Source organism: Pempheris klunzingeri, chromosome 8 (assembly GCF_042242105.1).
Source record: "Pempheris klunzingeri isolate RE-2024b chromosome 8, fPemKlu1.hap1, whole genome shotgun sequence".
Taxonomy (NCBI): Eukaryota; Metazoa; Chordata; class Actinopteri; order Acropomatiformes; family Pempheridae; genus Pempheris; species Pempheris klunzingeri.
In genome coordinates, this window is record NC_092019.1 from 19,859,484 (window position 1) to 20,147,841 (window position 288,358).

The following is a 288,358-nucleotide window of genomic DNA, read 5'->3' on the forward strand; positions in this document are numbered from 1 at the left end:
AATGTGAGAAAAATTCAAGCCATGTGAAGAGATGCAATGACCTCTTTGTGGTGCAGTTTACGAAGCCTTATCTAAATTGTGCATTATTTCACAATTTGTCTTAGTTACTGGAGAAAATTATACTAAATAGTAATGTAATATGTTTATGATGTACCATGGTATTGATCGCAACGGTTCAAATTTAGGTTCTTCAAAGAAATGTTTCTATCTGTCCATGAGGCCAGTTTTTAACATGCTGTCTCACTTTTGTGCCGGTCTCTGTGCACTAGTCCCACAGCTTTTTACTCTGCTTTCAGCAGAAAACTCTCAGAGGCCTTTCTGACAACCTCTTCTAACACAACCCTTGTTCCTCGCCTCAGCCCCAAGGAGGTTGTTCACCATTTTAACACCTCTTCTTTGACTATATTCTTGATGCCTCTGAGAGCAAAAAACAGAGGAACTACTATTGTTGTACAATAAAATATAATTGACCACTTTCTTTCAAAATAGGAAGAATCTGCCTCTTTGCCAAAATCTCTACGTACATTATAATTTATAGACTATAATCTCTGATATGTTGTTTTTGGGTGTTTGCTCAAAATACCTATGCTGCTGCTTTTTTTGAGAGAGGAGGCTGGTTTTTAAATTCTAATTAAACCTTCAATGGAGCAACAAGTAACTACAAAACAAGTCTCAAACCCTTCATCCTGTGAATTGTGTCTCCTTAGTGCTTTTAAACTACTTTCTTTTTACAGGTTCAAGCCAAGTCATGTCTACGAAATAAAAAAGCACAAAGACTGCGCTTGGCCTTAGTTTAACAACAGATACAAGCGAAGCGCTCTATTCTATTAAATCTCTGTGGCCTTGATCGCCCTCGTTCTTCTCTTCAGCCTGGAGCAGAGCATGATGCTGCTATAAGTTGTTGGCTTTGGTTTGGAAAATACACCATGTAACCCACGAATTCAACAACTCAGCCAGCAGAAATTCTTTCCTGGTGGTCTGAGCTTTTCTCTGAGCTCTTTTCCCATATGGAGTCAATTTGGAGCACAATCTTTAGGATGATTTGGCATCCCCAGGACAACACCAAAACATGTTAGAGTAAAAGAAATGTGAGACCTGACTTTCTTCCACTAAGATATGTTTCCTCAATTAAACGTTTTTTAATCCTCCACTGATCAGTGAAAAGTCATCCAAGTATTAATCCCCTCCTGTTTAAATTACCCAAAACTTCTTCATCAACCTAAAACACCAACAGTTGTGCCTTTAGACCGGCCACTTCTTAGCTTCAGACTGGATTTTAAGACTTTATTCATCTATTTTAAGGACAAGCCACACAGATCACAGTTTATTTATGTGTCTGTGGAGCTTAGTTACATTTTAGAAGCAATACCTGGTGATATACAAAGATTAGAAAGACATTGTTTGCCCATTTTTTAAATTTGTAGATTATTGTTGTCTTGTTTTTATTAATGTTATGGTGATTATTACATTTATTTTTTTCCAGTGAATACAGTAGCGGTGAAAAAGTCTGAACACTCATTCTGGAGGCATTAAATCAAACGCCACCGTTCCATATTGGTGAATTAATCATTTCTATGAACAATTGAATTTTGGAGATATAGCAGTTTTTCCACTTTGCAGTCTGGCTGGAAAGTGAGAACTGCTGAATCCTCATAAGCACTCAAGGACATCAGTACCCTGGAGCCTTGCCTGGGTGTGTCTGTCTGTTAGCAGTTAGCAGTGTCCCCAGCCAGCCTTTAGCTCCAAGGGCGGTCTCTACAGCGATATCTCTGGGCCAAGTAAGCAAGGACCTGCTCCCAGATGCTTGAGTGGATGAATAATGACACTGTAACAGAGCATCTCTCTCTCTCTCTCTCTGATAATGAGGAACAGAGGAGCAGACCCTCCCCGAGGCACAGCACCTGGACTGGACTGCTTTCCTGTCTACCTCAACCTCTGTCTCTCTCAGGAGACAGTCAGGGAAGAGTGAGGCTCTGGCCATGCGCCAGGCTCTCAGTCTCAGTTACACTCAATCACACTCAGTTTGGTCTAATTGTGAAATTATGAAACATCTTATCAAGTCACTGGACCGTGCTCAGACCCCTAAAAATATCTGTAAAAAGAAAAACACTTTTTAATGGTGTGTTTTTCTGTCAGGCATCTTTAGCTTTAAATATGTGCAGCCTTGGCTCCCCCCTCTGCACACCTATACATTTCCCTCTTCCTCTTCTTCTCACTTCTTTCCCTGCAGAGAGGTTTTGCCAAGTGGAGTCAATTAAAACTGTACATCTAAGTGAGAAATGTCTGTTTGAGCGCGCGTGTTGGTGCGTATGGTTTCATGGCTGTGCTGTGTGCCTCTTTGTGTAAATGTGTGACTTTGTGGTATTTTCAAATATATGTGTGTGAATGTGCATGTAGTGTGTGTGTGTGTGTGTGTGTGTGTGTGCAAATGTCTGAGAGTGTAGAGGCGGGGGCTCCCCTGGGGCCTGGCAGTATGGCGCTGTAGCACTGCACACTCCTCTTGTGAAAACGCCTCCAATGGGACTGGGACAGCTGTGACCAACCTATACCGCTTCATGGGCCATAACAAGCCTGATGATGTACACACACACACACACACAGACACACACATATACACATACACACCTATTACTCCAATCCTACCAACTCTGTCTGGCTGTCTATCCTTGTTTTGTCTGTCTGTCAAGAACTATCCCTCTATCTCTCTCTCTCTCTCTCACACACACACACACACACACACACACAGAGAAAAATGTCTATTTCTCTCTTTCTTTCTTTCTCATACAGTCTCGAGCACAAGTGATGCCTCCTGACATATGTGAAGGTATTTTTTTTTTCCCATTTTCATTCATGCAGCCCACTCTTTCTGCCTCCCACGCAGCGACTTTGTGTCCCGGTCAAACAAGACTGCCAAGAGGGGTTGTCTGCATGTGTGAAAGGAGTTACATTTTAATTGTAAGGAAAAGGTCACTTTCATGAAAAAAAACAAATCTATCTTCAGGGTCGTATTCACACAAATGCGACAACAAAGACAGACTTTTTTTTTTTAATTTCATTTATTTAACAGTCACCAGATGATGAGATACATTCTCTTAAAAAAGAAATAGACAACAAAACTGTTATTATTTTGAGATTTTAAAAACTATTATACAATATTCTTAATATATAGATTTTGTACAAAATAAAAGTCAGTAAAAGGGTCAAAGGGAGAGTGACATCTTAAAAAACAGAGAAAAAAAGAGGAAGGGGATAGGAGTTGACTCAAACAACTACCACACTGAGGAGTGACAAAGACCAATCTCTTTCATAAATAAATATAGGAAAATTAGACATCATATATAGCTCTCTTTCCAATAGCAGGGCATTGCTAAATGCCTGTAGCATATAACATAACTGCTTTGTGAGGCCCATTTGCTTAGAAAATTCCACGCATTTTCCACATGGAGATTAACTGGAACCAGCGGGGCTAAAAGCCCTGAAATAAAGTTATTTACCTCAATAATGGGTCTGATAGTCTGTGCCGTGCTTGACCTTTGGCTGTAATAATAACCCCCACCCCACCCTTACCCCCACTCTTTTCCTTTGTGTGCCGCACTTGGCACAGACCAAGCACAGAGAGTCTCCTTGAGGGAACTAAAGAACAGGGGTGTCCTCTTTTTTTCTCTCCCAAGGCCAGTGAGAAACAAGCTTCAGACTCCCCCACTCACAAACACAGAGACAATTGAGCAAAACACATGTGGGAGGGGTGCAAGGTATTGGAGCATAGGAAGGTCATACTGCACTACCAACATCATTTCACCAATTCCATCCTTACATTATGGGTATTTCAGCACTGTCCTTGTTGGTCCTTAGAATTTCAACAATACAACAACTACTACAAGACAACAGAATAAACACACAAAAAGTGGATGTGGATGGGTGTGGGGCATTACAACCCTGTTTGACATAGACTCATGCCAATCATTTTGGCTGATTGTTTTCTCCTAAATCTCTCCCTTTGCGCTTAGTTGAGTACTTGAAGCTCAGGGTTTAAGTACTGAAAACATGGGAACAGGGGAACACAAAATACAAATAATGGAGATGATTTACATTACAGATACACTACCTGTTTTCAGACACACACACCCAAAGAGCATGGAAACTGAGGCTGATGATTGATCCCACTGCAACAACAGACTTTTGTTCTATCCGTGTCTCCATCTTTTCCTTTTGTACCCTCTGTGAGCAGGCAAGCGGACAGTGACATTGGCCCTTCTCAGAGCAGGACAGCAGGCAGAGTGACTTGGCGTTAATCACAGTTTTGTCTTGCTTTCTTGGCACATTAAGTTGGAGAAGCAAGCGGCGGCCCGGGCGGCCAGGGTGAGAGATGGGAGGACAACGCGTTAGATTCTCAATAATGACGCATTGCTGCCGCATCACTTTGGAGATTAAAAGCAAGATGCTGAATTTCAATCAAGCCGCATTAATGGCTCAGTGTGAGGAATGGTCACTTTGTCTCCACTGGCAGGCAGAGAGAGGGAGAGAGAGCGAGAGAGAGAGAGAGAGAGAGAGAAACTGGCATGAGAAGCCCAGGTGAGACAAGGTGATATGACATTTTAATTCACCAAATTGCATGCTAGCCAGTAATGATAGAATCCATTTAACGATGTAAGGACAATATTCTCAAACCAATGGCAAAAGGGCAATAACAAAATGTTACATCCAAGAGAAAAGTCAAAGCACCAAGGACTAAATGCATGAGGCTGTAAATAGCAGGACGGCTGATGTAGGATAACTCATTGGATCTGACGAGCACGTGAATGTCCATATCATTGAAATGGTACACTGGTTTCAGATCAGAGTTCTTTTTAAATATATGGTATAAATACATTCAAACCAGTGTTAAATTTGCGTTAGATTTAATAGCTTAACAAAGATGAGTGATGAGGACCAGGCAATGTCTACAGTATTGAGCTACCACGGAATTTGAAAACCCAAGGATCACGCAGCAACTATGGATTTTTTTTGAAAAAAACCACCATGGAAAATGACAGCATAAGAGAAAAGGAGTCCAATTTTAATTCAATTACACTTTATCTACGGAGCTTGTGATTTCCTCATTTGTTGCTGTCAAATACTGCAGCCACCTTACAAAACATGTCAAGCTCTGCCTGAGCTGCTCTGTGAATACACTGCACTGCGAGATGTGACCCACTTGCAATAAAGTGCATTGAAAGTTCAGTTCTCATGTTAGATGAGAAGCGATGTTGGGCAAGCACAGCTGAGAGATTGTCATCACAGTATAGCTGATATGACGAAAAACCTAATGTGACATGAACTAGATCTGTTGGGGGGAAGGGAAATCAAAAGAGGATAGGGTGACAGAAGAATTGTCAAGACAACAAAGGGAGACGGGAGTGTTGGTCCTATAGTCTCTGTGTCAAGTCAGGAATGTCACAGTTGAGCACAGTGCTTCAAGGGTAGGGTAGTTCTTTCAGAGGGTAGGATGTTTTGTCCTCGACTTCAGCCAGGCACCCAGCTCTGGTTGCTATGGGCTTGCTGTGGACCAGCCAGACCACCCATCCCCATCCCCATGCCCATGGTCACACCCATGCCCATACCCATGCCGATGCCTACCCCCTGGGCTAGGGAGCAGTCAAAGTTAAAGTCCATCTCCTCCCCAGAGTCCATAATGTCATGGAGGAGGATGGACTCCACGTCGCAGTCCAAGCTACCGTGGAACATATCAATGTCCAGGTCAGCTGGTAGTCTCTCATGGGGGTGGGGTTGGTGATAACCATGGTAGTTGTTACCAGCATTACCATTCCCCATCCCCTGGCCATGGTGGTATGGTCCATTAGTCATGCCTTGGTGCTGTGGGTCAGGGTAATGGTTGTGACGGGGGTGTGGGGCAGTGGCCACATGGCAGGAGTCCTGGGGCATACCAAGCATGCCTGCTGGGTTTGGAGGGAGGGTAGTGGAGGCAGGAAGGTGGGCATGTGATGGGGGGCTGTACAGGTAGGGAGTTTTGTGGTTGTAGGTCTGCAGCTGATTGTTGTTACCACGTGGGGTCAGGGACGCGGCCCGGGGCGATGTGTGGTTATGGCTCTGGCTGAGGTTGTGACCGTTGTGAGTGAGACTGTGAGGTGGGTTGTGGTTGTGGTTGGTTACATTGTTGTGACTACGAGTATGGCTGTGAGTTCTGTTATGGCTATGAGCTGAGCTGTGACTATGAGGTCCATTGTGGCTGTGGCCATTGTGGTGGCCAGGGTGGTGGCTGTGATGGTTGGAGCCGACTCCATTACTAGCTTGAGCCATCATTGGATGACTTTCCCTCTCCTGTCCCAGCATCATGTCCTTGGAACAATATTGCTGCCTTGGTGGACCCCCTGTAAGCAGACTCTGCAGGGCATTGGTGCTGGAGTATGCCCGCATGGTTCCAGAGAAACTGGCTGGCTTGTTCTCCTGAATGGTCTGCATGGGTGAGTGGTGGCACAGCATACCCATGCCTGTTGCACCATAGACACTTGTACCATAGGGACTCTGCCCCTTCACTCCAGAGTTGTAGTGGTAGACAGGGGTTTGGTGCTTATGCCTGCCAACAGCTGGATGCTGCTGGTGTTGCTGCTGCGGTTGGTGAAGTTGATGATAACTATCCTCCATCAGCTGCTCATCCAGACTGATGGCACCTGTCAGGTTTGCCAGCTGAGGCAGCTGCTCCAGGGGAGGACAGCGATTCCCTGTCCCCATGGATGGAGAGCGGGCACTGGTTGGTGAGGGGTAGAGGTGAGGGGAGGTGGAACAGGACAGGCCACCCTCCTCTGGTTCCTCTGGCTCGCCCTCTGCGAGGATGGGTGACAGACGCCCACTCAGGGTGGAAGCTGATGAGCTAGCCCTGGAATGGAGATCTGTCCAAGCGTCAAACTCTCCATCCGTCCCAGATGCACCTCCAGATCCTGTGACTCCTTTCTGTGGTGGGCTGTCATGGTTGGGGGAGCCCTGGAGTCCCACCACAGATGATCCTGCTCCTATCCCAGGACGACCAACCCTTTTGCCTCTGATGCGACCTTTGCTTTTTAGGTATTTGGTGCTGTTGTCCATGGAAACTGCTCGCCGGCGAGGGGCCTTGCCCATCTTCCCTCCATCTGGGTTCAGCATCCACCAAGAACTCTTCCCCGTTCCCTCATTCTGCACCCTTATAAAACGTGTGTGAAGGGATAGGTTGTGTCGAATGGAGTTCTGCAGAGAGATGAAAGAGACAAGCATTAGAGAGTTATCAAATTAAATTGTTATATAGATAACATACTCATAATTTGTACACAAAATGTTTTTCTAATATTTGAAAATTAGTGAAATCTGTACAGGATTCAAATAAAGTGTTCCAGAGGAAAATAAGAATTTACAAAAAAATACAAAAATCAAAAAATAGAGACAAACCTTATCACAACCACAGCTGTCACAATTGCTTATAACTCATTCAGTCTATAGATGCTGAGACACTGGAAAATAATTTGCCAAATTATCAGGTCAGGTCCATGTCTATTATTGGATATACAGAACACATCAAAGTAGATACTCAACCCTCTATGCAATCAGTGTCAACCAAGTCATAAAACTGAGAAAAATATGGACAGCCACGAAGGACAGCTACAGCTAGCAAGGAGCAAGACCCTGTCAGCCTCAACCAACCTGAAACAACTTGAAATTCAGTCTTGAGACACTCTCCTTATGTATGTCAATCCTCCCACTTTCATTTCCATCAATCCATCTGTCCTCCTCTACCTCTTCTTTCAGCCGGGCTGATGTAAGCTGCTGTGGTTGGGCGTACTGTATGTTTGAAGTTGGTGCCAGTCTGGCTTAGTGCCAGCCCTGTCTCTTTCACTCTCATAGCTTGAATGGGGGGATGTATCGCAAGACTGAGCCGGGAGCAAGGAAGGCTAATGGATGCATCCCACCCTCCGACATCTACCTTCACTGCCTATCTCCCTTTCCCTCCCTTGTTCTGTCTTCATCACGATACCTCTTTCTCTTTTGTTACTGAGTAATACATATTTTGTGACTTGTCTTGAGCACAGCAGTCATTTTCCATTTCTGCTTTCAAACTATATGCCTTCAATTATATAGTATGTCACCAATTACTTTGCCATTATCCTCTACACCGGCACTGACTCAATAATTCATAGGATATAGTTTTTATAGAGTTTATTATCATTTACATCTCAAGGGTTGCTAAGTGTAGAAGGAGTCTGTTGTTGCTATTCTGCTCTTTGTTGTGTGTGAGGCATTTTGACGTTCAAGCAGGAAAATATCAAATCAAAAGTACATCCTGTGGTTTAGGAATATAATGGTACAATAGATTGTTTCAGATTGAGGGGTACTCATACTTCCACCATCTCCATTATGTTGCAGATTATTTGTATTCACACTGAATTGCACGGCAGGGAAACAAATAAATCAAATTGCGGCAGAGAACACATAAATGGGAGGCAAACTGAATTCAGGTGATCTGTGAATGCCTCCTTGGGTTATCTTGCTGTGACACCTCCGGCATTGGGTAGCCATAGCAACCGGGTAAACGTGCAGCGGCGGAACTATATCATATTGTGGTGAGAGTCAAGAGAGTGAGAAAGAGAGATGGAGGGAGTGTGGGGGATGGGGGAAAGGATGCAAGAGGAGGCGGTTGTTTGATGCTGCTGCTCCAACACTAAACAGCCTTTCATCTCGGCAGTGCAGGTCCGCAGGGGATGCCCGCTCCCTGCTTCTGACGGCTTCTCTACGTGCTGCGCCAACTCCCTGTCTCACCCTGGCTGGATCATCCACCTAACATACCACTCCAAATCATCCCCACCAAGTCCTGTGCATGCCTGAATTAAAACATATGTAAGCTTTCATGCCATTCCACCACAGCCGGTTGAAAATGGGGCATCTTTCAGAGAGCTGAACCACTTCATGCTGCAACTCTGTGTGACCTGTCAGATTCAAATCACGATTTATCCCCGTATGAGGGAAGAGCAGCCCCATTGAACTTGGAGGGATTTGTCATCATCCCAAACCCTCTTTATCTGATGAATCCACCTGCTAGAGAGATTTGAGAGATTTCGGACAGTGGCCAGCCATGGCATCATCATCATCATCATCATCACTTGCTGCTGGCTTCCTGTCGTGTGGTTTTCCACCACATGTTTTTCTCTGTCATCCTGTTTGTGTGTGTGTTTTAGAATCTAAGAATAGCTCAGGTTGCAGGTGGTTCCACCGTGGGTGTGGTTGTGTATGCCTCCTGTTCCCTGAGTCTGAGTCAGGGGCAATTTGGCCAGCCTATGGCCCTCACGCCCCCGAAACAAGCAGTCACTGTTAATCCCCCTCCATCCCCGAGTAATCCCAGACAATCCTGGGCTAATCCCAAGTTGATTCAGGGGCACTCCCAGCTGGGTGTCTCACACAGAGCCATGCCAGGTCACCATGGACACAGCGGGCAGCTGAGATATGCTATGATCCAATAGTAATACAGCATGGGAAAGTGGGAAATAGGGACTACTGTATATGAAGCCCTTATAGCATGTAGTGTTAAACTATTCCTAATGTTTGTGTGGGCATTTTAGTGGATGATTTCTGAGGCACTAAGCTGATGCCTGCATCGAATCAACTACCTTTACTCTGTGTCCTGTCCTTGAGGGTTGGCTTCGCCACATTTTTACCCCCACGGGTTGAATAGAATAAAATTGAAAACTTTATTATGTATTAAATATTCATAAAATGGAAATTCTCTTTCAGCCCCCTGGCTTGCTGAGGCAGACGGATGAAGCCCACAGAAACATACAATGACAGAGAGGAACACACACATCACACGTCTGGGTCCAGGAAGCTGCTTCCTATTCAAATCATACCCCTTTAATACAATGGGCCTAGTGGAGGAGGCTCTAAATAATAAATGAACCAGTGGCTGGGCTTATGCAGAAAGATGCACTGCCTGGTCCCATATTACTGAAACGAACAGACAGGGTCATAAGTAGTAGTGTGACTTCTTTGTTTTGTTATCGTGGGACATCCACCCTCATCCTCAGCCAACAAACACAAGTAAATCAGACCAAAAGGTGTAAATTAGGCCACAGTGGATACGAGAGGATAAGTGTAATAGTTTTTGGACCAATCAAAGCCAATTAATGTGAACACTCAGCTTGAGTTCAACTCTCATTAAGGCCTAAAAATTCTGATTGGTGATTCAAATATTAAGACCATGATGCCAAGCTGCAGCATAGCCATCTTTTTCCTCAGATTAAAAACTTAGGCTATTTTTTGATCAGATCTGACAAGTTGACTCTTTTTTCCACAACACACTGGTAGAGCAAGTAGTAAGTGAGGTTTTCATTGGACGAAAGAAGGAACTGAGGTGTTCAAACCAAAGAGAACCCTTCATTTGGCTCTTGGAAATCTTCAATACCGGTCAATTGCTCTACTCTTCCCCCTCCCTTCATCAAAGTAAACTCAGTTTGATTCAGGGACTGAAGAGGCCTATTTAGTGCTGTGATTCAATGAAGTTTAATGGCTATCAGTGCTGAGGCTTAGCACACATCAAGGCCTACACAATCCACCTGCATTATGAGTCCAACATGGGCGCTCAATATACCATATCCCCAATGTTTACACAACGATGCCTAACCATCACAGGCGTGAGTTAAGTAACTATGCCCACTAGCCCAACTTGGCTTGCTGCTCAGTGTGTCCCAGTGTTGCCACTCCCAAGATGGACGGCATTATCACTGGGAATAGATATAGTATTGCAATAGGGGTTGTTGTGTTGGGCTGAAGGGTTCATCTTGGGTAACCTGATTGACTGGCATGGGGGCAGCTGTGCTGGGGGTTAGAGCAGGAGGTGGAGGGGCCTGCGCGTAAGGGCTGGGAATATGGAGCTACCGCAAGGGGCCCCTCCAAGTCACACAAAGGGGTGCCCTCAAAATGCCGCCCCACTCACCCCATCCCCCTCTATTACTCCCCCATCAGAACCCACTCAGGTTTTTTTCCGCTCACACACCCACACACAGAGGGGCAAGGAAACAGGTCAAACGGTTTAAAGGACCCATCTTGTGGCAAATGTGCACTCATTCAAACAGAACTGAGTGAGGAACTAAGGACTGTGAGTGGGGTCTGGGAACCAGCAAAAAGAAACCACTCACCCGATTCAAACAACCTCAAGGGTGAAGCAGCGTGGTGCGCTTGCCCAGCTAAGAACACAGCAGCTGTTCTTGTAGTGGCACCGGGTAAAGCCGTTTGCCACACTCGACTGGTATTACCAAACCATTTCATGCAGAATGGAGCCATTATGTATTGTCAAAGGGTATCCCTCTATGGTGCACATTCATTTGATAAGCCTAAATCAAGGGGGAGTAACAGAAGCACTAACTGTGTTTATTGTGATGCTGTTTTTGCCTGTGCAGAAGGCAGGAGGGATCAGGGGGAGGGGAGGTTTCAACACAAGCAGTTTTGTTCAGCACAGGAATGAGTTTTGTCAGCTAAGCCTGTCTCCAGGCTATTGGTGGAAATTAGCGCCGGCTAAATATTCGCTTTCCATGATTGATGTCACGGCTCGCGTTGTCCCTTTGAAGGGAAATAAAGAATTTAGAGCCTTGTGGATTAATAGGGACAGGGTAGGGGGAATTTTATGTGTCTGAGGGGGACTTGAAGAGGGACTGAAGGGCCTAATGGCTGCCCTGATATGGCACAATGGAGCTGAGACGATATGGTGTATCAGAGAGTGAGAGAAGACAAGTGAGACTATGACAGTGAGTACAAGAAAGAAAATTGGAAATTGTTTGTGTGTGTATGTGTGTAAGAGAGAGAAAGGGAGGGAGAGAGAGAACGAGAGAGATGTAGCTATTTGCCTGAGAAGCCCAGAGTCAGATGATTAAAATCCCTTTAGGTGGCTTCTTTAAGAGAGACAGATGGGCAGACAGGCCTGTTTTTGGAATGCAATCAAATTGAAAAGATTAAAAAGGAGTCTCTTTTATTAGGAGGTGAGAAACAGTTACTTCTCTGCCACATGCCATCATCGCCTCCACAGCAGTGGTCACGACTGCATTGGCATGCAAGGCACATTACAGCCCTTGTTGGTGAAGAAATAAACCTGGGATTAGGAGTTACATCTATCTCGGTGTATCACTGTGGGGTCTCTGAGCATTGGCAGCATTTGTAATTTCTTGTTGAATAAACACGCTTCACAGGAAAAAAACTTGAGGCTTTCATTTCTTATAAGAATCATTCCAGCAAAGGCCAACTTGAGCCTGAGTAACTCAAGTACTTTTCACCAATAACTGTCCTATTACAAACAGAACTTTCACCTAATCTGAACACCAGATTTGAACAGGTGCAATTCAAATGTGCATTCCCTTGGCTGCCATTGTACTTGAATAGACTGAGTTTGCACAGTAGAGTGATTCAAGCACTGTGAAAAGTGCTCTGTATCCGACCCTATTATTCCACAACACTGCAGGAGAGCCATTTATAAAAGGGCTTAAAATGGAAAGCAAGTGTGTGGTGTAGCCTCAGATCAGGAAGTGGCAGGCGGAGAGGGGTGTAATGGAGTTGGTAGGGGATTCCTGCCTGACTGTGCACTAATTGCATCCAATGGCTGGCGAGTCATCAGCCGTGCCCACCCTGGCGCCAAGGAAAGGGTTGGCATCGGGGTGGCAGGGTGTGGGATAGAGAGGGCTGCCGCAGCTTTGGTGGGTAAAAATAGATGTTAACAGATTAGTAGAGCATCTGAGACCCGTATAGGGGATCGGAAAATCCGCTCGCCTGATGCCAGGGACAGCTGAGTGTTTCCGGTGGGCACAAAGGGGAAACAATCTGGGCATCACGTCTGACGCCCACGCACAAAATGGGGGAGCCTCAGAGTGTGTGTGGGCACATGAATAAGCACGTGCCACAGTATTGCATGGGTGTGGTTTTTCCACTGGGACCTGCAAGGTAGGCAGAGCTCACGCCCTCCCACTGAGAATTCACACAACAGGTGTTTGGGCTGGGCCACCTGTGGGGCAGGCCGCCTGCTCGCACTTCACACCTCGTCTAGGGAACAAACTAACATTTTCCACTGGGCTTGCCATGCTTTTGTTAAAGACCAACACGTTTTTGGAGAGACTTTTACAGCTCTTTTTACAAGATCTGCAAGATATGCATGTGTGCGCAAGCGTGCACAAGTCAATCTGCATTTATGCGAGTGCCTGTGTGTCTATATTTGTGTATCAGTCCATTTAATAGCCAACAGGCACAGTGTGGATTTGATTATATTGAAACCTCCCTCTGTTATATACAAAGAAACTGTCGGCCAACAATGGAATCAATGCAGGCCCGGGCTTTTTTCACACTCTGCCTCCACATAATCTCATTCATAACAATGAGAATCTCATTTCCCACATTCTAAAGGTCAGTGCACACCTCTGATCACACTTTAATAAACATCATTCTCAGCATTTAATTTAATTTCAGCAGAGCAGGAAACTCATAGGCAGCCATGCACATGGCATGCAAAATTCATCGGATCGTCCCTTTAATTGCTTCAATTTTACAGTACAGAGAAGAATGACCGTAATCACAGCGAAGAAAGAAATGATGCACAAATGCACAGACACACATGCACATATAAGCAGAACACACAAGCACACACACCCAGACAGAGAAAAGATAACTGGAGTCAGTCAAGTGCCAGTTTTGTGTATATTTTAATAGAATAAGCTTCACATTTTTTGGACCAGCACCAAATAGTGGCTCCGCATCTCTTTGTCATCACACATTTTTAACTCTCACTCCTAAATTGACTATAACAAACACGCATACATGCTCAAACACACACACACACACACACACCTATGCACACAGTCCCTCTCTCACACACGTACTCGACACACACATGCCAACATGACACAAAGCCTGGCACACCGGGCACACTCATTACTGCAATGCCAAGCTACCAGTTGCTAAGGAGACCTGTGGGAGAGGGAGGGTTCCTTGTTGTTGCCATAGCAGCCGGCTCGCTCCCTGCCAACTCTCTCCCTCGGGGAGAAACAAGGCAAGGGGTGGGGGGTGAAGTGGGTAGAGGTAGGGGGCAGCGGTTTAATAAGACTATGAGGTGCAGAGGAACTTCATTAGCCATCAGCGTGCGCCACACCAGCCACTGCTCCCCATGAATGCCTACCCACATGCAGCACTTCAGCCTGCAGATTTCCACTTACTCACGCACAGCCCATAGACTCCCACTTATTTGTACACCTATATGGAGAGAAAGATGAAGAATGGCATGCCTAGAATGAAAAGCAGGGAGTCGGAGGGGAGGGCTTGAGAGGGCAGAGGTTGGTGAAGAAGAGAAGGAGGATACGAGAACAAAGGAGAGTTAGAGAGGGTCTTGAATGTGGAGGCCCGCTTGGAAGAGTGGTGGGGATGAGAATCACAGAGGCTTACTGCAGGTATTTAACTGCTATATGGAGACACTCTGTGTAACTGTGCTTCCTCCTAACCAACCTTGACCTTCAGCAACAGCCTCTATCCTTCAAACGTTTTTTATGTACACAATGCAACTGTGCACATGACTGCAGCCATTCGTCTGTATACACTGTAAGGTCAGTTTAAGAAGATACTGCGAGTTGGTTTCCACATTTGTGGAGTGTGCTTACATGTTAAGTGTTTTCCTCTCAATTCATCATTTCAGATTGCTGTCTTAAAGTTTGCGGGGCACACTGAAACGCCAATACATCAGTTGACAGTTTAAAATAAATCTAGTCAGGATTCTCTATTTAATATCAGTGGTAACGCTCTGCTCTGCCACCTCTGATGAACCTCTGTGAACCCTTACTTTGTGTTATCATTTAATGATCCTGTTGATAACATTATTGTTATCATTGACAAGATTCATCCCCTAGTGTAGAAAATTAAACATCAATAGAGAACATTGATTTGGATGGAAGGATGACACATGGGTTATTAAATCTATCCATACGTGGCCTCAGACATGAAATCAAGGAGAGGAGTGGTTTCATTGACCACATCATTCAAAACTGTCCTCACAAACTTTGATGCATTTCAAGAATCTGAAAAGTTTCACTCCACAGTGGCATTTGGAGATCATTTTGAACACGCCTGCAGTCCTGATTGAAGTGCGACAAATCGCAGAATGCTCGAACATCTTTTATTGGGTATGCTCAAGCCACTCGAGCCACTTCCCAATTCTAAAGTCTTATGTGCCGTTTACAGAGCCAGTGTGAAGAATAGGGCGGCATCAGGATTCACAAAAACAAATGACATGACGGTAAACATGTGTGAGAGTAACTCACAAACTGCTCTTGAACAAAGAGTTCTGTCCACGTGACAGCATTTTCAAATCTTTGCTCTTTCCAGAAAAGATCATCAGTGTTGGTTCTTCTCTCCACATGGAGAGAAAAAGAAGTGTTTCACAATTAGTGTGGACGTGGCCTCCGAGGCAGGATGCTTGTGAAATCAAGGAGAAGAGATCTCAACTATGGGGTCAAAGTGATTTCTGTATTCAGGAGCAGTGCAGAGCAAATATTGACTGCCTGATAACCCATGATGCTCTTGGCTGCCTGAAATTCCAAGTGCAAGTGTACAATATGAACGAGGGAGGGTATTGATTTGGTCTGAATGAACTCGATGTGGTTATAAACAGTTAAGAATACCACCCACCACCCATCTCAACCTCTCTTACCCCGACCCAAGCTTGACCAATTCAGTGCCAGCTCGTGAGGAGAGAAGGTGAGAGATAGTGAGAGGAAGACACTCCTGACCAACTGAGAGGAATGAGGAGATGGGGGGGGGGGGGACAGGAAAAGACAGGATTTACTCCTCCTCCCTCTTCACTCCCCCCTCCTCTCTCCGTTTTTCTGAAACAAAAAGAGCCCAATTAAGTCAGTTTGAGTTAGGGTCTTGTGTGTGTAGCTGTGTGTGTGTGTGTGTGTGTGTGTGTGTGTGTGGGTGTGTACCAAAATTATGAGTGTGTATACAATAAATGGAAATAGGGGGGCAATGTACTGTAAGTTGTAAAGACTGTCTGAGATGGGCAGAGGGGGAGGATGGTTTGTTGGGGTTGGGGTTTTAAGGGGGTGGGAGTGAAGCGCTCTCTCTCTCTCTCTCTCTCTCTCTCTCTCTCTCTCTCTCCCTCTCTCTCATCTAGGAGAGCCAAACTTGCTCTCAGCTCCTCGACGGGAGACGCTGAAATATTAATCGCCACGCTCCAGCCGCAGACTAGTGAACACAATCGCTTCAAACTCCCACCCTAATGAGTGTGTTCATGAATGGCTAATGTGCACAGATGGGGGCTGATGACTGGATAGATCGCAATGGGGAGGTGAGGGAGGGAGAGGAGGGAGGGAGGGAGGGAAGGGGGGAAAGTGAAATTTCGGCGGGGCGTGGTGATGGTGGTGGTGAGGGGGTGCACAGGCGTGCCATGACCTTTTAAGAGCCTCCTGAAAACTTAATTAAGACTAGCCCTGCGCTACTCTGTCTTTCTTTTACTCCCTCTTCCACACACACACTTTGGCTCATGCTTGCATGCCTGCACACACACACACACACACAAATTCTCTCCGATTCCTCATTCTCATCCTCTCTCCTCCCAGTGTATGCCAATTGTTTACCCCTTTGCCCTTTGATCACACCCCGCTAAGCTGATGCCCAATAGATTTCTGAGAATAAAACTCCAAAATGACTCACGCAGGCTTTTTATGAACACATCACTTTCTTGGTCATGTTAACACACCCATCCTGAAATAATAATAAAAAAAAAAAACACATGAGTAGGCATTAAAACTGCAAAGGTAGATATGTCTTTCCTCGCCCCCTACATGGATACATCTCATAAAGAGGATGCAACAAATCCACAGGGCTCTGACAAGCAAGGCAAAGAGCTCTTTCACCTTAAACGCCACCGACTTCAACAGAGAAGTTGGAGTTACATCTCGCTGTTGGGTCCAATCCTCAGTGAATCCTAACCTGTTTGCAACACAGGGCGCGTAGGCCCTCGCAAAGCAGAGCACGTTCTTTGGGAATGTTAATGCTTCACATGCATCTTTTACGACTGAATCTGACCTGTTCTTTCACTCCTGGGATCCATTTTTTCACCAAGAATCCTCATCACTGACTATTCTGCTCATCACCATTTCGAGCCCTGATGTCAGAAAAAATCCGAAAACATGTGGAGAGTAACAGAAATGCAGGTTAAAGCGTCTTCCCAAGACTCTCCATTACCATAGAGGCCACCCACGGATTAAGAGCACCCAGCATGCAGACGCATATACAGACACACACACACACACACACACATGCACCGCCATGCATACACTTACAGCATCTAATTAGAGGAGTGAGATGCTGTGACCTAATTCCTAACCTCTCCTCGGCAGTCAGGATCGGGGCCTCTGCTTGGATCGGTTGGATTAAGGCGGGAAAATAGAAGGTCCCTCACAGTGAGTATGGGAATGGAAAGATATTGGATAGAGGGGCAGTGATGGGAAGGGTTTTTAAGCATGAAAAATCATTAACCTATATATGGGGGGCCCAGCAAAACCTCATTTAGAAAAAAAATTCTACTTACATTACATGTAACTAGGAAGCTTATGATATAAAGCTTGGCTGTTGGTAGCAAACATTTTCTTCCAGGTTGAGTAAAGTTATTTTATATCAACATGTCAGACACAAAACTTTTTTTTTATTGAGCATATCTGAAAAATTTTAATATTGAGCGTACATTGCTGTTGCATGTTAGTTGTGTAGGAGCGTTAAGGTAGCAGAGTGTAGGACATTAAAGGCAAAATCAAGTGACAGCAGTTGAAGATTTAATGTCTGAATGTGCATCATGTAAAAAGCTGTTAAACAGCTAGGTTGTGCCAGTGACACTATATCTGACACCCACAACTGCCCTCAAAATAGAAGATACCATAGTAACAATTTTCTATACAATGAACTGAACATGTGTTACATCAAGAGATATTTTATACTTCATCTTCTCAGTTTCATGTTGCATGGGGTCAGAACCAGGAGGTTTACCACATTATCTGAAAAATAGAGAGTCCTCCTACTAAAGACTTCAGTTTCTAACCTACAAATACTACCTCATACTCCAATGCATTTGAGCAACAGACTGTAACGTAAAAACTAGCAGCACCACAAGCTACTTCTCCCGAGCAGTCCTGCCGTGACTGCCAACACACTCCTGGCATGATAGAGGGAAACCAGCGGAAGTATTCTCGAGAGGGGAACTGTAGTGGCATTGCTGACTGTACTTAAAGCAATTGAGTTCAAGAGAGATCCACAGTTTAACTTTGCTGGCAACATAATACCTCAATGCACTTATCACCAATTGTGCCATAATGCCATTTAAATTGCAAAATAAAGTGGATTGCATATGCAATATGTCAAATATTAATTTCCAAATTTGATGTCCTACCTGCAGAAACAAAATTGTATTTCTATGCACCATTTTGTATCCACTTTAATTCTTTACAAAAACACACAATAGATTTAGAAGTTATCAGTTTCAGCACGTCTGCTTTTATAAACTCATTTCTCATCAAGCTCACAGACTAAATGACAGACTGGTAGCATCATTATCGAGCTAGCTGTACACTGTGATTACCTTGATGGACCACATCTATCCATCACATAAAAAATTCCTAAAGACAGATGCAGCTGGATGAAGGCATATTTACACTAAGTGCGTGCCTGTGAGTGCCACTGACACACACACACACACACACACACACACACACACACAAACATACATCTGTCAGCAGCTTTGCATGAGCTGATACATGTATGTGAGAAAGTGCTACACCTCTGTATGTTATGTGTGTGTGTCACAGCACTCCTGGAAGGGGGCTGCAGCGTTTCCGCTTGAGTGCGGCTGTCAGTGGGCATCACTCAGCCTGGCAGTGTGGCAGGACGCGGGGATCATTAGTGGACACAGAGGGAGCGAGAGAGGGAGCAGAGTGGAGGGGAGTAAGGGAGAAAAGGGGAGAGAGGGGCAGTGACTGTGTGAGTCGCGCAGTGCGTCTTAATATCCGTCTTGAGAGCATTACACACACAGCAGTGCACTTTCCTCTCAGTCACGCAATCACCCCACCGCGAAGACCCCATCGTGGCCTCCTCCCCTGTCATTTTCTCCCCTCTGTCACTCTCCCTCCATCCATCTTACCCCCTTTCACCCTACATCTTTGATTGACCCTCTCTTTCCCTCCCCGTATCGCTCGAGCCGTGCCCTCACTTAAGCACGGTGCGTTGCAGCTTTTCATTTCCCCAGTTCCAGATTTATCCATCCTACTTCACTTCCTCGCTTACATCTTTCCATTTCAGCCCATTGCTCCCATTTTCACTCATTCTGCTTCGCACAGCCGTTCTTCTCCTTGCACTAAACATCATTGCTAGTTGACCTACTCTTAACCGCAGCAAGGTGAAACAACTGTTCTACACATGTGAGACATAAGCTCTTTTCACGTCTTTTTCCTTCCTTCCTCATTCCGTGCCAGCGCTTCATCCATTGCAGTTGTTCGTGCCAGCCCTTTACTCCTCATTTATCTGTTCATTTACCCATCAATCTATCCATTCATCTGACACGTTGTGTCAATATGCTTCAACGGCGAGTGGTGTGCCACTCCACCATCATTCCATTCACGAACACGCTGTTTTCAGTCAGAGCGATCCTCCCTCTGATCTCACTCCATCCCTCCAGGTCTGTGACCTGTGTTTGGATGCCCTATGCTGAATATCACAATCACCATGTCTGACATTTAACAAACAGAACAGCTTCCTCAAAGCTAGCTGCATTAGCACAAGTGCTAATTCACCCGTAGTTTGCTTACTCGGTGGGTTTCCAGGTTTGGGGGTCCATCTGTTTGTTGTACTGTCATAGCATTTATCACAAACAAATTAGGCCTATTCTGTAATACATTTGTCCCAGTGAAACATTTGTGAGCTTGGCTTTGGCACCTGCTGTGAGTATAGTTTGGCATTATAGTCCTGCTGATGACAACAATGCTGTCTGGCCAGATGCCAGCTCTGCTGAGAGATTGAAGGCTGTTGGATGGCACGGGGTTAGAAATGAAACTGGCATGTGAGCATCTGCACAAGGAACATGTGACACGACCAATCAGGTGCAGCATAGGGCAGTGTGACAGCTATAAGGCAGAGAAGGCCACTGAAGCCTTTGTCTTGAAAAGTGGCGCAGCAGAAGACGCAAACACTAGACCTTAAAATCTGGCACTGAACCAATTATAAACAACGATTTGTCAATGATTCACCGCAGAAAAATATCTGTAGAGTCCTAATACTCCAATGTGAAGACTTGCAGCTATTGTTTGTCTAATGACTTTGGATGTTTGCACTGGGCTTTTGTGCCTATGCTGTCTTCGTTTCATACACTAAACTGAAAATTATCTATAGACTAAGCAATAATGAAAATAATCGATAGTCGCAGCCCTATTAAAATCTTATCTTCATGGTCAAACAGGCATTAAAGCTCCCAACCACTTGAATCCCTATCTATGCTACTGTTTCCACTTTCTCATCATAGCCAGGTAACATCACAACTTTTACCTCACGTCCTCTGCCACTAACCTAATGCTCACAAATACATACACACACTTTTCTCAAGAGGAACATCAATGTTTGGCCCTGTATCCCTTTCTCTCTCTCGCACACACACACACAAAATCCCTTGCATGAATTACAACGTTATCCTAATCACCAAGCACCGCGTTGGAAATGTACAAAGACAACTGCACAAACACACACATTCGCAGACACAGCCCTGACCCCGGCAGTATCCCCTCAGCTGCCCCTCTTGGACCTCCTTGGCACTCATCTTGATCTCTCCCCGGCTGGTCTTTGGGCATGGATCACTTGTAAGGATTTGAGAAAAGACTTTGCTAAGCTGATTGCTAAAGGGGAGGGGGCAAATTACCGTTGCACAACTGAGTAAAAACCTTCTTGGGTCATGACTTGCTTTATGTAATAGATTGTGTATATATGTGTGTGTCTGTGTATGTGTGTGTGTGTGTTCCCGAAATACCACTCACCCCCCACCCCTGCAGCCCCCACCCCACGCCATTTACCCATTTTGCACTAATTGAGGGATCTTTTTTCGGAAGCTGTTATTGCACACATTTAATTATTTATTTTGACGGGAAGCAATCTGGTGGCTAGCGAAAAGATCCTGAATGTGTGTGTGAGAGAGAGAGAGAGAGAGAGAGAGGAAGATTAGGTCAGCGTAGCTTTTTCAGCAAATGTGTGTGAGGGCAGAGCTACTGTACGCTAGCTGTACTGTATGTCTGTGGGGCTTTGCATGTATGAAGAGCACATAAGAAATTTACTGTGTGCGTGTTTGTGTGTATGTGTGCATGTATGTGCGTGTGTGTTGCATCTCGGAGTGCAAGGCTTTCTGAGTGCAATGGGAGTGTACTAATGGGCGCACACTTGAGCTGAAGTGTGCAGAGTGTAGCTGAAGTGCAGCCAAGTCTGGCTTCCAGTCCTGCTTGGAAGCCCTATAATCTACTCTCCACTATTCTAGCTCTATTTTCTCTCCCTCTCCATTTTCCTCACCTCTCTATCCTTGTCTTTCTATCTCTGTCTCTCTATCAATTTAATATGTTCATCCCCTCTTCATTGACTGAGCCAGCCGCCCCCGTCTCCCCACTGTCTCCCTATTAAATCTCTTTATCCTAGTTCGGAGAATGAAGACACAGATCAGCATTGTCGCCGGCTGGCCGTGGACTTTCCTTTCGACTTGGTTCCCCCTTCCCTGCTGCGCAGTGAAGAGAATGAAATGAGGGAAGATGACATGTAACCACCAGTAGTCTTGACCTTTATCAAGCTCCAGCGCCTAAGGCAGGGTGAATGAGACATTAAGAAAATGACTGAGCATTATTAACCCCTACTTACTTACACACCCACACACACACAGACACACACACACACATATGGCATATTGCCTGTTCTGAATAATGGCTCTAATGCGTATTTCCTTGCCCGGCACTTTTCTGACAGTTAAGGATAAGCTAAAGCCAAATGATCAAACTGGGAATAGCAGTTGTGCATTCTGCGTCACGTCACTTTAGAAAGAAAAGAATGGCAAGACTGGCCCGGCCTGCCAGCTCAGATTGTTTAACTGTGATTGATCCCTTGTTGAGCTCCAGCTTCCCAGCACTCCTGTGAATGCCAAGTCCTGTTGAGAATTGATGCTTCATTATAAACGAACCACACAAGTTCTTCAAATGATGCATCAGCCTCTGAGAGAAAGCTGGACCTGAGAGGGCCAGATGTTAACCCTGACGGGTGCAGTCTCTGCCAAGCTGTACTTCTAATGATAGATCATTTCCCTGTCTGTCTCTTCTTCCTCTGTCTGTCTCTTTTTAGCCCGTGTGCACGTGTGCGCGACTGGCGCATGTGCATGTGTGGCCATCCTTCTACTCCAGTCAATCAATGAGCAGAGACAATTCCCCGAGTGACATTTACGGAGAAGAAAGAGAGCCATTTATCACTTTAGTTTTGGGATAATAAAAGAATGACTGAATGAGCCTGTGTGTGTGTGTGTGTGTGTGTATGTGTGAGGGAGAGAGCAGGCGAGAGAGAGAGAGCTAAAGATGAAAAGGGGATTTCAAAAGCACATGAAAGGAGCAGGAGAAATGAGCGAGGGAAGAGGGAAATGAGTGATAAAAAGGCTACTTTGTGGGGAGGACTGAGAGTGTGAAATAGAACAAGTGAGGAGAGAAGAGAAGGCCGTGAGTGACTGACAGTGAAAAAGAGAGCATGAGAAAGAAGGGTATGAAAAAAAGCCTGGGGTATGGAAAGAAAAAAGGCAGAGAGACAGAGGAGGGGATAGAAAAAGGCCCTCGGTGCAGAGAGAAAACTAAGGAGAAAGAGGGGGAAGAGACTGGGATAAAAAAAAAAAAAGGGGGTCCAACAGAAAGAGGGAAAAGGGGGAGAGGAGACAGTGAGGCAGACGTGCTGGGTTCATTCAGGGCTATGAGTTCAGACCTCACACGGTCAGCATACTAAACACCGGACCCAGTGTCCTGACCCAGATTCATGCCACTGACATACAAATCCAAATGGGGAGGGAAGAATTTCACCCCCACCGCCGGACCATACCTCCCTTCAAACACACAAAAACACGCACACACCCCTTCCCCCTCAATCCCAGCTGGTCTCACAGTCACCTCATAACCCAACAACCTCGCCCCAATCCTGTAACCTCCCCACACATATGCTGGCTCCCACACAGATTTGCTCACACATGGTTTGTTTTACACATAGAAACGTACATGCCCACGCAGAACCACACATGTAAAATAATTTCTCTCCAAGGTCAGTTTCCTCTTTTCAGCTCAGGTGAACAGACATTTCAGCTCAGCGGGGCGCTGCGCCGGTTCCTGACCAGCCTCTACCCGAGATGACCTCTGCAGCTTCATCCATCAGCCGCGGGCACATGGCTCAGCCGCAGCATATCCACCAGCCATTAGCATATCAAGCATCTTTCTTGAACATAACTCTTGCTACTCCTCCTCTCCGCTGCCCTCCTTTTTTTTTCTATCCACCTGCTCCAATCAGTCAACGTTAACTACATTTCCCTTTGTGAGACGGCTCCCTCCATCACTTGCCAGGACCGCCGAGCTCAGGTAAACTGATCGACGGCTCTTATACGCTCTCCTTTTCCCTTCCCAAAATCCTTTGGCTCATGACAATGGCTTGATGGACAGGCAGAGAGGAGCGAGAGACCCCGGCACGTGGCTGCCGGGAAGGGTCCAGAGATGGAGCGTTGTGAAATACACCGTTTAGCTCGGTATACATCATCTCTTTCTCAGGGACAGACATGGCAATATGCGTGCACGGTAACACACACATTTACACGCATGCACATGCGCAGGGCCATCAATCCCGTGCATACAGGAAGAGATATCCGACGAAGAGAAAAATTGAATTAGGAAATATGGGCACCATGATTTGTGGGAAGCGAGTTTTGTGGCCGGGAGAGAAATATAGCTTGGAGCGCACTTCATCTTCTAGCGAGACCAAAGAGGAAGAAGCATCTGTATTGTTTATCTAAAGCCCCCATCTAGTTACAATGACTTGATTTGAAATATTCATATACATGTATGACAAGATCAGGCCCATTATGTTGCTCTCTCGGTGGGGCTTCACTGAATGGGCTGAATGGAAACCCATCAGTCAGTGTAAATTATGAAGACAAGATGCATTACATAAGCCTATAGATGGGTAGTATTATTGTAGCCTGATATCACTCATGGTAACACACGTTCTACAGTGTCATCAGTATGATAATATGCTATGGGCTATTTCAAGGATAAACCCGCCATTATAATATTTCACAAAGCATATGACCAAAGCAAAACACATTAGGCTTTGTGTAGTGTCCATCACCATAAGGCATTATGTTGCTTATGTTTTAGATGGATCTCTAAGCATACAAATAATACTTCGATAATAATAATAAAACTATAAATCATATAACCTACAAAAGCAGCAACTAATGAGCATTGTTACTATTAATTTATATTAATGTTCAGTCTACAAAACATGTCAGAAAAGTGTGACGGAGCTCAAGTTTTTGTTTAGTTTTTTTCTGACCAGTAGTCCAAAGTGCAAAAATAAATAATTTAGAATGACACCAAACCAATTAAAGCAAGCAATGCAAAGATTTGGCATTATATTATTTGGCATTGATAAATAGCTAAACTGATAAAAAAAAATTCTGCAGCTCAACTACTACGATTAATCGACTTATTGTTTCAGCTCTACAACCTGCCACATCATCCTGCGGTTTCCATCTCTGTTGGCCAACATAACAAAACATTCCAAAGCAATGCCCGAACAGTGCATGCTCTGTACCTAATCAGAAATATATGAGGCAGATCTTTGAATACAAATAAATAGCATACAGTTCATAGTACGTTACAGCTATTAAGGTGTACGCTAATATGGAGCAGGCTAGCCTGGGGCCATCTTGCTGTGATAGGGTGAGTACTGGAGACGGAGCAGAACAGAGTGGAGCAGAGCAGGCCCTGTAGTGGTGGAGAAAAAGACAGAGAGAGTCGACCCAGCGTGACTACCGCCTGCCTGAGTGGAGCAGCCTGCCTGCAATTAAGGTGGAATCAGGGAGAAATCTGCGCTGCCTTGATAATGAGCCTCGTCTGAATTATTAACGAGAGCTGTTCCCCCGGGACCCGGGCTCCCACTGAGCCCATCAACCCCCCCCAACACACCCACATGCACACACAGACACACATACACTGATGCAGGGGAAAAAGGGAGAGAAGTACACTCATAAACATCCATAGACACACACGACGACAATCACACATTATGCACATTGACACAGATGAGCAACAAGCACGCTGCTGCACACGGAGACTTAAATCTCTCGCACCACGAGGGCTAACACATTTTATTCACACGCCAAAGTGAATATCCAAAGCCGTTTACAGCATTCGTAAGACAAACAACATTTCTCTGGGACAAGATACCTCATCCGCTGCCATCACATTGAAACTAGTCTGAAACTGAACAAGCTATCTATCATCAACACTTCAAAAATATCTCACACATTAGAAGAACCCTTTTGATGTGTGAATCCTGTCCACTGATCAAGCCTGTGTAATAACAATGGACGTTTTCTTAACCGCATTCCATTGGGAAAAAAAGCATGCTGAGAGGTATTTCATTTCTGAGATCTAAGCCAGTTATTAGATGATGAGTCATTTATTGCCTATTAGTCATTTTGCAAAGTATTTACAATCATGAATGAAAAACTGCTTTATTCTAATAAGTGTATTCTGAGAGTAGCATCACTCCCTCGATTCAAACCCTCGTTTTTTATTTGTCTACAAGTCACAGGAATAATGATGTCAATAGAATGTGGCTGAAGGGTAACTGAGCAGGAGCACAGTGACTTTTACTCCAATTTTATGGAAATGTGGGTGTTGTAAATGTATGCCTAGAGCGTGATGTGTCCAGCAGCACTGGCATGACATATAGAGCGCTGAACAGAAGAAGACCTCTGTCTGCTCCCTCCCTTCCACCCCGATTTCATAACCCGTTCCCTAGGACTAAAAAGAGAAGTGTTTTAATCACCAAGCACTGGTGTAACACTCAAGGCTGCCCCCCCCCATCAAATCTCCATGACATCAAACTCACACAGGCTAAGAGAGGAGCACACACCACATTCTGTCCCTGCAGCTGTGAACGGTTTTGCCAAAAAATCCCCAGGCGCTTACCAAACAGAGCCACACCTTCCAGTCAGACAGGTTTCAAAACAAATCAGACAGCAAAAACAGCACCACAGAAAGTCGCTTCCGCTCTCGGTCAGCCCCCTCCTCTCCCAAAAAATGGTTCACCCCACCCAAGAACAGAGTGTTCCTCCATGGGTGGTTTGAGGAGGCACAAGTGTGTTGTGTGTTTCGTGCAAATGCGTGTCTGCATGAGCCAGAGGGAATAGTGGAAACCATCACCCTAAATAGTGCAATGGGAAAAGAATGACAATTCCTCTATGCTTCGCTATGCTTCTTCAGTTTACGGAGTAAAAGGAGTATTTAATATTCAGAGACATGTCACCAAACGGCTGTGTATAAAAAAAAAAATTTTGCAGAGCTATGGGTAATAGGCTTGGTAAGAAATGCTTCAACAGCTGAAGTTCGGTTCAGCTGAGAAGAACATCCAAATTAGTTCAACCCCGCCGAAATGGGAACTTGACGGCCTCATCCCCTTGTATTCTGCTCCAAAAGACCCGGTAGCTGAGAGGAGTCGAGCTGGGGAAAATCCAGCATTGTTATCCTATTATCTCAGAGATAATGTGAGATATGAGATTTCTCTTAGATAAGAGGAGGCACGCTGCTTAAGGCAGTCTAGATCACTGGCAGGAGACTGCTAAAGCTCAAAATCCTGACGCCATAGCTCCCTTGAGAAAGACTCCTCACCTCAATTGGCCCTTGTCTCAAAAACCACTAAGACAGAAAAAATGTATAGAATGTCTGATAGATGGATGGAGCGAAAGAGAAAGGCAGGAGAGATTAAAGAGGAGATAACATGAGTGTCTGCTAGATGGAGTGATAAAAGAGAGCGAAGTAATATCAAAGGCAAAATTATATTGTTTTTCATATTACTGTCTCCTGATTGCTGTCTCCCATATTTGAGTGTGTGCCCATGCTTTGGTAATTTGCATGTGCATTAATCATTTGCAGCGAGAAATGAACTGCCACGGCTGCCTGAAGGCTGCAGGGAGGGAGAGGCAGTGAGAACGGGCTTCTTGGCATCAGATACCCGACTCAACCTGAATATACTGCCTGAACCCAACCTGGCTGCGGCTGCAGGAGCCAAAGGGAGATGTAAGGTGCTCATAATCCTACACCATAAATCTGTCCAGCATGCATCATATGCTCTCATTTTCTGAGTGTGTAAGTGCGCGCGCGTGTGTGTGTGTGTGTGTGTGTGTGTGTGTGTGCGTGTGCGCGTGTGTCTGTCGCACTCTCAAATTACTCTGCTCCCCTGAGCCAAGACGGAGGATAAAATATGAATCAGCTGAAGTCTAGGATAGTTTCCAGTCTCTCTAGACTCCTCAACCATCATCAAGCGACACAAGCATGCATTCCTACACACACACGCACCAGACATGCACAAGCAACTCTACGCACTCAGAAAGTTTCAAGTCTCTCCACTTCATGCTAAGCTTCTGTCAAACACACTCTCTGCTGCACATTTGACATCCATATCCCTCATATTTGACAAGTGTCTCTCTACTGCATCTGCTGGAGCCTGTGCATAGTGGCGGGATTACGAGAGTCTGTCTGTCTCTTTACCTCTAAATCAATTAGATAAAGCGATATGATCCAGCACTGTTTTAAATACCACTGCCTGTGGAGACAGGGGTTATGTGCATTTACAGAAGATAAGACTATGAGAGACACCTTTCTTTCTTTACTTTTCTTTTTTTTTTTCACATGCACTCTGTCTCTCCTTTTCACTGCTCTACAGTTGCTGTCACATTTCTCTCTGATTATTATTATTTTCATCTTTCTGGCTGGCTGATTTCTGTCAATAAAGGAAGGCCCACGACCTTTTGCCCTGCTGGCCATGCACAGACCGCTACCTAGAGACACTTTATAAATATGAGTCTAGTCGCTTTGGATTAAAGCGTCTGAGTGACTGCCTGGCACCCTTGTCGACCTGCTGCGCAATCCCCTGGCATCTGACTGCCCCAAGCACCAGAAAAAGCCCAGCACTGTAAACACGTACTGGGAAAACTACGTGTTGTGTACCAAAGCAGGTAGAGGCTCACATTTTCCACATAGATGCACTGTAGTTGCAATTGTGTACAACCTATAATGTGACGGTATCTTAGAGGCATTCATCACACGTTTGCATTTAAATATACTAAATACACCAAAGCAGTGGTGTATTATGGATTTTCGCACCCCATGACTCCCCATGCTGGCATATACAATAAAGCAAATGCCGCCAGGATAACAATGACATTATCTAACCCCCTTGAAGTTAATGAACTTGTAGGCGCCTACAGGGCAATCCCCACACCAAGTTCCCTTTAAACCCCACCATTAGAGGCATTATGAAGTCAAGAGCGAGACTATGCGCCATTCTCTGCAGTGACATGCTGTCAGACCAATCAGCGGGCCCAAACACACGCGCCTATAGAAGTAGACAGCCCCTCCCCCCTGCACTAGCCCCCACAAAGACACACACAAACCTACCAACCCTGACGCTTTGTTGCAATTGACATGTGCTTCTCCCACGCACAAATGCAGTGTGCATCCACATGCACCCATGGATGTCTACACTCAGATATAATTAGCCATGAAGACATGAAACACAGTCATGCATACAGGGCTTCACGATCAATCGCTAACCTTAGTTTAGCCTCCTGCGAATTTCTATATCGGATTGGCTCGGTACACCGGAAAATAAAGGCCAGTGAAGTTTCCGCTTAATCCGCGCTGCAGTTGTGACTAGCACCCCCGGTGGAAAGTGTAATCAGGTTCACAAGTACACAATTCTACGTAACATCCCTTCAGTAAGGAGGTGATTAGGAAGTCATGACCTCAGAATACTGCAGCCTTCCAAGAAGTCAGAAGCCATTAGGTATTTATAGGAGCTTAATGATACTGTCTCAGTATACTGGCTGTCTAGTACCCATCATCAAGCCAGCAACACATCCCCTTCAATACCATTCGTGGCATTGTAATTTATAACACATAATCTGCTTTTGAAAATTGTGTTCCCAGTACCGCTCCAGGTTCGATGAACTGTCTCGAGAGGTTCCTTTGCTTTCAGTTGGTTACCCCCCCACCACCACCACCCACCATCACCACCGCCGCCACCCCCAACCACCCGCCTGCACACCATATGTAATCTGCCAAGCTATACCACTTAATTTCATTTTATTTCATCAGCAGCCTACCAAAGCAATTCTTTTATCTTTTTCCCCATTCCCTGTCACAACAGAAAAAAAAGGAAGACTGTTTAGCATCAAATGTTTTGCTCGTGCGTGATATTGTAGTTTGAGATGAAAATGTAGTGGATGATACAAGGAGTGTTTTCCAACTTGCAAATGCTGCTGTCAAATATAATTGGCTGATATGATTGTAAAATTACATGTGTGAGAGTGCACCTGTTTGAGTGAAGGGGGAGGTGGCGTGGTTGTGGGTCCTGGGTTCATGGAGTGTATCTGAACATGTGACTTCATATTAACCATGCGAAACTTAGTTTTACAAGCTGACTTCACATGAAATGTTACCGTTAATCTCTAAAAAAACAGATAGCGGTGAGCTGCTCGCATCGTTTTTATATGATCTGTACCTTTGATTAAATAATTTACATGTACGATTTTTGTTATGCAGCGCAAAATTGGCTTACCACAGTATAAGAAAATTAAGATTTATGGACCTTCTGTTCCCATCCCAAGAAAAACATTTTAAAAACAACTTATTATGTATTCAAAAACCTGAAAATTTAAATTCTCATTTGACAAGCCAGGCTCATTTACCGCCAGAGGTAAATATGATAGGCAGTCGCATTAGAAATGACTGTGCATACATGTATGCTGCAGGGTGACAAAAGTTTAATCTGCTGTTTGTTTGGTTCCTGTAAGTAGGCTACACATGTGACTCCTAAGTGTATGTTTACATTACCCTTCCGTCTCTGACCAAAACCAGGTCAACCCTGTTACTGATATTATGGCCGCCTGCTTTAAATGACTTACCTAATGCCCCGTCATTACCTGGAATGGGCCCCGTGTCTCGCCTGTGGCCTGAAATATCCCAGGACCTCAGACTGCCATTGTTAACCCCCCCCTAATTTGCAGTTTCGTAAATTGCAGACTAGGACTTTGGCGCTAAAGATAAAAACGCCCTGTGGCTGAAGGCTCTTGGTGCAAGTGCAGGGCTAATGGAAAGACGTCTACCTGCGGACACACTTCAGCAGGGTTCAGTTTAATGGGACAGGCTTAAGGTGTCAGTCAGGCGCTTGTGATTAAGGCTGAGGAGACTCAACTCTGAGAGGTGACAGAGTTTATATTATGCAACACAACATGTTTTGACAACAGACTGATTCCTCTGAGAGACAAAAATGTGAATACATGTCATTGGACACGTGCCATTATTTTGCTCTTTGATTGTATTTGATGATATGAACTGACAGGTTCAATAAAGCACAAGCAGCCAACATAACCATGGAGTTAATGAACTTTGGGGCGCAATCCCCTCACCACATATCGTGTAGAACGTGCCGTTAGCTACAGCATGAGTCAACACTACAAATCTTTTCATTTGAAAAGCATCACATGGCCATGTGTGACGACTGCATGTCTAAAAGCCTGACTACCACTGTGTCAAGCATAGTCAGACTGGCCACTGGGAGCACTAGGAGTTTTCCCAGAGGGCCACTTGACAATTGGAGCCAGTGCAAGGCAAAATATACTCTGGAGTCCAAAAGTCTGAGACCACACTGAAAATCTCTGGCATTTTCCCATAATCTGAGTTTGAGGAAGTTTGATGATTCGGAAACATCTTAAAGCACAAGGCATTAGGACGTGTGAAATGAAGCAAATTTATGGCATTTGCCGACGTAAGGTGGCAAATGCAGATGCCACATTGCCACAAATTTGCTTACATTTGATTGGTAGAAACGGCGCAGAAGCTTACATATTTCTTCTTCATTTGCATGTCATAATGTCTTGTTTGTTAAATGTTTGGACCCAATATGAATGGCATGTCTTGATAGTTTTGGTGTTCAATGGGATACATTTATCAAAATGCACTGATGGTCTATTCAATAGTGGTATTGTGCTGAAAAAGAAGAAGGTCTGGCCAATGTGAAGTCATCTCTTAATCCTGTTTAGTGGTCTTGCTTTAGTAAAAAAAAAACCAAAAATATATATATATATTCTATCCTATATTCAATACGACATGATGCACGGTCTAGAGCGGGATTCTGATGACTGACAATGCATCCACAAAGAGATATCCCTCCACAGAGACTCTAACTTGTCACACAGTGCCGTGGAAATGATAGACTTTTCAGATGACAGCTTAGCATACATGGTCTGACGATATCAGTTCAGCAAAGGTGCACCATCAGGCCAAGCACTGCTGCCCTGCTAATCTCCCTGCCCCTTCTCCCTGTCCTCAGATGCCCATAATGAATAGAAACAAGATGAGGCTGGGCGCAGAGGCTGATAACATGGGCAGATGTCCAGGAGGTTACTCTGGGCTCTCAGCCAGACAGGCAGCGGTGGTGGACTGTGGTCAGTTGTGAATATCTACATTGTGGACAGCTGACCTGTGGTCTCCTACAAGTGTCCCTCTGTTGATTCTTAGGTGGGTTGTTAAACTAATAAGCAGAGCTGCCCGTGTGCTGCTTATTTGCATGACAATGCACCGAATACTTTCTTATTATTGAACTGCCACCTTTATTCTCAGCAGGTAGGCAAATGAACCACTGACCACTGTGGTCCTGCTCCCGGTGAGAGGACTCCATGCACTCTTATGGACGCTGTTGCCCAACGTGAGCTGCTCTCTGCAGCTGGGATGAGCACAGCCTCGTTATACACACAGCAAGTGGCTCCCCTCCACTCTATTAAATTCTGCCATCAATGATGTATTAGAATGACTGACGGCAGTAATGAACTAAGACAAGATAACGCATGGCACCATTCATGCGTAACCGACACGGAGTCCCAGGGTGACGTGTGTATGGCACGAGGGGTGAAAAAAAAAACATAATGGCTTAGTGACTACGAATAATACTCAGTGTTATCACTTGACACTGTGTGATTAACACGTCAACCCCGCCATCATGCTGGCCCGTGTGTTTTAATTCTTACCTTCCAGCCAGCTGAGCTGTTACTGTCGCCCTTATCCTTGAAATAGGGCACATAACGGACCATCCAGTCGTATATCTGTGACAGCGTGAGTCTCTTTTCTGGGGTGCTCTCAATGGCGCGGGTAATGAGATCCGCGTAGGACTGGTTCCCCCACGCGTTCCGACGCGAGGATTTGGCTTTGCGCAGCGGTCCGGTCACATCGAGCGCCGCGCCAGCCAGGCATGGGTGCGTCGCGCCTGTGGGTGCCGGGGCGCCGGCTGGATGCTTCAGCTCTCCCGGCGTTCCGCCCACGAGCCCCGCTCTGCAAGCGGGCACGTCCTCTGGTTCCACCTTGATGTTGGCCAGTGGGAGACCCCCACTGACCTCGTGTCCACCGGGGAAATCCTCCGGGCAAGGCAGCGGCCAGGTGCACGAGCGAGGCCGGCTTTGCGGCTCGAAATCCGAATCAACCTGATGAGCGTCTAGTTCGTCGTCCTCCATCATCAACATTTACCCTTCGGCTGAAAATGGAATAAATCAAATGAAGAGCAAGGGAGGGAGATACCTCCACGACCCCCGTATCCCTCTGTCCTCAGTGAAAATCACGTTGAAATTCGCCTTGTAGGTATATTAATCTTACAGTCTGAATCAATGCAATTCAATGGAGTAGAAGGATCATGGTGAATACAAGCAGAATCACAGCCTCGCGTGTAGGGACAAGAGAAGTAACAAAAGTAATAATAATTTTTCGTCCATTTTACCCGGAGTAAAATATCAAATGCTGGTTAAAATGCTTCCAGTTCAACAGTCCACATCAGCCCGAGACAGTCAATCTGAAACGCGTGTCAGAGCCAGTCATCGGGGTTTTGCAATCCAGTTGCAGCAACAGATGATATTTCAGATAAGGAGCATTTTTGCGAAGCTGTCGTCGATAAAACCTCCAGAAGACAACGGGAAGAATGGAGAAAGAGGGGGAAACATCACCGGGGCTGTGTGGAGAGCATCCACTGAGGCGATAATGCGTGATTACCGTGAATTATTAAATCTTCCAGTCTGCACGGATTAAGCTGGCAGCGCCACATTCAAGTCCATTCAGCCTGAACAGCACCCAACTGTCTGCAATTATAATGAAGAGGCGTGCGCATGTGACGAATCGATAAATTCCCAGTCTGAAAAATACAAGGCAAAAAAAATAAAAAAAATAGTCCAGCAAATGAAATCTCGTATCCACTTGTCAGGTTGATAAAACTGGCTTTTATCACTCCTCCTCTGGCTCCCCTCTATCCCCCCCTTGCCTTTTCTCACTCTCTCAGATCCCACACATGTTCTCATTTGCTTACAACTCGTTCTGTCGATGTGAACCGAGGATGACGCGCCGGCGCTGTAGTGGAGATGCTGCCAATTGGAGTGCGCTCACGAAATCAATACTCTCCGAACATGATTACAGCGAAATCCCGAACTCTCTCTCTCTCTCTCTCTCTCTCTCTCTGTCTCTGTCTCTGTCCCCACTCTCTCTCTCTCTCTCTCTCTCTCTCTCTCTCTCCACCATCTCTGATATGAAGGGAGGGAGCCAAACCAAAATTCTTAATCAAAACTCTGCATAATGATCTCTCTGGCGGAGCGTCACAAGGCGCTTTGTGTGCCAGCCTCCACGTCCAGCCCTGATAAAACAACACAACGTGAGAGCTACACAAGGGGAAATTCCTGCGCAATCTCGACAAGGGTTTTTGTCTTTTCAGAATACAGTGTCTGATCCGTCTTTGTGCGTAACAAATTGTCCCGTGCGGCGTGTGCTGCGTCCAAATTCCCTCCAGGGAGAACTCTGGGTGCGCAGGAGGTTTCACCTCTGCTGATTATTTGCAGGCTATACCTCAGTGAGTGTAATTTTCTATGACGATTAGACAGATTTAGTTCAGATTAAGAGAGATTAGGTAACCCTAGATTTTAATCCGAGAGGAGTGAGGTGAAATGGAGCTTTTCAGAGGCCAGAGTGAAAAAAAACAACAAAAAAAACAGGATCACCTCTGCTCCACACTCCAAAGTGAGGAGACATGGAGCACTTGCATATTTTCATTTCAGCTCGCATTTGCCAAGCTTCGGCGCCACAGCCACAGACAGCTCTGGCAGACACAGCCCCGGTCAGACCCGTGTGAGTAATGCCACTCCACTGACCGAGAGGGGATTCCGCCCTCCGCCCCACCACTTCCCCCCCAAAACCTGACAGCAGGGCGGGCGCACAGTCACAGGTGCTCGAATCCCATTGGCTGGTCATCTCTCACACTCACAAACGCGACTGATTTTCGTTCTTTTTTTTAAAATCAGCAACAGTCTGCTTCGCGTTTTTACGCACATTCACACCTGTTATGTTGACAGTTGCTGTGGGGACAGTGTTATTTATTCATGGACTTGTACAGGCAGCCTCACTTCTTCATACTCACACACAGCTTCTGATCATCTTTGGCAGAAGTAAGGCAGCCGTTCAATGCAAGCATTTTAACCGCCTGTGGGTAATTGGTTTGACCTATGAGGACATGCTGGTATGAATCCACTGCCCTCAAAATATTCAGCAGCTGATTAATAAATTGCCCCTCAACACAGGCCCACATTCTCTGCAGAGTCAGAGACCCTGCATTTTAGAGACGTACTGACAGGATTCTACTCAACATATTTCACTTTTAGTTGAAACAAGAAACGTCCTCATACCTTGAAGTGACACATGCACACTTCATGAGCACCATCAAAACAAGCACTTGTGATGCAAGGTGGCTGAAATAATGTGGAGGACCCCGCCCATCTGCATGCAAAGTGTGCAGGGAAGGAAGCTGTACTTAAAAGTTGCACAACATGGCCACATCGAGTGCACTCAGACATGACTAACGTTGAGAAATTTGTGTCAAAAATAGCATGCTTTTAAATGCGGGAGGATGTGTCATGGTGTGTCATGAAATGACTTGAAGGATGGTTAAAATGCCATGTTGCTAAAAGTTTGCGCAAAAAGCTCAAAATCCCTATTCTAGGGTGATTAATAGGAAATGATTCGTTGTATTTTCATGATCATTTGGCCACTTAAATATGTGCCCAGACTAAAAATAAACCCAATGCTTCATGTCCTTTAGTCTGCAGCACAAGGTGCTTCACGAGGTGAGTAATACTCCAGAGTGCCGGGATATTCGTGACATGAGATTACACAGTGTGTCTTGATTTAACATAAAGTGAAAGAAAAGTAATCGTGAGCATGAAGAGGACAGATGACCAGATCCGGAGGCTCACAGCAGGACCGAACCTCCACAGAAACAATACCCAGAGGAAGGGGGAAGATGACTGAGGCAGACAGAGAGGTGGGGAGGCCCAGGCAGCAGGAGTTTAAAAACTACGTATGTGTTCGGCCCCTTCCAGGCTGACTGCTACGCTGTCCCCATACCAGACATTCCAGAGGCAGCGTGGCTGGCTTCAGGCTCTGAGTGGCTGATCCTGGAACAGCATGTTCTGCACAGCAGTAATCACCTCAGCCAGCCACAAGCAAGGCAGAGCACCACATCAACAACAAGGCAGAGCTTTGTGCTTGTCAATTTGCACTCTGAAAAAGTGCTCCGGAATTTCATTCACATAAGGAAAGGGACACATTTTTTCCACCCACTTCTGCGAAGCCCATCCTCATTTCCTCGGCCCTGCCACTCTAGGCATCCCTCGCAGCCTTATGATGTTGAGCAATTTATCCCTGCGCCCCATTCTGCCCACTGGGATTAGTTCGAGAGGAAGCCAGAGAAGCCACAAGAACACCCTTGGGAGATCGATGCCTGTCTGGGAAAACACCTCCCCTGGTTTTCCCTCCCCTCTCCACAAACAACCCACACTCTCTAACAAGCATATGGGCTCCCAATGACACATGAAGGAGAGGGCTCAAGTCCAAGTATTCGGAACGTTCCTCAGTAGGCGAAGCTGGATTTCACCCCTTCGTGGCAATCGGCCCAAAGTAGGCTGACTTGAAGACTTCCTGCCCCGAGCAAGAGCCAGCTTTCTGTGGCATCTTGGCATCTTGGCATCTGCACTGCGAGCTATGAACATTATGTTCAGAGGCAGCAAAGACAATTGGTGCCGAGAGTTTTAATTAAGACTGTGTTGCGGAATGGAAAAAGTAAAGGCATGTACAGGTAATGGCTTCCATCCCCATTCCAGAGGTCTAACAAAATATGATTAACAGACGCTATCTGCCATAGCCAATTAAATATATGTAACATTTAAAGACCCGGAACGACCAAATGGTCCAAAGAGGAGAGTCGGTGTGTGTGTGTGTGTGTGTGTGTGTGTGTGTGTGTGCTGCGCTCCTAGCCAAAAGTGCAGCAAGCAGAACTTGCATATAATCAAATTGTGATGTTATAGGTGCTTAAAGAGAGTAGGGACGACTGGACAGTGTAGCTATGTTGTCAAATCAAGGTCTGCCGATGAAACATAGAACAAACCAGTACAATAAGATACAGTACAAATGTGTTACAGTTTTCTCCTGGTGCCAAACACTTGCTATTTAATTTGAACACCTTTAGATTTTGGTCTGTTGGTTAGAAACAACAAGCAGCTTGATGACATTTGACATGGTGTTTTGAGCTCTGGGAACTTGTGGGGGGCATTTTTGGTACATTTAATAGACTAAAGGATCAATCAAGTAAAAGGTAGATGAATAGACTGTTGTAAGTTTATTTCTGAAATGAAAAATCATATGATGCTCTAGCAGTTAATCAAAAAAAAAAAAAAGGCTCTGAATGCTATGAAGTTGAAGGCTAGACTCACTGAAATGTTTAAAAAGTTTCTAATGAATTAAAAAATAATACAAATCTGACAGATTGACCACAAAGACCAAAAAATGAAAATATTTTCAGCTCTGCTACAGTAGTTAAAGATTTATGAAAAGAGCAGCGCCAAGATGACCCCACTCTCAACAAATTTCACATACTGTAACCCTAACCCCTGATGAAACCACACTTAGACTTATCAGAATTTTTCCATGTTTGTGTTGGAAGCTGGTGTCACTCTACTCTCAATTTCTTGAAATAAACCATGCGGAATATCATACCGCCTCCGGTAACGAGTTAAATCCCTCACTTGTGCAAGTCAGTGGTTGGCTACATCCACAATAGCTGAGCAGGCCTGATGCCAAGACACTGATTAGCCAAGCTATGCTTCTGTTCTCCAGGCAATGCGGAGTGGAGGTGCAGTGGGAGTCCAGCTCATCACCAAAGAGCACTGTGCTAAACACAAGTTTAAGTGGAAGAAAGCCAGCATACTGTAGTGCATCCTTGCCGGACATATAAAGCCTTGGGCAAGGAGGCATCTGCCTCTTTAATACATAATTCACTCAGAGCTGAAACATCATGCTTCAGTCCTTAGGGCCAGTAGTCTGCTTCTGGTTGTTAGAACATAAAACTGTCTATCAGACAGTCCGGTCTCACTGACGGGCAACTTTGTGTCCAAAGTAGCGAAGTGAAATACTAACAAACTAGTGAGGAAAGTCCCAGATCAATATGACGTATAGTAGATGCAAATGTTTAAAGGTTGGTTTTCAGGGTGCGCCAAATGTATGTGGAGGGAATGTTGTCTCGTCTTTCCACCTCAGCGAGCTTGTCCTCCTCACCCTTGATATGCAGGTAGGTCAACATGCAGAGACAGCCATCTGCCCTCGAGCTCTCCCTTCAGGCATGCACGAGGTCACTTTACATCTCAACCCCTGCAAATGCATCTTCCTGCAAGGGTATTATTAGAAGCACTCTTGTCTTATTGCTCACATTATTATCATAACTGACAGGATGTGCATTAGTTACTTCGGTCTCCGCTGCAGATTGGCCATAATGTTGACACACTGGTATACGGGCCATTTTGGAATTCAGCACGAAGAGTGAGGAACCTGAAGCAGCTGTAGTGCTTTCATGTGTAATAGTCCCAGCTCAAGTTCCCATGAAAGAGGCACTAATGGGTTAACAGTAGAAATGAGAGGGGAAGAGAGGGAAAATCAATGCTTTTGTTGAGGGGAAGAAAGAAAGGCTTTCACAGGTCTATGTATCATTAAGCAATTGAGAAAGCTAATTAGAGTGGGGGGAAAAGATGTGCAGATCTCACAGCTAATTATTTCCATGGCAACCACAGCTCCAGTAGAGGATCTGAGGTAGCGTTCGGCTGGCAGGCAGCCAGTTACAGGAAGAGCAAGAGAGACCCCCAGTGGCATAAAATGACCATGTTTGTGAGAAACTATAGAATTAACACTTAAGAAAAACTGATAGTTTTAAACATCAACAGAAACCACATTCAATTTTAAAACGTTACTTAAATGGAAATTAAAAAGGTCTTCGCGCCACACACATCATGCTCTCAGTTAACTGATATTAAAGATCTAATGTGCGTTCCATGTTGTAAGAATCTATTATGATGACAAATATCGCTTGACTGGTACGTGTTTTTTTAGCAACACTTATTATATAAGCAAGGCATTCTTTTGCTGCACCACAACACTCAGTGCAGGCACTGACTTCTTACATTTCCTCTATTTATTACCAAAAACACCTCTAGCGTTTCTACGGTGAACACAGCCGTCTGCAGGAGCACCCTTATGGATATTCTACAAATGTTAGCACTTAAATGAACTAGCAATGACTTTGACCAAAACGGCAGTATTAATTGGTGAAAGAGTGATAAGATAAATATGTCAGAACTTGGAAAGAAGACAGAAGAAAACTGGAAAGCAGTAATATTCTTTTTCCACTTCACATAACAAACTGACCACAGCATTAAGTGTTGAGTCGCAGTAGCACTGTATTTAATTGAAGGCAAAATGTAAACTTGTATTTTAAAAAAAGAAGCTCTGATTTGGTCTTGGGAGTCTCTGATGAATTGACCCTCTAAATCATGTCATTCAGTGTCTCTGTTTGCTGGGGTCAATCTTCTCCAGGTGAACCAGGGGTTTGAGTTGTTCAGCAAAGCTGCGCATGTCCTCTGACACAGTGTCCTGACCGGCGGCAGCCAACACACTCAGCTCCACCAGGTATGAAAGCGACAGACGCTCTGTGTTCTCTGTGTTCCCCGGTACCAGGATACGAGACAGCTTGCTTACCACAATTTTCATGGCACCTTTGCGGAATATGTGCCCATTGGCCACGAACTCATGGTCCATGCGGAAGCCCATCTCATTGAGGAACTCCGGCAGGCTGTGAGACGCAGCCACATCAACACAGTTACGCACCAGGGCATGGCGGCTCTTGTCTCCCACCTCAGGTTGGCCTAGGTAGCGCAAGTGCCATGGAGATGTGGGGTGGGAGAGGGAGCGCCGGGCACGCAGAATGAAAGGATTTCCCTGTTGACCTTTCAGAAGATAAACCAGTTCATGATCTATGAAGGTCTCTGGTTCCATGTTGTCACACAGACCTCGAAGGCGATGCATGAGGCTTTCCAGGGCCTGGTCCAACACACTGCCTGAATGGATAACGGATAGACATGCATACTAGTGATGTGTAAGGGTGGGGTGATCTTGACTGCATTTTGCATTTATAACTATACTTGCAGAGAGCTTAATCCCATTGTTTTAAGTGTCTAATACTTTGTCCATGCTGTTTATGTCAATTAGGGCAGACTATTTGGAAGATTTGGAATAACATGTTAGAGCTCTCCATCTTCATCAAAACACTAAATGAGTAAATCACTTAGGAACAATAGTGTTTCCCTGTCAAACATACTTATAGTTACACATGCTGAAGTTGTTGACATCACATCTCATAACACCACAGTGGTCCTGTTAACCTTGCTACTAGCTAAGCTCACCTTGCAGCAGGTATTCCATCATATTGATTGTGCCCCCGGTGACAGGCATCACTGTAACTGGTGGAGCCTCCATCTCTTCTCAGGCACGACGTTGTTTCTGAATCTTAAGGAGGACAAAGTATTATTGGCTGCATCGTTATCTTTTAGGTATCGTCTTCATTTGACCGAGTTGTCAACTTTTTATCTGTGGTAAATAACAACCAGTGTTAGCCAACTATTAGCCAGCTAGCTTAAGCATGTACTTCACAGCTAACGCCAACACTCTCGCAGAAGTAGTTGTAGTTTGCTTTATTACCTGAAAACCTCCGAACAACAAAACGCAGCTGTTCTCTTTCTGCGGCAGGTGTCCTCGTCTCCGGTAGAGCCTCCACAGAAAAGACCGAGGATCCGGTAGGCCTCACCGGTTTGTTCAGTCTGCACACGGCTAGCTGCTACCCTAGCTAGCTAAACTAGCTAAGCTAGCTAAGCTAGATACTTCCAGTTAGCCATAATGCCATAAGTAAACTGTGTTAACTTCACACAAGTTACCGTCCTCAGCGTTTCTACGTGAAGTTATTTGTGAAAACGAGTAGATTAAAACAAGAACAGCCACACCGCTGGGTTAACTATCAGAGAAACAATGAGTGGGAAAGCATCTTTCTATTCTTCCTCCGGTTCTTTTTCCGCCACGGTTAACATCCAACTTTGAGGCGCATTACAGCCACCTACTGGTGCACATGACATTAACGTGACAGGCATTTTCCAGCAAGAGATGGAAGAAGTGAAGTAACACTAGTTTAAAACGGCCATTCAAAGCGAAAGTCCTGTACACGACATTTTAGCTCAAAGTAGCTAGCTGTCAGTAAAATGTAGGTGCGAGCCAACTGCGTGTACAATCTACCTCAATGCATGTGTTCCGATCGGGGAGCAATTTTGCATTAGCCCACTGGTAATAATGTGTAAATGGTGGGGAAACTACTCAGATCATTATTATTGAAAAAAAAAGTATCAGTACCACGCTGTAAAAGTACTTCAAATCAAGTCTTACTTCAAAATCTTTGCTAAAAGTGCAGCAGTTGCTCTTATCAGCAAATTGTGCCCTTAGTATGAAAAGTATGCTGTTAAACTATTATTTATATAGTTGTTATTATTACTGATGATGGTTAATGATTAACATATCAGCAGTAATTGCTGGAGATAATTTCCACTGGGCGACTTTACTTGGGTAGTTAATTCATAACAACAATGGTATTTTACAGGCTGATTTTATTTCAAATCTGAATCTGTGAAGTAACTATTGCTGTTGAATGAATGTAATGGAGTAAAAAGTACAGCATATCTTCATAAAAAGCAGTGAAGTAGTTATTATAATTAAAAATTATCATAAAATGGAAATTCCCAAGTACGGAAAATATTTACTCAAGTAAATTTAGCAAATGCATGTTGTTGTAGCTGTTTTAGGTGTTTTAGGTGTAGCTAGTTCTTACCTCTATATATATAGTAGTCCAGTCCATTTTTAGTCTATGTGAATAAAAGAAATGTAGTGGTACAATGTTTTTGTCTGGCTAGGAATGTAAACACTGAAGTAAAGTACAATCCCCCCAAAAAATACATTACATGCAGTGCTTTTTTAATAGTACTTTAATCTCTGTATATACTGTAGACAAAAGTAAAATCATTTTTACATGAAGCATAGTATCAAACTCAAATTTGTCATTAACTCTTTCATGCATAGAGGTCACTACAGTGTACAGCTATTCAAAAGCTTCTTGTATTATGCATGAGTTTTGATGGCATAGTTGCACATCAGCGACTACAGTAGATGCCATTGCGTCATCTCATACACTGCTACCCAGTGCCAAGCCATTGCAAGTGAAAAAAAGAGTGAAACCAAGATGGTCGACAGACAGCCAGAAACACCAAGTTGCTCATTTTTTTCTGTTCAAACCTTCTATAAAAAGAGACGCTTGCAGGTACGAAAAATATGAGGACATCAAATAACATCTAAGGAGTCATGCAATTGCTAAATTTTCCAAGTATTGATTTTCTATTGGGTGAAATTATGATTAATTCAGTCCATTGAATTGTACATCATGCATCACTAGCTATATTTTAACTACTGGACATGTAAAAATATCTTTATAAAAAAGAAAAGATGAATAAAAACACTTAGTAAAAAAATCCTGACTGAGGTTATCATAATTCATGCATGAAAGGCTTAAGATACTATAGACCAGTATCAATATTTTGACTTGAAACACATGGAGCAAGTGATTATGGATGTACCTGTACATGTACTTATTGTTTTAGTTCCCTTCACGTTTTCAGATTAAACATGAGCCATTTTTTTGTGGAATGGATCACTGAATCATATGTCAGTGAGAGTGGGAGCTATCATTATAATAGTGGCAAGAATGGATCGTGTTAGTGTGGGACCTTTTCTCTATACTTTTATTTGACTATAAACGCATTCAGTGTCAGTCACTGTCATTGTGTTTGTTGTCCTTGCAGGTCTCCTGATGACAACTGATGAATAAAGCACGGAAGTGTCCTCTTCCGCCTACAGTAAGAAGTAAGACATTTCATTACCTGAACAAAACAGCACACATGCTAGTTCATTGTAGATATTATTATGTTGTGCTGTCATCATCATCATCATCATCATCATTTGACCCTTACCCTGCAATTCAAGCCACGGCAACAAAGGTGAACAGGAAATGCTTAAAGAGATAGTAAGAGAAACAGGATCATGAGGGGCACGTATGTTTGTCCACACCAACGTCAAACATCTATTTCTGTTTCAATTCTCCGAACAAGCAATGAACAGGAAGTTCAATAAGACAGAGAGATGCATTTCTTACCTGCCCGCAATCTTGAGCTGAGGCTGTAAATTAAAAGTGCCGTCAAAATGAGACACGCAAGGGCTGCCAGTGTTCCATAAGCAACAGGAATCAGATATTCAGGCTCTGTAGGTATACCTGTACAATCAAAAACATAAGGATTAATATTACTTTGATTCAGCTCATGAGCTCCTTAAATAAAGTTAGCGACGGAACGCTCACCTGTTGTTTTGTTTAAAGGATCTGATGGTCTGCGAGTGCTGTTAACTGCACTGTATCCATCAAACGCCCGCTTTGCACTGCAAGACCCATATGCATCTACAAGCACTGATATATTCCTCGTGCCCGTCTGCACCTGTAAAGTGCTGTTTGGTTTGACGTTACTGGCATCCATGTGACATGTCACAGCACAAGAAACGGATGAATCCTCATGGTGGTGTACTGTTATACGGCAAAAAGGGATTCCAAGTTAAACCACTTAATTTGGACACAAGACTTTGTTTGTGTGTGTTATTTTCTCACCTGTAATTACACACAAGTTGATAGAAAGTAGCTTCCTCCTATGGCCATCACATCCACTCGTCCAGCAAGTATATTTCCCACCATCTGCTCTTTTGACATTTTCAATGTGTATTGATTTGTGGGAAGTCTCAAAGACCGATTCTGTTTCTTGCACTGAATTCCTGTGTGTAGTCATATTACTTGCTTCAAAAGTCCACTTTGAGCTAGTCAGTTCGCCTGGACATGCGTGAGTGAAACTGCTGCCAGCAGTAATGTAGAACGTCTTATGGTTTTCTTTCAGAATCTCTGAAAAGAAAAGGTATTATTTGTTTGAATAGAGGAAGGGCTTTGGCAAAGGTGTGAAACTGAATACACAAAGCAGTTGGGTATTTAAATACTCGGTTTTAAGAGAACAAAGAGTGACGATCACAAAAGTTCTGACCTTTCTTCACACTGACGAATGTCAGCGGTTCATTCCAACAATTGCCTTGAAAACATTGTTCACACCAGTAAAGCCCTTGATTGCCGTCTGTTAGGTCACTAATCACCAAGGAACAATTTTGCAGAACCCTTATTCTGGGACGAAAGTACTGATGTTGGAATGGTAGTCCTCCGTCACGTTGATGAAATAGCCGGATTTTGTCACTACGTTCATCTGTCTGGTAAAACCATGTCAAAGAGCTTGAGTCTCTTGTGCAGCGTTGACAAGGTATCACAGCTTCACATCCCAGTGAGAATTGTAGGAGACTTGCGGCTGTTGAAATGTAAGGTTTCTGTTATACCTTAGCTTGAAAAAATGTAAAAAATGAATAATGTATTGCCAAACAACAGTTACTTCCTAAAAATGTATTTTAAATCCAGTGCAATATTAGTGATTAAGTCAGTTACTTACTGTTTCCTGAAGCAAAATGGGATGAGATTAAAATAATCAGTAGAAAAATTAAGCCTTTTTGCATCATGCTTGAGGCGCTTATGTCTCTGAAGGACAAAAGCAATACTGAACAAATAGAACCCCACCACCCCCCCACCCCAAAAAAACAAATACAGATCAGACACATCGCATGAGATGAGAAGAGACAACCACTGAATTCAAGTTATCACATCGGAAGTGGTCCAACAGCCAATGCAGAGGAAATTTACTGTAGCTCTCACCCACGCTGTTTTTCTGATGCTGTGGCGCTTATTCCACTTTTTGCATTAGCATAGGTATTGTGATACAGTTCGCACATCAGTGGCAAGTGCAATTTCTCATATAAAAGTGTCAAACAGTTCGTAGTAATTGTGCGAGAGGTTTATCTGAGCACTCTGAAAGTTCAAAGATTATTTAGATCAACAGAGCAGACAAAATGTCAGGTCTGAAAGGTATGGAAAGTGCACCAATGGAAAAGTTTACATGGCGGGTACAATATGAATCAGAAGTGAGTGGAATCAGCACAACAAGCTAGCCAATGCTTAGGTCTTAGTGATTCTAATATTGTTCTGTCATACATTCATCAGCTCTCTAAAGTTTTGATGTTTGCATTTTAACCTTTTGCACTTTCTTGAATCTGGGCAAGTCTTTACATGAGGATTGATGTGGGCTGAGCTCTGATCAGCACATAGAGTCGGATGTGTCTGTGTGTGTTTCTGATACAAAGATGTCAAACAGTCAAACCTTCATGTGTGTGTCTAGCCTATAGGTGTGTGTGTGTTTGCATGTGCAAGTAATGTGTAAAGTGTTACTTCCTATAAGGTGTCAGACAGTTTGCACTCACTAATTTTTATGCATTCAAATTTATGATCTACATCATTGAGATTATCTATTTAAAAAAGAAGGGTGTAATTGTGATGTTGTACAATTTACTCACCTGTTGAGCTAAACTAACACACACACACACACACACAGTATATGTCAATTCACATTCAGCACATAAAATGTAGGTTTTACAACATATATATATTTCATTTATATATTATATATTTGTATTAAATAATTCATATTTATTTACTGTTGCTTATTTTATTTCTTTTCTCTCTATTACTGCTTATTGCTGCTGTAATATGTAAATTTCCCCCTATGGGGGATCGATAAAGTCTATCTTATCTTATCTTATTTTATCTTATTTCAAATCAGTAAGACAAAAACAGGTTCATTACATAGATTCCAACAGATCATTATATTATAATTAAACATTTCCTTATAATCTGTTGTCAGCAGGGATTTCATACTATACATTTCACACCTTGGCAACTTGGCCATCATTGAAAACAATGACTTAATCCAATTCACTGTGTTGATGTTGTTCACATGTTGTTGGTCGTGGTAATCAATTGATATCCGTTTTTGTGAAGAGCATCTGATGGTGCTGATGGTGCTGATAACTGCACTGTCTCCAGCAAACCTCTGCTCTGCACTGATGTGCTCATGGCTGGGGGAAGGCGCACTACTCTACATGTGCATATGCTGCGTCTGTGTTTGGTTAACTGTATTTGTTCTTAAGCGTTTGTTTGCTTTTTACGTAAATCAGCAGGTGTCTGTATGTATTTGATTTATTAAATAGCTGACACACACGGTCCGCCTCTCCTCTCCACATCCACGGCACAGCCCGAGCTCTGCGGCTCCGCTGACTGACTCTGCGCTCTCCAAGTACGGTCACACCCGTCCCTTCACCCGGCCTCTGGATGCTGAGTGACAACGGGGCCTCGTGTGGACACAGAGCAAAACTCAGCATCAGGTTTTACGGTGAATCTGAAGCCGCTTTGACGAGAAGATGAATAAAAATACATGTAAGCTCTCCTCTCCTCGTCCGGCATCAGGCTAATCGATGAGGTTCGTGCACACGTGGTATCCAATCACAAGATGCCTGGACGGAAGCGAGCGCGAGCCAATCAGAGGCCGAGTAGGGCGGGTCGACGTGGAAAGCGTTGAGAGGGGAGTTCTTTAACATTTGGAGCAACAGCTGCCTGCAGAGCGCTGCCCTGGTCCAAGGTCAGCTAAGGTAGCAATGGAGCTCACTGAGGCTTTCGTGAACTTCCAGCTGGGCAGACCTCACATGCATCACTTGTTCGCTCTGCTTTGTCTCGTTGCCATCGTCTATAAAGTGACCAGCCTGCTCGTCCAAAGAAGGAATGTGTTTCGAAACATTGAAACTTTTCCAGGACCACCGGGACACTGGCTGTTTGGACATGTCACCGAGGTACATATGTAGAATCATGATAATGCATATGTCTGTGTGTCACTGCTCCATAGACCTGTTAACAAACTGGGATCCACACGGTGGCTCTGTGATTGTGTTCACAAGTTGAGGACACGGGACAGGCACCTGAAGCCATGCGAGGCCTGCTTTGGAAAGGGACGAGATGGGGGAGAGGACGATGAGGCAGAAAGAGAAAGATAAGGTGATGGAGGTGAGGGAGGAAGAGCAGCCATTGCCCCCTGTGCCCAGGATAGGATCAGCATCCCTGTGCTGCTCAGCTCAGTTCAAAACTAATGCAGCTCAAACTAATTATCACAGAGACAACGTTTGTTTTTTAATAGTTACAAATGAACCTACAGGATCAGTTCAACAGCACAAACACCCACCATCATTATAGTGTAATACTGTTATTGTTTAAATATATAACACATTTTGCTTATGCCTAAGTTTTATACACATTGAATAAGTCATATACAAATTAATGCAAACTCAAAAATGAAATAAAGAACTTCATTATTTTTAACCCACTGTGGCAGGAAAGACAAGTGAAGAGTCGCAGAGAAGGAGGCAGGCAGTGGATCCAGAGGGAGAGATTAACTGAGAGAACGTAATGTCAAAGGCATGAGAGAGAGGGAGCAGGCCAGCACTGTGGATCACTCATCGCTGCTTGATAGATCATTTACTCTGCTGCTGACTGACGTGTGTTTTTAACATGTTATTATCCACATTTTGCTCTTTAAACATGTGGAAATGCACCTATTTAGATCATGGAAATCAAAGTGCCCCTGAAAGTCCGTATTAATTTTGGAACCGCTCTGTTTCTAAAGCCCTGCATATGGCCATGGACCTGCACAATGTACATTACTAGTCGTTATGAAATGAATGGGCACAACAGCACAGGTATCTAATCTGGTATCAAATCTGAAATGCCTTTAAGTACTATTTTAAGGTATCACGGAGGTATCAAGTTTTTACTATTTTAAAGATTCTAAAAATTGTATTTGGTATATTCTCCTTTTTAAAGAGCCTTTCTGTATGATGAGTCATTTTACTTGTAGTTACCTTTTAATTGCTACTTTTACTTAAGTAGTGGATCTAAATACTTACAGATACAGTTGGCAAACATCTCAGTTCAGGTAAGCACAACATCCTCCCCAAGGCAATTTACAAAGCCTGCAGGCTTGTGTGTCTTCATTTTTTTTTTTTTTTTACAGTTTAAACAAGATGGGATGGACTTGGACAAGATGGTGAAATGGGGACAGCAGTACCCTTATGCTTTCCCGCTGTGGTTCGGTCCCTTTGTTTGCTTTCTCAACATTCACCATCCAGATTATGTGAAAACCATTCTGGCATCAACAGGTTTGTGAGCCATTACTTGACTGAACTGGCACTCTGTTATGTCAGTGGATGCAATTCAGCGCTTGACATAATCTCTCACGGGATCATTGGTTACATTTTGACAGCCTAAGGTCAATGTGTTTGTTGTTGCTTGTTTCCTAACAGAGCCAAAAGATGATGTGGCATACAGGTTTATTGAGCCATGGATCGGTAAGACTGCTTTGCCTTCCTCCTGCAGCATACTTTGGTTTATTACAGCATTTAGCTGCTTTACTGATTCGCCTGTTTCCGTCCTCAGGGGATGGCTTATTGGTGTCAAAAGGGATGAAGTGGTTTCGGCACAGAAGGCTCTTAACCCCAGGTTTCCACTATGATGTTTTGAAACCGTATGTAAAACTGATGTCGGACTCTGCAAAAACTATGTTGGTATGACAGTTTAGTTGTATAAATCGCAGTTCATAATAAAAAAGACCATAATGGCAAAGTTATGTTGGTTAAGTTGGTCGAGCTACTGTCGCATCTGTCCTCTCACTGTTGCCAGGACAAATGGGAAAGTTACGCAAAGACCAACAAGCCGTTGGAATTGTTCGAACACGTGAGCCTCATGACCCTGGACAGCATCTTGAAGTGTGCCTTCAGCTACGACAGCAACTGTCAGATAGAGGGGTAAGTCCACACGATGCTTTTTCTGCCCTTAGTAATTTCAGTGCTGTGTTGTCAGATGTTTGTCGCTCCAGCTGTCTGAATCACGGAATCAGGTCTACGTTCTCATTTCAGTGGTACAAATGCGTACATCAAAGCAGTGTATGAACTCAGTGATCTGATTAACCTGCGGTTCAGGACGTTTCCATACCACAACGACCTCATTTTCTACCTCAGCCCACATGGCTTCAGATTCAGAAAAGCATGCAGTGTGACTCACAGTCACACAGGTAAGATCTTATCACATGAATAGATTAATAATGATCTGAAACAGCTGCCAAATACAAATGATGCTGGATCTGATCAATTTGCAATATAGTTACACCCATACACTTTTGGTGTGTCAGAATCAGATTCCGCTTTTATTGGCAAAGTATGTGAACACATACAAGGAATTAGTTTTTCCACTGCTCTTGTGTACTTAGACACGAACAGACAAAAAGACTGCATTTGAGAGCGTTCTTTACTTTAAAGCATTTCTTCACACCTGCCTAAAACTTTTGCACAGTACTGTATGTAAGTATAGATGTAAAAAACTCACAAAGAGTGTGAAGAAAACAGCAGTGCAATGCTGCAGAGTGCAAAGATGCACTACATGCATGATTTAGGTGGTTTGGGGTGTGTGCAGTAAGTTCGAGCAGAGGATTTCTCGGATGATGATGTTGATGTGTATTTTAAGAGTTAGTGTGCAAATACTCATCCATTATCATTTCATTTGCAGAGGAAGTCATTAGAAAGAGAAAGGAAGCACTAAAGAAAGAAAAGGAGCTGGATCGCATACAGGCCAAGAGAAACTTGGACTTTCTAGACATCCTTCTCCTCGCAAGAGTACGTTGTGATGCGATATCAGCTGCAATCTGCTGAATTCAGAAAATCAGACATTCTTACTTTTGCTCGGTGTAATGAAATTGGTAACACATCACAAACATTTAAGTGAGTAAACTGTCCTTCTATGCCGACTGTCAAAACAAAGTTCTCGAAAGAGAAAATAAGTTGGGATTCTGCATAAGGTAAAAGAGGCAAAATCCCCAGTGCAAAACAAAACACAGAAGGCTGCATAAGGCATCTCATGTTCAGCATATCAATGGCCACTGACACAAAGCCTTCTTGTCCTCATATGAGCTACTCTTGAGCAGCGGCCTGGAGACAAAAACTTAAAGTCTTTGTGGTTTTCTACTTGTGGAGTGCCCTATTTCCAGTTTTTATCTGTTTCCTCTGTGTGTGAAAAGCCCAATTCCCCCGTTCACTTTTGACCTGGTTAAGGAGTGAACAGACGTGTGCTATCGCTGTCATTTCCAATACTTGGCACAAACCTGACTGCTGTTACCTCTATTGTACATTATATACTCTTTTATTATGGTTTCATTGTTCATTGTTGTTTTCCATTGTATAAGTTGCATAGTAGTAGTACTAGTAGTGACACTTTTAACAAATAGTACGTTTATCTTTTGTTTGAGTTTTTACATATATTTTGCTATTTTGTCGTCACTCTCAGGATGAGAAGCAGCAGGGTCTGTCAGATGAAGACATACGAGCAGAGGTGGACACCTTCATGTTCGAGGGCCACGACACCACAGCCAGTGGCGTCTCTTTTATCCTCTACTGTCTTGCCTGCCACCCCGAGCACCAGAAGATGTGCAGGGATGAGGTCATCCAAGCCTTGGATGGCAAGGACTCCGTGGAGTGGTAGGCTTACTTGTTGTAAACACTGCCATATGCAAGTTAAGTCAGCTTTTGCGTAACAACAGCTGATTTAATTGAGCTTCAGGCCGTGACTTTATTGATTAGAACATTGACTAACTAACACTGCACATCTGTCTTATTTTAAGGGAGGATCTCAGTCAAATTCCTTACACTACAATGTGCATTAAAGAGTGCCTCCGTCTTTACCCTCCCGTGCCAGGAATGTCCAGAAAAATTACCAAACCCATGACTTTTATTGACGGAAGGACTTTGCCTGGAGGTTAGTCGTGAATGTTTTTTGAAAATTCATTTACAGCAGTCAACGTACTGATCCAAACAAAGTAACGTTTACCCCACAGGGTAAAAGGTAAAATATTAACTTGTATTGGATAAGGGTTCTCTGTGCATCTTCCAGCAAAAAATGTAGCTGAATCAGGAGCTTCTTAGCATGAAGAGAGTACAAAAGGGATTGGAGCACACTGATGAATTCACAGCCTTTTTTTGTGCAAACATAAATATATATATATATATATATGTAATATAAATATACATATGACCTTAATTTTTGTTTTCCAAAGCCTTGCACAGCATACAGCACATATTTACCCTTTAAACTACATTTTTCCCCATTTGTTTCTCCGTAAGTGGCTTCAGTGTTGTTAAAATCATTATATTCCACAATGTCTGATAGTATCTTATATTGTTTATTCTGTATCAGCTAGTTTAAACTCTTTAGTTATTTTTCCACCGAGTGAAATATTCTCACCAGAGACTCCATATGTTTTTCTGGTAACCTATCAAATGGAAATATTTCAGATTCCTTTATCAATTCATACACATTTTCCCAGATCCCAGAAACACTGGTCAATAGTCAACGACTGACCCACAAACAGGCTTATACTCGTTCAGATGTTAAATGTGTGTAGGTGCAAAGTCAATGACCGACTTCCTGACAGGCTGCGGCCCGTTCACGTGTTATTTGTGTACAGTCCTGCACAACCCTAGACTAAATAACACCTTTTGTTTCTTATCTGTAGGATCTCATGTTGGAACAAGTGTGTATGCTGTCCACAGGAATGCGGCTGTCTGGGAAAATCCTGATGCAAGTCAAAATGACTTTGATGACATCTGAGCAAATCTTTGTGTAGTGTACATTATTAGATGAATCAGTGATCAAAAACAGTTTTTAAAAAGTAAAACCGTGATCCCTGGTCCAGACCAGTCATGATCTAGTGATGTGATATAGTCTTCAAACTGGTGAATAATTAATACAAAGCCTAGAACTCCCTGATTTGTTTTTCCGCCTTGTGTCAACACAGGTCTTTGACCCACTGCGTTTCCTACCAGAGAATGCTTCCAAGAGGTCGCCTCATGCATTTGTGCCCTTCTCTGCTGGGCCAAGGTTTGTCCACACCTGATACGGTGTGATCAGGTCACTGTTCAGTACCGAGGTTCTGGTTTACAGTTCTAGTCAATATTTTATAGTTAATAGGAATATAGTTCATAGCTACTCACTTTTTATTTTATGTTATTGCCTATATTTATCTGACAGTACATGTCTCCTCCAGTTTAGAGTGTCATTCATGTTCCACTGCCAAAACAAAAAGATTGAGATAGACACATCTAATAGCAGTTCATTCACCCTACTGATTTAGATCAGTAGGAAAGAGAACAAAGGAAAAGAAAAAGGCACCAGTTGAATGTACTGGGATTTATAGACAACATAAAAGATACACTTTACGATTCAATGGCCCCACAGTAAAAACCAGGCTTACATCTAGTTCATCATGTGCTTCATCGACATTTACTGCAGGAGCTATCGCCATATCTTTGGCTCCTCTCTATTCTAATATTATGTTAGCCCCGTGTTTTCTCCTGAGAAAGGATGAAATTCACGACTCATGATATGTTACCGCCCTCGTACTTTGTTTGCTTGAAAGCATTTAATTTATCGTCGTATCTCCTCACAATGATGCTGGTTTTTTCATGTTTTCGTCCCTCAGAAACTGCATCGGTCAGAACTTTGCCATGAATGAGATGAAAGTGGTGATAGCCCTGACACTGAAGAGGTACGAGCTGATTGAGGACCCCACTCGGAAACCCAAGATAATTCCTAGATTGGTGCTTCGCTCACTCAATGGCATCCACATCAAGATCAAACCCATAGACCCACAAGTGTAAAAGGAAGCAGCTCCAGGAAGTGCTATAAACTTGCAAAAAGGGAAGATCTTGAGGAGTAGAGGTATTTTAAAGGCTCTCTATACAAGATGTCTTTTAGTTTATATTTATTCTTCAGTTCCTTACTTTAAAGCACTTAGTTATGGTTTATAGTATCCAGTAATTTCTGAATTACGCAATTTATCCACAGCTCCAAACGTAAGAAACACTACATCAGCTCTGAAGTGGAGGTGTTGTATTTAGTGGCGCCAATAGTGGATATAAAATAATTAAAAATCCAGAATGATAATCCTGAGCTGATCATATTAGTATGTTCGACTAATAGCCACAGTCCACATGGAAGCGTATCGTTCCTGATGCTGTGTGATGACCATGGGCATTAGATAATTACTATAAATAAAGGGACCCAGCATCCTAATCCCTGAATCCAGGCCTGGCTGTGCTCTCCTTCACTTGGTTGCCGGGGTGCGTCCGCAGCGCACCGAGGTAGAAAAATCCTATTACTCAGTGATCGCTGTATCCAGAAAAAGGTCCCACGACTGATGAAGTAAAACACTGGTTCGATCACACATCCGAGGCCAGAAAAATATTGTGTGCTCGCCCAGAGTTATCAGAGCTGCATGAGCATGATCGGGGCCATGATTGGAGAGACCGCACTCTTGTTGGCATAACTGATGTGAACTGAAGCGTAAGTGTAGACTTTGTAATCATAACAAAACATAATCAATTAACCATAAAATAACACAATAACTATTGAGATTATTACGAATGATAACAAAAAAACATAATTGTAAGTTAAATACTACAATATTATACAACTGTAAAACTGAAGAAAACACAATAATCTGTTATTTTGTCAGCATTCAAATCTAAGTGAGTGTGCATAGATTCTGTTTTTACCGAAGATAAGGGTGGGTTTGTTTTTCTTCTTTGATTGTAAGGATGGAAATTGGAAGGCCATTTCTGGAGCCTTTTTTTAAAGGAAAATTGTGAATAGCAGACTGATTTTCTGTACCTGTTAAGTTACTCTTAAGATCTTATTTTTGCTCTACTGATGAGCATTTCATATTAAGTGATTTAAAAAAGGGGAGAGTGGTCCTCTTTTAGTTCGATGTACTTAGGTTCTCATGAAATGATTTAAATGTATTATCTAACTTTTTAGGCTAAAGCAAATGTTTTATTTTTAGAGTTTTTTTTACTAATGAGGTTAAATGTTTGCTCCATTTATTAGCCACTTAAGTTTGTTAGAGTCACGTCCAAAGGAATTAGCTTTCTTCATAAATAAGCTGTCAAGTGTTAATTTCAATTCCTGTAATGTTTTCTTATGTGTTATCACTTTATTTATTTCATTATCCAAGTCTGCTTTCCTTCTTGCTGTGAATCCTATCATTACTCCTCTCATGTATGTATGTGTGCCTTAAATGCATCCCAAATTCTACCTATATCTGGCCTGAGGGTCCATCCCGTCGGCATTGGTTTGGATAAATAATCCAAAACCATTCAACCTACAGTAATTTATGAAAACACAAAGAATGTTTTCCCTTTAATTTATTCTCCCTAACAGGCAACCTCTGAGGGAGGAAACATTTTGGGGGGTAGAAATGAGATGAAAGGAAAAGAAAAAAGGGATATTTTTTAAATATTTTAAATTGATAAAATGATAAAACGAGACAGTGAGAAAAGAGAGAGAGAAGATCACACAGATCTTCAGGTCCCTCCGTCCACACGCGTTGGCGGACGTCTTCTACAGGTCTTTCTTTTCTAACTTTTTACAAAGCTTTCACACTCACATAGAATTACAATCAGATGTCGAAATTAACTGTGTAGAATCGGATTGTCTGAATATGTGCATTACTTGCTGAAAAAAAAGCTTTTGTATTTTCTAATAGTTTTCTCAGCCGTTTTGATGAATGAGTAATTTTTCCCTCTACACATGTATATGTGATAAAGGAATAGGACCAATGTTGTCGTAGGACATTTGCACCAGATCAGGTTGTAATACACACAAAATTATGTTTTCCCTTCTTCATGTGTAAATGCATTATCCAATATGATACATTCAACCACTACACCACTACCGTGTCAGTAGTGGTTGATGTCAGCACCAGGTTAATCAAATAAAACACTTTCACTCAACTTTTTAGAGCCCTTTGGCATTTTGTCGGCCTTTGTCCAAGTTCGTAAAATTGGGATATAAAGCGCTTAAACATTAACTAAGTTTACAACCATGCTCAAGATGCACAACTTTTTGTGAAAGGGCTTAGCCTGTGCCATATGAGCTTGTTTTAACCAGGTATAAGTGCATCTGGTTAATGTTTGCCTAAAGAATAGTTCTGGGAGGGAGCAGTCTCTGATGCACTCAAACTACAGTAGATTACCTTTGTTCTTGGTCTCTGCCGTTTGCTTTAAGTCATCAAACGACTCGCCTTCAGAGGACCTATTAAGAGATGTATATTTGGAGTACAGGCAGGTAACCATTTTATCACAGCTGAAAACACTGTAGAGTCAAAAGTAATTCATTTTTTATTTACAGTCTTATGATTACAAAATCCACAAGGACAAAAAGTCACCAGCACAGTTTGTAAAAGTGAAACAACTCATCTCTCTTAGATCCCGGATCTCCAAGCTTTCACTTATTTTAAGATCCCATGAAATGGGCACTTGAACTTCCTAGAAAACATTAAACAGCTCCTTCCTGGGAAGGCGTGCATCTTCAGTGGTGACCTCACGCTGCACCGAACGATGCAACTTTAAGATCCAACCATTATTGTCATCCAATCTGTCTGCATGTACTTTTAACTCAGCCTACCATTCTTACAGGACTACTAGCCCCTTGGTTTGCAGTAAGATTGTTTGAAGTAAAGAAAAACAAAGTGGCGTCCTGGTGGTCTTGTGGTTTAGATGCATACAGGTTGAAGACTTTGGTTGCGGGTTATACCCGTCCCCAATTCTCGCTTAATTTCCTGTGTGCTGCTGTAGTAACACCCTCTCATGGGACCCTTACACCGGTGTGTCACGTTCCAATAGTTTATTAAATGTTTGACATGGCTAACTATGTGTTTCTGCTACAGTGCAAAGACACACTTCCTATGTCTCAAGCCAATTCTGGGCAAACTAAACACTGGACTATGCTGCACCACCATTCAAACATACTAAATCCAAACCCGTCTGTTCTTACTAACTGTAAATTTTACAGAAAAGTTTCTATTTGTTACTGTGCTGCTAATCTCTATAAACAGATCAACAGTTGTCAGACGATAGCCAGTAGGTTTCCGAGATTACTGTGCTGCCTTTGCAGTTCTGCTATATTGTGTTACTATTAGCCCGGTTAATTGCAAACATATAAACTGTAAAATTCTTGTATTTACAGTATACTGGTGCTGATTGAAATTGACCAACAAACCTTCTCAAACTCAATATACTGGAAATAAGATCGACGTACTGTTTGGACAAGGAAAATGGCTTTTATCTGCAGAGGAATCCAAATGAATGACTCGAAGCTTGCAGCACCACTTTCATAGGATGCCACAAATAGATTTTGGACAATGTGAAAGTTAACGGGTGCAGCAGGCCATGAACGATGGCACCTGCAAGTCTAAAGCCGTAATGAAAACTCTGACCTTTGTGCGCAAGTCACCATCTAGTGGCCTGTCGGACAACTACAAGACGCTTCAGTTGATGTCACATTGGTCTAACACACCTAATGGAAATGTTTCAGATTACACTTGATCACATTATTAATACAGCCCTGTGTTTTGATAGAAACTGACTTCACGCCTGGATTCTCTGACTTTCCTGACTTCTCACAGTAAAATATCTCGTATAAAAGTACTTTTTTTGCCATTTGTTTAACAGCATTATCAAAAAGGAGTGAAAAAAACACGTTTAGTAGAAAACAAAACCCAACTTTACATCAAACACCTCAAAAGCATAACTCAATGGCCCATCATACCCATGTAGCCTGTCACTCAAAGACAAACATGTCTAACTGCCACTACGAGGATCTGATGCTCACTGTAAAGTCTTGAAAATCTGTGTTAACTTTGTTTGCAAGACTCTGCCTTGTTCTGGCTCCGATGTATCAACTGCTGACTTGGTAATGTAGATGGTATCTTGTGACAGACTACAGGGAAACTCTGAGGTGCCTTTTTGTGATGATGATGAGTAACACGACAAATAAAAAAGAAAGCTGAGAAGCGAACGACTCCACTTCTGCCAGGTCACAGTCCCTGATGTATCTGCTGGTAACCTGAGAGTCAGCAGCCTTAAGAAACTGGTTAGATGAGTAGTGACGGGGTGGGTTTCTTGCCCGGCCAAGCTTCTTTGGCATATTTCTTTTTGCGTGGCTCGTTGTGGGTCTCTGGTAGGTAAGGGGCTGTGACGGGCGTGGGGTTAAGGGTGACAGGGGGCTGGGGAGCCTCCGGGGCCAGGTCCACCTCTGGTGCTGGATTGGGGAAGGGTAGAGGAAGCCCTCCCTGCATAGCTGCACCTCCTGGAGCTCCCGTTGGCTGGTTCTCATGGCTAGTGGGGGGCAAGTCCCCATAGAGACCACCGCCCATGCTGTAACCGTGGATACGTTTTGAAGTCAGGTCATCGAGACCCAGAGTGTTTTGGCCCTCTGATCTGCGTTTCTGTAGCAGGGATGACAGAGTATTAACTTCTTAAGTCATACATTTAGCTCCAACGGTTACACCTTCAGGTAATACACCTAGCCCGTTGCCAATTAAATTATCATAAGTGTTATACAACATAAATGAGGACACTAGTTATTTTTGATTGAAACAGATGAGAAGCATTTGTTCTGAGAATAGTGGATCAATTCTCACTCAGTGAGCTACACAGGACCAGCTATCATTTTGGCTGCTCAACACAAAGAACTGCTTAGTAGCCTGCCAGCTTTAATGTATCAACAGAATCAGACATTTTTAAATGACAAAACCAAAGCTTACCTTGATGGGGATGACAGCAGTCTGCACCATATTTCTAAAGCGTCCCACCGAGGGGTCTATATCCTCTGGAGGATTGAAAACAATGTGTTACAATACATTGGTGAGTGCATTTGATATCTTGAAAGGTAGAAGTGCACATATACAATCAGATACAGTGATATAGCTCTGTTATATATTTACAGCGTGGCTGGAGTCCCCTCACTGTAAAACTGCAAGAGTATTGTGTGAGTAAATTTTCTAAAAGTAGCTGAAGTCAAAACTAAATTCATTCACAGTAACGTGCTGTAGAACAATCTTAAAATCATTTACAACATATTAACTATTTGAAAACAAACTCACAAACTGTGGTTTGGTCCTGCTGATGAGAACAACGTAGAGTCGTTTACAAAAAGAGTCGATTGTGGTATGTTTCATTGTGTTTTCTTCTATACCACCCTCACTGTGATTTGTACCTGGGTTAATGATGGAGTCTTCCTCGTTGAAGGTAACCCTGGAGTTCCTCCGTTTCCTCTTAGGCCTCTGGATTTCCAGGTTGCCCTCCTCAATGGTCAGTAGGGAGATGCGTTTATTGTGGGCTGTGTTGAATTCTGTCAAGTTCTGGTCGGATGCAGACAGCAAAAGAAAAATGTGTTGTCACTCACTGATGTCAAGTAGTACACCAACGGCATAAACATGACTGAACGAGTTAAGAACAAGTAGCATCATGAAACTAGAAAAGTAAACATAACTACTTGTTTATTAATATACATAACAGGTCGTATAATCAGATCTTATGTTCATTTTATATGTTATGTTATATGTATATGTTTCTCAAATACACTCACATACACTATGACCTGTGAAGATTTAAACAAAATGCAAAATATTACATTTCATGAACATATCTATAAAAATATCTAAAAAGGACTGAGACATAATAGAAACATTGTTCTGCATCCTTTAGCAGTCTAAAACAGCAATTTGTGGCAAGAAAAAAGGTGAAACAACAACAAAACAACAAAAGGTGACACAAGATGTTGTGATTTTCTTTTTCCTTCATGAAGTTCATGTCTGAGAGCATGAGAAATGAAAACTAAATGTACCTCCAGCTCTGTCTCTTCCTCTGGAAGCCCAAGCAGTCCTTTCAGCTCCTCATCCTCTCCCGTCTTACTGTCTCCTGTGCCAGCGGTGCCTTGGGTTTGGGGTTTCTCTCTGATGGTGTAGGTCCGTGTTGAAGCCCCAAAAGATATTGTAGAGTCTATGGGAACCTGCTGAGGCTTGTGGGCCTCCAGGCGGATGTGTCCGAGGAAAGTACCGTGTGCTAAAACAGAATCAAACACCGAGGATTGCATATTTTAGGCCAGATTATAGTTTTTAGATGTTACATTATGATGGAAGTAAATCTAAATGGAGTTGCAGGGCTGCAACAAACATGTTTTTATGATTTATCCACAAATTATTTTCTCAATACATTGATCAATCTGTGTTGGAAAGTAGCTTTAAACTCCAAAAGTGAAATATCAAAATAGCTGTTTGACCAAAAAGTCCAAAACTCAAAGATATTACATTTACATGGATATAAGACAGCAAAGCTGGAAAACCTCACAGTTACAAAGCTGGAACCAGACAATGTTTAGCATTATTGCTTGAAAAGTGACCAAAAGGACGAATCATCAAAATAGTATTCCTGTTTATAAACTAACCAATTAATCAACTAATCTTTTCAGCTCCACTGTGGCCAGAAAAACAAGTCTTTGTAGATTGCAGTCTATTTATTAGCCCTTAGCATTTCCAGACAGTGATTCTAAATATAAAATGTATGTAAAATGCAAGTGTGATTGTGATCGATGCCTTACTGCTGTTTAGGTCTATGAGAAAGACCCTTTTCAGGTGTTTGTGATAGACCAGGGCAGCATGGACACGTGAGCATGACTGATGGTCGATGGTGAAGTCACACCAGTCAGGGTTCCTCCCAAACAGGTAGTACTTCTTTTCATCTATGATCAATTTCTACAGGGAGAGACGGTTTCAGTGAGTCGTGGCCATCAAAACAACAGGGGAAAATGTCTGTAAACAGTCTGTAATGGCTCTGTGCTCCTGAGCCATAACTCTACAGCGACGCTCCCCACTGAAGAGCTTAAATCTCAGGGCTGATGCTGCTCTCGCACCGTTTGAAGCCATACAGCCATAGAAAAATCCCAGAGTGCAACACAACTGGGAAAAGGTGGACTGCCAGGCTCGTATCTGGTGCTTTCAAAAATCACACATCCTCCCACAACACTACACATCGCATTCTTAAATAGACTGTATAATAGTCTGATCTATAATAATGTCCTAAAGTGCCATTTCCATTTACCTCCATCAGTTTGTCTCCCTTCATCACGTCCAGATGAAGACCCGGGGGCGGCTTGCCTGCCCTGCAGCAAAATATTTAAACAGTACACATTTTAAGTTGACCATTACATCCCATAAATGAATATCAACGCGTTGTTTCTCTCCTCGTGCTTAAAAAGTCTCTTATCTACAGTCAGCTAATGCAAATGTTGGTCGTCATCCTTTCCATGAGCAATGCTATCTCACACATCAAGACAAAGGCTAGAAAGGTTATCACGTCCCATTTAAATGAATGACCGCCTTGTGCTCATAACTTACACTCTTGAAATTAAACACACGCAGCATCCTCTTTCGGAAAAGGCAAAGAAAACCCACCCAACGCCATTAGTGAATCAGCGGCAGCACAAGCGGGTTAGCATGCCAGCTAGCTTGGCTGCTAACGTTAGCTACACTATCTGCAAGCTAATCTCGGACCAAAGCTGAGTTATTCAAACGGGTGGTTTGCGTTGTTTTGCTCGTTTGCATCTGATATCGCATTCCAGCTAAACAGATATCATTTTAACACGTGCATTTGCTCACCATGTTGGACAGTCGAAAGGAGGGGGACCCTCTTTGCTTGTTTTAGTCGCCATCTTGCCTCATCTTCTCGGTGCCGCGGTGCATGTTGGGTAAACGTCACCTCGGGCTGTTTCGGGTGCTGAGTAGTGGTCCTACAATCCTGACATGTTACATCCACATTAGACCATCAAGTCAATTCAAGAACATCCACTGTGTCCCTCACTTGAACTGGTACGAGGCAAGTTGACCATGCTCACTGCACCAGTGATGGGGGAAGTATTCAGATCCTTTACTTTTGGTACTTTCACTGCAATTATGAATACTGGGCCAGTTTAACTTTAGTAACTATTTGTCAGATGATCAGAAGCAGTTTTTAATAGATGAATCAGTTTAGAGGCGTGAGGATATTCACAAACCATAAAAAAACACTCCTAGACTTCCGGAGCAGATACATGGAGGTACAGCTCGTGGTTTTCACTGGAGAGGAAGGGAATGAAAATTTTTTAATGTGATGAATAACTGAAGTTGTCAGACAGTAGAGATGAGATTTATGACTCTTTGAAGGGAGCCGGATCTTGAGGAGCCGTTCCTTTCAAAGAGCCGTTCAAAAGAGCCGTTCAAACGACTGACTCGTTGTTATATTTACTTATTTATTTATTAGAAGTCAACCATGGGTAACTTGTTTTCATCAAGGAAACAATCACTGGTAGCAGTTGTAAAATAAGATTTGATTCAGAATAATTCAAACTTATACATATCTATTCTGAAATATTGATTATAATTTCATTTGGCTTGTGTTTTCAGTGTAATCATTCCATAAGATGGTGCCATACCAACATTTGACAGTGAGATCACTATTTTGAATTTTCCCCTCAACTAAAAAACTTTGTGGCACAATAAAAGCTATGCAGGCTGCAGATAACTTCCATGCAAAATAATTTTAGTGTGAAATTTTCCACACATGAACATTTTAACAATACAGAAAAAATATGAAAATAATAAATAAGTATATATATAAATGATATAAATAAAACTAGAATAGAAATTAGGACATGATACAAATGTGAATGCATAATTGTACTAAACTACCTGGTGTGTGTTCACCTGAACTACTTTACAAACAGGAACTCAGCTCCTTGACTCAAATCCACATCAGAACAATGGAAACAATAACAAATAACTTTTCTTCAGTCGTTAATATCTCCTGCTCCCTGAATGTAAATCTCTTCAGTCCAGTCGGGCGGCGCTCACTAATATCTCCTCCCCTATGCTGCGCATCTGTTTAGTCGTTCAGGTGAAGGCAGCGTGGACAACTCAGACTCGTGGGGCACACAGGTGACACATGAAGGCAGCGCAGACAATTTGCATATAAGAACGGCTCGCAAACGAACGGCTCGCAACTGCGAATCGGTTCTCATCGTTCACTTAAAAGAGCCGTTCAAAAGACTCGACTCGTTCGCGAACGTCACATCTCTATCAGACAGATGTAGTGCAGCAAGTAGAATATTTGCCTCTGAGATGTTGTGGATTGTGTGGTTGAAGTAGGCCTATAAAGCTGCAAAAAAAAGAAAAAAAAGGAAATACTTGTAAAGTACTAGTAGCTCGAATTTGTACTTAAGTACAGCACTTGAGAAGATGTGCTTCTTTACACTCCATCACTGCATTGCACTGACATCATAAGTGAAGAACTGTAAGAGGGGAACTTTGCACTCCCTCAAGAGCCACTGGGGGTCGTCAGATCCCATGGCCTTACTCTGAACAGCTGTGTGCTGCAGTGGTAGGTGATTCGTGCAGTGGATGCTGCTGCTGGTTTGAGAAGCTGAACCACATGGGTTTCTCAAGCGTTTATATGTGTCACAAGGGCATTGTACCTTAGGTGGTGTTTACTTTGGTAGCTGAGGAGAGCAGGGTTCTTGTTGTTTTTTGTCAAGGTAGCATCTGGTAAGAGGTGGCATTACCAAGTTGGATCATGGAAAAGTGGGGGAAACCCCGCAGTAGGTGCGACCAAGGTTGATCCTCAAGACTGTTGTGTGGTTCATTTGGAGAGTGTTGTGGGTTTTGTCAGACGCCGTGAGGGGCTGCCTCTTCGTGTCGCGGAGGTGGAAGGATGCATAGTTCTTTCTGCAGTGCACATAAGGGCAGCATAAGGAAGTGAGCGTACAGTCCTTTTTTAGTTTGTGTCAGAGTCAGGCTGAGAGAACAGAAAGTTACCTGTATGGAGGATGTGTGGACCAGGATGTATCTGACAGGAGGGCTGGCACAGTGAATAAAATGAAATTTCCTAAGACTTATGGGAACTGGCTCGGCTGACTGAAACATTTCTGTTTCACCTTCCTGCCACGTTTTAGCCATTACTGTTGTGTTCTGGCATCAGCACTGTGTAACAGACTGGGGGAGATTTTTTATTTTTTTTCATTCGGTTCTGTCCGAATATAAACACAGCTGTTACGCGATACAAAGAATTTCGTGTTCAGCCAGGCCACCAAGTTGTCCATCTGCTTTCTGCATGTCAAGGAGAACATGTGAGGAGTTTGGGATATTTTAGACCTTGTAACAATTTTGAAAGAGAATTTATTTTGTCCATTTGAGACTGGAGTATGTTGGAAATGTGCTCACATTGCCACATTTGCAGTTCCCACACACACACATATGGAAATTATGACACATTTCCTTATAAAGGCCCACATCTTACTGTGTTGGCCTGTTTCTTTGGAGGGGGTAGCAACTCAAGGCTGTGATGCCTGTGCTATAATCAATTGAATAACTGAATAATAAAAAGTCACACATCTCCCATCACAACGATACAGCATAGCAAGGCTCAAGTCATACCACTTGGCCTTCTTCTGAGAATGCATTGTGCAAACAGCTCCTGTGACTTCCTCATTCGCTCTTGTGGTTTTTTGAGTGAAAAAGCATCCCCCTTTTTATACTGCTCTCGTCATTTGCCGTCTGCCTTCATTTTTGATCGCAGCACTCTGAGGCAGCAGTGATGGCAGGCACGATTGCTTTGCCACTTCAACAGTTTATAGCATCACTGGACGGTTCTTGTCTGCCAAAAATTTTACAGGTTTGCTCTGGAGTGTATTTCCAAGGTAGGCCTGTTATTGTTTTTCACTCTCAGTCACCTGAAGATGAGCGTGTACATAGAACAAAGAAGAGATTACTTGAGAACATCTGTTTAGACAAATTGGAACGTGTGTGTATTTCTGTATTGTGGCTGTTTGTATCTATTACATACAGGTCAGAAAAATATGAAAAAGTGTTATTTAGGCTTGATACACTGCTGAATTATATTCTTTTTTTTTTTACTTTTTCTTTGCTCTGTTTCTCACTTTCTGTTTTAGGGTCCATATATGAAATTTCTGGAAGTGAAGTGTGCTTTTCTACCGGGGATCTAATAAAGGTCATCGGCATTGAGCTTCTGTCAGTTTGCTGCGAAGACATTGGCAACAATGAGAAGTTTGAGCTGCCTATCAACCACACAGGTTGGTTCAAAGGTTTAGGCGAGAATTTGTTTTGTAGCTGATTACTGACACTCTGTCACTGCTGTTTCTCAGGACTGTTCAAGGTTGTTCCGGAGGAGATGCCATACACTACCATCGAGGAGATGGTGAGCCTGAGGCCTGTGGGCCTGGAATCCTGCCTGCCCTTCACGTTCACCAGCCGCTCAAAGATGACCTTTGACGATGTCATGCTGGGGGCCGGGACAGCTCTGACGGTGCTCTCCATCGAGCGGCGTGAGGGCGAGGAGGCCAAGGTGCGCTGCCATGTTAAAGGACAACAGGAAGCCTCTGCTGAAGTGTGCATCCCGCTTTCTTCCCAAGGGGAGTTTATCGAGCGTGAGAACGAGGAGCGCTTCACTCTGCAGGAGATTATGTCCTCGCCCTGCCTGCGTAGTCGAAGGTTTCGCTTCATCAACACCACCAAGTGTGAACGGCCCCTCATCCTCAGTCCAATATACCAGGTCCACGCCATCATGAGCTGTGAGAATAACCTACTTTTACATTTTCACATACTTACAAATATTATGGTTATTATTTTTATACATTTCCAACACGTTCATCTGTTGATCTGAAGGTCTCACATTAACGTTTTTGTGCATTAATTATCCTATAATGTGTGTGAATGTAACTTTTTTTCATTTTACTTAAGTAAATGTGATTTTGAAGGACTTGTACTCAACCTCAGCATCTCCATTTTATATGTATATGTAGATTTGAGAGCCAGATATTGTATTTTTGTCACTTTCCAGTTTAGAGCAAGTATTTATGTAGAGATTAAGATTTTACACACAAAAAAGATCATTAAATACGCTGCCATGTCATGCATTAAATAACCCAATAGTCAATAAAATAGTTCGAATTGGCACCACATTGACCAACATTAATGCATCAGTAAACCATATTCAGTGATATGATATACTGCATTAAAATATATTTATATTACATTTATGTCTAATGAGTACTTTTACTTCAAGTACACTTTGCTGATGATGATATTGTTCTATTGTTATATTGCTACTTTTACTAGTAGTGCTTTTGCTTCTAGTAAAGGTTCTAAATGCCCTCTGGTTTTAGTTAGTATAATGTCATCAAGTGCCTTTTTTCCATTTTCTAACATTATTTCTCCCTTTTTTTTTTTTGCACAGTGAGGAAGAATGTGTTGAAGTTTCCGTCCAGCTTAGAGGTGGACGTGATCGATGTCACCGAGCTGAGTAAGGATGTGAATTTTGTGACGCCGCTCAGTCTGTCTGAGGTCATTTCCCAGCCAGGTGAATCCTTCCCTGCGGTGGTAGAGATACTGGAACGCCCAGAGACCCGCTCCTTGTTCAAGTGCAGCTGGATACCAGGGCTCAGCCTGAGCAGCCACCTGATCTTCCACAAGACAGGAAACTCCACCATGATTTTATTGTCCAGCCTGAAGAGCCGAAAGGCGGCTCAGTACTTCCTGGTATCTCAGCAGTACGGTGGACGGTTTCGGAGGCGGCCGCGGGAGTTTAATTCAGTGTACGAGCTGTATGTTGCTTCAACTCAGGTGCCAGGTCTGAAGGTCAGCGTCACACGGAACTGTGAGGAAGCTGAGGAGGAGGGCCTGCCCGCCCTGAGTGTGGGGGAGCAGCTGGAGGTTGTTCGCTGTGAAAGGATGGAGTTGCCTTGTGAGAGCAGCAAGGGCCAGAAGCAGTCCGTGGATGCTCTTTTGTGTCAGCGTCTCCCAGAGCCTGATGATGGGGATGATGACGACGATGATGGTGACGGGGAGGTCAGGCAGGGGGATGAGAGAGAGGAGATTCTTCTGCCTCTGTACATGCAGGGTCACTTTGTGGAGGTCCTGACTGATAACAAGAAGTACAGACTCAGGGACTTGGGTAAAGAGTTTAATTTGCCGCTGGATGTTAAAGTGGTGAGCCGTGATACTGAAGTGGAGACAGATCCACTAGTTGGGATTGCCTGTCTCAGAATAGAGGGGACTATGTCAGAGCCCACCATCCAGGCAAGCTTTCCACACAGGCCAGAACACTGCTTCGAGATCCCGACCCAGTGGCTTTCTATGTCCGTCTGTTTTACCAAGGACCCCCTGCCGTGGCCCAGCGGCCAACCACCCAAGTGCCAGGTGGACAGGGTCACTGAGGTGACTGACCACTTCTTTTATGAATTTCGCAAACAGGGGAACTCAGACGAAGCTCCTCCACCTCGGCCCCCAAAGCCAAATCTGTCGTTGTCAAAGTCGTGCAAAAAATCATCATCGAAAGCTGCAAAGAAATCAGTCAAGTCCAAACATCGACCAGACAAAAAAGCCCCAACCAAAGAGTTAGCCGATTTGACTTTAAATGGCAAAAGAAGGCCCCCAGCCCCCCCACCTCCCGTGAGTATTACATTTCCCACAGCTTTTCAGAATCTATGCTGGTTCACTTGTAACTTCTTGTTTACTTCTTGTCATGCGTATCATGTTTCTATCTAAAACACATCACAGTGCCACTGCTGCTGTAAATTCTCCCACAATGTGACTTTCAGGAAATCTCAAATTACTCAGAAACATCAAGTCTCAGCAAGATGCAAACACAAGATGTTCCCCTTTTTGTCGCTCTGTGAAATAAAACTGTTTCTGTTTTTTTGTCTCTTCCCCTTATTGTGCAGGCCATCTTTGATGATCAGCCTCCGCCAGTCGCACCCCGAAAGCACTCAGGGGACAAAGAGAAAATAGGCAAGGCTCTGCCAAACACTTATGTGGAGCGGGAGGAGTCGCAGAGGAAAGGTGAAGCTCTTTTCCGCAGACTTTCTGCAGGTTTATGCCGCACTGGCAACACTTAAGGGATAATTCCAAAGTTATTCTATGATTTTATCATTGTAAACAAATCCCATGAAAAGACCAAAACCAACAATACTTTTCAGACTTCTCCTCGCTGTCTGCGGCACTCTGAGCCCTGAGCCCATTTGCTCCAACTGTGCAATTGTTTGGGACTATATTAAGTAATGAAGAAGAAGTCATCCAGTGAACCATTGTGGCTCAGTGAATATTTATGGATAATAACGGAGCTCTAAGAACTAAGTATAACAGGTTTTGTCCGCACAGACAAAACTCGTCAGTAGGATCGATCCATTTTTGTTTATTGTCTTTTTATTGGATTTGTTGGCAGAGAGTTATTAAACAGAATATCACTAATTGATAATGGTGCCTCCCCCCCCCCAGTCTCGCTGCATGACGTCACAGCAGACGTGGACAGCGACCACGACTACGAGACTGTGGATGAGACTTTGGTGGAAATGATGAAGACAGCACGAGAGAACATCATGTTCTACTAAAAACTGTGTTCTCCGGCAACAGCAAAGCTGCACCTGTGGATGACTGGGAACTGAATTTCAGAGTGACAACAGAGAATGTTATATTATCCTGAATAATGTTATACCAATGTAGCTTGGCAAGTCTTTTACTGTGAGACCCACAACCTGTCTGCAAAATCCTAAATATTGTCTTCAAACTCCTCATGTGATTTAATACCACGCTGAAGAGAATAAGATTTACTTAAGGCTCAATATGTCAGTCAGAGTTAATATGAAATTATCCAGCTGTACATTTCTGACAGTAAACTGGGCCTATGGGATGATTCGCAGGATTTGAAGCGGCCCATGAAGCTTTTGGAGACTGGTTACATAAGAGCAACCAGCCAACATGTGCGTCAAGTGCACGTTTGGCAATAACACAGGGGTGACATCACTCGGTTATGTAGACAGTTTAGTAGCAGAAATGTTTGGCCACAGTAATATATGTCATCGTAACAGCTTCCTGCCCTGTATCACAATTCTAAAACACCCGTGCCTCTCATGTGGTGAGCGAAACTCCTCGGCCATTCATTTGTTCGATCAGCCCGCTCATCCTCTTCAAGGCTGTGGGCTGCTGTGACTGTGCCATGTACAGAACATCAAACTAAGACTACCCTTCTAGTATGTGTTGAAATGATATTGTACCTTTTTGCCACCTTTTGTTCAAACTCGTCAGCAAATAGTTGATCTAACTATACGGTAGTTTAGGAGGTTACAGCTTGTAGGTTTGTATAGAATACAAGAGTTATATTGTGCAATATTACGTATAATGTTTATAGTCCATCCTGGAGCAAAAGAAGAGCAACGCTCTGCAGTCGCACACAGTCTTAATATGACACCACAAACAGCCTTGAAAATGACCAGAGTTGCATGACTTCCCTGTTGTCTCAAAGAAATGCACTCTTAAGCTTCAGGGAGGCGGTGATGGGTTACATGCGATTGGAAATGTCAAACTTCTTCTTTAATCAGAAAGGGCTGACAGCAGTCATCGCTGGGAGGCAACAGTCTCGACCACAGCGACCACAAAAAGGTGGTCAGCCAGTCTGTCACACAGTCAAGGGCTAATGCTGGCACAAGCGGAAGCCACCAAACTAATTAGAGTTTGCTTACTTTTCACTTATATATGCTTGACTGGCTTTTTAAACAACGCAGAAGTTCATTTTGTGCATCGCGTCCATTTCTTTTAAAGTTGAAGCCATTTCACGTAGAGACACACTGTGGGTTCATTTGTCTGAAGACATCTGTTGTCATTCAGCTTCAGAATCCACTCAGACCTATTTGGCTCATTCATATTCAGTTAAAACCTTTTTTTCCCCCCCGTGTGATCCAGAGGAACTTTGTAGACAGGTGCGTCAGCCGACACGTCTGCATTAATCGTAGTTGTCAGTTTGTAATGTCACAGCTATAAATACACATGTAAATGATGTATTTCTGTATTTAAATCTTAATCAATCTGCACAAACTGCTTGTTCATTAGGGGATTGTGTCTGAATAGAAGATTTTATTTTGATAGAAAAACAGGATTTTAAACATGTATGTGTAAAATAATGGGCAGTTGCACCAAGTGTATTTTCTATACATTTTTTATTTTATTAAACAGCAAAAATAAATTGAGTGCTTATGTTCCATGTCTTTAAAATTAGAAAAATGTGGAGGGAGGGGAGGGTGGGGGGTGGTAGTATTAACCACCAACAACAGCTTCCTGAACAGCAACACCTCTGGGATTTGCAGAATAGCAGAAGCAACCTCAGGAATACAGGATGTGTAAACCACACGAGTCACCAAACCTAAACCGTGCGTTCTTCATCTAACAGAGAGAGAGGTGCACCGGGGCTTCACTCAGCTCATGGGGGTTGTGAGTAACTGATAGCTTTGAGTTAGAAAACCTGTAGTGGTGATTCTTATCAGGTTAAATTCAAATAAGTGGTGCTGAGGAGGTGATGGGGTCTAATCATCGTTGTCTGTTGATTTGTAGTGGTCTTCGTCGATGGTGGAAAAGATGTGACCTTCGTTGCTTAGGAATTCCACTGCTTGCCTGTCAGAACACAAAGAGAAATACGAAGAGTATTTTTTAAGCACTTTTCTTTAAACATAAATTTCAGCACAATTTGATGCGTGCTACGGAGGGATCTCATAATGGCCGGTATAAACCGAAGGAATTATCACACCAAAGCAAAACCAGGTTTGCGTCACTGTACAACATATGGGCACCTGGCAAACATGGAGAAATAAGAACCTGTTGTTGGAGGGGAGCCGTCACAACACAGGTGATTTCATGTGACTCAAGAGATGAAACAATTACAGGTCAGAAAAAAACACAACGTTTTCTGTTTCTTGAAAGGGATGACAGTTAAGGCAAGTTTAAGGAAGAAATCAAAATTTTGACTGCTGGCCTTTAACGAGTGGCTCTCACTCTGGTCTTTCAAAACCAGCTCGCCTTTAGGCTTTAGTAGAGGGGAGAATCCTGGAAAGTGTTTGTAAGGCAGCATCCCTTCCACATAAGAGTATCTTTAAAAGATGAAACCAGTCCGGTAGCACGGGAGCACACTCTTACGACATTTGTGCTCAGGCCAGCTTATGTGAACAGACATAATCAAGACAATGTACATTTTGTCATTCTAGCGTGTGTTATCCTCTGGGGATTTAAAGGGGAACGTCTCTTACTTGATGATGGACAGACTTATGCCACCCAGTCTCAGCTTTAAGTCCTGAATGCTGATGCCCTGCGGTTCTGGGCAGCTTCTTATCAAACTCAGCACCTTGTGGGATGAACAATGATGCATTAAAACAAAACGCAAGGGAAAAAAAAACAAAAAAAAAAAAACAGAAGCAACCTTCAACTACCACTTCTGAGCTATTCTCACGCAGCTCACAGTTCTAAATAGGAAGGACAGGAAGTATCCGACACTGTGGTGCGACTTGTTTCATCTGTGCATGTGAGAAAATAATGCCTTTGACTTGACAAATTAGTGACGGTTTCCACATTCAGTCAGTGTTCTTGTTCACATTCATTAGTATTTAGCAAACAGCTTGCTTTGATCATGTCTGCAGTATATTACTGTTCACTGCTCAGTCTTAAAAGTTCAGATATCAAAATATTCTTTTTTGCGTTTGCTGAAAAGTTTTAAGATATATATATATATATATATATATATATATATACACATACACACACACACACACACACACAATTATATATATATATATATATATAAAATTGACTGCTAAAGCCCACATGGGTTAGGGGTTGAGGTTAACCAAGCCGTATTGTATTCCAAAATTCTGATACTAATATATGTTTTAGGCTCACCTGATTCTGGTTTGCGCTCAACCCATTGTTAAGCATTTCGTTGGCACCTGCATAGCTCCCTCCCACGTCCGGCCGGGACGTGGGTGTGGCGTTGCTGCTCATTCCTCCTCCTCCGCCACCCGACTGAAAGAGAAACAAAGCTAAGTGGTGTTGATAGGCTTCCTTGCAACAGCAGTTATAGTGTAGTAAGTGATGGTGATGTAGAATAGTTGTGTAACATAACTAAGAAAGTCTGTGCTTTCTAAATAAACACTGATGCGTCAGCTTATTGGTTTCTTCAAAGTGACGGCATGTTTCATATTTGACTGATTTTTTTCAATAACTTAAGCAAGGCATTCTTTTACGTAGGTAGTATAACAGCTGATGGCTAACCTAGATTTCAACAATAAGGGTAATCATGCTTCACATTTCTCACCGTGCTCTGAGGTTTGCCGAGAGCCATGTGCGCTTGGACAACCTCCAGCATGTGTGAGGTGATTTCGTTCATGTCCTCCAGGGGCCTTACGCTGAATGCCACGACAGATCTGTGGTTCTGAGACAGGAAGACGAAGGCAAGTCAGATTTCACAGAGAAACTAAAGGGAGTGAAAAACGCTGTGACACCTCTCTACACACCGTTCTCTTGGCAAACTACACTGCATGCATTTAAAAAAAAAAAAAAAAAAAAAAAGACCACAAGAACCACGTTGGTCAATACAAGGCACATCAAGAGTACAACCGCTTAGGGATCATAAAGTTCCTGCTTTTTTCTGGGTACTGTGGAGAGAAATTAAGAAAAGTAAACTCACCTGAAAGGAGCGCAGATTGCCAGAGACTTTGACGTAGGTGCCTGGAGGCAGGACAGTGCTGTCCATACCAGGGTCCTGTACGAACCAGAACAACAGTGTTGCTATAGGGCTTGTTTAGCAAACTAAGACACGTTACAGCTTCTGAGCGAAGAATAATAAAAGATTCAGATTTTTTCCCCAACAGAGATATCCATGCTTGTGGCAAAAAGTGCAGGATCATGTGACTTCATGCATGTTTTTGCGCATCATATCTTTAGTAACTGTGATCTCGTGCCTGTGAACCAAAACTCCTTCAGGCTAATAATAGGTTTGAAGTTGAGAAGTGAAATTCATTGCTGACTAGAAGTGACAGTCAGTAATGACTATTCTAGTAACAGCGAGAGGATCTAACATCCAAAAATACTCCGACTTTTAAATGTTTGAATGGCCTCGACTGAACAGGGACCGCCAACAATGTGGCCTTCTCAGTAGTGGTTCTAATTTATTGTACGTTTATATTTTTACAGACAAATGGTTCGTGCACCTCTCATAAGTGACTGTGTTTAATACACCAGCAGAATATCTAGCACGCTCACTGACCTCTGTGTCTACCCACTGCTTCACGTCCATGGGAGCACCTGTCATGTCGTCGACCTTATACTGGATGTTGGTCATGGATTTGTCTGTGCTCCTGATGACACCCACAATGGTAACCTGTGACACCGAACATGAACAGTGAAATCAGGAAAGTTAAATGGTTATGTTCCTATTATGTGTAACATCTTTTGAGTTGGTTGATCAAAGTAGGATGTGTTTTTTTGGGGGCAATCTTCCCCATTTTTTCACAGTACCTAAGGGTGAATTGTTCCTATGCTCACCGTTAACTCCCACTGTCTTTACAGCCGCAATATCATTCTGCATTTGTGTCGACAAAGGTGCCTTACAGATCAAGTTTAAATTCAGTGCTGAAACCAGTTGATTAACTGACGTCTAAACTGACAACTAAGGATGCTATGAACAATTATTTTCATTACTGACTAATCTGCCGACAATTGATCTTTTTTTCTACAAGAAATGTCTAAAAACAGGAAAAAAAAAGAACCACTGTATTTTCACAGACCAAGATTATATATTTATATTGCTTGTTTTATCCAACCAACAGTCCAAACCTGTAAATTCTGTAATTGTGTATATGCTTCAACTTTTGTATTGTACTCTGGCAAAATAATTTCCTTCAGGATCAATAAAGTTGATCTTATCTTAAAATATGTAGTTGAAGATCATAGGACAAAAAAAAAACCCATCACTTGTTAGAAACTAGACCTCACAGACGTTTGACCTTTTAGCTTGAGAAATGAATGAGAGGATGAATCTAGTATCAAAATAGTTGCCAGTTGTTTTTCAGGTTGAACAAAATGGGCAATTTACAAAGACATGAGCCAGGCCTGAGGGAAACTGTGGCACGCATCTTTCACAATACCATATAATTGTTTTCATTTTCTTACCTGGGCAACTTCCACATCTCCTACTCTGAAGGCCTCATCTGACTGGGAAGCAGACATCAGCTGAGACACTGTGCAGGGGATGATCTGTGTGGCACGGGTCCTCTGCAAAACACACACACACACACACACACACATTAACTGATTGCTGTGCCTCACCATCCAACTGCGAGTGTTTCCATCAGTACACAGCAATATCTACACACATGCCTAGATGGGATGTGGACATATACAGTAATGTATTTGATTGAGATCAATTATGTTAAAAACCGTTAGTATACTGCAATAAATACGATTTAGTGTAAACTTGAGGGTGTTGTTTTGATCACTGTTCAGCACAACTTTAATATTCCCAGTGGGTTGTTAATAAGTTGTAGTGTGGACTGCAGGAGTACAAACCCCTTTCTTCTCTCCTCCCTGGGATAAGCCAGGTGATGCGAAGCCTCCAGGAGACTGAGTGTACCCTCCGACGCTGCTGGACTCACTGTATCCTCCTGAAAAAGCACAAAGGCGGTGACAGCTGAGATGAGGACACGTTTATTCCCCACGCTTCTCAATTAAAAACACTACTTTTCGCCCAATGACATCAAAGTCAAAGACACAACAACAAAGAGGCAAGTTGAGTCGAGCTAAGATTAGCCGCAGCTACACTGCGTCAACAAGCCGAGCGGACCACTTTATGAACACAACAGCGTGGGAATCAAACTCACCCTGATTCCACATGCTGGCACCTTGTGGTTAAGAGGATAGAATCAAATGTGAAACGTTACTGTGGGTGCAGAAGATGGACAACAGCCTCACAAAGGTTAGCTGTATTGGCTTCCTGCTTGTGTTGTCCCGCGCGCCAAACTCAATGTACCGAGCATGCGCGCAGCAGAAGTCCCGCGAAACACTATCGTGACGCTGCTGTTATAGTTGCCCCGAGTAACGCTTGTCAGACAGTCACTCCTCTATTTATGCGTACAAATACCGTCTTTGTCACTGAGACAAGCGAGTCTAACTCAAAACGATGGCCCTAGAGAAGACAACTGCATGTGGTTGATATAGGTCGTTGGTATCCTAAGTAGCTTTGAGAAGGGAGTGCCTGACAGACAAAGTTCGGGGCAGAAATACAAACCATTATTCAAGTCTTGGATGCCTTCAGATCCAGTAGGAAATTGTGCGTACTCACAATCTACTGCATTGTAGCTTCGGTGAAAACTGTTGTGTGAACCTCGTGTGCACTATTCTTCCAAAGTTTCACACACTAAGTGCTATACATTTCTCAGTTAGCAAACGTAAAGCGTATTAAGAAAAAACAACAATTTTGGATATCTAAATTGTTGTTAATTTACCTAACATCTACTATTTAAACCTTTCTGCTTGATCAACTCCTTATTGTCGAATATGAGCTGTAAGGAGCGTTATTAGCTCCCTGTAACAATTTCAAAAATATCAGTTCACTTCAGGTAGTTGTCCATAAAGTACAATTACCGCATACCACATACCACGTAAATGACTGCACAGAGAAGTACGAGCATCACCCGAAGGCAGCATAAGCACCTGTTCTGCCTGTTTAAACTCAAAGAAACATCACGTTTGCAAAGCAACAAAAAAGGAGACATTAAACTGCGATTAAAGAAAAGAAAGTACATGCACCCATTTGTGCTGTGAGCCCATAAAGGTCTATTGTTTATTAATTATTAACACGCCGCAGAGGTCAACTGTAAAAGATGCCTGCTGATTTTATCTTTAGTCTACATAAAAATAGCTCGTATGAACTGATTGGGCACTCAAGTGTATTTGATTCCTATTATGGCACTCAGAAATCTGTAGCCCATATATACATGCTCTCTAGTCATTACACCCTGTCAAGATCTGAGTTAAAACTTAAAATTATAGTTATAGTTTACAGTATTGTTTTGCTTCACGGTTTACATTAAAGTAGTTGCGTTCAGGGCCTGCAATCAGAAATCTATTGACAAAGTGGTCAATTCTGGTTTGATCTGAGCAAAAGGGAACATGTGGAGCAGATCGTCAAACGTGTGGAGCAGATCATCAAAGACACGTTAGGAGTAGCAGTATCTGATCTTGCTTGCTCTTTAAGACTCGGGCCTACCTCTGCGACCTGGACTTGACTTTTGTCGGATGTTCGTTTTCATCACAGATGTCAACATGTCCACAGTAACGCTGCTCCTGCTCCTCTCCTGTCTGCTTTTCAAACAGCTCCTTGCGCTGACAGGTAAGTGACCAAAAGACCAAACGGGCAATACAACATTGAGATATTTTTCTTGGAGAAAGCAAAGATCCTCTCACGGTGTAAAGACCGCTTCGTGAGCGTAATTACGCGTGGTTTTCATCCAGGAACCTTTTGGCACATCACGGATCACCACTGGGACCACAAATACAGACTGAACGACAATCCCGAGCTTGTGTGCGCGTCCAGCGGCGGACGACCTGCAACCAACGCTGGCATATTTGGAGACTACGCTTGTGACGCGCCGTGGCACCTTATTAACTCCTCTGTGTATGCCATGAAGGATATCCTACCAGACCCGGACTTCATCGTGTGGACAGGGTGACTGCTTTAGGCGGACTGTAACAGTTTTGCTTTTTGTTTTTTTTATTAATGAAATCAAGTCCATCTCTCAAGAGACCAATGTTTGTCCTGTCTGGAGGTCTTGTCTTGGTGAATGAATATTGCCATGGAGCTACTTTGTAAATCAAATTCCTGCTTTGGTGTACCCTTACTAACTGTGAGGCCCAAAAATAAATCAAACCCTTCCCCACTCACTACATCTGTTGTTTTGCTTCTCAGAGATGACACACCGCATGTACCCAATGAGGATCTGGGAGAGGAAGCAGTGGTCCAGATTATCGCCAACCTAACCCACCTCATTAATCAGGTGTTTCCAAGTGAGTGTGAGGTCAAGAGACAACATTTGTATTGCGGGGAGGCAGCAAAACACTGGGGTTCAGCATTTACTGTAGTGCTGTGGTATGGAATAATTCATTTTAATGATGAAAGCTTTACATTTCTGCCTTCCTTAGACACTAAAGTGTACTCGGCCCTGGGCAACCATGACTACCACCCCAAGAGCCAGCTTCCCGCAGCCCCAAACAACATGTATGACAGAATAGCAGAAATGTGGCAGGACTGGTTGGATCCAGAGTCCAGAGGAACATTTAAAAAAGGTGGATAGAGCCTCCTGTGATACTTTGAGATTTCCTCACAGATTGTGCATGAAACACCAACTCTGCACTTAAAAGCACGGCCGACTGTGTCATGCATATTCTGCAATATGTTTTCTTTACGTAGGTGGCTATTACACGGAAAAGCTGCTGAATCGGACAGGTTTCAGGATGCTCGTCCTCAACACTAATCTCTACTATGACCACAACAAGCTGACCCAGGACATGGACGACCCAGCAGGCCAGTTCAGCTGGGCGGACCGCGTTCTTACCGAGGCCGCCAAGAACAACGAAAAGGTGAAGCATCTTGTCTATCCGTGCCTTGTTCCAGGGGTGAAATTGAATTTGATAGGGAGCTTCACAGGCCTGCATTACCCTCTATCCTGCCTCCATTTAATTTGCTGTCATTTTGAATAACCACTTAGAGGGCGATAAAACGTTTGGTGCACAATGAATACCTCATTCCTCTTTTGAATGCTGGGGGGTAAACAGGAAGAACACTTTCAGTATTTCTTCTTCATTCAATCAGATGCTCCCTAAATCTGAGCCCTGGCGGGGAGATCCAGCCCAATTTAACTCGTGCCTTGCAAACTTGTTTACTGACACTACATTGACTTTCTCTATCAGGTGTACATCATCGGCCACGTTCCCCCGGGTCATTTTGAGAAAAAGAGAAGTAAGCCGTGGTTCACTGCTAAATTCAACAAGCGGTACTTGGATTTAATTCAGAGGCACCATGCAGTCGTACTTGGACAGTTCTTTGGCCATCACCACACTGACAGCTTCCGGATGTTCTACGGCTCGGACGGTAAGGTCAGACTGGTGCAGCACTACTGATGCTACTCTGTTTGGTGTTTATTTTTACCATTTAATTTCTTGGTTGTGACTCATGTTCAGTGTAAAGATGCTACTTATTACCTTTGACACATAATACTGTGGTAATCAGAGGTGCTGGCCCCTTCTGTTTCTACAGGCTCTCCTATCGGTACCGTGTTCCTCAGCCCAGGCGTCACGCCGTGGAGAACGACACTTCCTGGGGTGGTGGATGGGGCCAACAACCCTGGGATTCGTATCTTTGAATATGACACCGAAACACTTCTTGTCAAAGTAAGTCAAGGCCAGTCTGTAGCATTTCTATTCAGATTTGTTTAGGAGCCGTTCTGTACCTCTTTGTAAAAAGCCTCTTTGTATTTGAAAAGGATGTGCAGCCTCCACTAAACACTTCTATTCTTCTGGTTTCTGTCTCTCAAACTACACAGGATGTGGTGACCTATTATCTCAATCTGACTCGTGCTAATGCAGCCCGAGGACGCTGGGAGAAGGAGTACCGTCTCACAGAGAGCTTCAGGCTGCCAGACGCATCCCCAACCTCCATGCATCAGGCTCTGGAGCTCATTGCTAATGACCGCTGCTACCTACAGAAGTACTACGAGTTCAACTCGGTCAGCTATGACCTGACGGAGTGTAACAGCGACTGCCGTGTCGACCACGTGTGTGCAGCCAGGGAGGTAGACTTTGACAGCTATCAACGCTGTCTTAAAGATGGGGCAGCCGGCACTAATGCTGGTTTGCTGTTGGTCCTCTCCGCGGCCGTAAGTCTGATGTTGGCCAATAGGTTCTGATCATCTGCATCACAGATGATGTTTAAAATAAATTACTGAAGCTTCAGGGACTCATTGGATTGACAAAACTGAAATTCACGATTCAATTTACATTTGTACATAGAAGTTAAATGTTTACATTGGATTTGTTCAGCTTGTGTTCCCTGTTTTCCGAACACTGTGGTCACTGCATTTGCTTTAAATTACAATATTTAACAGTCGTAATTTAAGTAAATCATGCACTAGATGTCCTTAAGCAGGGAGAGAGCAACCTTTGGCTTCAGCAATCTTGAGTGCGGCCTCTTTGCCTTGGTTTATTGGCACTGGTTCAATATTGAGTTTCCAGTAACTGGAGTACTTTGTGGTACAAATGCACACACCATTCAACTGTGATGTTCTGGATCAAACCCACACTTTTGCCAAAATGTTTCTTTCCCATCCAACTCTACTATTTCTTTTTAATAAAAATGCCAGAAGCAGTTCTTTATTGGCTGAATGTTATTTTAAGATTAGAACCAATAAATAACAGTATTATCATCAAGTCTACTGTTGATTAATGGCAAATGCATCTACTCAGGCTGCTAAACATATCAGATAAAGCTGCATTATATTGACTCTATGATAGTTTCACACCACTCAATTCAAAACGTGATTGAACAACATGACAGGTAGTGGACTTTGAGCTGGCTGTGAAGACGCCGTCATTCACCATGCAAGGTTTGTACTGCTTTTTAAGAGTGAAATCTTGAATCCTCTATCATCACATCTAAAGTGTTTCTATACATGCAGATGCAAAAAAATGCATTTCTTTATACGCTGAGCGATTAATGTATAGTGTCACTTTATTCATTTTACCAGTTGTTTGATTGTATGTTTTGCTCCGCTTCAGTTCATACACTTTGGTCACGACGATGTGGTGCTGATGTGATGGTGCTTAGCTGCTCACATGATCAGGACCTGTTTAGTTGAAGTGAAAGGCTGCATGGCCGCGTCCAGAGCTCTGCTGCAGTCTTGGAGGCCCACCTCGGTGCAGGCGGGGGCCGTCAGCTTTCCCTGCTGGATGAGGTGGCACAGCTCATCCAGCATGGCTCTAAATGCCCCTCCATCTAAGGACAAAGCATAATTTCTAATTAAATAAATTCTTTTGAAGACTTACTTTGGTATCTTGATGTGTGAAAGAGGAAACTCCATGCCAACTCACCATTTAAGGCATCTCTCTTCCACCGTGTGACCCAAAATCCCCGCACCTTCACATCCTTGAAAATAAGAGCACTCTGGAGAGAACAAGCTTGTTAAGTGTACTGAGAAAAAAAAAGCCTCTTTGTTAAATCTGGGTTGCCGTAGGAGGATTCATCTCACCACAGGGACAGTAACTGGCTGTTTGGCCATCCCGCCATACGTCACCATAGATCCTCCAAACCTGCAATATGTGGGAGTTATGGCATCATGTGGTCAGATTTTCTCTTCACTGTCAGATATTAGATCATGTCAGCATAGATGATTCAGCATCCTCACTGTAGATGACGCAGCAGTTCTGTTGCGCTTTTGCCTCCGACTCCATTCAGAGCCAGTTTAGGCTTTGGACAGGTCTTTTTAAAAGAAAAAAATGAAATTAATTATAGTACTGACTTTATTCACCAGTGGCCAAGGACATGATCATGTCTTTTAACTAGTCCTCAGACCCACAGACCTTGAACAGCTCCTTAGTCTCCGGCCGCCTCAGTGCCTCTTCCTTGATCACGTGAGTTGCTCCGATGGCCTTCAGCCTGTCACTGAGCTGTGTGAACTCTGGCCTTTGAAAAGGAAGACACAATATAGAAGTTCATTACAGTCATAAAGTCTAACACACACAGAAAGACACTTGAACAAAAGACTTCACTATCTCACAGTCAGCTGATAACAATGAGTGTCAGTTATTTACCTACAATGTTTTAAAAAAAGTCATGCCTTTAAACTAATCTGAGTTCACCTGTCTCTGATGACATTGATAGTATTTATTCCCCTTGCAGCAGCAATCTGTATTACGGCCTGTCCAACTCCACTGTTGGCTGCGTTCTGGATCACAGAGTCACCTGCAAGGACAGCAGAGAAACTGTCACACACTGGAAAATACTACTGCAGAGCGTGTCATGTCTTCAGAGAAAACTGTGTAATGTTTTTAAATGTTATCATTATTTTGGTGAAGGAGGGTGCGGGATTCCTTCAAATGTAAGTTCAGGCCGCAAATACCGGCCGATAAGCCTGACCAACGCAGTGGTTTTAAAATCACTGACAGACTTTTTCTGTAAATCACCAGCGCTTTAAGTGGTCTTTCTAGTCTTTTAAAATATGTTACATTTTTACTGAGATGTTCTGCAACCAGGGGACTGATGGTTTCGTCACTCTGGTTGCTAAAAAACTATTTAACCAAATAGTAAGATAAGGGGAATCCTTCGGCGTCTACCTCCGCATGTGTAATCCAGGGGTTTGGAGTTCTATGACAGAAAAATAATGTTAAGAGCATGTGTGTGGAAAAGATACCTGGCCTGAGCTCTTCAAAGTCAGAGAGCATCCTGAAGGCAGTGCAGGGGTTCACCCCCAGCGTGGCCGCAGACAACAAGGGAATGTTGTTCGGTAGCGAGATGACGTCGTCTTCAGCTAGCACTGCCTCCGTCCTCCACATCCCTGCTCACACAAAAGGCACAAAACTCTCGCGGTTGGAGACATAACTGAGAGCCTGTGGGCTAGCTCATGAAATTCAAGCTGTAATGTACCTAGACCAGCATCTTTAGGGATGACCCAGTCTCCTGCTTTGAGAGACTTCACTTGGCTGCCCACCTCTACGACCTGGGCCACTCCCTCGTTGCCCCCAACGGCTGGGAGGTCAGGCAGGATAGCATAGGTACCTGAAAAAACACCGTCAGATAAACAACTGATCTTCACACCATGCAAAAATAAATACCGCGTTACTTTTGTTTTTGCTGTCGTAAAGCTGTTTTCAATGCAATCTCTTGTATGGCTGCTCCTGCCCTGTGTGGAGGTAACCAACGAGCCGAATACCTTGAATCATGTTGATGTCAGATGGGTTGATTGGAGCTGCCAGCATTTTAACCAGGACATTCTTTGCACCTATGGGAGGAAGATCTATATCCTCCAGCCTGGCAAAAAATAAATAAATAATAGGTAAATAAAAACTAACTGCTGTTTAATGTCGCTGACGATTGATTACAGCAGGGTTTTAGTCAGTTGAACAAAACAAGCAATTGAACGTTGCATCTTGTGAGAATTTTTAATGTAGATTTTCCAGACCATGTCTCAACTGCTGCGTGGGAGACAATCCCTGGTGGTCCCGTAGAAAAGCTTAGGGAAATACTGCTTTAAAACACTTCTGAAGAAGCACAAATGCCATCTTTGTGTCTTGGGAGTGTGGACCGGGCTCTTCGCCCTCCGTCCTCAGGGGGGCAGCAGTGAGCGCACTACAGCGTGGCGCACCGAAACACAGCGAGGAAGACGCCGCACTGGAAAACAGACTCAGATATGCAACACAAAGGTGAGATTTATGCTTTAACAGAAGTGTTTTCAAACTGTGTTTTTCAGAGAGACGTCACGAGTGAGGACTCGCGGGTCGGTTTGGCAAATATGCGTCTAGTTTTCCGCTCTGCTTGAAGTTATAGAGCAGCTTTACTATGAGAGAGTCGGGCCTTGGAGGAGCTAGACGCATACTCACTACTGCATGTGTGTGTGGTGTCAGGGATGAATCACCCTTGTGTTTAATGACAAGCGCCCTTACTTAACGACTTGAGACGGGTCCCCGTGTTTTCTGTACAGAAGAGCCTTGCATGTTGGCGCTGCGAGTCCTGCTGAGTGGCTGAAGAGAGAAACGCTGGCTCTGCCGCCGAGCTTTGACATCTTTAAAAGAGCTGCGACGAAGCCTCCTCTGCTGGCCGTCTGTCTTCTTAAGCAGACTGTGTGGAAAGGCGACCACATGGTGACACAGAAGCACACTTTAAAATATCCAAAGAGCACCGCACAACTCAGTGGTTTATGTCAGGAGTGTGAGTTTAGCTAGCGGTCCTCTCAGTGTGCCGCCATATTGGATGTTACCCATAAGGTTGTGTCATTGAAAACAGAGAGCAGCGCCCCTGGTGGACAGCGGAGGTACAGCGCCCTGGGTGTCAGGAGGTGAGCGGGCAGAGAAAATAAATGAGGAACTGATGTTTTTCTTTGGTTTATCGCTTCATGTAAAGCGGTACAGTGAGAAGTAAATTTTTAGTCATATCTTTCTCACAGCCTGGGTATTTCTTTTTCAGATCATACCCAACATAAAAAGACATTTCTCAGAATCATTCCTACATTTGCATGTCTGGTACATTTGATATCTTGACTTGGCTGAAAAAGCTGCATAATCTTTACATTGTAAAATAATGTTCGGCGTATTTTATTTGATTAAGGACTTTATACACTATTGCACTATATGCACTTCTCCACACTGTATAACTGTTGTTTTGCATTAGTTAACACATATTTAGTGCTTTAGTTCTCATTCATTTTGGTTTCAGTTAGTTTCCAGAGTTGGTGTGCTCAGTGTAGGTGAGTTTTAGTTCAGTTTTTATTAGTTTCAGAATTAGTCTTACTCATTTCTTTTAATTGTGTGTGTGTGTGTGTGTGTGTGTGTGTGAGAATTGGTATTACAATACAAACATGTAGACATCATCCCAGACTCAATAAACATCTGCACTAATTCCTCCTCGTGTTGGTTGAGTTGACAAATTTGACCAAATTGACAAAGACTAAAATTGTCAAGTTTGTATTTAAATGTAGTTAACTAAAATGATTTTTCACATCGACTTATACGTTTAGTTTTCCATAACATTAATAACCATGGTATTCATTGCTGTTAAATAAAACATGGCAGATTTACTGAAGCAAGACCTTTAGTCGTAGATGTTGGTTGTGTACGACCTCTGTTGTAAGAGCAGGAGAGCAAAACAGACACATGAATATTGAGATATTTACTAGGAAATTGAGCAGATCTTTACATATAGAAACAGAATCACAATAATACTTTGAAAAGCCTACATGCTGCTCATCACTGACAAACTAGCCATTAAACCAAAATAAGATGGATCAAGATAGTTGTAGCTTTATGGCAGTAAACATTGATACATTCATCAGTAATAAATGCACATTTTTTTGGAAGCAGCTCTAGCCATTCATCTGATAAGATACAGCACAAATCAAACGGCTGATGGTCACAAACAAGATGTACCATGAAAAGCAAACACAAAGCAAACTGTGGACCAGAATGCTTGATGCGCTTCAAATGTTACCCTGAGCACGTCTTGCAGGTCCTTGGATTTTAAAGGTATATCTAACCCATCTAACACCCGACAATCATATCACAATAACACACCACTGAGGGGTCACTTTGTTGCAATCAGAATGTCTTTCATGGACATTTCACAGTTTCCAAATGATACTTTGAAAACATCACTACAGCAGAATATTGCAGACATCACAATATTAAAGTCTTGTCATTCAACCTTTATCTGAAAAGTGGATGTCGTGATCCAACTAAGAGTTTGACAGTTGAGTTGGTCAGTGGAAAGTTAACCATAGAGATTGAAAAAAAAAAAGGACATCATTTGTGTTTCCATTTGTGTTCCTTTTTAAAATGAAGACAACGTTTTCAAGTTAGAGGAGACACTGACTCTGCAATCCAAAGTGGTATTTTCAACTTAAAAAAAAACACAGAAAAATAACCATTACATGTCCTGAGTCAAATGATCAAAGCTGTGTTTTCTTCTGCAACCATTAAATGTGGAAAAAAAATATATATATACACACCACCTACCAGCAGCGTATGAAGCAATATTTGAGTGTTAAGTCATTCATGACACATTCTTTTTTGTCATAAGCATTGATAGTCTGAAACACCAAGCATCGGCCATGTGTTGAGATGAGACAACCCCGGATCATACACTACTAGCCCCAATCCCTTTAACAATATTCTACTACATCCCCATCTACAACGATTAAAGAGGAAAAAAATACAATTATAGTGGAACATTTTCTTCATATCGTATATCATGGCAAGTTATGTCAAAGAGGAGAAAATATAAAGATCATCACCACGCTGGGTGCACGGAAAGAGTCAACAAGCTTGTGAATCTCAATCTTAACTGTTTCACATCATTTGTAATCTTTGCCTTTTTTTTTGGCCACAATCTTTTTTTTTTTGTGGGTATTTTCCTTGAAAGTAAAAAGAGAAACTTCTGCACCAAGACATTCCCAAACCCATTTTACTTTGGCTTGCCTGTCCTATGCTTCACACCGTGCGGGTGAGCATTGTTCCCTGCTTTGTCTCGAATAAACACTCCTCGACTTCTTCCAATCAATCTGAAGCATTCCCTGAGTTTTCAGATTGCCAATTTCCTGAGATGAGTCTAAGAGGAGTGGAGTTTTTTTTTTTTTCCCCCAATCAGCGACTGACTGTGTGTGGTATGAAAATAAAAATAAAAATGATAGCAAAGATAGAACACATATTCAAAAGAGATTAAACTGAATATAAAATGAATTAATGCATCTTACACATGATTAGTGCAGAGTAACATTGCATTGGTTTTGGCATAGATAGGACTAACAATGGGACTCTCTTCTGAAAGGCTCATTGTCCAAAAAAAGGTTAAAAAAAAATATACAAGGCCAAGAAAATAAAACAAACACACACCTTACGTCAGTCCTCATAATACTATGTCCTCATGCAGTATGTACTGCATACTGTTATTCTTGTGTTGCAATATATTACTGTTCAACTGTATTCATACCGCATTGAATTATTGTTAAGGACAATGACAATGATTTATCAAGCACATATGTACAAAGTAATATAAGTACCTTGATGATAAAAGTGTGTTACCCAAATATATTCTCAAGTCATATGGAGCTTTGAATGACATTTGGCAGTTTTTTGAGGTCTACTAGAACATTCATTGCTGAGAGGCTTCAACAGGAGCAGAAGGAGAAGCGGCAGCACTCTTGGATGAAAATAAATTAGTATGATTTTTTTTTTTTAAAAAAGGCTTTAGAATAATTTTTCATATATATTAATTGGGTGTAAAAGTCTCGTCAGCTTCTCCTGTAAAACGGGAGTAAAATGCTGATTAGCTAGCTAGTTCTACATGCTCCTCTGTGCAGGCTTGGTGCTCCTGAACTATTACCCTACTAAAGGGCAATAGGGAGGTAATGTCTTAAATAACTACCTAGAAATGGATCACACTGGATATAAACAAAAACACCAGCCTTCCCACTGGCAACATCGTGGCTGATTCTGCCTCGTTTAATTCAAGTATCAAGAGGAGAGCCAGCTGGACCCCTCAGTAACTCAGTCCAGGTCAAGTATCTTATTAGAAGTGATGATGTACATGTATTGGGTTTAGTATCACACTGGTTGGAATTCTATCAAATCCAAGTTGAGGTAATTATAAAGCAGCAGTATTTCACACAGCACCCAATAAAATGAGAATGTACTGTAGATAGAGAGCTGACTGCTGCCAACTCCCATCAGGGTTTAAGGGTAATCTGACCAGGCTGAAAAGCAGCGTTTTGCTGCCCTCTCTGGTTGAGACTACTACTGTATCCAGTCTGACAATCTGGCTTTCCCCAAATAGTTGTGACATTGTGTTTTTCGGCATGCAGGGCAGCTGTGATGTAGCATGAAGCTATAGTACCACGCTGCATCATACACCCAAGTAGATCAGACCACATCTGACCAAGTCCAGGTCAGGTGTGATGTAGGGTGTGATCAGAGGCTCAAAAGATTTGAACCCCTGACCACAACCTGGTTCAATGGCAATGCTGTGTGAATACTGTAGTGCAAAAAGGATTTGATTTAATCCCAGTTCAAATCTCAATCTCCAAATCTCCTGTATTTTGAGAATATTTGGTTTACCATCAGCGGTTAGAATGACCAAACATGCACCAATGAGGTAGACCGTGCACCTGTAGACACCCAGCAAAATGCTGGATGAAATAACAAAATGACAAAAAAATAACTCTGACCAAAAGCTGGAAACCACTTTAGGTCTGACATTCATTTGGCCCCAGGATTACTGGATGGTCAACTGCAATATTGGCAGATGCCAACACATTGCCTATAGCTATACCCTAAAACCCGACCCATGTGTTTCCACGAACCCTCCCGATCCCCATGCGATATGCAAACGAACATTCATTACAGAGGTACTAACTGTCACGTCTCTGCCTGTCGGATAGTGAGGTATAACAGTCAGGAATGAGACTAAATGGTAAGGCAGCAAAAGTGTAGCTCTATACTTAAGTATTACTCGAAAACAGAAGAGGTATAATGCCCACTGGAGAGGCACAGTATCACATAAAAGGAAACAGATTCTACAAAAAAACTCATCAAGATAATCGGTTATATGGCATTGCTCACAACAATCTCAAACCCCTCAAAGAACAGCAGTGATTCAAATATTTAGGAAGCGTCCTGAGTGCAATAATACAGCAGTATTCCTGAGTGTTACACCAAATGACAAACAAAAAAAAAAAAAAAAAAACTGCAACATTCTTCACAAGCATTTTTTTTAACCTGAGGTAGTTCCAAAAGCAGCTTCAACAGGTGGAAGTGGATCGTGTGTCCCATCTCACCATCAAAGCAGTTTGATTGGCCTCTGTACTTCCCTGCATCAGTGTTGCCCGATTTCTCGTCTAATCAGAGGTCTCGGGAGGCAGCGCTGAGTGGCCGTGCTCCTCCTCGTCTCCTTTCAAGGGGGACGGTTTTCCCTGAGAACCCGGTGAGGACTGTTGTGCTTTGATTGGGCAGTTGGCAACCATGTGGTCGATGCTCTGGCAGAAATGGCACTTCTTGGGCTGGGGTGGTAACTTGCACTCTTTGGCGTGGTGGTCCAGGCCTCCACAGTTGTAGCACCTATGAGAGCAGAGAACCAGATGTAATGTGTGCTTAAACCTGCAATATCTCTAGCTTTAAGTTGCACCTGTTTGCCACTAGATGGCAACGGTTCACCTGCAAAGACTTGCATTTGGCCGTAAATCTTACAAGGGCATTCCGGGTCACAACGTCAGAGAAGCACACCAGGTTGGAAAACCACAGAAAATGTCACAAGGATTGGAATTTACAAATAAATTGTAGGAAATTTTATTATCAATCTTTGGGCAGGCTGGGGTTTATGTAAAGTTTAACTATTCAATTGGACTACAGATGGCAAGAATTAAGTGGCAGGATCCGTATTTTACCATGGATGTGCTACGGTTACCATGGCTCATTATCTCAAGGCGTAATGAACAGCTTGTCCTATTTGTCAGTGTGTCACTGCCAAAAGTTTCCCGTTGGACTCTATTGTATCAAAGCAAGACACCTGTTTCATCGGCATTGAACTTAAGAAATGAATACGATGACGGGTCAGCGGGAGCCATCAGGGGTGCCATCAGCCACCCCTGTTTGAACACAATCTATAGAATAGCCACGCGTGCAGGCGCAAAAGACAGATGGGTGGTGGGCGTGGGGCGGTCAGCCTGTGCCATTGCGGACCCCCTGCCACCATTGTAGCAGCAGATGAGGTTCGGACAGGGCGGTTGCCGAAGGGTCAGTGTGGCTTTGAAGAGGTGGCTGTTGGGGTGGTGTCAAGGTCTATACCGTTGCATCACAGAAGCTCCCTACATCAGCATCCATCAGGAGGCAAGTGGAGGGAAGGGGAAGTGGTCCCTTTGTCTAAAAAAGCTGCAGTAATGACCTCTGAACCCTGCCCCCACCCTCCCCTCAGTTCTCTAACCCCCCTATTCCAGCCCAGCCCCCATCCCTTTTGCATTTACTCATACAATGTTGCCATGACAACAGCGACCTTTCACCCCCTTGCTCGGGCTCTTACATCTGTTATCAATTAAATGGACAGGAGCTTTTTCCCCACCCTTCGTCATATGTACACACTCACAAAGGTGGTCTATAAAACGTGGGCTGAAAAACAGCTGCTGACTTTGGTGGCAAAACACGAACTCTGAACTAAGACTGGAATGAAACTATGCCCTACTTACTTCTGTCCATATGAAATCTAGCTGTTGATTATAAATACGATCAATCAATCGTACATGAGCCAAAGGAACATCATCCAGTGTTGCATAATGAAATACGCTAGAGGGGAATGATATCTTATCAATGGATCAGTGTGGTCTAGGGAGAGTTATTGAACCACAGCATGCCTCCCAGGACTCTTTGAGGCGGTAATGATCTCTGCTCTCACACCGACTACTCTCTGGCTCTAATCACAACTGACAGGAGGGGGAAGTTGATACACCTCTAACCCCTTGCTATTCAAAGAATTACCCCAAAATCAAGGCCCCCTTGGCTCATTTTTCTTCTACTTTTCAGGTATATCGTTGCATGAAACCCTTGAATCCTCAAGAAAAAAAGTTTCAAAAATATTAGCTGTATTTACAGACTGATCATTCAAGTTTTTGGCTTTTTAATTTTTTTTTACAGGACCTGAACTCATAAAAGTAGCTCTTATTTTTGTAAGATCACGTAAAATTGCTTTAGTGCGAATGTAGAATGACATGTTTATGGTTACTCCTATAACATATAGTTGGCTACATTTCTAACAATATTAAGTAAAATCCAACAATCTCCAGATCTGTAATAAGTTATTCAAAATGTGGTTTCTTTTAGTTCTAAGTTTCGTTGTGGAGTTACATATTACATTGATAGAAGAGGTTTAGGAAGATAGAGAGAGTCAGTGGGTGTGAATTCACTTGGGGCCTGCAGATTTAAACAGTTATTGATCCAGGTCATACGTCAAGCCTGCTGGTGTGACCCTTGCTGAGGCTCGGGTGGGGGTTGGGGTTGAGGAAAAGGGAAATGTGGACAAACTAAAAGGCTATTGTATATCTGATCTGAACTGGACACAACAGTGACTGTTTGTGGACTACTGAGAAATAAAGCTATGGGTCCCTGATGTAAAGGTGCAAAATCTGTCGCTGCCCAATGAAAACCACAAATCTATACATCTGGTGATTGATTTTAAATTTCGTTTGTGTTTCTTTACTTATTTAGAAATTATCATACCTCCTAAACTAAATAAACCATTTGAAAACCCATTTGACCTGCTTAGGCTGAAAAACACCTGTTTATTTATTTATGAAAAGTTGATGTTTCAGACATCTGTGATTAAGTGGCACTGTTAGCATTAATGAATGGCAGCCTTGGAGCCGTTTGATTTGTCCTCCTGCTTGATTTTTGTAAAATGCTACAATTTACTTGGCTTTATATTTCAGAATACCCTCTCCACAAGGTACAAAAGTTTAAATGGTCTTTCCTGTTCTTTCACAGTTCATCCTTGCTCACCTATCTCCCTTTGAACGCCGCTTCTGGACCTTCTTGCCTTTGGGTCTCCTTTCACTGCCCACACAGTGGATGCCACCTGGTCCGGTAACTCGCTGCGACTCCAGGCCCTTCGATGACTTCTTGAAGGTAAACTCGACCGCCTCGCCTTCCTTAAGGCTGCGGAAGCCTTCCATGTGCAACTTGCTCTGAAAGGTGACACAGGGAAAGGATTCAGCATTGAAATCATTGTTTGGGAAACTCCAGTGTTATGAGTTTGTAACTGGTACAACAGAAATCAAACCACAAAGGGCTGATGGGATATATATTTTGTATATAGTGATAATTAGAGTTTTCAAAACCTAGCATTTTACATAGCCAGTGACCAAATCACCTCTACACTGAGCCTATGGATGTGTTGACCTTTGAGGACAGCCCCCACCCATTCCTCAGCGTGTGAGAACATCAGAGCCCAATAGCACTTATCAGGTATGTGGTATTTTAAGGTGATCATTATGTCTCACCTGATAAACAAACAAGCACTACAAAGCTAGCTGTTCCCACTCTGGCGCTCAGTTTGTACACACACTGCCTTGCACAAAAGGCACCGATGTCTTAATGCTGCTTTGTCTTTTGCCGTGTTTGAGTGGTAAATCTGATGAGGATAACCTTCAACCCATCCCCCCTCCAGAGGAACAGCATTCCACACTGCTGCCCCCACCCCATCCCTCTTCCCACCCACATCACAAAGCTCCACTAACACACTGACCACCACCACCACTAACCCTAAACTGCAGGATGCAGGGGTTAGTACTACAGCTGGGGGTGGGGTGAGAAGGCAGCATGGCTTCTCTGGGAGATTGGGGGTCAGGGGGACATTCCTTGGATAGTTGTTTGGCAGAAAGACATGGAAGATAAAAGCTGAGGGGAAGCACAAATGATTGATATCTCCCTTTGATATCAGTGCTTGACATCTTTTTTGAGATAGAAATATGATTATTTTATCTTGAAGCGTGTTTGATGAACAGCAACATTGGAGAGGTGTTTTTTTATTAAACTAATCGATGGTGCAACAATGGAACTGGATGTTTAAATATGCTGAGAGTGAACACTAATTTAGCCCTCTGCTAGCTGAAACTAAGTTCACCTGAAGTGACCTTTTAAGGGAGATTCTTCTTCTTGACACCAGTGTCTCGCCTGAAACATTTCCGATTCCAGAGGAAAAAAAAGAGAAGATGAAGGAAGGGAAGGTGTGGTGCGGTTTTGAAGATAAAACCCTGAGATTGGCTAACACAACATGGGAAACCCCTGTCTAAAATTCCCTTGCTGGGACTGTGAGATTAACTTGTCACAAGCTACAGCAGATTGAAGACATAAAGAGCAAGATAAATGATGTAGCTGGTTTGTTTTGATAAACATTAATCCTGTTTTCTTTCTTTCACTTTTGAGTAAAGTCACATCCAGCTATCAATTATGAGCAGCAGTCTGCTGTCTGCATTTGACAAAACCACCAGGAACCACTGTGATCTTCCCAAAGCAGGTTTATTATATGAAAAGCCTAGGGTCCGCTTTAAACCAAATCCAACCGGAGAATCATTTAAAAGATAAAAGTAGTTAATCCCATAGATGCAGTTTCATCTTAATCAACCAGTAAGGACACTTCAGTCCTCAATATTGAGGTCAGAATCGTTACAAACACAGCCGATTGTTCTACTGAGCTGCACACGAACAACACCTTCTGCCATGTAAAACAAAACAAAACAAAAACAAAAAGGACCATCTTTAATGGCTTTAATCCTGCAACCTCCACTCAAAGCTGAGCATCTGCTCCAAAGTCCTGAGCAGCGAGGAAACACGACTGGTGAGCCATGACATTTGAGTGGCAACATGGACGTCCATAGAGCCCTGGTGACCGTTAACCCACTTCCTCTCCCATGTGTGACCTTCCCCACCCCCATAAAGGACCCTCAGCAGCCACATGTCCACATCAGGTTATCCACACGCACACACACTCAATGTAATGTCCTCCAAAGTGATAGAAACACAACTGCATAGAGTAGTGGACTCCATAAATACTAGCCTAATCCTAACCTGAAAATCAAGCCTTCAACATAAAATTTAATGATTTACAGTATGAAGACCTGGTTCCCAGAAGAAAGGCAAGTCCTCACAATGTCACTGTGTAAACACACTTATGTTCCCACAACATGAGTAACATGTGGCGCACACACACATTCACGCGCGTACGGATCAAGGTGGGGCCTTCAACTTCAAGGACATGAGGCGTTATTACTGGGGTCGACTGTAAACTCTATCTAGAATGTGTCTAGAAGCCAAGTGAGGCAGAGAAAGACATCAGAGCAGCAAAGGACAATGGCAGGGCCGCTGCTGAGACAAAGAGGGGCTCGGTCACGGCAGAGGGGTGCTCCATTCGGATGCATGGCTCTATTGTCCACCTACACAAAGGCCAGAGGACCCTAGGAGTTAATTTTCCTTGACACGCGGCCACTAATTTTAGGGCTGAGGCCATCTACGTTGCCATAACCCCAATACATCCATCATTGACACGCGTGTGTCTACTTTTTATAGTGACAGAGAGGGAAGTCAGTCATTGGTTAAGCACTTCCTGTGAATTTGAGCATGGTGAGAGGTAATTGCTAAAGTAAAACAGTGAGCATTACAACTTTTGTCTCTCCGTTCTGAAGAAGTTTTAAAGACATAGAGACTCAAGTTTTTGGATGCTGAGCTGATTTCCCCCCCCCCCATGATGCGCATAATAGAAGTTGGCATTGTACCTCGAGTAAAAGCACCAATTCTACTCCATATTCGTTTTAAGTCACTGTAACCACTGCAGCACCAAACTGCACGCTTCTGTCGCCAGTTGAACTCAGGCCTTGATTTGCAATGTGATTAGTCAGGTGCCAACTTCCTGTGTTTAGTCAAACAATATTTCAGTTACAACAGCTGCATTGAACAACATCGTCTCTCTAAATGCATCATCATATGCAGAGCGTAAACAACTGAAAAACAGAAACGAGTAAGAACTGCCCGAATCTAAAAACGGGCTTCAACCAAGTGTGGAGCATGCGAGGTCATGAGAATAAAACGTGAATGATAGACTGACTTGAATTGGATGCGTTTATACCAAAAGGATTGTACTCTTTAGACAAAAGTCTCCACAGCATGAGGCCTTGGAGAGTGGTGTGAAGAAGGAAATTAACCTAACCTAAACCCAGAGAGCATCTTCTTTTTAAAACGAGTGTAACGCAGTGCCACACACACACACACACACACACACACACACACACACACACACACACACACACAGGGTGAGCAGACAGCAAAGAGCCTTTAATCACTTTATGACAGGAACCTTGAGGTGAATGAGCAGCTAGTGGGGGACTCCTCTCATTCACATGCTAAGCCTTTATCTTATCAGACAGCAATGGAGGCGCTCACTCACACGAGAAGTGGGAGGGAAATGCACCCCCGCCTCTCCGCCTCCCACCCTACCAGTTGTGTATGAAAAGGTGAATGGAGGTTTTGGTTAAACCTAGATGAACTCAGATTTTTTTCAGTCCGAGAAAGAAGAGGTGAAGAACAAAAGATGTGTTTGACAAGAAGCACTTGAGATCAGAAACTGAACTGAAACTACACCTACTACATTTATCCCAGAAGAAGGATGAAACCTCTCAGAAAGAAAAAAAATATATATATGCAAACTGTCACAACAGAGAGGGGGGGGGGTCATGACTATTGCCTGAAATGAGTGTGTGTTAAAAGCATATTGTAACCCCAAAAACAAGTGATCAATACAAGGAGTTCAAATGCGTTGCCTTCGCGCTTAGGTCGACCTAGAATCACAAACCATTTGAATTATTAAGAAAAAAAACAATACAAATGTCAATGCATGGCATCCACTTAAAATCTATCAAAAAAAAAACTAAAACATTGACTCTTCAAATAACTTCAGATGAGGATCAATTACATTTCCCCTCCTCAAATGACCACTTTCCATGCAGCTCACACAGCACTCACAGTGATCTATATTCATCTTAAAAGCATTGATGTCAACCTAATAAAGCCTGTTGGCTCTGGACATACTTTTTTTTTTTTTTAATTATCCTTATTTTAATTTTCTCTATCACACTATTTCAGTGCCCCTCTAAACGCCACGAGGAGAGAGCCTCTGCTCTCCTGTGGCTGCAACACGTGTTCCCCTGAGGGAGAAACACCCACCACACTGCAAATAAAAAACACCCAACTAATCCTCTGAAACACACCGCTGATAACCTGAAGAAAATACAAAACTTCTCATCAAACATGCTAAAAGACCTGGCAGTGCACTTTATATGTTTTTTTTTTTTTTTTTTAAGTAATTTTCTGCGCGCATTTGTCCTCAGGTCACTGCTGAGGATACTGATATGGTTGGAGAAATAATAATCAAGCTGAATTGGAAACAGGCGGGATGTTCTCGCTCCTGCTGGTAAGAAATTTCACTTGATTTAGGAGAAGCTGATTTTCGGACCTTGAGACAATGTTGGTGCTTCCTCAGTTTTTAAGATGCACAGATCATTCGCGTCTAGAAGTCGCATCAATGGCGGTTTTTTTTTAGTTGAGTCGATGGTTTCGGTTTCAGCCCCTTGGCGCAGATATTCATTCCTACCTGATGGACAAACACATCAACCGGTTCGTCCAGTGGCACTCCCTCTCGGTTGGTCATGGACAGGAACCCGAAGCCCATGCGGACGTTGAACCATTTACACACACCGAGCCCGTGGAAAGACTGCGAGTCTTCCTCAGTGCTCGGCCCTTCATCCTCCTCGGTCTTACACACTCCTGCAATGAAAAGAGATCATAACTACATGCAACAAAAAAAAATTAAAAATCCAGTTTGCTGCTGCAAATGCGAAGACGTTCAGGACGCACACGTTGTATCCAAAAGCGCAAACGGATAAAAGGTTTAAAACCCGAAAAAAACTTTTCTTCTCTTTCTCTCGCGTTGCTGCATCACAGGTCAATAAATGAATCAATGGAACAACCACAGCAGAAAGAAACTCAGCCTGTGTTTTGTCTCAATCTCGGGGAGGAAAAAAATAGCATTTTTTTTAAAAAAGCAAATGATGCCACGAGTTGATGCAAAATGAGTGATCTTGCAGGTTGCATGATGTCAGAATTTCTAAAGAGCGTTTAATGCTTTTATAGACACGGTTTGCGCATCACGTCTGCGAACAATGCCTTAAAATGTTCCACTACAATCAGATAGACAGACCACCAGCAGACAACTTAATCAACCCATTTAAAAAAAAAAAAAAAAAAGCAAAGCAGCTTATTGTGTTACTCAACCTGGGAATTCCTGGTTAGAAACGGAGCCCATGTCTTCAGTTCTGCCTTGAGTCAAAATTAGCACCCAAGCTACAGTATCCTTTCTTGTGTTTTTTAAGCCCTCAAACTGGGTAATCCGCACAGATTGCCACTTTCATGCAAAATGCAGTGAAACGCAGGAACTGCGCAGCGAGAGGGAAAGCGCGAGAGGGAGGTAAACAAAAGGGGGCTGGCAACCTATTCCCCCTAAACAATGAGGGGTGGAGGGGTGGGGGTCACCGGGCAGCAGCATTTTTTGCTGAAGAACACCCCCCCACACACACACACACGCATACACACACCACCACCACCCCCTCAAAAAAGAAAAAAAAAACTCTCAAAAACAATGCAAGGACAGCCAGCCCCTTGAGGAACCACTTCAGCCATCCGCAGCGATGACTCCCCAAAAAAAGCTCCCAACATACCTTCTGCCATGTTTTGAGTGTCCACCGCTGCCTAGTCCCTCTCCTGCAGTGGTCAGTACAAATGACCATTTCTCATCCAACACCAAACAAAACCCCCCACACTCTCGGTCATGTCCACGTGATTCACAATTACAGTCCCCAAAGGATAGATTGCATGTTGTGTGACTGAAGGGCCCCAAAATGTGGGAAGCACCCATCAGTCCTGACGCAAAAGATAAAACACAAAAAACAATAATCACATTATTCTCATATGTTCATCCATGTATGGTGCTCACAGTCAGTTCTGTTACCTACAATGGATTTACCCTTGTAGCACTAAAATGTCCAGTTGTGAGGTGTTTTATTTGCAGGATTGGTCATATTGATCTATAAACCCCTTCTGAGATGACCGCTGCCTGAGAGGTTTGAGTTAATTATGACTGAAATGAGCAGAATTAAATAACATGTTGTCACAAATGTTATCTGGATGCGTGCGTGTGTGGGTGACAATAGGAAGACAGTAAACCCGGTGGAGCCTGAAGCACCGGTTTTTCTAACATCCAGCATTTCATTTTTGGTTTAATTGATGCGTTTCTGTTCATTTTCATTTTTGCATGACAAATACTAAGATTGACTTTATAGCACTGCGGAGCGTCTCACACTCAGATTGTGTTTCACGGCGTAAGTGTTCGCTGCTTAGCTGCTGTCCTAACACGCCAAAGAAAGGATTGTGATGGTAATCCAGATGAAACACGGAGGGGGGAAGTGTTTTCCTCCCATGCAGCACAGGAGGAACAGCTCAACTGAGTCCAGCCACCGAGGTGGAGGGTTTACACATGCAGGAAAACGAAAGTGGACCAGAACTAAAATAAATAAATTGAAAAAAAAAAAAAAGAATATTAAAAAACAGGCCACCATACAATGCATGGTATCATGAAAACAAGCCACGCTGATCAAACGAATTATTGGATCAATAGTGATTGATCACATCACGTTTAGATGTTGACTCGTGTCCTTGTGGAGTGATGGATGAGTCAAAGAAAAAAAAAAAACAGGCCCAAAACGAAATAACGAGAAGAAAACTAAATGACTCAAAACGAAATCATAATTTAAAAATAATGTAGCATAAATAATATACAATATAATATACAACCAATTCACTCTCAACATCAAATTAAAGAGCAGCAAAAAAGCTAGAATAAGATATAAATAGGTAAGATAAAGAAAAGTATTAGAAAAGAAATCATTTAGCCTGTCAACAAACACCAGGAGGACAATAATTTAACTGTTCAATATTCCTATATCTGAATGAATACTTTAGTGTATAATTTTTCTAAAATGAGTCACAGTTATCTGTGCGGATGAAACACGAACATCGCCTTAACTATTGTGTTGAAGTTTGATGTGTTGATGAATGGAGGAACAGCTTCCACTCATGTTTCAGAGGAGACCTGTCGACTTCATCACAACGACCACAACGACCCCTTGTGGAGCCGCAAAACACGCGTGTTTAAGGCCCTAAATATTCTACAGCTGATCACATCAAGCACCAGAAGACATTTACAAGTAATAGCAGCACAAAGCAGAGAGAGTTTTGCCCCTCACTGATGCCTTAAAACGAAAAAAAGAGAATAAAATACTTCTTCTTGTCTCTAGAGGAATTAATGTATAATGTAAAACAGCACCTAAAACCTTTAGGTTTATGGGGAGAAGACGGCAGGATAAAACGAGGGGGAATTTAATAGGATGTTTTACTGTAAAGCCGAATCCACCCAGAACACATCAGATTTTATTTGATGCAACCAGGTATCGATTAGTTCGTCATTTCCCCTGTGATGTTTACCCATCATGATTTAGTGATTTTTGTTTAATGAGTCTTTTATGAGATAGCTGTTGTTGTTGTTGTTTTTTTGTGGTAGTCTATTTTTTTAAATCTGGAAAATAATGAAAATGTACCTCTGTATGCATGTTTTACTACTCCCTGACATTTTAACGTGATTTAGGATGAGACATCCCGGAATGGAACATTATTTAAAGAAATAAATCTGGCTCAAGAAAGAAATTGCTTGAATCGCTTACATATTTAACCCTTTAATGCCTGAGCCGTGAAATTATTGCCAGAAAATTCGCATTTTTTGGCACTTGAGTGTTTATTGAACTTTCTGACAAATTACTAAAAAAAAAAAAAGGTTTAATTTGTATCATTGTGGCTACATCCGGCATTTTTGCGCAATTTATTGCTCACAGTTTGTTTATCTTAAACAAAAATACAAAACACACAAAAACACATCACACTGATGAAATAGAGGTGTGTGTATCAAATATGATGCACTTGGCGTTAAAGGGTTAATATTTACTGTTACAGCAGGAGATAGACTACAATGTAAGCAGCTTTAAACGCCGCACCACGTCTGCTTTAAACCGGCAACATGTTTTATTGGCCTTCAGGAGTTTTTCAGACTCTCCTCTCTCTCTCTCTCTCTCTTTAATATCATAGCCTCAGAAGTTCAAACTATAAAAGCCAAACCTTCACACCAGCTTATAACTGGGTGATGTGGTCACCAGCACCTTGGACAGCAATATGCTCGACAATAGGTGGGTGAAGTTTGTTATTTTAAACTAAACCTCAAATGACTTAAAAGCCTTGTTGCGTGAGGATTTCTATAAATATACCAGCTTATGTTGCGACAAGCTGCTTTGCAGACAAAGGAAACAGTCTAATGAAGTGACAAGGGCTCGGGTCAGTTCCAGTGGAGAGGTCAATGGCTCCTAAGTGCTGCCTCACATCATGTTGGCCTCAAGCCAAGGATCTCACTGCTGGACCCAAGCCAAGCTGCTACCAGCTAATGGACTACAAACATGGCTGTCCCTTGTTCTCTTGGTCTTTTGCCTTTCCGCTAATAACAACAGTAATAATGTTAAATCTTGCCTCACTTGTTCACCAACTTCTCCGCTCTCTGTACCTGTTAACCTGCACATTACAACCTGTAGACGTCGAGGGCGCCAGTTTCCGACGGGACGAGAAGGCAGCACGATGAAGCGCCCTTGTTTTCTATAAAACAGCCGCTAGATGTCAGGATAACTCTGAAGTCAGACACTGGAGTTTGGGCTTTAAAAAGCGGTGTTATGATTGATGTTGGTCTCCTGCTAAGAGATCACACATCTGACATAACGACAAGACAAACTCGATCTTTGCTGCTGCAGACATGCACACACGTATGGTTTCATTTGTTCCCCTTACAAGTTGGGCTAAACTTCTTAGTGCGCAAGCCTCCGCAGCCGTGCGCAAAGGAGCCAAACAGATACCAGACGAGTCCCGCCTCTTTGATGTCCACAACGGACTGCGCTGGAGGAGAAACCGACCAATCACGGAGGCCGGGAAACCCCTCCTGACACCGTCCCCGGAGAGCATCACTCTGCGTCTGGACGCCGATCATCTGTCCGCTGTCAGGTGGAGGGGATCGGCTGCTGGGCGGGACGCGGCGGCCAGCCGGAGGAGGAACGCAGCTCAGGGAGAGACAGTTTGGAGATGAGATGAGTGAGACCTCCTCGATCGGCCCACATACAGCATTAAAGCCCTCCAGGAGCTGAAGGGAGGACCCGTCAATCGGCTCGGTTGCTCCCATAGCGCACGGAGCAAGAAAAGTGAGTTTCCGTCGCCTCACCGGCTGCAACACGAAGCTCAGCAGGGTGCAAAAAACAGAAATATGAGGCTGCAGAAGAAAGTTACAAACCTCATCGCCAACTGCGTCGGATAGTCTGCTGGTGGTTTGCAACCATGTAGCCACTTGTAGGTCTGAGCAGGATATGCTATTTATTTGCAGATGCCATGCAGACACTTTGAAGAGAAGCTCGTGGGTTGTGAGGTGAACTCTCGGTGCGGGGGGAGCAGAGGCAGGACACAGAGAGGTGTTATTTGCGTTCCTGGTCGCGTCCGCGCCGTTTGCAGCTCGTGCCGCTCCAGCCAAACATGGCAAGGCTCCGGAGGAAAGCGTGCATAGCTCTGTTTCTCTTCACGCTCTTCGTCTTTGGGACCATGATGGGACTGAGGACCCTGAAGCCCAGTGACGGCTTCTCGGATCTGGCTCCGGGGTTGGAGCTCCTGCCGATGATAGGAGGGAAGGTGGACCGGCGCTCCGTGTCCCGCGAAGCCACCGCGTCCCCGGGTCAGGCGCGCCCGGCCGGCAGCAACACCAAAGCAGTTATGTCCAACTCCGGCCCAGAGGGGACCATATTTTACGATGTTCATATTTTTTACTACACCTGGTACGGAAACCCACACATGGACGGCAAATACATTCACTGGGACCACATCCTGGTTCCGCACTGGGACCCCAAAATCGCATCCAGCTACCCGAGAGGGAGACACATGCCGCCCGAGGACATCGGCTCCAGTTTCTACCCTGAACTCAACCCGTACAGCTCCAGGGATCCGGACGTGTTGGAGTCCCACATGGAGCAGATCGGAGCGTCTGCGGCAGGTATAGTTCAGAGACGCAACGGGCATCCTGACTTTCTTGGAGAGAGAGTAAAAAACATGCTGAGTGTTGTTTTTTTGTGCTGAGCAGCTGCTCAGAAAGCTGCCCTCTCTAAGCGCAAAGTTGCCTCCTTTTCGCTCGAGGGGCAGAAAACATTTTCAGCACCACACATCCGCCGGACAGCTCCCTACCCGCTCAGCTCAACCCTCAAATGTTTGCTGCAGCTCGCAGGGAGACACATCAAGGCTTTAAAAAGCTCCCGTCATTAAGAGATCAACTCTGCATTATAAATAGCCTACCCTCCTGACAATTTCAACATCTATTCAGGAGATCTTCACGTGTGGTTCAGTTTTAGAGTGTGTCTGTCCCCAACAGAGACACACACCCTCATGACGGGGCAATGTGTTTGAAATAAATATCAGGATATTGATGAGAATGTATTTTAGAATATGGTTATGACAAAAATTACAGTAAAAATACAACAGACAAATTAATTTGTATGCTTTTCGTTCGTTTTGTAAAAAGCTTCAATAGCCAGTTTTCTGTGTTTGGGTAAAACAGTAACACAATATGGTCACATCATATTTAAGATACATTTCCCTTTGGAGTCAGTAAAGGCTAATATTTTATGTAACTTTATGTAATCAGGTCTTTTCATGAGAGACCACCTCAACACAAAAACATTTAGTCAGACAATCACACGACCAGCATTCAAGATACAACACATCCAAAGCCAAATGGCCAACAATCAAGTGACAAATCGATTTAATGAAAACAATAAGAAGAGTCATAGCACATATCTGACAATAGAGCTTGAAAATCTTCAAGGGGAATGAAATAAATTAAATTTAGATTTAAAATCTGAGGTTAAGTTGGATTTTGTACCGTAGTTACAAGATTTAAGTAAAAGAAGAGACGGACATTGGTAGATTATCACCCAGCTCTGATGCCCCTTATGTCTATTCTGACAACTGACATCTCATGAAATCTTAATCAGCGTGTCTTTTGCAATAGTCTTTTCAAAAACTTGCAATGGCTCCCTAAAAGAGAGCCGGGTCCCGCAGCCTGGTGTCGGGTGGCAGCCCGCTGTGTCCAGCCGTCAGCAGCCAACACATGATAGCCCCGGATGCTTCTGTTGTGTGGCTCAGTAAGTTATTGTACACCATCCGGAGTGATGACCAGACCGTCCGCCCCTCTGAAACCTCACCTCCTTGACAGATGGACCATGGGAGTGCCGCTTCACAATTCTTAGTTAAAACAATCAATTTAATTGGACACCACAGCCAGCCAAACCCTAAATAGTTCCATTTGGCTTGATGACTGATTCCCCACCACTTCACTGAGGCCCATAAATAAAATGAATAGCTGCGGCCATATTCTTAATACACGCAGACATTGTTGGGTATTGTAATCTAATAGTCCCCACAGCTCCACAGCAAGCGGACACGAATTTAATGAATTAGCTCTGAGTGCATATCCCATGTGCCAGATCCTCTCTGGTGCCAGGCCCCGCTGTGGCTGATATGAAGCTATTTCTCAGCGAGCATCAGAGCCAGAGGAAACATTTTTCTGCTGAAATTTATGATCTGTCACACACTCGAGCTGCACAGAGAGATTGGCACTAAAACAAGACATAATAAATAGTCCAAAGACGGCAGATGTATATTCATCAATCAGGTGCAGGTTATGAATAATGGGCAGGTGGGCATTCAGACACAAACCATCAACTCTCCTCCATAGAGCCACGGATCGATTACTGAGCAGGTCTAGCGGGCAAAGACCCAGGAGCCCAAGGGGTTATGGGGCCACAGGACCAGTGCCACTATTTGAAGTGAATGTCTACATTTCTTGTGGAAAGGTAAAAAAAAAAACATTCACAATGAGATGCAAAAAGGCCACAAAGAGTTGTGTTTTGCTCTTTGTGATGTCTTCCTCCTTTTTCCTATTTAGGAGGGGGAGGGGTGGGGGTGCTTTTACATATCTGTGCCCAAGTACCCATTGCCACCATCGGGCTGAGCCCTGTAAAATACGTGCAGTAATTACCCTAATGGATTACCAGGGCAGAAATTTTACAGCGTGTTCAATAAAAGTGCAACTGACTGTGTTCGTTCGATGGTCTCAAATGAGTCTGTAAAACTGTATGAAGGGCTGCATGAAAACCTCACCGAAGATTAATGACAGCAAAAGTTTTTCAGCACCCTTTTCTCCCCACAGGATTGTCAGCATTTCTTACTCTCAGCATGAAATCCATACATCATTTAAACAATGTGTAAGATAGCGTTTTTGCGCGTTCATAAGCATTTTGAACATAAGTTATCATCAATAGATGCTCTCTGAGGTATTAGCCAGTGTCTTTGGTCCAGGAAGGATGGCCCAACTCATGAGTTTTTGTGTATCTCCAGGGGTTCTGGTCCTGTCCTGGTATCCTCCTGGCCTGGCTGACGACAACGGGGAACCCGCTGAGGATTTAGTACCAGCTGTACTGGATGCTGCATATAGACACAACCTCAAGGTAAAAGGCATCAGCACATTCTGAGTGTGTGTGTGTGTGTGTGTGTCTGTAGGTTTGTGAGTGTGAGACCTAAAGCAAAGTGGGGAATGAGTCCATGGCTCAAAAAAGAGCAATGAATCAAATCCATTCGGAGGTGAGATATTCAGCTCAATTTTTACGGCACACTGTTTGTTCAATTTTAAGCCTGTTAATGGAAGACTAATGAGCAATAACACAGCAATAATGCTGATATGGACCCTGGCCAAGATGGCAACAGATGAAACAATACAAAATCAGACCAATAAAACAATAACCAAAACACATATTAATGCTATAATATGACTAAAAGTAGGCTAGGAACAGGCGCAATCAAGAGAGGAAATTACATAAAGTTTGCAGCCATCTTGAATTCTGTGAGAGACATCAGATTCATCAACTTAATTCCCTTATGCAGACTGTTCCATGTGGCTGGAGCAGAAAACCAAGGCTTTCCTTGCCACCTCTGTCTGTACGCTAGAGACGAACAGCAGATGCCCTGCGATCGAGATAGTGATTGCAAGATGTGAAATAAATTTGCGGAGACATAAATGTAATTTGCTCAGAATGGCTTTTTAAATGAAAATATAAGAGGGACACGCATATCAACATGGACGGAGACGACCAGCCAACTCTGGAATACAAAGCACAGTGATGTGTGAGTGGTTTTTATTCTCTCTCTCTTTAATGTCATTGTGCTACTGTCCAACAGTCCAATAAGCCAAGACACTTTGCTGATGCATTAATAATATACAACAAATCACCATAATCAAGAACTTGCAAAAAGGTGGCATCGACCAGCCTTCTTCCAAAGACAAACAGGACCCGTATCTAACATAAAAACTTCAGTCTCAGTTCCTTCACAAGGTTTTCAATACATTGCTTAAGAGAAGAACATCCATCAAGCGAAATACTCATGTATTTGTATCAGGTAACATGTTTTACAATCTCCACAATGTCTGTAGGCTTTCTCCTAACTTTAGAAAACAACATCAACCTAGTTTAATTCGTACTATTTTCAGCTCAGTGAGCTAAGACTACAAAATGTATGAAGTGTATCTACAGTAGGAGAGAAAATCCACAGCTACAAAACACCTTATCATCTGTGTATTCGCTTCATGCACGCAAACACCTAAGTTATTTATGTAAAGAGAGAATAAAAGTAGGCCAATTACAGAACCTTGAGGCACTCCATTAAGTACAGTAAGCCAGCCTGAACTGCACCCACTGACTTTCACACAATATGAACTAAATGAAACTACAAAAAAAAAACTACAAATGACACAGACAGTGTGCTGTATATAGTACAGTGTAGTATCAGTGTAGGCTAATTGCGTAAAACCAATAGCTATAGTTTTCGCTCTGAATGGCTGCCAGAATATGAATGAGGCTTAGGTTCAGTGTGAAAATAGAGATTGTCTGCCATCATTCCATCATTTTACTCAGAGCACTGTGGCACAGGAGGAGCTAGAGAAAGATTATTAATGAGTCACAGAGGTGAACAGAAAGTTTAACACTGCTCAGGATAGTGGTCTTAAAGCAGCCATTGTGCTGTGGTGTGTTATACACAGAAGCTGCCGTTTCTTTCTGTCACAGGAGAGTAAGACTGAGAGCTTTTGAACTTGTTCTGCTGCCTCCTATAAAGCTGTCCATGTTACTCAGGGATTTGACTCCGGATGTTTGCAGCTGCAGCGACATCTCCAGCATTAGAGCAAAAAACAGGTCAAAGAGCCGCTGGATCAGTTGCTCGGGAGCACATCAGCAGGATGGAGAAGTAGGGGGAGTAGGGAAAGAGGGAGGGCAGTGAAACCACATGACCAATTGCCAATTAGGTTGGAAAATGGCATGTTGTAGGAAACAACTATTCATGTTGGTCTCTTTGCCTCCTGCCACAGGGAACGCTAGCTTGTAATATGATGCAATTCATGTCAGACACTCTCCACATAGAGAGAGAGAGAAGGCGAAGAAAGGAAGTGGGAGGCAGAGAGAGAGAAATACAGGATTATGACACTATCTTTGATGGCACAGCTGTCAGCTTTTGATTTATGCAAATATCCAACGATCAGAGTTTGAAGTGCTTTTGTTGGACTTTCCCTTATAATTTCTGATAAATGAGCACAGAAAAGGGATACATCATGCTTTCGTGTGTTGATGTGCATGCTAAAAGCTGATCAGACATCAAAGTGAGCCTTTTTACTGAATGAATTTGAAATTACATATCAGAGAGACAGGCTCGTAAGAGTTTTCCTATGTCAAAGGAGGTGCCATTAATAATGCACCAGCAGTATATGCACAACACTGTGCATGCTTAAGTGAAGTAAATCAGCTAACTGACATGTGAGCGGGCCGGGAACCAGATAAAAGCATCAGCATTACTGTAAGGTTTTGTTTGAGCTCCTATGATTTTAAGATCTGAAACGGCCGGTCAGTCATTAGTCAGTCAAACTTGTAGGGGGAAAAACACCACTGTTCTTCCTGGATGACTGAAGTCAGCAAGTTGTCTTTTCATAAATTTATAGGTATGTTGATATTTGAATGTATAGCACCAAAAATAACCAGTCACCAACGTATAAGGAAACAAGTTGTATGTACGACTTGCTGATGTTATCACTGAGGTTAATGACAGAGGAAAGTAGTTGGAAGGATCATTATTGCAGCACAATTCATTATCATGCTAGTGTTTTGTGGCCTGATGTGAAGCTAAAATAATTTATTCTCTGCCAGCAATGTGACACATACTGGCTTTGTCTTCCATATAAACAACTCTGATGAGAGTCATTGGGTTTGTCGGGCCAGTCTGTCAGATTTGATATCACGTTTGTTTATCTAGGCTCGAGGCAAAGAAATAATGTATCTGTGCGAGGGCCAGAAAAGAACGCCTGGATTAGACATGCAACGCTGGGCTGATTAGGTTTTACACATTATGCTGTCAGGAGAGAAGCTAATAGATTGAATTTAATGCTGTGCTTTATTGTGATCAGTGACCCAGCAAGTATGACATTTTCATAAAAAGCATAGAGGAGACGTGTGGAAAAGCAGACCATGACATGCTTTATATAAATCAACTGAACATCTCAGTATTTCAGTGAAACAAGAAGGAAGTGCTTATCTTTGTGTCTTATGAAAGCACTTTGAAGATCACAGAGACCAGAGCAGAGACAGCCTCAGAATAAAATTATTCAGTGTACAGCATGTTGAGAGCAGCATCCTCTTCCAGTTCTCCTTGTTTCTGACGAACTCCTCCCACTCCCTCTACACAGAAGGACATTTATCTTTGGAGTGCTTCTTCTTGCATAATTCCAGCAAAATGCTGACAAGGTAAAGAACTTTGGCTCTCACCATTTGGAACTCTACTGCAAATTTTATAAAGCAACAACCTTAAAAAAAATGATTTGCTCTTCCCCTCTGAAGGGCGGGCTAAAAGGATCGAGGCAAGCCCAAGGAGGACAGATGGTCCCACAGGAGCCGTGGCAACAGCCAAAAATGTATCAGATCAGGATTCAGGAAACACATAATCTGCAGTCTGCTTTTAGTAGCAAAGTGGCTGCCATCCAATCTGAGAAATACTTGTTACAATACATAAGCAGTTTTGTTTTGAAACATCAAACCCTTGGAGAGTGTGTATGATTACGTTAAAAAAAATCCTTATATTACTGAAAAAGATTACCAAAATATACAGAGATAAGACTCTGAATCAGAAATCTTCTTCTTGGCTGCTAAACAACTCAAACATTCTTGCTGTGAAAAAGGGACAGGACACCTGTCCATGTGCACTTTGTTTTCCATTTGATATTTCTGCCCTTCCTTGTCCTGTGCTGTCTTCCTAACTGAGGATGAGGATTTCACTGAGCTTCCTAACTAACTTGATGAGGCAGTGTAAGACAGCATGCGAACAAGTCTTTACAGTGCTTTTATGTAGTTCAGTGGTCCATGAATGTGGCGTTAACCTTTCCAAGATTCATGGACGGATTAACCTATTAAGGGGCCCTGGGCCAAAATTTTCTGTTGGGCCACTATTGACCCCAAAACATACTGCAATTGTGTATTGTCTGACAGCAGAGGGTTTTGCCATTTCGTCTTTAAAAATTACTGATTACTTTTTCTGATTAATGTTCTGTGGATCGGCTAATTGATTATTTGCCTAATCATTGCAGTTCTAGTCTAAGCTGATTTAATTCCGTGAAATGTAAGTTAGAGCATCTTTGTCTTCAGTAAAGCTTCAGTATGTCTGAGTGATACAGAATATGTGATCTATCAAATTTGATTGGATTGAACAGAAATGGTTGTGGCTAATGGAGTTGTAGAGGACTGCTGCCCTCCACCAACATCTCCTTTTGTCTGTGTTCTTATCAGGAGGATGGATGAAAATTATATAAAGTAGAGCATAATCACAACATAATGATGTTTTTGCCATCTTAGCTTTTCAACAGGAAAGGAAAAGGGAATGATTTTGCTCTAAAAAATGTATATTCTAAAATTGCTTTAGGATATTTTTTTGGCACATAAAAAGATATAACAGAGGGAGACACAAGTAGAACTTGGAAAATATATTTAACTTGGGTGTCGTTTGGAAATACAGCTTTGCCAAGTTTGGGGAAGTTCCATGCACCCATAGTCATATATGGGGCTGTATGTTCACAAGTAAAAATGTAGATGAATGGAAAAGGGAGCAAAGTCACCTCAACAAAAACAAATCCAACCGCCATTATGCTTGCAATCCCACAGCACACGGCTAAAAACACACTGACCCTTCTGTGGGTAATGTTGCACAAGACGGCAGTGTACTTTTTATTATATAAGTTGACTGGTATTTCAGCAGCAGCCACCCACACACAGCTCGTGTATCCTGTTTTTTGTATTGGCAGTTAGAGAACAGATCACATGGAGCCTCCACAGCAGTGCTACGGCTCAACCTCAGCTTGGAGAAGAGCTGAAATAGTCCTTCTGCCCAGGGGAGGGTGAGGGCGGATTGATGGGGACAGGGTTGGGGGTGGGGTGGGGTGGGTTTAAAGCTGGGTGCAGGAGGGAGGGAGCAGAGGGGAAATGTGCATCATGGGTCCCATGACTCAGTTTGCCTCTCTGAACAATCTGCACCCTGCGGGGCTGCAAAAAGTTCTATCCAGTATCTAGGCCATGTAGCTGCATGTACACAAGGGAATAAGGCCCATGGGTGCCCTATGATGGCATCAGCTACACTCTCTTGTTTCCAGATGCCCGAGTAGCTACATTCAATCTTTTGTGACCCTCCATTACTGCGTGTGTCCATTGGCTTTGACCACAGAATGAAAGTGAAACTCCTGCATAAAGGAACGTGTTAAGCTTTGTCGAAATTGATCTGATTGTTATAATACCCCTCATACCCCTACCTTAGAGCTTTCTGCATGATGTGACACTAAATTCCACTCTGCTCAGCGTAAATCATGTTGGGGTTGTCTCAGGCTCATGCCATCAATGTTTACGAGGCATTAAAATGCTTCGACTGTGTCTCATTTACTGCTAAATTGCCACAGAGTAATGGGCCAGTGTCTCTGGAAAATGAGCTGAGTTTTCTAGTGGCCTGCAATCTGCTGCAGTGAACAGGAGACCATAACACCTTTTTTTTTCCCTTCTGTAGATGATAATTGGCTTCATGTCCTCTAATATTTCAGAATAGTTTCATATTTGATCTCATTTTATTGGGCTGTTATTCTACAAGAAGTGCAGAGAGTTATGGTTATATAAAAGCTGATTTCAGGCTATGAGTTACTCAGACAGCCAATAACTTTCATACTTAGTCTTTCTTCAAATGGATGTTTTGCCAGCAAAGTGCATCTTACGCTATCAAAATGTATGTTTTGTTGCACATAAAAGTACTTAGCATCTCCATTAGTAGCTCAAGTGGTTCTGTTTTTCATGCCTCAAGCTGACAGTTCATCTATAGACATTTGCGGTTTAAAACAATTTGCTGGGCTTTAGCCTATTCCAAACATCACTTTAATCCATTAGTACACTTACGGTCAATGTCAAACTGACACATTCAGTGCTGCCAACACTCCTCTTCCCAGTCTAGTGTGCACCTTGTGCTTGCAGTGCTGCTACAATAAACATTTTGACTGACACCCTTACAAAATGCATCTAACAGAGACTAAACGTGGTTAACAAGAATGGAAAGTGTGGTAATTGGGAAGTTCTTATCAGTGAACGTGATATATGCTCTTTAATCCTTCAAACCGAACTGTCAGCGATACTGCTTTTCAGTCCTGCTAACGTTGTGGCTGCAGGGATGGAAATGTCAGCCTCTCTGTAGACCACCCTGGTCCAGACATAAACATCTCAACATCTATCAGATGGATTGCCATGATATTTTGCACAGACATTCATACCACCCCCGGAATGAATCCTAATGACTTTGGTGATCTCTTGGCATTCAATTTGGGCACCACCCGCAGGCATTTGTGGCTTTATGTGAAATATCTTTGCAGCTATGAAATGGATTACCATGAAATTTACACACATTAATGTGCCCCTTATTTGTAACAACTCTGGTGATCACATTCCCTCTAGCGTCACCGTTCGGTCAAAATTATTACTTTAGTTTATGATTAGATACCTGCAAAACCAATGACATTCCCATTAGTGTCAGCTGCTCTTTGTTAACTAGCTAAATGTTAGCATGTTAACACGCTAACCTATGGTTCACTATGGTGAAAATGATATATTAAACATTAAACAGCAAGTGAGCATGTCATTGCGAGCATGTTAGTATTCTGATGCTAGCATTTAGTTCAAAGCAATAGCCTCACATTAGCCCTCTGGCATGACTGTAGACTTGTTCAAGTGACATACTGGGCTAAATGCAGACTTTCACTAGGTTTTTAATCAGGGACAAGACATGAAAAATACAACATAGGCTGTGTCAGCCTTGTGTAACTCTCTCAATGACATCTACAGCCATTTAGTTGGTGTTGGCCTCCAACATCTTTAAAAAGCCCTTTTCCTTCGCATTGTTCCCCTTGGGTGTCCACTGCTCGAGAGGAAAAGTGTTTCACTTTGATCATACATTATTCAAAGTCGCTGAATTCTCTGGTTGTGTCTTAAAATATTCAACTTAAGCACTTTTTATGTACATGTCACTTCAGGTCCAATGTTCCTCTGCTGCTTTTGTTCATCAATTGCAAACACTCATTTCTAACTGAGCCATTAACTGTGTGCTGCAAAAGTCTCCAGCGGGGCAGCACCACTCCTACAGTGTGATGCTATTTGTCATGAAAATGAAAGAATTCAAACATGGTTCTTTACACACACATCCCGTACGAACGGATGTGCTTAAATGGCTAACTGTGGTGCAGACTGTAAACAGTAGTACCATAACATGGTACTAGGGTAGAGAAACCAGACGCCTGATGTCATGCTATGCTTCAGGGCCACAAAAGGTCAAAATGGTGCATGACTAACTTGTTTTGCAAATTATGAAAAACATTTTTTGAGGAGGAGGTATCTGCAGTCCCATCAGCTGTAACAACCTTTGAAGATGATATAATGTGGGTCCTACTGAGCTGTTTTCTTCTTTGAAATCTCAAACTTTAATTAGAAACCACAGGATCATATTGTCGCACTTACTGTCGGGCCTCCGTAAGGTCATCTGTAAATGCTGAGTGTGCTATCTTTTTTTTAATTGCAGTAAAATATTGAATGGAAACCAACAAGGCATGTGTCTTTCTGCATGTTTTCCTAGGTTGCATTTCACATCCAGCCATACAGAGGACGAAATGACCAGAGTGTGCATGACAACATCAAGTATATCATTGACAGGTAGGCACTTGTCTGGTTGCTCCTCTTCGTCACTGACTCAACTTCAACAGAGAACCATTAAGATTTCATGCACAGTTGAAAGAGCAGCGGTTACCAAAGTGATGTACTTTTAGAACGCATTTCTGATTATATAAGGCCAGTTTGATGACTTATGAATGAGTTTTTGAGTTTTTTAAGAATTGAGGTTGCTCCGAAAAGAAGCACCTTTCAAGTACATACGAACTGAAAACGAATTTGAAGAAGAAATATCAGGCAAATCTTCACATTTCCCCTCGATTTGTGATTTTGATTGGACAGCCATGTTTGGCGAACCTGCCTTTAGGTCCGCAGCAAGATAACCCATCACCTGCTGCTCAGGTTGTCATTAAATGAAGAGTCCGTTACCCTCATACCCTTTATCTACCAAAACAATCAGGTCATGATTTTCCCTTGATCAACATGACTATTCATGATAAGGTATCCTGAAAGGTATTGGCTTGGTTTCCATTACGTTTGCTGTGGACATTCATGCTACCCAGAGGATATATGTTAATATTTTGGTGACCCGATAAACCGTCTTTAACCACTTAACACATAGTTTCCCCTGTTGTTTAAATCTGCAACAGTTTGCCACTTAGGGGCAGTGGGAACAAGGCATTTTAAGTTGATATAGTGAACTTCTAAGCCAACAGTGGCTTATTTACACATCCAGCAGTTAAGGAGCAAATGTATTAGTCATTTGGAGTCACGTATCTGGGCACCCACTGAATCTAAGTAAAATATGCACTCTACTTTTAGCTCTGATTTTGGTCTCCACCATCTCCTGAGGGAAATATCCAGATCTTTAGCTGCTAGATGCTCCACTATGTTAAGCAGCAAGTCTCTAACTGTGTCTATCTGCCGCTTGGTGCTGAGCAGGTAGTGGACAGTGAGTTTGTAAAGCTTTTTCATCAAAAACAGAACCGCAGTGAGGTTAGTTTTAAGTGGGATAATTGACATTCACCCTGGACCCAGTGGCATCCTTTTACTGAGTTTCACCCCAGTTAGCTCACTTCCCAGCCTTAACTGCTGGCGGCTGGTTTAGTTACTGTAAATTACTGTTTAATAGACAGAAAAACAATTGCATTTCAATGCCTTCATGCTGACTGGACAATATTAGTAAAAAATCTGATTAAAAAATTATACTAAATTGATTTCATGTAACACACCTATTTTGATTATTTATTTATTTCACATAAATATTTTGATTAAAAATAATAACCGTTTTGAATAGCTTTCATGTGACTCCAAGTGCTTATTGTATTTTATATAAATTGTTCCAACAGCGCTAAAATCCAAGAGGATGTGTCCTATGTGGCCTGTGTAGTAATACTTTTCATTTCAACTAAATAAACTGCACACTAGCCAAAGGAGATAAGCCTTTTATATTTTTAACATGACTTTTCTTCAGGGCCAACTTGAAACACGAGAAATACGATAATGCAACAGTTTAACAAACCGTTTTTAAGTGATTTTAATGACCTCATGGTCTTTACCAACAGATTCTGGAGAAAGCTTTCATGCTTAGCCTCAACACTCAAAATCATCAGTTTTTGCGCATTCCTATAAAGCCTCTTGACTTTAATCAATTAATCATGAATCAACTGTTTCAGCACCAATTTACAGTGTTATCATTTCACCGTATTATTGTCTTTGAAGGTATGGTGATCATGGAGCCTTCTACAAGTTTACCTCCAGCACAGGGAAGAGTCTTCCTCTGTTTTACATCTACGACTCCTACCTAACTCCACCGGAGTCCTGGTCTGAATTTCTGACCCCCACAGGGTCCCATAGTGTGCGTGGCTCAGCCTATGACTCCATGTTCATTGCCCTCATCGTGGAGGAGCGCCACAAGCACGACATCCTCGCAGGCGGCTTCGACGGCATGTACACTTATTTCGCCTCCAACGGTTTCTCCTTCGGCTCCTCTCACCAAAACTGGAAGGCCATCAAAGCTTTTTGTGACGGCAACAATCTCCTCTTCATCCCCAGCGTTGGACCCGGGTACATCGACACCAGCATCCGGCCATGGAACAACCACAACATGCGGAACAGGGTGAACGGCCGTTACTATGAGACCGCCCTGCAGGCGGCGCTCAACGTGAGGCCAGAGGTCGTCACCATCACATCTTTTAATGAGTGGCACGAGGGGACGCAGATAGAGAGGGCGGTGCCCAAAAAGACTGTGACCCGTGTGTACTTGGACTATCAGCCACATGGACCCGATCACTACCTGGAGTTGACCCGGCGCTGGGCGGAGCAGTTCAACAAGGAGAAGGAGCAGTGGCTCATGTGAGCTTTCATCAAACTGACTCGAAACAGCATGCTCTACAGGAAGTGTGTGTTCACATGCAGGAGAGAGAGAGGACACTGTGTCCTGTGGTGAAGTGACCGTCTTGGTTGGCATTAAAGGGTTATTATTAAAGGGGGATTTTGATCCTTTCTTCCATCGACAGCCCCGACTCCTAAACTGCTCTATGATCTCCATTCACTTAATGCAACTTAATGAACAATTGTCTCACACACGCTCGCCGTCTAACAAACTCCTGCCTGACATTTTCATAAAAACTGTGTGTCACCAGGTAAGGGCCTCATTTCTCTGCAGTTAGATAATAGATAGATGGCAACAGTGAGACACTTTTATGGTTTTGCTTTCATCCACAAAAGGTCACAAAAAGACACTAATGCAGATCCTCCCTTTATCCTGATTCAGAGTGTGTTTAGACGGTGATGACATGGTGTTTTAAAAGCAGTAAAAAGGTGTTAAGACACGCAACTGAAGGGAGATTTTATTGCAGCTGTCGTGCAAAAATTCTTTTTTTATTCTGTATCTTCATCATGACGTCTTTCTGGCAAACAGTTGGTTGAGAGGACTGATACCACTCTCATATTTGACTGTTAAATGTGAAGCTACGGCCAGCAGTCAGTTAGCTTAGCTTAGCTTAGCATAGCTTAGCATAGCATGACAAGACTGGAGATGAGTTCTAAAGGTTTATTCCGCCCAAATATTCTACTGCATTTCTAGGACCTTAGATTTCTGTGACACTGGTTGGACAACCAAGGACCTTATTTCTGGGACCCATGGACAAGATGGACGACAATCAGAGTGTGAGTACTGAATGTGAAAAACTTTTTGTTTGCTTAATGTTCAACTAATCTGGTGTCTTAAATTGGACACCAAAGTCAGCATTAGCTAGCCAAAGTGTGTGTAGCTAACTATGATAGGGTTGAAGGCATTACAAGCTTAATTTAGAACACACTGTTTACTTGTTTAATGAAATCTAAGTGAGGTTAGCATAAAGGGTTGTTCTGGGAAATTAGTTCCTTTCAATCATGTCCATCTCCAACCTATTGAGTCTAATTAATTTAATTGCTGAGTTAGATATTACCCACACACTAGGTTATTTCCTACTTCTATATTTATTTTAATACATTACTATTATTTATTATTGTAAAGGTATTTTCCGTGATAAATCGTTGTTGTGTCATTTATTATAGTTTCTCATAATCATTTAATGACATTCTTTTAAAAAATCGTCAAAACAAGGTAGCATTACCCTTTTAGGTTATTTTTATAGAAAATAAGAAAACCTGCCAAACACTGTAGAACAGTTTTCTATAGAGCTGGATCTGCCTGTCACCACACACCGGTTAAGAGCGCGTTTGAAATACATATTTAAAAATCTCAACAATAGAAACATGCTCTATTCAAATCTGTAATCTCTTAGCTCTCAGTAGCTTTTTCTCTCTTAGTCATTTTTCAGTTGTCAACGCAGAAAAAAGCAGAAGTTACAACATGTCTTCTTTGGAATGTAGCCAACAGAATATTTCTGATTAAAATCAAAGCTGTGGTGGAAATTACTCTTTAATTCTTCATCTTTCTACGTGTGTGGTCATTTTGTCTGTTTCTCTATCCTATGATGTGCTGCTTGTATTTGAAACTGACCAGGCTCACTGATTATGTTGTCAGGACAGTAAATGAGTCAATTTCAGGATTTACAGTTAAACTGCTTGAATTGATTTTCACATTTGCCTCAATGACACGATAACTTTCTCATTGTTCCTCATTTGAAAAGTAAAGATTGAACCAATGCCGCTAATGTGCACCATCACTGACACTATGAGGATTAATTATCTGAATTATGGAGCTGATTCATCATCTGAGGACAAAATTAAGGAGGAATATTGTTCAAACTAAAAAGTTACTGTTACTCATTTTACTTTGCATTTTAGTAACTCTTCTAGTTACCTAACTAAAAAGTTAAGACAAACTTTAAAATGAATAGTCGGAGGTTTATAAGGAGAATGTTAAAATAAAAGCCTCAAACAATGGGATTCTACTGTATGTGACAGATGAGTCTACTCCTCTCTAGTAAAGTCACATGTGCTTGGTATACAGATTAGACAATATGGTGGATGTAACAATGTCAGTAAAAACTCCTCATGAAGCAGTCGAGAGCATCTGCATCAGCACAAAGGGCCGGGGCTGGTTTTGTGTTTCATTATTGAACCTACTGGTGTTAACAACCAATGTTTAGTCACAATTCATTCACACAATGCAGCACTGACGGACTGCATTCATTCATTCTGACACAAACCATACATTTTTATTTACATTACATGTTAGTTACTTTTTAAAGTTTCTTTTCTAAAACATAACTATTTACGGTTACTTTTCCAAAAGGTTATTTTTAAGTTGCTCTATGTTGTAGTTACTTTTTGGTTGCTTTCTTTAGTTACTTTGCATTATAGTTACTTTTTTTACTTTTCCTAAGTTTTAAAGATAACATTTCTTTTTAAATTACTTTCCCATAGTTACTTTGCTTTCAAGTTATTTTCCAACAAGTTACTCTTTTTAGTTAAGTTGCATTTCAGTTACTTTTTAATAAAAATTCAATTTGTGAAGCCAGTAATTTGTCTTCTTAAACTACATTTTCAAATAGAATTGAAAATGAATTTAATAATGTATTTTTAAAATGATGTACTTAATTATTTATCTATTGATTAATAAATTAATTTGTAAGCTAATTTATTAACATCTATTTTAACTTAACAGTCAGTTAATTAATGAAATGCTTCATCACTATTTCTGTGGCACATGTGCTCCTACATGCAGGACTCTCCTCATCCTGCCTTCTGTTAAACGTGCTGTCAGACAGGGACTTTCGAGATTAAAAGTACCTCGACTTGTCTTGATAATAATTAAACATGAATAAGACTGTGATACTGAAAAAAAAAAAAAACTTTTATTGCGGCTGTGTCAAGGTTAGACAGTCCATCAAAACAAGATTACTTCATAATGAGAATTATAAAAATGCTCCAATGTCTAACGTGCAAGTGGGCAGATTAATTTGATATCGTACATCCACTTGGTCCACGTGCTAACAGTAGTCTGAAATGTTACAGTATTTTCCATCTTGTAAACATAAAGCTACAAAATGAAACAGGGTGATTGGAACTGTAGCAGGTGACCAGTTCTAGTGCCTTAAACTGTTAGACTGACAACAAGTGGATAAAATAAATACAGGGGACTCAGAATCTAATTTAAAATAATAGTTTTAGTTTGAAGTCCTGAATTATTCAGACTATAAAAGAGGTGCCCGCTACACCTCCAACCAAACACCAACCATTATAGACACCTTAAGTCCCAGTAAAAACTCAGACCATTGTATTCTCAGATAAGCCACGGTGCTTTGACAATACAAAAAGATAAATAGTTTTACTTTCATGCAAAAAAAAAAGAAGAAAAAAAACATCCTCATGAATCTCACATAATCCCATGACAGTAGACACGTAAGGCAGCAAATATCAGAAGCAAAAGTTAATCCAGTCACCAGACCGATGTCGACCATCAGCGCTCCAGCTGTTCCTGAGTTCTAGTCTTTTCAGGGACCTGAATATCTTAAAGAGTGTGGTCTCTTCTGGAGGGGGCCCCCGGGTAGAAGGCAGTTGTGCGTCTCAGTGTGTTTTTGTGGTGTGCTGAGAGGTCAGAGGTCAGTCTTCCCCCGGGTCCTCCGACAGTCCATATTTGTGCTCCAGCACGTCGACCGTAGCAGAAAGGGCACTGAAAAGAGCAGAGAGTCATTTCTCCTTTAGTGTCCTTCAGCGTGAACCTGGGAGGTTTGGTGAGAGTCACAAAGAACACAAACCAACAAACCTGCTCTGTAATTTTATCACCTGTTTGTGGTGAGACAGTGAAGCAAACTGCAGCCATGTTCTGCTGTTAAACTCACAACTCCAGGTCTTTTAAACCGAGACTCTGTTTTTACATTTTTTGGGTTGAAGACTGTTTTTGTGCCAATCAAATAGAGACGGCCCTCTGATTGGCCGACAGAGAGAGAGGGGCCCTCTGATTGGCCAAAGTACTTCACTCACTTTACTTTGCACTTTTTCAAAATTTCTTTTCCAAATGATTTACTTTTTTGGTCACTTTAAATGACTTCAATGACTTTTATTACTTTACTGTTACCGTACTACTGTACTATGTACTCTTACATGTTACTTTACATGAATGTATTTAATCATTAATCTACTTTTAATGACTTTCCATTGTAATTACTTTTGGAAAAAACTTAATTTTTTATTTAGTTCCTTGTGAAAGCTCACTGGGTCTCAGTAGAAACTCACCAGCCCGGTCTGATGATGCGGTATTTGCCGAGAACCGACAGGTCGACCACCGTCGATCCCAGGCGGCTCTGGTCTCCTATTGGTCCGCCATCCACCACCACTGCTAGTCTGGGCCACAGTTCCTGGAACTCCTTCAGGGGGAAAAATAAAGATGAAAAAAAAAAACAATCAAACCAAACAAAGAAAAACTCCTCTGACCTGAATCACGATACAGAGAAACTCACTGAATCAAACTTTAAAAACATACTGTTTTTCTTTCCCTGCACGTGTTCACTTACATCTACAGCCACGGTGCTGGTGTGTGAGCTGATGTTGGCGCTGGTGAGTGCGAGTGGCTCCCCGCACATCTGGCAGAGGCGTCTCATGAAGGCGTGGTCGGGGATACGGACGCCTACGAGCTGAGGAGCACATGGACACGGACAGAGATGACCGGCACCGATCAATAAGCCTCATGTTTGATTTTTTTTTTTTTACCTTCGGTGGCATCCCGTGTTTGGGGCGGACTTACTGAGGTAAAGGGGTTGAGATCCGCGTTCAGTGCTTCGGATCTTTCGAAAACCAGGGTGACGGGACCAGGCAGCAGCTCGCCTAACAGTGCGCTCTTCACCGGCACCTTACAGTACCTGTCCGTGGAGACGAGAACGAGCCACGGTTATACTGAGCAGTGCTTTAACAGCCGGTGTCACTGTGCTGTAATTCCTGCTCTGATAAATCCAAGTTAGAGAGTACGGAGGAGGACTCCAGGATGCCGTCATGTCCTCTGCATTAATAAATGATTTAATGAATACTGAGGCTTCTCTGTGACAGCAGGTGTGCCTGTCACTCAAAATATAAAATGCATCTTGTTGGTGGCGTCTCAGCTTCTGCTACGTGCGACTCCTCTGTGTATGACTAATACACTCATGTAACATGGCAGGTCTACACAGAGAACTATCACACTTCTGACAGACTGACGCCAAAGTGTCACTTAACACCCATGTTTCAAAATTACAAAAAAAAAAAATTCTACCATCACAAATATGAGCAAATCATGTTCCCTGTTCACCACCACAGGTCGTCCTCTCGTTCTGGTGGTAAAACAGCAGACACACACACACACACACACACACACACACACACTTACTTATAGATGTCCTGGATCTCTCCCACACAGATGGCCAGCGGCTTCTGTCCATTTCGTCCTTTCATTTCGTACGTTTTCCTGATGGCGTCAGAGTTCTGGGCCAGACACGCCAGGCCGTAGATGGTGTCAGTGGGCACGCCGACCACATGACCCTCCTTCAGGGCCCTCAGGGTGCAGCTCAGGATTTCAGCGTCATCTGCAGCTAAAAAAAAAAAAAAGAAAAAGAAAAAACGAGGGTCAATTAGACGTCATCAGTCACAAGACGCATGTCAGTGAGGATTACAAACACTTTTATGTGCCATTTTCAGCAATAACTGTGCCAAACGGCTCAGGTGTATCTAATGAATATTTAGGCTTGTGGGACATTTCTCCTTTCCTCCGTTTTCTTTGTCCCTGTGTGTGTTTCACAATATAAAATCAATCAAAACAAAATTATAATAAAGGAAAGAAAAGACAAAGAAAATCCCTGGCGTTTACCTCAAAATTAGTTAGCTGTTTGTCACTTTGAGGACTTTAAAAAATAATCAAAGAAAAAACCAAAAAGGGAAGTGTAGTTTTAAGTAATTTTGAGATTAACCAACCTCGTGTTGGTTAATCTCAAAATGAAAAAAATCGGGACATCTCAAACCTTACATAGATAAACATGCATTGTGTTATTTCATACATCTGCTCCACCGCATTTCATACAGAGAACCGTTATTATCTGATCGCTGCGGTTTGTCTGCTAGTCACTCTGCAGAATAAGAGTTTGCATGCAAAACGTATGATGAAGTTATAAAAATGACTTCTACCACATAACCACATAATTAAAGTAGCTACATTAAAATGACACTTGCACACTTCTGCATTTCACCTCTAACACTTTTGCTATTAATAAATAAACCATAAAACAAAGTGGTGGAATGTAACCAAGGACTTAAGTATTAATTGGAGGTACTTGTACTTTACTTTACTAATTTGGTGTTTTTTTTTAAAATATATTTTATACTTCACAACATCCCAGAGGTAAATATTGTACTTTTTACTGCGCTGCATTTGTCTGACAGTGAAATGTTCCCTTCATGGAAAGTTCACTTTTTACAGATTAGTGGTTCAAACAGGACAGCATCATAATTATGATGACCTTATTGACCGTGATGCATTGCAGCACATTAAACTGCCCCAACAGTAAATGTAGTTCAAATGAGCTCAGCCTTTAACAATACAGCAGTAAAACGCACTGTAATCATTCATTCACCAATAATATTAAAACATGATGCACATGCAAATCACTGGACCGTTTTACTGCACAACGGCTGCTACTACTTTTAATAAAAGTGCATTTTTACTGAAAATACTGACATACTTTTACTGGGGTTGAGGTTTTGAATGCAGCACTTTGATTTATTAACACTGACATTACACAAATAAGGGATCTGAATACGTCACGCACCACTGCTGTGGTATATTAACACTATGAAAGTAGTTCGTTAGGTTTTGTCTTTAAACTCAAATCAGGGCGGGTCCGCTCACACACACACGGACGAAGAGAAACATCGGGAATCTGATGTAACACACTGCGATGTTTACGTTCACTTTGAGCGGCGCGTGTCAGAGCTAACCTGTGCGTGCCAGTGCTAACCTGTGCGTGCCAGTGCTAACCTGTGCGCTCCTCCTGCTGAACGGACGGCCCATTGCAGGTCTGCGGCAGCAAACGCAGCACTTTGGTCTTGAGCTCTTTGCACATTTCTCCTCCCAGTCGACGAGCTCCGCCGGATCGGACTAATTCGACGGCGACGTTACACGCGGACTTCATAAAATCCAAACTAACACCGCGGATGCGTCACCTCGCAGCCGGAGAGCATGTTGTCGCCTTGTCTTCCGGGTTACGCCCACAATCAATGACGCCAACATATTTAAAGGGCCAGCAGTATTTTGATTTCACGAGATGATTTCCTGTTTCAACTACTTGGATGCTAAATACACTACTCACAAAAAGTTAGGGATATTCGGCTTTCAGGTGAAATTTCAGGATGAACCACCACCAATACATTTCCTGGTTCAGTTAGAATTGGTATTTAAACAGTCCTCCTCATCCTGCTGTTCACATTCTGACATCATGAGACCAAGACGACACCTAACAGTTGATCAGCAGCACCTCAACACTGGAGGCTTCAAACAGGAAGTCCTCAGACGGAGGTGTTCACTGAGCTTAGAGGGTCACAGAGTGTCACTTTTTACATTTTCCATAAATTTCACCTGAAAGTCGAATATCCCTAACTTTTTGTGAACCCTGTAAATAAATAAATAAAAATGATGGTCCTTACACTTTTTGTTTTTGTTTTTATGATGTCTGCAGTTCATTTCAAACACGGGATAAAACCGAATAATGGGTTGGGTAATATATATATATATATTTTTAATCATCTTCCATAATTACAATAATTTACACTCAAATCCTTGAAGAAATAAATCCATTAATAAAGCTTCTAAATTGCGTACTTTATTTTGAAAATGCGTTTTAATATCTGGAAACGCATTTTATTGCGCTTTAGTGACGCATCTTTTCAAACCTGTTTCACGCTGGCCCCCTGCCCTCCTCCTTACTCATTCATTAGGAAAATTTAATTCACCTGCTTAACCTGCTTATATACGCAGATCTCCCACACATACACACAATCACAATATGGAAATGCAGCGTTTAGAGGACGCAGGTAATAAAAACACGCAGCTTTTCAGCGTTGTGGTTACGTCACCAGTGTCTGCAAATGTGTTCGTAAACTAGTTCCAGATGGCGCAGAGGAAGCAGCGACCCTGCAGCCCGATGAGGACGTTTCACCGGTGAAACAGGTCAGACACCATCTGAAGCCTCAACACAGGAGCGCTGTCTGCCCGAAACAGCATGTTTGTGTCCTCCACAGAACCTGCAGGAGGTCGAGGACAGGCTGGTGACCCTGTCTGAGAGGATGACCCTGTGCACCAGAGTCCTGCAGGACCTGAAGGACCTCAGTGATGCTCTGGTGGTGAGCTCCCCACTCTCTCTCTCTCTCTCTCTCCATGGACCCCTGTGACTTACTGATTTTTGAAAAGTTAATCTTGGTTATGTCCCGCAGAGAAAATCTCTCCAGGATGTGTCCTTCCCGCCGCAGAAGTGACCAGTAGTGGATCAGTCTTTTTCTATGTTGTGTAACTAAATAAATGACATTAAGATCAGCTGTCCATTTTAACTGTAAAGAGAAAACAAGCATTTCAGTGACAAGGATAAGGTTTTATTAGTATTATATTGCTCTCAATTCAGAAAGTTATTTATCATAATACTTTATACGAAACAAGCATAAGCAAACATTTTCACATTATACATTCTTTTAAAAAATACAAATCCTTAATTCCTCACTCTTTGGGTGTCAAGACATTCCTTTGGAAGCATATAGTTTCCCCTTTTCTTTTTTTTAAATATTGCCCATTTGGAAAAAAAAAATGTAATTTCCAAAACCACTGGCTTTACATGTGTGATCAAAACGATGTGCTTCCAAACAAACGTCACCATCAGTGATTTTGCTGACGTTCAGGTCAACTTCAGCAAGACGACCGTGAGCCACAAGTCAAAAACCATCTCTCTGCTTATTGATTTTGAAACAAATATCGGCAGCTGTAAGTTTGACTTTCATAGGTGAATATGAGCCAACAGATTATCCACGTCAAATTTAAATGTGTGAAAGGCTGAGATGATTACATGGAGTGAGCCCAAACGAAACATGTTTACGCATAAAGTGTAAAAGTTTAAAAAAAAAAAAGGAAAAAAAAAGCTGCGCACGTTTTGACCAAAATAATTCTTAAAACAGAATCAGTCATTCACTCCTTCAAACAAAATCCAGTTGGTTTTAAACGGCATGTAAGAAGATCGCTGTGGTCCAACATTCATGGGAACCGTACTTGGATGGACACCCGACAAAGTCCAGATTCACACCACTCCAGGTGTGCAATATTAAATTCAGCACAGTGGAGTTAAGAGAGTGGTCAACATGTCTGCACTGGAACGGCAATGTTTGTCTCTGTAGTTCTGCATATATGGATGTAGCAGAATATCATTTAATGGAGGAATAAATGTTGTTGTTTTTAAAATCTTAGAGTCTGTACTTAAACTTGTGAATGCCTCACTTAAAATTGCATAGTTGTGTTCAATGACAGTATGCATGCATGATCATGTCGATGTTATGAGCTCAACTCTTGGCAGTAATGTCACTTTTAACATGGTGAGGAAATTACAATTTTCAGTGCTGCACGTTTTGCATGTAGGGAGACTCCTGATATCCAATACTGCATAAGCGGAACGGTTGAGAGGACAAAATGTGTGACTGGAGCTTTTCGCAACATGTCGAACTGCCTTCTTGGCACCTGTGAGTGGAGGGAAAGCTCCACTCTGAAATTATGGCAAAAAAATGAGTTGTGTGTCCGTTTGATTTTTGAGTCTATCTGGACCTAAGACGTAGACTCGCATCACCTGCATTGGTTATATAGCCCATTATATTTTCTAGCAGTGCTGCATATCTATTGGTGACTTCGAACCGTACGCTTCCCTCAGTCGATGCTTTTGCCTTATTGTTTTTCTGCTGCTGGAAGTGATTGCCTGAGACTCGGTGAAGATGAGTGTGGCGGCATGTCCATGGCAAGTCTGAAGCAGAGACTGTCAAGGCAAAGGAGGCTCATAGAACAGTTATGTTGTAAGGCCGAGTAGCTCTACGCTCACACTATACAGGGCATGATGCCTTCACTCTATCATTGCATTGCGTCCCATGTGAAACAATACTGTTAAATCATACTCTGAGAAGGAGGCTATGCGTTAGATATTCTTGTTACTGTGGGGACTGTACAAAAGCCCAGCTGCTAGTGGAACTATTCAACTAAAACACAGCAAAAACTCCTCTGCATAAATGTGACTGGGGGAAGAATGCGCGGATACATTAGCTCCAAACTCTGAGAGTTAGTAAATTCAAAAGTCTATACAAAAATACAAATTCTAGAATAATCTACAAGTTTCTCAAAGAGGTTTACACAGAAATGTACTGTATTTACACGGTCACCAGGACACCATCTTTTAAATGCTACTTTATAGCAGTTGTATACAAAAGTCTTTAGTGGTGCTGCTCCTCAGCTAACAAGCTGTCCGATTACTCGCTTTACAAGTTAGTGTGCAATAAACGGGGGAAGAGTGCAGCGAGACGTAGGGCTACCGCAAGTGTGGGGCGTCTGGTGAGGAAAACTTATGTCTGAGGGACAAAATAAGGGAACTGGGATCAGTCATGACTTGATGCATCCCTGAGAGGGTCACAACCCTATAAAACATGGGATGTTGACAGTAGTTCTTACTGTTTCATTGTGGACAATTTTTGCAAACAAGCAGATCCTAGAGGACAATTTGCCTCACTGTGCAGTCTACTATGGGTGCCTCTGTTCTCAAACTCACTTTTAGCAATACCCAAATACCCATCACGTTCTTAAAAAAAAAAAAAAAAAAAAAAAAAATCAGTAACATAAAAACAGCTCAACTTACTATACAACATATGATTGGAATAAATTAATAGATTTCTCTGATATCTTGAAGATAATTCTACCAGTATAATGAAAGAATCAAGCATTTAAATAAATTAACATGTACAATTTTTAAATTAGTTTTAAGTTATAGGCAACTTATTGATGTATTGACTTAATTTCACTTAAAAAAAAAAACAGGCAGATCTGGTCACAGGTTCTTTTTTTTTTTCTCGCAATTAGTAAATAACTGTCAAAAGAAGTAGAAAAGAATCATCACATTTTTTGGACTACACTAGTCTTCCTAGGAAACAAAAACACTGAGGAAATCACTTCATATTGTATGACAGCCGTATAAGGGGGCCAACCCCTTCAAATTCCTGCTGGGAGCAATGCTTGATAAAATGATATCAAATTCCTCTAATATACAGTGCAATCTGGTCAGTTGCATACCAGCTCTAAGCATTTGTAAGGACCTGTAGTACAGTACAAGGATATACAGACACGTTTTGTTTTCCTGCTCAGGTGTGACCGTCAAGCCAGGAAAAGGAATTCTTAAATCATCAGTGCTTGGACAACACTTGTTTGTTTCATTCGATCAATTCAGAGTGGATATCGAGGGACATTATGTACAGTTTGATTATATTTATAACAATGGATCTGCTGCCTTTTCCCTGCGTTAAGCATTAACGTCGCTAAATCTCAACAAGCAAACTAATCCTGTTATTAAAAACTCGACTACTGCAATGAGACCCAACGGAAAATGACTCATAGTTTGTGTATATACGTTGCACAATGCCATAGAGAACAGGATGCACAGCAGGTACAGGGGGTTCGATGCACACACTATATAGGGAGAAAGAAGAGGCATCACTGTGACTGGAGATGTGGGTGGAACTGATGACTGCGGATGAGTGGGTGCAACAGACAAACACGTGGTGCCAGATGCAGAAGGCAGCCCTTCTAAGGATTGCCGTCGGTGGCCATGTTAAAGTCATCAGCGACCAGCAGCAGAGCCTCAATGTTGGCAGCTGTCTCAGGGCTCTGCAGGGAGAGGAAGTCCGAGACGTCCATATTGGCCAACCCGTCGGATGAGGGAGGGTTAGCGGCAGTGCTGCTCACTACTGTGGAGAAAGTCTGAGCTGAGGAGGAGGAGGAGGAGGAGGAGGAGGAGGAGGAGGAGGAAGAAGCAGCGGGCGCCTCCAGCCTCACTTCACCCACCTTGGAGGAAGACTCGGGGAGGCAGCATGAGGAGGATGAGGTGGCCGGGTGGTGTGCAGGCTCTGGGGGCTGTGATGGCGGGGGAGGAGGGAGCTCTGAGGGCTGCTGCTGTGCTGGGGCTGAAACAATGGAGGAGGCACTCTTTGAACTCTTGTCTTTAGCAGAGTCCCTGCAGGCACACTGGCACTGGCAGGACTCCTCCTGTTTGATGATGATGACGGGCAGGCTGAGGCCGATCTGCTGGACCGAGTTGCCTGAAAACAGGAAGGACAAAGCAAAGTCAGTGGCATCCTTTATCGTTGGCTTTCCAAATGTCCTGCAAAGAACATTTCAATAAAATAAAAATGAAAACGTGAGAGGCCAATGCAATTCATTGACTGCTAGTTGGCTGCTCCTTAGTAACTTACTAGAGGAAGTTAACATTCATCAGTTGTTGAGTGAGAAGAGTTGTTGCCAAATAAGTTTGGTATTGGCATTGTGATGAGAAAATAAAGTAAAAAGGAAGTACTGCAAGTCAAGAAACAACAAAAATAGAAACATTTACAATAAAACAATATGTAAAACAAAGAATTGAAACACAATGTATCAGAATGTGTAACAGTAATAATCTACATCTTGATATCTGCCCGGCAACACTTCTTCTCTACTGATGGTTCCTGAAAGTTTACTTGTCAATTTTATGATTAAAATATTGGGAGACACCGCTTCAACTGTTCTAGCACCGTGCATTAATTGGACATCACCGTACTGCACTGGATGTCAAAGTAAACCTATGATTTCATTACAGCATTCTGGCCAAGCTCCAGACCATGAAGAAATATAATAATTCACTACTCATTGACTTACCAGCATTTCCTCCCACTGGTATGGCTGTAGTGAAGAAAACCTTTTCCACTTTTGGAGCTCCTTGATGTGGCTGTGAACAAACACCACAGAAGAAGCAGGATAAAACTCTGGAGACATGCTCTGGAGAGTGATTTGCACCAGATTTCTAACTGTGTTGAATGGGTGGGGTTGGTGTGTGTGTGTGTCTTGTATTAAAAGTAGTACTGAAAAAATTAACAACTATTCCTTTCAACACTCACAAACACAGATTCCTAAACATGGTGATTCTCACTCTTTTACCTTACATATGAACGCTAAACCTATTGTTTTTGTATAACTAAGTGCATGGCACTGTGAAGTTTACTAATCCTGCCACATCAGCAAATTTATGATTAGAAGGTAAAATGCAAGAAATCCCTTAAGCCATGCATGTAGAAATGTGTTTTTAAAACCATTTGTCAGTGCAGACACAGTGTAGTAGTATTACTCACTGCTTGCTCTGGGCTCTGCTGGCTGTTGGCAGCACTGCTGAGGATCCACTGCAGGTTCTGGTCAGACATGACCAGGCTGGGCTGCAGCAGGTTCTGGGTGGGAGCTATGGTGATGGTGGCAGAGGTGGTAGGCAAACCAGGGCCAGTGTTGGGAACGGGACTGTTGGCCAAAGGCACGGGTTGAGCCACAGCTGCCAGAGCATCTGTCGTGGTGGCTGCGACAACAGACACAGCGGCAGTACCTGGTGCTGTGGTGGTCAGTGCTGGAGCCACTGGGGGAGGAGCGGAGATGGGATGTGGTAGAGGAGTAGTCTGGGTGGCACTATCCGACTGCAGGAATGTGGGTGGCAGAGCCACATAGTGCTGGGGGGTCACATGATTTGGTGCTTGGACAGAAGCCTGGGCAGGCACATCAGAGATCTGCTGAGGACCAGTTAGTTGCATGAAAGGGGGAGGCTGTGTGGAGCTGACAGTCGCGGAGACGGAGGCAGGGGTGGGGGCCTGAGAGGAAGAGGTCTGTCTGAGCTGGGATGGAGCCTCCATGACTGCAGTTGCATGGGAACAGGAGGATGAGCAGGTGGGATTGAGAGAGAAAGAGATGAGAGATGAGGCATCAGTCACTACTGGCTGGGTAGAGGTCTCTAGGCTGAAGGATTCAGCAAGGCTCTCTGTGGAGGAAAAAAACAACTGCATCAGTGAACAAGAACATTTGATATAATTCAAGCTGACAGGTTTTGAAATGTACTGACCGGTGGGATGGGAATCATCTTGGCTGACACTATTTTCAGGACTCTGGAACATGAGCTCAAAGATTTTCACAGGGGTCACATTGTTGAGGTCCAAATTTTGAGCCTGCAGTAAAATTAAAACAAACATTATGAATGCATGGAGTGACCTTAGTAAGAATTACAACGGTCAGAGATTCTCGTTTTAGCACTAAATCCTTACTGCAGTGACAGTTGCACATTTTTATCACAATAGCTACCTGTTAACTGACATCTTTACTGACTCCTCAACATCTTCAATCCAATGTCTGTTTGACGAAGCTGAAGAAAAAAGCCACTTACGTTATGGATGTTCTCTCGTAGCTCTGAGTCTGTCGAGATGAGACTCAAGTCACTGAGGCACAGCGAGTGATTTGCATCCTGTAATTAAGAGATGAATAAGACCTAATTAAACTTGCCACTGCTATGGGATCAAGCACAGAGTCACGCAAACAAGATAGGGGACTGAAATTGGCAAAGAATGCGACACCTACTGTATGTTAATGTAAAAACCAAGGCCTTGTTTAAAAGGACTCTAATAAAACTTTTAAAACATTTTCACAAACATGCCAAGTGAATTGATTAAAGAAATGCTCCCAAGATCGACAGGCACATTGCGCTTCTGGAACGCAGCATGATGGAAATTCAAACGTTTATAATAAAGTGATAATGATATTATGAGGGAAAAGGTGCCATGTTGCTCCCAGGATGTGCATGGAGAACATGATGAAGTGTCCTGGACACTGAGAAGTTTCTGTACTGTGACTCACTTCTGAGAGCGGGTGGGTGAGGGTGACGGTGAAGGGCTGTCCCTTGTCGTGGCCCCGGATGTGACTCTTCAGACTGTACTGGCTGCTAAACGTCTTCTCACAGCCGTCACTAGGACAGTTAAATGGCTTCTCCCCTACAGAACGAGTACAGACAGAGAGAAAAGACTACAGTAAGAGACTGATGGGCACGAGCTAACTTTGAATGTACACAGAAATAAAACGATGACCTTTTGCAGACACTGAAAACCTGTATAGACTAAAACAAGGACTAACTACAGCAGTTTTTCAAAAGCCTCAACCTGCTGATAAAAAGTAGCTATAAAGTGCAAAAAAAGAAAGTTGAGAAACAATGACAAGTGTATTCGAGGTGAACAAGCTCAGAAATGTTAAAGTCATGAATATACTAATAGATTTTAGTGAGTTAAGCAAATTCTTCCAGCACTTCTCCCAGTTTCTTAAGAAATTATAGACACAAGTGAAGGAAAGGTGCTGAGTGCATCTTTAGAGTAAAAGCATTTGTTTTTTAAAAATGCTTTTGAACAAACTCTCATTGCAAACTGATTAAGAATTAGCTTCTGAGGTATTTTAGCTGTAGAGTAAACGATTGTAATTGGTCTAGCTGCTCTTTATGAATTGAAGTAACTTCAGCTCATTTCCAAATGGATGAAATTTTACAGGTAGACAAATTAGATAAGTCAGAAACTGGGAAATCAAATTCTTGTGAAGCTGATTTTATAAACTTAGCCTCTAATCCATCATGTCCAGGAGCACAGCCAATAACAATAAGCAAAGTTATTTGTTTGTCCAATCAATACAAGTACATGTGAGCGCAGCCTTTTTAATAGCTGCTATTTAAACTCCATGTCTACACAGACTCCTGAAAGGAAGACCTGGTAAACCCCACAATGCTTTAGGCTGCAGTACAAATCTATGTGGTGAGGCTATTTGAATTAAGCATGTGTGGGAGGCACTGGTAACAATGCAAATGCAAATGAGGCACAGGTGAAAAATCAACATGTCCTTGTTCAAGCTTCCCTTGATAAATCAAGGTTACATAAAACAAATATGTGTAATACGTACCCGTGTGAGTCCGTACATGAGTTTTTAGATGATGACTTGCAGCAAAGGCTTTGCCACAGCCATCGTGGTCGCACCTGAAGGCAAAGACAGAAAGATTCATGTCAGAAATGCTTGATGACGTGATAAGATGAATTTATATATATATATATATATATATATATATATATATATATATATGATACTAATTAGCATCTATCTACTGCATCTCACTACCATTTTAGGCCGCTGTCTAACCAAAATAACACAGTAAAAGACACTTTGAGTGAAATAAAAGTTTTAATATTAAAAAAGCCCTAAAATTGTATTTGTGTAGACAATCAAACATTTAAACAGACTAAAAGAGCTCCTTGGGAGTATCTTCTAGTTTCACAGTTTCTTCGTCTTCTACCAGGGGTAGATTAAACATGGTGTGATAATGGAATTGCTCACCGGAATGGCTTCTCCCCAGTGTGTGTGCGAATGTGCTTCCTCAGATCGCTGAGTGTGGTAAAGTACTTTGTGCATCCCTCTGATTCACAGTTGAATGTCTTGCCTGTGTGAAGTCTCTGGTGTGCTTTTAGTCTGTAGAGACAATCAAGCGCATCTCATTAAAGCAGACTGGGAGACTCGCAGAGAGAAACAAACTAAGCACAATGGCATTAAGCAGCGTGTGTTATATTCCTGTTGCATTCATTTTAAGAAACGTGTAGAAAGCATATGGAAACGACAGTTAGTTCCCAATTCAGATAACAATGGAATGTGGTCAAACATGGAAAAGTGCCGTCAACGGTGGTCGGAATAAAATAATCTGGGTGGCATGGAAGATGGTTAGCAGAGAGTCATTTTTATTAAGGAGTCCACCCGAGTGTGGCATCGGTTGGCTGCCCTGAGTAACAGCCTCTGACAGAGAGTTGATGGTAGTGACACAGCTCCACCAAGCCCCAGACATGTTGTCATAGCAACTGAACCAATACAGACCAGAGGGCTCGGATGTGGACTGCCTCAGATCGTAGCAAAATGGAGAGAATTCTACGAATGAAGAACATGTCTGCCATTGGGGAAGAATAGATTAAAACTGTAACCCATTTTTTACACTTACCAGTTCAGGAAATTTGAAACAGTACAGACAATCATTGGAAATATTAGTCTCAGAAATTTCAAACAGCAGTTTTACCTAACACTAAATATAAAGACTCAATGTCATAAATGACCAAACTCACTCCTTCCATGAAATTTCAAGTTGAGCCACAACTGGCAGAAAATTGGATAGGAATTAGGATTTAGGCAATGTTTTGCTACTGGCACTGTGTTCTCGGGTTGTGTGAGAGTGTGCGGATTAAAGGGGTGTAGTTTAATTTACAGAGAATGGGTAGTTAGAAAGACACTTGCAACTAGGAAAGAAGAAAACACAGGACACAGCACCCTGAGACGCTCTGCTTTTTCTTGGCATTGTTCCTTTTATGGATTGTTTCTATTGTTTGACTTTGTGTGTTTTTGTACCGTTTCTGTAACTATTTTTGCAACTCTGACCAAATGCATTTACTTCTTCAGGTAATAAAGTTACACACAACACACATCTGGACAATACATACGAAAATTAAACGTTTCAATTATATTTTAGTACTTACTCTACCCATATTGTATTGCTTGTATTTAAGTTCATACAAAATAATGAAAACACTAGCTGTGCCACCCACTTTATTGCAGGACCTGCTGAATACTTAACTTTATATCATGGCATACAGTTTACCAACCTTTTTTGGCCTGTGACCCTTCTTTAAAAGGTGGAGCCTGAAGCCTGACAAACTGCTAACAGAGCCTGAAGTGGTAGTTAGAAAAAATAAAACATAACTCAACAGATCTGTGTGAATGCCTACCTGTATAATGTGTTGAAGGCCTTCTCACAGCCTTGCACATCACACTCAAACGGTTTCTCCTTGGTGTGAACACGGACATGGATCTTGAGGCTGTAAGAGGTAAGGAAGGCCTTTCCACAGCCCTGCTGATTGCACACGAATGTGTACTCGCCCCGGTGTGTCTTCTGGTGTGTCCGCAGGTTTCCAGCTGTGCTGTACGTTCTTGTGCAGCCTTCGAACATGCACTGGTAACGTTTCACCTTATAGAAGGAGAGGAGAAGGATGTCAGTGCCAAAGCATGGTTAAATTCAACACTAAGTAAAAAGAGAACCTTACGTCTCTTAAAACACTATCAAATAGTCTTTAACCTGTATGTCAAAAGCCAATGAGAAATTAAGCCTTTAATCCATCTCAGTAGTAACCTGTCTTGCAATACGATCAAGAGTGACAGTCGGAGTCGATGTGACCTTTCAGATGGGATTTGAACTCAAATGACTCAGCCACCCATCAGCACATGAAACGAGTGAGCACAAAGGACAGCAATGACGACAACCCCCCCCCCATGCAATACATCCCATCCATTTCTGTTTTACAGCACCCATCTCCATTGCAGTGTGGTAGTCTCCTGCTCTCTTTTCACACTAAAGCCCCGGGGCTATGTGAATAAAAGCCGTCCTTTCTCCTCTTCAAAAAATGCTATCCGGCATTGAACACAAAGTCAGGAGGAGGAAGCTTGCGGTTGGCGAATTCCTTTCCACAGCTAACATTACTGCAGTAACTTACTGTCCCGATCATCATAGGGACCTTGTCAAATAAAACAACTTCCTACCATAAAATGTCCCATAAAATATGACTCAAGATAAAAGACTACATGTTTACCCCTGGCCTTATTGCATCGGGTACTTCCCCACTGCTGAGGAGCCAGCAATGTGGCAAAATTAGAAATCTTATCTTATTTGTTTGGTAAATGTTTTGGCCAAAATTGTAGCAACATTTTCATAAAAACAAGGCAACTGAAATACCTGAAAAAGCTAATGCATGTTGATTTCTTTTTATTATCAAAATGTTTCTTCATGATGTTAAACATTTCTTATGATGCATCAAGTTATGTCTGCCTACCTACATTTTTCACACAGCCCAGCAGTCACACCTGACGAAAAATGCTTAGCTGTTGTATACAGCGAAAGTGATATAAAGCTTTTCCTTTCAGTATTTCTGACACTAATCGCAGTGATGGGCAGTCAAAGCACATTCATTTTTATTATGAATGTGGGAGAGATCATTTGTTAAGAAAACATTCATGTAAAGCCACCGTGGGAAGCCTGCGAAAGCTTGTGCTTTGTACTGCATTCATCTCCCACACCATCGTGACTCTTCTCCACCATCAGTTCGATCATTGTCTGAGTGCATTGTGTGCTTTGGGCTCCTACATGCATTGTGTTACACACCACTTCATTACAAATTAAAAGGTTAGAGAGCATTTACAGTAACATCACTAAGTGTTTGACGTTGCTCGTCATGAGCAACATGTTGAACATGAGGCTGGCATTTTCTATTTGTTGACTTGGGATTTGTTTTGTTTCTCTTTGTTGACTCTTGCGGCCTCTGTGCTCCTCTCATGTTTCTCAAAGGCTTATGAGTGGCTACATTTGTTTTCCTATGTGCATAAAGAATTGAATGCAAATAGCATAATTTGCACCACTTCACAGTGTGCATTCACACTGGTGTGCAAAATTGACATCAGCAGCATGACTGCCACAATTTACTGCACAATCTAGGATTTTATATGAAGGCTGAGCAGTTTTGTGTGCAAAATAAAAATAATACCTGACAAATTAGCATGATGGAGCTCAACTTTGTTAGAGACTTCCTTCTTTTTCTGGCTTGTGCACTTCAGTTTAGGGATGGTTAGTTACAATAAGTGAATGGTTTCGTTTATTGTTGTCTTGGAAATTAGTTCATAACATGAGTCATAAAGTCAGAACAATGGCATAGACAAAGTGCAGATAAATTCAACATAGCCAAACCAAAACCAAAAATGCAAGCACACCCCACATTGCATACAGATTAAACAAAAGCAGTGCTCAGCGTTCAGCAGTAACACCAAACAATACTGGCCACACGCACACATAGTATCATATTTCGTTTGTTTAGTGATATCATGATGTTGGGTTAAAATAGTACATTTCTCCATATTACTGTGCCCTCAACCTCTTGTCGTCAAATCATTTCAACTAAAAGGGGATGTGAGACACCACCAATAATTGTCTGTCCTTTTTCTGTGACTCAGATCCATCAGAAAAGTGTTGCACCATTTTGTTGCTGCAGTCTTATTGGAAATTGATTATCTTTGCAGTTTTTCATTGCTTACAGGCAAGAAAAAGCAGCACAAACTCCCTAAAAATTCACAACAAAAGAAAAGCAGTGTTTTTCCGATACTGTTCCTACAAAACCGTATTCATCCACAACTTTAATGACATTCTCCTTCCTCTCCTTAGAGATTCCTTGTAGCCGCTGGTGGTAACAGTGTGGACAACAATTAACAAATAGTGTTTGAAAACCGGACTGACACCAAAACAGCTCAATCCATCTCCTCTGATTAAACAAACATTACCTTTGTCACTGGAAAATGTAATAAAAAAAAGCTCTGGGGAGAAAGTGCTACCTTGTGGGGCCTCTGTGTTAATAACACAAGGGAAAAACAACCCACCCACCTAATGATGCTACTATTCACATTTAGCTGTAGAAGTCTCTTCATTAAGATATAGTGGTCAAAGATGAGACATGTAAAGTTTGATTTGATAATCTCATCGTTTTGATCTCAAGTGGCATGTGTAACAAAAGTGTGTCAAATATAAAATGTCTTTTAGTCCTTAGTTGCCATTGTCTGACAGATAAAAGTGAACTCACATCCAGTAGCCAGGGAGGAGAAGTTAGCTAGGAGAGCAAGCTATTGTTTGTATGTTGTCATACAACAGCAGACTAAAAAGAAAAAATTACTATTAACAGTGAACAGTGTCGCTCAATCTGCTCACAAGAGTCTATAGATGTTGAGGCAACTGGCCAACAAACAACCTCTTGTTTTGACAGTAACTGTATGTGGTGGTTTACTCGATGAGAATATAGTGTGTATCATCTGAAATTTGAAACAACTGACTAAACAAAGGACTGTGTTGTTCCCTGCAGTCACTCAGCACCCTGCCTCTTTTTCAGCAAGAACCAGCTGCTTTAAAAGGTGCTCACTTGCGGTCAGTCTTTCACTAATTAAGCTGAGATAGGTCTCACAATATGGCACATTTGCTACATGACATGAAAGTCACCACCAACAGGCATGCGCAACACTTTTGCGCATTTTAACATAACCTTCTACCTAATACAAATGAGAAACCACGGCAAGCTGCTGAGGGTGCTCATTTTCAAAGACCTTCAAGTACATTAACCTTTGCAAACTTTACACTTCACGAAAACAAAGCATGTTAAAAAAAACAAAAAAAAACACACACACTTCCTATACTTTACATTACATTATACAGCTATAAAAAAAAAATCGACTGGAAACGACTGGAGGAGCTTCCATGAACCCAACCAAAAAATTACTTCAGCAATAATAGTTGACCACAACTCTACTGACCATATTTTGCCCTCATCTGTGTTGTAACTGGTATGTGAAAATGAATTTATGCAAAATGTTACTGGATACACGGACAAACCCTTGATTCAAAGCAATGCTGACTATTGAAATCATTGAACTGAAATCATTGAGCATCTGTGTTCATCCTAACCATCCATCCATCGTCTATACCTCTTATCCTTAAAGTTCGTTGAGGATAAGCGGTGACATTGAGTGAGAGGCGGGGTACACACTGGGGTACACCCTCACTGGTCAATCACAGGGCTTCAGACTAAACATTATAATATAAAAAGGTATGTGGACTTATTTAAGCTTACCTCTCTCTGCTTGGTCTCTGGACACTCAGAATGCAGGGTGAGGGTGGCCCCCTCTATGTTGCGTGGCATGGGAGTGGAGCCTGGATTTATTGTGAACTGGATCTGATCTGGAGAAATGGTGTGGTGAACATAACCCTGGGACATGCCATCAGGGTCTATCATAAAGGCCAGAGAGCCCTCCTCTTCATCTCCATCACCCTCCCTCTCAGTTAGAAAGGTGACCCCATCTTCGTCCCCTCCACAGTGACCCTCCTCTTCGCCCTCCTCATCCAGCCGGATGGGATCGCGCTCGATGAGCACTGTGGTGCGGTCGTACACCCGACCTGTAGACGATGAAGGCTCTGGGATCAGGTCATCGTCTTTGTCAAAGTGGATCTTGTCTTCTTCTTCGTCGTCGTCCCGCTCCAGGCGATCCACTTCCACCTCAAAGTACATTGGCGCCTCTGTATGAGGGCCATTCTCGCTCATGGTCCCTGGTGCCTCTCCTTCCTTGGCAAGGAGGACTGCACACTCACACTGTTGACGTTACAGCCTGAAAAATAAATGAGCAGTGGAGTTAGTTTGTTCAAGGCAACGGGAGTTTGTTTGTATGGCACATTTCCAGAACAAGGCAATTCAAAAAGCTTTACATAGGACATATAAAGGTTTTAAGACAAGATAGGACAGAAACAAAGGGTGTTATAAAAAGACACATATCAGGATTTTAAGTAAAATAAAATAGAATTTAAAAACAGGTGAGAGAAAACATAAACACAGTGCAATACGAGTGCAGAGCCAGATATGGTTTGATTGTGCCAAACAGAGGAGTTTTAAGTCTACTTTTAAAAGAACTGATTAATGGAGCCGACCTCACGTTTTCTGGGAGATTGTTGCACATAACTGATGTATAAAAACTGAATGCTGCTTCTCCCCGCTTACTCTGACTCTTGGGACAGGAAGCAAACCTGTCCCAAGTGATCTGAGAGGTTTGATCCGGGCACACAGCAGATCTAAGGTAGCCCTGGACCACATGAGTGACATGCTGCCCAGTTATAAGAGCTCAGCATGGACACAAAAGAAAATGTTCATCACAATAACTAGAAAGCAACGCATCTCCAAGGCCTGTTCTGATTCCCAGAACAATTACCAGCTGCTGGCCAGACAGTCTAGAGTGGATATGGCAACACTAAATATACCGGTTATACACTGTACGTCCCCTGCTACGATTAAAAAGGAAGTCAATTATTTTCAGTACTGAAAAGCAGACTGCTGCCCAGTAGGCCAGAGGTTAATGCGCCACATTAGCCATGTTTGGGGAGACTTACGTTACAACGCCGATATCCAGAACTTTCTAGATATTTCAATGGCATAGCTAGCGTTAAGTCACGGGACAGCAGCGGCTAAACTCAGCTACGTTAACTCACATAGTTGATGATTTCCATCTATTAAAGCTAACCAGATTAGCTTTTATAATACGTTACGGGCAGCGTATGAAAGATGACACATTGACACTACAATGCCAGTTAACTTTTCCGTAACTCGACAAGGCTAGCTAACGTTTGCGAAGCTGCGCGATTTACAAACACAGAGTGGCCCGATATAGCTGCACTGACTGCCAATGCATTCATGTTAACATATCCTGATGGCATAGTAGGGAGGTAGTCAGCCGTACACCGTTCAAAGACTGTGAAACAGTCCGCTGGTCGACTAACTTACTGACCTGACGTTATTTCACAGAGTACATGCTGGTGACATCGTTACTAGCCTCAGAGATGTGTCGCTAACGTTACCTGGCTGCTACAAGTACACAGCAGACCCTACTTCCTTTATTGTACACAATACCTCTGTTGTTATTCGCATTTTTTCAACGTTGAGACTTGACTGCAGAGACAAAATTACAGTAACCATTGTTGTCTGTAGCTTGCGAGCGCCAGACAGCTTAAATGAACCCAAGGTAGCTAGATATACGCTAGCTAAGTCAGCTATCACTTACTGCTCTACACATGCATAGCTATGCTAGCTAGCAACAATTTAGCTTATAGCTGAGCTCGTAACGTTAGCCTGTTTACTGTCGACAATTGACATTATCTATCTTGCCTGCAAGGATAACAACTTTTATGTTACCAAGTGATAAACTGGCATGCTAACGCTTTCGTCCCTCGTCTGAAAGAAAGTGGCATTAAAATATATTTACCTGTGTTAAATTTTGAGCCTTATTCCTATGCTTTGGATGTTTAGCACTTTCTTTCTATCCCCTCCCTAGGATACCACACAACGTCACAGACTCACAGCCATCCGTGATGAATTATGGGAAATTAAATATCATTGTAACGCAAAATTAAAACCGAAACCATATTCCTCTTAATGATGTACCGAAATGTAGATATTCTCTTTCAAGCGCGAGAAAACCAGAGGTGTTCATGTAGTGTTATTATTTCAGCTTTTGATTGGCAACATGGACTGAGAATGATAGGATTTGATTAAAATAAATAACCTGTGAAACGCACCTAGTTTCCAACAGTTTTATGTATAAAACATTTCGTTGAGATCAGAAACATTAAAATACAAATTATTTTTTAAATAAAATATACATACATTAAAAACTGTTAGGTCTCTACAGATGATCAATGATATACAATAAACTCTGTGCATCAACAGATCACAAACATTGCTTTGAAACAAACGAATATCAGATAAGAACTGTCACTAACAGTAATTATACTCTATACCTAGATAAGAAATTCTAACAGTTTATTTCAAATACTGGACTGTACAGTTTTTAGTGTTCAGCTTCAGCATGAAGGACCAGAGGGAGAAGTCCTCCATCTAGGACGTGCCTTGGGTCAGGAAGTGCTGAAAGAACTCCTGAGTCTTCCTCTTTTCCGCAAGATCCTGCTTCGTAGGTGACCTCAGGAGCAAGGAGGCAAAAATGGTGGCTATGCAGAGAGAAAACACAGGATTTATATTGCATAGTATAACAAAGGGTTCATTTTAGTAGTTTTAATTTTTATACAAGCACAGTTTCATTTTTTGCTCGTTTCAAGAACTTTATCATATTTACAGGTTACTACAATTCATGTTGTTGTTGCCTTTAAGTGTACAGGGTAGGTTTGGATGAGCGTACGTTCTCTTTTGCAGAAACTGTTTCTGCTGAGTACCTAAAAGATTCTCAGTGCAAACTGTCCTTAAGTCATAAACAGACCAAACAGGATTTTCATTCATATTCACATTCATATTGCTTTAGTAATTAGTTTCTCTTCGCTTACTCAACATGCTGACTAAACGCACAAAGCAGCAGCTTAATAACACATTCACCAATGAAGCGGACTGAAGTGCAGCTTGCTTCCTTTTCTTACCCAAAATGTTGACATCTAATCGATTGCTAGCAGAATTCTTCAACAGCTCACGGAGAAAGGCAGCTATATAGTTGAACACGTTTTGATGGCACTGAGGTAGCATGGAAATCATCTGAAGAGAAGAGAAATTAAGGTTATTTTTTTTTTAAAATAGCCAGAGATTAGGTTTTATAATTTGACACATTAAGGCTGTCTCACTCACTTTCTCACACTGACTGGCATTGGTGCAGCATTCTAGGCACTGCTGGTAAAAGGAGTAGGGAACCACAGGGTCTGGGAGGGCATCTAGGAAGAGAAGCAACGCCTCTGCCACTGAGTGGTTACTGCCCGCTGCAGGTCAATACATAGTCAAGGATTTAACTATTAAGCAGAATCTGCATGTTTAGGTGCAAAGTAAAAATCAAATAGATGTTTACATTCCAGGATTCGTTCAAAGGGGCAAGTTAACCATCAGACAGACAGATTAGACAGACGTACAGAGCAGTGTTCAGTGAACATGACCCATTTCTGCTGCACAGCTTCAGTATTTCAGGATGTTGTAACTGAAGTGACACAATAACTACGAGGGTAAAATGCTGGCTTTTAGTTTTAATTTGACAGTTTTTATAATCACATCAACTGAACAGTGCGGCAAATGTACCCATGTCTTTCTTCTGCTGCACTGTTCAAAAATGTGTTCATCAAATTCAATTCAATTCAACTTTATTGTCTGTTCAGGTAAAAACAGAAATTTTTCTTTTGTCACGGCTATAAAAACAAGGTTTAAAAACCCACATTCAGGCATTAAAAGACACGCCCACACATCAAAAAACACTGCACAACAGGTAAAACGAATAAAACACGTAAAATAGACTAAAAACACAGTGCAGTCTATCCTGTGCTATTGAGGGCAGCTATTGCAGAGGGGATGAAGGATTTTCTGTAAGTGTTTTTCCTGGCCAGTGGGGTTCTATAGCGTCTGCCTGATGGCAGCAGCATGAAGGAGTGGTGGAGGGGATGGGAGGGGTCCTCAGTGATGAAGGTGGCTTCCCTCATCACTGAGCGTCCATACAGTTCTGACAGAGGGAGTTGGGCTGTTTGGGTGATTTTACTGGCCTGGTTTATTATTCCGGAGAGATTTGTTTTGTGTTTGATGGTGAGGAAATTGAACCAGGTTGATATGTTATAGGTGATGGATATATATAGGATGGATTCAATGAGTGATTTGTAAACGAGAGTTAAAATGTCCTTGCTGATATTAAAAGATCTGAGCTTCCTGAGCTTCCTAGTGTCTGCATGTGGTCCAAAGGAAAGGTTGCGAACCCTAAATTAAAGTATTTAAGTTAAAAGTCAGCTCTGTGACTTCCATCACTGTTCCATTTCAGACCTTGTCTACTATAATGTCAAAACAACAAAAATATGCATGGACTACACTACCTTACTACCTTCCATATTCTATAATGATTAACAGTGCGTTTCCACTGATGGTTATGATGGCAGTAGTTTTGAAGGATACAGAGAGAATCTGGCATGCCAGTGTCAAGACAATCTCTTATTTCTGCAAATTCACTTCGGAGTCCAGGTTGCTGAAATATGTCTTCCTGTAAATAGAGGACAAAAATCTTTGTTAATCTTCTTTGTTAATGTCGTAAATCTTTGTGTCCTTAAAAATCACATTTATTAAGTCAAGGAGCTAAATTACAATCAGGTTCACTTGTGCTGAAGAGAATGGTCTCTTAAGGTCTGAGGCACAGTGGAGCTGAGCTGGGCTTTGACCTAATTAAAATTAAAGGCACAATCCTGTGTTTAAATTTCCTGAATCAAGGCTTTTCAAAATAAAGATTAATTCCCTTCAACAAGTCAATGCAGAGGCTCTGCAAAGCTACTTGGCTGGCAGTCTCAAGTACTGAGTCATACCAGTGTCTTTGTGGCCTCAAAGAAAAAGCATCACAACATTAAAACTTTTTATTTTGCTTAATTCCTGTAGCATGCTGTGGCAGCTGTTTGTCCAAAACAGAAAAAGTTAGGGGGGGGGCAAAGAGTTCACTTAAGAGGAATAAGAAATCTGCCCAAATAAAATGGACAGAGGAATATAGTGTTCTTTGATTTCATCATACCATCAAAATAGAAGCTTCAGCAGCATATTTTCTGACCTGTTTTATTGCGTTGCGGAACAAGTGATCCACCATCATCCATAGCTCTTTAGGAATGTCTAGAGGCTTTTCAGTGTTTGCTGCACTGGACATCTCCGCCTGATGTTGAGAAGGAGCAAAGAGCAAAGAGAAGCAGTTTAGCCAAACTGGCCTCAACAGCATTTTACTCCAAATCTGCAAATCTGAATGGAAAGGAGGTATTCGAAGGGCACTGCTGCTGCTCTGCACATGGGAGCACTAACCAGTGCACGGAGGGTCTCCTGTGGCATGTCCTGGATGGGCTCCCTCAGCTGACACAACGATTGGATGGAGGTGCCGTAGCAGCTGGGCATGTAGTTTCCTGTCACAGGGATGAAGTAGTCCTTTCCGCGCTCCAGGTGCAGCACCAGGATGTCTTCGATCTGCTCCTTGCCAGAGTTGAGGTCAGGTGCTGTTGAGCGGTTTACAAAAACTTCAAGCTCGATGTCCACAGAGCCACCTAGATGTCGAGAAAGATGCACATACAAAGTAAGAGGAGTGGTTGAAATATTATTAATCAGGAACTGATGGCTGCCAAGCAAGTGAGTTATGTTGTGCTGTGGTCACTACAAGCTCAAACTGAGCTAGTACTGTTTGAGGATTTGTAAAGCACCAAGGCATCCCTAATCTGTGATGAAACTTCACCTTGCAAAGCCTGCCTTTGTAAAACTAAAAGAGATCTGGCCTCATAGCTCATTTACTTTGACAATGTCTAAAACTTAAAAGCAGGACAATGATGCTTTATGAAAATTAAACTGTGACTGTGTGAGCTACCCACCCTGAGCGATGAAGCCTTTGGGGGGGTTGGCCGTGAGCCAGGGCTTGCAGTATGTGGGTTCATTGGGTTTCTGGATAAACTCGAACTGACACGGGACCTGCCCATCATTGAAGAGGCTCAACGTCTCTGCCTGGTGCTGCATAAATTTCACGTCTTTAAAGTGGAACTGAAAGAGGGAAGAAATCACAAGGCAAGATGAACAAAAATAAATAAATTGTACTGCATTTCCGCTTAATGTATCTTTTAAATATCTGCGTTAGGCTCATGGCCTAAGATCAATACACAGATTCATTAGTGGTGGTTCATTTACTGAATTCATCACAAGCTCCCATTACGCTGTACTAGGACAGAAGATGCGATGGGAAACTTTACCTCTCGCTTGGACAGGGTTACAGACGGAATACACTCATTCTCCATTTTGTCTATATTCCGTACAATCTCCTCAAAGGTCTTCTTATAGTTGTCAGCATTTACTCTCTTGATCTGTAGGAGCAGACATAAAAGATGACAATGCAGCATAGACATCTGTGTTACATAACCCTTAAATAATACTGCGATAAATATGGGATATGTATGGCACAAAATAAGAGCCCATTGCTGTGAAGCGAGTAGATAAAGTTGAACCTCAACGCACACTTCACTGATTTTTCATCTCTTCTCTCTCCCTTGCTTTTCAAAAGTATTCATGAGTTTCAAAAGAAGAAGCGCTGCATGAAGATATTTAAGGTGGGATCAGTTAAGAGTGGGGAATCATTTACCCCAGCGATGAGCAGGGAACTGACTGGTTTGTGGTCACTGGTCTTCAGAGCCATGTGACTTTGATAATGCTGCTGCTTGATGTTCTTGCCTCTCCACAGGATGCGATCACACCACGCAGGCACACGGCATTTTTCACTGGGTGCAGAAGACAGAGCAGATTTTGATTCTCAAGACGTAAAGCAAAAATTTGATCTGTATTCCAGTGTACTTGTACATACTTCAAAGTTAATGATATAATCTCTGTAGGGAAATCACTTAGCAGGAGATGAAAGAGCAGAAAATACCACACAACACTGCTCCTGTAATTACAGGCCACATTAGCTGTGAGGCATGTTTATTGATTACGTTAGTTAACAGCGTGAAAAACGGGTGATTAAAGTGATTTATTAAGGCCACCAGCGAGAGTTACATTTTGATGTAGTTTTCTGATTTAACGCAAGAAGCCCCTTCACATGTTCCAAGTGCAACTTGTATGGCAATTGTTTTAACACTGTTACAGAACAAAGTCTGATTAATGGATGAACATGTCTTTTTTTCCAATATAATTGCATCATCAACCCCATATTTCTATCATAATGCTACTGGTTATACTCTTGTGGTCTATGTTTTTGTGAATACGCCAATAAAACTCTCCATCAAGTGATTTTAACATAGTACACAGATGCACAAAGATGTCACTATATGAATAGAGAGATGTTTGCAGACTAGAAAGCCTCCCTAAACATTAAACAATGGGTGTGACAAAATGAACAGTTAAACATATCAGGGTTGAGTTGGACTGCTTTGTCTGTGCGTGACAACAACATAAGTATTTCCATTGAAGTTCTTCACATTTCTTTCTATTTATTTTAACTATGGCTGCAGTTTTATCATTAATTAATCATTTCATCGCTAAAGAAGTTCTACTCTGCTTGCGCAGTCGGGCCTTAATAAAAGATTACCTTGTATCCCACAAGTCAGAACCAGTGTCGTATTTGTAGGTGGGCTGGAAATCAATATCTCCCTCCACAAAGCCAAGAAACACAGCCTCCTCATCGATCTGCCTCTTGAGCTGAGGATCGTACGCAGCTGATCAGTATCACCACTCATAAACACAAAAGATGAGTAAAGACTGTTTAAATAGTAGAAAAAAATAGGCAGATATTGATATTACCTGATCATAACTGTGCAGTGTTTCAAAGTCCTTCTTGCCGATTAGTTCCTTCACAATGTCGACGTCAAGATCACTGATCCTGTAGTTGAGGTCTCCAATCCACAAAATCACACTGGTTAAGGAAATGCAGGGAAATAACTTCATTATGGGTCAAATATTGTCATAGTTGGATATTGTAAGCAATATCTTATTCAGCTGCTACAAACACAACACAGTAATCATATACATATCTAGATTCACGAACACTAGCAGCCACTTAATACATAGGAGTTAATACTGGTTTCATACTCATGCTTCATGATAGTGAGAGGAGGCTGGGTAGGATCAAGCTGGCGAAACTGGAGACGACTGCAAATGTCCTTGTAGTCTTGATTACGCCTCTCGTATTCTTCAATGTGGGCTGCTAGGTGAGAGTTGACGACACAGATATCGGAGTTGTGGAAGCGAAAACGGATTGCCACAGCACCTTTGTTTCCCTGCAAATTAGTGAGTGGTTGACAGTGAGAGAGAGGGAGATTCACTCAAGAATATTGTAAGCAACACATCTAAACAGCTCCTGCAAAATGAATTAGATGTAGAGACAAACATTGCTGTCGATAGCATGCAGTTATGCATGTTCCTTTGCTTGACAGTATCCTGACATTATGCAAACACTGTGATACTTGAAATGTTTCAGGTGGTTCCACCAGTCTCTCATTTCTGCAGGAAAGGATGGAGCAGTCTTACAAAGGCCCCGACTGGTCACCAGCCAGCCATCTGCTCCACACAGAGCAGAGCAGAGACTGCTAAGTAAGCAGGGCCACATACGGGACAAGAATAACTTATTCTCTAACAGTGCCTGAGGAGTAAAGTTGGAGCTGCGGGACATGGTGCTTCATGGTTGAATGAGCTCTGAAGTGAAGAGCAGTTCAAAGGAGGAACAAGACAAGGCTTTGAATTGTCACCATGACAGTAAAACCCCTGTCATGATATTGCCTTATTTATCGCCATTTGCTGGCAGCCATTATGTCAGTGAAACAACACTGTCATTGTTGGACCCAAAATGTTTTTCTTTCTGCTTAATTCATTTGCTGAGATAATCTAATGTTAATGTGTGAAGCTATTGTTGATACTAACTCTAGACCTGCTTGTGGGTTATAATTAATGTATTTTAATATGATACCAAATTATCATGAAACCAAAGACAATAAAAATGTACCTAAAATTCCATGTGGGTATTCTTGACACTGAAGTCTGAAAGTCTGTTTGAAAGTCTTTAAGGATGAACACATTTTATTACATTTCTGACAAAGCCAGATAAAGGTGAATCAGAAAACAAGGACTGATGTTATCTGTTATGAACAACGGTAACTGCAGTGAACAATAAACACAGGGAGGAAGTAGTTTCCGAGGACAAAGACGTAGATGAGTGACACCTTCACCCACATGCCACATGTACCTGCCCTGCTGACTTGCAGCATAGTCTCTGATCATGGCTGCTCTCAACAGCTCAGTGCTGCTTAAAAGGCATTGTCTTTACACAGTGAACCTATGTAAGGACCACCGCATGAACGAGTAGGCCCTGTAGAATCAGCCCTTACCATCCTTCCCATGATGCCAGTGCCCACAGTCTCAGCCTCCACATCCGAAATGAACTCTGCGTGCTCCTTCTTCACATAGAAGATCAGCATGATGCCCACCAGGCGCACCAACTTCACCTGGAGCAGAAGATGAGCAGATTAACAAACATCACTTCATACAGGAAAAAGAGTAATGTAACATGAAAATTAGCTGGATAGTTTTATTCAGTGGAGTTCAAATTAACCTGTTGCTAGAAAAAAGTGGCTCAAAAGTGCTTTAATGGCGTTTTCACTGCTTACATCAGCATCCTAAATGTTTTTCCACTGCAACTACTGTGAACAATGACAGTATTTACAGCTGGCATTTAGTCTTATCTCGAGAAAAACAGAGGCAAAAAAGTACATCCCCGAATATGAATCAGCGGTGCACTGGAGGAACAGTTTGATGAGGCCCTCTCTCAAGCCTACATGTTCCAACATGGTGAAGGTGAGGCATTTATATTTCAGCTCTCTGAAATGTCAGTTACAGATCAGCCAAGTGTGCTTTAGCCAGAGCATTGAGTGTGGGTGATGAAATGACATGTCATTATACTGGCTCTGTGACTTACAGACATCCTGTAAGCCACCAGATGACAAGGAGAAAACAGGCCAGCCAAGAAAGGAGGAAGCTAATAAACTGGAGTCAGCACACAGAGAAAAGGGAAGGAAATGAAAGCGAAAAAGGGGAAGGAGAGGAGAAAGACCTAAAAGTAACTTAAAATATGAGGCCTGACTAAGCTCCTCAAATGAGCAGTAGAATCATTACTGCTCTCCGGGATTATGTTGTGCGATAATCCATGTTAATATGATGATATAGTGTTATATAGACAATTATTATGGCCACAGGCAGAAATTTCATGAGGTGTCAAAGTTGCTTTAAAACATTTTATATGCAGCAGTGAAAACTGAATATGATACCAGCATGCATGCTAAAAAGACCTAAGCAAGCTCTACAGACAGAATACAGTGGACTGTGCATTAACATTCGCAGGTCCAGTCCAAATACCAACTAGCATTTACAACACTAAAATGAAGGAAACAAGATAAAAGAAAAGTCTTCCTTACTAAGGCATACTTGGCATCTGGATGCAAGGCCTCAGACACAGCCTTCGTCCACTCCAGCTCTTTGGGGGTGTCGTTGAAGAAGAAAGCCTCTTTGCTGAGGTCAAGCTCCTGAAAACTATCGTGCAGGACAAACAGTAACAGTTACTCGAGAGTCTATTTCACATGTTTGAGCTTTAGCCAACACTTTCATAAACAGTATGGAAGTCAACTTTTTTTTCCCACTTCTCAACACCAAGGGAAATAGTGTAGTGAAACGTAGGCAGGATTAGTGGACACACAGTGCTCAATCTGTGGGTGGGCATGCTCTCCTACTTAAAACAGGATCAATGCAGCATACAGCTGTCAGAGGTTTGAGCAGTACATGTCTGTCTGTGTAATGGGATTAAAGTGGAGAATTGCAAGGCTATTCTCCAGCAGGCTGAATGTGACTTACCCCACGCAGTACATGTCAGGAGGCTTGAGAGTGCAGCTCAGCCAAGGACCGAGGCTTTCCTTAGGTATCTGTCCATTCACATTGTATGTGCCCAGAAAGAAGCTGAAACGGAACCGGGAGGGATGTGAAGTGGGCACAAAAGGAGAGGAATACAGAGCTGCATGCTGCAAGTGCTAAATATGTTGAGTTTATCCTGCTGACTGTGAGGGTCACTAGCAAAACATGCCTTTTCGATAATCAAATCACATCATTGGAGATAAAATAGTGAAACAATGACCTCGTTCTTTAATAAGCTGATACCTAGCTGCGTTACTGCAGTTCTCAGAAGCTCAAGTCTACAAAGTTCATTTTATGTAGGTTGAATGAGCACAACTGCACTTTTCAGCAATGTTCCCATTTATTCAAAAGGGCCACTACAGACATATGTGTCACTAGAGACATATATAGCACTGCTAGTGGAACAGTTTGAGAAAGAGGCTATTTCAGTCACTTTTCATGAGAACAATGAAGTACAACACTATAAAGGTCTTTCCCCATATTTTGACAACACAGCGTCTCCCCTCTCTTTACGACTGCTGGCTTTTCCCTCCCCCTTTGAGTGCAGCCATTTGGAACAACTATAAACACTTCTGATTTCCATTGCGGGACATTGCAAGATCTAATTCTGATCAAATATACTGCAGCCCTTACACTGATACACAGTTACACCCAGGGGTTGGATACAGCGCAAAGAGACAGTAGAGAACAAAACCATCTGATCTGTTGACCACCGAGTAGCACCACAAGAGCTGGTGTACCTTGCTGAAGGGCACCTCAATTGTGAGAAATGGTACGAAGGCCAAGCCCTCAACATTTTCATCACCACTGAGATTTCTTCTACAAGTCCAGATTGATTGAAAATCAGCTTCCAAAATCGGTCCTTTTCTCTGACCTTCAGGCAGCAGCTGCTCTGCTCTGTCTGCTGCACAGAGCTCTTCATTTTGTGCTGACTGCCACTGCACTGTACACACTTTCTACTCTAATGGCCCAACCCTCAGCTAACTAGAAAGATGCTGAAGCTGTCGTTACACAAAAGCCTGGACTGCTGCTTTTCTGAGCTTTATTTTCTTAATCTGCATGTCAGCATGGATATTCCCTACGGTCCCAGTAGGCTGTAATATGAGATGAAAGCATGTGTACTAGCACAATGTAACGTTTTCTGTACATCTGCTGTTTCTGATAAAGACAACTATTCAAACTCATAAACCAGTCAGCTAATCCACATCCTGACATTATTTACACATGTATATCATATATTTGATTTTTGAATACACATATTCTGGATATGCTTTTGTAAATATACATTTCAAAAACCTATTTATTTTGATCCAGGGTTATTCAGGGATAGGAGCATTCTCAGAGCGTTTTGAAGCTACGGAAATCCCATGGTTAGGTTACGAGTCAGTGACATGCACCGACACAAGCACACTCAGACTCACACCTACAGACAATTTTGAGTTTCTCAATTAACCAAAGTGTCATGTCTGCTGTGTGGGTGGAAATAAAAGCACCCAGGAGAAACCTGTGCCAATCTACAGTACCATCATGCACACAGAGAAAGAATGGGAACTGGGCATTTTTGGTGTCAGCAAAACAGTATCATCCACTTAGTCAATGTGCTGTCAATGCCACATATAGAGCTTCTGTTGTTCCTACACTGTTGCAATTTTACACTGATTAGCATTAATATTTTTGCATGTTTTAACACAGTATTTCCCTATTAATTTTTCTGTACAACAGATGCTGTTGTATTTTAGACTTTTCATATTTAAGACTCCTCATGTTATGTCTATATTCCTTTTTATTCTTTGCTGTATTCTTTACATGGGTTTAAATATTAAAGCGCAGATCTGTCAGCAGGTGGCAGTGTGGTCACTAGCTAAACCTTGATGCTGACTTCAGCAAGAGCTTTTCAACCATCAGACAGACATAAAAAAAAAACCCTTAATAAAATGTCTAAGCCTTTGCAGGGATATTTATTTCTGCAATAAATAAGAAATTAGATAAGGAGCCACAACCTGAGCTACAGTATGCTCATGCACTAGGCTGGTGCCTTTCTTGACAGCGTCTGAGACAGTGGTGCTTAATTTAGCAAAGAGCTAAGTACAGTGGAATATAAACCCACAGATGTTGACTCATTCTTTTACATAACACTTCGAGGATCCAAACTGTGCTCACAGTCGCACTGTGGGCTTGCACTGTTCCTGCACAAGCTGTCTTCCCACCAAAGTTTTGGAAACAAGTTTAGATTTGCAACTGGCACAGCAGAGTACAGGTCATACAACTGTATAGTATAAAGATATCCTGGTTCACCTTCTAAAATCAAAATTTGAGATTTCTTCTCCAGTTTTCCATGTAGAGTTGAGAAACATCACTATAATGCAATAATATGTGGCTAAAAAAAAGAGTTGTCAAATTGTGGTATATGTTAATTTATAGGTTACCTTTTCTTGGTTCGAAATGCTCCTGTACATTAAGCTTTACAGCATTTTTTAACCTTTTCAGGACGAGCAAACTCAACAGTATCAATACATTACTGATGTGACATCCCCTTGTTGATCACCTATTCCTACGTCCATGTGCTGGCAAACAATCTGCCAAACATATTTTCATTTCTAACACAAATTCAAATCTGACGCAACAAACAGTTAAGAGAAAATTACCTGAAGTCCTCCAAGTAAGTGTAAAGGTCCTCATTCTTCAGCAGCTCACACTTGATAAGGTTGTCGCGCAGGCCGAACTGCGGCATGGCCAGTATCTGAGCTTTGTTAGACGGGGTGTGGCTGGAGGAGCGCACCAGGTCATCCCGGTCCTCTCGACTGGAGGTGCCCTGGCTGAACACCAGGAGGGAAGACATAACGATTAGGCGTGGGGTTGAGTGGAGACAGACCAAGACAGAAACAGTGTTATTTTATCACGATAGCGTGATTTCAGAAAGAACTGACGAACACAGAAATGGACATAAACTGTGCATTTGGCTGAACAAATACCTATGTAGAGTTGGCAGATCGCATTCAGGATACTCAGACCTAACTGCATCACGCCATGCATCTGCTAAAAGCTAGAAATAAAACTATGACATAACAGAGACATAATACTCTGCTCCAGACTAACAGCCTGGTGTACAGTAGATCATCACAGTGAAAACAGGAACCGGGCTACGCAGTGAAGCTCACTTTCCATGCTGTCAATATGGAATGTGACTGAGGGGAGAGGAAGAAATGTAATATGCCTGGACCATGTAACCTTCCAGGAATATGCTGCAACTAAACTCCATCTTAAACGATAGGCGTCATCCCAAGAGTGGCAGTGGAGGCTTCCAGGTTAAACAAGTAAACAGAACGAATTTACATTTTAGATGTAAACAAATGTGAATAAATTAAACACCTATCGCTGAGGAGCTACCAGGCATGTACACATTACATAGGTGGAGGTGGGGGGGGACCATCTTTAACTGTTTTTCTAAGTGCTCGCAGATCACACACTAACTACTACCAGTATGTTTTAGGCTTCACTCAACACGACTGTCAAAACACCTACTTTAATATTTTCACTTGAGTAATATCAAATGGAACCATGCAACGTTTTTTTTTTCTTGTAGTGCTATGGAGAAATGTTTTTGTGAGTGCATTCCCGTTTTGTTTGTTCTCGTGTTGGTTTTGAGAGCTCCCACGTGTGAAATACTATAAAGGTCTTACCTCTCTGGGCTGGAAGATGCTCTTGGCTTCTGTGTGCCACCGTTAGAACCTTTCTCCCTTTCTGAAGATCCCTTTTTGTCTGGTGCTTTCTCTGAGCAGGGGAGAAAAGGACAATTTAGTAACGATGATAAAACACAGAGCATAAAAAGATAAATGGCAGCATTACAGCACAGCTCTGCATCGTGTCATGCATGCACTTTGAAGCATAAATTTATATCTTGTTTGCAGGTTGCCAGTTTGGACTGCGTGTCACTGTGTCTTGCTGACTACTGGGAGACTTTCCCATTATCATTATCTTAAAATCTGACATAGGCAATCACATCCTGGGACAACTCACTCTAATAAGACGAAACCCAGCCCTGAGCAAACTCATATTTCAACCTTTTAATAACTGCTATGGAAAGGACGTTAAAGCTAATTATGACCAAGAGCACACAGAAATACTTAACACACTAGTCAATCATAAAAGTGCCAAGTCAGGGCTCAGTTGTTTTGGTGATCAATCGGCTGAGGCCGTCTTTTGCAGTTGGTTACAGTTATTGCATCCCAAGTAGCTGGATTTAATGGGGGAGTGTGAAGTATGAGACAGCATGGCCCCTGTCCCCTGCAGCTTGGCAGGGAACACAGCTGGCTCCGCTGAAAGAAAGCCAGGCTCTTTCAGCAGGAAATCAAACACTACAAAGTTATAGCAGGCTACGTTAACAGTGCACCTGACCAACAGCACTGCTAAACGAATTGCAAGAAAACATAAAAGGCCTCCTTGTTTGGATTTCTTCAATTAATATGACCTGCACTTCTTCTCTTCAAACTGAAAGCCAACTTGTCTCTTAAAAATAGGATCAAAATCTGAGATGACACATTTATTTCCTGTTCCGTCTGTGTGCAGCATTCAGTGCAAGAACCACTTCACTACAGTGCGCTTTCAAAACAAGTTCACAGAAGTAAGTAGTTAGTTTGAAGCTAAAATAGGTCTAACTAAATTGACAAAGCTTGGCCAATCCAACAGCACGGTCCGTTACAAAGGAATGATTTTTATCACAGCTGTGTCTAATGTAGCACTAAAGGCTGAGGCCATTATCATAAAATATCTGTAGCTTTTATCATTTTTATCACTTTTTACAATACATTTCTTTTCACAAAGGAAATGTTGTCATCAGTCCAACTTTACCAAGAAAACAGTTTGTGGAACTGTGGACCGAAATAAGGTCAATGTCAGAAATGCGTACGCTGTTTGTTTCATTTTGCACAAGAACAAACACAGGTTAAGCCAGGCCACATCAACTGTAAGTAACTAATACCAGAAGGATCAATTGACGTTTGAAGTCAAAAGCAGTGACTTTGAACAGGAAAAGGACAAGGCCCTTTGTTTGACTGAGAAAACTGCTAGCAAACTGTGAGATGCTTTTGGAAGTGTTTAAAAGAATGTTAAAAATCTCCTTGTGTGCACAGAAGACCGACATGTACTTGCTTCAAGCGCTGACTCACCCTGAAATAAAGAAACTACAAACACAAATATTGTAACTTCACAGCGTTCACTCTAAACTGCTTTGAATATAATATAATAATAATAATATAATATATAAGTAAATCAAAAGTGAACTACACTGTATCTCGATAAAATGCAACAACAATAATGAAAACAGTTGTTGTGTATAAAACTGACATTCTTGGAAAAAAAATAAAATGGACTAGCGAAGCAAGAATGAAAACAAATCTTGAGATTTGAATAGTGGGTATTATCGGAAAATGTTAACATACATAATGTTAGTCTCAGATCAAAAATAAAGTCAATGCACCAGCATGTGGTGCCATTTAATAAACTAGTCACTGCTGTGCACACCTCGTTTTAGACAGTTAGATAGTCACTATATGTCGCTTAAATCTTGCTGAAATGCAACACACACCCTAAAGCTAACTACTGAACTTAATACCTTTGTAAATGTTTTTAATCTCAAGCTGGTCTTGTGTGCGAGCAGCTGGGTTATTATATCAGAGCATATTCTACATTCCTGCACATGCTTTAGTATTCTTAACCAGCGAATGAACTTAACTTTTACTTGACTTTCTACCACAACAGAGAGGAAGTTTAACACATTCCCATGCCCCTGCCTCTCAACCCGCAGCACGAGCGTTAAGCTCATCATCAGGCCTCAAACTCTTCAGAATAGAAACAGTCACAGCTTTTAAACTACAGCTGCACAAAGGTCACATCATTGCACAACTTCCCCTCATGATCTAAAACTATGGGCAATAAACAGGGTGATTACTTCTTATTCTCATGTGCTCATCTGCATTGGGGGGTGAAAAAAAAACCCTCCTCTTGCCTTTAATAAGATGCTTGGATCATTTAGTAGCTGAGTGCCAGGGAGGCTTTTCTCACAGGTGAAGGTAGAGCAGACAGAGACGGTGAGCACCTTTTTACCGTCAACAGATATAACAATATCCAATAACATATATATATATATATATAACATGCCAAATAACAGGGCAAGTTATCGATGAGGAAACTGCCAGACAATAAAACACCGAATTGCATAAGAAACAAGACAAAAAAAACTGGTGAAAGAAAGAAAGAATGACACAATTCTCTTAAAACACGGTTTTGCGACACCAGCCACAACAGGTGTGTCATTTTCTGACACATAACGACCACTAACATTATTCAGCCAGGGCTAAAGCTAGTCGTTAGCAGAGCACCTACCGTCTCATTCACGGTAGCTTAATACTGAGACAACAACAATAACATTACTAGGATTTAAAATTAACCCACCAGACGAGCACTGGCCCTCTAAGTAGCTAATAAGCTAAAGTTAGCTTCTTTGAAAATAACTGCTACCACAGGCTAGCATTAGCTAGGAGGCTAGCTAATTAGAGTAGGCTGACCGCCACTGAGCGCTGCAAAAGGCGTTTCCTCTCGCCACCTCTGAAGTCAACAAATGTAGGAATATTTTTCATACCAGAGTATCTCATCACCCTAGACATCTCCCTGCACCGATCCCACGCATTCTGTGTACGAGAGCAATGTCCAGTGAGTTTGAGACCTGCCCATGCTAACGCTGTAGTAGGAGGAGTTTACCTTCCTGCTGCCTGCTGCACGGACCAGAGCAGGAGGCTGGACAAACACTAACCCGCTGTGCAGAGCGTGCAAGAAGCGCTCTGCTGCATCGCACCAGTATCAGGGAGCTGAGTTCATGCACGAGAAGACAAAATAAATGATGCAAATATCATTTTGTCCCCATCCATCCTATTGAATCAGTAAGGGGCCGTGCAGATGGAGACTGTGGTGTGATTTGTGTATTTCTGCTTGCAAAGCATGCAAAAGATAATGCTGTGTAAAAATCTGTATGAAATGAGCCACCATCATGCGAGATTGATTATGCAAGCGTATGAGTATACATATAAAAGCATACAAATTGTACATTTCCCAGCATGACTCCTGTCTCATAAAGAAACTGTACCTTGCTCATACTGTTTAATTACTTTCTATGTAGCTAGAAAGTAGTTTACCTTTAAAACCCTCCATTGTTTGGCTGTGTTATATAGTTTTGACTATAAACTACTTGTTGTGCACCTGGACAGTGTGTAATTGTGCCTTATCTGTTTATATTTTACTCCAGCTTTTTATTATCAGTATTATATATCATTATTCACTGGATTCACTGACTGACTTTACTGCCTCACCGACTTTTATTATTTATCATTTGACTGAGATACTGAGCTACTGGACACCTGAATTTCCTCTATTATTCACCTATTATTGTACCCCTTTGTACTCATTTATTTTGTTTTAGTTCTCTAGGTTTGACCAGTCCTTGAAACTGTTTCATGGTTTTGTATTTTATGTGCAGCTGGTAGTCCCCTTGCAAGTTTACTTACTTACTTACTATTCAGGCAGCCCACATGTCCACATTTACTCATGTCACAGCAGGAAACACCTCAGGTATTATTGATAACTTTAATAATGACTGCATTCCAATTAGTTCACCCAGGCCCATTACTCTGCTGTTGTGCATGCTGACTCACTTTCATGGCTTATTGCCACAGCTAAATGGAATGGAGCCATATTTAATGTTATTAGTAACAACTGAGTCTTCTCTGCTATGACACATCAAAATATCTGTTGTCCAAAAAGCCTTTTTCTGTGACTGTGGGCTCTGCGCCGATTATAAGGATATCTTTTACAACTCATACACGGCCTGCGCCAGTTGCATTCACAGGAAGTGCTACTTGCAAAACCGTCACCTCCATTCCGCAATCTTTTGATGTAATCTTTTATCTCTGTGAGGCTCTCTCTGCCGTAAAAAAGAACAAGCACAAGAGAGATATAGACGAGCACCTCCACTGCACTAGTATTGGTAGACCCATCCTAAACTGCTCCTAGTTTAGAGGAGTTTATTAGACCAGTCGCCATTGTCTGTAAATGTCTACTAGTAGAAATAAGACAACAAACCTGTTTTCCGGTGCTGGTTGAGTTTAGTGAGTGTTGTGCCGAGGGGTGCGAGGGCCTGTTTGACAACTCCCTGTCCCCTGGTGGCTTTGTGGTACTTGCTGATCCACTCAAACTTGGGTACCTGTGTGGGAGACTTGCAAACTTCTGTAGGGAGAAAGATGGAGAGAGCAGGAGAGTTAGAATGATTACATTATTGTGTGATTAAAGAATACAACAAGAGCCCGATCTGAACTCCTGATTTGTTTTTAAGAAAATGTGGAGACTCTAGAGCAGCTGCAATGGTAAGATTCATGGTAGGAACAAGACTGCGTGTTTACTGAGTGGCACTTTACAAAGCACTTTAAGCAACAGCTTTCCATTTCTTGCTCTCACATATGGGACTTATTAGTAAAATGAACTACACTGTTTGTTTGTGAGACCATGCTTTGCGCTTTGTGCTTGAAATATGACGACACGTTACAGCTGCTACAGTGCATCCAACAGATCTTATTTTTAACCGCTTACCTTTACCATTTCTCACACTCGTCCTTTTAACAACAGCAGTTGCCACGTCATTTAATCTTTCCATCACTGGTATCCCTCACCAGGTTAAAAGCCTTTGTGGCTCATCTTGGAGTACCACATAAAATGTAACAGAAACAGCACATGAGTCTTTGTCCGCATTGAGTTCACGCGGGACGTCCACTGTGAAAAGTAGTGAGCCAGTGGCGAAAGTGACACGTCTCTAACAGAGCAGACCGTCCATTAACCATTCAGTGGCCCGCTCCATTCAGACGAACAGGATGCAGAAGGTAAAAAGTAGTTCGAGTGAGGTGCTGAAGAGGAAGCTGCACGTCCTTTTAAAACTGTTTTCCATTTGTGCCTTTGCAAACAACTTTCTGTGACAACGACAAGCTACACAGAGCACACCATCCAAACTCCACCCCTGCCTGGCATCTCTCCCTTTTTCGTCAGCAATGCATCACGTACACCCAGCGACTGACAGACAAAGTGACACAACCAGTTTCTAGCTCTAAAATCGGTGTAATTAGTGAACCGCAGCCACCAGACGAGTCTCGCAGATGCATTTCTGTTTTGAAACACATCTCCTTGTAAATTAAAGTCAAATTTTAAGAATAAAGGTGTTCTATGGTTTGCCACATCATGTCACCTCAGGGTGACTTAAGACTGGCTGAGCAGGTTTCCTCCAAACAGACGGTTAGAGTAGATTATTTGTGCTTCTTCACACATAGGCGCCTCCTAGTTTGTTTAAAAGTGAAAGTGTAACGACATGAACTAACTACCAAACCAATTCAGATAATTAGTGGTGTACAAAAGCACATGTTGTGTCTGTGCAACTGTACTGTGCTACCCATTTGTTTTCAAAAAGGCTTGTTTTCTTAAAATTTCCACAAATTCCCTAGGATTTTTCTAAGGTCGCGATAATGTCATGAGAGCATGCAACATACGTATGTCTCTGAGGGCTGACCTACCACTCCACGCCCTGTTGACCTCGCCGAGGAAGAGCCGAGAGTGGGACCCAAAAGGGAGTCTGAGCTCCAGCTCCTCTTCCTGGTAGCTCACTCTCACCCTGGTATCACCACCTAGAATCGGATGAAGACCAAACGCAGGGCTCAGTTTCACGTGGGAGAGGGTTCAGCTTCTGTGCCGTGTCATGGTTGAGCTGTAAGGGAAACGAGGTTAACTCACCCACAACCGCAAGCTCCTCCGGTGAGGAAACTAAAAAGAGTGCAGTGTGAGAAAAATGTAAGAGCACTTCAGAGAACTGACTGTCACGCCAATATTTCACCAGAAACAGTAGTCATCGTGAGACACACAACATAACGTGGCGTCCCCTTTTTTAAATGAGTCTGTTTGCAAGGAGGCACAACATGTGGAAGCAGCTCACCCTCCACGACAGCAAAGTCGAGGGAGATGGGTATGACGTCCTCCAGCGACACGTCATCAGCAGTAATGGCCATCCTTCGATGGGTATAAATGAAGATCCTACAAGACATTACAAGTTCTTTTTCAACTAATTTAGATAGCAGTCAGCGGTATTTTGCAGGGATTACTGCAAGTCAATCCGGCAGCCTTGCAGCTCTGCAGTAAACAGTACCGTTTTCATATAATATATAATTTTGGTTTCTGTGTCAGACAGGTTGATGCAACTCTGTGGTCATTTTCAAGGCCAATTTGTGGCGTTGCCCAGGATTGCATAACGCTGTCACCCCGCCTCATTACAAAATGACATTGTTAGCCCTTGAATACAAGCACATAGCTAAGTAATACATAGAAGCCATATTATAGCTGTAATCATGTCTGTCAACACTCACGCATGTTCTGTTGTGGACTCCACCAATCCCAGCAGTCTGCTCTCTGAAATGTTACCAAAGAGGACATTGCACTGGACAGCATGTTTAAGTTTAGTTAAGGATATCATGGAGATCATCAAGCATCTTCAATATTTTACCTGGATTTTTTTCTCTTCCAGCAACAAACAGTGTCATGTAACTGAGTGCTTTTAGTTAGGCATTTGTCCTTGAGTATTTCCATTTTAGTTTCACTGCATTTTTATGCGACACATGTGGAACAATCTCCCAGAGACTTATCTGTTTGCTGCCTTTCATTAAATCAAATAATGTATTCATTTCTTGCACAGCGCTGTAACTTGTATTCTTTACGTTTTATTCCTGTCGTATTCTATTTTAGCTTTTTTTTTTTTTTATTTGATATTTTACACTATTGTTTTTTTTTTTACGTCCTTTCATAATGTCTTTCTTTTGCACTTTGTCACAATGCTCTGAATGTTTTATTCATAACACTTTGAAATGCCTTGTTGTCGAAATGTGCTGTACAAATAAACTTGCCTTGAATTTCACAGGGAAATATTGTACATTTATCTTCCATCTGTGGTTATTTCACAACTGAATGATCTACATATTAACCATATTATCAGCTTATGAAATAAGATACAGTATTAGACATTAAACCATTCAGCGCTATATAAAGTAATTAAAATAATATGACGTGCAATTCTACTGCAACATTTTTTTTTCTTTCCTGATAATATCTAATTCTTCAACTTAAGCAACATTATGAGTGCTGGTCTATTACATGTAATTCGTGATGTAATATCTTATTTAATTAGTATTATCCCTTATCCCACTTAAATGAAGGAGCTGTATTTCTACTAAAGCAGCAAACAACGTTGCCATCTCGTGGATGAAAGCTCTCACTACAAATGTTGGACCATTTCCTTGGGAAGTCACACCCGACCAAAGCCACACTGGTGCTGAAAGCTGGCAGCACAAGAACCGCCCTGCCCGGACTGAAATCACAGCCAAAGTGAGGCTGGATAAAATATTTCTTCCCAGCAGATCGCAGTGATCCGCTGGGATCCTCCGGGCCTCTCTCCAGCCTCCGCGGTTCCTTCACGGGCTCTCGTTAGTTCAACTTCAGTCACAAGCAGGTAATCCTCCGTTTGCAGCGCTGACGGCCCACAAACCGGCGCTGGAGCGCCTCAAAGGATACTATGATGCAGTTTTCCTCCCTTTCCAAACTCTCCTGGATCGCGACGGACTGATCCATAGCGCGCACGGCTGGGTTCGTCCCAACTTCTTCCCCCTGCACCAAAATGCCCGGAGGACTCTGGAGCAGCGCACTTATTTCTCTCTCGACTGATCGCCAAGATTCTTCGGGAGCCCCGTGTAATCCGACATTATCCCGTCTGGGTCCAGATGTTTTCCTCCTTCTCCCTCTCCGCCGCTGGCCCGACCCAGTCTGCCACGCACTGATCCGGGCTCGCTGTGTGACGTCACATCTGGCCTGTCACAGCTCAGTTTGGTCTGGATCAGCCCCGCGGATCAGGCCGCAGGCCGATGACCCCAGGATTAGGTCCCACAATAGAGCCCTACCTGCATTAAAGCTTTCGAGGAAGTGTAATGAGCCGTTGGGCCAACACGTTCACGTGTTCTTTTTTTTTTTTTGGGAGGGGAAACACACTTACATTTCTTCAGCTTCAAATAACAGGAACATGTTGCTGCCCTTACTGTTCTGTAATGACAGACCAAAAAACGAGTAACCAAGATCACATTGATCTCATCTTGGTCCAGTTTTGACACTATATAACTATGTCACATAATGCAAACAGATATCCAAGATCCAAGATCCAAGAATACAAGATCCACACTGAGGGGGACATCTTACAGAGTGAGAATCACCACCAATAATCATCAGCGTGGACGATTTATCAGCAGTCATGCAGGGAGAAAAGTGAGAGAATATCTGATTTCCTGCACTCCCAGTGGTCTTCTGGTTATTCTTACTGTGCTGGAAAACCAGTAGGTGTATTTGACCATGAGAACTGTTCACATCAGTTCTTTTGCCGTGGTGGAAGACGTATTCAGGTCCTTAAGTAAAAAGTACCAGTACAGCAATGGAACAATACATTCAAATTCCTACTTAAGTAAAGTATTATCAGAAAAAATCACTTAAGGCATTAAAAGTACTTGCTCTGCAATAAAATGTCTCCTGCAACTGATATGTTGTTGTACGTGACATTATTAGATTGTTAGTACTGATGTGTTAGTGCACACGTAGCACTTTGCTGCTGTATCTGGCCGAGGTGGAGCTGGTTTTAACTGCTATGTTAGCAGTCAGGACTCCCCTCAGGGCCCCTCACAGGCCAAGAGGATCTCTAACTTCAGTGGGGTTTTCTTTGTTGTGAAACACTGAGATACTGCGGACAAGCCATAGACATCTGAAATGTATCATTGGGCCTCAACTGGACACTGACTTCTCATTAGGGCCAACAAGCCAAAACATGTTGGGAACCACTGGTCTGATCAACAACAATGTGTTGTATTTGGTAAGCTTATCTTATGTTGTCTTTTATGTAAAACCAGTGGTGTCAAATAAATGCAGTGGAGTAAAAACTACAACATTCCCTTCTGAAATGAAGTAGAAGTGAAGTGGAATTCAAGTAAAGTAACTCTAAAGTAAATCTACTTTCCTCCACTGTTCTCTGAAATCCACAGCCGTGGAAAATGTGAAGAATCAGTTACTTAATTAATCATTGTCTGGAGTCAGAGGAAGGTTGAAGGAAAGTGGACTACACCAAAAAATTGATGTAACATTTGATAACAAAATAATCCCACTGGAATTCTGTGGGCTCCATAAATGTTTCACAAATATATACGATAATCAAATATGTATTCATCACATATGTAGTTTATTTAATCTTCAGGCAAAATCATTTTATACAGTACACAAAACTAGGATAAACTGTAACAATTCTGATTTCATTTAACATTTGCACGACACCATTATACCCTAAAATATATTTTGTACACCACACAGCGCAGACACCCATCCCACGATTCACAAAAATATTAGTAGTCAACTGTGCCAAACTGCACATTTCCCAATGATTGCGTCTACAGAAATGCCTTAGCAAACCCTCACGACACCCGGCAACATCTCAACATTTGTGTCCCATAAAGTGCATATAGAGTCATAGCTGCGTCACTCTCACAATGGCTTGAAGAGATAAAAATCTAGGGAGGGCTTTCGGTAATAAAAACATTTACATCCATGTTGACAGAGATGTTGCGTTCAAACTCGCTCACCCATCCAGAAATTAAGTTTGTCTACGCTCAGGTTAATGTGGGAACGCACAAACAAAAGCTGTCTTTGGCTTTCTTTCAGGAGACAATAGCTGTACACAGTTTAGTTATGGGCAAGGTCATAGCTTAAACAAATTGCAAGGTGACTTTTAAAGGATTTCTTAAAACTTCACTGAGAGGAAAGTTGTTTTTGTTGTATGATTTTGTTAATTGTAAAGGTGATTTGCACCTTAAATGTGAAATGATGTGAAGAAACCGGTTGATTCCGGCAGGTTTTCATAATTGATACAGTTTTTCATCCAGAAATACTGTTAACATCCATTTGACATTGGTCTGGAACCAGAGATAAAACATGATTGGGAAGTTTTGATAAAAGAAGAAACAAAATCTACATTGCAACGGAGGCTTTACATATTTCCATACATATATACAGAACAATCACGTGTGAATATCAGTGAGATAAATGGACGTAAATGAAGTAGTCTGCAGCTCTAAGCCTTCTGTTTCTGGAGAGACTGGAAGATACACAAAGCTCCGGTTACCTAATGACCCACAGGGCAGCAGAGCAAGATTGTTCTCACAGCAGCGAAGAGATGGCCAGCAGGAAAAGTAAGGAAGCGATAAATTCTGTGTTAAGATGAGGGCCCCTTGTGGCCATAGAAGGGACATTTAGTGTGCCATTCAACCATAAACAGGAGGTCGTGGTGGCGTTGCAGCACTCCAGAATACATGGAGGTTTTGTAGAGGTCTTGCATGGAGTATCGCCAGAACAGTTGGTGGTGCAACCTGCTGTCCACTGCAAATTGGAATTTACGGTCTCCTTTTTCAGCTGCAAAAGGAAGAGTGAGTGAGAAAGAACAGTGCAGGACCCACAAGTGGTCCAAAGTCTAAATATGATGCTGATAGTCTGCCTATTCATTGGTGAATACACTGAACATATTTTATCTAGAGAAACACAACTTTTTTTTTTTATATGTATAGACTAAGCTGAGAAAACCAGTTGAGGCTTTTACACTGTATCTAATTTTTTTTTGCTATTTACAGGGACACAAAGAGTTTGGATAAAATAATTTTACATATAAAATGATTTAATTTTTCTGCTAACATTTTATACAACATCGAAATGTGTTATGATAATAGTTTGAGTGATGATCACTAATGGCCCCTGTGTCATTTTTCCTGTATTTGGGGCTCCAGGAAGCCATTATACTTTGTTCAATTGACAAAAGTCAGACTTGTACCTGAGTTTATGCTGAAAAAAACGGTATATACAGTACATTCTGTGAAACAAAGACAAAAATGAATACACCGAAGGCTGGCAAGACTTAGCCAAAATAAACCAGGACTCCAGAGGGTTAAGCGTTTGAATCAATCTTATATTTAGGAATATGGGATACAGTGGTGTGAAAAAGTACTTGCCCCCTTACATACACTTCTGTTTTTTTTGTCACACTTACATGTTTCAGATCATCAAACCAATTTTAATATCAGACAAAGATAACCTGAGTAAACACAACAAGCAGTTTTTAAATGATGATTTCATTTATTAAGGGAAAAAAGCTATCCAAACCAACCTGGCCCTATGTGAAAAAGTAATTGCCCCCTAAACCTAATAACTGATTGTGCCACCCTTGGCGGCAACAACTGCAACCAAGCGTTTGCAATAACTGGCGATAAGTTTTTCACATCGCTGTGGGGGAATTTTGGCCCACTCTTCTTTGCAGAATTGTCTTAATTCAGCCACATTGGAGGGTTTTCGAGCATGGATGGGCTGTTTAAGGTCATGCTACAGCATCTCAATTGGATTTAAGTCCGGACTTTGACTAGGTCACTCCAAAACCTTCACTTTGTTCTTTTTGAGCTATTCAGAGGTGGACTTGCTGGTGGGCTTCGGATCATTGTCCTGCTGTGTTTTTCACCTTGGAACTCTCCCATGGAGGCCATTTTTGCCCAGTGTCTTTCTTATTGTTGAATCATGGACACTGACCTTAACTGAGGCAAGTGAGGCTCTCAGTGCTTTAGGTGTTGTTTGGGGTTCTTTTGTGACCTCCTGCATGAGACGTTGATGCACTCTTGGAGTAATTTTGGTAGGCCGGTAGTCCTGGGAAGGTTCACCACTGCTCCATGTTTTCTCCATTCGGGGATAATGGCTCTCACTGTTGTTCGCTGGAGTCCCAAAGCCTTAGAAATGGCTTTTTAACCCTTTCCAGACTGATAGATGTCAATAACTTTGTTTCTTGTCTGTTCTTGAATTGCTTTAGATCGGGACATGATGTGTTGCATTTTGAGATCTTTTAGCCTACTTCATGTTGTCTATTTAAGTGATTTCTTGATTGTACAGCTCTGGCAGTAATCAGGCCTGGGTGTGGCTAGTGAAATTGAACTCAGCTTTCAAAAATGTGGTTAATCACAGTTAATTCATGATTTAACAAGGAGGGGGCAATTACTTTTTCACATAGGGCCAGGTTAGTTTGGATAGTTTTTTTCCCTTAATAAATGAAATCATCATTTAAAAACTGCGTTTTGTGTTTACTCAGGTCATCTATGTGTGATATTAAAATTTGTTTGATGATCTGAAACATGTAAGTGTGACAATAAAGCAAAAACAGAAGAAATCTGCAAGGGGGCAAATACTTTTTCACACCACTGTATGTATCTAGAGCTGTATTAAATCAGCCTTATAGGTGACATTTGTGTTAAGCTGTCAAATTTGGAGCATCATGTTTGGCAGTTCTCACCTGACAGTGCAGCTGTGTGGAGGAGCATATTTGGAGCGGTGCTTGTATAAAATCTTTGTAGCAATCTGTGCCAGTACATGTACCTTTATTGCATTTTTTCCCCTGAAAAAACAAAACAGAAACAATTATGAAACCATCCTCACACCACATCTGGCTTACACTGTTTGGCAAAGTATGATACTCTACACTTTATTAAAATATTAGTAATTGTCAGGCTGTTGTTGTTGATTGTAATCATTGGGGATTGGTTAAAAGACAGACAGCTATTAACAGGTAGTCACAAAGACTTTAGTAATACACATTTAGTGGTGCTCACACACACGGATGATACATCGATTCACATGCCAGCACACACTCAAACGTGTAGCATTTTGTCCTTACATTGTTTGCTGTTGTTTGCGGACTGGTGGCAGTCGTTGTAGTGACTGGTGTGGTTGTTGTTGTTGTTGGTGGTGCTGTTGCTCCGACGTCTAAAATAATGTCAGGAAAAGAGTAAAACATTAAAGAATTATAAGAAACAAATGTAAGACTAAAAGTGCACATGTGTTAACGTGCAGTCCTGGAGAACAGGAGAAAATATAATGACATGTAAGTAAATAAAAGTAAATAAAACATTTACAAGAGTCAGAAGGTTAAAGGTGTGTAAGATGAGCCAGTTTACCTGGGCCTGTTGTTATCATCATGGATGCAAAAGTGCCATCGAGGCAGCCAGTATATTTGCAGCACTTCGTGGAGCAATTTGTTCGAGATGTGTTGGCACATGTATCAGCACAGGAGTCGCTGCAGTTAACAGTGTAGCTCATTTCCGTCTCTCTCATTAGCTGATACATTGCAGAATGACACAGTAGAACACACATTTTAATTGCCTTTTTCCTTACCATTAATGCCATTGACCCTTATAATAAGATGTAACATTATACCGGACAATTACATTATGCAACTAGTGTAAAAATTGCAAAGTACACAGATATGGATAATTACCCTTCACTTTTACTAGTTATTGACTGATACCAAATGAGCATTCCAAAAATGCTCATTTGCTTCTAGGGAATACAGAGCAACATTTGCTGTATAGCTTACTGTATATAAGTATACATGTATGTACATGTAAGTACATACATAGATTGTTGTTGGAAGGTTTTTCTTATGCTACATGTTGCAGGAACATGTACTATGTGTGTTATCCTCCAGTCAGCATTCTTTGCTCTGCTTTGTCTGGATAACTTTTCGGGAAGGAAAGGTCACATCCATCTTTGGGGTACTCCCTCACATACATGAAACCAGATAGTACTTGCAGAATCCAATATATGTGGAAGCCTTACTCTGTATTCTTTGGTCTCTCATTTGCACCTGCAATGTTAGACTACAAGCTATAACATCCGAGCTCGTAAACTACATAAAGTTCTTGAATGCATCTTGTTGTAAAGAATCTTCATTTCAAACAACCACAGAAATGCATCTCTACAGATTGTAATGCATTTTAGAACATTCTTTTTTAAATTTGTTGTGGGCAATACATCAAATAGTTTTGTTAGATAGATCAAGAGGTTTTGTCAGTGTCATTTATCCCTACCTGACAATAGGCACCAGCAGCACAGGAAGTGGTATTCTGACTGGTGTACATTGTGTAGCAGTCTGAGTAGTTACAGGTGAATGAGGGGCAGTATATCTGTGTTTCAGAAAGGTGAAAGGCGCATGATAAAAAAGGAGTGATAATGGAAGCATGCAAATACGACAATACATTTTTCTCTAATAAGGAGGCCTTGCCATGCTCATTGAAGTGGGACTTGGCAAAATGGTTCCATTCATACCTGCGGCAAAAAGATAGATGTCAAGATCAAGGATAGGGAAAGACAAAAAAATAAACAATCATTTCCCTTTATTTTCAGGGGAAACCAAAGTCTGGAAGGTTAACTGACACATCTTATTAAGTGACATACCGGTTGAGTTTGATGACTGAGTGGTAGACATCATTGAGGTTAAGGAACCATACCCTGAAGTCATGGAGGAAGATGAGCTGGTTGAACCTGAGGCTGCCATGGTGGTGCTGGACTGGGTCATGGCTGTTGAAGCAGCTGGAGAGGAGGCAGAAGTGGTTCCTGAATTAGTAGCACTGATTGGATTAGTGGAGGTGATAGGTGTGGAAGATGCTGCATTGGCAGGAGTTGTTGTGCTGGTGCCAGACTGTGTAGTGGTTACTGACCCTCCGGAGGTGGTTGTGATTGTGGTGGACTGTGTGGTGGTGACTATACCTCTGGAGGTGGTTGTGGGGGACTGCATACTGATGGTGGATGCTGAGCCTCCAGAGGTGGTTGTGGTTGTGAGAGAGTGGGTAGTGGTGGTGACTGCTGTGCCTCCGGAGATGTCAGTGGTGGTGGGGGATTGGTTGGTTGTGGTTGCTATGCCTCCAGAAGTGGTAGAGATTATGAGGGACTGGGAGGCAGTGGTGGATGCTGAGCCTCCAGAGGTGGTAGTTGTTGTGGGGTTTTGGGTGGTGGTTGCTGCTGAGTCCCTGGATATGGTTGTGTGGGATAGGGTGGTAGGGGTGATTGCTGTGCTTCTGGAGGTGATAATTGTTATGGGGGTCTGGGTGGTGGTAGTTGCTATGCCTCCGGAGGTGGTAGAGGTTATGAGGGACTGTGTGGTAGAGGTGGATGCTGAGCCTCCAGAGGTGGTAGTTGTTGTGGGGGACAGGGTGGTAGGGGTGATTGCTGTGCTTCTGGAGGTGATAATTGTTATGGGGGTCTGGGTGGTGGTAGTTGCTATGCCTCCAGAGGTGGTTGTAGGGGATGGGGTGGTGCTGGTGACTAATGTGCCTTCAGAGGTGGTAGTGATTGTGGGGGACTGGGGGGTGGTGGTTGCTATGCCCCTGGAGGTGGTAGTGGTTGGGGGGGACTGGGTGGTGCTAGTTGCTATGCCTCTGGAAGTGGTTGTAGGGGATGGGGTGGTGGTTGCTATGCCTTCAGAGGTGGCAGAGGTTATGAGGGCCGGGGAGGTAGTGGTGGATGCTGAGCCTCCGGAGGTGGTAGTTGTTGTGGGGGTTTGGGTGGTGGTTGCTGCTGAGTCTCTGGATATGGTTGTGGGGGACAGGGTGGTAGGGGTGATTGCTGTGCTTCTGGAGGTGATAATTGTTATGGGGGTCTGGGTGGTGGTAGTTGCTATGCCTCCGGAGGTGGTTGTAGGGGATGGGGTGGTGCTGGTGACTAATGTGCCTTCAGAGGTGGTAGTGATTGTGGGGGACTGGGGGGTGGTGGTTGCTATGCCCCTGGAGGTGGTAGTGGTTGGGGGGGACTGGGTGGTGCTAGTTGCTATGCCTCTGGAAGTGGTTGTAGGGGATGGGGTGGTGGTTGCTATGCCTTCAGCGGTGGCAGAGGTTATGAGGGCCGGGGAGGTAGTGGTGGATGCTGAGCCTCCGGAGGTGGTAGTAGTTGTGGGGGTTTGGGTGGTGGTTGCTGCTGAGTCTCTGGATATGGTTGTGGGGGACAGGGTGGTAGGGGTGATTGCTGTGCTTCTGGAGGTGATAGTGGTTGGGGGGGACTGGGTGGTGCTGGTTGCTATGCCTCCGGAAGTGGTTGTAGGGGATGAGGTGGTGGTGGTGACTGATGTGCCTTCAGAGGTGGTAGTGATTGTGGGGGACTGGGGGGTAGTGATTGCTGTGCCTCTGGAGGTTGTTATGATTGTAAGAGACTGGGTTGTGGTAGTCATTGCTGTACCTCCAAAGGTGGTGGAAGGGGCAGACTGGGTGGGGCTGCCGGTTGCTGTGCTTCCAGAGATGGTGGTGCTGGTTGCTGTGCTTCCAGACATGGTTGAAATGGTGGACTGGACGATGGAGCTGCTAGTTGCTGTGGCTCCGGCGGGGGGTGCAGTGGTAGGAGTGGAGGGTATTGAAGTAGTAGAAACGGAGGTTTGGCCTGACACTAATACTGATGGTAGAAGTATTCCTAATAGGAAGAGGCGCAAGATACCAGTGCAGCCTGGCATTTTGGAAAATATAATTTTTCAAAATTAGTATTTTGGTATATTGAAACCAGAACATGTGAAATTAATTGCAGTTATTTAGCTTAGCTTAGCAAGAAACTTTTCATTATATCAGGGAAATTACATTTGTCCTGATAAAACTCAAGACTATGATAGTTTCTTAAACTGGCTGTACTAATAGTACTGAAGTGATTCTAAAATGTCAATGAGTTACTTTTCAGTGAACTGGAAAGCTATTAGAAAACTTTTAGCCATGGACGGACTCCCATCAAATTTTTCACAGAAATTCATGGTCCCCAAAGGATAAAGCCTACTGAATTTAATTACCTGATGTTTCTACATGAACCACCATGAGGTTGACATTTCACATTCTTTGTCAAATGTGTCAACAGCTGTTGAAAGGATTGCCATGGATCGTGATGCAGATGTTCATGGTTCACAGAGGATGAATCTTAATTACTTTGTTGGTACACTTGATAATGTTCCCCTCAGGATGAACTCTAACAACTTTGGTGACCCCTTTGCTCTCCCTCTAGCACCATCCTCAGGTCAAAATTTGAATTCGTCTATACTTCTGTTTATGAGGAAATACCTCCAGAACCAATGACACTAGCACTAACACACTAAACTAAGACAGCAAACGGGGTAAACATTATACCTGCTAAACACCAGAATGTTTTTAGCATGTTAGCAATAAACACAACACACCACTCCACACTCCACACAAAAAATAAATAAATTTAAGCCTCAGATGTTATGGCATCCTTGCAAACTTGAAAATGTAAGACTAGGTGCTTGTTTCCTTAGGACATCATATATCATATATGAATATAAATAGAAAGTACAACAAAGACAAGCAGACAGAGTGCAAACTTATGTAAGCATGGATGTGTGTGTGTGTGTGGCCACATGTGCTATGCTGGTGCACAGTAACCATGCCAACATGCATGTGTCATCTATTCATGAGAGAGCTGCAGTATGACATCTTTGCTTTTGGGACAGTGGAGTCCCAGAGTTTCAGCAGTTCTTTTTTTTGAACTGGTGGTTTTGTGACTATGAATGTGTCATTTCCAGGTTTTATCGCCTGTATTATATGCATGTAGCTTACATGGCACAAAATATACACTATACAGTGTACTGAATAAATATGTGACATTTTGGATAAAAAGCAGGCATGTCACTGGGCAGAGGGAGGTTTTCAAGACCCGCACTGCAGTAAATGCAAGTTGCTCTGCATAAGAAGACAGCTAAATCCCAACAATGAAAATATGAATGTGTCTGACAGACCTGATAATGTCATTTGGTTTTCCATATCGTAACTTTACAATTGTTAATTTTCTTTACTCTGACATTTATTGCATGTCTGTCTGCTGGAAGATGGATCCTTCCTCTGTTGCTTTTCATAGGGTTAATTCCTTTTTTCCCTATTAAATGCATTTTTGGGGGGAATTTATTCCTTATGTGAATTTAGGGTCTAGGCATAGAGGGTGCCATATACTGTAGAGACTGTTTAGCGAATGGAGCAAATTTATGATTTGTGAGTTTGGGATATATAAATAAAATTGACTAGGTTGACGGACAGGGTCGATGGAAAGAACAGATTGACTGATTCCACAATATACCTCGAAAGCATGAAACTGTATGTGACCACTGATAGTGATTTTAAATTGAGAAATGCACACTCATACCTGTGTCTCTTCTAAAAGTGGTTGAGGCCATTATCACATTGGCAGAAAGGGAGAGAGCTCTTTGTCCAGCTTGTAATGAAGTCATATCTGTCAAAATCCTGCTAAAGGGAAGGGTAAAACATAAGATTAACATAAATACGGATGTCCTGCTATTAATGTCTGCAAACTTTTACACAGACGTAAAATGTCTGCTTGCAGAATGAATTGAGCGATAAACTATTTGTGACAAAAGATCTTAATGTTGCATGGCAATGCAGGTGCAACTCAAACCGTTTACCCATGCTAATAAGTCTCTAAATTACAGCTTTGCTCATTCATTATAACCCACCCGGGCCGTTCTTTTGATCTCTGAGAACTAAGTCATCTGTGGTCTCCTCTCTTTACAATTCTCTAATTGTTCTTGTGAAACCGATCTCATAATTGTTTGGACGATTCACAAAACAAGAAATTGATAAATGTGATATTAACAGCTGCACCTCAACTTTTTCCACATATCCACACACAGTTTCTCACATTAGTGGCCCTTAGAACAAAAAACATTTTAAGGTTTAAGCATGATAAGAAATAGTCACCCCCTCATGAGGTAATTCCTGCTAAAATTGTCAGTGTAGTTATAACTTAAGTGTCTCTTTTTGCAGTGGTTTATCATTGAACACAATTAAAATGTGTTTGTTCCTCAAACAGTCCCCTTGGGAGAACCACTAAGTGGCATGACTTGTTTTTTTCCCCTCTCCCTTGGATCCCAGCACAGGCTCCTATGGGCTCTACACCCTGGAAACTGAGTGACAACAGTGGCCATTTTGGCTTCCGGATCAAATTGGAGAGTTTATATGGAAAAAGTGAAGATTAGATTTCCTAGAGGATATTTGATTTAATGTATAGTGCATCAAGCAGTGTCTTCAGGTCCTAAATCCTCATGCTGTATCACACCTACCTGCCTTGGTGCATAAACTGTGTTTTCATCGTGTACCTGGGAATCATATGCAAAATTAAATTATATGACTAGGCCAATAACAGAACCCTCAACAGTATCACCTGCTGAAAATATGCAGCATTTTCAGACAAGGCATTATCTTCATATGTTTTTTGAATAATTTTGTAATCAGCCAAAAAGTATCATTTTATATGACTCATTTATTTGTTGTTATGTGTTGATTGTAAGTTAGTTGTATATAAAAAAAATATAAGATAGATTACATTTGAAAAAAAGTCTTCGATTGACTTTTGATGAGAAAAATCCTCTCATATTTAGAAAGATAATGGTTAGTGGTCAACTTATTCATTATATAACATATTGAAAATGCATACATAAAATAACGTTTGTAACAGATACATCAAAACATAATAGATACAACATTCCTCTGCTGTATCATTCGCAGGCTACAATAGTACCACTATTGTAGATCTGCATCACCCGTGATGCCCTGTGCACAGATATCAAAGCTCGATTTCACTGAATTTACATCATGCTCACAAAATTCATCATTTAAAATCTGTAATGTTTCTATGAAAGTCCACTCACCTGCAGTCCACTTTGGAAAGGTTTTTTTTTGTCAGCTGTGGTTGAAGTGAATGAGCTCTCTCTCCCTCTGGTGCTCCCTTTCTCCACTGCTCCTTGTCACCTCCCCCCTTTGCTTCCTGCCAACTGCACTGTAGTGGCAACTAATGAGTGGAAACTCTCACCTGCACAGCTATACAAGTGTGAGAGGAGGAGACTAAAGGTCGGCTAATGCTGGGTGGGTCTACGGATGGAGGAAAAATCGAATTGAGGTGTTTTCACAATTAAATTAGAGCTTTATGTGTGAAAACGGAAAGCACACATTTCATAATTATCCTATTATGAGTGAATGATGTGGACATGAATCTGGCCAACCCAAGAGAGATCAAATTAAATGCTCTAATTCAGTGAAATTGTGATGAATTATTAAAAAAACAAAACTGTGCTACATTAACTGATTAATTACCTTTCCTACCTTTAGCTATCAAAATATCTTTTAATGCCACTTTAATGTGAGCCAACTTAACATAAAAGAGGATATTACATTACAGTGTTGGGTTGCTTTGATGAAAGTTAACTAAAACTGTGTACCCAACAATTAAAGATTTACTAAAATAACTCAGTGGATTAAGCCTTTGCTAACCTATAAGAGTGCAGGTGAGATTTCACTGCCCTGAGGGCTGATTGTATAGGGAACCTCCTAGTTTCTATTCGACACAATGTGAAATCAGACCCCCTCTCTCGGCCAGCTATAAAGCCCCAACAGACTACAATTACCTCTTTGTGGCCAAAAGAACGTAGAATTCTTGGGCATGACACAAAAGGGACTTGCACAATTCAGGTGACAGAAGTCTTTCCTTTTCTCAATGCAGTTGCATGAAATTTTCTCTGCTCTGTGCGACCAATTCAAAGTGCTGCTATACTGAAATACACAGGAGAGAGTTAGTTCTAAAATTCTGTAGGTGGTAAAGTCAATTCTGGCCTTCAATCATATTTGTAATGATATGAAATTTTAATTCATGGAGTTCTCTAAAGGCAGAACAGGAGTTGCTTATGGATTAGGATACTCTTGCATAATAATGCAGTAAAGAAGTGTATCATCCAGGCATTGCTGTTGCCAGAGGGGAGAAATCTATAGCAAATGTAAAAAATGCCTGCTATGATATTTCCTGAATGATAGGTTGACATCTTTTAAGTGCGTCTTAAGCCAAAATGGACACGTCCACATTCATACTGCACATTAATTTGCCATTTTGGCCTAATATAATATCTGATGTTTGCTCATGTGGGGATGATTCCAGAATTGTTGGGTCTCTCTCTTAATTAAAGAGTTTGGTCTAGACCTGCTCTTTATGGAAAGCATCTTGAGATAACGCTGTTATGAATTGGCGCTATGTGAGTTAAGATTGTTTGATTGACACAGGACAGCTCAAGCTATTTTAATTTTGAGACTCCAGTTGTTTGTCCGAACAACTATCATCCAAAGTTACTGCCTTTTTACTACTACAAGAGTACATTTCACACTTTGTGAATTTCACACAAAAGTAGATTGTGTTCCCCATCACTTACAGTGGAATAATGTCAGGAGGAGATCTTGTCATTAATTTTATTTTTTTATTTCCATATGTCATCTGTTGTTTGAGACTGAGAGGTTCTCTTTCATACCAGGTTTTAGTTATTTTTCTTTTAGCTTTTTTGCAGGCAACTGATAGATATAGTATGAATTCCTGTATTATCAATCCAAGATGCATTATGTTCATGTCCTTAAAACTTAAAATGTCTTAAAGGGTTACAGATTGATTCTCCCAAAATATGGTAATCTTTTAACCTGACCCGATAATATAGACATGTCGGTACTGTTTTAAGATAGAAAAAAATGTGACCGGGTCCTTTAAATGTAAGCAAACAAAATTAATTTGAAAAACCATAGCTATACCTGTGTGACTTTTATCAGATCCAGGGAGAGTCTGGTTTTCTCACACGGATACACACAACATACAAAAGCACCCATATGTTCTTCATGTCCTCACATTTACATACAGTTACTAACCCTAACCCTAACCCTAACCCTAACCCTTATCTACAGTATCACTGGATTTTACTTAATGTGATGATGGCAGGTAGGACAAACCTCCTGCCAAACTGGGCTCCAGTTGTTAAAGAGCTGTTGCACGCAGCACTCTGGGAGCAAGCAGTATGTTTGTTTATGCCACACTGAGCAGTCATTTTGCTGTAGTATCTCCATGTAAATATCCTCATCATTTGCATTCCAAAATTTCCTTTACAAAGACGGTGTTGTCTAATGGCAAACTCATAGGCAAATTAATGCCTAAGAAGCTTAGATAACTGAGACATCACTGTTATTTTATTATTGTTATTTTACTTTTCTTCTTAATGGATTTAACTCACATGTTGTGACTTTTTAAAATTTTGTTTACTTATGTCTGATCTTTTTATTATCCACAAAGTGTTTATGGCTGAAACTTCCATGGTTGTTTACGAACTGGGCAGCATGGTCTGCTTCCACCTGGAAAGAATTGTACTAAATAGATAAAGATTTGCATGCTTGCTTGTTATTTTTTGTGTTACTGTTTGCATCCTTATTTGTACAAATGTACATTGTGTGTGTATGAGGACATATATATATATATATGAATAGGAAATTATATATTGAATGAAAGTCCAAATATATGGAATGAAACTCGGAATATATGGAATGAAAGTCTGAATATATTGAATGATATATATTCAATATATTCACAGTTTCATTCCATATATTCGGACTTTCATTCCATATATTCCGAGTTTCATTCCATATATATAATTTCCAAAACGGCTTGCCATATATATATATATATATATATACGCATCATACCAAAACAGAAACTGTCCATGTAAGGGTTGAATTTATACCTATTCACACACAACAATTTACCATGTAGATATTACCTGCAGGTTCATATTTCATTTGAATGCCCAGCTTTTCTTTGAAACCAAAGACTTGTGTACTTTATAATCAAAAGGGTGAGCAACCAGAAAGAAATACTGCCGCGTTTCACACTTGATTCCCTAAGAGTGAAATGTATGATGTGGTGGTTCAGAACAAAACATCTTTGTAATGATCCTTTTTCTGACCAGCGCCCAGAGAAATAATATACACAAATGAAATGAGATCAATTAGGCCAAAAAGGTCTATTTGACTCTCAAAACTTTGCATATTCACAGCACTAACACTTTCAATGCTATTATATATACAGTTTATACATACATCCAAACCCACTTCATGAATATACGACAAAGTAAGAAATGGTTTGCAAGGCCTTGCTTTTTGGGACTAACGAACAAAGGGTGCATTATTCATAAACAATATTAGCAACACCAGGCAACAGTGACCCTTTTGTATAGATAAGGTGTAGTCCATATGAAGTAGGATAGTGATAAGCACTAAACAAATTGTAACTCATTTTTAAAATATGCAGTAAAGCAATGTTGTTTTAATTTAGCTTGAGAGAGCTTTGGACGCTTTATTTCTGTCAGGATAATAACCAAGGAAAATTACCTTCTTCTTCCACTGTATTGAGACATAAATGTGCGTGTCACCTGAATAACTATGGTCACGAATTTTGAGTTTATGTATGATATGTCCTAGTGGCAGCATGTATACACAGAACAACAGGGGCCCATGGTTGAAGCCAAGCGGAACACCAGAGGTAAGATGAGCCACAGAAGGGGAGGTAAAACAGACCACTACTGAAAAAACTCTAAGTTGTGGTCAGTAACTAATTGAAGTTTATAATTCAGACATTTCCTCACTGGGAATGCTCTGCCAGGCTCACACTGCAGCCATCCACACCTTTCACTGTTTAACCATAAAAAACTCCTCTTTGGTTCACAGCTGGATTAACAATGGGGTCATTTAATGTTTCAGTTCATATCTCGTGCTTATTGCTTTATCCATGTACCATGAGCAAATTACAAATTACAAATACATACACAATGAACTGAAAGTAAGATGCAGTGGGTGGTCAATAGATGCCATCTATGATTTGTCCATTCTAAAAAATTAAAGCAACCTTGAGGCCAAACATTTTTTTTAGTACTTCTTCATTTCCTAAAACTGCATGTCTCAAAAGACAGGCATAACACACAGGCTGACACTGAATCCTATTTCCTCCCACGGTTGCACAGCATGTGGAAGCTAATTCACATTGTTTATAGATAAGGCTCAGTAGACCAAATTAAGCAGCCTGGATGCAACAGGACTGTGTAACTGCATGACTAAGAAGATTAGGCAAGATTTACCTACCCAGCAGTCGTCAGCAGCACTGTTCACACAGACTTGGTGCGTAGCAACAGGTCAGTGAGCCCTGTGCACCACATTAGCATACACCATGGACTAGGACAGAGACCCATTGAGAAGAAATGGGAGCCACCATTTCCTTATGACCTTACTTAGGAATGTTTCTTCCCATCCTACAGTTGAGCTTCTGGCAAAGGTCAGTGTCCAGTACATTCTTTAGTTGTAAGGCTCCAACCATGTTTCTGTTTTTTATCTGTATTTATTTGTGTGTGAGGTCATAGTGTGGCAGCATCTACCTTTTCTGTGGCATAGCCTACTATCTTTAGCAGCCAACACCTGATCCTTTGGACTCAATGGACCACAGTTCAGTAAAATATAGTCATTATTACATTAATGTAGATATCCAATATCCTTCCTTCCCCCGTCAGAATACGAAAATGTGAGGTAAACATGTTTTAGCATGACGGCATATATCCTGTGGACTATGTTCATATGGACATTCAAGGGGGTACTGTGCACCTGCAGGTTCCTTTGGGTAAGTGTATGTTTCCAAAATTTGTCATTTAGATATCTAGTCTAATAACACGCTTTGATACAGGTTGCTTTTTTTCTGTGGTGAATATAAGCCACTTTTTTTTTTTAAAATTGCAGATATGCCCATACAACGCAATAAAATTCTTGCCAAGGGAACAACACATTACAACGGACACAAGCCGACCTCTGAAACAAGTTATAGGTAAGGATCTCCTAAAGTTTATTGCAAGTAAAAGAAGAGTGTGTGTATATCTCTTCAGAGGGGCTCCGTGAGCTTGAAATGAGTCTTGGTCCTTTTGTTTTTTGGGGGATATTTTAGAAGACAGCCTTCCAATCTCCCTCAAAATGACCATTGTTATGGAACAACACAGTCTGCCTATCACATCTATCAGGGTTAAATGTAACCCAACAACAAGCTGTCTTATCTAGTTTGTGGAGTCAAAGGTCTATCTATATCCTATGATAAATCTTCTTTACATCTCCTCAGCCCGATAACATTATTTGATTGTATTTGTCAGGTACTGAAAGTAAAGGAATTGCCATACCTGCCATACCAGGTAGCCCTGACCGTACAACTGCCCTTCAAAAGAGGCTGACCAAAACAGAGAAAGAGATACTGTCACTCAAGACCCGGATTTCTTGTGAGAGAGCATCATGGGAGAGGCGGTTTGCAGAGCTGCAAAGAAAACTGGAAGAGCTACATAATCAGGTCTTTGGATGTTTGTGCGGGTATGGCTGAGGTTGTGCCTATGACTTCATTAATGATAACATGTGTCCTTTTCCTTAGATGGCCTCTCAGGCAGGAGTGATGGGGAGAGTGGGCGGCTGTGTTGAACAGGGAGAGTCGGGAGTGGACAATGGAGAAGTGTTTGAGGAGTGTTCAAGTAAATTACACTGAGTTCATTTTTCCATTTTTATACATGCGTGCTTTTGAATTCAATTATGGTGTCAACTGCTATTCTCAGGCAGTGTCTCAAGAATGACGTACCAACACAGGGGGTCTGAGGTGTCATCAAGATGCGATAGTTATACAAGCAGTCAGTTATCGTCATCATCGACACCAAGCTCAAGAACTGCCTCATCTTCAGCCACCAGGTACAGCGCTTATAGGAATAGCTGGACAGTTTAATGTGAAGATTGACCATTCTCAACTCTGTCTGAAAACTCAAAGACTGGAAAGCTTGCCTCTGCCCAAAGGTTACAAAATCCACCTACCAGCATCTCTGAAGCGACAGATTAGTCTAATAACACGTCTCGTTTGTTCAGTCTGTACATAAATGGGGGAGTAAACAACAACTTGCTAGTTTACGAGGGTTTGTGTGTCAAACTATTTGTCAGTGGAGAGGGCGTGGTACCTTTCTGCTCCCAGGTAAGGATTAAAAACAAGTTTTTACTCTTGGGTTTTTGTTCTGATTAAACAAAAGAGATATTGCATGAATCAGTGAGCTGTACGGTTGCTAGTAGGTGGATTTAAGTCCCCGTTTCCAGTCTTTGTGCTAAGCTAAGATAAGTGGCATCTGGCTGAAGCTTCATATTTGCTACAGAGACATAAAAGTCGTATCAGTCCTCTGATCCTCCATACCAGAAAGCATATAAGCAAATTTCCAAAAATATGCCGCATGATTTACAGATTTTTTAAATTTGATTACACTTCAAATGTTCAGTACTTTTAATATATGTGCTTAAAAGAATATCAGTGGTGTTTCTAAAGCTGTCACTTAAAGTACTATAGAATCAACCACAGTGATCTCTGTTTTTGTAATATTTCTAAAACTTCTTCTCTTCCAGTGTGAGGTCATGGAGGACGCCTCAAGGGCCTCATCGGGTTTTTGTACCCCACTCTCCCATGGACCTGGAGCTGGGTCACCGGGTCAGGATCATGCTGCCATCTGGACGGATCAGCACAGGAACTATTCGTTTCCTGGGCCACCTGCAGGGGGAGGCAGATGTCCACCTTGGGGTGGAGCTGCAGACACCTGATCACGGATTGCATGAGGGCAGCCACAGGGGACAGAGCTACTTTGAATGGTAACTGATCTGCTTTTCTCACTGTGTGAAAACAAGCAACATGTAGCTTCTAAATGTGTTTCAGCATGTGCACTCACCAGTCTTTGAAAAAGGCAAATCAAATGCTTCCAGCTATGCCTTATAAATGTGTTGTGGATATTATTCACAAGAGGTTGCTGTTATTTTGACCGTAAATTACATTGCAGATTTACATATTACATTTAAATGAACTTTTAATGTTCTGGCAGGATCACTCATCACTGATGCAGGATTCCTAAAGCCTGGGGGGAAAGCCTGTGGGTCTTTGTTACCTAACAGCAAAACAATCCTTGAGCAAATCTTGTGCATGTAGTGGCTGAGCTGAAAATGCAAATTTCAGGCCGAGGTAAACTTCAAATAGCAATATTTAGGATGTGAAGCGTGAACTTGAAAAGTGAGGTGTCATCTCATTTGCCTGCATTAATGACTAATTTGACTCACTGTTGGAAACTAAAGGAGCTTAAATCTAGTCTTGTCTTCACAAACCCAAGAAGAGATGTTCAATAGGCACATGAACTACTGCAACCAACACATGAGCAAACCAAGTGAGAATAATTAAAAGCACTCCTATGGCCCATCTTCAGGAGTTTAGCCCATCAACTCATGAAAGATTTAATTTTAAACTAACTTGCACGTGTCCGTAATTTTGATATTTTCTCATTTCCCTCACTGTCCTTTGCAGCAAGCCTGGCTGTGGTGTCTTTGTACCATTCCACAAACTACTGATGGCCTGGGAATGACTGAAACAGCCCATCTGGATGCCTGGACAAAGGGCCAACTGAATGCAGATCAGCAGTTACAGTCATGATTAGATGCCCTATTAAAATGAGACAAATCTTTGTATTAAATGACATACATAAAAGTTATGTATGTAATGTGTGATTTGTCTTGTCTATTACTCACAACAGAATTACCATTTAATCAAATATATTTCCATTGTGTGAGCTTCTGCAGACATTCAAGTGAATTTGCTGTTCTTTTGTTGAGTTAGTTAGTTTGTCTGCTTACAAAACAGGCAAAAGAACTTCAAGAATGATAACTATGGGGCCTAAAGGCCTGTTGGGCATGGTGAAATGCTTACATCAGAATGCTAAGATGCTCAAAATGATAATGCAAGCAATATGATGTTTACCAAGTATAACATTTATCATGTTCACTGTGTTACTTTTGCATGTTAGCATGCTAACATTGACTCATTACCACTTAACACTGCTCAGAATGATGTAAATAGCTTTGCAGGTATTTAGCCACACACCAAAGTAGTTAACAGATTACAATTCCTCTTCTAAAGACCATGAATGTGTTAACTGAATTCCATCTAGCCAATGGTTGAGATAATTTAAGAAAATGTCAATTTAATGGTGGTGCTGGAGGAAAAGTCATGAGACTAACAAAGCCAGGGTTCACCCATTAGGTATCATGAATGTATTTAAAAAGATTAATTGCGGTCCATCAAATAGTTGTTGTAAATATTTCAGTGTGGGTCAAAGTAACAGACTGACTACACAACTGACTGACTTAAGACTGACACTGCAATCCTTATAGCCAATTTTAAAATTCACTTAAAGCACCTTTCAGAAAACAAAGCTGTGTCATTCAAAAATAACTCCAGAGTAGCCAGAAACTTTGTTAAGTTGACAGCAGTTTGTCACATGACACAAACACACACTGACCTTTCCCTCAGATACTGGGAAAAACTAAATTACTTGTTGCAGCTTGCAACATGAGCTGCAGGGTTTCTTTCTTTTCCTTTAAAAAATCTCTAGGCCCTCCACAGATTTTCAGAAAAATGGTTGTAGTAGAGAGGCCTGTGCATCGGGGACATACTTATGAAAATTAGTTTAGTGAGGGAGTTTAGCAGCAATTTTAGGCAATATATTATGGTGTAAGCATGAGTGAGCGCCAATACTAAGTTTCTCAGTCCAATGTTGGAAGCAAATTTACATATGTATTAAATACAGTCAACAAACACTGCTACAACACTGACCTTACAAGTAAGTCAAGCTGACACGCATAATATCTGACAAGTAATTTTTTATTTCTATTGACATGGTTTTTCTCATGCATGCCTAGTATCAATTAATCGTACAGAAAACATTTATACAAAATGATTTTCTAAAGAGAAAAGAAATCTGCATGCTGGTGAGAACCAAATTCCATATACATTTGTATTGTGCTCTTTACTGATCACAACCCAAACATGTGTAGTATTACAGCAACAGTGTTTCATGAAACTGATGCTGATTCATAGAACAAGCTACTTCCTTTTGCACGTGTCAAAGTCTTCACAGTTTCCTTGTTAGATTAGGTTTTACTGCAAATCCTGTATGTTGAAATAACTGTTACTACACCTCACGGAGATAACGTTGAACAGTAAGCTGTTCTGGAGAACTACACTGAAATTCAGAGAAACAGTAATACTTTATACAGCGATTTGTTATTGCATGAGAACTTACTTTTGGACAAAGAGCGTAATTAATCACATTTGACACAATATGTATCAACAGTCAAAACTCTAGAAACTCAGTCATGACTATTTCTGGTCTAGAGACACTTTTCACCCAAAATGTGGACGACAAGGTCACATTTGACTACAATGTCATACAAATGCTTATAACGCAGAACAGATTATCTAAAATATTCATAAATAGGAAGGCAAATTTCACTTCCATACTTGCACATTGCTCAGAATGAGACATCTTTGCAATTAGCTGTCAATGACAGTCACTATGAGAGCTTCTCAAGATATTCTCTGTTTGACACGACAGAGTGTCATCTGGTTCTGACTGAGGAGGACACAATGGAGGAGAATCATCACAGAAAAATCTATCTATCTATCTATCTATCTAGAATATCCCTGTCTGAGCCTTCAGGTTGAGGATCTCTGCAGCCAGCTTCTCTGCATTCGTCAGATGCGGAAACATCTCCATGACTGTATCCACCTGATTCGGGTTGAAGATGGCTTGCAGCTTCTTGCGGAGTTCCAACCTCTGTGGGTCAAGCGCGGCAGAGGACGACGGTTGTTGCTGGCCCCAGAAATGGTACGAATGGCCATTGTAAGAGGAGCAGGAGTTGTGGGAGTTTGAGGAATTGACCGAAGAGGGGAGACTACATGATGTCCTGGCATGTGGCTGCCCCTGGAAGGGATCTGACCAGTAATTCTGCTGAGGATGTGGGGCTCTACTGTAATGCAGATGGCTGGGGAGGCTGTGTTGGTGTGGCACACCAGGCGGGAACATGTGAGGAGGATACATGTCGTATTTAGTTTGACCCTTGGATTCAACGTTTCTGTGATGTTGCTGATGAGCGGTTGAGGGCACGACATGGGAACAGCACCTGCAGGACTGGCTGCTGTTGTTTTTCTCTAAATGCACTGAGGCCTGTCTGGGTCCAGTGAGGGCACTTTGCTGCTGGGGCCTGAGCCTGTGGGAGCTGCTGAGGCAATGCGAAAAGTCAGAATACTGGCTCTCATAAGAGCCAAGGCCAGAATCCAGGCGCTCGTGAGAGATGTTGCCATAGTAATGACTGGGCACTGAGGGCAGGCCAGGCCACTCTGCCTGACACTGGCTTCCTGTTACAGAGCAGGGCGTATGATTCAGACTTTTTCTAGGATCCTCCCAGTACAGCAGCGTGTTTTCACCAACCTGACTGGGAGGTGAAGAGCTTTGCTGGTCTCTTATGTAGTCTGTGTTAGAATCCTGAGGATGCAAACAGGCATTATGAGCAGGCCCCGGCTCCGATTGGAGCTGTCTGGGTGATAACCTGACATTTCGCTCGTCTTTTACAGTAGAAATCTGGGCTTTCTCTCTCAATTCATCAGCCAAGGACAGGTAGGACTGGTTTGTCCGCTCTGGATGGTAGAACTTACATTTGATGCCGTAAGTGCACTTTTTGTCTGAGGAAAACAAGAGTGGACACACACACAAACTTTATAGGGCATCTCATTTGGGGACCACATTACTTTCATGTCCAAAACCTCTAAAAGAATGAAAAGTTTAAGTCTAAAGAGTCTAGCAGTAGGGTTCCTCTTCCTGAGCTCTGTGCTAATCATATCTTACCATACGGACAGAGCTGTCTCTTTTGCTCTGTAGGCAGAGGTTTTTTCCTTAGGAAGTTGTCAAGACTGGGGCCATGGCGACCCAGAGGGTCATCTGGGGGCATGAACCTGGACAAAAAGACACAGAAATGACAGACTGCTGTGTTTCCCATTTATCTTGTGACAAATCAGCTGGGTTGCTGCGTGATTATGTTTCCATGATTACACCCTCAAGATGCGTTCATGGAAGTGAAATTTGCAACCCCACAAGCTCTGGTAGAAAAACAGGCTGTTTACTTGTCGTTCACAAAGGAGTACATGAGGAGCCGCTCTTCGATGCATTTCTTCCACTCGGGCCTCTCTCCTTGGAGGTCACGGTAGGTGTCATTGGATATGATCACTCCATCGGACTCATACGCCAACTTGACGATAAAGCGGTCATCATAGCACACCACTCGCTTGCCCCCAACGCGGCGCGATGGAGTGAAGACCACTATCTTCCGTTTTTCAAGCTCTATCAGGATGTGCTGATCTGAAAATGCAAACGGTCACAAGAGGAGAAACTCGTATTACCCGCTTTTATTGCATTTAAAACCTTTGTTGTACTCAACTGTGGCATGTTTTCATTGAAAGCTGTACATAAAGTGCGTAGCTTTGTTGTGCAACATGACACACATTTGTCATCACCCGCAACCGCATGTGCAAGATGCAATAACCGCAAAGCTTAACAAAAAAATTGCAACAAGCATTTCACAAAGCCTCAGCAATCAATCACAGAAAAGCAAAGACACGAGGGAAGGTATTACATCACCTGTGCAAACCTCCTAACCAACTGTATATACAAATATATCATGTTACACTAGCTGCAAGGTCAGTTGGTAGCAAGAAGAGTAAGAAATCAAGGCAACCCAGAATTCTGTAAAAATTAATAGGAGGCCGGGTTACATGAAAGATAGATGTGTGTATTTCTGAGCCACTGACGTACAAAACACTTAGAGGCACTTTTCAAACTCAGTACCTCTGTTTGTCCATTTTGTTTTCACTTCACTAACCTCTTGCTGCACATGATCTCTTGCTGTAGATGATTGTCAGCAGTTAACCACTCTAGTGTGGAAAGAAAAACACGGCTGGACTTCCTGATGGGGCTTTCCCACAAATGACTTATTTTTACTTCCTCGTTCGCAGATTGAAAATAGAGACTTTGGATTTCTCCACCCAGGCTGTGCAGTGACTAAGTCATGAAAGCCACCAGGTGATGAAGCATCAGATTTAAAAGGTCCACCCTTCATTATGTCATTGTTCTTGCTGGTGTTCTCAGAGGTTAGATAAGCATAAACACTTTGAGAAAAGACATAATGCATTAAGGCTGAATAAAAGGCAGCTTCTCTTTTCAAAGAGATGTCGTGTAGACATGATATCAATCTAGACTGTTCAGATACTCCCGGAACTTTAGTGACTCAGCTGCCCGAAATGTTGAGGCTTACATCCAAACTGTTACAGCTAATCCCACACCAGCTGTTGTCATGGATTCATAGTGAAACACACAGTAGCTCGGTAATCGGCAGGGTAAACCTCTGCTTCACAAGCTTAACTGTGTTTCACCGTGGTTTGGCACGAGTTCAGTAGTTCTTCCTCTGACAACGCTGAAACACTATCTCATGTCTGCCATAGGAGTGAATCACACATACGGGAATATGAACTCCTACGGCTACAGTGCTGGAGGAGATTTAAGTGGCAGCTCACATTTCTCGGTAAAGGAGAGGCTTTATAGCTGGAAACATCTCAGAGATTCCTGTATATTTTTGGAAAATGTGCTTATTCGCTGTCTACCAACACTCTTATTAACGCCTCTGACGCTCACTGATTAGCAGGTTATGCGTTGTTTGTTTCATCCAACAAAAACCAAGCAAAAAAGTGTTAAACAACAATTAATTTACATGCTCTGCACCATTCATTGGGTGGGATCGGTTGCCAGGTAACCAGCAGGGACTCCAGGAAGTAAGTGCTTCAAGCCACGAAATAGACAAAGGAGAAAACACTTATCGTTTTTACACTTAAACACTTATTCTACGGATTAAAAAAAAAATGACACGTTACATGCTGATTAGTGAGCTTTGAGGTGCTGGTAAGCAGATTTTGTTTCCGTGAGTCAGAGCCAAGCTAGCTGTCTTCAGCTAAGCTTAAGGTTCGAGTATTTATTTCAGCAGTGAAAATTCCGTTAGATGGACGGCTTCTTTATTGGCTGAGAATCAATGAGTGCGACTCGTATGCACATCAAAGTATTTTTCCGACAATTAGCACATTTGATTTGAGCAGAACCACAAATGATTAATGTCATAAAAGCTATAAATCCTGGCATAACAAACCCCCTTACTGTAAATAGGTGTGCTAACCTCTACTTCTCTGAGAAGTGTTTGTGTGGTTAAACTAACTTTTGTTTTTGTCTGTTTCATTGTAAGTTTCCTGTATCCTCACCTGTTATGGGGGCATCAGGTCTGGGCTGCTCTTTGCGCCAAGTGGGAACAAACACAGTAATGTTACTATGACCTCTGTCCAGGAAGAAGTTCACAGCCAGCTGGATGCCTCGGCATGAGAACACTTCTTTGTTTCCATGACTATAAAGCAATCAGATGACAGAGCATGAGCACAAGTGACCTGACAATAAAACATATGAAAGGCAGCAGTAAAATTTCAGCTGCTATGCGTAAACAACACCACATCTCTTTGAATGTTCTCTCGGAGGGAACGTTCCCTCGGGCTATTTCTCACTGTCAACTTCATGTATCACACTTCATATCTATTGAGAGGTGGAGATTTGGAGGCGTGTGCTGAGAATTTGCATATTGTAGATGTGGCCTTCACAAAAACATGCACGGGCAGGGTGGTGAACGCCCTTTTTAAATACTCAAGTGACATGACGGTGGAGGAAATGGCATGTTTCAGGGTCAGAGTTAAATGACAACATGGCAATGAGTGATGACAGTTTGAAACGTGTTATTTTATGGGTGCTTTACGGTCCTCAGGTATACAAAACCTGCTTTGGCTGTGGGTCATGTTTTGTTTATAGGTATTACAACAGCCTTACAGTTCAAAGTAGCGAAGCAGTGCAGCTACGAAAACTATGATTTACAATTTAAGTTAATGATCTATGGTAATTACCTCATGGCTACATTGCTCCCGTCGATAACAACAGGCCTCAATTCTGTATCTGTGCTCTTTCGGTCTCCGAGATGTGGTGTGATTCTGCAGGGTCCAAGGGCCCAACTGGGAGGCAGTAGAGAGTCCTTTTGGCCTGCGCTCCTCTCATCACCATCAGAACCTGCGGCGCCGGCCCTGCTCCGGAGTCGGACCAGCTCTCCCAGCACAGCGTTAGTGTCTGCACTTAGGCCGAGCTTTGTCAGAGCGGCTCTCACCTCTGCTGTGGAGTAACCCAGTTTCCTGAAGAAGTCCACTCTGAGCTGGAGCTCCTCACTGTCGGGTTCGAACAGGCCCAACGCTGAGCTCTGGCTGGGATGTGCCTGATCCATCCTGGAGCACCCGGGCCTCTTTTCAACAGCATAGAAGATGTGTTACACAGCATCGGGGTGATATTCCTCGACTGACTGAAGGAAAATGACATTTAATTAGGAATGCATGGTTATTTGAGCAAATTTACCATCTACTTTACCCTTTTTCTTTCCCTTTAAGTAACATAAATACTGTTAAAATAATGTTATTGCACACAGAATCCTATATATTGTGACTTGTTCCAACTCTTCGCTGTAGCTGTAAGATGTTTACAGTAAGTTAACTTCCATCACATTGAAATAGCAAATAAATTGAACATTTTGGGGGTTTGGAGTGACTGGTGAATAAAACAAGACATGATGGATATTGAAATGGACATTTTTCTGATGTTTTATAGACCCAACAATTGATTTATGAAGAAAAATAGCAGATTAACTTATAGTGAAAACATGTTCAAACTTTAATTGCTTTGATTTCAAGCACTTTCATTTCAATTCTTAATCAATCTTTACTTATATAGCGCTTATAACAACGTTATCTCAAGACGCTTTCCATAAAGAGCAGGTCTAGACCAGAGAGAGGAAATCAAAATTAAGGATTCAAGAATCCCCACATGAGCAAACATCAGATATTATATTGGGCAACAGTGGCAGGAAAAACTCCCCTATAACGGGAAGAAACCTCGAACAGAACCAGGCTCAGAGGTTAGATTTACCAATTCTTTGCCTTCTTAATATGCTCTTTGTCAGTTGCCATTTTCCATATTCACATGTATGTATTACAATTATTATTTGGTGTATCTGATAAACACTCGAAAAGTTTCATTTCGTGTAAATCCCTGTAAATCATGTCAATTATCATAGTGTTTCCCTGTCAACAGTATTCACATCTGATCATCAGCAGTTCAAATCAAAAGAGAGAGCCTGGCCTGCCACACAGGATCAGGTACAGGAGGCCTGTGCTCCTCATGCACATGCATACAGTGCTGTGCTGTGCTGTGAAGTCTGATGGCTTCACTGTTAAATAAACAGAGCTGAACATGACAGAGGACACGCTGCTCTACTGCGCTGTATGAACTTATCAGTGTTACCTGAGCGGACATGAGCAGGAGACATGGGAAGGACCCGCACCGACAGAGCAGGCTGCTCACACTGGACACAGGTGACAGGTACAAAGTTCCACCGGGACGCGTCCACCACTCACCGGCAGGCAGGTCAGCTCAGCTCAGCAGCCAACAATGTCACCGAAGAGGCCAACAGACTGCTCACCTGCGCTCTTCCTTGTCTTTCTCCCCGTTTCCCATCAGAAGTCACGCATAACTCCCGTTCATGTTTGGAGGGACCGTAACTTTGACACTGTTCCGACTTCGTAGCGCCTCCCTCTCGGAAAATGGTCTCTTCCTCCTGACGGCGGCTTGCAGGATTTGCATATATGACAGATAAGATAAGGAGTTCCTTTTTGTTTTTCTGCGGCTGTCAGCCAGTCACGCTGCAGCTCACCAGCTTTTGTTCTCGTCTTTGTTGTTGCTCTTGGCCCTTTTGGGCAGTTCACTGAACACAGAGGCAATAAAACATACTTTATTTTCCTTTCTTTAAAACTAATGCCTCTGGGTGGTCCACGTAAAGTAATGTCGGTCATTTGTTGCCCTGATTCATCTCACTTTTCTCCGTTTTGGCAGTTTTACTCAACAACAATAGATTTGGAGGATTTTTGAAATATTTTGAACAAATAGACAAACAAACAAACAAAAAAAAAAACTCAGTGAGAAGATTAATGTGGGAAACCATTCAAACCATTTATTAATATGAGGCTAAATATACAATTGATGATGCTTTTAAAACTTTGAAGTTGCTCAGAGTGACATACTATTTCATATGGGGGTCATATCTGTTGATTTCCTCTTCTACTGTTTACAATATATAAATATATATAAAACTGGAAGAAAAACAGAAAATCAGATCGGGTACAAGACGCCTTCTAGTGGTTTTAGGGCAAAATGACAGAAATCCCACACACCCATGTGTTGTTCAATGACTCGGAGAGAATCTAAGAAACACCCCAGTCTCTGAATAAGATGATAAGGATATTATGTTTCCATTAAAGGACACAAAATCTAACATTGATTTTTTTTTAAATCATTGTTCTCATCTCTATCAGTGCATATTTTATTCTTTCATTTTGTTCTTATTATAAGGCTCATAATTGCTACTAACTGCTTATACAATCAGCATTCAGATAAAAAGATTAATGAGGAATAAACCATAATTTAGTCATATATATATATATGTATATGTATATGTATATATATACATAGTTTGTTTGAGACTGTAGTGGGAAGTAAGTAGATATACTCAGTTACTTAAGTACATTTTTTAATTGTGTGTATTTTACTTGAGTATTCTCATTTGATGCTACTTTATACTTCATTCCTTTTATATTTCAGGGTGGGGGGTATTGTACCTCTTACTCCACTGCGTTTCTTTGACAACTTCAGTTACTGATTACTGTTGTTACCCTAAATAATTTACTCTTGGCTCACACTACAGTATACAAAATAGTTAATAGAAGCCACATCAACAACATCAAAATGCTGCGTACACATTCATGCATTATTATAATAACCCATTAACATGAAACATAATTTTAAAAAAAATAGTCAATACCTTTTAATGCAGCTCTATGTCATTTCTGCAGTTTGAATTTTATGAGATTGTCCGTTAGAGGTCAGACTTCTGTCAGGTATCACTGTTAAAGATACACACACTGTGTTCATGCATAGCACATGTGACATAAAATAATGGAAATCAAAGTACATGGAATATTTTCTTATTTGGTGCTGACACATAAAGATACAAACTGACACATTACCCACAAAACTGGGTTAGTATATGATAACTCATAGAACACACACTGAAATCCCATTCAAACACCTTGTATTTTTTCATCAGAGGGCCTTCTCCCCCTGTTTACCCCGTTCATTATAGTGTATCACTGCAATATGAACTTCACGCACTGCAACTGCTGATTACATCTAACGGCTCATGTCTGGTTGTGCTATAATTTGCCTACTAGATGTCACCCTTGCTCCATGCTGGATCGCTCTTCCAGGGTCGGTCATGGGAGATGCTGGTCTGCAGGTGGTTGGGTATAGGCAGATGGTTAAGTTGCAAACTTATACGCATTGTGTGTGTGTGTGTGTGTGTGTGTGTGCGTTTGTAAACAACCCTTTGTGTATAGGGTTAATGGCACGGTCGGGTTGGGATCACACTGCATGCAGCTGGTTAATGGCATGTACGGAGTTGAGTTCCGGAGAGTGGAGAAAGTAATCAGGGCCAGTTGCCAGACGGTTGCCTCCTCTGAGGGCCCACACCACCGGTCCCAGGTGTCTGCAAGGCCTGATATTACTGCAGGGCAATGAGCTGCAGCCAGCGACGATGAGTTGGGGCGAACACACACACACACACACACACGCACAGATTCAGACTGAAAGACAGACAGATACAGAGAGCGCACATATATAAATTCAAACCTTTGTACAAGTGAGCTATCCATGACTTTATATATATATATATATATATATATATGTGGGAGAGTTTCCAAGTGCATTCGGAAGAAATATCACTTATATCACACACATGAAGGGCAGTTATACAGTATTTTATTAAATCCAATCTGTCAACGCTCCATTGCGCACAGCGGTGGCCTCTGCTAGAGTGTATTGTTTGTAATTTCTGAATGGATTATATTGGAAGGCATTACTGGCATCCAGAAAGCTATTGTTCATGCAAATCTTGAACCTTGCTGAGAATCCAAGTGCTCAAGATTGGATGAGATTAGTGCAGATTGGCTATTGTGAACATCAAACGCTTACTTCCTTAACATCTTGGGGGGAGGCATTACCCTGCTCAAAGGCATATCTTTTTCCTCCAGGCAGGTGTAGTTTGGCAAGGCTTGTTAAACCCGAGACAGTTGATCAAATATTCAGCCAGGCTCATTGTGCTGCTGAGAGCTTTTGGATGTGGTTGGGAAAGTGCCGTGCTGATAAAACCAGCTTTGTAGTGCCTCTGCGCCGGCCTCCCTTTGCTATTCCTTTCGTTGACTGCCCGGGTCAGCCGTCTGTCAGAAAAATTAATTTTTTGTATGATTTCTTTAAAAAGAACCAAAGGAAAGAAAAGGCAGCCTTTAACTGGAGTAATCCATCTTACACCAATGGTGTCAGAGTGATTCACGATTTCCAATTTAGCCATGGTTTGAATCTAAAGTAAATCAGGCAGGACGGCTCCACCCTTTGTGCAGCCGGACGACAAACCCTCAGTGACAAGAGCTTTCAAACGAACATATCCCTCGCATTCATCTTCTTCATTTATTACTTCAGACACCCCACTGCTTGTCGTACATAGATCAGCAAGCAAAGACCTCCCGACATAGTCTGTGAGTGTAGAGGAGGGAAAGCATTAGAACTGGCTAGGTGGCTACAACGTTGATAGAAGATTGGACAAAAGAGCAGAGAGAATGGAGCGGGCTGAGGTTTTGAGTCTGTGTTTAATTCAATTTGCTTTGATTAGTGACAAGTGAATTCCCTGAGCAGGGTGTGAGCATAGAATTGCAATGTAGCGACTACTCCAGCCTGCTGTTCACGGACATTTACCCCAGCGAGATATACTCCGGGGGCATTTGTATTTATTTGGACCTGCATTTGTTTAGGTTTCTCTAAACTTGAATGGTTTGTCTTTGACTGCCTTCTTATTAGCCACCAATGAATTAACACAGTGTATTACTTGCCCCTTTAAAATGTATGCACGTATGCAGCCTTCCTTGTCCCACTGCCAAACGAAGGGGACTTAACAAAGATAAATTCACAAGATACATTTAAAGGTGCTGTAACCAATATGATTTATTTTAACAATGGGTAAAATGAATATGTGTGATGTGAAAGGGGTCGCTCATAATGACAAACCCAAATCTGAAGTTCGATCTCCACTGCGTTTCAGTGCCTTTTAACTTGTTATTTTGGTTTTACAGCCTGCAGTTTGACTGTTTTACTCCACTTTTACTGCTCTAATCAACATTGTTTGCTGACACAGTGGGTAGATACAGGTACATTTAAATCGACAAAGCTCCAGAAAACCTGTTGCACACTTCCAGCCAGCACCAAAAGCCAGCCAGACAAAATTAGCAACACGGGGAACATAGTGGAGCAGCAAAAGAGCCAGGAAGGTGGTGGAGACCAAAACATTGCTAAAAGGAGATGAGTATTGGATATTCATCAGGTGGAGAGAAACACGACTCCAAATAAATGCTGCTTTAATTCTCCTTTTATTTTCCTCCCCTAACAACAAACAGGTTGACAAACCAATCCGTGTGTCTATTAAAAATCATCATTCTGTACTTGTACTGTGCACAGATCAGTTGAACTGCAGTGGACTCACTGCTCAGACATTGATTGCACCTGAGCCATCTCTACTGGCAGAATGCAATTCTTTTTTTTAATTTGACAATGATTTGCACCTGCATTCACGGACATTCTGCTTATAATCTCATTACTTGATAACACAGGTTATAAAATTGACTAGATTATTTATTAGCGCAGGTGTTTTAGGGAGAGTAGAAATTATGCAAATTTCTCACATAAGAGCACTCACATGTGACAAAGGAAATGACAATTAGAACGTGCTCATTGCTAAAAGAAAGACTCCTCCTCTCCGCTGATTAAACAGCAATATTATTCAGGATACAAATCAAAATAACTGATCGTGAAGAGAAAAAACCCTTCTGATGAATGAAAACAGTTGTGATTCGTTCAAAAGCTCTTATAATGGAGGTGATTTTGTTATTTGTCTGCCCACTTTGATATAAAACTGCAGCATTGTCGTGATGCAGCTTTATACCAGTCCGATCAGCTGCAGCGTCCAGTCACTAACAGATTTCAAACAGAGGGGTGTGTCAGTCTGGTAAAAATAGAGCAGAGACAAGAGCATTGGAAGGACCTTCATAATGGTGGGTCGGAATGATATGCGGGTCAAGCGAGGGGGGAGGAATGATCAAATAAGGGAATTGGCATGTGCACACATGTGTGCGTTGTCCTCTATTCTGTTAAAGGGTTGTTTCAACCAAATAAAAGAGCAAATTTTCTCACTTACCATAGTGGTTTAGTTTGCGCTAATGTCTTTTAGCGTGTTTTATATTTTTGTAATTTCATTGAACTGCAACTTTAACTGTCCAACAACCGTGCGAACACTTGCTTGAAACAAATGTGGTCCAACCATCCATAGATCATTTAAAGATCATTGTGTATAGGTGCACTGGATCCCAGTGCAGCTCCAGCCCTCGCAGGTGTAACCTCAGCGTGAAGCCCCGGCCGCGTCCAAGAGCACCAACAATGTTCTGATTAATTGTTCCTGTCAGTCCAGGTCATTTAGGGCTTCCTGTTATTCTGCATATTACTCATTTCTGCCCCAACAAAGGGGCACACTCACAGCGATGCATGAGGACATACAGGTACACAGAAGTGCGTACATTAAAAGTCCATGTGGTCTCACACACACACACACACACACACACACACACACACACACACACACGCACGCACACACACACGGTCACTAGCGCACACAAAGACACACAAACAAAACCGCTTCCAATGCCCAGCCTCATGTGTGATAGCAATTCATGCTCAGGCAGTCAGGCAACGCTCCAAGGTATTCATTACTATTGATGTCAGAATCCACAACAAGAAGTGATGGCTGAACCTCCTGCAGCCTGTACTGTTTAAAGCCGAGCTCTTCTCCCCCAGCTGTTGCTCTCTGTCTTCACTTGGGAGGGGAGACTGTGATGATTAATGCACTCTCTGCTGGGATCTCGGGGAAAGAACCTGGAGTTTCTGCTGAAGTGCTTCGCTCATATTGTAGCGATTCAGTCACACAATATCTACACTGCAGAGCAACGCTGAAAAATAACTGCATCAAAATTGAAAGTCATGACGGTCTCGCATTCTGCCATGTGTGCCACTGTGCTGCTCAAGATAGATTAGGCCGATGCCTGTTGTGCCTATTGTCTATTGTATTGTCTGGGATGAACTGCTGTTTTTTCAGCTTCCAAATTCAAGTTTTGGAACTTGTAGCAGCCTTTATCAATCAAAAAGGTTATGGTCTGTAGGAGCTATTGTATCATTGTTATTGGTTTATCATGGTTATACAAAATAAATAACATGAACAGAGAAGACTTTTCCATTCTACTCAGTGAGGTAAAACCGTTCTTTGGTGTGATGGCTGTTCTCTCTTTCTGTATGCGGCGGTTGATTACTTTGATGTCTGTTCCCCTCGGGGCTCCTGTTCTTTGCTGACGGTGCTCTGCGTTGGTGTTTAACCTGTAGACTGATAACACAGACTTGATTCGGCTCGGTGGTGGTGCTGAACGCTGGAGATACGGCTCACCTCGCTGAGTGCAGCTGCTCGGCGATGCCATCGCTCTCGTCGCTGCTTGTCTCATGACAGCCTGTAAAGGGTTGGTAGCTTTTCTGCCGATGCTAGTGCTTCAATAACTTTGATAACGTCTAATTTTTTTCTACTCTCATGATATACAGTAGGATACAGAATTATTTTTCGGACTTTGCTTCATGGTCTGGAAATACAACAGTTTTCACAGGCTGCACAGTGGGTTGGGATGTTATTCGTGTGTGTTGCCTTCTGGTTGCAGAAAAGATATTCAACATGTAATTAGGGACAAGACCTGACTGGATGGAAAGCTTAAAGATTTAATAAATAAATTAGATTTATTTTGAGGTTTGATACACACAGAGAGATTTGAGATTGTGCATTGCATTACAGGCAACGTGTGCCCCAAATCACAGATGGTTGATAAATTAAAGAATAAACCCGAATAATCTCTGAACAACCATTGGGGGTTTTTGACCTGAGCATGACTAAAAAACACTTGGTTTTCCTTCAATTTGCCACCCATCTGCAGGCACTTTCGATTCTCAGGCAGATCCACATGCGACGTTTGTGTGAGAGCCTGAAATAAATGCTTGAATTACCTTTACTGAGTTGATAATAAACTACTTCCATGACCCGTTAAACATGCTCTTCCACTTATGATTGTGACTCAACATTTTCATTACCATAAGACAAACGCTGAAGAGGAAAATGCACACTTAAAACGCTCAAGTGTGCTTATGAGATGTTGGGAAAATAAATAACAGCCATCAATTTCAACTGGAGGGTGATTTTTCTTTCTTTCTTTTTTTTGCCAGTTTATACCCACAGGGTCATAGTGGGGTGTTGACAGCTCTTGTGCTCCACTCTGTATGTGTGGGCATTAGTTTGCTGTCAGTAGAGCTACCATGGGGTGACTGTTGCCATTAGCTGTTAGATTTCTGATTCACACCCAGTGGGAGTGGGCTCTCAGGAGTCAACCAGCCAACTGGCTGGGATAATGTACAGTGGGCCCCCACTTTGTCCTCTGTGACTGAACTGGACCTGCATCTGTGCTTTCTTCCCGGCCTTTTGTATCCGACCCACAGAAACTATGGCTGCAACTAATGATTATTTTCAGTATCAGTTCATCTGCTCATTATTAAAGAGTCATTTTGGTCTATAAAATGTTTGAAAATTGTAGAAAAGTTTAATGTTTAAAATGTCCAAGCTGACGTCTCCAAATGTCTTGTTTTGACCAACAGTCCAAGAGCTGAACATAATCACTTCACAATTATGGAAAACAAGAAAAGCAGTAAACTGTCGCATTTGAGAAGCTGGGCTGTGCAAATATTTGACAAATGTTTTCCTTATCAAAATAGTTCAATAGTTGAGGGATGAATCAGTTACTTTACAAACTGTTTTAGCTCCCCAAGTGATTAGAGACATTTTTATCTATTTATTCATTTCAGCTTTTCATGAAGTTTTCCAACACAATTTTCTAATTTCATCCTTATCAGAGCATAAATATTAAACGGACTGCTCTTGTGTTGCGCCTTTCTAGTCTTCTTGACCCCTCAAAGTGCTTTTACACTACGTTCACATTCACCCATTCACACACCATGGGCAGCCATGAAGGTGCCAACCGGCTCATCAGGAGAAGCTAATCATTTAAACACACTCGCACACTGAGCCATTTGAGAGCTATTTAAGGTTCAGTATCTTGCCCAAGGACACTTAGACATGCTGACGGGTGGAACCGGGGATCAAAGTGCAGACTCTCCGGTTAGTGGACAACCAGCTCTACCTACCCTGAGCTGCCCTATAATGTAACCTCCTCCACCACCACCATCTTGCTTCTTTAAGATGTACTTGCAAATTCACCAGGTTCATTCCCAGAGATACATAATATATGTGTGAAGGACAGGTTTGCATTGAGCAGGCAAAGGGGGGTGTGAGTCAGACTCCTGGATGGATGGATGGGAATCTATAAACGAGTGTTGAATTTGATCATACAGAATAGGGAGATCTGTAGAAGTTGTACTGTTATATGAGGAAGTACGATCCCTCCTGTCATGATTAATGAAGTTATTTGGATATAACAACTGACTGTGTGATGGCTCCATTAGGAACGCCCCCAAAAGATTGATACAGTCCCTCGCCCACCCTGTGGACCACTATCATACTTTTTACTACGTGTGCTTCTGGGGGCCATACTGTGTGATTTTGATGAGCTCTAAATCACTGACATCTTCCACTGAGGAAAAGGCTTAAACCACTATGAGAGCATGATGCTTCTTTTCCTTTTTTTTCCCCCCGCTGGCTTATTTTCCAACAGTTTAAAGAGCTTTAACCCCACACCAGGCTTTGTTTCCCTTTCCTCAGTGATGTGTAAAAATGTAATTCTTCCTTATCATGACCCAAACATGCAGCCATTCATCCAGAGGCTGCCAGTTTTTATTTGCTCGGCTTCAGTTCGCTTGTCACCCTCATGCCATGAATACCTGAAATGGAATTTTGAGTGGTTAAACACAGGTAGCAATTCACTGTTTTTTTTCTCTAATGAAAATTATTACCATAGTATGCACATTATGTTGTTTTTAGCCCCAGGGCTTAATAGGGTGATCATTTCTTGTCATTTCATTGCCAAGAACTTTAATAGAATTTCTGGATAATTGCAAAAATGCTAATGGAAATCAGAGCTTTTGGAATGTAAAATTGCAGAAAACAAAGACTATGAAGGCGGATGAATCACCAATAGTGATAATATTGCTAATATCAACACAAAGAGAATTGCACATTAGTGTGTTTCCACGCACACTGAATTCATGACCCAGAAGACAGAGTGACAGTAAATCACATGAATGTGAAGATATTAGTAAGAAAACAAATGCAGACTGAACTGATATGATAACATGACACTCGGTAAGGCAGAGTCAACGATAAACAAGCATGCAGGCGGACCAGATTTGCAAGACATAAGCAGTCTCGATCTGCTGTATACAGCGACTGTGAGGGGGAAATAGGGAACGTTTCAATTACAGAATACATGCAAAGGGCACCTCTGCAGCAGGATTGATATGTCATTCTAACAATGTCCAATTAAAAAGGGAGAATGCTTCCATTATTCTTTTATTAGAATACCCGTGCCTGAAACTGCATCGAGACACATGCACATTCCCGGTTAAAGGTGAGAGTCCATCAGGCGTGAAATGAGTACAGCACACATAAAATAATTCATATTTCCCCATGGCCACCACTATTTAGTTTTGCAATTATACTGATTGTGTATATATGTGTGTGTGTGTGTGTGTGTTTGTGTTTTACTGCTGGTGAAACATGCAAAATACTACTTTTATGACTGGTTCCATTTTTATGCTGTGATTTATCATTTGTTTTCATTTCTAAGTATCTATGAACCGGGATCATTAAGCTTTAAGCGTTAAGGCTCAGACGAGTCAGCTGAAGTGCTAATTGCTGGGAGAAAAGGTCATTATTTCTACTAATGTTCAACAGTTATGAACAAGATGTCATTTTTGTAGTTTTTGTTGTATATTCACCAGCACAGACGTAACTTCATGACACAACTTATTTTTCTTTCCTTTACAAAACACTGTCACAATCAGCAAAAGTGATTTATGAGCAGAATGGTGACATCACAATCATCATTACTCATAATATTCAGCAGAATATTTCTGTAGAGTTGCATCAATTAGTCGATGAATTGATTAGTTTGACTGACAGAAAATAGGTAATTATGCCGAAATCAACACATGCCAAACATTTCCTGCTTTCAGCTTCTCTAATATCGCAGAACTTCTGCTTTTCTCTATTTTATGATTATAAGCTGAATGTCTTTGTGTTTTGGACCAAACAAGACATCTGAAGATTTTCCGCAGGCGTCTGATGTTTTATAGTCAAAATGATTTATCGAATAATCAAGCAGATGATCAACAGATTAATCCATAATGAAAATAATTATTCACTGCAGTCCTGATATTTTACAAAGGACTTTTACACAAGTTGTCAGCTTTAAAATGTAAAATATAAAACATCAAGCAAACACACACAACAGCTACCGGATGAAAAACAACACCAGCAAAAACCTACAGTTGTATCTCTCGCTGTAATTGCTCCTCTGCAAAAGGGTGTTTGTTGAGTATCGTCAATGATGCTGTGTGTCCTTGTTGACTAATAGTCGAATGTGCTCTTGTTTCGTTCCCAAGGAGAGAAAAGGGAGCACTAGTTTATATGAAAATTAACTTTGCTTGAGTATCTGCTGTGTAACTGGCATGCCATGAAAGGAGCACTTATGCAAAGAGAAATGGCCTGCGGGGTCTTTACCATGACCCAGTTCAAACTTTGCGGGGGGGAAGAAAGCTCTTCATTGCTTCTCTTCTTCTCGAACACAGTGGAAATGATGGAATACATTAATGCCAGTGGAGGACTATGACCTGACACATAAATCAATGGCAATGAATACTGTATTTGCCTGACAAATCTAAAAAAGGATGGGTAGAGCATTCTGTTAGCTCCCCAGTGACAGTGAGGGAGCTAACTAACTTAGTGGGAAATAACTCAAGTGCTTAACAATACGGTAAAAAAAAAAATGCAGGCTGATTGAATCTGTGCACTCCCACTCCACCTGCTACCTCCTCCAGCTACTACATTGGACCTAATTATCCCGTATAAGCGACAGCCTGGGGATAAGCCGCATCTGAATACTCAAAACTGTCTGTTATACCTCACATTTTAAACCTGCGTAACACTGGTTATCAGCATTTTCTCCTGCTTCAAGCTCCCCGTGCTTTTTCTGGAGAGCATAATTGTCTTGATATGCTCATCACGTACGGCATGAAATGTTGATTCCACCTTAATTATCTTCCCCAGGGGTCATCGCAGTGACTTCTGCAAAGTAAATAAAGCAGTGCTGCATCCACAGAGGCGAGCCTCGCAGTGTTAGTTACCCCCGCTGCGCTATTTTTAAGTCGAGCCGAAAATGAATGCCTCGTTCGCCATAATTAAACAAGCCACCTTGACACATTTCAACAATTAACTTTTAATCACTTGGATCTCCCTAAATCAAAATCTCATGGTTGACGTTTATGACTCAGTCTTCTCTGTGGCTGGGGCGGAGGGTCAGTCTCATCAAATGAAATTTGAAATAAATCACGTGGGGTAATTGAGAGTGTGAGAGCGACCAGTCTGGACTGGTGACCAAATATCTTGTCTGAGCAGAGCGTGATTGGCTGCTTGGAAGTCTGGTAAAACTTACCAACTGAGAGAAATTAGATGCACGTTTTAGGAGTTATTTATTTATTTTTTTTATAACTTAAATTTTTATTAAGTTTTCACATACATGTAACAATACAGCAAACTTTAGGAGTTATTTTACTTTCAAGATTGTCAGCATCCCCTAAGTTTTCTTGAGTAAAATATTTACTTCCTAATGCTATACATGATTTCGTCAAACAAAGCAGGTGCTTCCCACAAACTCTCTCATCGTCCGTCTCAGGCACACATCTAATTCACTCCTCCAACTGAATCCCTTCAACAAAATCGGCAATGTCACATTGTCTTTAGTGAATGATGAAAGCAAAGAGAAAGCATAGCTCATATTGACTTTCCCATCTGCATATGTCTTCTTCATTCTTTTCACAATGGAGCAAATTAAACTTGAAGTCGAACTCAGGACATTTTTTCCACACTGAAATGCAATTACACTTCACTTACTGTAGACAGCCCAGCACACGACGCTCCACATTTCAAAGGAAATCTCTGCTGGCTGTGTCATAACTTTAAGCGTTCTAGCAAATTTAAGATGATTCACTTCCCTCTGTTTTGACTTCCAAGAACAGTCAAGATAAACACAATGATCTCAGCCTTCTTTTTTTTTTTTTTTTCCCCAGCGAAGCTTCTGTATCTCACAATGGATGATACACTCAGTTTCAATAGCAAATGCGATGTAATCTGTTTAGATTTGTTTGAAGAAAGATGAGGGTTCACAGACAGGACATGCTAACAGATTGTCACATTTGCTTCTGCTGTAAAAATGACCTACAGTACAGTATTAAGTAAGATGGACATGGACAAACATAGACTGCCTTATTCATTAGTCTACAACTAGAACTAGTTAGTTATCTGTAGCCAATGATTGTAAAGGAATGAGTAGCATTAATTGCTATTACTGATTATTCATATGGTGCTTTTGAATATACAAATTGAACTAAAAAAATGACCAAAAAAAGCATCAGAAATTGGTACTGAAAGTCAAAAAATGTGTAGATTAAGACATAACTGTAGATTACATGTTGCCATGACATTTAAAATAAGCAGGCAAGCAATGTGAAGTACACTGTTGCCCTTAAAGTTGGAATAAAATGTTTTTTTTTACCTCTTCTCATGAAATGATTGTGACAATGTGATTTATTCTCGATAAATAAAGTGTATATCTTCTCAACTTTAGTGATCAAACTCTTCCAAACATATCACAGTGAAACTTAAACCACAATTAACTTTTGCAAACTGTGTATTCAGGCTTTAGCAAAATTGGGGGTTATTGAACAATTATTCCAACTTTATGGGCGACAGTGTACATTTAGTGCTGTACTTAAAGCAACAGTTCGACACATTTTTGCCATGGGATTAATGATCCATACCACTTTAATATCTGTATGGAGAATATGAAGCTACAGCTAGCAGCCAGTTAGCTTAACTAAACAAATAAGCAGGCTGTTTACAAAAGTGACAAAACCTAAAATTTATTCCACTGAAGACGACACACTCCTGAAGTCTCTGCTGGTTGCCTGGTGTTTACACAGAGACAGCAAGACTTCAGGAAATAAATGCGTCTTGACGAGAAGGAGCACATAAAATAAACAGTAATGAAAAATAATACAGCTTGTTTTTGGATGGATAAAAACAAAACGCTAGTTCTTCCCCCCACTTCCACTCTATGTGGAAGCTTACAAGCTTCATTGTAGCTGCATCCATCCTGTCATCTAACTTCTCATCTTGTCATCTTTGAATAAAACTGTACACTTTAAACATTTAATACTATATCATGCTTCAACTTCATTACATTCCAGTGGGAAATCCTGTAATCGTTACGTGACTACATTATTTTGAAAGCATGTAGTAACTAGTTAGTACATTATTTATGGGTCAATAATAAGAATCTACTAATATGTTATTTATCACGTGTAATACTTCAGCGTAATTTTGAATGCAGGAACTTTATTTGTGATGAAATGTTTTTACATTGTGGTGCTGCTACTTTAGTAACTGAATACTTCCTCTGCCGCTGCATACTGCACTTATTTAGAAATACAAAGAAAAAGAAAAGCACAAGGAGGCACTGATCGCCAGCCGCGAGCTTAGAGCCTTGGTCAGCTGTACAGTAGCCATAAAAGAGAAGGGGCAAACACGGTAGAAACACAAGAAGCAAGGAGACTAACCCCACCTGCTGACTGGTGCTACTTCCCAAGTGAGAAGGGAGAGCAGGGGGCAAATATGGCCCCGAGACAGAAGGTCTGTCACAGTGTAGCCAATGCCAGGCTGATTTCACGGTTGATGTCCCCTAGAGAAGAGAAAGATGTGCCATTACTGCCTGTAAGCATAATTCCCACCAACAGGGGTCACTCTGTGTTTAGCAAAAAAAACGCAGGCAGCTGATGGGAAAACAGTAACAGGAGGGAGAAAAGGGTAATCAGGATGCAGCATGAATGAAGGAGAGTTTGGAGGGAAAAATTGCACTGGTGGGAGCGGGTGGTCAAGGGGGAAATGACACAGGAGATGAGTGTGGACATTTTGGGGGGAACAGATTGATCCAGGCAAATTAACCCAAACCGCGGTCAGATGGACAGGTGTAGGAAGACAAAAAGACAGACAGCAGGAGCAAAGGGAAAGGATGATGGAAATAAAAAAAAAGAAGAAGAAAAAAAGAGATTGAAAAAGGGAGGTGATGGAGCGACTCCAGTGGGCTGGATACCATTTGGCACTAACTCCTCCACTGTTTTTGCTTCTTGAAAACTGGTCAGTGAACAGAGTGGAAAGTTCCAAAAATCCCACTAGCTCTGTGATGGCTATGGTGCTATGATCCTCAGGGAGTGAAAAGGATGGATTAGTCCATTTTTATTGCTTGGCGAGCGCACCCAACAGCCCTGTCTGCTCATCAATCATTCACAGTATACTCCTATTCCCCAGTAAGCTGCCCCCTCGTCCTCTCTTTTCTCCTTCCAAATTCAGTCTTTCCTTTTCCCATTCTTCTTTCGTTCTGTCTGTTCTCCACTGTCAGTCCTCAGAGCCTCAGAGCACGAGCTGAGATACATTAAAGATGAATGGGCATGGATCTTCCCATAGGATCCCGTCTTAACTTTTGTGAAGTCTGTTTCAGTCTTTTTTCACTTCTCTGATTGGTAAGTCTTAATGCGAAATGAGAGTTGAGGAGTGTTTTCAAGGTAACCCTCCTCCCATATAATTAGCAAGAGCTTAAAAGGCATCCAGCCTAAAGAGTTTACTCGCAATTTAACAGCCAGGAAAACTCCTTTTTGGAGAATTGCACTTTCATGTAACTGTTTACAACACTGCTTCAGGTAGTGTGGAGCAGAATAGGATAGAGTCCAGGGTTTAGGCTCACCCAGGATAAAAACCGGCAGCCCTCCCGAGACAGAACAAAGCTTTTTGTAGTGCAGGGTTGGCTATAGAGCTGTGCCCTTGCAAAAAAACACCATCACTATATCTTATGTCCACACTTCATAGATTTGAAGACCGAATGTTTGAAATATTTATGAGGCACTTAAGCTCACTTGGCCAGCAATAAGCCTCCACTTGATGTGGGTTAATAACTACAACATTTGCACAGCCTAGCGTAATATAGCCTAGCCAAGCCTGTGTGTGCGTAGCTGCCTACCTTTAAAACAGGATTTTGTTCAGCACCAAGCATAATTGAGATTGTGCATGTACACCGATGGCTTTCTCTGGAGCAAATGTGTAACAAGAAGCCAGCCCATTTGGAACAATAGGTTTCTGCTTGTAGAAAACACTCCTTGCTGCTCAAAGGCAGACAGCACTGCGGACAGGATCATTATTTTTAGCCTGGTCAAAAAACAAATTAACGCTTTCTTCTCCGCTCAGACATCGGAAAACTAATTTCACCGTTCTCCCCTATTTATTTGAAGAGCAAAAGAATTTTCCATGCGAGCCACCGCGCAGTCTCCCTCTTCCAACAGATGTTTGAGTGTCTGCGTTGCATCCTGGGTGATTAAACCTGGATTTCATTCTGCTAAATTTGGATGCTCCAGATTCTCGTCAGCACTGTCGTGGGATCTAAGCACTCGCGCGCAACACTGAGGTGCTTCCTTATCTATTTTTGATATCTGCCAACCACAAAAAATGATATGATGTGGAGCATAGCAAGCCATCACCGTGAACAGTGTCACAGTCCATTATTTAATGCAGCTAGGCTCGTTCTGTCTCTTAAAAATCACCTCTAATGTTATCTCCCCTCCTAACAAACAGCAGTGTTTTTCTACTGTGTCTCCCGTAAATCATTTTAAGTGTACATACTCCGTGCTTTGGGAGTACTTCTCAAAATCAAACACATCACACTCGCAAAAGTAAGCTGGAGTTGTTTTTCTGATCTAAGGTGTCCTCAATTCTGTGTGTGGGTGTGTGTGACTGGTTTGGCTGGAGCCCCCTTGTGCACCGTTAAGCTACAAGAGCTCCCCATGTCAATATTAGTGTTTACATTCACACTCAACTGTGACTCACTTTGGTATGAGGATGGGTGGTTAATCTTCGCTTATGTCACGCCTAACGTCTTTGGCAACCACACAGACTTTTTAGACTAATGACACCTGTTTCTATGTTCTGGGTCCGGCAATTAAATCAACATAGTGCTTGTGCAGTGAATCAGTTATTTCTGGCATTTTTGCCCCTCCTCACCTATCCTATCCTGCCCCCCCTCCCACCACACACACTGATGCTAGTTTACCTCACTTTGTGCTTGCAGCTCAATCAAAGAAGGATTCAAAGAACTGACACTGTAGCTGCTTTGATTAAGATTAAAAGGCGTACTTCCTTTTCGCCACCAGATTCAGAGGCATGATGATTGGACATGCAAAAAGAAGAAACGCAAACTTGCAGCTTGAAAGCTACAGATTTGATTTTGGACACTAGCTTGAAGAATCCGGGTAAAGAAATGACTAATTATTCACTGTTTTCATTTATAGAACTACAGTATATCTGTAGTTTTGCTTGTTTATTGATACATCTTTTGCTTAATACTTCCTCTGAATTTTACATTTATTATTTAAAGCTGTTCAATGTTTCTATATAATGGATTAATTGGCAATGTGAGTGCCATAACAAACCCACAAAAAATCATCAACCAACTCAGCTTTACTTGTTAGTGTCTTTAAGCTCATTATTTTGGTTTAAAAGGCAGCACCCTTCTGTGTGTATGCCACCTTCTCAGCATCCAATGGCAGACAGAGCACCAGCTGGTGAACATCAGTGGGGGGGGGTGTTTGGCAGCTAAAGAACCAGATATGCTTCTCAGGAGTTGTTGGAGACCAAAGTAGAGCCCAAAAGTGAAGTGAATATTAGATTAGATTAAAATATTAGACCTAGATTTGTCTGGAATGCCAGAAACACAACAACAACAAAATAAATGCTAATGTTGCTTTGTGCCTGCTGGATGTGTAACTAAGCAATTTGCTAACATGTTAGATAGCTAGTAGAACTTTATAAGATAGTATATGTCAGTGTTGTGTTCACAGTTTTTTTTTTCAATTGCCTTGGCTCATTTCTTGATACAGTGTTAAGGTTCTCAAAGCTCTAGGTGCATTTGTCAAAACAGCCTATATGCAAGACAACAATACTATAGCTCACCTGCAAAAGGCCCTAACTCACTAAAGCCATTAACTGGTGCATCAAAACAAAGTTATTATCTCATAAATAATCAGTGCCCTCAAAATGAAACGCTGTGTAAGCCTTGGTGGTCAAAATGTTTAGATGCTTTGTCAGTATGGCAGTGGTGCCTGGAAGTGTTCTCTATATCCACAGTTCATTTACTTTCAATGTTTACTGTACTAGAATGCTTTTGTCTGGCTAATTGTTGTCTAGCTCAGTGAACGCTATTGTGTATCAAACTGAATACTATTCTGATGCTGTTTTCGGCAGTACAAGGTTTGTACTGTATTTTTTTTTTTACATCAGGTATCAGTAAACAGAAAACTTACACAGCACAATGTGGTATAAAAACACATCAATGAAAGAAAAGGAAAATAATGTAGAGCTTAACACTAACACCAGCGGTAAAGCTGGAGTGCTACACTCCTCCTCACTGGGTGTCATGTCGCTCGCGTCATTCTCACCACACGTTGTTATTGACATCCCACCTGATGTTTTTCCTTGTGATGCAATGGGAGGAAAATCATCTTGCATGCTGCAACCATCTAATCTGACCGTAACCCCGCAACCTTCTACTGAGACGTCATCACAAGCTGCATCCATTGCAGCAAGCAAAAACATTTGGTCTCAAGACCAATGGTTAAACTACCTCCACACAGAAAATAAATTAGGAATGAGAATATGGTGAAGAGAAAACACCATCAGCAGGCTTTGGTGGACAGCAAACCATTCACTCTCTTTATCAGAACTCAGGCAGTAGTTATAAATGATTGAGCATCTGAATCGAGCTGCACTTCCGCTGGCTCACTGCAGCATTGTGTCTTTTCTGCTTTATTTCTTATTTTGTATACAGGTAACTGCCGTAGCAAATATGAAAATCAAAATGTAAAATTTGCTGATGACAGTGTTATCATGGCACTTCGCGTTCAGTTAGATGAATCACATTAACCCACAATGCAAGAATTTGTGGGCTGGTGCGACAGTCATTCATAGCACAAGTGTTGAAACTGTCCTGACCTACAAATACTTGGGAATTATGTTTGATGACAGCTTGAGATTGAATGAAAATGCAGATGTAATTGTGAGAAAAGCTCAGCAGCGTCTCTCCTGTCTTTGTAAACTAAACTCCTTCGAAGTAGATCAGAGACTATTGACAGCATTTTATTCTGCTCTCACTGAAAGTGTCTTGACTTTTTTATTTATTTTCCAGTTTATATCACTTTGTCAAATAGATAAGAACCTACTGCAAGGTGCTGCAAAGTGCTTCAGCTCTAAGATTTTTGGTAAAAATCCCTCGTACCTTTCACTATTAAAGTCCTCAAAAAAGCATGTAATAATACCCCTAATATGTCCTCTGTGACTACTTAAAACTGCTGCCATTAGGAATGCATTTCTGATCGCCTGTATGGAAAACAAATGTAAGGAGTTTGATTTTATTCCAGGAGCCATTCAACTTGTGAACAGCCACAGTGCAGGGAAGGCTCAGTTTACTGTGTGTGTGCACACACTGATTAATGCACTTACACTTAGATGTTATACATTCATTTCTTTTTAACACAATATGCACCTTTGTGGTGTTGAACAGTATTTGTATTTTTAGATGTCTGTAGTGAGTGTAAATTAATTATTTATGTGTATTTATTATCAAATTGCTGGTAGGGACGAATAAAGTATCTGTAAGTAATTGAATGGAAGTGATGATATTTGCATGGTGGACATGTACGTTACCCCACAGAATTTGAAAATATAGTCATGTTATACAAAACCTCTGTCATTCTCAAGGATAGGGTCTCTGAAGAGGGTGTCCGAGAACATCAACAGTTTCTGTGTGTTGACAGGAGTCTATATTGGGAATATATGTACCTCTGCCATTTTCAGATATTGCAGCACACTGAGTGATATTGCCAGCCACATCCACAAACACAAGGGATTTCACTTCCTTCCAGCCCCATTACTCTCCATAATACAATAAACAAAATATCAAATCGCATTTACTATAGAATTAAACAGTCGCAGCGAACCTATATATAATATATAATATATATATATATTGCAAGTGTACAGAAGGAAAACCCATATAACTGTATAATACACTAAGTGTAGTGCACACCGATGCCGCATCTCCCTCACTTTGTCCGGATTTTTCTCAAATGGTACCTCAGAGAGATGTTTCATGGCCATCTGATGTCTTTTTAACACTCTATCCATTATGGAGACGCTGACAGAGTGGATATTTTGAAAGACACTATTGTCCTCTAAGGTTGCACTCTGGATCTCTGTCTGTGTAACATCATTATTTGCCGCCACCATGTTGCAGATCTCTTGCTCTTGTTGGGCTGTATACACTGGCACCAGCACAGTCATCCAGTCTTACACATTGGAATCCACAAATAGATATTACTGTATGTGTACAGTGATACAGTGTCCCCTGCTGTACTGTGTGCCGTGTACATTTCTCACAACATGAGTTTCAGACATGAATATTGACTTTTATTCTGACTTTTATTGACTTCACAAATTTATACTGTACTTTTTCCTTCAATTCTACTGTATTGCTATTGCTGGAGCACTGTAACATTAATAATCAAAGTATTGACTTACTATTGGGTATTTGAAGAAACTGCAGCACGGTTTACATTAGGCTGCTCTTGGCGACCAGCCTCTGCCATTGTAAGGCCACGGTAAATTATGCTTCACAATTGTGAGCTGTATTTCATCACAGACAGCTCTGTGTCTTTGTACTCTTCTGCCTCTTCCTCTGTTCTGCTGTCGTTCCCTCAGTACACCACCACAGATCCTTACTGCTCATCCTCGAGCAGGCAGCTTCCCCTATTCATTATTTACCTGGCCAGGTTATTCTATGATCATAGACTGTACCAATCCTGTTGTGGTCAAGCTCTATAAATAAGTTTGGCAAAATCCACACTCATGAATAGCATCTGTCAGCTAAGTTGACATAATGTGTGATTGGCTGATGTAACATGTGAGAAACTCCCCATTCGTTAGTGAAGCTCAAGTTTCATCTGACAAGGAATTTGAAGGACATTACAAAAAAATCGATGTTACTGTAATGATATTCATGGCATTTTTGCCTGACAGATTTTCACAATTAAATGGGCTATTGTGCATCTGATGACTTAGAATGAAAGAATGCTTTGGAGAGTACAACTAAGAAGCAACATAAATCAGCTTTGATGAGCAAGATATATTTTAATAGATATTTGGTACTTACTCATTTGCACAGATGTGCTGAAACATTTGCAATTTGTTTAAAAGAGACTGAGAAATTCAAATGTATTATATTCATCATCATCTGAGAGTTGTGCCAAAACAGTTGAGAGGAACTGTAGAGATATTTATTTTTAACACATTTTAGTGTATCATATAGAGCTAAGCAAAGCCCACGCTTTCCATTTTAATGCAATGTGCTGCCTTTAAGAAATCTAAATCATAATGTTGAAATTGAACGTCAGCTATAAATGAGATCAGCCTTGTGCATGCATGCGCTAAAAGAGCATGCTCATGTTTTCGGTGAACTGAATAAATCCCGTTTGCAACTAATGAACTGTTTGGGTTTTGTAAATCTGTGTTTTACAGCATCCAGCATGTTGGCTCGGCGAATGCATCTGGCTATTCAGAGACAGCCACCGGTACTGCTGAAGTCAGTTTATATGAATATTTGAAGGACTTTAGAAGGATAAATCAGTAACAAATTCCAATAGAACAAATATCAAGTTTTTTCTGCAACTTCTTCATGCTGGTTCTGAATAAATAAGTCCGAACATCAGCCACTGCGGCGACAAATTGGAAATGACACGAGTTGAAGCATTCGACCAGTCTGGGGAAACGTTTGCCAGTAAATGATGATTACAAGGTTTCTATTGAAAAACAATAGCTCGGAGCAGCTTATTTAAATAAAATGCGTTGGGTATCCACCAAAATGGTGGGGAAGAGCTGTGGGATTTTCGCGGGAGGACAATTATAGAAATTAGTTCCTTTTTGTGTCAATAATCACACTGGTTTTAAATAACATTTGCCGGTTTATTAAGAATAAACACTACATGAACAGATCGAACATTAAACAAGTCCTCTGTGAACCTGACTAAACACGATCACATTCACTGACATTGACATGGATCTGCATACAAGGTGCAGTGGCTCATAATGACCAAACTGGACAATCAATTAGCCAATTGAGCAACAAAAATCAAAGTATTATGCGTAAATGAGGGAGATAACATGATTTTGCTTCATTATTATTAACAGGTTATGTGTCTTTTTACGAATAATAAATGGTAAAGTAATGTTTTTTCCTTTTGGGATGAGAGTACACAGAAATCAGTGGAACTCTATCGTGCCAGCAGGAACGGTCACAATGTTTGTGGGTGCAGGCTGGAGTGGTCAGAGATCTAGTGGGAGGTAGTAGGAGAGGGATTAAGAAAACAGTCCTCTGCAGGGCTCTACTGCCAACCTTTCCACCGGAGTTAGGGAAGACTCTCCGGCAGTAGAAACAGTTTGAGTAGTTACTTATCCAAATTTTTGAAGAAGAATGTTTCCTTCAACAGTAAATTAAAGGTTGAAAAAAAACAAAAATATGCTCAGGATTCTTGTTTTTGTGTTCCACATCCAGCACAGACAACTGATGTGTGTGTCTTGTTACTCTGAGGTTTTATAGAGTCGCCTTTGGAGATAAATCGAGATAGAGAGCGCATGCTACATCAAAGCATCAAAGCAGACTGAGATGCAGATGGACTTTGTGTCCCTTCATTACACATGCACTAAACCTCTTGGCTGTGATTTCACTTGCCACTGGTGAAGGGATCCATGGCCACTTAACCAGCTGTAGCCTGAGCCTGTTGTGACAAATGGCCAAACACATTTATTTCTCTCAATCAATATTACTGGCTATACCTCCATCTCTAATCGCCCTTTTTAGAAGCTCATTTCCTGTGTCAGATAATTCTTCCCCCTTTTGTTGCCTGTCTGTCCATCGTTCTGTCTCCATTTCTCTTCCACCTCGTCTCTCACTTGCTCTTCTCTCTTACATACATACACACGCACACTCACACACGTTTATACACGCACACTTACACACAGACCCACACATCCACATAAGTTCATGTGTAAGGATGGGATCTGGGTGCCATGACAACAGGGCACATCAAAATCCAATTAAATGGAACTTCCTCCCACTTCACCAGACCGACAAATAACTTCCTCCTACCCTCTTCTCCCCTTTGCATGAAAATAACTTTGGAATGTTTAAGTTATTCTCATCGGCACCCTTGTAAAGTTGATAAGATTAATACGTCAAATCAAACTGGTGGAGGAAATGGGGGTTACTTCAGATTTCTTCAGAATGAAGTGTTAACCTGCAGCACAAATAAAATTTCTCTTGACGTGGCACATGACATGATCGCAGACTGATTATGGTCCAATAACTGCATAGCAGGAATACTCATGCATGCATAATACTCTTGCATTAAATTACATACTCTATTGGCACAAAAAACTCACATTGCAGAATACTATTTAAACATGCTCCTTGTCTTTATGCCTTTAGGAATGATATAGTACTTTGAGTCATTAGTTTGTCTTCCTGACATGTGCCATAATGGATGACACATGTTCAATGGGATGTCCTATCTGCAGATAGATGGCAACATGATCCACTGCACTTGCAAAACAGCCACACTGACACACGTTAGCAAAGCTGACTTCCTCAAGACCTGGGTTTGTGTAGCTTTGCAGTGAAGCATGCATCTGTAGATCCCCATCTGCTGCTGGGTTTCCACAGTGTGTTAAACGGAGTGGGCATCATCAATCACTGCCACCCCCTCATGGGCACTGCCAAGCCCCCAGAGAGAGCTGCAAGAACCATGCAAGACAGAGAACCAGGCTCCCTGCCTCCGGTGAGTAGCAGCTTACATATCACGCATCCGAGAGGCTGGCCTGGTAATGTCCCCGAAGGGCTGCCTTCATGCTGCGCTCAGTGGCTGCTGGGGGACAGGCTGCCACTGCAAGACTAAACCCACGAGACTGAACATCACATTAATGGTGGGGCGAGCCTTGGGAGGCCTTCCACCGCAGATTGAGAGGCCAGGCCCATCACCACAATTAAAAAGAAAATGATTAACAATTAGCCTGCTGGAGAGAAATAAACAGGCAGTTTGCTGAGACAACTTTTCCCAGTGCTGTAAACCTATTTGTGTAATGGGGGAGCATGTGTATTCTGTTCAAGATAGTGAAGTGCACTCCATGTGCTGATGAGTGTTCATAGCCCACAGGGCTCAGCAGGGTTTGTGCCTCCTACACCGTGCCGTCCAAACCCACGCACCTCACTCGTCTGTGCAGAGAGAGGAGAGAGAGAGCGAGGTCATCTATTTAGTTTCTAGCATACTGTGCACCACTCATGCTCCTCCGTTGTGGACAGATTTGACAATTCAACAATTTGCTAAATTAATAGAATTTTCAAAATGCCGTATCCTATTGTTGTTCATGGGTCACTGTTACATTTTGGATCTGTTCCTGGATTTTTCCTGTGCTTTGCGTAAGTTTGTGATGTATTTGCTGCAACGACACTTGTCGAATGCTGACTCAGAGTGATTTTTATAAACTGTAAAATAAATCAAACGACACAGGAGAAAACACACCTGATAAAATCCTATGACAATTGAATGATAAATTTGCTGGCCTGTACACGAGTGTGCTCCGGATTGCCTGGAGGTTATTGCTGTGTACTTTATCCACTGCTGGTCATTCATCACCTGGGCACTGTATCAGCTTCAGTCTCTCACTCACATATGCAGAGAGACGGGGAGGGAGAGAGAGAGAGAGAGAGAGAGAGAGACAGGGGGAGGGAGAGAGAGAGAGAGAGAGAGAGCAAACAGGCTACAGGCCACACTACTGTTAAGTGCATAACATGGAGCACAACATCATGACCTTTTCTTTACTTTCCATTTTGTTTCAACAGAAACGGAGAGGAAGCAGAATATGTATGCAGCAGAAAGTTACAATTTAAAACTATTTTCAATAATTTGACTTGGATTGCTAATCTGGTACAGAAAAGTGTAAAACAAAAGAAAAAAAAAAAACCCAATGAAACTCCAGTTCTTGTAGCATTGAGCCATGCAGCGAGATGTCTGCCTCCAGACCAGTTAACTGAATATCATTTGTAATGTTGAAAGAATTGAACATCAACATCTCTGTCCAGAGTCACTGACCCTGTGACTTTGGATAATCCGCAGAAAACAATGGATGGTGTGAAATCGCTCCTGCGCTACTGTACTGACAAGTTTAGTATCAGAATTCAGATTGTGAAGTTTGAACTCTACAGTGTTATTAAATGTCCGTGCAACACAACAGGACAACGCGCTGTTGCGATGTTTAGTGTTGTAGGGATGGATGCTCACTACTCCCTGATAACAACCCCACAATGCAAAGATTACAGTTGTGAAACTCTATATCCGCCAGTGGTAAGGCTAAGTGACAGCTGCTGAGTGCCTCGAATCTCATTTTACAGCTTAATATTGAGCAAACTGCTGTCTATTCTACAGAGACTACTGAATGAGTGAACAATGATTTCACACACAGGCCGTGTTAAATATTTTCATATGCAGAAAAGTAGCTGTGATGAAAACAGTTCATTAAGGACAGAGGTGTTGATTCAATGCTGTGAGCATTAAAGTCAGAATCCCATTCATGTCAGATGTATCTCAAAATGTCTGCACAGGGAACAGGAACCATCTCCATGGCTACTCACCACTAGTGTAAGTGATTAAATCATTTTTCGGAATTTGAGTGAACTGACCATTTAAAAGATAAAATCTAGAATTAATCCAGAATTAATGATAGGAAATGCTTTTGATTCAGGCCTAGTCTCAGCGGGGATTGACCGAAACAGCACAGGACGTTAAAACAGAGCTTATCATACAGCACAAGGACAGCCGAGGGCCATAAAACACAAAGAAATGTATGATCTCGGTTACTTTCTTATGAATATATATCAGAAGTGTGTCTCCAGCAGGTACACTGGTGTAGCAACAGGGTGATGCTCGGCACCCTTAGCCTGGAAAATTCCCAAAGTGTGCAAGTCTCCCAGATTTAAAGCATGCATATTCATAAGCCATAATCATGGCTGAGGCTGTGTAAAACTTCTTTACATATTCATACGGAGGGACTTTTTTTATATACACAAATTAAACTACTTTATGTTAACTCTACGGTTTAACAGTGTACTGAATTAATATGGATAAGGGAAAGAGACTATGAGAAAACTGGAATTCCTGCTATGGTTCAAGATCATTGTGCTCATGAAACCTGTGTATTTAAAGATAAATGACTAATTACAATCAAAATGCCTGAAGTAAAAATTACCTAAACGCATCTGAGATGAAACACGTTAACCTTGTAAAAGCTTCTTACACCTTATTACCAGGAGCCTAACTAATGCTGTAGGTCTTTACTTAGCCGATGACTTAGAATTTAAGTGTAAAACAAATGCTGGCACAGACTGCTGCCCTGTGGATAGCTGGACTGAAAAAAATATAACAAAACAGAGAGCAAAGATACAATAAACACATGGCTAATAGTTACCACAGAAAGAATAAAGTGACAAAGCCGCGACTGTCATTTAGAAATACGGTAGTGGACATCTTGCCAAACGTCTTGCAGCAGCTTACTGGGAGTGCGTTTTCTTTTGAGCTGCTGCCATCTATTTCTCATCCATCTGTCAGCAGAGAGTTGCAGCATGTCGGCAGAGCACTCACCGCCTTTGTCTTGTAAATTCTACTTCTGACATCCACAAGACTGCAGAGGGTTGTCGCTCGACAGAAATAGACTTCTGTTTTGTTTTTAGGTCTTTTACCCCCTCCCCTCCCCTCCGTTTCCTAACAACAAAGCACCTCTGTATCAAAACCGCAATGGGTGTACCTTGAAGTAGGAGCCATATATAGAAATCTTGTAAATCAGGCATGAATTAACACTGAGGTGGCTGTTGGCTTGGAACATTTCAAACACCATCAGAAAAATGGTGATGTTGGCGATGACAGAGAAAAGGCTTTATTATGAAGGAGTCAAGCAAGCCAAGAATGCCCTTTGTAGTAAAGGAGCACAGGAGCTTTGTTGTATTACCTGGGAAGAATTAATGGAAATAGATACATTTTTCATTATGAGTGTAGCAATTAACGCCCCCGTGAGTCTGATATTGCTTTTGAGCTGAAAATGACTCCCCTTCAAACTAAGCTTGTATGTATTTTGGAGCAAAAATGAAAAGTTTTTTGAAATCGATACGTAATAGCCTGAGATTTAAAAATACTGTGCCGGTACACTGCGCAGTCTGATGTGGGATCAATAGAGAAATGCATCTGGTTCACAGCAGGAGAGATGGAGGATGGATCAATAATAAGCAAATTTCCAGGAGTTGCAAGAGGCATCGACTATTTAATTAGCCATTTCTCTCAAAAGGTGCATCAAAGACTCATGATAGAGAAATGCTAATGGACCTGGATGGTAAGAAACTCAGACTACAACGTGCAGATGTGAAAAAGCTTGTTGCAGGACAACAGAGAAGCCATACATTGAACAATGTATTATAGTTTTATGCACTGCCTTTAAGAGCCTGTTTAAGCCTGGAGAGGAAGTACGAGTTTATCTATAATGTATCGTCCTCATGCTGAAAATGTCTGTATCTTATATTCCCAAGGAATGCACAGTGAGGTAAAGTGTTGACACGTTGCCAACAAATCCCATGGAAAGACCAAAAGCAACAAAGAACTGTTACTAAAAAAAACACACGGTTCAACATAAGTCTGATGCAGCTTATTCCTCTGTGTCATAGAGCTCCATTTGTGCCCAAAAACTATTAAAACACATTCCTGGGCCACACTGTGGCACTGGAAGAAATGTTCCTTCACTATAATGAACATGGACGCTGCAGTTTATCTTACACACATACATTCACCAGCCTGCGGGTCAGGACACCTCAGAAGGGGTTGTGAGATTAACTTAAGGGGTCGTGAGATCATTATTTATTTTTACTCTCATCCAGTTTTGCAGGTCCAATCTGGTGTACAAACTTAACCCAGTTTGATTTTATGTGGACTGACTGCACCGGCTGAAATCTAAACAAGCAAGTTGTTACCTGACGTTAATGCTAGCAGCCTCTGAGGCTGAAAACAAAGAGCACACAGTGGCAGGTAACTTTAACTTTCACCAGAAAAGTCCGAGTTACTTCTTATGTTCAACATTAGCCATTGTACAGTTCTCCTGATTGTAGAAATGCTACAATATCATTTGTGGGCTCTTGTTATGTTCCATAAGCACCATAATCAGTGGCTGAGTCGCATGCAACACCTAAGTGTAAAATTCAGTATTACTGCTCCAGGCAACTTTTACAACTAATGAGCTCAGATTTATTGCTTAGACATGCCTGGGTAATATTTCCTAATGATATCAATGAAAGCTGATATCACACACTGGCACTTAAGAACTTAAACGCACGAAAATTATCTAAATGAGGCAGTAACCATCCATGCAAAATACATCATACATAAATATTTTTCTACAGTAAATAATGGAATATTCGGTTTATTTTGCTTGTGTTCCCCTTTTCAAGAGAGTCACCTGGACTTTGATGGTAGCGGTTCGCTCCTCTAGGCAAGGTGAGCATTCACTCAGAGGTGTTTTAATACAAAACAAACACAGAGAGGTGATAAGAAGGCAGAAACAGCTGTGCACAAAGGCGTGTAGATGCACCTCTACTAGGCTGACTGCAACAAACATAAAGACAAAACAAATGAATCATGAAAAACAGAAAAAGAAAGGCAAGACAAAAAAAAAAAATGTGATGGATGCCTTTGTGAGGAAACACGGGGGGAAAAAAATGCTTACACACTGAGGCTGAGTGACGCTTATGGGCATTCGAGTTTTTCTTGTGATGACTCCTCTCATGATTTATGTAGGTAGAGGCGTCTCCTCTGACCTTGAGAGCTGCTTCACTTTGTGCTGATGTTTGGGTTAACTGGGGATTGTGGGAATTGGAGGTCCCTAGGAGGGATCGTCTTTCCTTTACCTCACACAGATTTTCGGAGAGTGCTGGTGCCGTGATCAATATCCACCTCAGTTCATGTGGGTTTTTCAGAGATATAAGGTACTGATGATAGATTGAGGTTTTGATATTGCTTTGAACCCACCCTGCCTTGGAAAATTCATTTCTGATATTTCACCGGTGTGCAGAACATTGAGTTTATAACATTGACTTTTCTATCAAAATATAAAACTAAAATGTAAGATGAGCCTTTTCTGGAAATTGCCATTATATTCAGATGATTCATTATATTAAAACCTTTTCTTTTTCTCCAGGATTAGTGGTAGATCATTGACAGCTCAAACATAAATTGATAATGTCTCCTTTCTCGACATATTAATTATAATTTAACCCTAATGGACATTCTTTATTTTTCCCATCATCTAACATCTCTTTTCTGTCATTTCAAAGATTAATGATGATCAACTGAAGCTGACTTTCATAAATTCTTGTCAGCACCCTGAGGGGGATGTTCAAAGCCACTAAATCAGTGTATTCTTCCAGAGATTTTAACTATTCAGATGAGTCCCTGAGGCTTCGGTGCAATAAAAGCTTATTTACCAGGGCATGGCAAACACACCTTGCATCTTAATACACTTACAGAGCGGGAAGATGAATAGCGTAGTTACATCTGTATCATGTTCACGGTAGATCAATCTGTCACTCTGCCGTGGTTGGTGATTCAATATTGTCCTTGGCCTTAAACTCCACCAAGTGAGATTTATGCTGTCAGTGCGAGCTTGGGGAAGAACAGACAAAATCACGACTCAAAGTACTGTGGAGGCATTTGATTTCCCTGATTTGAATTCATCCCTTCACTGATGGAATTTGCATCCAGGCATCTTCCTACTATTTCCTTTCAGAAGTCACTCACGAAAAATTCCATAATTGTGACCCCAACTGAATACAAATCATGTCACCACACCGAAAAAGTTAAATCCTGTGCAATCACTTTGTTCGCTGTTATCAGCACTATAGACAGTTCAGTAAATCTGCAAAAAGAATAATTAACATGAAAACCATCCTCTCTGAGAAAATCACAGCTTGCGTCAACAATGTAAGTACAATTCCCTCAGAGGCCCAACATGAAACAGAAGCATATATGAAGGCAGTGGTGACTCACACAACACCGTTGGATGAGAATTTCCAACGCCGTCACAATCTTCATATATACTGGCGTGTTTGCTTGTCCTCAAAATTAACCCTGATTAATTTGAAGCAAAATATAAAAAGCAGAACGGGATACATTTATTCCTCTGGGGGCTTTTCTTTGTGCAACAATAACAACCTCCTAGTCCTGACAAATGAAATGTTTATAAATGCCCCCCCCCCTTTTTTTTCCCACCTCAAATAGCACATGATTAAATAAGGTCTAATCATATCCAAAGCCTGCGAAACACACAGCTAAGGTTCAGCTTTGCCCGAGTCAGATTTCCACACCAAAGCCCTGCATCTTAGAACAAATCTGTTGCTGAGAAGTGTTTTCATCATGTCGGGCACAACGACAACGATGTCAGGCAGCTATAAGTGGCCGTGACACCAACACTTAAGACCAGGGATGCACTGACTTGACTTTTTCAGTCCTGATACCGATTCCGATACCTGTGCTTTGGCTATTGTTCTATACTGACTACCGATCCAATACCAGTGTTTAATTAATGAGCTGTATGCTTCACTGTCTGGAGGAGACTGGGATTATTCTTTTATGTGTAAGGCAACATCAGGCTTCACTTAGAAATTGTTTCACTAACTTTGTAAAACAGAAGAACTAATAAATTAATATATATAAATGTACAGACTTGTCATTTATTGTTGAAATGATTAATTAACTGAAATTAAAATTAACTGAAATCAAAATTCAAGTGTAAACCTTTCAAATGCAGCAACAAATTATCAGTTTTGTCTTCTTACTTTACTTCTTTAATTTACCACCGTCTAGCCCTCCTTGTCTTTCCGTTTACTCACCTGGAGCTATGCAAGGTAACATTAGCGTGAGCTGACAAAAAGCCAGATTAACCAGCTGTAAGGAAGAAAAAGCCATTTAATTAATAACAAGGTTTCTGTCCAGAAAAGAACCTGCTTCAGGCTGGCTTGTTAGAAGTAAATAATGCCAAAAGCACAGTAAGCTAATACAGAGTAGTGTGGAGGTATTTTTCTTCAGAGGTCTAATCAGAGTGGCGAACTGTTGATGCATGATGTAGTAGGAGCTCATACTTACAAACATAGAACTGACCAGAATAGAAAGGCCCCACTGTCACCAATTCACCAATACACCTGAAACCAGTGTTGGCATCGGTGCATCCCTACTGAAGAAATGGCTTCCTACTGCATCTTGAAAAAGTCAGTCATAGCAGTAAGAGGCCCCAATTCTCCGGTCAGAAAATGTAATGGATGATGGTGTGAGGAAGGAAGAAAGTCTCCTCATCGCTCCACACAGATCTGATACTTTTTAGCAGAAACGTCACTGGATGTTAAAGTCATTTATATGTCATTATTTATTGGCTCGATCAGTTTCACTCACACTTTGTCACATTTTGCCTTTTACTAATAAACTAACTTTTCTACCTCATCCCAGATTTTATCCAAGTTTTCTGTGTGTAAATAGAAAATGTGCAACAGGTGGATGGAAAGGCACCTACAGTTTTCCTGTGCATTGATGGATATTAGCAAAATTACAGATGAACTAAACTCAGCTTTACCTACAAATTAAGTGGTTACAATAATCTGTCTATACTGTTTACAGCCTTGTTTCTTGGAATTCATTATTGCGATGTTGCCACATTGTGCCCCTCACCTTAGCTGAGCGCTTTGAGTTGCCTAAACATAATCTTAATCGTGTGTGTATTACCAGGAGTGTCTTCTTCTACACACGCATTCACAGAACATACTCACTGCTGAGTTACTGCTGCCAGCTCCTTTTCACTAACCAGTGGCTGAAGCTGCATTGACATGATGTTTGATTGAAGCCATTTAATTAACTAGAGTGGGTAACCTTTTGACTTCTGGTATATTTAAGAAACACAAGAAATTCAATATATACATACACACACACACACACACACACACACACACACACACACACATATATATATTATATAAAATCTATATATTCTTGCCATAGAGCACCTTATCACATGAACAGCATGTTACTCCTTGGCTCTGTTCCCCTTGAGGGTTTGGTTTTGCTTCAAATTGAACCGCTGCACCACATTCAGCAGCGACTTCTGTATGATGAGAATGTTACTGACTGAACTTAAAATAACTAAAACTACAGTGTGGTCATCAACTTGTACTGGCCTCTGAGCATCAGTCAGCAGGTGTTGCTGAATGACACAAAGTGATGAAAGCTCCCTGGTTAATGAGGTCTCAAAGGGTTCATAACCTTCAAACTGTTGTATTTCTTCCAGAGTTGGTTTTTTTTTTTCTTCACACACACAAATATGGCACACACACAGTTGCTACCCACACATTTTTTTGTGTGTGCTGCTGATGGCTGCAGGCAGTAGAGCTCATGCAGTGGGTCATGTTGTAGGTCAAATTGTGGCTGCAAGATGAGCAGGCGTCCTGGGAAACCTTATTGTTCATTGAATTATTATTTCAAATCAGTGTTTGCAGAGGACAACGGACCACTTTTTCTCACTGCCTTGTGCTAAACTGATGATTGGCTCTGCATTGAACTAATCATCATCCTGTTTACTAGGAGAGCAGTGAAATTCCTGACTCTTCTCCATTCCATTGATTTCCATTGACATGTCTTGATATTTTCATCACATTAAACAATTCCCTCTCTAGGAGCCTCTTTTAAAATCAGCATATCTAACATCATCAAGCCCTTGTTAATGCGTTTCAAAGAGGAGCCATTCCAGCAATATAACCCTTGGGTTCTGCCATCTCCCAGCCAGAAGTGAATACAATGAGAAAAAGAGGTGGTAATATGTTTTGGATATAATTACAGCACACGCATAATAAAGTCTGGACCCCAATTCCCAGATTAGTTATTGAAATAAAATGAAAAGAGCTCTAATTGACTGGGCTTCTAGTGATTAAAGGAGGCAAATAATCACCCTACCCTGAGCAGCAACCGAAAATAAATGGGTCTGTTCAATACTCTGCGCTTTCCCCTTGATACGGCCAAGGCCATCCCATGTTCACTTCAAATGCGGTAGACATTGCTGTATTTGTCAAGCAAATGAGCATTTTAGATTTACAGAGCTGTAATGTGACATAATCAAGTTATAATTTATCAATTAGAATAATTAGGAGGCAGATCCAATTCAATTAAACTGTTGAAAAGACTCAGGGGAAGCCAGCCACACATAAACGATCTAGTGTGTGCTTTTTTTTTTTTCTTCTGGCTGTGGTTGTGGCTTCAGACGCATGGATGAGTTCACTGTCATTCTCATTCACTCTCCACCTAATTGATTTAGGTTCTTAGTATGAAGGAATAGAGCACATAGTTTTTTTAATCATTCCTTCATAGATAGAAACCAAACCAGGGAAAAGGAAAGATTAAAAAACGTAAAATGTAATGCCTTGTGGCATTATGACTTACAGTTTGGCTGTGCGTCAGTGGACACTAATGAATTGGCACTGTCAGCAGTGTGAACTCCAGACCCGACGGTGGGGATGTGCTTAGTGGTCGTGCTTAAGCATGTCAGCAGGCTGGGCCCAGTGAACTTGTAAGACAGAAATGAGAGAATGAGAGAGATAGGAGGGGGCACACACACACACTGACACACACAGTGAGAAAGAGAGAGAGAGAGAGAGAGAGAGGCAAAGGCCTCATCAGCCATGTTTGATAAAATCTGCTGGCTCTACTCCTGGACTTAAGGATGTAGGATTCCTCTCCACCTGCCCAAGTTATCTCTGTGTCGCACACTCACGCTAGAGATTACCTTTCATAATTTGGTGTCGTATCAGGTGCAAAAAATGCTCTCTCGCACAGTCATTTAAAGTGAAGGGAGGATTTATTTTCTCTCTTTAAATCACTCTTCCTTCCCAACCTCTTTCCCTCTGTCCCTTGCTCCTTTCCCGCCTCCCTGCGTCCTCTCCTCTCTTGTCGTTCTACCACTCCCCTTTCTTCCTTCTTCCCACCCTTGTCCTTTTTGCCTCATACTTGAGGGCAAACAGCGTCACGAAAGTAAGTTGAAGCCTTCCCACAATGACAAACGGTCATTTAAAAAGGCCAACCTGTCAGGCAGACAGCACTGCAGAAAGCACAGCAGAGACAGATGAAAGAACAATATACTCAAGGTAAAGGAGACAAATGATCAGGGTGAGTCGAACAGGAAGGGACGAAGATGAAGCGGGAGGAGATGAAGACTCCTCCGAGGAAAGAGACTGAAGGTTCCTGACTCCCTGTTCCAGTGTGAAGCCTCACTATATTTTGAGTCCCTTTATTTTAATCTATGCACACTGCTGACTTCATATCCCTGAGTCTTCATCCACCCACTTTAAATTTGAAAAGTTTCAAGTTAAGCATGCAGGTCCTCTGTGAATTTGATGCTGCTGGAATGTCACCATAAATAATCATTTCAAAGTGTTCATCTAAGCCCATAAATAAACAAATGAATAATTCAGTTAGTCAGTCAGTCCATCAATCATGTAACCATGGGATCCCCAATACAGCATTAAATTCAGTGGTGTCGAATGTAAAGTATTGCCAATCAAATTAATGTATACAACATAACGACAGAGACAGAAATACATATAATGATATAATCTTTACTATGTCAGTGTTCAAATCAGAGCTGAACAGTCGAGCAGTTTATTGACTGTCTCTGTAATAAAACTGTAGTTATGATGCTGTAGATTAAAACAGTAAGATCATTATGCATTTGTTATGCCTCAGATGCCTTTGTGGGTCCATTATCTGTGGAACTCCTTTTTTTTATTAAAGCTTTGATTAACTGTCTGAGCAAGCATTAAGGTGGGTTCAGACGAGACACGTTTTATACACGCTTGATTGCATCTGAAATCAATAAAAGGACGCAAATTCACCCAAATTCACCTCAGAAAGTACAAGCAAAGTCAAAGACACATCCGCGGGTGACCGAAATTATCACCCTTATCCCGAGGCTTCATGAATATGCTTCATAATGGACAAAGATGAGGGGGGGGGGGACTGGAGTTTGTGGTGAGTTCTGGGTTCATTCAGAGGCTGAGCTAACTTAAGTCTGTTTGTGGAAAATAAACACAGATCGCTGTTCATAGTTTCTCAGTTGCTGTTAAATTTTAAAGGCCAGCTCCTTATCTACAGTCTTTTATTGGAAGACTGTTTAGCTCACTGCATAGCTGCGCACCTACACACAACAAGGGCAGGTGAGTTATATTATTATTCTGCTGTAATTTTCTGGTCCTATGTTGCCGTGGTCCATAGACTGTATATAAAGATGGACAACATGTCAGCTCCCGAGCTAAACACCTCGATCGTCCTCTTGGGGCTGCATGATGGGTCATATGTAAATGGTTGGATTGTCGACCTGTCTACGTAACTGCTTGCCTGCTTGCACTCTGCAAGTGCACCCATTGGACCGGATTCTACCGCAACGCTAAGCTCTTGGCGAGCTAGTCGCACAAGAATGGCAAAGAAAGTGCGGCCAAAAACTGTAATGATGGCACAGCGACACACTATTCTGAGTTACTAGCATGAAGCACACAGGCCCAAGAACGAGAGAGAGAGCGAGCTGCTGCTGACTGTTGTTTAGTGAGCTAACAGCACAAAGCTCAGCCTCTGAGCTCAGTGAGCTGTTGCTATGAGCTAAAGGTAATGTTACGTTTGAGGGAACCAGTGGTGGTGGAGGCGGCTGGTCTTCTCATCACCGTTGTGGACTCGTCCTCCAGCAGTAATGTTGGTCAGGCAGCACGTTCATGTGTTGTGAGGGAGTGGCTTTGGAGGAACGCATGAGCGGAGATGGGTACTTTCAAAATCTAGATACTCTTACTAGTTTCTCTAACATCGCAGACGCTGCCTTAAAGTCAAACCAAAGTACATACTAATACCACTGCATACGATCATGTATACCAGTCCTAATAGTGTACTGTTTTTTTTTTCAGTGAATCCTCAGGGAACTATTGTAGTTCATCATTTTGTACCAACAGCAAATGGAACAAAACATAGACAGACAAATGCCAATCCGACTGCTATTCTAGAAAGCGACTGCCAATTAAACTGAACAAAGACAAAGAAAATGATGTTTCCTTAGATGTAATACATTAGTTTTGGCTCCCGCAGATTATCCGGGAGCTCTCTCACCACTTTCAACTATTTATTGTATTTATCCAGCTATGAACAGCTCCTCTGTTTCCCTTGTCAATTGCATTGTAGGACAATAATGTCCATCAATAGCACACTCAAAAATCAAGCTCATTAAGAACTGACATCAGTGAGTACACTTAATTTTGCCATGTCCCAGTGTGAACACAATAGACTTTTAACAATTAGTATCTTCTATAGATATGGGACACAACTAAGGAGTGAAGAATGTCCTGTTTGGAGAGGCGCAGTCCATTCTGTCGTTTCAAGGAATATTTGTGTACATCTATGCAATCAATTGTTTTCATGTAGATGTTCCACCTTTTTCCAAAGAGATGCTGAGAGTTTTTGCCCCAGTTCTATCAGCAGCTGAATATCTCCCCCCAGCTCAGGGCAAGAAACAAAAACAAGCTGAAATCCTTAAATATTCATTTTATTTTTTTAGCTTCAAATTGACACTGTTTTTCACCTTGAAAACTTTCAAGGTTTTTTTTATTTCTGCATTTCTACCTCAACTTTGTAAGAGTGGATATAGCCAGCTATAGTGGAGGGAGGAGACCTTCACATTGCACCCAAGTCACACAATGCATGTGGGGCTTTGCCCTATGAATTCAATTTTCATTACCCCCCTGTAATAAATGCGGTGTGAATCCTGGGAGGCCATGGCAGCAAAAAATAAATCTGATACATGAATAAACGATGTCCCCGGGGAAGGCAGGCTCCTCCTTTGTGAGGAAGATTGACTCCTCCAAGATGGGACACATCAGCCACAAGGAACGGAAACAGAAATAGAAACTGCCGGCAGAAAGGCGCTTGCTCACAGACTTTCTGTTCAGCCCCACAACCAATCTCAAGGCTGTATATAATAATAATACATATTCTATGCAGTGTGACTGCAAGCCATCAAATTCTCCCAGAGGTCAGCACTTTTGTAATTTCCACACTATGAGAATGTAATTAAACTTTGACGCAGAAACTCAGTCACTGCACTGTCGGTTCATTCTCCATGTCGTCTGTCTTGCCAGATCATTCTTGTGATGCGTGTGAGGGATGATGTTTGTGTTTACACATTTCTGCCTTTGTCAGATTCTTAGACAGTGGATAATGTGCTGCTGAATTATATTTTCATCCCACTTCTGTTGCAACAATTTGAGATTACTGTACTACTTGTGCTTTCGAGGTGTGTTTGTGCACTCCAGCATACATATTTCATTTGCCTGTATTTTTTTCAAAGCTATCTCTTATTGACAGACTAGCAATATTTTTTTGTTTTCTTTGACTCCTCCGGCTGTCGCTCCACCAACGTCACGGGTGCTGGTGTTGCGTAAGCTGCCAGGTGGACATATTTATATGTTGTCAAAATTGGCAAGACACGATTAGACTTGAGTGGACAGTAAACTAGGCCTGCCACTATCTCCCATCTGGGATGCTGTCCTGAAAATGCTGCCTAGCAACAACATAAGTCATCATCTTGTCACATCTGGCAAGAGAGCTATATTGCAACCTGGCAGAGCATATCTCTTCAATCTGTCACACTTCTCAGAAGAGACACAGAACTGTTTTGGTAAATAAACAAATGTTGCTAGATTGCTAAACAACTTGCAAAAATCTACATGTTGAAGACTAGAGGAAGAGTTATTAATGATGACACCACGATCATCTGTTCAACCTGTGCTGGTAGTGCAACCTCAGTAACAATCACAGGACATTTCCATTTGTGTTTAATTAATTCACAGATCTCTGAGGGAACAAACACTTAATTTACAAAATCAATGCTACTGTGGTGAATCTCACTGAGGGCCATTAGCTCGACCACTGAATTCAACCCTCCGCACCCCCCCCCCCCCCCCCCCCCAATCTGGCGTCACGGCAGATGGGTGGAGGTCTGTGATCTGTTGAGGCAATTTTGTGCATGGCTGCCATGGCCTGTCCTGGTGTGACATCTCCTGCTGCTAGTCGGGCTGTACTCTGACCTTCACACTGGGCTGGTGTACAGCTGTCTGACTGGGAAATGCAAACACACACACACACACACACACACACACACACACACACACACATACACTCGCAATCCCTGGGGAAGAGCAAAAAGTTTAGCTGGGAGAGAGGTTTTGGTGTTATGTGGAGACAACTAGATGGCAGGCAAAAGGGCAACATGCTCTGTTGAACAAAACGTCGAATGTGTCTCCAAAAATTGGTCCTCAGATTTGACTCAATTAGATGATGGAGACTGAAAAAAGATTATGTTGCTGACAAGTGATTTTGCATGCGGAAATGTCAAATGCAGTAAAGAAGAAGATTGCACAAAAAAAACACACTCAGACTTTCATTGTGCACACGTGCCCAAACACACAAACCCCCACCCCCTGCACTTCCTATTTGTCGGGTTAGAGCAGGAGGACACATAACGTAAACCCAAAGAGACACTTCCTCCGTGGGGAGAGATCTCCTCTCATTACGAGCAGGATTGACACTGGGCCTGGCCTGTCCAGAGGGAGGTCTAAGCCAATAAGAGAGTAATTGAAAGAGGCGCTTGACTTCCCGTCTGTAACAACTTACAGACCGGGGCTGATGTGCCTCTAGGAGCATGGCGTTTAGAAAACAGATGGGCAAAGACAAACAACATGAAAGTTGGCACAGAATTGCAGGGGAAGAAAAAACAATTCAGAGAGAGAAGGCATTTTCACCTCCTCCCGGATTATCACGTTTATCTCCACGCAGCACTCCGTGTGATGCCATTTCTCAAACCAGTACTGATTTCCTGAGTATATACGTGATTAAAATCGTTTCACATTTGCCTCATGTTATGCACTTGTACAGAAATGACCGAGTTGCATAAAGCTTAAAGAAATAAGAAGAAACATGGCAATGGAAGAGTGCTTCATAGCTTTCCAATATCCCCAGAGCGGCTATGGTCCTGAGTGTCAACTGCAGGAGCCAGAATTTGGAGAGTTAGAGGCTGTGCCATAGCATCTTGTCTCACTGAGGTGTGTGTGTTGAGTCCCGGCGGCTAGACTTGTTACGGAGATGACAGCATGTTTTGTTTCACTACACAGCCCTCGCACTGACAGTCTGAAAGCCTGGAGCCAAACAAACAGAGGCAGCAGCAATGCCAGGTATCTCAAGATCTCTCTCTCTCTCTCTCTCTCTCTCTCTCACACACACACACACACAAACACACACAGCACACACACTACAGGGTGGAAAAAACACAGACACATACGCATAACCAAGCAAGCACATTTTGATGTTGTACAAAACATCTGCATCACTGCAGCACTTTGGCTGGTGAAGGCTGAGAAATGGCACAGCATCACAAGTGGGTGATTAACTCAGCGCTAAATGTTATGATTAAATAATCTATAGTGGTCATTTATAGCATCCAAATGGTCAATAAAATCTTCTATTACCTAATAAATACAGTCCCTCACTCACTGTGGATGAGTAGATGCGGGTTATGCATCATTTACCGTACTGTACGCACCTGTGAGGCATCAATAATTCACTTGCACTTGAACCCCCTGGTGTAGGAGCAAGGCAGGCCTTGAAACAATCCTGGAGAAACTGCAGTACTTCTCAGATTGACGCAAGACTCAACATGATCAAGAGACTGAGCAAGCAGAGTGAACAGACTTTACTAAAGAACAGAATGTTATTTCAAGACTTGTAGAGTTTACCCAGAAGCTGCTCACAGTGCCGTCCTTGGCTATTGCAATAATCCAGTTCTTTTGAGCCTTAGCGTTCACAGGAAGGGAGGTAACTAGCTAAAAGTTAGACAAGGTGGGTTTGTGAGTGAAAGGCTTCGGTTCAAATCCCTGGACTTCGCAGCACTAAAAAATTCCACACGAAACGAAGATTTGTTGGAAGATGAATGCATTTGTATGCAATACAGTAGAAATGAGAAGCACCACCCTGCTGAAAAATACAGTTAATAATCAGCTGATGCTACCATTAATAGAGGGATTTTACAAATAAAACTGGACTCCTTCGACTTTCAAAGCAACTTAAGGGCTGAAAGCAGAATGTCTTGCCTGGAAGCTTCGCTCATCGTGCAAAACTTTTTTTTTTTAAAGGTGATATAATGAGAATACACATAATTATGGCTGTGTGAGTCATTATATGATGGCCAATCCATGAGCCACGTTTGCTTCAACAGTTCCCTTCAGTGATACATGATGAAAGCGCTTTCCCTCCCTTTCCTTCTCTCTCATTCCTTTGACCAAGTCTTTCCTCCTCTCTGACTATCATCTTCACTGTACCCAAAGCAGCTGGAGACAATGAGAATGAAATATTGATAGTGTGGCAGTAATGAAGTCTTAATAAGAGGGATCCGGTCCAGACAGTGAAAGAGAGGGTCTTACGGGGCAGAGGAAGGTGTGGCGCCCATTGTGCCACATCAGAGTCATCCCTCTTGTTATTTTATAAGGTCAACTCAATTATGTGGCCACAACAGGTAATTTATTCAATTGGCAAACGTAGTAAACATCGAAGCTGGCACTCCCCAGCTTTGAGTGTGGACTTTGTCACTTGCAATTTAAATTACAGACCTGACTGGGATGTACAAGTTGCTGAAAACAGACAACAGGTAATGATCTATTGCTTAAGAGAGGCTGCCAAAGTGAAGGAGAAATACAGACAATGCTCGTGGGGGAGTTGGGAAATGGGAGGGGCCTTATTTAGCAACTTCTATTTCCACATTCACGTTGAAAACAAAGGGAAGAACAAAAGAAAAGTACCTCTTGAATTACTGGGGGAGCTGGCACACTTGTTTTCTGTGCTCTGTGTTGGAATAAAAGATTTGTCTGCGAATAATTTATTCCAGTACTCCCTTTGCCATTTCCCTCTCCTTTCCCCAGTGATACACAGAGGCTTTTTGTGGTAGAATTCCAAATGATAAATACTGCACATTTATAAAAAGTTGAGAGGGGATATTTAGAACACAGGAAGATAATGCATAAGGCCTTATGCTTTATTCACGTCCCCGTGGGAGCCACAGCATCCAGGGATACGTTATGTAAAACTGGTCAAAGCCATGCTAATGTGATTTTGAATGCATGACTTCATCATCTGTGTACCACAGGTATTGCATTGCAGCAGGGATTGTTCAGACTCATATGTCACCCGGAGCCAAGGGCCCCTGACTGAAATCAATAAATAATTCTAAAATTATGGCCTACATTGCAGCGTGATATTAATCAGAACATTTAGGCAAAGGCTGCTTCACATAAAGACTCTCCAGCAGGCTTTGTGGGCACAAGAGGACGAAGAAATGGTTCTAAATGTGATTAACCAGATCTGATGATAGGCAATTAAAATGTGTGCTTTAACGGTTTTATATCACACTATCCTTTAACAGTCTTGCTATTTTGGAGTGTAATGTTACGTTGGATGGTGCTTGTGGGAATGGACTTGTCACCAATGGGGATGCTGTTGAAATGATGCATGTGGGTGTACGTTTGGTGTATTGCTGTCTTCGCCTGAGGCAAGAGATGAGAATATCAGAATAAAGAGACGTCTCAGAACATTTCATTTTTTTGGTTCAACACTGATATGTACACCACCGAAAAAAGGAATAACAAAGCATCCACATGGAGAGAGACCTACCTCACGTGCTACTATATGTACATGATGACACTCTTAACCATGACATATCATAGCGACTAATCTATAATGATTATTTTGACGATCTTTTTTTGTCTTTAGGACCAAACTGTTGCACCTTGTAACACAGTATGAGCCCACTGGAGTCCTTGGAAAACTCTGATCCGGTAGAGAAGCTGCGCGGACAAAATAAACGACTCATTGAAGGTTTATGAGGCATCCTGACGTCCATAGTCGTGGCAAATCAAGTGTCCTGCCTAGATGAAAAGTCACTCAATAAGAGACAGGAGGCTCCGTGCACCGGAAGCCAAAAATGCTAAAAACATAATAGTCTGTTAAACCAGCAGTGAAAAGAAATGGAGGGAGGACAAAATTAGATTAGATGTCAGACATTGCCAATAGAGATTTGTGTGACATGCCTCGATATGACTCCATTGTCCTCTAGTGAAATATGCGATGGTGACATGAGCATCTATTTATAGATGATGGCTGCAAAACCAAAATACAGTTTTTCATATCACAGCACATAATGTTACAACACTAAGTGGAGCGGTAGCAGTCGTCATCAATTTTTTGGCACAGCGACGGCCTAATGGATAACGAAGTGCACATTTGACAAGGTCACTGGTTGGAATTTTGGGGTATGGAAGTAAAATAAGAACAGCTCTCAAGTGTCCTTGATATACAGGTGCCCTTGATCAAAGAACAACCTAAACTGCTTCAATCAAGCTTGGGGCCTTGATTTCAAGGCGCGTTGATTGCTGTAAATATTTAAATCAGGGTCAAACAAACAAAAGTTCACAGTTCAGTAGAAATGCAGCATATTGTGGTGCTGTCCAACGTGCCGAATTTGTAATAATGCATCCCTAGTATCACAAGCTGTTTAACAGACTCATTAACATTACTCCATCTTTTATTTGTTTGGTTGAGGTTGATGTGAGCCAGTGTGGATGATGATGACTAGTGTGATCAGTCTCCACCTGTTGGAAGGACGGGGGCCACCTGGATGAACACTGTGACTAAATGTTTTAATGTTAGTAGCAAATGAAAGGAGTCAAGAGTTAAGTAAGGAGAGGACCGGAGGGAAGAGCACATTTAGTCTAATGGTTGCAACTGAACTTTGTAGTTTGGAGGGTAGATTGATTATTCTTTTAAGCCTTTTTCAATTTCATATGAAGATTTGTTGATTTTGGTTATTTTATTGAAAAGCCACTAAGGCACACACAATGTGGCATTATTTTGCAAGGCATTATCATTATTATGTTGTTGCCTGTTTCTGTGATAAATGTGGAACTAGTGAAAGCTAAAGTCTCTCACTAAAGTGTGAATTGATCATTTTGTAGAAATCTGTTGAGTATTAAACATCTGCATGAGTGTATGAACACTGTAAAACATGTTCTTCTGTAATTAACTTTATCTTATATAAATAATTGGCAGAGTGGCCCTCGTCAGTCTCATATGGATATCCTATCTTAATGTATGGTCTCGTCTCTACTTGTGGACTTCTTCATCACTGATCAGTAACAGCACAAGGGCTGTCCCAATTTAAAGTAAGTTTTTAGCCAAGTATGGTCCAAATGCCTGGAAGTGTTCTAGCTCTTACTGAGGCTGCTTTGGGAGCTGAGTTTGGGGTAAACAAGTATCAAAGCAGGTATTTCACGTCAGCCAGGGGCGATGGTGGAGGATATGAGCCAAATTTAAGGCCTGGACACATCAGGATTTAAATAAATGTATTCAAATGGAAGCGGCACGATCAGAGCATTCGGTCAAGAAGGCAGAATTAGGAGTTAAAACTACACAGAAGTGAAACGGTTTGCAGACACTTATGAGACAGGAGATGTCGTAGTACAAATGTATCTCTTGAAAAAACTGTGAAAACATATCGTTCCATTTGTAACCAAGCTGAGCTAATGACCACACAGGTTCGCTGCAGACAGTTAACCAACTAGCCTGCGAGTAGTCAACATCTAAAGTCTCACCACAGGTTAAAAATGAATTACAGTATGTAGACATAATCCTCTGCTTTACTGTAATGAAGCTTACAGGGAAGCTACGAGGCTTATCTGCTGACTGCGCCCCCAACGGTCAAACCCTGCCAGTAGGCCTTTGAATTAGGGATTATTGTGTCTCAAAACAAGTGTAGATCATTATGTTAAGATCCTGGCCTAACAAGTCAAAGTTGTCCCATTCATGGAAGTCCTGAATTCAACTTGTCAAGTTTAGACTCCCAAAGACACAGTCTCACATCACCTTGCACAGTTGAGGGTCAACTTTCACTCCTACTGACCTACTGTATAGGTTTGACCATCTCACTGTGGAGCAACACAAGTACTCAAGCCTACAGAGATGGATAGAAGGCACTGCCACTGCTAATAGAACGAGCTGTTATAGAGTATTATTGTATAATCTACATGTAGACAGGATAGTTCGTGAAATCCATTGTTTTTCATCCTTAACAAAAATAGTGATTTGCCTTTCAAGTTAAAATGACACGTGGTCATTTGCGCGAGACATACACAACAGTGGTCTGGGATTAATATATACTTTGCACATCTAACTTTGATGTTACCTGCCACACCTTTAAACTTTTCATCTGGTGGCATCGCTTTAAATATTCATAACTCTGGTCTTTTTGTTGCAAGCATCAGGAAATCCCTAGTGATACATCTGATTCCTTTCCTTTTTTGTTTCTGTGTGCAAAGACTATTCACGTCCCTTGGTATTTGTGAATGGCTGCATAGTTTTTGCTACTGAACTTTCTGCTTCTAGTGCCATAATTTTCCTGTCTTTCATACTGAGAAAAGCCACCTAAGCTACGGCACAAGTAAGACATTGACATCTGTGAAAGCACTTGTAAATGAGGACTTGTTCAGTATTTCTAATTTATTATTCTTGCTATCTAGGTCTGATGCTGCTTTAGAAACACTCAGCTCAGCATTCACAACACATTATTTTAACAACAGGGGTTACACTCAAAGCAGCACAAATTGCATAGCTATATTATACTATATCTTTTATTTATCAATGATGGATGATAGCATGTACATAACTTCATTTTTAAGAACATGTTGAGAAATAGTTAATGTGTCGTATCTGTTCAAAGATCTAATTACTAATTAGTGAATCTATTTAATGATTAACAGTGTAGTTTATTCTATTCTTCTTCTTCCTCTTCTTCTTCATAGTATTATCATATTTTAAGTATTTAGACTTATTATATTATAAGTATTCAGAATGATTAAACAATGAATTGTGAAAAAATATGTGTGGCCTCTGGTCATTTTACAATAGGAATAATCATGTTTGTACTGTGGATATTGGTGCTCCCAGTCTGCTACTGGCTGCTAACATAGCGTAGAGCTTCTTTGTCCACCTCAAACTCAAAAAATAGAAAATAAATAAATAAACAGCTTCCGCAGAGGCACCGTTGGATCTTTGACGACCACTCCCAAGAGGTGTCATCACACACAATCACATGTCTTTAGCACTGTGATTGCCCAAGCTCCATATTTGAAAATTGTTAATTAGGTTGTATATCACTGTCAGTAGACTGTTGTCTGTTGAGGACAGTGCCTGGCCTGTTCAACAGAGGATGGTTCACTTAATATTGTATCACTCCCTTAAATGATTTAGGAGGGTGCCTGGACAACAAATAGAACATTTCACATCAGGGAAAAGCTGACTGTATACGTAATGCAGTCTTAATGTCACTCTGTACACTGTACATGCTACAATTTATTGTCAGATGAAGGTCCTCTCACTAGTTAACAATTTAAGAATAATTTGGAAGTTACCATTTCATGAAGATAAATAAATCTTAAATGATAACTAGTGCATACGTTCCTAGTGATTGTGATAATGTATAAGTAAGTTTTACCAGATGCATAGCAGATTTTTCATTCAATTTTCCTTACTCAGTCGAAGAATCCCAGTACGTCATGGTGAGTGGAACTCATCAACTGTCTGTTAAAAAAGATAATCATTTGGAGGAGACCACAGTGGTAATTGTAGGTAACATCAGTGATTTTACATCCCACCCCTTATTGAGAGTTGGTGTGTGTCAGAATTCAATCAACCTCTCCATTCTTCCCTCAATCACGCAGTTTAAGGACTTTTAACCAGATAATTGCAGCCTCATCTACCATAATGTGCTTTTTTAGGCTATTGTCGTCTCATCTGTTAAGTGCTGCAACCAATTTGTATGAAGGTTAACATGTCACTTGGGCGCTATACAAACAACATTCACCCTTCCATGGGGAAGGGAGAGGGGCTATGACATTTTGTTCTCATTTTATGATGTGTGTTTGCGCTGCTATAGTTTTGCATATGAGCAATTATTGCTTCCGACTGCTGCTGTGGGAAAGCCCCACTGTCAAACTATGGACAGCTTGTTGTACTACAGACTTAATTTCCATGAATCTGTACTGTGCTACAACATGAGTGATTCAAACATGGAGCAGTCTTGGTTTCAATAAGCCCTGGTTTCTTCACCACATTTGTTCAGCCTGATGCAACATGGAATCAGTTATGTGCTCCCTGCTTCGTGAATCCTGACAGCTTCTTTGCTCTGTGCTTCCATTTCACAGGTGGGCTCCCCCACTGCAGGGGCTGTGTTTGTTTTATATGAACTCACCACTGGCCCTGCTGACCACAAATCATGTTGAAAGAGGAGTGAGAAAGTAGAATAAACCTCCATCATGGGAGAGGAAAGTACCTTTTAAGATCCGTCAAAGCCTTTGCTAATAGGGGTGATCCATCCAGGGCTTTCAAAATGTCACATCCCAGCCTCGTTCATTTACATAACCTCTAAAGCATCCCAGAGAGCGTGCTGCGCATTGATTTAGCCAGTGGCTTGGGAGATGCCTCCCTTGTTGACACAGTCGTCTAAGCGAGTGTGACTGTGGCACTCCTTAATCCACTAAATTCTGTGGCGAGTAAGTACTGTGCCGCAGTTTTACAACCCCATCGTGAGTCATTCCCACACACTCAGGCTCCCTAATCTGCTGACTACTCTTTGGGTAAATATCATTATTTGATCTTTGATAAATCATGCATATGTCTAGTAGTAGCTCACTGAAATGTTCACTGAGCTTTTAGTCTGAACTACAAGCAGCTCTGGGAGACTTTGCTATCGTCACTCAGCAACTTTAAAGTCCATCAATGGATGATTTCCAAAAAATAGTAGAGTGGCATCAAGTTCATTATACATTATGGCTATTTGAAATATACCTTACACCGAAGGAGATCGATTAAAAAAATAAAAGTACTTAACATGCATTCCACTGATTTCGCTTTTTGTTGCCCTACTGCTCTAACAGCACTGAGCCAGGAGTGGTCCTCAAGGCGAACCTGTGTGCATCCAACATATATTTCTACATCATATGAGGAGCACAATTTTTGTAACACAACTATGTGTTTTTCATGACACCTTATTGGTCACATTTCAGATCAGGTGGGTTTTTTTTGCCAGTTTAGATTGAAATATATGATGTATATATTTGTGTGTTTTATGGCCAGTCCACAATGTGCATCCCATAATGGAGGAAAAAGACCAAAAAAATGAGAAACCTACAGGAGAGAGAGGTAGATATTGCTGCCTTGACGAATATGCTTGCCCTTGGGAATGTGTTCTATCTAACAGCTTTGAAATGCATGATAAAATCAGCCAGAATAAGAAAACCCATGCTATTAGTTTGTTGCAGCACCCAGAGGTCTTGGACAATAATGTGATCTTAGTGTGTGACAGTCTGGGATGTCACTTAGACAACAACTGTTATTATGACAGACAGTGTGTAAACACACAAATCTGATCTACTGATTACTTGGAAAAATCAAATCACCAGAAGGAGACTCAGCTTTAAATTTCAATCTTAAACTTAGCTATGTGAATTTTGCATTAGGCTTAGTACGTGGAGTACGTTCTGTGTTATTTATGCTGATCCCATACAAACTACAAGCAAGAACCAGGAGCACGTGCTTTCCTGCTCAAAGACTAGTTGTCAAAATTAACAGTTTGCTAAACCCCTCCCCCAAACAGAGACTGTCCAATCACCAATCACAGCATGGCAACCTGAACCAGGGCCTGCAGCTCTGTGAAGCTTTGGATTTCTCCACTGCGATGTGCATGGGGCTGTTGTAAGAATGATGGTGTCTTTTTTTTCAGCCTTTCCAAAAAACTCGAGAGCAGAAGTGTAAGGAGCGGATTCAACTGTGTGATTCTGTACTCTGGCATAAGCTGGTGTTAGCATGTCCAGTCGACTAGCTTACTACCCACAGTGGTAAGTGAGCATCACTTCCAAGGTGGAAAAGCACGTAACTCATGAACAACACTTGTTTGAGGAATTTCATGTTACAATTAACACATGCACATGTGCTTCCCTATGTGTTGCCTTTGGTGGTTGTGTAGTGATAAACCAAACCATACCCCCAAATCATCATCTTTTTTTCCAAAACCTATCCATACATTTACTTTGAAAGAGTAAGAGGACATATTCTAAATATAAGTTTTTGCTAAGACACTGACACATGGCGTGATAAGCCCTTTCTCTTGCAAATTAAAGGAACATTTGAAGTATCTAAGCTTAGCAGCCAAATTGGGTATTAGAACTAAACAAATGTCTCATCGCCATTTTTTCTTACCATACTTTTGGTTTTAACTCTGCCTTAGTTATCTGGCTACCTTGACTGCAATCGATTTAAAATAGCTAGCTGATAAAATCTGCCAGAACATTCATCTTTTCAGAGGCTAAGATCAGGAAGCATTTGTCTTGTTCTTCTTCTGTGTGATTAGATAAAAACACCTTGGAGTTGACGCTGTGACCCATTGAAATGGATATGTGCCACTGTAAAAACACAACAAACAGGTATCCCTTCCTGCCCAGAGGAGCCACTGCAAAGAGAGTCTCATTAAGGAAAGTTTTTTTCATTGTATCAGGTCTTTCAACAGCATCAAGATATTGCTTCTGGCAGAGACACAGATCACTGTATGGATTGTCAACACATTCCGCTACAAGTCTGAAAGGCATTTTAAAGCATTGAATTTGTTCCAAATCATCACTTCTTCTTATTATATTAAAGAAACTCACTCCTGAGTCCCTCAGGGCATCGATAGTGATCATTTCGGTGTATTCTCAGCTGTCAGAAAATGCCAACAGTGAAGAAACTTTAATTCTCTTCTTTTGTCGGCAGGTCATTCGCCAAACATGATTAGAGTTTTAGGATACGTGCTGTTTTAAAATGTGTATTTTTCAGGATGAACATCAAACACAATGAGGGGTATGGTAAGATAATGGAGTGGCTAAGTGCAGCACCGAGAAGTGAGAGAAATGATGGCAAGTGAACTGGAGTTAATTTGTACAGTCTCAGACAGGGGACCATCAAGGCACCATTTATCACCAGCTCCATCTCCCAAGTTATTAATCCCTTAAGGCACTGTTTCCACAGATAGAGATCACGACGACACAAGAGTCTGGTCAAAGGAAATTAGAAACGACACCGTGGTGGAAAGTTCAGTAAGTAGATCTGACCCATTGGCGTTAGATCACTGCTGTATGAAAGACTGATAACTCCAGTTCTGCTGCACATATGATACAACTAAATTGAAAGTAAAGATTTCTGTATATATGTCTCATGGCAAAAGTAAGCACTGACACCTGTTATTAAAAACCCACTGACAGAAATAATACTTTTTTTCACAGAGGTTAATCTTTTAGTGCCTGAGCTTTCTTTCTTTCTTTTTTATCAGATCCTACAGCAGATGTCTGAAGAGCGCTGCAACAATTAGCTGATTCATCAATTTGTCAATGACAGATTAGAAATAGCCAACTATTTTCATAATAAATTAATCATTTAAAGCTAAAGGGAGCAAAAGGAGTTCTCTTGTAAATGAACACTTGTTAACATTCAGTCTAACTCACCAAATTACATGTGCGTATCCTTGAGGTCTATTGAGCATGTTCAGTGCATTTCCTTCCTCATGAAACATTTGCAAAGCCAAACAATGACATTTTTTTAGATCGGTTTAATAGTGTGAAACCATTGGCAGAAATGTCTCCCACGTCAGTTGTTCGCACTCATGCTTGCATCCTCATGTGATAATGGGACCCATTCAGAAAAAAACAGCTCCATAGTCCTACTAGAGGTCTAAACTTTCACACGAAACCTTTACAATGGATCAGAGAAATCATACCTATTATATTTTTTTGGCCCACATCTTTACTGTTCTGACTCCATCTCACCGCAAACCGCGGTTTGCTTAGCATCCAGCAGCAGACAGACACCAATAGGGACTAGCTAGTGAACACAGTGGAGCATTTAGGCAGATATTTTCTTAGGAGTTGGTAGAGACCAAAACAGAGCCAAAAGAGATTCAACACTGGACTTACATTCAGCAGGCGGCCAGAAAGATGACTTGTAATGATATCAAATCTTTGATATCACAGCTCTGCGTCTGTTGAATGTGTAAATAGGTTGTTTCCTATCATGTCATTGTTTTGTTTTCAGCTTGTTGTCGCCCCCAAGGAGCTAAAAAAGAAAGAAAACATGAATATCTATGGGTTTTAGACTCACAGAACACGCATTTTGAAGGTGTCATCTTGGGTCCTGGTATTGGTCATTAGTAAACATGTCACTGACTACATGGTTAATTGATTCATAAAATAATAACTGCACAGATTTATTTCTAATGAAAACAATAGTTGCAGCTATTCATCTTAAGTGAACCATATGAGACTGATGAACTGAATTTTCATTCATAAAACACTCACATTTCTACAGTATTATGAATTTTGATTGTATTCCTTGAGTTTTCATAAATGTGTCAGTTGAGGTTAACTTTAGCTGAAAATATACTTCAATATTATGTAAAAGTTTTAAGCTTACTCACACATTAAATGTGTTTCATTTGAGCTTCATTTTCGGCAACTACAACTTTGCTGCGACTTATCTCACTGTAGCAAACTGCAATTAATACTTTTGACAATAACCCAGCCACACAATGCACTCTGTACAAGCTCAGTCTGCAAAACAATAAACCATTAGCATGCATGATTGTGATGTATTATACTGAAAATAAAATGGCGCTGTACTTCATATGCTTGGGGCACTGAATCGATTGGGATTTGCAACATCAGCTGGAGAGTTTCTGTGTGTGTCTGTGTGTGTGAGCGAAAGAGAGAGAGAAAGGGAGGAGAATGATTCAATGGGGAAAGGGCTTGGGGGAGGTTTAGGAATGATGATGAAAATCAATAAAGAATAATAAATGAGAAACAACTGGGCAGATTATAGAGGTTATTAGGATGTGGAACAAGACTGGCTTCGTCCTTTCAGTTCACACAGGAGTACAGTGAGAGACAAAAGCATGGAGACCACCTTAATGTGGTAATGCTGGATTGCATTTGCTGTACTGTTTTCTCGTATAGTAGAGGGTGGCTGTAGCCTCAAGGTTAGCGAATCAAGATTGCGAGCAGAAGGTCACCGGATTGAACTTCTGTGGGTGCAGGAAGAGAGCGAATAATCTCCTGCCCCCAACTACTAATTAGGTGCCCTTGAGCAAGGTCCTCAACCCCCAACTGCTCCAGTGCATCTACTCAAGGGTGCACCGTATGGAGCATCTCCCAGGTGTACATGTGTGATGTGCCAATAGCAGTGTTCAGTTGTTTCTGGGTAAATACTTCTTAAGAAAACAACAGCAGCACCACAAAACTGGTTGTATATATTGTTGAATATATACAACCGCCGGTTAATAGAAACGCAATCATAGGCACAAACAATGTGAGGAAATTAAGAAGCAGGCACTGCTTTTGCCATTCTTTATCTTTAAGAAAACATACAGAAGCAGTCTGCAGATTAATTAAAACCTTATAGTGTATTGATTAGAATATGCCTGCAGAAGAATACTGTCAAATAAATAGACAGCTGGTGCCTTTCAAGGAAATTCTCATGCTTTGACAAAAACAAAACTTCGCAGACAAAGCAGACAGGTGAAAACAGAGATAGCTAAAAAAGGAAATTAATCTTCATGCAACAGCACCAAGAGGTGTGCATGGGGATACACCAGTGTTTAGTGGATGGGCCTGCAATCACAATCAGGTTGTTTACTACACTGCGAGCAGGACAAAAATGTGCATATGTTGGACCTTCTCTAAACATCTAATACTTTCTCTACTTTTAACTCTGATTGGCCCTCCATCAACTTGCTCGGTAATATTAGTCTTGCATTAGCTAGTTTGCAAAAATGCCCATTGTTTGTGGTTGAAGTGTCTGTTTAACTGTTAGAACTAGCTGACACAAACACAAACTTTTGATTGTAAAAGGTGTCTCTAGGGCAAGTGCTTGTATTGATTAAAAAGAAAAATAAAGTAAACCAAGAAGAGAAAATGTGAGGGAAAAAAAAAAAAAGAGAAAATGTTCATTTCTGCTCCTCAAGTGATGACGAATCGTGGTTAAGATTTGCCATCTTGTTTCCAGCCAGGATTTCTTGGCTGCCTGGTGCTTGGTGGGCAGCATTAATGCTCCATAGCCTTGAGGAGAACTGCAGAGTCGGATTATAATAAACGACACCTTTCCCTTTGCATGTACTCATCTGGCTCATGGCTAATATCAAAATATTGATTAGTGAGGCTTTAAAGTGCTTTGTTGTCAAACCTTAAAACTTTCATAAATATGAGGTATGGTGGACTAAATAATCCTGTGTAGAAAATAAAACAATCCTGAATCAATACTGAGTGAAACTGGCACTCACCCATTCCAAGGCCAGGCAGAACTCATATAATTTAACAACACTCATTTAATTTAGCACAATTACAGCAGCTGTAGCGATAGGCACAGCATGGCTGGCCAACCACCAATACTGCATATTACTCTGATGATCAGCTCAATTTTTATTGTCACGTATTGTATTACCCAGGCTCGAGGGCATGCATTTCAACTCAGAATCTCATAGGATCATGGGCCGTGGCTCTACCATAAAAGAATGGCCAGGTGCTTTGATGAAATTGCCGAGCCTGTGCACAGCTGGCTGTGGTGGATGGGGTGGTTGGATTGGTCAAAGGGGTGAGGGTGTGGGGGTGGAGATGTGGGGATGGGGTGACCGGGCTGAAGCAGGGGACTCCGAGCCGATAGCACACCTCAGAGAGCTCCATCTGTTCCTCTCGTCAAGTCCTGATGGGCAGGTATCCCCGTGCCAGGATCCTGCTGGCTGCCCCTCCTACTGGAAATGTGCACACACACTCATACACGTATGGCTTACACAGTGGCACAAGCACAACACAGATGTACAGTGCACACGAACACACACACTATTGCTGTAATTGAAAATTGCACTCGAGATGTGGCTTGTCAGAAAATGTAAGAACTAATTTTTCTACCAGCTCCATCCTCCTCTTGTCCTTGACCTTGTGACCTCAGTGCCGACAGTACCGCGTTGACTCGGCACGGGAAGAAGCGTTCAGCTTTTCAACAGACATGAGAACGACCGTCTGCTTTTGATACTTTTAATGCGACTTTGCCATGGTGCTCAATGCTAATTCACCCGCACAAGCAAGGTTGAGACTATTCAGAGATGACATGTGAAACTCTGTTTGTCATCTCTTGTGAAGGGAACAGTGTTGCAGTCTCATCTTTAGTGGCTAAGAGGATTTGTCTCAGCGAGGTGCCTTCTGTGAGTTTTAAATCACTGTTGACAACAGAGTTTCTCCCTGGATTAGATCCCCAGTTTCATTACGATGGCCTCGATAGCATCTCCCACAGAATTGATAGAAGGTGGCTTATTATTTTACAGTAAAATGTTTCCCCCCTTGCCAGACTGAAATTAATTTCAAGTTAAAAGGGACCTGTGTTGCCTCGATGTAGAACAGAGCCACATAGTCCCTTTTGAAGCAAAGTGATAAAATGCTCCTTTTGAACTTGCTTGTCAATCAGAATAACTTCTCTGTAGATTTGATCTCTTGTATTTCAAAAGCGCATGCTGTGTGGGTGGATACCTTTGTGTTTATAGCTGCATGTGTGAAATATGAGCGCTGACTGCTCGACAGTGTCACTTCAGCACGGTACAATTAATTTAAGAGCTATGAGGAGAGTCGAGGATTAAATATTCTTGTGCTTCGTGTAGGCTCACTCTTCTAATGTTTGTATAAGCAGTCTGGATGTTGAATAGTTGTTGTGTCAAATGGGTACCACAGTGTGTGTCCTAAATATATTATGTATAGATTTCTTGAGAGAATGAGACAATCCTGGAGAAAACTGATGCCATATATACCGATCAGGCATAACATTATGACCACTGACAGGTGAAGTGAATAACATAAATGAATGAATGATTATCTCTTCATCATGGCACCTGTTAGTGGGTGGGATATATTAGGCAACAACATTTTGTCCTCAAAGTTGATGTCTTAGAAGCTGGAAAAATTGATTGAAAGGTGTCAGAATACACAGTTCATTGCAGTTTGCTGCGTATGGGGCTGCATAGCCGCAGACCAGTCAGGGTGCCCATGCTGTCCCCTGTCCACGGCCAAAAGTGTCAACAATGGGCACGTGAGCATGAGAACTGGACCACGGAGCAATGGAAGAAGGTGGCCTGGTCTGATGAATCACGTTTTCTTTTACATCACGTGGATGGCCGGGTGCGTGTGGGTCGCTTACCTGGGGAACACATGGCACCAGGATGCACTATGGGAAGAAGGCAAGCCGGCAGAGGCAGTGTGATGCTTTGGGCAATGTTCTGCTGGGAAACCTCGGATCCTGCCATCCATGTGGATGTTACTTTGACACGTACCACCTACCTAAGCATTGTTGCAGACCGTGTACACCCTTTCATGGAAACGGTATTCCCTGATGGCTGTGGCCTCTTTCAGCAGGATAATGCGCCCTGCCACAAAGCAAAAGTGGTTCAGGAATGGTTTGAGGAGCACAACAACGAGTTTGAGGTGTTGACTTGGCCTCCAAATTCCCCAGATCTCAATCTAATCGAGCATCTGTGGGATGTGCTGGACAAATAAGTCCGATCCATGGAGGCCCCACCTTGCAACTTAAAGGACTTAAAGGATCTGCTGCTAACATCTTGGTGCCAGATCCCACAGCACACCTTCAGGGGTCTAGTTTGGTCCATGCCTCGATGGGTCAGGGCTGTTTTGGCAGCAAAAGGGGGACCAACACAATATAAGGCAGGTGGTCATAATGTTAAGCCTGATCGGTGTATTACTGTCTTCCTCTGATACTATTGCTGGGGGGGCACCAACATGGTCAATCTTCTAATCCTACACATTGTGGCTTTAATGCACAGGATCTGTATGCATTTTTTTGTGTGCGTACATACGTGTATGTCAGAAATGTACCAGCCAAACTATACTTGTAGACATACACGTGTAACGAGATGGAGTCATCTGCTTTGACCTATCGTATGGGAACTATGAGTCTGAACTATCCACATATGGTCCTGCAAATGTTTTACGTTAGAGTCTTGTTCAGTAATGAAGGGATTCTGTCCACCTCACATCATTTAGCTGAAACAGGTACAGGAGTGATGAGATGAGAGCTGTTCTGCATGTCTGTACGTGTTAAAAAAAGGTTATGATCATTATTGCTTGGCTGTGTTTGAAGCTTCGTGTTCCTTGTGTGCTACATATAGCCTACTTAATGTGGATATTGTAGCAGTGTTAGTTGCCTGTTTGCTGCTTCCTGTTGCTCTGCATGCCTGCACGCTGTCTTGATAATGCTTATGTTGGCTTTTGGGTTTAAAAATGGATACAGTAAGTGTAGAGATAACAGCATAATGCAGTATGAGAATATAACAGAGCACCCAGGAGAAGATCAAAAACAATCAGGCTTCATGCAAAAATGTGAGGAAATACTCTTATAATACAGAGGAAATGAGAAATACAGGTCTGTCTTTACCATAAATTTATGTGATATGAGGCCCCTGAGGTTGATGGCTGAAACAGCGCTGCGGTTAATTCTGTATTCCACAGGTGTACAGGAACTGGCTTGAGAACCTCCAATGAGCATGCTTAGTATTTCAGTATCCGTAATGGTGAATGATTTGTGGTACTGATAAACAATGTTCCAACCATATTTAGGATTCAGATTGCTGAAAAGAACAGCTTTAAACTTTGACAGCAATGAGACAAACGGCTCGCAAGGGTCAAGGCAGGAGTATGACTGGCTCAAGCGAAAGAATGAAATGCCCACAGTCAGCTGATGAGTCTGAAACAGGAAGAGAGTGAGAGAGAATGTAATATGATAATAATTTTGCACATTAAGATAGTCAGTCTTCCTGGTTCAACTGACGCTAAGCTTCATGTGAGAAAGGCCCCTAAGGGGACACAAGTAAAAAAGCCTTTTTTTTTCAGAGTTGTGAGAAACTAGAAACAAGAAACTATCTTGTGAGCATGAGAAACTTGTGGAAACTTGTGCTCTCGTTGCCTTAGGGGCTCCATAGTTTTCAGCTTAAAGTTTAGACAACTGAAACCACTTATTTAAGGTCTGACAAAGATGGTGGTCATGCTTACATAGTAAAAATGTTTGGTTAATAGCATTAGACAAGGAAGGATAGTTGCTTTGTTGTGGAATTTGTTGTGGAATTTGTCGCATATGTGCATGTAATGCAGGAAAAATACAGTATACACATAAAATAAAAAGTACATTTATTTAAAATGCTGAGAATGTGGACTTAGAGAAAAAAGGAGAGGGGGAAAGAGAGAAAGAGAGAAGGAGAAAGAAATCCACAGGCCATTAATGTCACCTCAGTTTAATGGGCACATGCTCTATATAACTACTATATAGGCTACTGGGTGAAAGGTCTATAGTGCAACTGTCTGAGGAAATCAGGTGCTGTAAAGAATTAATAAAGGCAGCGGTCCACCCCTTTAACCATTTTGTAATTCACAGATTCAAATCTCATTTGTGGGCTGTAATAGCAGGGATATCCTGTCATAACACAAGTGTGACAGGAAAGTGCCTGCCTCAGTTGGACCAACTCATGCTTGATAGTGCATTATCATTAGCGGGGAGCTGCAGATTAATATTTCATTAGGACTGTGGCTTTGCAGGGGCTTCCAGGCATACCAAGTGATATGTTATTCCCTGCTTCACACCGATTACTCTCTCACAGGCAGTGCTGGGATACAAGAGCTCTTATTATGATGGACAGAGCAGTGGAGCAAGGTGTTGAGGGAAAAAAAAAAAAAAAAAAAGAGATATCCCTATTTAACGGTGAGTAAGCATGGCCGGCCAAAGCGGTGTATCATCACTTTTCAGGGCATGGCCATAACAAACCATTATTGGGCTGCTGTGGGTGACCGGCAGTGGCGCCAATCTTAACAAGGCCACTGGTCACAGACAGCGGGGACGGCTAACTCCCACTGGATTCAAATCTGTAGAAAACAACAGCACAGAAAGATTTCTTTAGACGGAATATCACGATGTTTATCATGATGTTGATGTTGATAGCAATAGCCATAAGCTTTTTTGAGCTTTTTTTTATCCTCAACAGTTTAAATTGTTGTTTCAAACTGTGCTTGTAGTCTTGCATATACAGAACCTTTATTTTCGTCAAACACATCTAACACACTCCTATCTATTATCTTCAGTCTATCAAAGAATAGTTTCATTGACAGAGGAGTACAAATTTAAACATGTTTGAAATAAGGCTACAAATAAAATATCTGGAAATTGATTTCATGCCTTGCACATCAGCAGAGACATTTATATGACACTTTCTTCTGTTAAAAAAAAAATATATATATCAAAAGCTGCCTAGCAGTGATTTTACAATTGTAAATACATTCACAGATCTGTTTACAGTCGTTACAATTCCTACATGTATGCCTCACACATCCACTGTACATCTCTGTATGGTATTTCAGTGATAGTTTGACAGATGCATAGTCAGACTACAAGAAAAAAACAGAATAACTTCCCTTGATCTTGTGTTTGCTTGCACTATATGTTGGGCAGCATCAGATTTTATCAAGAAAACTGTTTGATAAAACTTTAGCAAATCATCCGCCCCGCAAAGCGCCTGTATTACTTTTGACATTCTCTAAAAACTAGGAGTCTTGAAAGATGGCATGTTTAAACCTCACACTGTTTGAAATATCAAAGCAGTGGTATGGCAACTTTCTAAATGTCACCGTGGGGGATCTTCCTTTCTTTTGATGCTCATTTCATGAGGAACAGTAATGACAGGTCTGAAGGTGTTTCAGGGCCCCTATCAATGCACAGTCGCTGCTCATATGTCATTCCTCCTTCTGTTTGAAATACTCACTTTGAGGATATGAACATGTATCGTTATTTCATTCCCTAAACCTGCATATTTTTCATCTTCTGAATAACGTAAATTTTTGGCTTACAGAGTAATTGCAGTTGTCATTTTCCTGGATTTCCAAGGCCCCTCTCAGAGGTATCTATTACAGTCTAAAGCATTATACATATAAAGCTGGAGGATTTCATTCATACCTGAAGGAAACACTGACTTAGAACCTCATTTATTGGGCTGATATTAGTGTAAAGACAGTCAATGAGAAATTGAGTCTTTTCAGTCTCTTTATCACTACAAGTATTGCTACATGCTCCAAGGCTGCTACTGACAGACTAATGATAGTTATATACAAGGCGACGGGCTGAACAGCACATTTTTTATGTAGAAATGTGAGCTCCATTAATGGCTGCGCTGACCCAACAGAGTGGCTGCAGACACAAGGCAATTCATCCCTGAGTAATGCCTCCATTTTATAATTTAGGGCTAAGACAACAGGATTGTTATTCTATTTGATGGTTATCCTGCTCACAGAACACTATTGCTCTGTTTGTACACTGGCTCACTCTCATTTATCAGTGTCTCCTCCATTCATTTCTATTCTATACAGTGCTGATCCAATCCACCTCACAGAATGTCTAATAGTCTTTAATTAAGTTGATCAAGCCTCCCTCCTCTCTTCTTCCCCCCCTTTCCTGGCATCCGTTTGGGACGAGGAGGGCTGCAGATAAAAATATGGAGCTGATTGCTATGCGCACAATGTGCACAATGACTTCATGACCAGCTAATCAGCCCATCAATGGTGTTAATGAGCAGTTGCTGTGGTGATTTATATCAACCCCAGTTTCCCATTCAGAAACAGAAAAAATACCCAGAAACTTTCACCGTCAGGGCTCTAAAGTCTTCACTGAGAAACATGTGTTGATTGGTTGAAAAACAACAGGAGCACAAAACTGATTTTAAAAAAGTCCTTATTGCTGATAACAGAGGTTGAAGATTTGCATTGGTATTGGAATGCTGGGCATGAATGTCAGTTCGGTCCGCTGATAAACACTCAAAGCCAAGTTGGCGATGGAAACAATATGTAGAAGAAGGCAAGAACGCCCATAGAATGACAAGTACACTTGAATGTTGGTCTGTCAGTAGATGACATGATTCCTGGTTAAAAGGTCTACCTGTAAAAGTTAACACTGAATTCATAACTGTATATGAAAGTGAAAGTACATGATGTGAGATGAAAAACCACACCGGGCCTCTTTGGGAGTCTTTGGAGTCATAGAGGCGTGAGAAGATATGTTGGTGTTCTACAAAGACTTTCATTTAGTTGGGTGATGGTCTCATAAAATATTCCAACAAATGAAATAACTATTAATACGAAGGCACCTTTTAAAAAAATGGGAGGTTATTTATGAAATAGTCAAACAACACCATGGGGATTTTTACAGAATACATTAAGTATGACAAAATGAAGCATCCTATTTGAATCAAATCCTATTGTATAATTTGCCACTGACATTAAGTTAATAGAGGTTATTTTTTCTGTTTGTTTCTGAATGACATTTGGTGTCCTTTATTTTTTAAAACAGAATAATGTCTGGCAAACTGCAGAGAGCATTAATTGCCTTTTTAAATTGGCCTGTAAATTCAGAATTGTGAATGTGAAAAGTGAAGCAGATATTGCACTTCATAACCTACATCATAGCAAATGCTTTTGATTCTTGTACATTAGAACATTTTCATTTAAAATAAAATCTTGTCACTATTGTGTATACACAGTGCGTGAGCCCCAACTAGATATTTTTAGATTGTGTCTTCCAGTAACATCAAATATGTTAATGGACTCAGATAAACATTAATAAGAGACTTTCAAATGGCAGTCAAGTGTGAAATGTGTTTTTGCCGTAAACACAATTTTAATTTAGAATGGTACTGACTTGCCAGAGTGTCTGATTGATATTGTCCTCTAAAAGGAAGCAAGTATTGGTAGTCAGTCTTATCAGATGAGAAGATTGGGACCACTCTCATGGTTGTACGCTTGATATGCAGCTGGAGTCGGCAGCTGGTTAACTTAGCATGGAGACTACTTGCCTGGCTCTGTTTAAAAGTAACAAAATCTGTTTTGCAGTATCTCAAAAAGCTCACTGGAATGCTATATTTTCTCAGCTTTGGAGGCGCTGGTAGGCAGATTTTGTTAACTTTGGACTAAGCTAGGCTCGCTGTTTTCCCTTGCTCCCAGTCTTAATGCACAGCTATGCTAACAGCTTGCTTGCTCCAGCTATATATTTACCATACAAACAGTGGTATTAATCTCTTTATCTAATTCTTAGCAAGAAAGCAAATACATCTTATTCTCTAAAATGTATTCCTTTAAGAAATAAAATAAATCTTATATAAAGTTCAGATTTTTGTTGGGAAATCGATACATTTCCAGACTAATATTGGTTTTAATGTTAGAATAAGTTTGCTACATGTCCCCTTTCGTATCGTATGTTTTCATGAGTGTGATTAAATACCATCGTGGTCAGGGATACTGTGTCAGCAATGTCCCTGAGCTTCAGATTAGATATTTGAGTGGGAGGGAGATCACATGTGCTTTTGCACCTGGGAGCAACCGAATGCACTTACAGTACGTTATTGCTCTCCATTTTCTACCACTGGTTTTTCTGACCGTTATTGTCCACAGAAGGACAGCTACTGATTTCATATCTGGGAACAGCTGTGTGCAGGTACACACGTGCGTTCCCATAACGACTGAGGCTCAGAGTAAATATAACTCCACTTGGAGACTTCTCCTGGACGCATTATTAACCCTTTTCATTAACAAACCACTCCTGCTGCAAACATCTCAAGTGATGTTCAGTGGTGGAAAAACTATGTATGCATGTGTGATGTCACTGTGATCTTTCATTTATGTAAAAAATCAATATCTCAGTACAAAAACACACTTTTACATGTAAAAAATATATACCAAAAATATTCTTTTTGCAAATTAGCCCATTTCAGAATAATGTACAGCATTGTGCAAAGGTATTAGGCAGGTGGGAAGAAATTCTGTAAAGTAAGAATGCTTTCAAAAATATGAGATTCAATTCATGTTGAGCGAACACAAGAAAAATCTAAATCAGATCAATATTTGGTGTGACCACCCTTTGCCTTCAAAGCAGCATCAGTTCTTCAGGTAAACTGTTTTTGAAGGAACTGGGCAGGTAGGTTGTTCCAAACATATTGGAGAGCTAATCACAGATCTTCTCTGGATGTCGGCTGCCTCATATTCTTCTTGTCTCTTCATGTGATCCCAGACAGACTGGATGATGTTGATATCGGGGCTCTGTGGGGGCCACACCATCCCTTCCAGGACTCCTTGTTCTTCTTATGCTGAAGATAGTTCCTGATGACATTGGCTGTATGTTTGGGGTTGTTCTCCTGCTGCAGAATACATTTGGGGCCAATCAGACGCCTCTCTGATGGTATTGGAGATGGATAAGCATTGAGTACACCTTAAATCCTGACCAAATCCCCAACTCCATTTACAAGGAATGTCCACCATGCTTCACTGTTGCCTCATCATTGTACCGCTCTCCAGCCCTTCAGCGAACAAACTGCCTTCTGCTACAGCCAAGTATTTAAAGTTTTGACTCATCAGTCCAGAACACCTGCTGCCATTTTTCTTTCTCTGTTTTCGTGCATAGCTGAGTTGCTCGGCCATGTTTCCACGGTAGATGGTAGACAGTAGATGGGTGTACTTGGGTCCCACTGGCTTCTGCTAGTTCTGAGCTGATGGCACAGCTGGACATCCTCTGATTTTGAAGGGAAGTGTCTTTCAACTGCTGCACTAAGTTTCCTTGGCCAACCACTGCATCTACGGTTCTCAATGTTTCTTTGTGCTTCAAAAGAGCTTGAACAGCACATCTAGAAACCCCAGTCTGCTTTGAAACGTTTGCCTGGTAGAGACCTTGCTGATACAGTGTAACTACTTGGTGTCTTGTTGTTGTGCTCAGTCTTGCCATGATGACCTGGGACATGAAACTGTCTTCCACAACCTCACCTTGGTAGCAGGGTTTGGCTGTTCCTCACCCAGTTTTAAGCCTCCTACAGCTGCTTCTGTTTCAATTAATGTTAGTGTTTCAACCTACGTATGAAACTGATGATCATTAGCACCTGTCTGGTATAACTGCCTAATCATACACCCGACTATGATCCTACATAATCCCTGACTTTGCGCAAGCATGCCTGGAAGAACTGATGCTGTTTTGAAGGCAAAGGGTGGTCACACCAAATATTGATCTGATTTACATTTATCTTCTGTTTGCTCACTCTGCATTTTGTAAATTGATAAAAATAAAGTTTTATATTTTTGAAAGCATTCTTACGTTATAACATTTCTTCACACCTGCCTAAGACTTTTGCACAGCACTGTATATTATATTAAGATAAAATGGAACATGATTATTGATGCATTCAGTTGTACGTCACTTTCATATTGCAGCTGGAAAATGTGGGGCAAATTTTAAGTTTAAATTATATTCTATATACTGTACCTTTACACACTGCTGGGTAGCCTGTGAATAACATCCCTGGAGATCAATAAAGCGGAATTATTGATGTAATACTATCATAATCTATTTTTTTAATCATATTTTCCTGAATTCTAGTGGAATAGAAGTAACAAAAAATGGAAATACTTGCAGTACTTGAGTTAATGTACTTTGTTGCTTTCCACCACTGGTAATTGTACTTTTGATTGATCAGAAACTGTCCAGACGGATGAGAGCTGTTGTTATTAGTGTTTTTTTCGCACAGTCTCTCTTCTGTGATGTTGCATTCGCTGCAGCCTGCAGCGGATGGTCAACGCCAGTCTGTCCTGCTTGTGCGCAATGCTGTTGATGTTGGACAAAGAACAAAACACTTCAATCAACAGGCCAGAGCAGTGAGGTGAGTGCAGAGGTGTGTTGTTGCCTTGGCTGGCCTACTGTGACTTCTCCTCAGTTTGACATTCGGGATAATTTCCCCCATGCTACAGACGCTTTGACCCCGTCGCATCCTTCTCCCAGACCGCTGGTGACTCATTCTGACCTCGAGTTAAAGTTCAGCAGACCTGTAGAAGAAGACCTGGGATGCATCCTCCTCCAACAACATCAATATTTGATCTTCCAGGTGGGCACGCAGTGGGTGTGTGTGGGGCCTTCTTCAGTTTGTTTTATTTATTTATGCATTTCTGTTTTGATGGGAGCAACAGCACAACATCAAGGGAAGGGCTGCACAGATTTTGTTAGCCAATTCAGGTTTCCTAAAAATGCACCTCACAGTTGCAGCATGTCCATTATTTCTTGTCATATTCAAGATAAGAATCAAAGGTAATTGAAGGGCTTGATGATGAAGTTATACCTACATACTTCCACATTGCCCGATGAATTGTCCCCAGACAGTGGTCTCACAAAACCAGGCATGAGGTGTCATGTAGTAGGTTTCTCAAGTGACTTTTTCCTAAGTTAACACGAGCTCTTTCTACTTATTATCCTGAAAACAGTCACATTCTCAGGACACGTTTGTAATGCTTTCTGTGTTACTCTCTGCGTGGTTGATGTTATGGCTTCAAGAGGGTCCTCTGAAGTCATAAGCTCCTCAGAGCTGATGCAGTGTAGAGTTGGAACCATCAGGAAACAAAGGACCGAGGGAGCATAAGCTCCCATTTTCCAGAGCAAGTTAAAAGCAGTGCAGCTCCTTCTAATGCTCAGAGGCCTATTTTAGATATACTGAGCTTTTAATGTCTAATTCACACTGCTGGGCTCTGAAACTGTCGATGGTAAAGGAAGGACTTCAAAAAAGCAACAAACATGGAGTGTTCCACACTTTTAGAAAGAGGGATGTGCTGCCTGAGTGAAGGAGGTGCAAATGATGTAATTTGAGTGAAAGTACCAGAAGATTTACATATTTCAGTTGCTGGTTCGCACTGAAATATTGTTGAAATTAATAGTGTATGTTCTCATTTGACAAATTGGGTTACTGTTCCAGGAAAACATTCATCCATTTTCTATACCCACTTATCCTGCTGAGGGTCGCAGGGGGGCTGGAGCATATCTCAGCATGCTGTGGGTATGAGTGTGCAAGGGGGGACACATTGTAAAGTGTTCTGCTCTCAGGTTTAAGGCACTATGTCTATATTTCTATAGTGCGGTAGATGTTTCGGCACTTTGAGGAGATTTATTGTGCATTTTGTACATTTTTGTGTGCGTTTTATGTCTGCAGTAGAGCTCAAAATGTTTAACATTAAATGGATACACAAGACATAATGAAATAAATTCTCATATAAATTGTGTAAATATATAAATGAAATGAAATTAATTAATTATTGAATTAATTATTAAATCTCCGGTGTTTCTCATTACATGTCATCATTGTCATTCATTTCAATAACAAAACTTTATTGGATATCATTCTCATTGAAGTATTTCAAAATGTAACATGTGACATGCGTCTGTGCTGCCGCCATCTTGTAGTAGCATTATTACCCATTTAAATAGTAGAAAATGCCAGACTAGTGTGGTGCTTTTGGAAGTTACAATAAAATAAATGCTAAAACCAAGGAACAGGAAATAGCATTGCACAGGTGGGAAGTTATTTCACAATATTTCACTGTCATGGATTTGCTGAAGCCAACATGAAGTTAAGTGACTGCTCTGATCATAGATATGCTTGATAACTTGTGTGAGGTAAAGAAAAAAACAAACATTTTTATTAAAGTAATAAATCAGTAATGTGCTGAAAATGATATTCATCTATCTGCTCTGTCACGTGTTATTGTGTGAAGTCACTGCAAATGATGTATTGTAAGTGTTTGTTTACAGTATTGCGCGAATGTGACAAACAGTAACTTCCGTACATGTGGCATTGTAGCTACAACCATAACTTACAAAAACTATTACGCAGCAGCTCTGCACAAACTTGCTGATGCACTGGATATTATAGTAATTACTGTGGTGCTTAAAATGTAAATGAGGAAAATATGAATATTTCACCATTAACATAATTAAAAACAAAATTGTGAAGCCTGTTACAACTTAATATTTTAACACTAATGTTTGTTGTAGCTGCTAATTGTGTCTTTTTTTTATGAATGAAGTCTTTATTTCCAAAGCTATTTACAAAACGATGTCATGGCAGCCATTCATTCAATGCAGTACGATAATTGCACAGGTTAAGATCATTTTAAATATTATATCATATAACTATAGTTGTTACCATCTACAAAAGAAAATCTAATATGTTGCTATGAAAACCTGCATTTGTAATTGAACCGAGTATCTTGCATCATAAATACATGTCCTGCATTTGTAACAAACCAAACTCTGGAAAATCAGTTGAAAAGTGATTTGGATAGTGGAAAGACCTCCTGCCTCCATAGACTTCCATGACATAGACGTTGGAGGCCTGGTTTCCTTGTACCAATATGGTGTAGTCGTGTAGACGAGTCGCTGTGATGAACAACAGCAGTCAATGTGGTATCTACTTGTATATATCTATGAATGCTCAGCATCAAAGTGAAGAGTCTGTGTTAGCACTGTTAGCTAGTCAGTTTGAAGGCCCACAAAGTAACAGTCTGTGTCTGTTTGATCTTCATAGAGTTATGTGTCTTTCTCTGAGGAACAGCTTTAGAATCAAATTGCTGCCAAGGTAACTCTGAATTAACCAACCTACGCTAGCTGCTGCCGGTAACACTGTCACTTCACTGTGTCAAAGTGTCAAAACTGGAAAGTTTAATCAGTGCAGCCGTCATGCCAATAAAATGTTACATTCATGACTGATAATTTGTACTTAAATCTTTTTTTTTTTCATGCGACTGCTGCAGGCAAACTGCTGTTCATATAGACATTTAAATTGTCGCGTGTCATCATACATGATAGACTGTGCTGCTCAACAAATGGATTCTGATTCATCCTAAAGCAAAGAAAATAAACAGGAAAGCATTTCTTTGTGATGAGTGGCAGACACATTAACATTTGTCCTCAATGGGGTAACTTTTCCCTGAAGCACACACTTTCCAGGTAACAACCCAAGATCGTCAGCATGTCCAAGTGATTTTGATCCCTTTGTAACAGGTTCGAGGGTTCTTCACCACATCGCAGTAAATATTAAGTCTTAGATACACCTGTGTTCTTACCTTAATCTCTTGTCCCTCTTCATGCTCCATCTTAAACTAACTGACTTCAACAATGGATTGTGGGATGTAAGCACATTATTCACCTGATACGCCATACACCATGTTTCGACTGAAGGAACAGAGCAGGGTGATTATGTGCTTATTTACTTTCGCAGCACATCAGGCCTGCGCTTTGTTCCTTCTGACTCAGTTTTTTTTTTTCAGGCCGATTACATGACAGATCATTGGGCTCAGGCCTCTCATCTATCCAGGATATAAAGGAAAATCTCCAAAAAATATGTTTTTTATCACCACTATTTTCAGGTTTTCAAAGTTTCCTAATTTTTGTTTTAGTTTAGTTTTAGTTCTTGCAAGAGCAATTCTGTCACACTCCAACCATGTTGCAGTCGACAGTGATTTGAGTGGATGTTTGCCATTTTTCCTTAACCTTAAGGGCCATAACAAGAGATCATGTAAGGCTGGATAACACACTCTTACCAAACACAGGCGCTGTGGCTTCCAAACTACAGCTTCACAGTGTGGACAGAGGCCCTGTTATAACAATCATCAGAACTGATCTGTAATGACGTGGGAAGGGGCACAGGGGTCTGGTGGTGCAGATCTGATGAGTGAGCGGAAAGGGAGGCAAAAACGGCAGGGAACAGGGAATCCATCTGGCCAGGAGAGGGCTCTGGATGTCAGGAAAATAGGGATTCTGCATAGTGGGCTTTAGAAAGATGATTAGTTAGGCCAACCATCATCTTCTTCATCCCCTCTCTCCGGTTTTCTTCATCTTCTATTCCTTCCTCTTCTTTTTCTTCTTCCATCTTTCACTTCTTCTTCTACTCTCATGCTCCTCTCCATCCTGCACACCAAGCATTAACACCCTGGTCTGGTCTCTGACTGCTGTTGAATATTTCAATATAGCTCTGCTTATCTGGCAGCCCCTATGACCTGCCTGGATGAGCAAGGGAGAGGCTGAGATTCGCATGGCGAGCTGTGGAATGGATACTATACAGTCATATATAAGTGAAGAACTTGCCTCGAGGTGAGCAAGCACATGAATACGAGATCTCCCTGCACTCTCATTTGTGTGAATGGGCACCAAATTCCATAACACATACTGAATTCCAGCCTTCATTTGGGATTTTTTTTAGCCGAGGCAGAAAAAATAAAATTAAATAAAAAAGCATTTTTTTGTAAATGAAAGTCTAATAGCCATGAGAGTAAAAGTTTTCTGGTTTATTTCTTGTGAATTTCATTACAGCTGTCCAAAGAGAGTGAAATATTACTGAAATTTTGCAGAGTCCAAGTCTGTCTCATTCACGGTGCTCTGTTCAGCACAAATCATTTCACCCCTGGTTAATGAAGCAGGCTTCCTGAGATGGAGGGTTGGGGCCATTTGACTGGTGGGAATGAATAAAGCTAAAAGCAAAATACTGTAGGTGATCTACTGTAGATATACACAAGACAGTCATACTGTAGGGCAACAAACAATTACTTTCATTTCCTTTCCTTTAAACTACCAATTATTTTCTTTTTAGGATGCTAGCAAATACAACAGCGAAAAATGCCCATCACAAATTCCCAAAGCCCACAATGATGTAAAATGTATTACTTTGTTCCGCCAGCAGTCGAAAACATTCATATATTGCTTTCCTAGATGATTAAGAAAACCCTAAAATATTCGCATTTGAGAAACTGGAGCAAGCCTTTCTTTGCCATCTCTGCTTGAGAAATGATTTCAGTGACTCATCGATTAATTCTCTCAGGATCAATTTATAGTTTCAGCTTGAAAGCAGCTACAATGTCGTAATTAGCATGTAACTGAGTGTGAGTGGTCACTTGATATTTATGTGGTCTCTGAGTTGCAGCTATTTTGTGAGATGCTGCAGAGACTCCCGCAACTGCACTGCATTTCACTCAGACTGCACTGAACTGCAAATAACATCAAACAAGATTGCCTACTTGTCAATATCTATTACCATTAGAGTGGTGATTTCATACATGTAGTCTCTGCATCTTAAACACGCCGCCTCGTCTGTCCTTGAGTGGTGAATGATGTGTTTCAGAATACATGATGAGACTGGGGAATACACACTGACCATCTCATCCTGTGGTAAGCCCCCAACTCCTCATTGTTCGTGCATTTGACTGGGTGGTTAGTGATCTAGAGACTTGTGGGTTTGTTTTTTTGCTGCCAACAATAAACAGTGTGGTCTCATCGCAGACTAGCAAGCTGTCAATCTAGGGGGTTGGGACTGCCCTTTGGGGGTCCGGGTGGCGGACCACACAGAATAAGAAGAAGGGCCTGGACCTCAGATCAAGAGTGGCAGCTGAACATTGGGGGGCACTGCTTGGGGAAAGATTTGACTCCGACCAATGGAGAGGAGTTAAAGGATCATGGGAGAGCAACGTGGGGGGAAACAGGGAGGGTGGAGGACACCATGCCACCTCTAATTGGTTTCTCTGTCTGGAACATCCATTGCTCCCTTTCTCTTGGAGAGCTGCTGTGCTCAGAGAGCCACAACTGAGAGCCAGGCAAAGCCTATTGGATTTAAAGGGAATCTGTATCTTAAAGGGGTGCTGGGCTGAAGGGGGAGGAGGGCGCATCACAATCAATAATTCATAAGGCCTTTCCTTATTAGGGCTTCTCCTGACTGGGCTAGTGGTTCTTGTGCCCAGCTCTGTGTCGGATGAGAAGCTTCTTGAAAGGCAAAGCCGCACAGGAACTCGCTCTACGTTGTTGCTAGCTGCCGACTCTGCCGTTCCCACCCTGCACCCTCACCCATTCACTCACTGTAGATCCCTTTGTTACTCAGGATTTCTCAAACCCTTCAAATACGAATCCAGCCCTCTTAGCATAACAATGAGGATGCTATATAGCACTTGATATGTAAAGAGCCGTTTGCACAAACAGAACTGGAAGTTGTAAAACCCTTCTTTGTTCAAAGACAAAAAAAAACATGTTTTTTAATGTACAGAATAATGTGGATCAGAATTATTGTTTCATAATGTTGCAGCTGAAAGGATTTTCTGACATACAAAGCACTTGACAAGGCCGATAATAAATGCCAAGCACGTAATAGTGGGTGTATGAGTCTAAGTACTGTATGTTTTCATGGATGAATTCATTTGTTTGTTGGAACTCGTGATGATGTACTTTTCACCTGGGATGCCTTCTATACAATAGCATCCAAGTGGCGAGTATAGAGAACACCGCTGCTCATCACTGCTGCGTGACTGACAACAAAATTGATGTGAATGTTTGTGTAGTTCTTGGCTATTCAACGTCATGTTGGGATCAAGAATAAGCAGACAACAAAATGATACAGTAAGGCTCAGACGTTTCTTGAAAAGCGTCAACATACATCAGAGCTGGGAGCCATCAGGAGGCTGTGGAATAACACATCTGTAGGCTGCTCAAATAGGCTCTTCTGGTGACCACGGTAAACATAACCCTGCTGTTTACTTGACAGCGCCATTAGCATGTGTGAGGATAAATCAATGGGTTTTTTTTTTAATCGCATAAATAGACAGACACGTGTCTTTTATTCAATTTTGGTGAGGTCCTTGTGTGCATCATGTCTGACATCAACATCCATGTAAAACAATACTAGATATGTAGATAAATGCTTGTCACACCACAGAATATTAAAATCATCAAAAATTGGGTTTCAGAATCATGAAATATTCTCAGCTCTGAAACAGTGTGGGGGGTTGTACATAGTCTTGTCCTCTTCCTCCTTTGTCACAGAAATGTGCGTGAGAAAAGGGAGTTAGAGCAGCGTTTCACTGGCACTAAAGATAGTTTTAGCCAGAGGCTTGTTAGCAGGCCTGATAGCACGAGCACTGGTGTAGCCTCATCAATATCTTCACTTTGGTGCAGCAAAGATATTGTCCGACGCCAAGATTACTCATTACTTGTGTGTGGGTGGTTGGGGGCTGAAGTGGATGATTTTGTCACTACAAAAATGTCAACAACTTGAGGAAAAAGCAGCTGAACTCATGTGAAACATGATACAGGCAAGTACAGAATTTTACAAGTGGACTGCATGTAATTCTGTGCCATTTAAGATTGGCTCCTGCAACAAAGGCCCTACTAGTTAGTTAGACTCAGTGAATTAACTATGCAGCTAGCCAGCAAACATTAATTATATCCATCCAATGGAAGACTGATAATCTTCCAACAAGTTGAAATGCTTTTCTTTCAATTCAGTTTGTTTAAAGGATTGGAATTCATGATAAAATGAGGTACGCCTACATATATTTATTTTATCTTCAATGCAACATTATCCTGGTGGAGGCTGGTAGCATTTACATATAAATATCAACTGACCCTGTGTTTACTTTCTTCACTGAGTCAGTTGAAAATGAAGCGACTCTGTCAATCACAGCTCAGCTTTGGGAAAAGAAGAAATGCAGGACAACACGAGGAGACAGAGAGAAAAAGAAAGACAGAAGGTGAAGGAGATGAGAGAAGAACAGCAGGCAATACCCACTTTGCCCAGGATAGGACTAGCATTATGTCCCAGTGCTGTTCAATACAAACAAAAACTGACCTGATTAAATTCAAACACTGTAATTCCCTCAGAGATGTGCTGTATATGCTTATGCTTGGTAATTACAGTGGGACCTATAGGCTCAAATGAACAATAACACACAACAACACCTAACACCATTATAATGTAATAATAATGTATTATCATAACACACTACATTTTACATTATGCTTACATTTATGTAATCTTTGGGACACATATCTATAATTCAACTCCCATATAAAGCAACCTCAAACACAAAGATAAAAGTGTACATAAAAAGAAATAATTTGAGTCATCATTTAAAACTAAATTATTGTAATACACTTTGGCAGGAGAGATAAGTGAGGAGCTCCAGAGAAAGAATTGGCAGTGAATACAGAGCGAGAGAGAACAGAGAGTAGAGAACGGAGAGAGAAATGAACACAAATGCTCTCAAAACATCTTAAAATGCACATATTTCGATCAGGAAGATTCACAATTTTTTGCTCCTCAATCCTCCCCCCCTCCAGCAAGATATTTTTTTTGGATCTCGGCAGTTTTCAAACCCTGCTTCCGGCCCTGCGTGTGAGAGAAACCCTCTGCGCCTGTGTGCTTACCTGCCCAGCGCACAGGCAATGTGACTGACACGTCCAGAATCACAGGGAGCTAGTGGCCAGGTCTCTTCACTGGGCCTCTCTCATTAGACTGCAGCTGCAGCACATTAAAAGCAGATGAATCACTCATCTGCCATGTGGTGGGAACTAATCATGAGCACGCAGGTCCTCTGGATGCCTTTCTATCATTAGCTCTCCCCTGGTTTTTTCCTCACGCCTTGTTTGGCTCATCACCCCAACCCATAAACATGCCTAAATTTATTATCCTTAATAGCACTTAGAGAAGTTACCCAGCAGTTATTGAACCTTTAACCCAGTTGATGTTAAATTCTTTCCTTTAATGTCTCACCGTTTGTACATGCGAAATATTGGGATCACCTTGCAGTGACGGATGCGGCTCTGAATATATTATGGTTAAGGTCCATGAGGGAACAGCGCTAAAGGTGATATTCCCAGGCGCAGTGAATTCCACATGTTCACTTAATGCCACTAAAAGTGACTGCTGTGCAGGTAGGAGCCATGATGTGAAACAGATAAACAGTGATTACGCTCAACGTGATAAATGAAAGGGCATCTCGCCAATGTGAGGAGTTTTACTCACCATAGATCACACTTTGTAGGTGCTGCTTGCTCTGGATGCCAGAGTGGATTGGAAGCCAGCTCTTTCTCATTCAATCAATACGATTTTATGCAGTTGTATGCTACATTAAAAAGGTGCAAAGCAAAGCAAAGCACCTGGCTTCTGAGTACGTAGGAACAATATTCAGTGCATGCTAATGACGCAGAAGTGGGAATATTGTGTGTTAATCTGTAAAAGGTGGTCAAACAGGTCTTGACCTCTTTGCTTCAACAAGTGCAACCACGTGATTTATCTCATCATGTTGCTTTTCATATTATTATTAACTGTTCTATGACAAAAAAACAACACCAGTGATGAAATGTGAGAATATGTACTCAAGTACTGTATTTAAATACAGCTTTGAGATAATTGTGCTTTACTTGAATACTTCCTTTTTATACTGCTCGACACTTCAACACCACTACATTTCAGTTCTTTTTACTACACTACATTTGTATGACAAACACACACGACTGCTTTAGGAACTGTGGTCCATTGTAACAGAGAGTCCTGTTAGAATTAACGACCCTTGCTACTTTTACTTTACTTAAGGATCTGGAAACTGAGACCCATTTTGTGCGCTGCTGTTATTCCTGTACTGCACTGTAATCAGCATCTTTCCATCACCTTAATAATCATTGTGTATCATAAGTGTCATGTCATTTGACGACTCAACGCCGCAATGATGAGGATGAATCCTACGTATATGCCTTAAAGTTCGTTTTAATCAAGTTGCCGCAGACATAAAGAATGAATTTTTTATGTGGAGCAGAAGAAGCACTGAAGTGGATGCTCAGAAAAGGACATTTTTCAGTTCCTCCGGCTTGTCTTGATTGACAAAGATGAAAGATTAAATGATAAATAATTAAAAGCTTGGTTGTAAAAGATACCATTAACGCAAGATATGAGATATAACATTTTGATTACTGATGTTTAGATGTGTTGCTCTGTGTGTTTAAACCTTCAGACAGAACCGCGTTAGCCGTCTCCCCGTTTTCAGGGGGACTGCCCATTGTTCAGATGGCTCATTATTCTGAAACCCCAATAGCCTGAAAAATGTCCATTATCCCAAAAACCGTGCCCATTGCTCTGAAGAAACACACTCTCCCTGCATTGTTACTTCAGTGACTGCCGGCCCTGTTCATGGTGCTGAATCAGCGGGGGTTTTGCCCTTAATAGGCTATCTTTCTGGTCTTTTACCAAATGACATTTCAAACAATTTTACTGCCGCAGAAGAATTTCCAATGTTGGAATAAAATCATGAGCTTTTAGCTCAGAGCATGCTCCTGTCACCCAAGTCGATCAGACACCAAGCACGCATGAGCAACTTTGTTCTTTGTAACTCTTATCAGTCCATATTCTCTTTGATGACTGTTTTGCTTGTGTTTATATGATTGGGGCGTTTAACAGAGTTCAGCCCTTCTGAATAATTAAAAATACAGATCCATGTTCGTGAGTTGGTTTGCTAGTACCAGGCAAATAAAACAAATCAGGTTACTTAACAGAATCAATCTACTCATCTCTACTTGTTGGTCACGCAGCATCCTGAGTGTGACAGATTTGGACCACTAAATCACTGATTAATTAAAGTAGATACAAGGTAAGGCTGCACTGCAGCATAGTTGCTGTTGGTATTTGAGTTTTTGCTGGTTACAGGGTTAGATAATGGGCTGTTGGACAAATAGCCTTTTGGTCCAATGAGTCATTTTTTGAACTATTGGAGCAACAGTTTCTTTGTGCTAAGCTAAGCTAACTGACTACTGAATGTAGATTCATATTTAGCAGAAAGACATGAGAGCAGTAATTATCTTTTCATCTGACTCTCAGCAAGAAAGGAAAAGGAGTAAGCGCATTTCCCCAAACTATTCGTTTAACAAACCAACAATCTAAATGACAAAATGATCACCTTAGAATCAAATAAAAGGTGACAGGAAATCCCAACCCTCCTTTGATCCATTCAATACTAACATTTATTTCATTACAGTAAAGTAGTTCAGCTGAGTAATGAGAACCTTTGAAATCACTCAACCACTTGTAGGTCAATACCACATAAATACCCCATTTGTATCAATTTAGTGGGATAGTTCAGGCGTCACTGACTTCGTACCTGTCTCATCTGCTAGTCGTCAGTGGAATGCAAAGTCGACGCCTTTGTGATTCCACCTGGAATTACGATTTAATTTATTCGCTTTTTCATGCACCTTAAAGATATGCATGAAAGGAAAGAGTAAGTGCTGAGGCTGGTGATGATCAGAGAGAAATCTCCCCCACCAGTACAGCAACTGTTTACTTTGCCTGGCCATAGCCACAGCCTCTCCCTCCAGAAAAGGAAAGAGGCTGTGAATCTTCTTTGATGCAGCTCTGAGTCAGTAATGAAGCTGATTTTGTCCGTATGGGAACACCACCTGTTTGAATTCAGCCGACGTGGGTCAGCTGCACCTCTGAATCTCTAAATGCCACTGTCTGAATTCAGCGTGTTTACTCGAGTAGTTATTAGTGCCTCACAGAGGTAGAGGAGTCTGACTGAAAACATATCCTCTCTTTGCTCGGTTGACAGTCTGAAGTTTTAAATGCTTGGTTTTCAGCTGACGGTGTCGTAAAATGTTTTAGCGAGAACAAACTTGCACTTCAAATATATTCTTTGTACTTTATCTTTTTGCTTCCAGGATTCTTTGTTTGTTTCTGACAACTACAATAACATTTGTTGTTTTATTTCAATAATTGTTGGTTTGGGGGGGTGGGGGTGGGGTGGGGGGGTTGCTGCTTGAAAGCCTTCTTTGTATGTTGTGAAGATATTCCAAAATAATCTCAAACAAGACAGGAACCATTAGACGTTGTTTGCCGTGGAAATTAATCAGGCTTTGTTTATCGAATGAACATCTTAATGTCTTATTCTCTTTGAAATAATGAACTGAAACAAGATGAAAACAAGTTAATTTCTAATCCATTCCCCGTTTCGCATTGCCCTATTACCCTTGAGTATTAGCGAGTTTTTTGTTCTTGTAATTCCAGAAAACACCAAAACAGCTTTTGCTACTTTCAATTATTTCTGTGTTTATTTTTTCTTGGTTTATGTACTCTTGCCTGTGTAATATTGTACCTGCAATCTATATGCTAACGGGTCCAGTCAGATTCTGAGTTATGACTGTTACAGTATGTAACACAGTAACATGACATTGTATGAGACCACTTCGTGCCTTCTTGCTGCTTTCTCTGAATAAAATGCACTTAGAATAAAGTAAAAACAGAGTTAGTTAAAACTGACTATGACTAAACGTTACGTTACATTTTTTAATGGGGGTGGGGCGATAGGATGATATATTCAATTCAAGGATTCAAGGAACTTTATTTGTCATACCAACACACGTTTACACATGGGGAGGTACGAAATTATGTTCTCAGGTCCAGTTTTAAGCCAAGATAATCCGTTTTAAGGCAAGATAGTGATGACACTATCAAATTAAATGCTACCTTTAGGCTACAAAGCTAATTGCATTAAATATCACTGCATACACTCGTGGATAATAAACATTTTCCTGCTGATTATGAATTCTAAATATACATCTGCCATCCTCAGTGTAGCCTGAATAGAATGAACCCAAAAACAGACAAAGCTAAAACAGTTCAACTAAAGATTATGCACAGACTTCTTCAGGCATTAAAGGTTCTCTATACGATATCTCAGCATCTCAAACCAAAACAGTTGTGCCCCTTGACCCGCCCCCCACCCCCTTTTCTGTTGCCACCGCAGTTCCATACACGGTGGGTCGTACTGTTGTACTCATTGACTGAATGGCATTTTGTGAGTCTGGTGCACTGCCGAGTCGTCAAAAATCTGCTCTAGGTTCATTTTCTCAGCTCATTCATTCTCAAAGCTTTATATAACCAGCCTACTGAGAGACTCTGTCCCGCTGTGCCTCTCAAAGTTTTCAAACACTTTGAAACAAATAAAAATTGTCTGTATTTCCTGTTAATTCATAGCAAAAGACCAATTTATCACTGGATTATTATTTATCTATTCATAATCATATATTTTTTTTAAACTGTGAGGTACAGTGATGCTAACCATACCCCGTAATGAGGCCGCCCTGGATTTTACTGTACTGTTCACAAACCGCTGGTGCCACCGGCACTGGTGACACCCCCTGACACTCAGCTTGTGAACGCACCCAGTCAAGGTGTCCGAGTGTCAGCTGAGTGCCCGGTGACACCTCTCTCCCCTCATGAGGCCGCAGGCACAAAAGCAGTTTCTTTGCTGCCGCAGCTGCTGAGTCGGCTTCTTTCCTCTCCTTCGTTCTCACACCGTGAAAAACATGATTTTTTTTTTTTTTCCCCGTGACTTTTGTTTTACTCTGTAATGGATGTGAAGTACAATATTTGAGACAAAAAATACTTCAGTACAAGCAAAATTATTGATGTTTAAAGAAACTCAAAAAACAAGATAAAAAAAGATTAAAGATTAAATGTAATTTGTTCCTTCCTTCCTTCCTCGCTCATGTGACGTCACTTTCACTCGTATTAGGCCAAATGTTTAGCAATGGCGTGCAGAGAATACATTTTTTAAGCAATCATTCAACAGATTTTGTTGTGCAGCCACAGAAATAGGCTGCATTCCTACAGTATCTCAAGTGACCTCTGTAATTTGTTGTTTAAAAAAAAGTGGCCTGTGAGCAGAGGGAGTTGTGTCAGCACTTAGGCTGGGGCGTTGCCAAACTGTTGAGCTGCCCTGACATGACTGACGTAAAAAAATGTCATTGACTGCTCTCTACCAAAATGGGTACCGTGTCCCGTCATGAAAAAGGTACTATCAGCTTAAATGGTATCTGTAGGTATATACATGTCCATTCACCTTTCATTAACCTTCTATCATTGTTCTATGACAGCAGCTTTTAGTGGGCAGGCTTGACATAAAAAAAACATCAAGTGACATCTCAGTGGTTTGAAGGTGTTCTGCTAAAATGAAAGTTGACTGCTCATATTCACTTACTGTGTTGTCACAGAGAGGTTTGTTTTGTTTGCTTTTTCATGTCAGTGCCTTTGGTTTCCCGCGTGCTTCATCTCTGCACTGTCACCTGGTTGTTGGGGGGGGGTTTAGCTGATATAAATAGCTTCACTTTCTGCAGCTGTGTGTATTGTTAGTCAGTGTTGCTGTCAGAGCCTGTTTACGGCACAAACAGCCTCCTCCTAAGGTCTGCGGTCCTCATACTGTCACATGTGATTGGCCGTCTACTGCTCGATGGCCCATTCTGCCAGCATGCTGCAGAGGGAGGGAGGAGTTGTGGGACCCCAGAAGCACCAGCAGTCACTGTCATCTCTCGGCCAGACTGTGGGCTTGGTGAATAAGCGAAGGTAAAGATTGATAGATGACATGAACAGAATGTTGTAGGGGAGATGGGGGTTGCTGACAGAATATGCTTCAGATTGGAGAGGTCCTGAGAGGGCTAGCTTGACTTCAACCACACATGACTAACTGCCCCGCGGGCAGGTAGAGAAAAGGCCCTGTCATAGTCTATTACTGCATCTCGGCTCTCGGGGCAACATTACAGCTACACAGCAAATGCATCTGCGCCTTCTGTATTGGGCTGAGGAGACAGAGTTTGAAGTATCTGTGCTAGAAGAACTAAAATATGAGTTGTACTGCTCGTTAAATCTCATGCAACACGCGTTCCCATTGTATCCCATGAGTAATGTGTGTGTCTCTGCCCTGCCGAAGACATGCTTATCGAGAAAATCAATACGGAGTACTCCTAGAACCACTTGAAGTGAAAGGTGTCACATTATCACCCTGAAGAATTCAATAAAAACAATGGTGCCCAAGCTGGATGTGCTAATGGTAGGAAGTAAAGAACGGTTTAGCGGGGGTCAGACCGATTTCTGGCGATTAATCAGAACTGTTTTGTGATGCACGGCTGAAACATAAATGCATTTTCAGGGGATTTTGCTTGAGTGAGCTTATCTGCTTTAAGATGTGCACCCTACAACACTCTGCGCCACGTCAACAGCACTCAGCCAGGCTCCACTGCAACAAGACCCCGCTTACAGCAGTTAAGCGTTCATCTTGCTGCAAGGTGCATGTGTAATCCTTGTTCAGTGACAGCATTAGTCATATTTTAATCTTTGCCGTGTGAATGAGGAAGGAAGTGATTGTGTGTGTTTTTCCTAATCTCCCCCCTTCACTCCTATTACGACTACTATGTTAATTGAAAAAATGTTAATTCAGAAAAAAAAAAGGGGTTTGGCTGAATATGGGTGTACATGAAATTGATGTCTGATATGATAGGGCTCTATAATTACTCAATGGCTCTGTGTAGCTGAGAATAAGGGATCTGCAGTTGTTTGGGAGCAGAGGAAATTTGGGCAGTATTCCAGGCTCTTCATTATGTAAATTCATCATTTCTGAATTCTTGCACCATCTATTGGCAGCTACGTGGGTCAACAACGAAATTTCATGAATGTTTTGCACAGAACATAAGAAGAAAACTCAGGCATCCCCAACCATCAGATTGCCATTCACTGTAACTACTAGGTGAATAAATGTGTCTATCAAAGACAGTTAAATTATAAACCTCCACATGGACACTACTACAAGGCCAATCAGTCGTCTGCCTGAGGCTGCGCCTCAGGTGGAGCGCTCTATGAAAATGAAGACACCTCTGATAGTGATGACTGGTTGCCCATCAGAATGGGTTTTATCTAAAGGAAGGCCTGATGGTCTCCCTGAACTCTGGTCTGCCATTTTGCCAAGCAGAGCAAAAGGCTGGCATCAGCACAAAGCACTTTACATTAGCTTTTAGCAGCGTGTGTTAGCTGCCGCTGCTTAAATCTCAAAATGTAATCACATATGAATTCAATGTAAGATCAAAATATTATTCTATAATTCTGGTCTAATAAATACTAATAGGTCCAGAGGTTGAGAATAAACTCATAATAAATAAAATATAGTGGCCTTAAGTCATATAATATATACAGACATGGGTTTGAATCAGAAGTCTCATGGTGTTGAAAGCTCTGGAGCTACACAGTGCACTTTCACTTAAGATTTTCTTTTGCATCATCATCACTCACTATGTAAAATTCTCAGTAAATCAATTAATTTAAATCAGTACTAGCTAATGTTATACTTAAAGCTGATATGTTTCAGGGAATTGGAATCGAGTGTAGTAATGGTAGACTTTGCCATTAACATGAAAAACTACTATATAAATATGCAATTATGCAATTTAAATACTTTGTATGACTATTGTTGAACCCAGACCATAGATAGTATCAAAAATACAGTGTATAGTAGGGGCATGGGTGTAGAAATGCTTCGGCAATTTCAACAAGCTCATGAAAAAGGAAAAAAGAAAAAGAGTAATCCTGCAAATCCATGCAAAATTCTCTTCATAAGAATATTACAAACGGCACCAATCTAGTTTAACCTTGTGTCTGCAGGGGCCTCTCATGTAGATCAGTGGGTTTTCCAGAATTTAAAAATAAGAAAACAAAACTGCTTTACAGCTGAAACTTTAAAGTGATCAATGTGAGTTTAAAGTCAGTGTTTTAGAGAACATTATCATTACACCTTCCTGTATTTCGTTACCCACATGGGTGCGTTTCACTGATCCATGAAGTGGTCATTCAAGTGTCACTCCATGAATAGGAGGCTGATCAAGCAGAGGCTGTTGTCATAGTAACAGCCAGGGGAACACAGGTAAGGGCATGGATGATTGCCTGAACTGAAGAGTGCTTGATGAGAGGTAGGGGCCACTGTACAATCATGGCTCAGTGAGTCAGGTTCCATGTGACAAAAAAAAAACATTTGGGAGGGTGCAGAAGCAATTCCCAAATGTCCAAGAATCATTGATGATTTGTCTGATTGACCAACCAGAGCCGTCTGTCTTCACACCTTTTGACAGTTCTATCTGAAATCTCACAGGGTTTGGACACCGGCGCTTTGGACAGTCAGTACAGTTAGGTATTGGAATATGGAAGTTCTTATTGGACTGTAATAGTTATGACCCACAGAGGACAATCCACGATTATGTAAAATGATTCCTAAATATTTTACTATCCATGAACATTTCATATTTTTCAGATTCACAGTTGCAAATAGGTATTTACTCTGTGGATCCGTTTGTACATGTGAAACAGGTTTTGCACATTTGTGGATCACTTCCTGTCAGTTTGTGTGAAATGTGACATTTGTGACTTCCCTCCTATTATTTGGGGTCTTTTTTCCAATTCGTACCACAGCAAATCTGTAGAAAAAATGTGAAGTGCAAAGTTCATATCGGATTTTGAATTTGTAACCCACTGAAGACACTATCCACAGACATATACAGTATTTTCTATTTGTGTTGTGTAAAGTCATAGCCACGAAAATACAGAGCAATTCACCAATATGCATAACTTACTCCGTAATGTATGCACACTTTAATTTCACAGAGAAATGATATAGGTTTTACAAGTAAAGTGTTCTCCACATATTTGTGGTTTGTCTTCTGTGGATTACAAATCCAAATACCACTAAAAACCTCGGATTTGTAGATTTTGTTCTACTGATGTGCTGCGATACGAATTGTACAAACGTCCGCAAATGAATAAGAGGGAATTCACAAATGCCATGTGGCAAAAACCTGACAGGGAGCGATCCACAAAGTTTCCCTTATGTATCCACAAAAGTGTAAATATGACTTAACAGGCATTTTTGTGGTGAAACTATTTGCAATTTGAAATCAAAATATGTATTTACATAGTAAGTTATGAGTATTTGCAAAACTTGTGGATGTGACTTTACACACACAAATACATGTTGGTGGATAGATATTTATAGACCATTGATTGTCTACTGTATGTATCTACTATATTAAAGTCCAATAAAAACGTCCATATTGGATATTAGAGAGAAAATACCATGACTCTTAAATAGAGGGCTGCTGTTACAGCCATAAGCAGTATTCATACAATGTTCTCAACGGTTTCTATTTTAGAGTGGTACATTTCTTCCATTCTTGACATTAACCTTGTAGAAGGTGTTCCTCTAGACTTTGTGTGAATCACGAGGATGCTGCCTCATGTAAGATTATGGCTCTAAAAGTCCTCTACAGATGCCCCATTATTGATTCTCACATAGAGCAAATAGTCAGCTTAATGTACCAAGCTAGTGGAGCAAAACTGACATCATCCAGCCATGGCCCCCTTTCCCAGCATGGCACATAGAGATAAATGTTCTTCTAAACAAAGCAGCTTGTTTTTGAGCCTTACCCCCAGCTAATGGATTAATTGTCGTAAACAAAATTTTCTTTCTTATTTCTGTTGATTTCACAGAGTGTATATACACAGGGTGTGCATGTGAGCACCAGAATCTCTGAGCACTCGCATGCTCCAATGCCACGGTGCAGAGCTTTTATCTTTTTATGCAGAGCTCTGCGTGAATTCTTGTGACCATGCTGTGGTGTCAGGTGTTGTTTGGGTGCAAACTGTACAATGGGCACTCAAAGTCAAAGGCAGCCTTGTGAGGAAGAAAAGATATCAATGGATGAAATAAAGAGCAAGACAGCTGCGTTTGTCACGAGGGGTGTGAAAGATTTGGTGTGTCCGTGGAAATTGGTGTTCTTTCACGTTAATATCATCATCACAACAAAGGAGGGTTTCCATATTTGTCCTCTATCTATTCATACATGTGTATCAGCGCATTTGTTTGCACTCATGTAACCAGTTTATTCAGAGAAATCAGGTCACACTGTCGTAACCCGGTTACAACTTATTTTAACTGCTTAAGTGATAAAAGATGCTTGCAGAGGGGGGTTTGTGTGTCTTGTTGGAGCTGAAACAAACTTATTTAGATACTACACTGTGTTTGTTTAGGTTTTTTTATGGAATTATTGCAAGGATAGGTTGCTTTCTTTTACCCATCCATCCAATTAATGCCCCGGTAACCCGCATTGATGGCCAAGAAATTGGCTTTGTTCGGGATTAATCATTGACATGACATTGAAGAAATCAGCTTAGTGCAGAAAAAAAAACCTGTAACCTGATTACTTACGTGCATATAAACACACTGTATGTATACAGCTGTGTAACCGTCTGTGTGTAAATGTATCTTCCTTTTTCTTACCGTTCCTTCTTTGTGGTCCTTCTCATTATATGTTTTTCTTGCTTGCTAAAGCTGTCTGTTTCGCTCTCTGTTTCTGTGTCTGTCTTTCTAAGTGTGTGTAGGCAGTAGCTGTTTAGTAAACATTATTCAACAATTCATACTGTAAATTATCTTTCAGCCGTGTACAGTGTTCATGTATTTGTTATTTTGTTCACCTTGGGGAATGTGCTTTACCCTCGTGTACACCTACAGTATTGCTGCTAACCCAGTAAAGCAGAGAATCTAATTATTGGTACCCACACAAGGAGGCCTTTCCATTAAACTATTGGCAATACTATAATTCAATTAGTTCTTGCATTTAATCATTGATTTTGCTAATACCGTAACCATCCATTTACATGTGAACAAATGGGGCACACTGAATAAATTTCAATGCTGCTGAAGAGTTGCAGATCATTTAAGTAATATAAATACAGTTTCTATTTTAAGCACCAACAAGTACATGCAAACAGTGATAAATACGCACATCCAGAAGTGGTCATGCATATTCATGTCATCCCGCTGGGCATTCATTACTAGTCATGCTAGAATATGCTATGTATTTATACACAGGAAGAGTACAGTGACATGCTCCTGTGTGTTTTGGTGTGCGAAGGATAAAATCCTAAATCAATTGGGTTTAAAACATAAACCGTAAATAATAATAACGTGTGTAGTTTGTTACCATCTTTGCTCAAAGTTAATTCAGTGTTTTCAAAATATTTTAAATTTTATTCATAAATAGAAAAATAACTAAAATATTGAATTCTTATACTTATTTATTATTTTGAATATTTAACAGGTTCCACAGGCTTGAAAAGACCACTTTACAAACCAGGGTCCAGAAAATCCCACATATTCCAAATTGCAAATTCCCACATTACCAAACACAGGGTGTATATGGACCCTGACTAGTGACTCAGCATTTTATTTACTTTTACTTTTATTTAGCAACTGAAAGAGCAACACAATGCTAAATCTACTAGCTCCCAGGTCAAGGTTTAAGCAATTCAATTTTATGGTAATGAAACATCTCAGAATGTGCCACGGCAGAAATATGGCACTAAAAGATATCAAAAAACCACTTCCTGTCCTTTCATACATTCCCCATGTGTATGGCTTCTGCAGCTCACTTCCTTGCTCTATAACTGGGGAGTTGGGGGTTCTAATCTCCGAAGGCACCGCCTCTTTTCCTGCTTCACGACGGGTGTCAACAGAGCAGAAACTGAGGTGGCCAATGTATGCACTTTCTGTGTCCCATCCGGTAGCTTTTATCCTCCATCCACACCCTCTTTTTAGTCAAGGAATATGTTGCAGCTTGTCTGAATCATTTCAAACAATGCTGGTGAATAACATTTGTTTTGCAGGATCAAAATGCATGTTTCATCAACAACCCTCGGTGCTAATATCAGCAGATGAATCTAACATTTTACATTTTCAGCTGTGAAAACTACAGTCAGCTAATAGGCTAACTTCCCTTAACATGTCTTTTATCTTGTCATTTGACTCTGCTCTCCCTGTCCTTTCATTCACTTTTACACATGCTTTTGGATAAGCTGTTGTCCTACTGTGTCCTCAGTCCTGGCCTGACAAGCTCTTCCACTGTGTGGGCGTTGTTTCTTTTTGAAATTATTTCATGTCTGGTGTTGTGTTGCATTCATTGTCCACAGGACAGGAAAAAAAAAAGATGTGTGACCTCTGCCTGTCCACCTTTTTGTGGGATGGAAAATTGTATCGTTGTACAGTTTTTTTTTTTTGTGGGCATGCGCTTGGGCTTTTTTAAGAGGCATTTGTTAGTTGAAAGAGATTGCTGTACTTTACAAAGCATCCGACCACCTACTTGCTTTTCATCATGAATGTGTGACACCTGCTGCAGACTGATTATTGTGAGAGTCTCTTCTGAATTGTCAAGGGTTGTGGTGTAACACTACCCTGATGTTTTTACCCTGAGCAAGTGTGGGAGCTGCAAGGCCTGTGTGGCTCTAAGGACCAACAGGGATGTGATGGTCATTGTAATCCTCGTTCTACCATAGGTGATGCCCTGTTTTTGATAGGTACACTCGTGAAACATACTATGAAATTTCTAGGGTCCACTTTCTATTATATAGACAGGATATAGACTGTACAGAATAGCTATATTTCTCACACAACGTTTACTTTGACTATATCTTTATATCTGTGTATGTGTACTGTAGTTCTGTGATTGTGCATAACAGTGTTTTCATGTGTGAGAGATAAAAGGAAAGAGAAAGAGGGAAAAAATGGCTGTTTGAATGCAAGACTAGCAGTAGATCTCCTGACTATTCATTTGTTATCATCTGCAAGTCCAGTTTAATGGAAGTGGTAGTTATGCTTGGAGCTAATGTATCCCGATTGGCCTTCTCTCCAGGCAAACCCGGAGGTGTCAGACTTCATCCGCTCCCGTCCTGCCAGAGGGGATATCACCCTGTTTGATAAATGATGAATTCCTGAAGGATCGCCTCCAGTCAGTCAGCAGACAGAAAATAGCTCAGAGCTCACATGACGAATGTTACCCTACCAGCACACTCTATTTGACCCTAGGAAAGATGGACAGCCTGCCTTGATGTTATTTTTCCTGTATCTTTTTTTAAACAACGTGCTCAACTGTCAGTAATGCTAACAATTACCACGTCCACCCACCAAATGGGTACATTTTCAGGGAACAGATTTAATTCCTTTAACATACGCGTGAATTGATTGTTAGCTACGGAATCATTAATTAAAGCACGGGACATTTCCTGGCAAGCTGCACATTGATGGAGAGCAGATCATTAGTGGCCCTTTGGGTCCTTTTAATATACTCTTCCAACAGTCGGCAATTCAGCAGTGACTTGAGTAGGAGTACCCAACCCGCAAATCAACCTTGTTGACCTGTAATTTGCTGTGTGCTGGCTATCAGCTGCACTAAATATAAGGAGACACCCTCTGGTGTTTCCCTACTACTGTGTTTATAGTAGCTGGATGGAATTATTGTGGAATTATTGAAGAGATGCATCAGCTTTTTTATGTGTAGTAAATTTACAATGCACATTTATGCATGTAATTCAAAATCCAGTGGAATCGTGTTTCCAATTTAAACAGGCAGAATGAACTATAACAAGCACAATAGCCAAAAGCCATTTATTCACTTTTGTCTATATCTCATTATCTGTCTGCATTTCTTCAGTAAGTTGTGTAGATCTGTTATGGCAGGTGAGTCAGACTGAAGGCCATGTTAGTTCAATAGCAATGATCACTACTCCTGAAATCAATTGCATCCTCATTTCCCCACTTGTAAGTATTGACAGTTTGATAGATCTAATAACTTCAGGGTATTGCATGTAATTAAAAGGAGTAAAAGGGACCCTTCTGGTGGCGAGGCTTTGCATTTTCAATGACCTGATTTTCAGAGCTCACATTATGGTGCATACAGAGAAAGAAAAGCGCGTGTGGCAGCATTAACCTCACCTTGAGCGCATGAAGTGACTTGTAAGATGTCACATTAAAGTGAGTGTCCCCACACATAACACACTGTAAAACGCCAGTGACCTTTACGAGAGGGAAGTGCTCACACTCCATTGACTATGAACTCAGAGTGATGGAGAAAATGACATCCTTTCTGAGAGTACTATCTTCAGACACACGCACACAAAAAAGGAAGAGAAGCGATGAATCAATAGGTGGCTTATTCTTCAAGGGATGTCGCCATGGGGCAAACATTTGGTGGTGGCAGCTCCCTTGTGGCCCCCGAACCCGAAGAGCAGCCGTAATTCAGGTCACAAATCAAATGAAGCTCTCGATTGCATCTTCAACCAACATTGATTTCCAGGGTCCGTGGATGACCACAATTCAATGTCTGGCCGCTGATTAAACATCAGCGCCAAGTTTGACAAAGTATTTGAGGTTATCTCCTGACCGCCGTTGGCACCACTGGGAATCCAAAGCTGATTTTTAAGTGAGTAGTTCGCTGAGCGGCTTCCTATTAACCAGCCAACCGACATACAGTAGAGGAGATCTTTACACTTGGGATGATTTAAAGTCCGAAAGAGTAATAATTCATGCTTCAAGAACAATGAAGTTGAAACTACTGTTGCAACTTAAAGTCTAAACTACTTCCCCCAATCAAGAAAGTACTCCCACATCCCTCACGTGCAATGGATCAGGAATCAAGACAGCAATTCAGGTAGAAACCTTTCTGCTGAAATAAGATGTATAAGGGGACTTTGTTATCCATTCTATGCATGTCTAAATAATAGCTAATCACAAAAAGCCCGTGGGACAGTTTTACATCATGAAGGCTATGATTTGCCCTCAGTGATTTTTCTCCAGCTCAAATGATTCCTGTAAAACCTGGTTTCTGTCCATGGCTCTGAATCTTTCATAGGTGAAGCCAAAACAGGGGGCCACCAGGGCTTTTGGTCCGTTTTGTCCAAAACAAAAGAGCCATTTTGTCCTTTGAAGCCAAATTAAACAGCAGTTAAAGGTTTCGTGAAATATTTGAGATCGGCTTCAGTAGATCATATTTTTTGTTCCCATCACCTTCTACTGCCCGTGACAGGCACCTGTGATCCCAGAATTTGATTTAAAAATTAGGTGTCGACAAGGTTCAACCTGACAAGGGCGGAACGGTGAGGCATGATTTTTATTAATTGCTACAATGCCATTTTTTATAGCTGCTTCCTGAATATGGATAAAGTACAAATGCATATAGATCCACCGTACCAAGAACAACGGATGCTTGGAACATTTAACATTTTACAGCCAGACAAGTGTCCAGTATAATCTGGTATCTTGCTGAACACCTAAATAAAATGTGCAGTAAGGAGTTTCTCCTTTCAAGGAGGATGTAAACGGATGGGGTGCTCTGCTAGAGTGGATTTGGGGGAGCCAGCCGAGGCTGACTAATCAGAGGGTGCTTGGGAGAGCATTAAGACAGACGTGTGGAGGGGAAATGTGACACCTGGAAATTACACAATGTAATGGAATCAGCCAAGTGGTAAATGTAGCTTTTAAATAGGTTTTGTGTTCTCCATTAACTTGCTAGACACTGATTGGTCCTGACAGCAAGGGAAAGTGACGGTCAGCATGTTGCCCCCTCCCTCCAGTACAGTCTGTACTGCATGTGCGCGCACTCGCACACACTCTCATACACTAGCACACACAGACGTGCACATCCCGCTCACTGTGGGACACAAAGTTCTTTGTAGTTAGTGAGGGCTTCTGGAGCCAAATGAAACTCTGGCTGGAGCCGGCGACAGGTGATCATTGCACAGCGGCTGAAGTTATGCTCAATTGCATCCTTTCGTAGCTGTAACTGTAAATGCAGGGTTGAAGCCAAACCAGTTCTGTCTCCACTTTTTTCCCTACTACTATTCGAAGTCATCTGTTTGCATTAAAATAATGTTTGTTTAAACTGGATTTGCATATGGAGCAGCATTGGTTTAAATTACATTAAACTAATTTTGAAATGAATCAGATACTACTGTAAAATATAAGTATTTCATTGTTTTGGAGTTCCTACATATTTTGTAAACATTCCTCAGGCAAAAGAATGACGCTCTTGTGAGAACAGTTATCTATCGGCATTGCAGAGCTCTAATTTCTTAGTGAATTTCCTGATTTAATTTCCTGCAGAGAGTGGATTGGATGTATAATGCATTAGTGAGAAAGGCTTAACAGCCTTCTTAGTTTGATCATATTTCATAAGAGGAATGATGTGAAAAACACTGTAGTATGGGGTTTGGTGAGAATTACAATCTTTTTTATTGACTCACTATTGTAGTAATACTTCCAAGTTTGCAAAGTAATGCTATGCTCTTGATTTCATGTTATGTGGAAGACATTTGAATTCTCCTCACATTTTGCAGAATGAAAAATAAATCATTCATCCTTGACTGATACCACAGATATTGTGCATATTTTTCCATGTTTTTTCCACTTATGTCCAAGAACGGTAAGCTGTGCTTTGACATATGTGAAAAAAAGCATGTATGCTTCAGGCACCTTGGCGGGCGTTACCCAGAGCAGAATGACATTTCAGAGCATATATTTCCAGGAAACATGCTATCAGCTTCTGCTCTGGCCCTGTACAGCCTACATACATTATGTTGGTACAGGATGACTTTCCCCCTTTTCCGTAAGCCCACTTAGTGTTGGATTTGCACTGTTCCATTAATTTAGGATGTGATTCCTGTTAGATAACTTTTTTTTTCCAAGTTTGACATCATGGTCTAGTTAACGCTTAGCAGTGTCTCTTTCATGGGCCCAGTTGTGATGATGGCTCTGTCATTCAGTTCATGGAGTAATGTCATTGGCGGTGCCCAAATAACATGAACCCCAACAACAAATTGTCTTGATCCAGAACTGTATTTGCAAAAAATACAATTACATACAAGTATCACGGCAAGTCGGACGGTTCAGATGGTACCAAGCAGCAGTTAACAGCACTAGCCTTCCAGCAGGCGATCTGTCCGAGAACTACCTAAACTATTCTCTAGAGCCCGTCCACACAATTATTGCAGTAATCAGCTTATCAGAAGTAACATTATCAGTCAGGAATAATAATTCACACCACCTATGGAGCACTAACATGTGGTGCTTTCACTGCAGTAAAATGAAATTAAAAATACGTGTATACATTTTCGTATTTACATTTTTTCACCAACTAAGTACATAAGAGAAAACAAACACCAAGGATGTACGAATTTCTTAACAAAAATGTATTTCAATTTCACTTTTTCTTTACTCGGAAACTGAAACCGACATTTTATTTTGAAATGCAGATGTTAAATGTATATAAACTCACTTAATCAGTCCACCGAGGCAGGCAGTGAAACACTTAGCATGCATAACAGCATGTAAGACATTAACATACATCATACTTGGGTGTTTACCCGAGTTTCCGTGTCCATATCATGCATAGCTGCCAAAAATGTGAGTGGGGGCAGTGAGTGCTGTTTGCCTTGCCTTTGCTCAGAGCTCTTCCATGTTCACCAACATGTGGGAGTGTGAACTGGCTCAAGGGGGCCCACACAGTGCCATGAAGCTCATAAGCCTCAGCCTTCACACGAGCCCTGCAGTCCTTTCAATGCAAATGAGAGAGGAAAAGAGAGGAGGGCTTAGTTGGGTATGTTCAGTATCTGCCTCCCTGCTTTTGCATTTCAAATGAATAAATGATAAAAGCCCACTTTTTAGTCAGTTGGTGACTGTCCTCTCTCACTCTCTCCGTTTTCATTTACTGAGCTCCCTGGCTCTCCCCACCCCTCAGCCCATCCTTCCCCTTATTCTAAGTTTACTGTGACTTTCCCTTCAATGCCTGATTTTTCTCCCTCTTATGAATGTGAGGTTGCTTTTGCATAATATCTAAAGCTCATATTAAACGAGTAATTTGACCAGTTGCCGGAGTCGTTATTCTGGCAATTAACTGAGGTTTACAACCAGTCATGGTAGAAAAAAATACATTAAAACATTTGAAGTAGACATTCACTGAACAACGGTCTGTCCAGTGAAGCCATTGTTTGAAATGTAGGTTTTTACTGTGGATCTCTCGTGGCAGGCAGGAGCTGCCCTCTCTGCCATTGTTTTTACCTCTGCTCTTTTGCCTTAGCAGCCTGTTGTAAATGCTATAGTGAAATAATGGGCCATTAGCACTTCTCTTTCTGAGGAACACTGGAGGCCCGTAATGCTGGAATAGTGGGAGGGTACGATTGAAACTGTGCCCTACCTCATGGGATGTGGGGGTGGAAAAGACTATGTTGAAGTCAAACACCAATTACTGTAGGCACTGAACTCAGGATAATCTGCTGCAAGAGCGAAACACACAAGTAAAAATACTTAAACGTAATTTTCCATCTTCAAATATCGAATCAGCATTGATGAATATTAGAATGTTTGCTGTTTATCAGAAATAATGAATGATATTTCTGACCTCAGCTGGAGAAAACATTAAGTTAGAGTTATGGCCAGTAAATACGTCAAATATGGCTGCCTTTTAAACCAAAATGTCTTGTATTCTTGTCTTACATCTGTACAGAAGATGCTGCCTGTTGGTGTTGAGGCTGTGGAGTTGTTCATCTCTTTTGACAGAGCTGTGCTTAAAAACAAAACTATTGTTACAAATCTTTTTTTTCTGGTGACTACTAAAGTAATGTAATTACTTTTATAAAGGAGTTATATGTAGTGAGTATTACTGCATTTTTACATAACACAGTCGCTGCCAGATGTGAATATGCAACATAGAGATGGAGGCAAATGTTAAACGTAAGCTAAACTTCTTTATGAATATACATAGACGAGACAAAAATGAGAACTAACAAGAGAAGTGGATTTCCCAGTGAGTTCTGAGATTGAACTCTAACACACACACACACTCACAGACACTCACAGACACACACAGACAGACACACACACACACACACACACACACTGTTGCCGTCAAATACCTGCAAATGAGTCTAAAATTCAGCTCACATTCTGTCTGAATACAGCTTTAGGGCTCTTTGGGCAGCTTAAATGAGACCACTACACAGATTCTTTCAATACCAAAAGCATATAGAATGTAAAAACTATTAGCAGTGAGACCGAGGGGAGCATGCCCTGACAAACAGGACATGACTGTGTTATTTTCAGCTGAAAAACTTGGGTCCCGGTTACATGAAGGTGACACTGAAAAGACACCGCATGACTAGAAGATGCTTTATTTACAGCCTATTCATCCTCGGGGACTCAATGAGGAGTTACAACATGACATTCATCTCTGTAACGTTCTCTGTACTCGAACCAAGATGCTTCTCAGAATAAAACATTATTTTTTGATGATTTTCTGCATTTCTAGTGAAATGGAAATGTATGATAGTGTGCAGATATCCCACTGCTGACTTTACCAGCATCAACTGAGACTGAGAAAATATTCATAATTTTGAAAAAAAAAATTATATCTAAAGAAACAATTACAAAAACAACTTGGTAGACAACTTATGAGGTCAAATATTGCACTCTAAAATGCATATATAACTATGAAACTGAACATTCTTCATTATTGATGTCGACATGACAATGGACACAGTAAGAATTCTAAACTACTTGTAACACATGATGATGAAATTAAAACTTGAACTTTTTCCAACACAAGATATATAATTTGGGCTACAGACGAGTTTGCAAGCAGTAAAATCTGGGGCAAATTCATTTATTATTAATCCAGCTTTTATTTCCACACTTTCTCATTTGATTATCTGCTTTCTGAATTGGCAGCACTCATTTGCCTTCACATATTAATAATTTAGAATTTATACTGATGTTCAGACACGGATACTTTCACACTCACAGTGTTGTTTAACAGCACTGCTTTGTGTCACTGGTGCATGTATATATACGCATACATACATGTGTATATATACAGAGGTGATTTTTCTATTCATGAAACATATTAAGCCATTATCAGCATGTAGGGCTCATCCTGGCTCATCCCGAGTAGAGACTATTCTGAAGAAAGAACATAAACAGAGATGCATTAGTCAAAGCTAGTTTACTTTTCTGTCTTGTTTTTCCGCATCTTACAGTATTTTCAGTTTCTAGAGTTCTTAAGGTTTGAGGCAGCAGCATTTTTTGTACGAGAACACAAAAACATCTCTGGCCTCTCAAAACTCAAACTCTGTGCTGAACTCAGAGCTCCAACTGTGGCTGCTCATGTTTTCTGCCCTCACAATGCTATGTGAGTAGAAATTCTATTAGGCTCAACATTTACCACATTTAATCTTTAATGAGACTGGTTCAAATTTTATCACATTTCCCTTTTTCGAAGCATCAGTCAGAATCATTCACGCCTTGTGAAAATTCTGAAGCCGTGATGCGAGACGAGTCTTATCAGGGAAGACAGATGGGATTGTTGATAGTTGACAGACATGCTGATATCGGATTTTGGTTTTATCTCCAATCACTTCTTACTGTAGTGTGAAAAGCCTGACAGCCTGCATCTTCAAAGCGACAAAAGGCCAGAAACACACCATGGTCAGACAGAGGGAGACGCTGTGTTTTTAATAACCTCAGCGCCTCCGTGGCCCAGCAATGATGCCATCCACAGGGGTGCCAGCGAGGGACACCGCACCGTTGTGCCTTCTTGGCTCTCACATCTGTAAGGCGGCAAAGGTGATAACATCTTTTCTAGCATTATATAAATGGCAATATGGTAGGGGGTGCACTTGTGTTGTGGAATTTGCTCTTTTGCTTGCTTTGAAATGCTAATATCTCCTTTTACATGCAATCATATTTAAATGTAACAGCCAGATGTCAGATCACAAGTTTACGTTCCTTTGAGGCTTCTTAATTTGAACGCGGTTAAATGCACCATTTCCTGAGGGCTATGCGTTGAAGTTCATATAGAATGGCAGGCTTTTTTGTTTGTTTATTATTCACTCTCGTGCTGCAGCCTACAAGTAAACGCAATCAAAGTCAGGTCAAAGCCATTTATCTTAAGCAGCAAAACTCAATCCATGTGAAGTCCCCGCAGCTGGACTGACATCTCACAAGCTTCATCAAAGCTGCTTTAATAGTCTCTGTGACACTTACAGTAAGAGCCACAACTGACCGCAGAGCCTTAATGTGAACTGATCTGGTCTCTGAACAGTGCACTGAATTCTAATGGCAGCCATCATGCTCGTTTTTCATTAGCATTATGAATCCCTGTCGCGGCTCATCATACCGTTGCTCTAATGACTCACTGATGTGTAGGTTAGCTTACGTTAGCATAACTAAACATTCCCCCAACGTAACCTGGAAGTTTCTGCATACTTTTTTTTTTGTTTTAAATCATGATAGAAATAAAAATTCAAACAATAGATCACACACACATTGAGATACTTGTTCTCACATCGAAATGGCGAGCCCTGCAGAGACAGGAACTGACTATTGAACTGGTCATTGATAAATAATGTAAAACTCGTGCAGAATGACTGCTATGCGGGTCTCAATGTTTAATGGGAACACTGTTTAAAAGTGTTGATGGAGTAGTGCTACACAACGGGTTTGGTAATTATTTTTAGCCATTGGCACTGAGAAAGAGTGGAAGTGAGAGATGGAAAAGCACACACACTGCACTTAAGAGTGTTGAATTCAGCCTAAGGCATTTACAACAGGTGTGGATGCTGTTTGTGGACTGAAGTGTTTCCATTCTTCCATTATTCCATTCATTCAAAGGTAAATACAGCAGGGTTAATGCAGTACTTTAGTGCTAAATTTATCAGATGTTCATTTTTTCCAACATTTAATAGATACCTGAGTTGAGTTGAGCTGACAGGTGTAGTTTATTATATGATTATATGATGATGATACTGTATGACATGTATGACATCGAATATATGATAAGAAATATACTGCGTTATACAATAAACGCATTATTTCTCATTCAGTCAGGAGTGTGACCAGCTATCAGGATCCTGCTGGTGTTTTATATACATGACCCATATTACCATCCTTTAAATGGCACATGCGCAAGAGAATGAAGCATAAACTGTCCTGAGAGTGTTAAAGAGTGGACAAACCTGCAGTCTGACCTGCTTCAAGAATAAAAAGACTACAAGTCGGCATGCTAACATGCTCATAGTGATAATGCTAACATGTTAATGTTCAGCAGGTATAATGTTTACTATGTTCACCGTCTTAGGTTACCATTTTACCATGAAAGTAAAACTGGGGCCGGTGGGAATTTCATTAGTTTGCAGGCACTTCACACACCTAAGCTGTCACAATTCATCCTGGAGGGGACATGGTTGTTTGTACCTGGTTCTATGGCAATACACTCAACAGTTGTTGAGACATTTCACTTACAACCACATACATCAACCTCATGGTTGCACCGGATGAAAAAAATTCAGAGGATCACCAAGGTTATTACACTTTATCCTCTTGTGACCGAGTAGTGGAGCAAATAACTGTGGACCCAGCCATTCACAGAGCCGTACCGCTTGCAAGGCTAAAAATACATGTAGGAATGACATTCAAAGGATGTAGAAATGTCTTAATATTTTTTTCCATCCCTTGCCCACTGCTGTCCTAATCCCCAGCACAGTGGGGGAAGTGACAAATTTGTTAGCTCTATTGTTTTGACTTAGTCACCTCTACCTAAAAACATAGTGTACAACAGTAGTACAACCTATCCCTAATAATAACAGCAGACTGTTGACGAACAGCGGGGAACCTCAGGCTCAATCTATGCACATCTGTCAGGCAGGTTTGAGCAAAAGCATGCTGCATTATTAATGGCACACCGCTTAGGGAGAAGCTGGAGGCCAAGCCTAGGGAAGACATCTGTCAAAGAGCAGCACATCTCTTTCTAGGCTGGGGTACTTCAGTCCAGACTGGCTTGAGGGGATGAGAAGTGTGTGTGTGTGTGTGTGTGTGTGTGTGTGTGTGTGTGTGTGTGTGTGTGTGTGTGTGTGTGTGTCAGGGGGTTTGTCTAAGTTGACCTTCACTTTTCTTAACCTTTATTCATCACCCATTCTTTCTTTCCTGCTAATTTCTGTACATTACTATTCTTTCTCATAGTGCAGTTTTATGCAGCTTTGTCAGACAACACACTTGAGGCTATTTTAGAACTCATTAGTTTAATTGGCAATAAACTGCAATTATTTTTGCAGCTGCAAACAGCATTTCTAAGCTACTACAAACACTAGCGAATTGAAAAGAATGTTGGACTAGGGAATGAAAAGAATGCCAGCGCCAGCTCCCTGGATTTTTCCCTCTCCGTCCTGCATGGCTGTATGGAGAGATAATAATTACTGCTGAGGGGGTAGGCAAGTTCACCTTAAAAGTTCCCCTGCACCAAAGGAGTCAATTTCTTCTCCCCTGCTTTAATAATAATACATTTGTGGGCTTGTCTGTGGCTTTCCATGACTCAATATAAAATAGATGAATAAATAATAAGCTCAATTGAAGGCACTTGGTAGACATTCATGCTCCAGCTTCTTCTCCCTTACACAGAAACCTCCCTATTCCCTGCTCACATGCATTATTCATGTGTTTAGGAATGCAAGCGTGTGGTTGGAAACCTGACTGATGACAGGGAATTGTACACACAAATAAATCACAACAGGTATACTGAAACATGCTATTATGCTAGTTTATCCACTTAATCTTATCCTCACAAACACTCGAAAACCCAAAGTCAGAAGCAAACACTTTTTTAGATATTCCATGCAGTACGGTGCATGATAGCATCTAATGTAGCTGCAGTGCCTGTGCTTAAGACACAGATATTCACAGGCACTCTGCTAACAGAAAACCAGAAAATTGTCGAATATTCTCTCAATGAAAAATGAAGGTCGAAAGAGACAATCACATTAGTGGAGATGGTGGACTAATGAAAAGATCAAAACTCATTTGAGGCCAGTTAATGGCCACCTACCCAACTGTATAATGTACCACAAAGAGGTACAAGGTCTGGTTCAGGAGTGGTGTGTCAGAGGTTGCGCAATTAACCCCTGTGATTGAGTGTTTACTACGGAGGGATGAATCGGTTCTGTGTGTGTGTGTGTGTGCACGTGCGTGCGCGTATTTCTCTCTGCATTTGTTTTTCATTTGCGCATGTGTGCGTGTGCGCGTGTGCATGTGTGAGTATATCTCTCAGGCAATGGGACCTTGGACGGGAGAGTAATTGATTCAGAGAATCTTCAAATCAATTCTTGGACAGCTGGGGCCGAGGAGATTAGAAGTGAAGCACAGGCGGCCTGGAGTGCAGTCAGACAGGCCCCAGAGCAAACAGTAATCTCAGGATTATAGACCTGGGGGAGATGTACCTGTTTTCTCTCATTTCGTTCCCTCTTGCTCTCCCAGCAGTGACAGTCTATATTCACTACTAACCACTTTCCCTTAAACTGCTACACTCCCTTCTTCCATCTGTAGAGCTTCACAATAAAAAGGTGACTAAAAGCTCTTGCTGACATAGGGGTAAGATTTCAGGGAGAATATATGAATGTACGGCAATTGGGGGAGGATGTCGACCGGCTGATGTAAGCTGTCAGATGACTTTTGACCTTTTTGTTCTCTGCACTTTCTTCAAATAAAGCTCATTGCTAGAGTAGCCAAGTCGGAGGCAAGTGGAGATTATCTGGCTGTGTAGCTCAAAGGAACCACTTAACCTAATGAAGTAAATAAGGTAAGGTCATTTGTATAATTGTTTTGGTCAGACTAAGTGCAGACGAATGATGCAGACCTTTGTCCTGTGGCTGGAATACATCTCATTGCCCCTTCCAATTGATTGAATTAAATCACAAGAGTAAATCTGTCAGCTTAATGTTGGAAAAATTGGCCTTAGAAGGAGGTAAGGAGGAGTAATTTTAAAAAGAGCTCAGGAACAGACAGCACCACAGGCTGCAGTTGACACAAAATAAAGCCCTATTTGCTGTTTGACTTCTGACTGTTTTTGTAAGTCTGCCTCTGAGCAGCCGGAAAAAATACAGTATATAAACCCCTAATTAAGTAGACCTTGCAAGGTCCACTGAATGCATCTTTGTGTTCACAAAATACGTCTTAATGCGAGACGAAATGAAAATCCAAATCCATTATGCCATCTCCAGCGTTTTCCAAAATCTGAATTGTTTTGTTGGGGGACTTTAATGAACAAAGCTGCAGCTGAGCATGGCATAGTGGGACAGTGCACAATCAACAGTCATTCACACAAGGTGTTCTCTAAGCGAAATGAAACAGACATGCTTTTTCTCTCATTACCAAGTTTAATATGCAGGGAACCCACACCGTCTGAATAAAAGTATTAAAAACTTTAGATATTAAAATTTAGTTTAATATCTCCCACAAATGAGAGTAAATACACTTTGACAGTGACTCACAGTCTATTTTGCTCCTGACCATTTTAATAAGCCGTAGGACAACTGTTTACTTCCACAACATAGCGGCAGCTCTGGAATAAAGAGATAACATGTTTGCAAAGAACAACAACAGAATGCACAGCAGTACAATTGAGCTGGCTTTGAGCAGTTACCAATTTGTTGTATAGTCTTCTGGGACAAATGAGTCACTCAAGCTCGACTTATCAGTCTGTTAGTCAAACTACCTCATGTTACCCATCCATTTGGCACCGCGACACTGATAACAGCTTTTATTTTGAAATGCTGGACATTCGTTCTGAGAAGGGCCTTTGAGATCTCTCCCATAAAGACAGGACTTGAGTAGCGTCTTCATTAGTGCTAAAACATTAGTCAATCATTCAAACATTTGATCAACAGAAAAAAAAACACAGTCCAGGAATAAACTGACAGGCAATGCCGAACATTTTCCAATTCCAGCTTCCCAAATGTGAGGATTTGCTGCCTTTCTCTGTTTTATATCATTAAGTGGCTTTGAGTTGAGACTGTTGGTTCTGACAAAACAAGCTATCTGAGGTTGTCACCCTGCGCTCTGGGACTAGAGTCGAAAAATAATCCATGTAATAATCATTAGTTGCAGCCCTGATTTACATATAACTGAAAATGCTTTTTCTTTGAGAAATTTCAGATCAGACCTGGAGGTCCTCACAGTAGCTTCTGTGAAAAGCTCAAATTGAAAATGTTCTGTGCGAGGAGATTAGAAGAGGAACAATAGCTGTAGGATGGATATATCAGTCAGCATATTCCTGCTGGAGGGAGTTCAAATGAGGCCCTGTAACGGGATGAGACTTCTGTCAGCTGTGTGGTCACATTGATGAGAACGGTGGCTCACACGGCGCTCCGTCAACGGCTTGACAGGCACTTAAGATGATTACTGGCTGATTGGCATTACAGTAATCACAAGATGATTCCTGATATGGAAGTGATTGTTGCTCCACAGTTCATGACCTCGGCAGGAGCCTCAGTCCTGGCCAGTGAGTGAGATAAGGCTGTGCAGATGAGAGAGCCTCTGAAAGTGTTCAGTGCATGAAGGAACATGGTGAATTCAACTTACAGTGAAGCAAAGTCATAATACATTCTGCAGCCTGTCCCTCAGTATGACTTTAGAGACTACTGAATTACTGATCTTGTGTGATTTACTGTCCCCATCTTTATAGGTAGGGAGCAGATCTTTGAAAGCAATAGTTATCATTAGTGTTTTACAAAATAATTGTATCTGTGCAAACAGGAATACAGGGTTTAATAATATTCAATCAAGACTATGAGTCTGCAGCCTCACAAGTGGTCCTGTGAGGATGAAATGAGGAACGTTGGTGCTTTGAGCTGAATGCTGTTGTCAGATAACTCACGCTGACAATGCCATTATGCTGATGATTAACACTTTTTAACAACTGTGACCATGTTCATCGTCTTAGTTTAGTGCGTTACCATGCTGACATTTGCAACTTGTCAGTTGATTAATGGGACTTGTCAGTGGTTTTGCAGGTATTTGGCCATAAACCAGAGATCGAACAAATTGAATTTTGACCTGATAATCGCGCAACATGAAAAGTCAGGATAACATTAAAGTTATTACAATCCATCTTGCAAAGGACATAAATGTCTGTAGAGAATTTATTGGAAACCCACCTGATAGTTTCAGTACATTTCTCTTAAAAACAAAAATGTCAGCCTCGTGGTCACACTACAGGAACGTTTGCAGGATTGACAATGTCATTAGGATCCATCCTCTGGGGTCCATAAATGCCTGTACAAAAATTTATGACAATGCATCCATCAGTTATTGAGATATTTTATTCTGGACCAAAGTGGTGAAACATCCACCTGACTGACATTGCCACCCTTAGAGCCACTTGACAATGCCTGACAAAAGATCTCTGTTAGATCGAAGCACTGCTCTGTTCAATTAAATTTGCTGGGAGCTATCAGTGCAGTGTGCAGATCTTTTGTTCGACTTTTGCACCCCCACAGCATGAGGAAACAGCTGATGTCTCACCTTTAACTTCGTGTGGCACTCAAGTAACAGAAACCACGCTTTACACACACAGACACACATACACAGAGCACCACAATATATGCAAATCTCATTGCAGATTGCAGTGTAGAAATGGTAAAATCCTTGTGAGCTGCAGTTTGAAGACAGCCAAGAGTCCTTGGATTGGCATTTTCCATTGGCGTGGAGGCAAAGGGGGGAATCAAGCAATGATGGTTCTATGGTATAATCTCCAGTATATATATCTATAGTCCAGTTGTTTAACTAAAACATATGTTTAATTAAAACCACAACTAGGTGTGAAAAACGCTGGCTCTCTGAAATAAGAATGACAACTAGACTTTAGAAACTTTGTGAAATTATATTGTGTATTTACAAAACTAATAAACTAATAAAAATATACAGGAAATGCTTTCAGTTTTATTCTTTCTCAGTCTGGTAAAATGTGTCAACATGAGCATGAGGACACATTAGTACAGATGTTTATTGAGTCTGGAATGTCTACATGACTGAGAGTCAGCTGCCTTCACAACGTGTTGTGTTTGTATTATAATACCAATTCTGAACTTCTTAAATCTTGCCTCTGACAAATACCCCTCGTATTATAATAAAGAAAAATCAAACCTGAAACTAATGAAACCTAATCTAAAACTAAACATTTTTAAACAATAAAAAAACAAACTGAAACAAAATTAAAAATGAAATAATATAACATCTAAAGAGAAAAACAAAACTGTAATAACTCTGAGCGCTGGTTGTAACACACTACTGTGTGTGCACAGGGATCCAAAACCTGGGAGGGATCGGATCAGGAAGAAAAATTAGAAGAGCTCCTCGCAAAGTTCCCACTGAAAGCCTGAGGTTTGACAGAACCATGCAATTTTTATACTTGTCAGAATGTGTACCAGATACATGACATGTAAATTAGAATGGCAACAAAACACAGCCAGTGGGCAATGAAGGCAACTGTGGTCTGAAGTTACCCTGAAATATCTAAAAGTATTACCAGGGAGTAGATTTTGAATGAGTGTGCCATTGTGGCAGCTGAAAGAGCTCTATTATTCTCCACAAAAACAACAACAAACAACCACAAAAAAAACAGTTGGGGGTTGAAATTCCTGCCTCACTTGTCTAACATTGCCTGTGGCAGTCAAAAAAAAAATCAATAACTCCAAAATAAGACTGCTGTTCCTCCAAATCCTCTATGATTATTCCCACACCACCAATAAACACCGCAAACTCTGGCTGCCTCAGATAATCTGGTATACAGTCCAAAATGACCCACAACTGGACATGCTCTCTTTTTAGGTTGAGGAAATAGTGCACTCTGGTAAAGCACTGTTATCTACAGTATATCGCATATCAATGTCTCTGCTGAGGCACAAATTAGAACAAAGTATACAAAAACTATCCCTTGATTGCTGCAGAGTGTTCTCTGTCTGATATTTGGCCTTTTTAATCAGGGTCCTGGAGCAACTGCTTGGCCCAAACCTGTGCTGTTTCAGTCACATCATATTGTGCAGGATTGTTGCAGGCGCGGTTTTCATCGTGCATATGCTCGCTGGCAAAACCTCCAAAGTGGAATTCTGGGAGGGATTTCTGCTGGTGGAGAGAGGTGGCAGCAGTTCAAACGATATGGGAAAAAAAATGCTCGGTGCCTTTTTATGTTTAACAGTACTCCATGTCCTATCTAAAATATGTAACTTCAAAGGAAATCACACTATGATGCAATGTAAATGATCACATTCTGTGGTTTTCAGTCCATCAGTTTGTGCCAGGTGTTGTCATTTTTTTTTCTTCTTCTTGTGCCCGCTTTCTTCCAGCCTGTCCTCAGCAGCTTCTTTTGTACAGTGTGACCTTTGGCATACCCAGAGAGGACACCCAAACTTTTAGTTAATCCGTGTGGTTGCAAGGAGTGATAGCAAAATAGTAAAAGTAATACAGTAGAAATTTGTCAGGTCACAAAAAGGTGAGTTGCACCCATCACTCAAAAACCTGCCCTTCATCTGTAATGGATTTCTTCCTGAATGAATGTTGAACATGGAGGCAACAAGATACGCCTAGAAAGAGGCCATGCTCTCTGAATCTCTGACAACAAAACCCGATGTTTAATTTACGTCGCATACATGTCTTAGATAGCTGACTTGTTTTTTTTTCCAAATATACTGCGATGTAGCTGCACAGCAGGTATCTCAGTGTGACATCACACGGTCCACAGTTGACCAGTTACCCACAACCAGAGAAAGTAGCACAGGGTGCATCCCTGACAGCTATTTTTTCAACAGTGTTACAGTAAATGGATTTTCAGATGGATTGTCCCATAAAAAAGATCAAATGCAGCACATAGCAAAACACTGGCTCTCTAAATGGAAAATGACAGTTCTTTCATTTTTTGACACCGCTCGCTTTGTTATAGAAACATTCCTTGTTTGTTTGACAAATCCTCACACACACATGTAAAATCTGAATGCTCATCACCACCATTTGAGTTCGGGAGTTCCGTATGCATTCACGCGGCTCCTTTTTCCAATTTCCAGGAAAAGCAGCACATTAGCGTGATTAGCAGGTGGCCCCCAAATGTTGATCAATGTGATTTGATACAGGGAGATAATTCCGCCTGATGCCTAATATTTAGCTGATCCAGAAGACAATGGACATTAATTATCATTGTTACTAATGCTTCTGGCATGAAATGTTCTCATTACCTATTCCCATCTAATTTAACACCAGGAAATGCAGAAGGGCAGAGAAAGCGAGAGAGAGAATGGAGAACTGACAGATTAAAAACGGTAAGGATGGATAAATAGGTAAGTAGAGGAAAGAGTTAGCCTGGGCATTATGGTATAGTATTATAAGAAAAAAAAATAGGAGGCCTAGATAACTACCTGTTCACAAGGTCAGTTATTCTTTTTGAATGGAGAAAGTAATGGTGTAACACAGGTGTATTTTTGGTATTGAAAAGTACAAAAGACATTAGCTCTTCGCTGTCTGTCATGTCTGTCATAACAGTCTGTGTGAAGCCCCACACTCACATCAGTCAGTCTAAAGCCTGACAGACCTGCCGTGTTTAGTTATGGTTGCAAAGCTTTGATTGGACAATCGTTGCACGGGGTTTAATGAACGGTTGATTAACACAACATGGGCATTTCGCCGCTGAGGAGAGAATGGCTAATAGTAAATGGCTGTATTTACAGTGTATAGCGCTTTTATCAAATGTGCTTTTCAAGGTTTTTCACACACTGATTTGCACTCATACCACGCAGGGTGCTGGCCAACCACCGGAGCAACCTGGGGTTCAGTGTCTTGCCTGTGGACAGGTGACATGTGGACAGGAGGAGCTGGGGATCGAACTGCCAACCCTTTGATCAGCAGCTCTACCTGCTGAGCCACAGCTGCCACTAGAGAACCTGCACATTTGTCCATTGTGATGTTTGTAAAATACTGAAACTGAAAGGCTTCAGGTAACATTACTCACATTCTTTTCCCACACTCGTTGCCCAGACAGCTTGAATTTAGCTTCTCCACATCATAGAACTAAGAGAAATTTCAAACACTTACACCATTTTTTCTCGATGAAGGCTTCAATTTAGCGATCAAGGACATATTTTGAGCCTGTAATACACGACCTTTTGTTCTGTTGAAGTGAGATAACCGATCCTTAGGCAGAGCTCAGAAACTGCCTCTCCTTCAGATGATAGAAGGCTTGCACAATGCCTCCCTATCCAGCATTCAATGGGAAAACAATAAACAAGCCTGGGGGGGTGAGACAGAGAGATTGATAGGCATGCAGTCCTGATCACTCAACCAACAGAAGTTCACTTTACTGGTTCTGTGCTTTATGCACATTCATGTTTATGAAATTGCAATCGATTGTTTCAATTACATGCGCGGTTAGACCATGGCGTTGTCACAATTGATGTGCTACTCTGAACCAACCTTTGTAAAAATCATTCAAGTAGCATTTGGTATTAGAAAAAAAACTTATTTTTCAGACTATTTTCTCATCATATCCTACTGTAGTCTGAAACACTGCTGTAATAAAGATTCTGCATTTGGTTATTGTGGTAAATACAGAAATGTATCAGACAACAGAGCAGTAGTCTTCGTACTGACTCTCGTCTATGGAGACAAGCTTTGGATGGCGACCATAATAAAAGATCATTGGTAAAAGAAGCTGAATTTAGCTTTTCTCAGTAGTACTAGCCTGGCTCTTTCTGCATAGCAGAGACAGGAGTTCAATGATCTGAAAAGACCTTCGAGTCAAACCACCATTTTCTCCACATCGAAATGAATAGCTTAACATAGCTGGGGCATCTGGTCAAAACATTTTAGTGGTCGACCACCTCTTGTAAGGGGTGATACAGACTTTTGACTCTCTGGAGAGACTGAATTCCATAGAAGCAATGTACCTTGTATTAGCGGTGGTGAGCACATGAACAATCAGACCAAACTGAATCCTTGAGCTGAAATTGGTGTATCATTACCGGGGATAAAGAGCGACATGGTTAGCTAAAACACACTATATACACAGATAGATATACACTACGCCACTTCCTGGCTAAAAACTCACCGAATGAGGACAAAAGCCACAAAAACAATGGCTCAAATTTGTTTTTTGTTTTTTTTATCTTGTCATTAAATGTTGTCATTGAACATGGATTGGCATCTGAATGGTGATGTGACTGCTTAGAAACAAACTACAGAGCCACTAAACCAGAAGAAACTATTCAAATCAGTGAAGTTACCCGCCTACCAACCTCACCACTTCAAAATAGAAGACAACCACTGGGGAAAGGCCCAGCTGTGATTAACACCAAAAAGAGATTGAGAGAGACTGTGTATGATTTAAATCAAGCGTACTATGCCTAATGACTCACCAAAAAATACTGTTGTTTCCATTTTTTGGTCTCCTCACAGTGGTTTGGGTAAAGTAGTGCCGTACCTACTGAAATTAAGCTTGAAGAGACTATTGTTTAGTCTTGTCTCCGCCCACAGTGCTAAATAAAGCGCTGCAGTTCTCTTAACTGTAATCATTGCACCCTGCAAAATGGCCGCTTCAAACATTACCAATGATTTTTACCTTTACCTAATTTCACTGGACTTAACTTTGCCAGTACACCCGTGTTTGATTACTGTCTACAGTCGACGATTTCTCTACAAAGACATTATGCTAAAACCCCCCACATGCACTCACTAAAAAACAATGTACATCAGTGACAGAACATAAAACCTGAAGGCCCAACTCTCAATCTCGTGTTGTAAAAATGAGAGTGATGGTTGTTACAGAGTTTGGGTTAATGCCCCATGCTACACAGGAACATTCATCAAGCATTCTTATGATGTTTTGTGTGTGTTTTCTGTGTCTTCTTGCAGTTGGTTTAATCATTTAAAAAAAAAAAGAGTCAAATCCATCTTCTTGGGGGATTTTTTGTTTCATTATTTAGTAGCTACAAAGACCTTTGAGACTACCAGTAATTAAGGGCTATAAATTAAACTCGACTCAACTAGAAAACCCTCCTGGGCCACCTTAATGCTCAGCATACTGTGATGTCTCCCCAGTAGTCCTGTTTCTTTACATAGTTATAGCACACAGACAAAAACTTAAGCATCACATGCATCCCATGAGTAAAATAAAAAACTCATTTGTCCTTTCCCACAGCATATAACCCCGTCCTCCCTCACCCTTCCTCAATTTACTGAGGTAGCACTAAGGTGTTAATTGAAATTCCAATGACTGTACAGTACACATCCCTGGCCTCTAATCCCCATAATTCCAGCATATTGTATTGTCATTAACTACTCACTGGCTGGTAAATACAAATCCTTTCACCTTTCACTTTGCAGTCCGTGGATAATTACTGTATCCTCTCCTCAGAAGCGTTCCCATGGGGAGAACCAAGCAGCACACAAGAAAAAATAC

At 41.6% G+C, this 288,358-nt stretch overlaps 15 protein-coding genes and 1 long non-coding RNA gene across 20 annotated transcripts; 5 read left to right on the forward strand and 11 right to left on the reverse strand.

Moving 5' to 3' along the window:
- Nucleotides 1–5,502: 5,502 nt before the first annotated feature.
- Nucleotides 5,503–32,866, reverse strand: LOC139204867 (forkhead box protein O6-like). Its single transcript, XM_070834887.1, has 3 exons — nt 32,378–32,866; nt 6,647–7,218; nt 5,503–6,574 (listed from the first exon to the last, which is right to left on the reverse strand). The coding sequence occupies exons 1-3, from the start codon at nt 32,864–32,866 to the stop codon at nt 5,503–5,505; spliced, it is 2,133 nt and encodes a 710-aa protein (XP_070690988.1).
- Nucleotides 32,867–39,136: 6,270 nt separating this feature from the next.
- On the reverse strand, nt 39,137–40,706 carry med18 (mediator of RNA polymerase II transcription, subunit 18 homolog (yeast)). The gene is made up of 3 exons (XM_070835745.1): nt 40,452–40,706; nt 40,157–40,259; nt 39,137–39,811 (listed from the first exon to the last, which is right to left on the reverse strand). The coding sequence occupies exons 2-3, from the start codon at nt 40,227–40,229 to the stop codon at nt 39,255–39,257; spliced, it is 630 nt and encodes a 209-aa protein (XP_070691846.1). The 5' UTR covers nt 40,230–40,259; nt 40,452–40,706; the 3' UTR covers nt 39,137–39,254.
- A 2,499-nt stretch (nt 40,707–43,205) lies between these two features.
- On the reverse strand, nt 43,206–44,061 carry LOC139205820 (uncharacterized). The gene is made up of 3 exons (XR_011584477.1): nt 43,919–44,061; nt 43,498–43,782; nt 43,206–43,416 (listed from the first exon to the last, which is right to left on the reverse strand). It is a non-coding gene; the product is annotated as an uncharacterized lncRNA (long non-coding RNA).
- A 2,363-nt stretch (nt 44,062–46,424) lies between these two features.
- Nucleotides 46,425–52,839, forward strand: cyp4t8 (cytochrome P450, family 4, subfamily T, polypeptide 8). Its single transcript, XM_070836176.1, has 12 exons — nt 46,425–46,652; nt 47,867–48,011; nt 48,156–48,200; nt 48,289–48,416; nt 48,532–48,656; nt 48,768–48,922; nt 49,414–49,520; nt 50,188–50,378; nt 50,522–50,655; nt 51,413–51,477; nt 51,695–51,777; nt 52,379–52,839. The coding sequence occupies exons 1-12, from the start codon at nt 46,461–46,463 to the stop codon at nt 52,554–52,556; spliced, it is 1,548 nt and encodes a 515-aa protein (XP_070692277.1). The 5' UTR covers nt 46,425–46,460; the 3' UTR covers nt 52,557–52,839.
- A 2,233-nt stretch (nt 52,840–55,072) lies between these two features.
- On the reverse strand, nt 55,073–60,469 carry ppp1r8b (protein phosphatase 1, regulatory subunit 8b). Of its 2 annotated transcripts, XM_070836079.1 has the most exons (7): nt 60,395–60,469; nt 59,838–59,898; nt 59,338–59,491; nt 58,585–58,802; nt 57,955–58,099; nt 57,503–57,567; nt 55,073–57,184 (listed from the first exon to the last, which is right to left on the reverse strand). In XM_070836079.1, the coding sequence occupies exons 1-7, from the start codon at nt 60,445–60,447 to the stop codon at nt 56,831–56,833; spliced, it is 1,050 nt and encodes a 349-aa protein (XP_070692180.1). In that variant the 5' UTR covers nt 60,448–60,469; the 3' UTR covers nt 55,073–56,830. The 2 variants fall into 2 exon arrangements, with proteins under 2 accessions (XP_070692180.1, XP_070692181.1); XM_070836080.1 differs by lacking the exon at nt 59,338–59,491.
- A 2,893-nt stretch (nt 60,470–63,362) lies between these two features.
- themis2 (thymocyte selection associated family member 2) lies at nt 63,363–67,246 on the forward strand. Its single transcript, XM_070836175.1, has 6 exons — nt 63,363–63,465; nt 63,718–63,858; nt 63,931–64,356; nt 65,022–66,235; nt 66,508–66,625; nt 67,061–67,246. Exons 1-6 carry the CDS (start codon nt 63,363–63,365, stop codon nt 67,171–67,173), a joined length of 2,115 nt encoding a protein of 704 aa, XP_070692276.1. The 3' UTR covers nt 67,174–67,246.
- A 1,512-nt stretch (nt 67,247–68,758) lies between these two features.
- Nucleotides 68,759–75,116, reverse strand: rpa2 (replication protein A2). 2 transcript variants are annotated; one of them, XM_070835384.1, is made up of 9 exons: nt 74,868–75,116; nt 73,169–73,263; nt 72,773–72,874; nt 71,868–71,981; nt 71,289–71,363; nt 70,917–71,033; nt 70,502–70,624; nt 69,856–69,950; nt 68,759–69,226 (listed from the first exon to the last, which is right to left on the reverse strand). In XM_070835384.1, exons 1-9 carry the CDS (start codon nt 74,923–74,925, stop codon nt 69,139–69,141), a joined length of 867 nt encoding a protein of 288 aa, XP_070691485.1. In that variant the 5' UTR covers nt 74,926–75,116; the 3' UTR covers nt 68,759–69,138. The 2 variants fall into 2 exon arrangements, with proteins under 2 accessions (XP_070691485.1, XP_070691486.1); XM_070835385.1 differs by lacking the exon at nt 74,868–75,116 and adding an exon at nt 73,480–73,631.
- Nucleotides 74,885–78,004, forward strand: smpdl3b (sphingomyelin phosphodiesterase acid like 3B). The gene is made up of 8 exons (XM_070835383.1): nt 74,885–74,990; nt 75,113–75,326; nt 75,567–75,664; nt 75,800–75,943; nt 76,068–76,237; nt 76,568–76,748; nt 76,914–77,047; nt 77,200–78,004. Exons 1-8 carry the CDS (start codon nt 74,897–74,899, stop codon nt 77,560–77,562), a joined length of 1,398 nt encoding a protein of 465 aa, XP_070691484.1. The 5' UTR covers nt 74,885–74,896; the 3' UTR covers nt 77,563–78,004.
- A 107-nt stretch (nt 78,005–78,111) lies between these two features.
- On the reverse strand, nt 78,112–81,613 carry mecr (mitochondrial trans-2-enoyl-CoA reductase). Its single transcript, XM_070835390.1, has 10 exons — nt 81,311–81,613; nt 80,581–80,678; nt 80,295–80,426; nt 80,062–80,205; nt 79,511–79,613; nt 79,232–79,334; nt 79,057–79,130; nt 78,901–78,961; nt 78,743–78,815; nt 78,112–78,647 (listed from the first exon to the last, which is right to left on the reverse strand). The coding sequence occupies exons 1-10, from the start codon at nt 81,505–81,507 to the stop codon at nt 78,484–78,486; spliced, it is 1,149 nt and encodes a 382-aa protein (XP_070691491.1). The 5' UTR covers nt 81,508–81,613; the 3' UTR covers nt 78,112–78,483.
- A 4,637-nt stretch (nt 81,614–86,250) lies between these two features.
- On the reverse strand, nt 86,251–94,672 carry lin28aa (lin-28 homolog Aa). The gene is made up of 4 exons (XM_070835941.1): nt 94,663–94,672; nt 93,540–93,712; nt 88,898–89,082; nt 86,251–86,470 (listed from the first exon to the last, which is right to left on the reverse strand). The coding sequence occupies exons 1-4, from the start codon at nt 94,670–94,672 to the stop codon at nt 86,251–86,253; spliced, it is 588 nt and encodes a 195-aa protein (XP_070692042.1).
- Nucleotides 94,673–98,596: 3,924 nt separating this feature from the next.
- On the forward strand, nt 98,597–111,815 carry LOC139205670 (glycoprotein endo-alpha-1,2-mannosidase-like protein). Its single transcript, XM_070835956.1, has 4 exons — nt 98,597–99,122; nt 101,522–101,631; nt 109,361–109,437; nt 111,115–111,815. The coding sequence occupies exons 1-4, from the start codon at nt 98,612–98,614 to the stop codon at nt 111,749–111,751; spliced, it is 1,335 nt and encodes a 444-aa protein (XP_070692057.1). The 5' UTR covers nt 98,597–98,611; the 3' UTR covers nt 111,752–111,815.
- A 2,897-nt stretch (nt 111,816–114,712) lies between these two features.
- Nucleotides 114,713–119,063, reverse strand: yrdc (yrdC N(6)-threonylcarbamoyltransferase domain containing). 2 transcript variants are annotated; one of them, XM_070835572.1, is made up of 6 exons: nt 118,847–119,063; nt 117,206–117,401; nt 116,591–116,705; nt 116,361–116,480; nt 116,083–116,213; nt 114,713–115,519 (listed from the first exon to the last, which is right to left on the reverse strand). In XM_070835572.1, exons 1-6 carry the CDS (start codon nt 118,998–119,000, stop codon nt 115,450–115,452), a joined length of 786 nt encoding a protein of 261 aa, XP_070691673.1. In that variant the 5' UTR covers nt 119,001–119,063; the 3' UTR covers nt 114,713–115,449. The 2 variants fall into 2 exon arrangements, with proteins under 2 accessions (XP_070691673.1, XP_070691672.1); XM_070835571.1 differs by having other exon boundaries at nt 117,206–117,407.
- Nucleotides 119,064–121,308: 2,245 nt separating this feature from the next.
- mtf1 (metal-regulatory transcription factor 1) lies at nt 121,309–135,895 on the reverse strand. The gene is made up of 11 exons (XM_070836174.1): nt 135,821–135,895; nt 133,648–134,179; nt 129,721–129,959; nt 128,294–128,425; nt 127,865–127,938; nt 126,785–126,918; nt 126,318–126,395; nt 126,000–126,102; nt 125,251–125,918; nt 124,781–124,850; nt 121,309–124,188 (listed from the first exon to the last, which is right to left on the reverse strand). Exons 2-11 carry the CDS (start codon nt 134,113–134,115, stop codon nt 123,677–123,679), a joined length of 2,478 nt encoding a protein of 825 aa, XP_070692275.1. The 5' UTR covers nt 134,116–134,179; nt 135,821–135,895; the 3' UTR covers nt 121,309–123,676.
- A 239-nt stretch (nt 135,896–136,134) lies between these two features.
- Nucleotides 136,135–155,496, reverse strand: inpp5b (inositol polyphosphate-5-phosphatase B). 2 transcript variants are annotated; one of them, XM_070835623.1, is made up of 22 exons: nt 155,421–155,496; nt 154,994–155,091; nt 154,795–154,824; nt 154,578–154,688; nt 153,106–153,249; nt 148,656–148,746; nt 147,621–147,791; nt 144,919–145,020; nt 144,486–144,600; nt 143,403–143,519; nt 142,111–142,298; nt 141,823–141,934; nt 141,611–141,720; nt 140,669–140,804; nt 140,283–140,393; nt 139,911–140,076; nt 139,357–139,592; nt 139,115–139,213; nt 138,478–138,562; nt 137,185–137,312; nt 136,983–137,094; nt 136,135–136,562 (listed from the first exon to the last, which is right to left on the reverse strand). In XM_070835623.1, the coding sequence occupies exons 2-22, from the start codon at nt 155,064–155,066 to the stop codon at nt 136,453–136,455; spliced, it is 2,547 nt and encodes an 848-aa protein (XP_070691724.1). In that variant the 5' UTR covers nt 155,067–155,091; nt 155,421–155,496; the 3' UTR covers nt 136,135–136,452. The 2 variants fall into 2 exon arrangements, with proteins under 2 accessions (XP_070691724.1, XP_070691726.1); XM_070835625.1 differs by lacking the exons at nt 153,106–153,249; nt 154,578–154,688; nt 154,795–154,824; nt 154,994–155,091; nt 155,421–155,496 and adding an exon at nt 151,613–151,699.
- Nucleotides 155,497–173,047: 17,551 nt separating this feature from the next.
- On the forward strand, nt 173,048–176,314 carry LOC139205775 (centrosome-associated protein 350). Its single transcript, XM_070836086.1, has 8 exons — nt 173,048–173,109; nt 173,342–173,448; nt 173,565–173,649; nt 173,966–174,156; nt 174,235–174,331; nt 174,413–174,542; nt 175,236–175,475; nt 176,176–176,314. The coding sequence occupies exons 2-8, from the start codon at nt 173,374–173,376 to the stop codon at nt 176,231–176,233; spliced, it is 876 nt and encodes a 291-aa protein (XP_070692187.1). The 5' UTR covers nt 173,048–173,109; nt 173,342–173,373; the 3' UTR covers nt 176,234–176,314.
- A 1,635-nt stretch (nt 176,315–177,949) lies between these two features.
- On the reverse strand, nt 177,950–184,252 carry LOC139205523 (endoribonuclease ZC3H12A). Its single transcript, XM_070835768.1, has 6 exons — nt 184,127–184,252; nt 182,689–183,131; nt 182,005–182,144; nt 179,827–180,061; nt 179,552–179,658; nt 177,950–179,388 (listed from the first exon to the last, which is right to left on the reverse strand). Exons 2-6 carry the CDS (start codon nt 183,054–183,056, stop codon nt 178,340–178,342), a joined length of 1,899 nt encoding a protein of 632 aa, XP_070691869.1. The 5' UTR covers nt 183,057–183,131; nt 184,127–184,252; the 3' UTR covers nt 177,950–178,339.
- Between the last annotated feature and the right edge of the window lie 104,106 nt (nt 184,253–288,358).

Coding starts and splice junctions, on each gene's coding strand:
- lin28aa (XM_070835941.1), bottom strand. Junction 89,083..93,539: donor TTGATGTGTTTGTCCATCAG/GTAGGAATGAAT, acceptor GTCACCTTTCAG/AGCAAGTTGCACATGGAAGG. Junction 86,471..88,897: donor CGGCGTTCAAAGGGAGATAG/GTGAGCAAGGAT, acceptor CTGCTCTCATAG/GTGCTACAACTGTGGAGGCC.
- themis2 (XM_070836175.1), top strand. CDS start 63,363: ATGGCAGGCACGATTGCTTTGCCACTTCAACAGTTTATAGCATCACTG. Junction 64,357..65,021: donor GGTCCACGCCATCATGAGCT/GTGAGAATAACC, acceptor TTTTTTGCACAG/TGAGGAAGAATGTGTTGAAG. Junction 66,236..66,507: donor CCCCAGCCCCCCCACCTCCC/GTGAGTATTACA, acceptor CTTATTGTGCAG/GCCATCTTTGATGATCAGCC.
- cyp4t8 (XM_070836176.1), top strand. CDS start 46,461: ATGGAGCTCACTGAGGCTTTCGTGAACTTCCAGCTGGGCAGACCTCAC. Junction 48,657..48,767: donor AGCAACTGTCAGATAGAGGG/GTAAGTCCACAC, acceptor TTCTCATTTCAG/TGGTACAAATGCGTACATCA. Junction 51,778..52,378: donor CCCTTCTCTGCTGGGCCAAG/GTTTGTCCACAC, acceptor TTCGTCCCTCAG/AAACTGCATCGGTCAGAACT.
- med18 (XM_070835745.1), bottom strand. CDS start 40,229: ATGGAGGCTCCACCAGTTACAGTGATGCCTGTCACCGGGGGCACAATC. Junction 39,812..40,156: donor GATGGAATACCTGCTGCAAG/GTGAGCTTAGCT, acceptor TTATCCATTCAG/GCAGTGTGTTGGACCAGGCC.
- LOC139205775 (XM_070836086.1), top strand. CDS start 173,374: ATGACGGCATATATCCTGTGGACTATGTTCATATGGACATTCAAGGGG. Junction 173,650..173,965: donor ACCTCTGAAACAAGTTATAG/GTAAGGATCTCC, acceptor TGTATTTGTCAG/GTACTGAAAGTAAAGGAATT. Junction 174,332..174,412: donor AGTGTTTGAGGAGTGTTCAA/GTAAATTACACT, acceptor TGCTATTCTCAG/GCAGTGTCTCAAGAATGACG.
- yrdc (XM_070835571.1), bottom strand. CDS start 119,000: ATGAAGTCCGCGTGTAACGTCGCCGTCGAATTAGTCCGATCCGGCGGA. Junction 116,481..116,590: donor ATCTCAACCCCTTTACCTCA/GTAAGTCCGCCC, acceptor TGTGCTCCTCAG/CTCGTAGGCGTCCGTATCCC. Junction 115,520..116,082: donor CGCATCATCAGACCGGGCTG/GTGAGTTTCTAC, acceptor TGCTCTTTTCAG/TGCCCTTTCTGCTACGGTCG.
- LOC139204867 (XM_070834887.1), bottom strand. CDS start 32,866: ATGTTGATGATGGAGGACGACGAACTAGACGCTCATCAGGTTGATTCG. Junction 7,219..32,377: donor ACAGCTCAGCTGGCTGGAAG/GTAAGAATTAAA, acceptor ATCTCTCTGCAG/AACTCCATTCGACACAACCT. Junction 6,575..6,646: donor GCCATCAGTCTGGATGAGCA/GCTGATGGAGGA, acceptor AGCTGTTGGCAG/GCATAAGCACCAAACCCCTG.
- inpp5b (XM_070835623.1), bottom strand. CDS start 155,066: ATGGCCATTACTGCTGATGACGTGTCGCTGGAGGACGTCATACCCATC. Junction 154,689..154,794: donor GGAGGAGCTTGCGGTTGTGG/GTGAGTTAACCT, acceptor ATCCGATTCTAG/GTGGTGATACCAGGGTGAGA. Junction 141,721..141,822: donor CACTGCACAGTTATGATCAG/GTAATATCAATA, acceptor TACGATCCTCAG/CTCAAGAGGCAGATCGATGA.
- smpdl3b (XM_070835383.1), top strand. CDS start 74,897: ATGTTCGTTTTCATCACAGATGTCAACATGTCCACAGTAACGCTGCTC. Junction 76,238..76,567: donor CCGCCAAGAACAACGAAAAG/GTGAAGCATCTT, acceptor TTTCTCTATCAG/GTGTACATCATCGGCCACGT. Junction 76,749..76,913: donor GATGTTCTACGGCTCGGACG/GTAAGGTCAGAC, acceptor CTGTTTCTACAG/GCTCTCCTATCGGTACCGTG.
- LOC139205670 (XM_070835956.1), top strand. CDS start 98,612: ATGGCAAGGCTCCGGAGGAAAGCGTGCATAGCTCTGTTTCTCTTCACG. Junction 99,123..101,521: donor GATCGGAGCGTCTGCGGCAG/GTATAGTTCAGA, acceptor GTGTATCTCCAG/GGGTTCTGGTCCTGTCCTGG. Junction 109,438..111,114: donor ATCAAGTATATCATTGACAG/GTAGGCACTTGT, acceptor TTGTCTTTGAAG/GTATGGTGATCATGGAGCCT.
- LOC139205523 (XM_070835768.1), bottom strand. CDS start 183,056: ATGGATCAGGCACATCCCAGCCAGAGCTCAGCGTTGGGCCTGTTCGAA. Junction 182,145..182,688: donor GGGAGCAATGTAGCCATGAG/GTAATTACCATA, acceptor ATTGCTTTATAG/TCATGGAAACAAAGAAGTGT. Junction 179,659..179,826: donor TACTCCTTTGTGAACGACAA/GTAAACAGCCTG, acceptor CTTTTTGTCCAG/GTTCATGCCCCCAGATGACC.
- rpa2 (XM_070835384.1), bottom strand. CDS start 74,925: ATGTTGACATCTGTGATGAAAACGAACATCCGACAAAAGTCAAGTCCA. Junction 71,982..72,772: donor GAGATGTGGAAGTTGCCCAG/GTAAGAAAATGA, acceptor TCGGTGTCACAG/GTTACCATTGTGGGTGTCAT. Junction 69,951..70,501: donor TGAGCGCAAACCAGAATCAG/GTGAGCCTAAAA, acceptor TCATCCCACAAG/GTGCTGAGTTTGATAAGAAG.
- mecr (XM_070835390.1), bottom strand. CDS start 81,507: ATGTGGTCGCCTTTCCACACAGTCTGCTTAAGAAGACAGACGGCCAGC. Junction 80,679..81,310: donor GACCCGTCTCAAGTCGTTAA/GTAAGGGCGCTT, acceptor ATTTTTTGCCAG/GCTGGAGGATATAGATCTTC. Junction 79,614..80,061: donor CTTTGAAGAGCTCAGGCCAG/GTATCTTTTCCA, acceptor CTGTCCTTGCAG/GTGACTCTGTGATCCAGAAC.
- ppp1r8b (XM_070836079.1), bottom strand. CDS start 60,447: ATGGCGACTAAAACAAGCAAAGAGGGTCCCCCTCCTTTCGACTGTCCA. Junction 58,803..59,337: donor TCTCATAGACCTAAACAGCA/GTAAGGCATCGA, acceptor ATTCTGTTTTAG/CACACGGTACTTTCCTCGGA. Junction 57,568..57,954: donor AGACTCCATCATTAACCCAG/GTACAAATCACA, acceptor TCAATCCTCCAG/AGGATATAGACCCCTCGGTG.
- mtf1 (XM_070836174.1), bottom strand. CDS start 134,115: ATGAGCGAGAATGGCCCTCATACAGAGGCGCCAATGTACTTTGAGGTG. Junction 126,919..127,864: donor TCATGTACGGACTCACACGG/GTACGTATTACA, acceptor CTCGTTCTGTAG/GGGAGAAGCCATTTAACTGT. Junction 125,919..125,999: donor AGATGATTCCCATCCCACCG/GTCAGTACATTT, acceptor TTTCCTCCACAG/AGAGCCTTGCTGAATCCTTC.